The sequence below is a fragment of the Elgaria multicarinata genome, chromosome 3 (assembly GCF_023053635.1).
Source record: "Elgaria multicarinata webbii isolate HBS135686 ecotype San Diego chromosome 3, rElgMul1.1.pri, whole genome shotgun sequence".
In the NCBI taxonomy this organism is placed as follows: Eukaryota; Metazoa; Chordata; class Lepidosauria; order Squamata; family Anguidae; genus Elgaria; species Elgaria multicarinata.
Window position 1 is genome coordinate 48,446,197 of NC_086173.1, and position 257,312 is coordinate 48,703,508.

General features: G+C 45.7%; 14 protein-coding genes across 23 annotated transcripts; 7 read left to right on the plus strand and 7 right to left on the minus strand.

Annotated features, from left to right (window-relative positions):
• The first annotated feature begins 4,350 nt into the window (after positions 1 to 4,350).
• LOC134394573 (uncharacterized) lies at positions 4,351 to 12,577 on the plus strand. 2 transcript variants are annotated; one of them, XR_010025186.1, is made up of 8 exons: positions 4,351 to 5,188; positions 5,846 to 5,929; positions 6,731 to 6,819; positions 7,912 to 8,097; positions 9,142 to 9,279; positions 9,877 to 10,069; positions 10,662 to 11,048; positions 11,776 to 12,577. XR_010025186.1 is itself a non-coding variant. In XM_063120148.1 (7 exons), the coding sequence occupies exons 1-7, from the start codon at positions 4,372 to 4,374 to the stop codon at positions 10,964 to 10,966; spliced, it is 1,812 nt and encodes a 603-aa protein (XP_062976218.1). In that variant the 5' UTR covers positions 4,351 to 4,371; the 3' UTR covers positions 10,967 to 11,345. The 2 variants fall into 2 exon arrangements, 1 of the variants encoding a protein (XP_062976218.1); XM_063120148.1 differs by lacking the exon at positions 11,776 to 12,577 and having other exon boundaries at positions 10,662 to 11,345.
• Positions 12,578 to 12,995: 418 nt separating this feature from the next.
• TMEM235 (transmembrane protein 235) lies at positions 12,996 to 19,981 on the minus strand. The gene is made up of 4 exons (XM_063123205.1): positions 19,762 to 19,981; positions 16,940 to 17,020; positions 16,464 to 16,601; positions 12,996 to 13,273 (listed from the first exon to the last, which is right to left on the minus strand). Exons 1-4 carry the CDS (start codon positions 19,973 to 19,975, stop codon positions 13,041 to 13,043), a joined length of 666 nt encoding a protein of 221 aa, XP_062979275.1. The 5' UTR covers positions 19,976 to 19,981; the 3' UTR covers positions 12,996 to 13,040.
• Positions 19,982 to 27,476: 7,495 nt separating this feature from the next.
• BIRC5 (baculoviral IAP repeat containing 5) lies at positions 27,477 to 32,710 on the minus strand. Its single transcript, XM_063123207.1, has 4 exons — positions 32,547 to 32,710; positions 29,784 to 29,893; positions 28,075 to 28,192; positions 27,477 to 27,727 (listed from the first exon to the last, which is right to left on the minus strand). The coding sequence occupies exons 1-4, from the start codon at positions 32,667 to 32,669 to the stop codon at positions 27,644 to 27,646; spliced, it is 435 nt and encodes a 144-aa protein (XP_062979277.1). The 5' UTR covers positions 32,670 to 32,710; the 3' UTR covers positions 27,477 to 27,643.
• A 3,797-nt stretch (positions 32,711 to 36,507) lies between these two features.
• Positions 36,508 to 46,377, minus strand: AFMID (arylformamidase). Its single transcript, XM_063120149.1, has 11 exons — positions 46,211 to 46,377; positions 42,986 to 43,076; positions 42,104 to 42,208; positions 41,868 to 41,916; positions 41,632 to 41,717; positions 41,249 to 41,321; positions 40,947 to 41,044; positions 40,718 to 40,796; positions 40,334 to 40,466; positions 37,701 to 37,805; positions 36,508 to 37,103 (listed from the first exon to the last, which is right to left on the minus strand). The coding sequence occupies exons 1-11, from the start codon at positions 46,238 to 46,240 to the stop codon at positions 37,074 to 37,076; spliced, it is 879 nt and encodes a 292-aa protein (XP_062976219.1). The 5' UTR covers positions 46,241 to 46,377; the 3' UTR covers positions 36,508 to 37,073.
• A 5,621-nt stretch (positions 46,378 to 51,998) lies between these two features.
• On the plus strand, positions 51,999 to 59,143 carry TK1 (thymidine kinase 1). Its single transcript, XM_063120175.1, has 7 exons — positions 51,999 to 52,077; positions 52,620 to 52,651; positions 53,791 to 53,904; positions 54,191 to 54,284; positions 57,555 to 57,644; positions 57,728 to 57,847; positions 57,996 to 59,143. Exons 1-7 carry the CDS (start codon positions 52,012 to 52,014, stop codon positions 58,182 to 58,184), a joined length of 705 nt encoding a protein of 234 aa, XP_062976245.1. The 5' UTR covers positions 51,999 to 52,011; the 3' UTR covers positions 58,185 to 59,143.
• A 479-nt stretch (positions 59,144 to 59,622) lies between these two features.
• SYNGR2 (synaptogyrin 2) lies at positions 59,623 to 65,867 on the minus strand. The gene is made up of 4 exons (XM_063120176.1): positions 65,705 to 65,867; positions 62,525 to 62,762; positions 61,485 to 61,624; positions 59,623 to 60,885 (listed from the first exon to the last, which is right to left on the minus strand). Exons 1-4 carry the CDS (start codon positions 65,813 to 65,815, stop codon positions 60,688 to 60,690), a joined length of 687 nt encoding a protein of 228 aa, XP_062976246.1. The 5' UTR covers positions 65,816 to 65,867; the 3' UTR covers positions 59,623 to 60,687.
• A 3,580-nt stretch (positions 65,868 to 69,447) lies between these two features.
• On the minus strand, positions 69,448 to 87,479 carry TMC8 (transmembrane channel like 8). The gene is made up of 15 exons (XM_063120170.1): positions 87,322 to 87,479; positions 85,675 to 85,826; positions 83,736 to 83,888; positions 83,528 to 83,607; positions 82,636 to 82,775; positions 81,187 to 81,334; positions 79,603 to 79,773; positions 78,573 to 78,718; positions 77,378 to 77,501; positions 75,569 to 75,666; positions 73,862 to 74,045; positions 71,927 to 72,057; positions 71,490 to 71,645; positions 70,379 to 70,457; positions 69,448 to 70,235 (listed from the first exon to the last, which is right to left on the minus strand). Exons 1-15 carry the CDS (start codon positions 87,477 to 87,479, stop codon positions 70,173 to 70,175), a joined length of 1,983 nt encoding a protein of 660 aa, XP_062976240.1. The 3' UTR covers positions 69,448 to 70,172.
• A 9,071-nt stretch (positions 87,480 to 96,550) lies between these two features.
• Positions 96,551 to 125,704, plus strand: TMC6 (transmembrane channel like 6). 6 transcript variants are annotated; one of them, XM_063120151.1, is made up of 21 exons: positions 96,552 to 96,688; positions 97,019 to 97,327; positions 98,310 to 98,434; positions 99,075 to 99,206; positions 99,373 to 99,531; positions 100,598 to 100,703; positions 101,194 to 101,287; positions 103,483 to 103,737; positions 104,917 to 105,110; positions 106,591 to 106,735; positions 109,379 to 109,534; positions 110,985 to 111,157; positions 114,836 to 114,917; positions 115,475 to 115,572; positions 116,264 to 116,359; positions 116,781 to 116,856; positions 118,215 to 118,348; positions 119,953 to 120,129; positions 121,246 to 121,324; positions 121,819 to 121,897; positions 124,958 to 125,704. In XM_063120151.1, the coding sequence occupies exons 2-20, from the start codon at positions 97,272 to 97,274 to the stop codon at positions 121,873 to 121,875; spliced, it is 2,394 nt and encodes a 797-aa protein (XP_062976221.1). In that variant the 5' UTR covers positions 96,552 to 96,688; positions 97,019 to 97,271; the 3' UTR covers positions 121,876 to 121,897; positions 124,958 to 125,704. The 6 variants fall into 6 exon arrangements, 5 of the variants coding, with proteins under 5 accessions (XP_062976221.1, XP_062976220.1, XP_062976223.1 ...); XM_063120150.1 differs by lacking the exon at positions 124,958 to 125,704 and having other exon boundaries at positions 121,819 to 122,140; XM_063120153.1 differs by lacking the exon at positions 124,958 to 125,704 and having other exon boundaries at positions 98,310 to 98,428; positions 121,819 to 122,140.
• Positions 125,705 to 132,879: 7,175 nt separating this feature from the next.
• ARL16 (ADP ribosylation factor like GTPase 16) lies at positions 132,880 to 136,153 on the minus strand. The gene is made up of 5 exons (XM_063123208.1): positions 136,084 to 136,153; positions 135,327 to 135,384; positions 134,044 to 134,157; positions 133,499 to 133,614; positions 132,880 to 133,288 (listed from the first exon to the last, which is right to left on the minus strand). The coding sequence occupies exons 1-5, from the start codon at positions 136,143 to 136,145 to the stop codon at positions 133,123 to 133,125; spliced, it is 516 nt and encodes a 171-aa protein (XP_062979278.1). The 5' UTR covers positions 136,146 to 136,153; the 3' UTR covers positions 132,880 to 133,122.
• Positions 136,154 to 136,325: 172 nt separating this feature from the next.
• HGS (hepatocyte growth factor-regulated tyrosine kinase substrate) lies at positions 136,326 to 150,188 on the plus strand. Of its 3 annotated transcripts, none has more exons than XM_063120155.1 (21): positions 136,326 to 136,441; positions 138,014 to 138,098; positions 139,265 to 139,340; positions 139,537 to 139,629; positions 142,259 to 142,382; positions 143,239 to 143,291; positions 143,792 to 143,860; positions 144,036 to 144,160; positions 144,481 to 144,559; positions 144,656 to 144,754; positions 145,467 to 145,562; positions 145,942 to 145,980; positions 146,070 to 146,213; positions 146,556 to 146,769; positions 147,069 to 147,241; positions 147,329 to 147,469; positions 147,575 to 147,752; positions 147,893 to 148,026; positions 148,501 to 148,608; positions 148,954 to 149,049; positions 149,361 to 150,188. In XM_063120155.1, exons 1-21 carry the CDS (start codon positions 136,405 to 136,407, stop codon positions 149,472 to 149,474), a joined length of 2,277 nt encoding a protein of 758 aa, XP_062976225.1. In that variant the 5' UTR covers positions 136,326 to 136,404; the 3' UTR covers positions 149,475 to 150,188. The 3 variants fall into 3 exon arrangements, with proteins under 3 accessions (XP_062976225.1, XP_062976226.1, XP_062976227.1); XM_063120156.1 differs by having other exon boundaries at positions 146,559 to 146,769; XM_063120157.1 differs by having other exon boundaries at positions 144,656 to 144,743; positions 145,465 to 145,562.
• Positions 150,189 to 150,458: 270 nt separating this feature from the next.
• Positions 150,459 to 155,045, minus strand: LOC134396664 (methyltransferase-like 26 B). The gene is made up of 5 exons (XM_063123209.1): positions 154,852 to 155,045; positions 153,103 to 153,262; positions 152,908 to 152,967; positions 151,086 to 151,153; positions 150,459 to 150,759 (listed from the first exon to the last, which is right to left on the minus strand). Exons 1-5 carry the CDS (start codon positions 155,043 to 155,045, stop codon positions 150,459 to 150,461), a joined length of 783 nt encoding a protein of 260 aa, XP_062979279.1.
• Positions 155,046 to 156,580: 1,535 nt separating this feature from the next.
• Positions 156,581 to 166,905, plus strand: MRPL12 (mitochondrial ribosomal protein L12). Its single transcript, XM_063121487.1, has 6 exons — positions 156,581 to 156,590; positions 158,881 to 159,001; positions 160,652 to 160,838; positions 161,040 to 161,114; positions 163,830 to 163,967; positions 166,505 to 166,905. Exons 1-6 carry the CDS (start codon positions 156,581 to 156,583, stop codon positions 166,619 to 166,621), a joined length of 648 nt encoding a protein of 215 aa, XP_062977557.1. The 3' UTR covers positions 166,622 to 166,905.
• A 5,897-nt stretch (positions 166,906 to 172,802) lies between these two features.
• Positions 172,803 to 189,500, plus strand: SLC25A10 (solute carrier family 25 member 10). Its single transcript, XM_063120158.1, has 11 exons — positions 172,803 to 172,969; positions 178,992 to 179,111; positions 180,414 to 180,528; positions 180,617 to 180,665; positions 180,964 to 181,005; positions 181,673 to 181,716; positions 184,302 to 184,372; positions 185,305 to 185,397; positions 186,601 to 186,678; positions 186,997 to 187,053; positions 187,541 to 189,500. The coding sequence occupies exons 1-11, from the start codon at positions 172,880 to 172,882 to the stop codon at positions 187,640 to 187,642; spliced, it is 861 nt and encodes a 286-aa protein (XP_062976228.1). The 5' UTR covers positions 172,803 to 172,879; the 3' UTR covers positions 187,643 to 189,500.
• Positions 189,501 to 215,341: 25,841 nt separating this feature from the next.
• GCGR (glucagon receptor) lies at positions 215,342 to 256,343 on the plus strand. 2 transcript variants are annotated; one of them, XM_063120160.1, is made up of 14 exons: positions 215,342 to 215,415; positions 240,168 to 240,309; positions 240,406 to 240,502; positions 242,133 to 242,240; positions 242,671 to 242,789; positions 242,936 to 243,042; positions 244,339 to 244,492; positions 245,795 to 245,954; positions 247,972 to 248,032; positions 248,277 to 248,346; positions 251,895 to 251,983; positions 252,340 to 252,478; positions 252,600 to 252,641; positions 254,700 to 256,343. In XM_063120160.1, the coding sequence occupies exons 2-14, from the start codon at positions 240,256 to 240,258 to the stop codon at positions 255,009 to 255,011; spliced, it is 1,512 nt and encodes a 503-aa protein (XP_062976230.1). In that variant the 5' UTR covers positions 215,342 to 215,415; positions 240,168 to 240,255; the 3' UTR covers positions 255,012 to 256,343. The 2 variants fall into 2 exon arrangements, with proteins under 2 accessions (XP_062976230.1, XP_062976229.1); XM_063120159.1 differs by lacking the exon at positions 215,342 to 215,415 and having other exon boundaries at positions 240,054 to 240,309.
• Positions 256,344 to 257,312: the final 969 nt, after the last annotated feature.

Sequence of the window (257,312 nt, forward strand, 5' to 3'; positions counted from 1 at the left end):
CATCTAGACCCATTCCAGTCTGGGTTCCGATCTGGTTACAGGACTGAATCAGCCTTGGTCGCCCTGCTGGATGACCTTTATCAAGAGAGGGACAGGAGGAATGCAATCCTGTTAATCCCGCTCGATCTCTCATCAGCTTTTGATACCATTGACCATGGTATCCTCCTGGATCAACTCCGTGGGATGGGCATCGGAGGCACTGTGTTACAGTGGTTCCAGTCCTACCTACGGGGTTGTTTTCAGAGAGTAGCACTGGGTGACCACTCCTTGGCACCTTGGCAATTGAGCTATGGGGCGCCGCAGGGCATCATCTTGTCCCCAATGTTATTTAACATCTACTGTATATGAAGCCATTGGGAGCGGTCATTAGGGGATTTGGAGCTAAATGCCATCAATATGCTGATGACACGCAGCTCTATCTCCCTGTGACAACTGAATCAGGTGAGGCTGTGCAGGTCCTGGACTAGTGCCTAGACTCAGTAATGGGCTGGATGAGGGCCAATAAACTGAAACTGAATCCTGGCAAGATGGAAGCCCTGTGGGTGAATGGTTCCTGAGTCCAGGAGATAGGCTCATTGCCTGTTCTGGATGGGGTTGTATAGGTTCATAATTTGGGGGTACTCTTAGATCCATCTCTGTCACTGGAGGCTCAAGTGGCCACGGTGGCTCGGAGTGCCTTGTACCAGCTTCAGCTGGTTCACCAACTATGGTGGCTCCTGGACAGGGATAGCTTGGCCACAGTGATACAGGCACTGGTAACCTCAAGATTGGATTACTGCAATGCACTCTATGTGGGGCTGCCCTTAAAGCTGCTCAGGAAGCTGAAGCTAGTGCAGAATGCTGCAGCTCAGCTGTTGCTCTGACTTTATACTGTTAGTTTTACCCTACCCTGTGCCTGTTTGGTGCATTCTCTTCCCCTCCTTATTGTTTTATTACGATTTTATTAGAATGTAAGCCTATGCGGCAGGGTCTTGCTATTTACTGTTTTACTCTGTACAGCACCATGTACATTGATGGTGCTATATAAATAAATAAATAATAATAATAATAATAATAATAATAATAATAATTGTCTGGAGCATGTACCTCTTCTGCTGAGGGAACTGCACTGGCTGCCTATTCGCTACCGGGCCAGGTTTAAGGGTCTTGTTCTTGTGTACAAGACCAGGTTACCAGGTTGGGACCAGGTTACCTGAGAGAGAGCCTTCTCCTTCAGTGGGGTAGCCCCCCTCCTATGGAATTCCCTGCCTCTGAAAGTCAGGTAGGGGCCAACTTTGTATTCCTTTCGGCCTCCTGAAAATGACATTATTCCTCGAAGCCTTTCCATAATGACCAGCCATGGTTCACTGTACATTTTGCTTCTTTTAAAATCTATTTTAAAGTGTTTTATTCTGTTTTTATTTTATTTTATCTTGTACACTGCTCCAAAATTTTGAATGGGGAGCAGTATATAAATATTGTAAATAATAAATAAATAAACTCATAGTTTCATCTCCAACTGAAACAAAGCCTGTGTGCATTGTTCGAAGAGCTCTTGTAATTTTTATTGTTATTCTATAAAGCGCTACATGCATTGATGGTGCCCTGTAATTAAACATCAACACTAAACTACTCCTACTACTACAAGCAATGAATCTTCCTTCAAAGCAAAAGCTATTCCTGAAAATGAGAGGAAGAACAAGCAGGAGCAGAGGCAAATTACTTCCCAGAAATGAAAGAATTCATGGGGATAAACATAGCTACATTTCATCACAAATGTTATGCAAAACTTCCTCTTGGAAGTTGCTAGGTTGCAGGCACACCCGGCAAAAATTTAAGGAGTTGTTCCAGGCAAAGTAAGATGATGATGATTACTACTACATTTATATCCTTCTTGCAAGGAACCCAAGGTGGCTTACATGATCCTCTTTTTCATCTTCACAACAACCCTGTGAGGTAGCTTAGGCTGAGAGTCAGTGACTGGCACAAAGTCACCCAGGGCACTTTGTGAGTAAGTGGAGACTAGAACCCAGAACTCCCAAGTTCCAGTCCACCACTCTAACCACTACACTACACAGGCTGTGTTGATGATGCACGCATTAGTGGTGATGGCCATGGCCCTATATGGTGCAGCATTCACCGAAAGGTATGGAGCAGCCGTGCATTTTACGTAATGAGAATCATCGGCATATAGCTAAGCATTTCATTATAGTTGAAATGTTCAAATAAGGTTTCTGGAAGCTGTGGCAAAGCAAAGCTGGAAAGTAGGGCTTGGGCATTTTAGGGCACAAAGCTGTACTGAAGATCTGGCAGCTGATGGGCCATAGGATTCATTGGCAGCCCTAATATAGTCCAGTAGGACACCAGATAAGTCACTGCCATGATGAATACACCAATGCAATGGCTGAATGGAGCAGTCACAGGCTGGAAATGAACAACACAGGGAAGAAGCACATGCTAATGCCAAATCCTACACCCCTTCAATCCACACTGCAACGTTACTCTAGCCCCAGGCCTGGCACAAAGAATTTCCCTCCCATTTAGTTCAGTGGGAAGGAGGAATTAGAAATAGTCACCCCTGCATCGACAACCTGCCCCACTTACATAGCCACGAGAGGGATATGGCAGCAATAGTCAGACTTCAAGCTTGCGAGATCAACTTCATTCTTTTACTAGACTCCTAAGATCCAGCAACCCAAGGTTGCCGCAAAAGACACAATTAAATATTTCTACCCTGCTTTTCTCCTCCCAAAAGGAGCAGTTTACAAAACATAAAAGCAGGCAATAAAAAAATCATTAAAACATAACTACCGGACTAAATGCAGCATCAAAAAAGAACACAGAGTCCAAACTAACAATCAGTGCATCAAATTAAGCAAGAGCACAATCAAATGCTTGTTTAAGCAGAAACACCTTCAATTGCTGGCAGAACACAGTTAAAAGAGGAAGCTCTCCTAATCTCTTGGCAGTGTTCCAAATATAGGTAAGAAAGAGGTTGTGGTTCTTTTTATTCCTTCCAAAATCTGAGGCTTGAACCCAATGAGGCCATGAGAAACACCTCATAAACGTCTTTAAGCCATCCTGCTCACTGGCAGGACGGCTTAAATACGTTTTTGAAGAACTGAGAAAGCTTTTGAAGGACTGAGAAAGTTTCCTCTACTGTCTTACCAGCCATACACAGTGCCAGAAGTTAGTCATATTGGGCAGTGGACAAGGACCCACCAGCACCTCAGGAGCATCTCGCCCTGCCTCAGAAGAGCTCACTAGTGCCACCTGTTGTCCAGCTCCTGCTAAGGTTCAGCAGCCTCTGTCCCTTGAATCGGAGGCCCCACAGCAACACCACCTCCTCGTCCTTAGAGAGTGGGTGGCATAGGGAGGCTCCTGCTCCCGCCCTCTGTCTCTTTGGGTGGCCCAGCGGAGAGGAATAGGACTTGCAAGCCGCGCTAAGTGAGCACGCAAGGGAGAGGAAACCGTGCGGGCCTCTCATTGTTTGTTGTCCTCGCCCCTCTCACCATCTCTGGGCAACATAGACCAGCCTCATTCGACCCCATCCCTTCCCGCAGCTGATTTCTCTCTCTCTCTCTCTCTCTCTCTCTGTGTGTGTGTGTGTGTGTGAGTGAGTGTGTGTGCCTGCCTTCACTGCATCCCTGCAACCTAGGCGAGCCTTTCCTAACCTGGTGCCCTTCAGATGTGTTGAACTACAACTCTCAGCATCCCCTACAGGATCTGAAGGGCACCAGGTTGGGGAAGGAGGGCCTAGAGGGATTGCACAGACAGGAGGGTGAGGATGAGGCAGCTGCAGCCTACAATTCCCCCGGTTACTTGCACAATCAGACTCTTTCTTCGGGCCCAATCCTCCCTGTGGAGGAGGGTTGGGCTTAGACCGGGGAGAGGGAGGAGGAGGGGCAACCAAAGGCAGTTTACCACCACCACTCCAACTGGAATCAGCCCTGCTCCTGCGCTCATCATTAAATGCAGGTTTTCATTTAGCCTTACACCAGAACAGTGGAGGCTGATGGCTCCAATTTTAGTGTGGCTATAGATCCATTCTGGGTTTCAATCGGAACCAGCCAGATCACTAATGGAGCTATCCAAAGTGCTGAAGTCTATCCACAACACAGGTTCAGCATTTTGGATATCTCCTTTAGAGTTCTGGCAGGTTCTGCCTGAAACCCAGAATGGATTCACAGCTCCACCGAAATCGGAGCCACCAGCCGCCACTGCATCGGAACTACAACCTCCAACAGACCCTGAAACAAGGCGGAGAGATTGTGGCGCCTCGAAGCATGCTGGGAGAGCAGTACTTTGGCCCCATATTCAGGCAGAACCTAGCGATCCCTTTGGTCTCTGTGCTTCCGGAGCCAGGACGCAGCGGGGCTGGAACGAGCGGCGATGCAGCCATTGCTGGCACTACAGAGGGAGGTGGGCAAAAAGGTCGGGCGCGGGAGTCCCGCCGTCTGCAAGGCTGCCCAGGCCTTCCTTTATTCCTATTGGGCGCGCCGTGCTACACTTCCTGCTGCCGCCGCCGCCGCCGCCGCCGCCGCCGCTCGCCAAAGCAGGAGAGCACACACGACGACCCGCTGCAAGGCTGGTATTTCTAGAGATTGTTATATTATTCCTGGATTCAGAAATAACTCCAGGCCGCCCAGGGACTGGTGTAGAGCAGGAGGGGCGATCCTGTCTCAGGCTTCGCGCGGGTGGCAAGGCACAGGCACAGGCACCACCACCTTGGAACTCTCCCAACAGGATTGCTACTGCCAGGGCTGTAAAGTTAGCTTGGTCCAAGACAAGCCCTGGTATCCATGCCAGTGTTGGCACCGGGGTCTTGGTGCCCTTTCGAGACATGCCAGGCTTAAGAAGCAGACTTTACACAACAGCACAGTCCATCCAAGATCTGAATGCCAGCGTCTTAGCGCCAGGCCGTGGCAGCTTCTGTTCTTGAGAATCCAGTCGAGGCAATCGGGCCACTTTGTTGCTGGCCAACATGGTGGTCTCGTTTTGCCATGGTGGCCCCAGCAACTGGCTGCCCTTGGCACTCGCAGGCTTGGCACTCGCAGTTACCATGCTTCAAGTCTCCCTGCAGGGACCCAGTGCCATGTGGTGGATCTGCGCAGTGACACAGTGACTCAGCCCAGCCCTGAGATGAGGCAAGCTATGGCTCAGATGGAAGTGGGTGATGACTACTACGGGGAGGACCCCACAGTCAATGGTGAGTCTGGGGGAAAGGGACATCCCTAGGTGTGTACGGTGAGTAGGCTCAAGATGCCAACAACACTCTAGACTATAGTCCTGCCTAATACCATGGAACAAGAATGCTCCTTCTCATCACCAGCAGGACACTGTCAAAAACAGTGGCACTCTGAACATCAGAGCCTTTTTATTGTGGCACCTATTCAGGAAACACATAATTGGAGGGGAAGGAAAGAGCCACTTTGAATATTTTATAGCAAGATATTGTTGTTATTGTTGTACTGTAGCTCCCTTTATAAAGGACCAGTGTGTAGGTTGGTGGGCATCTTTGGGAAAGGATTCTTTCAAGCTCCAGTGGTGATATTAACCCTACAAGCCTCCCGACCTTGTATGTTGAAAAACATAAACCTCCAACTTCCCTTGGGAATAAAATTCAATCCATGGCTGCTTTACTTACATTCATAGTTGAAATATGGGGAAATGTAAAATAAACCCATTGCCAAAAAGGAGAGTCTGGTCTTTATACAAAGAGCTAGTTGGTATATTTTAACCGAATAGGCGGCTTTAAAACCCAATGCTGATTCTCTAAAGAGGCCCATAGCTGTGATCTTACCACCTCGTACAACACATCTAAACCCTGGTCTTTCTTTCCCCCCCCCCCCCCCCGGCCCTGTAGAGCTGCAGAGCGTTGTGGCTGACCTCCTAGGAACGGAAGGGGCTTTGTTTGTTCCCAGTGCCACCATGGCTAACCTCATTGCTGGTGAGTCTTACAGGAAGCAGTCAGAACTGCTGAAGCCGGAAGAAAGAATAGCGCCTTTGGATAGGAATTGTGCCAGTTCTGTTATTTATTCATATCCAGTTATATCAGGAGCGTTGAACAACAGGCATGTGGGCCAAATCTGACCCTTTGGGGGTCGGAGAGCCAGATTTGGGCCAATCCTTCCACGGGCCCCACCCCCTTTTCCTCTACGTCTGATGGTTTAATGGTTTTGTGTGCATGTTTTTTTTCTCTCCATTGTAAAGGACTTAGCTCCTAAAGCTTAGTTACTAGTGGTAGCAGCTTTAAGCTACACTGTGCTAGTATTTTGGGTGCTTTGGCTCCACTCCCTTTTGCCTTCGTCCCCAGCCACCACTGAAGTGTGCTCCCCCAGTACTGAGAACTTGTCCGAAATTGAATTCACCCCTCAGAGTTAAAGAGGTTCACCACCTCTGATTTACATAGTGCCATCAGTGTGCATGGCACCACATAGAATAATGACAAAGAAACAGCTCTCTGCCCCCAAGGACCTTGCTGCAGTCTTAGAATCACCAGGCAAAGCAGTTTACCAGTAGCATGAGTGCTCCTGGCTACTGCATCTAAAAAGCCCCTGTGAACCTGGAATAAGCATGACTGAATGTTCTAGCCCAGGCATCTTCCAATCGTGATGAAAGCAGATACATCCATGGAGCAATCACATGGAAAAGACGACAGGTTCATACTGATATTTCTCCTGTTCTCTTCCCTTTCCCCATGTGTCTTCTCCATTCACACACGTGTCTTTTTTATTTTTTTTAACCATAGTCATGTGCCACTGTCAGAGACGAGGGGCACAGGTCCTTCTGGGGAGAGAGGCCCACATCCATGTTTTTACACATGGTGGCGTTGCACAAGTAAGTGGCACTGGAAGAGACTAGCCATCTCTTTATTCAATTTTGCCTTCTCTTAGCACATGATCCTGTTGCAACTTGGGTGGGTTTTTGAAACTGGGACATAACGAGGTCCAGAATTGGCTGATGTCAGAGGTCATTTTCATACAGAACATGTAAGACGTGCATCTGAACTTCACTTCTGCTTTATATGTCACATATAAAAATGCCTCTTATGCAGAGGATTCAAAAGAACAGTTGAACATATATCCCAGTCAACGGAGGTTTTTTATCCAGATTAGAAAAGTATTTCAACATTGCATGAGAAAACCACTCAAGTCCCTTGTATTGTGGATGTGGTCTCTCTCTTCAAGGAGTAAAACATCCATGGTGTTTCTACCCTGGGCTGAGGTGTGAGAGCCCCTAAGAGAGAGAGAGAGAGAGAACTGGGTTGAGAGGTCCATTGGAATGATTCAGGAGAATCCAAAAGCTAGTCTTGGTGGAGTATGACAGAGCTGAAATGTTAATGCCCAGATTGCATCTAGAAAAATTGCTGAATGAGGAACCAAATCAAGCTATCTCAAGAGACATATATGGAGCAGGTTATGATAAAGGCCATGTGCTGCTGGCAGCTGCCAAAACAAATGATGCCACAGCCTGGCAAAGGGGCCTAAGGGAACCTGGTTTTCCAAATTTAGGTTGATAGTTGGCATGAGTGGGAAATGAAACCTGGTGATGTGCTTCCCTCTAGTGGTTATTAGTACAGGCTGTATTCTCTTCTCCTTGGACAAGTATTATATCCAAACTCAAAATAACATTGCATATCTGGCAAGACAGTTCAGGCTGACTATAGAACCAAATTGGTTTTTTAATTTTCTACTAGCCCATCTGCACTACAGTCAGGGGGTCACATACAGGGAGCTCACACACAAGCCTGTGACCTTGCATGCAGAATGTCATTTTCCTTAGATCTGCAGTAACTCAGCACACCAGATCTCGCATTTAATATGAATGGAATCAAAGTGAACGTCACTTTGATTCCACTGCCAGCATGAGGACTTCATCATGTGCAGACCTCGCTCACACTGCCTCACCCACCCATTTTGTTCTGAACAGGTGGCTGGAGTCCATTCAGAGATCTTGCAGGACATGCCTGACGGGACCATCAGTCTTGATGAACTGGAGAATAAGATCCAGCAAGCCCACCAAAGCAAATACCACCCCCGCCCTGAGCTCATTTGCCTTGAGAACACACACAGCTCAGCTGGTGGACGGGTGCTTCCGCTTCAGTACCTGCAGGAGGTGAGCATCATGAAGCAGGCTCAGCCCAACTGACCCTTCTGGAAGATCCATCACATTTCCTAGCTGGATGGGTACCTTTTGCCATTTTGGGTATTCTAAGCAGCAGCAGCAGCAGCAGCAGCAGTAATAATAATAATAAGTGTGAACATCAACAAAATGTTGCAGTATATCACCCCATCCCATCCAGTATACACCCCTATATAGCAAAGGAGGAGCTTTTCCACCAAATCTAATTCCCTCCCAACCCCATCTGCCAGGATGCTGAACATAGGCCAGGGGTGAGCACCTTTGGGTGGTCCAAAGGCCAATTTCCAACCCTTGGACTCCTTGTGGGCTGTACTACTGCTATACCATGGCAAAAAAATCACCAGCAAACAACTATGGAGACTCAAAAGAGCTGAATAACTAAATGTTGCACTTTTGAGTCTCGGTAGTAGTTTGCTGCTGAATTGCAAAAGATAAATGCCCATTTTACCCTTATGCACCACCAAACTTTAGCACTGTAGGGGTAACAGCAGGAGTGGTGGAAGCTAGACTCAAGGTCCACCCCTGTTAAGGAATTTGTTCTTTCTTTCCCACTCAACTGACAACAATATTTGGTAAACCCTGGAAACTCAGAGGTCCTTGTCAGGCTATTTTGTGTGATGGTTGGTGTGTGTGCATGTGTAGGCATAGTTTTTCATTTCATTTTACAAACTTATCTTTGTGTACTGCTAGGGTGCCTCCAAATGTCTAGAATCCACTTTATTTTTGTGTGCTCCTGTTTTGCTTCCAAACTGCTCAAACACACAAAAGGCAATTATGATGATAAACAGAACCTTGACGGGTTTAGTATTAATAAGCAACCTGCTGGCTGGAAATGTTGGCTCAGCTGATAATTGAAGCTTGCTTCCCAACGGCAAGATTGCCTTTTAAACTTTCCCGTAGAGCTAGAGTCATGCTTCACCGCCTAGAGTCAGAATGGCCAGAGCAAAGGCCAGGACCCCCAGAATACCTTCCTCTGCAAGTCTTTGAAGTTGCTGAGCGTGCTGATTCTCTACACAGGTGCATCACCTAGCCCAGCAATATGGGTTACGAGTACACATGGATGGCGCCCGCGTGCTTAATGCTGCCGTGGCCCTGGGAGTGCCACCAACTGATATCTCCCAGCACTGTGACTCCATCTCCTTGTGCCTCTCTAAGGTGGGGAATTGCTACCTCGGGACTCTTGAACTAGGCGTTTGTGGGAGGAGTACAACCGTAGCACCCACGAAGCTTGCCTAACCATAATCGGTGTCAAAAGGCCGACACAATTTCTTGGCTATGCAGCAGAACTCGGTGCTTTTCCAGGGACCTTTTAATGGAACTGAAGGCTAGTGGAGTTGGTTGTAGAAGAGTTTCTCAATATTATAGGACAGGGCTGGAGAACGCCAGGCCCAGGAGCATTCTGGGGTTCCTAAGCTGGCCATGTCCCCTTTCCCCAGAACACCCCCCTTTCTCCTGGCTTTTGTAGAGTTTCCTCCATTCTAAAAGGTTTAAATACGTCTCCAAAGGCTTCATTACTAGCAGTAAGATGTTCAAGATGTAATGTGCTGGTATTTTTAGTACCTTTGGCTCCACCCCACTGCTGGAATGCGACCCCCCAAGAGCTTCTCTGAAATGGAATGCAGCCCTCAGACTGAAAAAGATTGGACACCCCAGCCATAGGCAGTCTCTCAGAGGATTGAGAGCACTGGGGTTTAGGATTCCCCAGCACCTACATACACGGCTGCCGCTCCTTCTCTCTGTTTTGTTCCCCAGGGTGTGGGCGCACCAGCTGGGGCTCTTCTGGCTGGGAGCAGAGAGCTCATCACCGAAGCCTGGCGTATGCGGAAGGTCCTCGGAGGTGGGATGCGCCAGGCAGGAGTTCTGGCAGCAGCCGGCCTGGTTGGATTAGCCCACGTGGAGGAAACTCTGAAGAGGGACCACAACAATGCTAGATGTTTTGCTCAAGGTGCTTCTTCTGCGGGGAGGGGGAAAGGCGTGAACGAACCCACCCCTAACCTACTCATAGTAATTACATGTCACCACTCCTTTATAGATAACAGTGTGCTATTTTGATCCAAAGCATGAGGGTAGATTTCTCACACTGGATTGGGATCACTTTTCAGACCAATTTCTGCAGACTGGTTTTGCTCCCCTCTAACTGAGGAGAATCCCTTCCAGTTTCCCAAAGCCAGCCCAAGACATTTTGCTGACTGAAGCAAAGGACAAGATGGTGCCCTCTCCCATTCCATGTACAAAACCCAACTGGGCAGGCAGCTGAATCTCTTCAACCGTGGTGATGCTACAGCATCCTCCACCACACTTGAAAGCAGAAGGCTGGTTTAGGGAGCACAGGACAGGCTGTTTGGCACACAACTTCTCTCCTCCGACACACGTCGCTGCTTCCTCCCAGCATCTGCTGCCTGAGGCGACTGCCTCACTCTGACTGATGGTAGGCCCAGCCCTGCCATTTCCCCACACTTTGCTGAGGTAGAACATGGGGGTGAGGTGGGGTGGGGATAGTGCTTACATTTTCTAACTTCAAGCATTTTCCCTTGCAGCTGCCTGCACCCTTGGTTCTCCTCTCTGTTCCGTGAATCCAGCTAAAGTGGAGACCAACATCGTCATGGCAACGTTTGCACCCTGGCTGGCCCCTGCCAAGTTGTGTGAGCTCATGGAAGCCGTGAGCGCCGAGGAACTTGCTGCCACAGGCCAGGCAGTGAGCGTGCGCCTCTTCCCGTGGGGCAAGCAAGGCCTGCGGGCCGTCTGGCACTGGAATGTCTCTGCTCTTGACACACAACTGGCTGGGAACAAGTTGCGTTTTGTACTGGAGAAGTGTCAGCAGCAACACACCAACATGGCCTGAAGCCAAGTTGCAGGCCAGACCTTAAGCCGGTGCTCGGAGCTCCAACATGGAATAAGCCAAAACATACTCTGAAGTCTGGAATGTAAGTCTGTGATTGGTTAGCATCGGCTTAACTCAGAGAATGGAGCCCACACCTAGGAGCGGTGAGCGGTTGAAAGACCAGCAGGGGCTCCAACAGTAGAAGCACTCCAAACCCCATCCAGGCTCAGCTCCTCCCCCACCCCTATTAAAGCTGTTCCTTGCAACCTCAAAAGCGTTGTAGTGCTCCTTTCCTCAGCTGTTCAGTGAAATAGGACCCCTAAACAGGACTAAAGTCACTCAGTTCAGCCTACAATTTCAGATCTGGTGTGCTCAGGGAAAATCCCCTCACCACAGCCCTACATGGTTTGGGCACAGGCTACCTGCGGGATCGCCTTCTCCTGTACAATCCGCCCCACACACTCAGGTCCTCTGGGAAGAATTTACTCAAGTCAACAAAAGCAAGACTTACTATTACCCAGAGGACCTTTTCTTCTGCCGCTCTCGGTGGAATGGCTTGCCGGGAGAGACTCGTCAACTTAACAGTCTTCCAGATTTTAAGAGAGCTATAAAGACTGATCTCTTCCGGCAGGTCTACCCAGTTGAATTTTAAGCTGCCTTTTAATAATGTGCTGCTTTTAATAATGTATTAGTTTTTAATGTTTTAATCAATTATATGTATTTTATGGTGTTTGCATTTGTGTTGTACCCCGCCTCGATCCAGAGGGAGAGGCGGGTAACAAATAAATATATTATTATTAATCATTATCATCATCATCTTTTGTTTTCAGATACTAATCTCCAAAGACTAAGATGGACATTTGCCGAATCTGTACCCTTTCAACCTGTTCTCTCTCCTGTCCTCTGCAAATGTTACCTATAGGGGCACATCTGCATTACTGTATGCGCAGCACTTCAGGAGAGTACTGGACTGCAGTTGGATAAGCCCCTGTTAAGAGGTGGGAGGTGTCAGCAGTGGAAGAGCCAGCTGGTTTCCAGGACTGGTTCCCAAAGCCAATAGCATGTATTTGTACACTCCAAATAACCTCCACTGAAGGAGCTGCAATCACTTCTAGACCTGGGCCTGTTCCCCTGCATGGAAACAGGCATTGATTAGAGTCCTTTATTTACCTTCAGCCTTGCTGCCTCAAGTGGGTGGTGAAAGCGGACTTCGTTTCTCAAGGATGCTTCACTTCCGCTTAAGGGTACCTGCCAGCTGATACCATTAATAAGCCACTGGAGCGCCTGTATTGTGGCCGGAAGAATCCAATTTCTACTGCACAGATGGCACCTGGGCTTCCTGCACCTCTTGAGTGTGTGAGAACTTCCGAAGGCAGCACCGTCCCCCGTTACTTCAGGGAGGGAGCAAGATAGACATTGGATTTGCTCCTGCTTCGAATATTGTAGCCCCAGAGGAACAACTGAAGAGCACTCCAAAGTGGGCTGCTGCATTCAGTAGCTTTGGACATCCAGGAAGAACAATTCGGCTGTGCCAGCTGGGCACCAACCCCACCACATTTGCACAGCCGCTTTCACGCCTTCTGCCTTAGGTGCAGCAAGCACTGTGTTCATCACTTAGCCAACAGATTAAAGACCAGCACTCCTTTCTGATCAAAGGGAATTGGGCCTGTTTGTTTGTTTGTTTGTTTAAAAAAAGCATGTGGCTGCTTACTGGAACTGTTTATTTAAAAGAAAAAAGCGGTGGCAGATGCATTAAGGACAGGCAGAAAGTTATGCTTGGAGGAGGATTAGGGGGATGTATCGAGGGATGTGCTGAAGGGGCCATGACTGCCACCATTCCAGGGACAGGACATTTGCTCCCTCCCTCAGCTCTGCATGCACACCAAGAGTTGAGAAACAAAGCTCTGTGAAGCCTGCCCTTGCAGTACTCCATGAAGCCAACAAGTAGAGATGGAAGCCGCTCTGCCTGATTAATAAGGCTTCCTTGCGCCTTCCACCCCCCTAGCTTAGTACATCCACAGGGAGACTCATCCAATTTGTAGTTACAACCCTGGCCCTGTAACCCCTGGCAACGCTGCATCCCCCTCTCTTAGTATCAGATGACCCCTGAGCCCGTGCGCAGCTTCAGGCAGAGACCCCGAGCAGCCAGAAGGAGCAGGATGCCAGCCAGTGTTTCAGCGCTGAAAGAGAGCCAGGCTAGTGCCAGGGACCAGCCAAAGGCAACATGGACATGCTCAAAGCGCTGCCGGTCAAACATGTGCACAGTCTCAGCAAAAGCTGCCTCGGAATAGACGATGTAGATGCTGGTCCCCGAGAGTGTCAGCAGTGCTGGATGGGGAGAAGAGTGGGGGTGGAGGAGAGAAAGGATCATCAGAGTAGCAGCCACTGCCTCTGAATAGCAAAAAAAAACCCATTCCATTAGTGACCGAGAGAGCTCTGTGGAGCCCCCCTTGTCAGAGGCAGTGTGATCAGCAGGGGATGGGGACAAACAAGGCAGGATTATCACCTTCATGCTCTCCTTAGGAGTTTCCAGAGGCATCTCACCCAGGCAAGACAGATCTTCAGCTTGATTCAGCAAGGCAAATGCTAAGAAGAAGAGGCTTCTTGGGGATTGGTCCTGGTCCAGTTCCATGGAGAATCCTTTCTAACAGGGCCACCTTGTCCATGAAGTAAGGTGAATCTGCCCCCCGAAGGGCAGAAAAATCCCACTGCTGGGAGAACTGTGTGAACTACCCAGTGCTCCAGAAAACCATGCTGGCCCCTCTACTGCCATGACAGTTCTCTCAAGTGCCACACACCCAATGCCTCAATTTGAGGGCCCCTTAGGGTAGGTAGACTCTGAGAAGCCCCACCATCTGCTCAAAAGAGAGAGCAGCCAGCATGGCTATCTAAAGTACCTGGCTGTAAGGGGTCCCGAGGCACTGGCCAGGAGGTGGTCCTGGAGATCACCTATGCTGCTGCATCACAGGCAGTCTCTAAGGCTACCTCTCCACTAATGCCTTGCTCTGAGGAAGGAGCCCTCACAGTAATGGAGAGGCCTGTAGCACGAGGTGGGAGAAAAGAGGTAGTCGTCACCGCTGCCATCATAGAGAGGGGAAGGAGGGCAGGACAGTGACTAGGGACTGCTGCCATCGATGGGGAGTGGAGGAGAGGATGGGAGGGGCATGGTTGTAGCCATCACAACTGGTGGAGGATGGGCAGGGAAAAGAGGTGGCAGGCGTAGAGAATTGAAGACAGCAGCAGTGGAGGGGAAGGGAGAAGGAGGAAGAGGGCAGGTGGCGGCCATTGTCTTCTTTGTTGTTGGAGGAGGGTGACGGGGGAGAGAAGAGAGGGCGGCTGGCCACCACCACCATTGTGGTGACGGGATGGAGGGAGAAAAGAGAGGCCAGCCATGGGAGGCCTTGCATCAGCCCTGCTTTCCATTTTGAAGCCTGCTACAAATTCATTTGCCCTCCATATATGGCAAAGGAACAAAGGCCAGCAGAATGCAGGCTTGGCTTTGGCACTGCAAGGGAAGTAGTTTGGGACTTTGTTCAGGCCCTATGGCAGCCTTCCCTAAGCCGACGCCCTTGTAATTAGTTGGACTACAGCTCCTATCATGCCCAGCCACTGGTCACAATGGAGTTATAGTCCAACCTATGTCAAGGGCACCAGCTTCCAGAAGGCTGTCCTAATGGATCCCAGCTGGGCTTCTATCCATCTACCATCAGCTTCAGGGGAAATAAATATTTCTTGTTCCTGCCTTCGTAATGAGAAAAACATACTGAATGTAACTGAACCAGGAGCTCCTAGTTCTATTTGTGAGCAACTTGAGCTTGTTACGGAGAATTACCTCATGGTTTCAGGCTGCAAAGGATATGATGCAATCAGTCTTTGGTATAGCCAAGAACGGACAGCCTGTGTCCAAGCCTCTTGAGAGCCTAAATTAATTGCTTAAAAATACAACTTGCCCCTGGTTGCCTGGATCTGAGGCAATACAGCTAACAGCTTGGCAATAAAGCACAGGACAGAAGTCTGAAGCAGCAGGACCAGCCAAGACATCCTCATACATACAAATGCAGGGATGCGGTGGGAAGTGGAATGACCTGATTGCGCAAATAAAAATATCCATGTCCTAAACATCTGTTATGTTCTCTCTTTTAAGGATTGGCAGACTATATGGTTATCAAGTTAAATTTTATAACACCATTGAGAACACAGCTCTTCAATAGCATAATTCCCTAATGCTGCCGACTGTCTTCATAAAACCCTCAGACTCCACATTTTGAGTAAAACCTTGACTTGAAAGGCTTTTCACTAATTCCCAGACAAAATAGTTCATAGAAATTTTCAGTGTTCCCCAAATGTCCAATATTTCCATTGGAAAATCTGGGAGAAAAAGTCCTTGAGGTGAAAAAAAAAGTGGGGTGGGGAAGTGGTTTTTTCATTTTGTTTTGTTTTTTCATTTCCTCAGGCCTTCATATTTCATACCTGCATTCAGGTTTAAATCAGTGGCATAAAGAATGGCAAGCAGAGATTAGCTTTTGTACCACCACCAACCCCAACCCTACTCAAAGGGGAGGAAAGACTGCAAGGAACCCAGCAACAGCAGCTGAGGAAGGCTCCTGGCTCCCAACAGAGTGGAACAACTAATCTAGTCTCTTCCGGAACTCATCTGCCAACTCAGATGAATTTTAAACCTAAGAATTTCAAGATGCTGTGATTGTTATTTTAATATTGTATTGGTTTTATATGCTCTTTTAACTAATTTTATGTATATTTTATTGAGTGGTGTTCCCTGCCTCGATCCAGAAGAGGGAGAGGCGGGTAATAAATAAATAAATAAATAAATTATTATTATTATTATTATTATTATTATTATTATTATTATTCCCCAACCAATTAAAGCAGGGATGGGAAACCTCAGGCTTGGGGGCCAAATTCTGCCCTCCTGGGGTCCCAATCTGGCCCTCTGGAGTTCCCAAGGAGGTCACCCCTTTAGCCCCTTTCTAAACAGTTGAAATGTCGTTCCTAAAGCTTAGTTACTGGCACTAAGAGTGTAAGCTAAATTAAGTTGGTATTTGAAGAATGGGGTTCGCCCTACCCATTTTGCCTTCAGCCCCACTTACCATTGCAATACAGCCCCCCCCCCCCCCCCGGCTTCTCCAAAACTGAATTTGGCCCTTGAGCTGAACAAGTTTCCTCACACCAGCTGTAAAGCAGTCTGAGCAATGAAGAGGGCTGCTCTTGTTGTCTGGGAGGAAAAGGGACGAGGGAGCAGGAAGACAGACCAGGAGTTGGTAATGAGGGGAAATGCCATTCCCATGGCAACAAGGACCTGGCCACTGCACAAATAGCCACTGATAGGCCCCTTCGCCCTTGCTTTGCTCTGGCCAAAAAATAAACACATAAACACACATGCTGCCAAATCCTCCTCAAGAGCAGAATCTGGGCAGGCATTCAAAGGCATTTTGCCATATGGGGCATCCTCAGGAAAGAAGACCCGGGCCAAGTCCCTTCCAGCCACAGGGTTGCTCACCGCCAAGCAGAAAATAGCAGCCTGTGAACAGCAGAACCCGGTAGCTGCGAGCCAAAGAACCGATGATCCCGCAGATCCAGCCAAAAACAATCAACGTGAGGCTGAGGGGCAGGAGGACCACGAAGGCTCGATGCATGCCTGGCAGAGAGACAGAAAATCGGGGCGTCACGTGGAGGGAGGGAGGATCTTGGGTGTGTGTCGGAGGCTAGACTAGGAGACCTTCAGGATCAATTCAGCCCTCAAGTGCTTAAAAGGCCCTGTGGCATTTTTTCTGACAGGGCAAACCAATCCCTCTATTCCCACCCTACAGAGAAACACTGCCCATCTCCAATCTTACTCGAGCTTACTCCGCCTTCATCTTTAGCAAGTTATATCCACAATGTAGGACACCAAGCTCCCTAAAGCTACACAGAGGCGGCTTCCCATAACCCCTACTAGGTGCCAAACCCCACCACCCCACTGGATTCTCTACTCACAGATGAGATGCTGGAGGGAGGCTGGAACCTGCCAACTCTGTGGGCCAAATGGGTCAATTAGAGGCATACAGGCATTCCGCCCTAGGGAAGCAACAGAGAAAGAGAGAAACAAAGAAAGAAAAGAAACAGAAACAGAATCAAAGGGGAAAGATGCCACTGAACACAGTGCTGGAATAGAATCATAGAATAGTAGAACTGGAGGGTGCTTATAAGGCCATCGAGTCCAACCCCCTGCTCAATGCAGGAATCCATACCTGACAGATGGTTGTCCAGCTGCATCTTGAATGCCTCCAGAGTTGTTGCTAGGCCTGGGCCCAATTTACCAGGACTCCAGATTATTTTCTAGAGATCTGAGTGTTCCTTGGTTGCTCCTCAACTTAGCAGGGGTAATTTTCAATGGGGATTGCAGCTGGGGAGGGCAGGACTGACCCCACCCCTCCCCACATGCTGCCACACTGCCCTAATCCCCCCTATATAGCAACTAAAATGAGGGGACACCCTCTTCCATTGTTGCTTATGGAAGTTTTTCTTTCTTAGGCTTAATTGTAAGGGAGTGTGAAAGGGCTCACTGTGAAACTTACCAGCCTCTCTTTTTGGTGCACTTTTCACACCTGCTCACAGCTGTTGCAAATTAATTGTACCTGAAGAGGAGCTGCCAATTTGGGATGATCGGGGCAGGGGTAAGGTGAATGTTAATTAATTTATTTTATTTGGTGTGATTTGGATGGGTAATTAATTGGCTGGTTTTGCCTTCTGTGAAATGCAAATACTTCCTAGTATTTATTTATATATTTGCATATCTAGACATAAATTAGCATATGTAAATTTCATGCAGATATGCGTCCTATGAGCCAGGGCCCTGAACCTTTTAAGTGCCTAGTAATGCCCCTGCTTGCATCCTCCTCTTCTGCATCAGTGCTAACCAAGACAGGATATTCTGCAGCTCTGACAGGATCAATCTGGAATCTTTCATAAACGGAGAGGTGGAGTTAACTGGATTGCAGCAGGCAGAAGTGCCATTTGTGCAGGTACACTAATGGCCACAAGTGCTTTCTTCTTAGGGGAAGGCCTGGGGCAGCCTCCCCCCTGGGGCCCTCCAGATGTTTTGGACTCTTAACTCCCATTAGCCCCAAACGACATGGCTAAATGTTCAGGTATACTGGCAATCATCATGAAAAACATCTAAAGAGCACCAGGTTGGGGCTGGTGTAGGGCTTTTCTTGGCAATTAGATTGGCAATGGGGGCATCCTAAGAAGGCAGGGGTGGGCAAACAGAGCTCTGATCCCCCTACTCCTCAAAGTGGCTAGCTGGCATGCCTCATTCTTATTTCTGCCCCACGATAATGTCACAGCAATTTTGTGCCCATCCAAGCTGCCTGAAGTGTCTGTTTTTGGCATGGAGGAAGAACTTCAGTTGGCATATAGTAGGCCAGGCAGGCACTCTTTGGGGGTGGGGGGAGGATCTGGCCAGTTGCTAACTTACAGCAGCTTGGGGGACTTTGCATCTGCCCTTTCTTCGCAGCTATGCAAAATGAGCTCGTGTCCCAAGAGTCCCAGAATCAACAGTACGAGAAAGTGTGGCATCCACAACACTGTCCGATGTTGCACTATGCAGGCTTGGGGGGGGGGGGGGGGAGGGATTCTAACCTCAGTTGTATTCAAGAAACAGCACTGTTTGGAGGGCAGAGCAAAGCTTTACCTCCCCCACCCCCATGATCTAGCATGGGCCATTTCAAGGCCAGTTGGGCTCATGTTATTATTATTATTATAAATAATAATAATAACAACAACAACAACAACAACAACAACAACAACATGAGTGCAACTGGCCAGCCAGGGATGTCAATTTTTGTGAACTGCCCAGACAGCTTTGGCTACTGGGCAGCATAGAAATGCAATAAATAAATAAATAGTTAGCATGGCTGACACATCCTTTGAAATGGACATCTTCATTTTATGCCTACTTGGCTTGTTCTTCTAAGCAGATCCTTGTAGAACAAGCTGTCAATATTGTCACCCTTAAGGTCACTGAGTTTTATTCCCTCTTTTTCATCAACAATCCATACAGTTTCCTCTCCTATGCCCAATCTTCTTGGGTGTAATCCAATTTTCCTCCTCTTCCTCTCTGTCTGTCTCCCTACCAGCATAGTATATTATTTCTAGACTGTGCATATTGTAAAGCGCCCAGTATGCCTTGAAGCCACTGGGGTTCAAGCATCAGTGGGATGAATGGAATCTGCAGTATATAAATCAAATAAATAAATATTAATCGATTGCCAGGGAAAGGGGGTGGGACAATGTCACTTTTCAAGAATCCTATGCTGGGAGGCACGGAGGGTAAGGAAGCAGGGTTCCCTTATCCAACACACACATACTAGCCAGGAATATAGCTAGCCCTAGGTGGGGGTTAGCTTTGGGAAAGGGTATGAGAACAGAGGCAGATTGAGTGACACAGGTGGTGAAGCATAAACAAAAGGTCTTAAGGACACAGCCACACAGGCAGGGGGAAGAAAGAAGCAGTGCAGGGAGACGGGTGTCATCCTAAACCACACACCTAACATCAAGAGATACATCCCATGGGGCCACGATCCCGCAGCTGTTAGGTGGTGGAAGGAGTCTTCCTTGCTACTAAAGTAGGTAGAGGCAAGGAAACCACTGCCTACAGAGGGAAGCGCACGACACCGGGCTGCACCCTGACTGCAAAACGAGCAGATCGCCCCCCCGGATTCCAGCACCCGAGGACGCCCGGGATGGGATGACACCGAGACGAGCGAGAAAGACGCGAGAAGCTGCCTGCAGCTCTGCTCCAAGAGCACTCCTACCTTCGCAGAGACGCCAGAGTCCGGAGTGAGAACTCAGCTGCTCTGCCTCCCAAGCACTGAGGTTGCTCTTCCCAGCTAAGTCCACGCGGACCAAGTACCAGTAGTCGGTGCCGATGGCTGCAATCAAGAAGCCGAAGCTGAAGATCCCACAGAGGGCAGCGGCGAGGCAGAGCGCGCCGGGAGACACCGCTCCGCCTCCCGGCTTTGGCACCATGATCCCCGCCTCCGCCACAGCAGGAGCCGGACGCGCGGCCGCCAGTGCCGCCGGACACGTGGCGAGAAGCAGCTGAGCGGGAGACGCCCCCTTTGTAAGCTCAGCCCACTCCAGTCGAGCCCCACAGCCCTCTCCCATGCGGGGTGCGGAGTGAATGAGGTGAGGTGGGAGTGGAGGCGGCTATGGAGCAGCCCCCCACCCCCTGCGCTCGTCTCCATAAGGGGTGTTTTCAGCCTGGCAGACGCTTCGCCCAGCGGAGAGAGGGAGGGCGGGGAGAGACGCGTGCCGCCGTTGGCGCCCCAAACTGGGACCGAGCGCAAAAAAACCAGTCGGAAAGACCATGCCAGCGGCACCTACCGAAACAGATCACCAAAAACGGGCAAGCTTTCCAGACTTCCAGGTCTCTTTATCAGGGAAGTGGTTATCGCTTGCACAAGTTTTGTTTGCGATCGTATGGTCGGCCTAATGAAGGTATTTCACTAATAGGGATTTGGAGGATTTATTTATGGTCCACACGGCTACCTTTGTTTTTCTCCAAGGGCCCGATCCTGCCCGCATTTAAGTAAATCGTTCAGTGCTCAATGGTAAATACTCTCCACGTAAGGTTGCCTCGATTGCAGTGGTTTTCCCCTTCTCCCCTACTCACCTCGGTCCAGGTAGAAACTTAGAAGGGGGGGGGGGGATTCGCAGAGGGGACCTTCCTAATTTTTCTTTTCCTCTGAAGCACGTGGGCTCTCGCAATGGCGCAGTCCCTGGCCGGCCACGCCCTGCCCCGCAGTCGCTGAAATGACCTAGGTTTCCAGTTTTAAGAGGGCAGGTACGAGTTGACAGGTGCTGGAAAAAGAAAAGCCCTCCCCCCTAGTCTGTCCTTCCCCTTCCCTGCCCCCAGACGCCCATGTTGAGTTCTTCTTCTATATACACCCTGTAGCTCACCCACTGCAGTGAATTTTATCGACAGCCTTCCATATTTTTGCGTGCCTCAGGTTACACCAGCCAGGTGTGGCTCTAAACTAGCTGCCCGCAACTGGTGAACTATGCAATGGGCGTTCCGATCCCCAAACCCGGAAGGGCAGATCTAGGTTGAATTTTTCTTCGGTAAACCGGGAAACGTTTTGCCTGAGGCAAACCGCACACCTATCCACACTTCTTTGGAAACAAAAATATACTTATAATAAAATGCGGCCCAAAAGTTTTTGTTTGTTTGTTGTTTTTTAAACTAAGCACTGTATCAGTACAGGTCTGATTAAAAACAAGAAAGGAAACAAGCACAGCCCCGGTTGCATCCTTGGCGGGGGGTGGGGGCACATGGCCGACAAGGTACTATCAGCCCCTAGGCTCAGCCATCTGAGGGCAAAGGAAGCACTTGTTCTTGAGGGCGGGGGCTCCCAAGTGGGAGCAGGACCAGTCCCAAAGGTGGCCAGGCAGCCCGACTTAGTCCCATCATCCCTAGTTGGTCCCTCACTTACCTCCACAGCCTTGTCATTCCCTCTGTATGTGCACAGAAATTGAAATAATGGCATTTTCATCATTTTTTAAATATTTTTTTAATTGATATTAAAATTTGGCATCCCACTTAACTTGTTGCCCTAGGAGACCACCTCATTCACCTATTTGGAGGGGCCACCCTTGGGACTATCGAATCTACAGAACTAAGCAGTAGCTCTTTCAGCTCCCACTACCCCCACTGCTACTCTATTCCATTTGGGCAGTCTTGCTATAGAAGACTAAGCAAAGGGCCAGGGTGGGAAGCACCGCTTTAATTTCTAAAATGAGAGATGCTCAATGGATGCCATTTGACTCAGGAGCTACTAATAGCAAAAGAAAGCCAATCTGCACCTGTTTAAAGGCACTTTGCTTTTTATTCATTCAATTTTTGGCCTGCCCTTCTGCCAGGGAGCTCAAGGCATGCATGGCTCTCCCCCTCCCTCACTTTATCCTCACAAGAAGCAGGCTAAGTGGAGCCCAACTGGCCCAAGGTCACCCAGTGAGCTTCATGGCTAAATAGGAATTTGAACCCACAACCCTCATTCATTTGAGCCTGACACTCTAACCACACTGGCTTTCTTTTAGGAGCCATATATAAGCCCTGGCATTAAAAACCACACACACACACAGGAGCAGAGCCCTGGAAGCAAATTCACATCTTAGGAGATCCAACAGCATGCCCATTAAACATTGCTCTTGTCTTCTTTGGGGTAATACCTCTTTCCAGCTCACAAACTAAGTAGAAATTTAATGTATTTACTTATTTACCAAAGGGACTGAATAATAGAAATCTATTCAATCTAGCTCATCCATTGATCCACCCCTGCAGAGAATAGCATCCAACTCACCTACTGAAGTCTCAACTCACAGTAGCAATTCTTTGGCATTTAAGCAAGGAAAAGCCTAGTTGTAAATATCCCACACCACCTATGTGCAGATGACACTCTAACTCTCTCCTCCATGTCCTTATTCTTCCAAACAGTCCTGTATCTCCAACTGCCTCTGGTATTTCTGCTTGGATGCTTCATCACTGTCTTGAGCTCAATATGTCAAAGACTGAGTTTCTCATCTTTCCCAATCCATCATCTCCTTGTTAATTCTCCTGAACCACTGACATCACTATCCTCCCTATTGACAAGCACAAAGCCTTGGTTTTGTCTTTAGCTCTTCTCTCTCCTTAACCGTTGAAATTTGGACTGTTACAAAACTTTTGTTGGTTCTCCCTTTACAGCAGCACTCTCCTGCCAAGACAATGCACGCTCATTGTTCTGACCACACAACTCCACTCTTTAAATCCTTTCACTAGCTTCCTGTTCTCGCAGGGCGCAGCAGATGGTAACCAGAATCCTGCCCGGAAGTGACTTTCTCATTAGACCACTCATGGATGTTTGATCATTTCTTTAATCTACTGATTAGCATTTTTACAGATTTTGTACCCTTTCTTTCTACCATCATGTATTTTTATTAACATCTGTTCACTGTACATAAAGTGAACAGATTTATGATTGACAGCTTCCTGTTCACTCCTGGATCCTGCACAAACTTATCTTTGCTTTCCAAATCCTCCATGGCCTTGCCTCTCCTTCTCATCTGTGTGCTTACTTGTATCACCAGCACAACCCTCCCTGTGACCTGTGCTCATCCAGTTTCATCACCCTCTACCCTCCAAAGGTCTCCTGTTGCCTGACACAACTCCATCCATTTTCCCTTGCTTCCCTTATGTCTCAAACTGCCTTACAGAATGCTTCTGTGTGATCACCTCCCTTATTTCCTTTAGGTTCCTTCTCAAAACTCACATTTTCTGAGACGTCTTTGCATCATGCCTTTAGTCCCCATACTAGAGATGTTGAACCTCAGGCCTACAGGCCATAATGGGCCAGCCTGGGAATGCCCAGATGGCCATGCTCCTTCCATCATCCAACCCACTTTCCCCCCACAACTGCTGATGTTTAGTTGTTTCCCCTATTCTAAAAGACTGAAATGCCTCTCCTAAGGCTTAGTAACTGGCACTAAGAGCTTTTAAGCAAAAACATGCTGGTGTGTTTGTTCCATCAACACTGGAGTAGGGACCTAAAGAGCCAAATTTAATTTGGTCTTCAGATTGAAAGACGTTTGTGCTATACTTTATTGTAACTAAGCCAAAGTATGTGTAATTTAAACGATCATACCTCTCCGCTGCTCACCCATGCCTCCACATCCCCCTTCCCCTGTTGTTTCCCTGTGTCTTAGTTTGTGAGCTCCAAATGGCATCAAAATGGAGAGGCGGGTAAGAAATAAATTTATTATTATTGGGTAGGGACCTGTCATACCTGTTTTGTGTCACGTACAAATAAAGTGCTACATAAATAACAACCCATGCAAACAGCAGTAGTCACTGTAAGCCTATGCGGCAGGGTCTTGCTATTTACTGTGTATAATCTGTACAGCACCATGTACATTGATGGTGCTATATAAATAAATAATAATAATAATAATAATAATAATAATAATAATAATAATAATAGATAGCCCAAAAATTTGGTGCCCGAAGCAGAAAATCCAACCTTCGTTTCTCTGGTAGTAGATAAATAATAATAGACTAAAAACTTTTTGACTGCTACCTGAGGTGCGGTACCTGGCCAGGAAGACAGCAGCAGTCAGCTCTAGAGAAAGCGCCAGCTATGGCATGATTAAGATAAAACGCACACAGAGAGACCCATTATTTCCACTATTCCATCTGTAATCGCTCTAGGGGCTCATTATGGTTTCAACCACTGAGTGAAAGGTACGGAAAGAAAATTCTTCGGGAAAATGTAACCATGCTCCCCACTCATTGTCAGCACTCAGCAGGAACAGCTCTAAACACTAGTGAGGAAAGTAAGGTTAGCACAGCTTGTAGAGAGAAATTGCTACCTTATCTTATCAACTCAGACAGATTCAGAGAAGTTTACAGAATCTCACAATGTGATTAATCTCATGCAATGGCAGAGAGGCTATGCAAGAGCACCTCTCTCCAGCAGAACTATATATTAAAAACCCACCTAGATATAGCTAAAGTGATGAATGGTCTATCTATCACAGCGGCCCCATTCAGAAAATACCTTAAACCACATTTTTAAGCATGGTGGTTAAGCCAGAAAGCAGGGCTGTGTTCAGAAGACACCTTAAACCACGGCTTTAACCAAAGACAACAAGCCTTACTCACTGGTTAAAGCCATGGTTTAAGATGTCTTCTGAACATGGCCTGGCTTCCTGGCTTAACCAACATGCTTAAAGCCATGGTTTAAGGTGTCTTCTGAATGGGGCAAGCCTTTTCTTCCTCCATCAGAACCTAGCAAGAGAAACTTCAAATGGAATGATAAAAGTCAGAGGATAACTATAAAATAGTCTATCTTTTATCAGTCAGCTCCAATGCTGCCCTTCCCCAAAGCACTTGCACCAAAACAGAATCAGTTGCTTCTAACTATCCTATTGATGGCAATAGGTTGCAATTCTTTCATCCTAGAGTAGCCCCAAGTTGGCTGTTTTAAACTGTTACACTGACTATTCCTGGCAGCCCCCCCCCCCCCAAAAAATCAGGTATTCCTGCAGCCCATACAAAGACTTGATGCTCTACTTCAGCATTTGCCCTTTCATCTGTGTTGCTTCATTATTGCAGGTTCTGGACATCACACACCATAAATAGCCCATTAACTATTTTATAAGAGGACCTAAGCTTAGGTCTTATCTAGGCCTAATGGTGTTGGTGAAGGGAAAAGATTGTTCTAAAAGTACTTTGCTGGATCTAGCCAGTGTTTAGGACTCACAAGTGGGGCGCAATGGTATATACCACCAATATTTTGCATTGACCAAATAGAGAGCTGTTTTAGCTATTGCAGCTGACAGAGATTGACACATTCTCAATTTATTCCTATGCCTTTCAAAAAGTCTGTAAAGGCACTATCATTTTGTAGTGATGAAGTCTATAATTACATTTTCATGAAGTGCTACCTTGTTTATCTAGAACATACTGTCAATTTTTTATTTTTTAAAAAAAAGCCATCTAAGCTAATATCCATCACATTTTTGAGGCAATTAATTTTTTAAGTTAACTATTCATTGCAGGAAGTACTGCGTGTTTATCCTGAACATAGAGCTACCTAGTTTTATTGGATTTACTGCAAGGTCTACTATTTTGAGACAAGTAGTTTGTCTATTCACTTCATTACAGTGATGAATTAACAGGGAATAAGTCCAAGTGAAAATAGTAAATAAACCTGGGATTACACCTTATCTACCACATCCCTTTTGAGATGGAACAACCTGATTTGCACACCATAGATTTCTAGAACAAAATCTAACAGTACTATAATACTTGATGATTTGTTTGAAGTCTCTTCCTAATGTTTTCAGTGAGTTTTCTATGAAGACTCAAATCTCATTCCAGGGTCTCTTTACAGTCAAATTAATCTTCATCAGCATCTATATGAAGCTTGGAATTTGTCCTAACATATATAATTTTTCACTTATGAACATGAACTGCTATTCCAGACTGGAAAACATCTTGGGGCATCACACAATCTGCTTTGAATTGTGCTGTCCTGAATAGAACTGGCTACTTTATATACCCCTGCCTCCAGAACTCTTCAGAAACACTGCCAATCCCTTTAGAGAGGGTGTTGAACTTTTAGCCAAATTCCTGAGGGCCAGATTCCATTTTGAAAAAATTCTTCCAGTGGCAGCTAGGACAAAAGGGGCTGGGCCCAAATACCAGCATACGTTTAGTTTAGACCTTACTGTGAGTAACTAAATCTTAGGCAAAGCATTTCAACCTGTTGGATCGGGAGTGGGGGGACACAGCAGAAAAGCCAGGAAACTACCAAAAAAGGTGGTTGGGATGTGTGTGAAGGACCAGGAGGTGTAGCCACCTGAGGAAGACCAGGTGGGCCAGAGGTTCTGCCAGATACAGCCAACTAAGGCATATCTCCCTACAAAAAGTTGTCATAATTGAATACCCATCTATTGGTCTCATTAATTCCTAAGAGGGCTTTTGTAATTGCTAGATCTGAAACAAATTACTGTTCTAGGACAACAGATTTAATGGAAATAAAGCAGCACCCCAAGGAAGCAGTTTAATAACTGCTCTATTTGACATGATGTTCCATATTCCCTTATTTATTCCATTTATATACTGCCCCATAGCTGAAGCTCTCTGGGTGGTTTACAAAAGTTAAAAACAGTAAACATTAAAAATATACAAAATTTAACAACCATCAGAAACATAAAAACCACAGTATAAAAACAACATAATAACCAACACATCTAATGATGTAATATGGACAATGCCATTATGATGATGTAGGTGTGCCCCCTGGTGACTTTTTTTGTGCTGAGAAGTTATTACTCGCATAATTTTTGTTACTGGAAAATCTGTAATTACAGATGTGCATGTATTTTTAAACAATTTTCCCATAATGGGGAGTGGGGTGATGGTAACATATGGACAGCAAAAGTAGATTCTGAGAGATCTTGCAGTTCACAAAGACTCATATTACAAGCCCGGAAACATAAACACCCAACATCTATCATTCAATGGTCTGAAGATATTACTGCTCTCGCTGAATTTGAATGTATATCCTAGTCATCAATCTTGTGTGTGAATACTTCTTTAGATATATGGACTGCTTATATTACTATATAAGTATTTAAAACATAAGTATAAAATCCTTTCTTTTTTCATTAATTCGTGTTGCAAAATGTTACTGTGAATGGAAATGCTTTTTGCTATGCTTGGTTGTAGTAGTTCCCCCAAACACACTTTTTTATATAACTGAAATAAGTGGGCGGGGCGGGGGGGGGGGTGGAATAAGCAACATAGGATCTTGTCATGGTATCTAGCAAACACTATACCAGTTTGGGAAATGGGGTCAGAGAAAAGTATCACAGTCATCAACTAGACTGGAGCCATTGTTGGAAAAGCAAGAAGGAAGTCAGAGGCCCTCACACCTTGCTAGGTAGCCACAAGCTCTAAGCAGCCTTGCCAAAAAGCTGTCAGAGTGCAGTAACCTGAAGACCAGTAAATATTTATTAACAATGGGAAAGTAAATCACACAAGGATAAAATTCAAAGAAATTCATACTTGGACTGAGGCGCAGATATGGCACAATTTAGTTTCTGCCTCTGCTTAAAGCCATTTAGACAGCAATGGAAAGCACAACAAAAGATTCAGGAACGCAGAACGTCTATTTCATTTCGGATGTGTTTGATATATTTTTCCATCTCGATAATTTTCTCGTTAACTTGCTTTTTCTAGGAAAAACACAAAAGAAAACTCCAGCTAGTAAATATTAAAAAGGCAGTTCTCCAGCTGTAGGAAGAACTACAAAGGAAGGGTTTTGCTGCAGAGAGGGACAGGCAGGGGCAATTCACTTTGAGAAGCAAGAAAGCAGGAAAGCCAAGAAGAGCAGCATTCGGCCTCCGAGTTGCAGCCAAATGAGAAAACCACCTTCAAATCAAGGTTGTTCTATAGGCACCAGACCATGTATCACTTAGGATGGAGGAGAGGGAGATGCTATCAAACCATTTTGAAATTGTAGGATGGACGTGGGGACAAGAGCAACCCACTAAATTTGTGGGTCCCCGCAAGCCATACTTACAATCCTATTGATCGTTCTCTCTTTGCTAAGTTTCATAAACTCTTGCACTGTTAGTTGAGACACTTCTTTCTGGAGAAGAAGAAATGCACAGTTGGGGGAATGTCGCCGGTGCTCTTCCCTAGAAATTAGGAGGATAAACTATATTAGCACAACAGTCCACAAAGGAAAAAGCAGCCCTCCCTGGGAATACAGAGTCTCTAGCAAAAGACAAAAACACCATCATCAGAGACTCCCCACCTCACCTACTAGATGTACCAGTTGGATCAAGAGATAGAATACTATACATGCTAAAATATCAACTGATGAGGAAGAGGTTCATGTCCTAGTTTATGCCATTTGCACACCATCACATCCATAAAATGTGATCATCACACCTAGCCAAATTGTGCATTGCTTTTGGAAGAGCCTTGGGCTTTGGCAAGTTGTCAAAGAAAGAACATTCCCTACTCCGCCAAACATACCTTCCTGTATGCCTTAACATCCTAGAGCGACACATTGTAAATTTAAGAGGATACTGTAACGGAAGTCAGGGTCCACCTGACAACCCTGCAAGGTAGGCTCCTGGACCAAATGTCCTGAATTCCCCAGCAGCCCACCACCCTAGCCTTGTCCACAACCGGGATGAGCCAGATGTTCAGGGAATAATGCACAGACACACATTTAGGGACCAAAGCAAATTTATTGCATTCACTAAAACAACACGTAAGGCCTTGGTCGGTAAAAGCCTCTTTAAAAAGGAAAGGGAGGAAGGGAGATAAGGAAGAGGGGAGTGAGGAAAGAAGGTGAGGAAAAGCTCCAATACTTAGCCATTACCCCAATAATCATACGTCCCCACACCCAGCCGAAGCATCGGCTAGCCTTCTCCAGAATACCCACACACATTAAAACATAAAAAGCCTTTCTAACTCTGAGTAATCCCCCTCCCGGTTGCCTTGGACCTGATCTTCCCATTGGACATATGGACGCACCACCAAGGAAGACGGAGGGTCTTTTACGTGCATTTCTTTTGGAAGAGCCTTGGGCTTTGGCAAGTTGTCAAAGAAAGAATATTCCCTACTCCGCCAAACATACCTTCCTCTATGCCCTTAACATCCTAGAACGACACATTGTAAATTTAAGAGGATACTCTCAGTTGATTCTAGCAGGATGCCCAAAAGAAATGTGTTTGTAGCCTTAGAACTGTCTGGACAGGCGAGCCTGGTGTGCCTCAGTTGCTGCGTGACAAGAGATGTTCTGTGCCCATATTTACTGCCAGTGGTTTGCTTTAAAGCAGATCCAACACAAGAGCTTTTAACAGCATCAAAGACTGGCAGCCAGAAAAGTCTGGAAATTGCGGAGATCAGATCTGGCAGGTTTGATTCTCTTTCAGATCTGATTCTTCCCAGTGGGTATGCATGCTACTTCACTGTAGGCGGATCTGGTATGCCGTTTCAGTAATTGATATACTTGCAGTACAGTGTCCCTGACCATTCCCCACTCGTCCTCACATGCTTGCTGTGGAGTGGCTGCATTAAGACAGCTTTATGCAAAAAATGGAATATGTGGACAACTCATCATGATTTGCTAACACCCAATACTGAAGTTGTGCATCAGACTCCATTAACCTTTTAATAGCAGCATGCCGTTATGTTTTGCAGTGATGCATTGGTACAGCAAGCATTTATTTAGTGGCATTGCAAGTCTTCATATCCAATTTCCAAGATACATACATGGGGTCATCATCGGGCTCCCATCCCTCCAACTCCTTAAAGCATATGAAACACTGTGCCACATCGGGTGCATTCTCACTAGGACAGTGAATGAATCCAGCTTCTGCCATCTGAATTGGGGTGGGGACAGAAAGAGAGGGAGAAGTTATTCAAGGGCATATATTCTACAATCAAGGGCATTTATTCTACAATAAAACATTAAAGGCTTATGAACTAGAAAGGCAGAAGAAATGGTTTGGCTATGTACTGCCCCTACTAGAGATGTAAAATTTCCAGAAATGTTGAAGCCATGGGGGGGAAATGCTGTTTCCGGGGGGTGTTCAGGGGAAAACAATTTTTTTTGGAAAAATTGAAAAAAAATGCAACATTAATTAGCACTTCTTACAAATTGAAAGTCACTTTGTTACTTTAGGAACATAAAATGTAATTATGTCCAAGTTGGTTTGGCATAAAATTATTACATTTGGTATATTAAAAGTACAGTGCATTCAAACAATTATTACAAATTGAATTTACTTCTTTAATTTTTAAAAAAAATTGTAACAAATGGAGATACAAGCTCCTGAACTGTAAGGAACCTCTTTGGTTTTGCCAGTTTATGAGGAGCAGGCAAAAAACAATTAAAAAAAACCCAGAAGAAACCATCAACATTAGTAACAAAGAATTTTGTGTGTGTTTGCACTAGCCTTCCACAATGCCAATCTGACATAAAGCACCCATTCCCATAAAAAGAACTGAGAAGAAGGGGGAACCAAGGTTTAATGCATGAAATTTAATCACTCATTTGCTGAGCTATAGCCATCACTATCAGTTTCAGTCTCTGCTTCAATGGCAGTGTCCCCTAATGGCAGAAATGCATCTTGCTCTTGCATTTGAGAGTGGTAGTCTCAGTTTGCAACCTAGGACTTGCTTGTCCTCAGTGCACAGAAATTGTAATAATCAGATGCTGTACATAGTCTTTAGAAATCATTTGAAGTAAATATATAAACACCTTGTCTTAAACATTTTATTCATCATGCTAAAATAAAACATTCCATAATATTTATTTATTTTATTATTTATTTATTTATTTTATTACATTTATATACCGCCCCCCAGCCGGAGCTCTCTGGGCGGTTTACAACAATTAAAAATAGTCAATTAAACATAATCAATTTAATTCATTTTTTTGGCTGCCAGGGTGGGCGTGACCAGTCACAAAACACCCATTTCCCAGAAGGCAAACCAGTGAGGCTAAAAGAAATTTGCCCAAGAATCTAAATATAAGGCAGGCAGAGAGGTCTGCAAGTCTCAAAATGCAAAACTGCTCTTTTGAACCCACAGCTGTCTGCTCCAATACCCACTCCATAAAAGGTAAGTTGAGGCTCAGAAAAAAACAACCAGGCCAGGAAACCAAGCACAAGTGAGTGGTGGGTTATGACTGTCAAATACTGTTACAAAGATGGTACTGAAGGCTACTGCACGCCGGCCTCTCAGGTAAAACTCTTTTTTAAAAAAACAGAAGCTTGGCAAACAAGCTCCCAGCCCTACTGCAATACAGTGAACTTATTTTGGAGAACACACATATATGGAAACGAACTGTAATCCTCGTTTTTATCATGAATTAAAATTATATTTTTGGAGAAGGGAGGTAGAGAATAGGGATCTACAGAAAAGCATGGCAACACAAACGATTATGCACAATTTCAGGAGGGAATGAGGAAAGTTAGCCAGAACAGTGGGCCAGATGGGAAATGTAGGCCCCATTTCAAACTGCTCATTAAGTATTTTTTAATCAGTTCTAAATACATATGAACTAGAACAATTTATTTAAAAAGGTAATGGCAAGCACTTTTATTCAAGATGTATGTACATAAGACATCACTTCTTCACATTCAGAAATGCTTTATGTGCAACTTTGCCTTGTCAATGTTAATGTTCAAAACTGCTAATCCATTCAAACATTCTTGCACCATTGCGGACTGAAAGTATGACTTGATTCGTTTTAGGACACTGAAGTTCCTCTCATTAGAGGCCACTGTTGCTGGCAATGACAGAAAAATGCAAAGTGTGATGAGGACGTTTGGGAAAATATTGCCCAATCTCAAGTTCAATATTTGACCATAAACTTCCTTCTGTGAAACAGCATCGAGTTTGAAATTCACATCAAAAAATTTTTTAAGAAGCACTTCACTCTGAATGTCAGTTGAAATACGACTTGGGTATCGCAGCTGAAAGTGAGTAGCTTTTTTTTTTTTTTTTTTTGGACATTTCATTCTCATCTAACTGCTTAAAGTGCCACAAAAAATCAAAAAGTCCACAAATGTCCCAGATTGCAGAAAAGCGACGTGAAAGGCCATCGATAACAAAGCCAATTACGTTGAAGAGGAGAGCTACTTTGTAACAAATCTTTACCAAAGGGTCTCCCTTTGCCTCTACCAGGGGGACTCAGAGTAGCCCCCCCCCCTCAAAATTGTAGGCCTCTGCCCAGCCTTGTCTTCAGCCCATCCACCTTTGAAAGCCTCGGGACGAGTTGTGTGAAGCAAAGGCTTGCAAGCCGTGGTCCCTTTTAACATCACCTTACGACCAAAAAGGACGAGCCACACCCACGAGATAGCTCCCCAATTAGTTAAGCTACAAGCCTATCCACATTTACTTAGGAGGAGCCCCACTGAACACAATGGGTCTTACTTCTAAGTAAACACGCATACGACTGTGCTGCTCGCAGTGGGAAGTCTCACCCTTCTCGGGCCGGGGCGTGAGCAGAAGGAATCGGTCCCTTACCCGGTCGGGAGTGCAGGAGCAATCAGACATGAAGGGCCATTGGGAGAAGGTGGCGACACGGTGTTCCTGCAGGTACAACTCGAGCTCCGGCGGCACTTGCACGACGGCGCCAGTAGCAGCCATGTCCGCTACCGCAGATTTCAAAACACAGCGGGGAAAACAACGGCTCTGCAGGGGATCATGGGAAGTTCGCTCCTAATGACCGCTAAGCATGCTGGAAACCAAGGCTTTCAAAGTGCTCAGGCTTTGAGGTGGAGCGAATGAGCGCTGGGCATGCTGGGAGGCGTAGTCCTTTATCATTGCAATCTGTTCCGTAAAAGGGGGGGGGTTTGTCATAAATAGTTGTCGTTTAAAATACTCGTTTTAAAAGCTTTTTATCATAATAGTTCTCGTTTAAAATGTCCCTTTAATTTATTTTTATTTGTTGTTTTACTGCAACAGACTAGCGCCTCTGAATTTTAGAAGAGAGAGCAAAAAAATCCACACAACTTCCAACTCCGATTAGAAATCCCACTCGTATGAGGGTAAGAATAGTGAAAGCACAAAAAATCAATATAAAAAACCAAGATAATCGAACGAGGAAATTTTAAAAAAGACACCATCCAAAATCCGCTTTATTAGCGGATATCTTTATTAGCTCAACCAAAATGCCACAAGAGATGAAAAGGTGAAAGCTTTTGAGTTCTCCAGAACTCTTCATCAGCAATCAGGTAAAAAACAGGATGAAGAAAGAAACGTTTAAAAATTAAGCCACATGTTGTACCTATGAGATCTGTGGTTCATACCCAGTCACAAAATGGTGATGTGATGTGTGGAATGAATTAGTCACTAGTAGGTGTTGCAGGTATCAGATTACATCTGACATTCTGGGACAAAAAATAATAGCCAAACTCTGTTTCTAAAAATAACAATCTGACTACAGTTCAGCTCTGGATAATTATTATGACATTATATTTTACAAGGAATCCAGGGTGGTTTATATGGCCCTCCTCTGGATTGTATCAAAATTATGTGAGGTAGATTGGGCTGAGAGTCATTGGCTGGCCTAAAGTGACCTTCATGGCCACGTGGTGGAGTTCAACCTAGATGTCTGGCGATCCAGTCCAACACACCATTAATGACATTTAGTTTGCATTAACAAATCCAGTTATTAATTTTAGGTGGAGTAGTTCACTAGTTCTGGAAAACTCAAAAGCCTGAGCCATCTTTTCTAGCATTTTGGTTTGTCCTAATAAAGATATTGCCCAACTGTCGATTTTGGATTTCCCCCACTCCCCCATGGACCAAAGCAGCTAGCCTTGTTTTTAATGTGCCTTGGAAAATACTGTATTCAGCCAAGCCAGGGTGGAATCTTTCACCAGAGGAAGAGGATTTTCTAGATGGAATTTGCATTCTGGGGGTCCCATTCCTTCCAACCACTAGGTAATACTAAACAAACTGGTTTCCATTGACTCTTTTAGTTAGTGTCCACCACCTAAAACTAATCGCTGGTTTTTCCAATATAAAGTGTCATCTTTCTGGAACAGGATGCTGCTGGGTTTTTGCTTCTTTAAAGTAAAAGCATAATAGGGTTGGTGATGTGTGTAAGAAGACCACACATGGAGCAGTCATTTAGTGTAAACATTTCATTTGTTATGTTTTTTGATAAATAGGATTACAAAGATGAGTCATTCTTGAAATAGTTGAGAATGTTATAGTGTCAGCAGAATAAGAAGCAACATTTACCTTTCTATTCATATTATATTATTTGCCAGAGAGGGAAGGAAGTAACAGCAAAAGACATATGTGGACTTGGCCAGAAAATTAAGGGGATCTTTAAGAGACACATGGTACAGTCCAATCCTATGCACATGCACTCAAAATTAAGCCCAGTTGTATTCAATGAGGCTTGCTCTCTGGTATGTGTGCACTGTATTGCAGTGTAAAGCTGTACTATCCTAGTCACTTAATAGGGAGTAAGTTACATTGAACTCTGTGATATTTATTTCTATGTAAACATGCTGATGCTGTAGGGCTGCAGCGTGTTCCATACTTAGTTAGAAGGAAGCTGTACTGAAAGTAGGAGTTACTTTCTAACCAACATGAATAGGATCAGGCTGCAAAGTGCATGATTGATACATGTACCTTGTCAGAACTGAAGCCAGTTCCTTAAGAGAATACAAGGGCCCACTAAGACAACCTTCCCCAACTTGGTGTAGTGCTCCTCGAGATATGTTGGACTACAACTCCCAGCTGTTAGCAAGAGTGGCTGAATAACTAAGCCCATGAAGTGAAGGCTTGGCTGAAACAAACTTTACTTGGTTGCAAAAGGCACACACAAATGCAAGAACTGAATGTTTTTTCTTTGTACAAAAAGAAGCCCTATTTAAAGTAGCAGAATCTTCTTTGCCTCTGCCTTTCTAGTAGGCAGTGTTCTTTGCATGTATCCAGGGGAGCTGATTAGCTTTGCACCTTGGGTGACTCAAACATTCTAAAAGCATATTAACCCTTTGGTGAATCTTTCTATTAGTGTGGACTTCCACCACCACGCTTCCAATGCCAATATCCCTCAGCCGGTAGTCCAACCCATCTGAAGGAAGCTAAGTTGCAGAAGGCTGTACTAAGAGCTTATTGGAATATGTTTCCCCTACACAGAATGTGGTTTTCTTCAGTTGGGGAAACCTTTTGTGCCTAAACAGCTGCAGCATTTTCTACTGCTTTATCTCCATGCCCTTGTTGCAGAGAGGGAAAGAGAGAGACTGTGTGTGTACATGTGCTGACCAACGCATACTGAACACTGTCATTGCTGTTTGTTTTATTTAACTCCATTGCTTTGCTATAGGTGAGGTGGGGCCAGATTCATTCAGCAGAATGAGAGAGAGAAGGAGGCAGGCAGGCAGAGAGAAAGGCAGCAGCAGAAGGCATTATCAAAGCAACTGTGAGTGTGGAGCAAAGCAAATATCCAATAGCTAGAGGGGGTGTGACATGGGAAGAAGTCCTGAGCCAGGGTAATGGCATGATAAAAGCCTCATCTGGAAGCAACCCAAGGTTTACTTAGAACAGATAGAGGCCTCCTTTTGGACCACAGTCCAGGTTCCCAGTCCCTGTCATATAAGAAATGTATATGAATTGTGAAAAATTAGTGTTCACTTACCTTGAATGTACCCTCTCACTAGGACATTTCTGTTCACAGAACTGTTTTGAAATATTGACATGCCTAGGACCCTGCAGTATGTGCAGCCTGAAAAAATGCACTTTGCTTTAGCTATCATGCTACATCTCCATGTGTTCCCTACAGCACTCACTCACCCGAATGCAGAAGGAAGCAACAAAGGATGTACTGAAATACACATCTGATCATGCCACCCCCAATTCAATTTCTGGCATGAAAACAGGCCCGCCAGGACAAGTGACAATACTTGGCTGAGATTATGAGAGGAGCACCAGCCTTGTCCCACTCTGAGTTAAGGGTGTAATAACTTTCTGTTCCATCATTGTTACTTTTGCAATGGTGCTATGTATTCTTGCCTTTCTTTTAGAACCCCGTGGTTTGCCATATAAAAGGAATCTACATGGGACCATGGTCTACGCTATATCTCATTATCTTACCCCATTCTAGCCAGAGTTTGCAGTTTCCTGCATGCTGAGTCCCTGGCTCAAGACTTCCTGGAGCTGTGCTGGGAGGCAGCTGAGCCTGGTTCCTCTGACATTTTATGAGAGCCCAGAGCACATGAGTTCCACTTGCATTGCCAGTCAGATTCGATGCCACTGCCCTAGACAGACCAGTAGTCTCACTCAGTATAAGACAGCTTTGTATAAATAAATGTTTTTTTCAGTCACAGGCCAGTAAGAATTTTTGTGCAAAGTGCAAATACAACTGATTAAGAACAAATAGATAAAAAAACCAAATTGGTTCTAAAAGAGGCCTAATTTGCATTGACGTCAAAAAGGTTTTTTGGCAAGCCTCTCCACAGACATCCCTCTTTCCTGTGTACCCAGAACATTAAATAAAGCTTCAACTACTGCTCTGAGTGATAGAAATCCACCTTTAGTTTACCACTCAAGTAGAATAAAGAAAAGTGGCAATTTATGCAGCAATTGCGTCTTGCCTGTCCTCAGATTCATTTTCAGACCATCTCCTGGGGGAAAGTGATTTACAAACACAATGCAGTTGCCATTTATGCCCTGGTTTTATTTAATGTTCTCATCTCAGTTAGTGGTGAGGGAAGGAGCTTATCACAGGAATAGATGGGAACAGTCTCTTGTGTCAGGCAGTCTATGGGAAAGAAAATATGTTTCCTTCCAAAAGAATTCCCTCCAAAGCAATCAAAAGGAATTTGTTTCATAGTTCCATTGAAACAAGCCCATCTCTTCTACAGCGGTCTCTCAACTGGATACAATTGTAGTTGAGAAAGGAGAGAAGCAGTCCATTCCCAGTTTCAAATAAAAGAGCATAACAGAACGACCGTGGAGGAGGAGGAGGAATGTATGATCCACATGACTGTAAATGGGAACATCAGGCTGAGGGCTTCATCCCTTTCCAACTCATCAGCCTCGTAAAATCATTTTCAAAATCACCTGGAACATCAGGAAATATGTGTGTGAGAACAAAAGAAAGAATAGAATAGTTCCATAGCAACACAGCTCCCATGGTGAATGTGTGTATGTGGAGATAGCCTGAGCATGTGGTTATTCATTGCGTATATTACCTTTTCCCAATTTCTAAACAGGCTTTCCCCATTTGTACTTCAGAGACATAGGTATATTCCACATTGCACGGGCCTTTCCTCCTGATTAGTACCCCACAGGAAGGAAGGGCTACACTTGAGTGGGAAAGATCTATGTGATGAGTCTCACCCACATCTTTGTAAAATTTCCACATCACGCTCCCCAGTGATGAGGGGGAATCATACCTGGTGGAAGTGACTCCCATACTATTGGGTATTCAAATGAAGGGGTTGCTTTGCCCATTCCATTTCTGAGTTGACACTAGGTCTGAACATTTCACAGCAGTGCAAGAGTTTGCTCACTCAATAGTTTACATTTGGCACAAAGCTTATGTGCAGATGGATTGCTCACTGAGCCATGGCATTATGGAGATATGGTGTGTCTTGCCCTACCTAGCACACTCACTGGGAGCCACCATCATTTTACTGCAGCTCATTGCCCGTATACCTGTGTGAGGAGATAGTCCTCCTGGTTGAGCTTCTCAACGACATCAAAGTGATCTGTGTTGCCAATGTCCAGCAAGGAGGCACTCCAACCAGCTGAACCTAGAGCCTATGGGGAGGCAACAGCAGTTTTGCAAGATTAATATTTTTATTGTTTCCAAACACCAATAAATAAAAAACACTACAGTGCAAAATATGATACATATAAGCAGACACACACAAAAATCAAACAAACCAAAAACACACAAATAACTATCCTCTCCATAGCCATTGCAAATGTGTTTGCCCTAAGACAGAAGTGGGTAGATTTCAGGCTTAGGGGATCTACTTTATTTATTTACTAGAACCCTGAGGTCCACCAACTAGAGCAAAATAGTGGCTCAGGCAGGCAGGCAGGCACTAAGAATGAAGGAGCAGGCTGTCTCTGAGCACATGCTTAGCCCAGGAATTTGTAATTGGTACCAGAAACAAACTCACAAGTCCTTTCACACAAAAATCTTAGGGCTGTGCACAGCCACACGACTTGTCAGAGTTGAAATTCGCCCCTCCTGAAGCAAGTCCGCCTGGCGGGTTCCTGGGTGCGGGGTGCGCAGTCGACACCCAGGAAAACCAGTTACAAGGCCGAACAGGAGTCCATTGGGCTCCCTGCTCGCCCCTCCCCACCCAAACCCAGAGCCGCTGGCACCAGGACTTCCCTTTAAATCATGTCCTCTTCCTGAGAGCCGAACCACAATTTTAAGTTATCATGGGGCTCTCTGATTTTAATATATCTATGGCCACAACTTCGGCGGCTGTAAAGGAGAAATGGCCCTTTACGGCTGCTGTAGTTTGCAGCCATAGATGTATTAAAAACAGTCAGCCCCACGGCAACTTTAAATCATGGCTTGGCTCTTAGGGAAAAGGATGTGATTTAAAGGTAAGTCCCGGTGGTGGGAGGTGACCAGAGAGGAATGGGGAGGTGAGTCCAATATACTCACTTGGACTCACAACTGCCCTTGTGCCAGCGGGTGGTCGGGTGACACCACCCCAAATCAGCCCAAGGCTTTAGTGCCAATCTGCTTTGGCCTCAGAATGCCTTAGGTAGACCTGGTACTGCCTCGTATTTGGCCTGAGGCGGTGCACAGCCCTACAAAAATCTATCCTGGTTTTGCCCCCAGAATTATTTTTCAGCAATCTAATTTGGGGGCGGAGAGGGGATGCTTTTTAGCTGTTGCTATTGTTAGACAAATGGGAGTCAGAAACTTTTGCCAATCTATACAAATCACCCAGAGACCTACTTGTAAATCGAGATCTACCTTCTCCCACACCCCTTCTTAAGAAATGCATTGTTCTGATAGGGGGTGACTTAAAATTTGGAGGAAGGGTGGTAGTGGCATTGTTTGATTCACAGCTAAGCAACAGGAAGTGGAAAGTCCAAGAGTATGAAGCAAGAACTAAGTAAATGTCCTAAGGGGTTTACAATTTTGGAAGATCCAAGGGCAATTTGTGCCCCCACTGTTGTTATTGAATGCAGCGGCAGGGGGGGGAAATGGTAGCATGCCCCCAAATTTCATCAGCAAACTGCTACAGAGCAGTAAAAAGGTCAAATGTAGCTTTTTCTCCAGCTGGCTACCGTTGTGAATTTTGGCAGCATGATGACAGGGGCCTACATTGCGGGGCGGGGCAGAGGGGCAGCGATAGGAGCATGCAACCCACAGGCCATCTGTTGCCCACTCGTGTCCCACTTTCCATGTGTACCTGCATATATGAGACTTTAAGATATATGTGCAGGCCTACAGAAGTACAAAGGGGTGATGCACAGGCCACTCACACTTGCTGTGCACTCACACCATCTGAATTACTTCAAAAGCGTGAAAATATTTGCACATTTATTCATGCACATGTTTTTAACAAGCAAAAGTGCATGCACTGAAATGCACACATCAAAGTGCCACTGTATCATTGCTCACAGGGTGCACATGGGATCAAAGCAAGTGAGCCAGATGTCTTTGTTATAAACGGGTTAGCCTATTTGGCTATGGTTATTCTTATGTTTCCTGAGCAGCCTAACTGGTATAGTAACAGCTGGAAGGGATTTGCCTTGCTTTGGTTAAAACAAACACTCCCGACTAAGGCTAGTTCTACACCAGCCCAGTGTAGAGGGAGGGATAGGAGAGGATCTCACGATATCCTGATCGCGAGATCCTCCCTTTAGTCCACATGTGGGCGTGACATCCCAAGAGGAAGGAGGATGTCACACCTGCCATTTTTAAAATTATTTTTTAAAGGAGGTGAGTGCACGTGTGCTCCAACGAAAAGTGAGTTGTTGTTGTTTTTTAAAAAAAGCCCTGACCCCGCTCTCCCCACCCCCGATTCCTCCTGGCCCGGTTTCTTCCCTCTACTGTTTCCCGCTACTCACAGGGAAGAGGGAAGAAACCGGGACAGGTGGCCACACATCCCGCGGTCTCGGGACAATTCTGGGAAGAATTGGACTTTCCCAGGGAGTACTTATCCCTGGGAAACCCCGTTCTCGTCCCTCCTTCCTCCTGGGAGTCCCTGTGCATCATTTGGTCCGTGACCAGCCTGCATTTTCAGGCTGGTGTAGGAATGGCCTAAGGGCTTTCTCTCATCTGCCTTCAAGAATAGGCAACAACAAACCTGAAAATACTCCTGGGACTGTCGATGGAACTCAGGCGAGTCATGTTGTGCCACAGCGATGAGTACCTGGCAATTTCCCTTGCCCTCCAACTTAGGCACACATCGCACAGGGCTATTCTCTTGGGCCACCTCCCTAAAGAGAGTCACATAGTTGAGACAGCACAGAGAAGAAAGGAGGCAGGGTCTGGCAGAGTGGGCTGGCCTGAGTTGAGAAGCAACACGTGTCTGTGTGTGCATTCACACACACATTGTGCCGGCCCACCCCCGCATTTGCTGAGGGCTGTTAATACTAGTAGGTCATGGAAGGAGTGGATTCAAGAGACCCACTGCAGTTTTGCTGCTCTCCATGAGTTGAGCATTCCTGTTCTAAGAAGCAGCTCTCACCAGCTCATGCGCAATATATCATTGGCATAGGTATGCATGATGGGCTCCAGGTCATAGATGCCACTCACCAAAAAGGCTCCTGGGAAGGAAAGATAAATATTCACAAAGATTTACTGCAGCTACAGGTGGATGTGATATTCCAGCACGTTACGCAGTTCAAAGAAGGGAAACGGGGGAAACCATCATGCCAAGGATTTGAGAAATGGGTTGGAGGTCTCCCACACAATACCTTTGATGTTAGGCACAACACCAAATTCTGCCCAATCTGTGGAGAGCACCATGGCTGCCAGGTGGGCCCCTGCTGAGTGTCCAAGCAGATAAACACCACTAAAGGCAAATGAGATGATGCAATGAACAAGTGAGAGGCTTGGACTGGGGTGGAGAGGGTAGCATGACCAGAGGAATCAGAGCTCAAAAGCTATTAAGTCCGATCCTGGATTTGGGCAAGTTATAACTGAGGGCTCCCCTTCTCAAAGCTGCTATGTCCATCTACCCTGCAGCAACATCTCACAGTATCTGTGCACCACCGACCTGATCCCTGTGTACTGCTGGACTGCAAAGGCCACACTGCATCGCACCTGCTTGACCATCCCTTCCAGCTGGCCTGAGCAGAAAGCACAATATCCAAGTAAGGCATGAGATATTAGGGAGAGCAGGGGTGCTTCCAGGCAAGGCTCCTATTGCGACATCACCCTTTCTCATTCACAGAATTTTACCAGGGGTCCAGACAATAACTTTGTCCATTCATAGCCCTCCTTTGTTTCCCCACTGCCCCTTCTGTCTTTTTCTTTACTGCAGAAAACTCATGAAGGAAAAGCAACAACAGAATCGCTGCCAGCACTAGGAGCCCTCTGTCTGGAAGCACCCAAAAGCAAAGTGGGAAAAGAAGAGTCTGCCAACACACAGTCACCTACCTTTGGGGGCCACGTCATAGCCAACGGCAGCCAAGGCAATGCCATGGGTGACGAGGGGCTCTGCAGCAAAGCCGGAAATGTCCTTGCTAGAGTGGGAAGACAGAAAAAGGCAGGTGGCAATGCCCAATCAGAGAGTGCCTTCCATAACTCCCAGTACCCCAGCTCCAGCCCAGGTAGAACGATAGTCCCAAATGGTTCTGCTGGTCAGAAGACCAGCCACCTCCAGCACAGCTCACCTTAGGGATTGCCAGTAGCCACCATGGATAAAGAGGACCAGGGGAAAAGCTGAAAAGGGACACAGTGGATAACCAGGCAGGAAAGGCCACCACCTGCAACAAACTCTCTGTAATACACCACCCCTCCATTCCTGTCTCCCTCACGTCGGCTCTCAGGCACAACCAGACAGATACAACCCAGTTCCACAGTTTCTTGTCTCCCATCATTCTACTGAGTGTCCCTTGACTAGCCTTACTTTCAGAATGCACTTTAGGAAGGTACACGTCAAGTTTCTCTCCCTCACCCAACCCATAGGGTACATTTAGCAGAGTCTGGGTGGCAGCCTGGGCCTTTTGGGTACCTGCAGAGCAAAGGGAGGCACAAAATTATGGAGTCAGCATCTAATTAATTAATTGGTTACATTTCCATACCACCAATAGCCTAAGCTCTCATCTGGCCATACCAATTCATCCATTCATTGTATTTTATCCATAGTATCAGACCAAAGAGTCTCCCATAGCACCTTACAATCAATCAGCATGACAAGGCAATCCTTGCCTGCAGGCTTACACTCTAAAACGGGAATGGGGAGAGGAAAGAGGAACAATTATATCTGGGCTGCCCTCTCAAAGGCATAAGAGGCTCCAGATACCATTCACAACTGCATATCATCCTGCTCACCTGTTGGGAGACTGAGCTAGGCTTTGCCCTTACAGTTCCAAAGGGAGAAAGGCTCCTCGCTCGTTTAGGAGGAGATTCTGCTGGCCAAAGTCTCTCTTAGCTATTCCTATAAGATACCGTTCTCCTACACCAGGAGTCTTCTGTGGTCTACTTGTTAGAAACATTCCCCACCCCACGGTCCATCAACGTGTTCTAAATTTACAAAGCAAGAGTTCATGACTCATGATCTCTTAATTGTTAAGGTATAAATTACCCATGTTAAGTGACCTTGACTATGAATCCTTGGATAAGAATTTATGCGCTCCCTGTCTTGCTGGATCAGGCCTAGTCTGACCGTCTTGAGTGCAAGGCACTCAGCAGTCTATCAGAAGTTGGCCAGTGGCTCTCTGGTGTCCTGCCTTCTGCCCATTCCTATCCTACTTACTGCTGGGTCTTGGACTGATCACAGGCCCTTTACCTTCACTCACTGTCTGTTCAAAAGCCTTAATCACAGCATCTTCACCTAGTCGTGGAGACCATTTGCTAGGGGAGTACTGAGTATCCAGCTCCTGCAAGGAGAGACAAACAGGGGTAGGTAGCACAGCCACACCAGCACTATTTTGTCCAGAGTAGGGACAAGACAGCTAAGAAATGCCGGCAGATTCACCTGGGAATAATCCCAAATAGGAATAAGCAAACATGTAGCTAAGGACTTGGAGGGCAGAAAGCAGAGAAAGAATTTATAGACTTCAAGAACACTTGTCAATTCCTGGCATGATGGGAGAATCATCATCAGGCCTATTTATAAACAAGGTACAAGCATGGCTGTAAAACACAAACTATTCTACACCGCTTGCCTTATTTCTAAAGACTAAAATGTGTCTGAAGACACAGCTGAGCAAATATTTTGCCATACACAAGAACTTCAAAGATGGATTCAGTTGTTTGTTTTTTTGTAATGCAGTTTTCATCTTCTCTCTCCCATGTCCTAGCTACAGGCTTGCCATATGTAGCATGGGGTTGCAGGGGCAAACTGGGGGATAGTAACACCAGTTGAGGGCACTGTAAAAAATGTAGAAAATAAGTTGGTCAGTTCTGTGTGGATTTGTCTGTTAAGGAATCCAACACGGTAGCCGTGGGACTCTGCACCCTAGACTATGTCCCACTTTCAAGAAGCATTAAATCACTTGATATGTAGATACAATATTTCTATATATTGTAATGTTTACCAATGTTGTGAAACATTACTAGACTTAGCAAATTTACCAAAATATATTTGTATTTCATAATGTGTAATTTAAAGCATATGAATGAATTGAGATCCAGTATGGTGTAATGGCTCAAGTTTGGACTGGCATATAGAAGCTGTGGGTTCTAGTCCCCACTTGGCCATGAAGCTGGGTGAGTTTGAAGCTGGCCTTGAAGCCTAGGCGAGTTTGGGCCAATCACTCTCAGCCTAACCAACTACACAGGGCTGTTATGTGAGGATAAAATGAAGAGGAGGAGCAGTGTAAGCCTCTTTGGGTTCCTTGCAAGAGGAAAAAGGAGAAGATTGAATACAAATGTAATAATAAATAAGAATATGTCCCACTTTAATATCATGAAGGGTGCTGAGTGGGCCTTTGGGGACTCACCTTTGCCCTGCGTATAACTATAGAGTTCAGCTTCAATGTTAGGCAGTGGGGATTTTTTAAAAAAAAAACTTCCAAAGAAATGACTGGATTCCTACAAATGATTGATTTTTTGGTCCCTCTTCCCGAGGAAAATGACAATTCTAACTGAAGAAAGCATAAGGATTATGCAGAATTCAAATGGGTTAGCCATCTCTTTGGGCATTAATTAGGATGGGGTTTAGCCAGATATAGGATTGCAGCCTTAATTGATTAAACATTTTGTTAAAAAAACAAACACCTGATTAATTAAAAAGGTGCTCCTTCTAAAAACTGGTCAGATCTTTTTAAAATGTTGTTTTTAACATAAATTTATTTATTTATTTATTTAATTTATTTCATTTCTATACCGCCCAATAGCCGAAGCTCTCTGGGCGGTTCACAAAAATTAAAACCATGAAGAGCATAATAAAACAACCAACAATTTAAAAACACAAATACAAAATAAAATATAAAAAGCACAACCAGGATAAAACCACACAGCAAAAATTGATATAGGTTAAAAATGAGATTAAAACAACAGAGTTTAAATTTAAGTTAAATTAGGTGTTAAAATACTGAGAAAATAAAAAGGTCTTCAGCTGACGACGAAAGGAAAACAATGTAGGCGCCAAGCGAACCTCTCTGGGGAGCTTGTTCCACAACTGGGGTGCCACAACAGAGAAAGCCCTCCTCCTACTAGCCACCTGCCTCACTTCCTTCAGCAGGGGCTCACGGAGAAGGACCCCTGTGGATGATCTTAAGGTCCGGGTAATACTTCCAAAAAGTAGGGGCCCTGTGGTGACACCTGCATACATACTCTAAAATTAAGCAATAATAGGCAGGGAGCCCTTTACCATTTATGTTTTATTCATTTGCAATTTATGCAGATTCAAACAATTAAAATAGGATTAATTGACAGCTCTGTCTCAAGTCTGTCTTGCGGAGGTGGGAGTGCATTTAAAATGCTGTTCTAATCCTTTAAAGCCCTAAATTGCTTGAGACCAGATTATCTGAAAGACCGCTTTCTCCCATATGTACCTACCTGAAGCTAAAAATCTTAAGAGGCTCTGCTCTGAGTGCCTCCACCAAATGAGGTAAGCTAGGTGATCACTGGAAAGAGGATTCTTTCAGTGGTGGCACCTGTTACAGAACAGCAGAGAGGTTTGCTTAGCTGGTACCATCTTTATGGTCTTTTTGGTGCCGGATGAAGATCTTGTTATTCACCCAGGCCTTAACAACCTGTTTTTAACCTGAGTCTTTCAGTTTAAAATTCTGTGCTTTTAACTGGGTTTTTAGTTTTAACTTTTACCCTTTTGAACGTTGCAGAACAGTCTCACCCTTACCTCTCCTATGTGCACATAAGATTCAAATGCCTCCATTATCATTTTCATACATTTGACATGCAAGGTTCTTTCCCACAAAAGCAGTTCATTGGTCTTCAAGGAGACGCAAGACTCCTCATTGTTTTTTGCAGCAGCAGGCTAACACAGCAGACATGATTTCAACATCAAATCAGACTCCAGACCACCACCACCACTTATTTCTTTCTCTCTCTCTCATGCACGCACGCACACACACACACCCCTTTTTTGAGTGACATATTCCCCTATGAAGAGAACATTTTTGTGATTTCAAAGTGGGCCTAATATGTGGGGAAATGTACCAAGTCCTAGAGCTACATAGATGTCAGTCAGCTATAACCGATGGGAAAATAACTTTCTTTAACTCCAGATAAAAGTAGTGCAAGGTGTGTAGCTAAAAAACAGCTACAGCAAGCAGAGAGTTGAGGGTGGAGCGGAATCTTCCAGTTGCTAAGCAAAAGCTAGAAGTATCAATCCGCTGCTGAGAAAACTTGGCACACTGCCATGCCTTGAAAGCGAAAGCAACAAGATATAAAGGCATTATACTAATATGGATTTGGGATTTCTTCTAGAATAAACTGTGCTGTCATCCTTCCCAAGTCCCAAATCCTTTTTGTGGTGTAACAACGCATACATGCATGCGCGCGCGCACACACACACACCCAACTTCCCCCTAACAAATCGTGTTACCTCCTTGGTCATTTCCTGCCACTTTCCCATGTCACTGGCTCAGATGCGGCCTGTGCTGTGTTTTCTTCGTTCTCTCTCTGTGTTGGTCTGTACAGCATCGAGTTACCAAAACCATGTGACCAAATTTAGCCTCTGGGACAAAGTTGCTCCATGAGCAAGATCAGCAATTGCTGTCAAAGCAAACTATGCTCTCTGCTAATAAACACAGTTGCACTGGGATTTAGGGGGAGGAAAGTCATTCATTTACTCCCAATGAGATATCCTGAGTAAACTCGGTTATCTGATATATCCTCCTGCTACGAGATACAACCTGCATTCTGTACACAAATACAGAAGCTATTGTGTCCAGGTAATCCCCACACACCTCAAGAAACGTTTTGAGAGAAATGAAGTCTTTCTACTTTGGCTGCCTCCAATTTTTTTTTAAAAAGGCCTAAATTTACCTGACATGGCAATTCCTATATTTTCTAACATTAGTTTGTTAGTTAATTAAATTTATGTATCACTTCACATAATGGAAACAAGTCCCAAAGCAATTTACTAAAAGAATGATAAAACAAATAAACAAAAGACACCAAATACAATAGATATTAACCCATGGCATAAAGTAGATCTACAGATGTTTTGGATTTCAGGTCCCAGAATTCCTGACTATTAGCCATGGTGGCTGGGATTTAGGAGAGTCTCTGGAGGGCACCACGTTGGGGAAAGCTAGTGTATTCACAGAATTATAAAATGACTGCCCAAGTATGCAAGATCAGAGATCTCTAAGGTATGATGGTTAAAAGCAGCATGAGCACAACCCAGTTAGCAGAGGAAGTATCTGATGAATGGATCCAGAATTTGTTTCCATGGTTTCTCATCGCCCCTCTAATAGCAACTCCGCTATCTCTGCCTTCCTTGACTGACCAGCCACATTTTTATTGGAATTCTTTTATTATGGAGTTTTATTATTTTATCTTATCTTTGTATCTTTTATTGTTCACCACTCCGGATTCTCTCTAGCTGTGGAGTGGTATATAAATGCTGTAAATAAATAAATAAATAATCTCCCTACTCTATATGTTCAAGTGCAGTTTTTCCTAATGTTTTAATGAATCAAAGCATGAAGAGTGTGAAGAAATGGTTCTCTCTCAGAGTTTCTTTGTCTAATGCCACGATCTTTCAGCTTGCCTACTCGGAAATAACCAGCTTGTGAGAAAACAAGTGTGGAATTGGGCTCCCACTCTTACCTGTCACAATAGTTGCAAAATTCATGCTTAGGCCACCTTGGTTAGAGCAACTCCGGCTCTCTAGCCTGACACAGGTGGCAGGACAATCTCTAGATCTGGTTTTCTGTACTAGAGTAGGAGAAGTGGGGGAGCCAAGTATTGTAATAGGCAGATCACTTGGACTGTAAGCTGACTCCAACCTTTGCATGGGTGGGGAACTGTTTTTGAAGCTCCATCGGTGGAGAGTTATGGATCTGGATGGTTTCCTGATGTCTGTGGGGGTTTTCAAAGACTTAGGCCACTCCTAGACTTGGACTGTGGATATGATCATTCTCAAATGGCCTCAACCAAGCTATAGAAATATCTGTGTTTTTTTTAATATTTCAAGGATCTGCGAATGAAGAAAGCCATGACAGAAAGTAGACCTAGAGTGCAGGTGGCAGAAGACTCAAGACAAACACTACTGAACACAGGTTAGAAACCATCTTAGGGCATATTCTGTGGCAATGATTGTAGTTGGAAAAAGTGTCTTTCTCTCCCACTGTTGTGTCTGGACAATGCCACCAGCAGAGCTTTTCAGGTGGTTAGGAACTTGTTTAGTGCAGCTCTAGTAGGTCAACATGTTGAACCCTCGAAGGCCCAAGACAGCGAATTTGCATAACATTTTATGGGCAAAATTGCTCATATCTGCTCTGATTTAGATGCCATAGTTTTGACCAAATTGGAAATGGATGTAGCCAATGTAATATCTGATCCAGTTACAGCTACTCTTCAGTTCATACAGCCTGAGGATATAGTCAAGCTGCTTGACAGGCTAAGTCCCACCACCTGTTCTTTGGATTCTTGCCCATCATGGCTTGTGAAATCTGCTTTAGGGAGACATTCTCCACTTCTCATATCCACACAGAAGGCCCAGCCCATACATCTCATCCACCCTGTGCCTGGGACCCAGGATTCCCAGCAATATCATCCAGACTGTTAGAAATATGGCAGGTTCTTGTCCCTGACCTTAGGTACGAAAGACGAGCATAGAAAACACTGCAGAGGACACCACATATCAGTATACTGAGGTGCGACTCGAACAGGGTCAGACCCCGATCGGAGCTTGCACACCACTTTTATTCACATAGGGTCAGCTGACAATGAAAATGGGGAGTGGGATGAAGGGGGGTGGGAAAAAGGGGAGTGGGATACATTTACACAACCTGTGTACAAGAGGAGTGGGATACATTTCTAAACAGGATACCTTTACCTAGTCCCATCCCCCTTCCCTGCCATTCCACATCTCTCTGGGATGTGTGAGTCAGCTACTTCCTCTTGCAGGGTCTACAGAAAGCACAAAGGGCATCTTAAAACTCAATTAACCCTTTCATTTCCTACACAGACAAAGAGAATCCTGTGTTGAGTTATCAGTGGATCTGCACAAAAGTCACATACAGAGGATCCCGTGTTCTATTCCTGGCTATAATCCCCTGGGGAAAATAGCTGGGAAGGGCAACAGAGACACTTAAGCCAGTGTATTGTTATAAGCAATCAGAATGAATAGCACATCATGGACCAATGTCAACACATGGACTATTCATGCCCTGGGATGCCTGCCATTTTGCCTAAACCCTTCCATGCCCTCCATTCAAATCTCCTTCATGGTCATTTGGTCACTTGCCAGTGAGTGCTAGTTATTTTCCTGATAGACCTCATTATAATTCTTCTCCCCCGTCCCCCACTTTATGCAGCACCACTCTGTGACTTTATCACTGCAACAGTAAACATGATTTAACCATGGTCAGGAAGACAGTGAGCTGGTAGTGCCTGTCCCATCACCACTGCTGCTGCTCTAGGGGGAAGGTTACGGGGCAAGATGCAGACAATAAGCCCCAGTGGGGTGTTGTTTTTCAGTGTCCACGAAAACATATACCCTAACCTGAGGCTTTACCCTCACATGTTAACCTTCAAAGCTTTTCACGGTCTAGCTCCTTCCTATCTCTCCTCTCTCATCTCACACTATTGCCCCGCTCGTGCTCTTCGCTCCTCTGATGCCATGTTTCTCGCCTGCCCAAGGGCCTCTACTTCCCTTGCTCGGCTCCGTCCATTTTCTTCTGCTGCCCCTTACGCCTGGAACGCTCTTCCAGAACATTTGAGAACTACAATTTCAATCGCAGCTTTTAAAGCTCAACTAAAAACTTTTCTTTTTCCTAAAGCTTTTAAAACTTGATGTTGTGCAGACTTTATACTGTTAGTTTTACCCTACCCTGTGCCTGCTTACCCTACCCTGTGCCTGTTTGCATTCTCTTCCCCTCCTTATTGTTTTACTATGATTTTATTAGATTGTAAGCCTATGCGGCAGAGTCTTGCTATTTACTGTTTTACTCTGTACAGCACCATGTACATTGATGGTGCTATATAAATAAATAAATAATAATAATAATAATAATAATAATAACATGACCCTGAAACATCTCATCCACACAGTATCCTCAAAAACAGTGTGCAAGTTGCCCTGATTGACCACTTAGGCCACAGCTAAACCTAAGGTTTATCCTGGGATCATCCAGGGTTCGCCCCTGCCTGAGCACTGGATCCCCTGTGTGTCACCTAGATGAACAGGTTTGACCCCTGGACGATCCAGGGATAAACCTTAGGTCTAGCTAGGGCCTTTGTCTGTCTGCCAAAGCTAGGTTTTATCAATGCCCCTGTTCTTGCACAGGGACCCAGGTCTTACTAACCCTAACCTGAGGGTAAACCCTAATTCTCATGTGATACTGAAATGTCTCCCCATCCACACAGTATGTTCAAAGACAGTACACAAGCTGTCCTGGTTGACCACTCAGTCTGTCCTGCCATTAGGAGCTAGGGTGTATGTGTTTGTTTTTGCCCAGCACCACTCTCAAGATTCCCTCATCACTGGCTGGTGTCCCTCCAAGCACTAAATGAAAGGAAAAGCCATTGCCCCAGAGGCCTTTGGGCAACCTGCATGGGGCTCCAGCTGAGTTAGATACAGAACAGCAGATGCAGCCAAGCCCCGGTGCAACCGACATTTCTGGCTTGGCAGGCACCCCATGTGAAATGAGAAGATAACCACTGTGATGATGCAAAGGACTTTGGGGCACTCTCTTCTTTTATTCCTAGAGCAGGTGGGGTGAGAAGCCAAATTGGACGTTTGGCCTCTTTATGAAGTTGCTTGATGAACATAGCTGGTCAGGCCAGCTGCTTCTGACTTTGGGATGGGAACAGAAGGCAGATGGGGATCTCTAAAAAATAAATTAAAAAAAAATGCTTAGGACAAGGGCTTTTTAAAAAGTATTTTTACTGGGGGAAATGAACTCAAAGGGGTATTTTAAAATCATGCAAAAAGGGCATTTTTTAAAAAAATTCATTGTAAATAATTAAACACATTTATTTAAATAAAGAAATGTCATGAAACTTGTATTTTAATAGTAAATAGAGCTGCCATCCTTGGTTTTCAGTCTTTGAAATTCTCTAGGTTTGAGGCAGAAGCATTTTGTCTGTAGTGCATATGCGTGCCTGAAGATATGCTCTATTGAACTCACTGAGATTTACTTCTGAACAGTCATCATGTCTAAGCATGCACTATAATGTACTGTGTGGGGTACAGTCTGCCATTTACCAAAGCAATCTGCTGCTGGTGGTGAAATTAATTATTTTATTATTATTATTATTATTCTTTTTTCTTTTTAATGTGAATTCAACAAAAAACAGAAAACCGTGAAAAGAAACATGAAAAAGGGAACAAAAATTACATGCATATAAATTTCAATATTCCATCAAGTACAACATTCTTAAAAAGGGATAGGGGAGAAGAAATTATGCATAGGTTTCAAGAAAAGCAGACCAAATATCCATATATTTATCCACTCACGAGTTGTGCCTATATATCACCCGTTCAAATGTTGATAGCGTTGTTAGGGCCTCAGTCCATTGCACCGCCCAGCAGCGCATACATCCAAACATGCGGAAGGGGAAATAGAACTGCGGCAGACTCGCGTCCTTTTGCCGGTTTGGTGGAAGTGGTGAACCGGCCTGAGAGACAGGGCTGGAGAGTGCAAGCCTACTGTCCGCTCCGCGTCTTGGACCTACATGTTTGAGTGTTTACACAGTCCCCAGATATGTTGTTTGGACAGCTGAGCCGCCAGGTATATTTCCGGCCAGGAGAAACCGTGCTTACTGGCCCGTGTTCGTATGCCAGAACAAGGCGTTGGTTTTGGGTTAGACCAAGCAGGAAGTAGAGTATTAACAAGCAGTTGCCAGTGGGTGCGGCTGTGTAGGACCGTCTCTTCCCCACACAAAAAGCACTTCGCGGGGTATGCTGAAACGTAGCCATATGGGCGTGTTGGAGCCGCTCGGGAGGGAAGCGGGCTGGCAAATAATTTCAAGAGAGTTTTTCCCGCCTTGACTTTGATTGGCTAGAAAACTTTTGGTAGTCTCTTGACCGGCGCGGTTCGTTCTGATTGGACAGTTTTCGACCTGGGTATAAAAAGGACAAGGTCGGAGCGCGCGCGCGCCCGGAGAGGGAGAAGTTGGTCCAGGTGATTCTATCCCAGCAAGGAACCACGAGCGGCGGGAATCGGAGCCATGAACTGCCTGATGATGCCGGGAGTGCAACCAGGGTCGCCCCGCAAGGCCCGCGGCCAGATCCAGGCACGTAAGGGGGAACATTCTGTGCCAGTCCGAATGGATTTAAGGGTTTTTTTGGTGAATGGATTCTGATCCAGGAGCGGATCCCGTTCTGTGGCTCGAGCGGGAAGCAGGAGCCGTCTGGACTGTGGGGGCGATGTTCCAACGGCCCTTGGCCGTGTGGGGTGCAGGAAAGGAGAGGGCGATAAGAGCGGGTTGGTGTGCCCAGCTGGACTGGGGAACTGGGGGGTGGGTGGGGGCACAGGAGAGGTTTGAGCCAGCCTTAGCGTTAGCTAAGGAAGGAGCTTGGGGTGAGGAGAGGATTTTTGCGCCTCACATGCGTGCTGGGTCAGGCAAGGCTCTCTCTTAGCCTTCCACAGCCTGGTGCCCTCCAAATGTGTTCAACTTCACCTTCCATCATCCCCAACCAGACTGCTGGAAGGCACCAGATTGGGAGAGGTTGCTCTACCTAGCCCTACACCATGTATCTAACAGCAGCCAGTCAGCATATAGCCTGTATGTCTGGTATGACTCTAATTAACTGTTGTTGTTTTCTCCCACTGCAGGTCATCTTTGGACCCATGTTTTCTGGGAAAAGGTATCTATACTGAGAATTTGAGAGGGAAAATCTAATGGGGTTGTAGTTTTGACTCTGGCAATCTGGAGGTTGAGCCCAACACACCCATATTCTCTACCCTGGCTAATCTGTAATGTGAATATCACAAGTGAGACAAATGGCTGGTGTTTATGGCACAGCTGGAGGGTCAATGGCAGCCTTTCCCAAACTGGTGTCCTCTTGATGGGTTAGACTGCAATTCCCATCATTCCCAGCCAGCATGTCCATTGATGATGCTGGCTGAGATGATGGGGATTGTAGTCCCAACTCATCTGGAAGGCACCAGGTTGAAGAACAATGGTCTCTGTCAGGTGTGAGCAGAAAGTAGGCCTCCAGATGTTTTGGATTGCAACTTTAAGCATTCCTGACTGTTGGCCGTGCTAGGACGGGCTTCATGGAGCTGAAGTTCAAAACATCTGGAGATCTACTCTATGGAATGGCTACATCACAGAGGCATGCTTGCACTCCTTTCTGCCTCACCATTGCTGTGCTCCTGCCTCCTCCCTGGCTCACTAGGCCAGAGGGGAAAATGTACCAAGGCATAGGTTACATATGTATGGCAACAAACACAAGGTCGGCCATCACTGCTCTTCTCTTTGTAGAATTTCCCTGGCCCTGAGCTTGCTTTCCTTTAGGACAGTAGTAAGGTGGGGGACACCCATGGCTCTCCAGATGTTGGACTAAAACTCCCATCATCCCTCATCACTGGCTGTGTTGACTGGGTCTGATGGGAGTTGGTCCGACAACATCCGGAAGGCCACAGATTCCACACCTTTGCCATGGCTAGAATAAAAGAAATTGCTATTTCTTCAGTTGTGTCTTCCATCTAAATGTATAATGCTGCTTTCTGCCTGTTGAACAAAAGCCAATGCAAGGCCCTGGGAGACCTTTGGGTTTTCCAGGATTCTAAGTGCTGTCTTTACATTGATTGTATGTGACCAAAGTGGCCAGCCTTGGGCTTTTGCCATTTCCTTCAGTAGTGTAGTAGGCAAGGTTTTAATTCACAACTGGGGATCTTCACCTGCCCTTTTACCACACATTGCTTTTATTTCTGGCCAGAAGTACTTTAGCTTTTTCTGGGTGTTATTTGCCACTGGACAGCCTCTGTTCTTCTTTTGCAGTACTGAACTCATGCGCCGAGTCCGTCGGTTCCAGATTGCACAGTACAAATGTCTGCTGATCAAGTACGCCAAGGACACACGCTACTGCGACAATGGAGTCTCCACTCATGACAGGTGAATTGCCAAAGACATCCCATTGGCAGTGGGAAGGAAGGGCAGGAAGAAACCATTTTTCTAGAACTTTTATTTGAAACTGTCAACGCCGTAACGCTTTGCTACTACATGACCTTTTCATGATTCAGACAACTACCTCCCTGTCTTAATGGGCTCTCTCCTATAATTGCCACCTAGATTTGACAGAGTTCTCCAGATACTGAAATTTAGAAACAGCTTTTTGCCCTGGAGATGATTTATAACCAGAAGTTTATTTATAACCACAAAAAATATTTTTTCTACACAGGAACACCATGGAGGCCCTAACAGCTTGTTGCCTCAAGGACGTGCATCAAGAGGCCCTCGGCTCTGCTGTTATTGGCATTGATGAAGGCCAGTTTGTAAGTTCTCTAATCTGTTTTGGGTGAATAATCAAGCACTGCTAATTGTGTTTCAAGAAGTAATGGGGGCCTGGGTTCCAATACTATAGAGTTTACTTAGAGTTAGTCCCATTGAGCTCAGTGGAACTTACATCTTTTTACATTTATAGCTGTCCTTTTCTCCAAAGAGCCCAAGGCAATGAGCACATCTACATTTTAGCCTCTCAGCAACCCTGTGAAGTAGATTAGGCTGAGATTCAGTGACTGGCCCAAAGCCACCCAGTGAGGTTCATGTCTGAGTGGAGTCTAGAACCTGGGTCTCCTGAGGCCCAGTCCAACAGTAACCACTATGCACTGGCTCTCCAGATGTACTCCTGAAGGGACATGGATAGGATTACACTGCATCAATGTAGTTAAATAGGGCACACTTACCTAGTTCCATTCCAAGGACAAGCCCACTGAAATCATCTTCAGTGTGCATATCTGTAACACACACAGGCTGCTGCAAATAAGTTCCTTGGAAGTTATTTTCTTGGCAGTGGCAGGGGAGTGTTCAGACTTGGCTGAAGCATTCAGTTGGGCAACGTACTGATGAAAGGTTAAAAGAGGTGTTTACTGGGCTGTGGAGCAGGCGTGTGCAGAATGTAGACAAGCAGTGCACTGGCCAGTTTCTGGTGTCAACTACATTGGGGTAGCTGGTATTGTTGCAAAGAATGCTGGAATTGGTAGGATTTGGTCTGACACTTGATTTTCCTAAGCACGTGTGTATTTGAGATTATCTTTTGCAGATTAGCTGTGCCTCTACTGTCAAGAGACCCTGAGGGTGAACTCTTGTTTTATAAATGTAAAACGCATTTGTACATCTTGGAGGTTCTAGCAAACAAAACCCACCCAAACATGCAAGAGTTTGCATCTCAGACCTAGACCAAAAAGGATGAGCAACAAACATTTTCATTCAAAAGCTTAATGATGTGAGATAGTTGTCTGTAGTCTTTGAACATGAGATAAAGCCTAGTGGAACCATCAGCCCATCCTTCAAAATGTTGCTTAGAAATTCAGGCGTGGTGATGATGGTAATGGCAGGCTTACCCATGTGGCTAGAGGCAGCTATTCTTCCACCTGGTGACTACCCCATGGCCAAGCTTCCACATTTTCTTTTGCAATGGTGAGTGTGCTGCTGTCATTTGGGGAGCTGCAGCGGTGGGTAGGGATTGCCCTAGCAATTGCAGTCGCATGGCACTCCCTGTCCCTTTCACAGATCCAACATTAGGAGAAAGGCTGGAGGAAAGGCTGGCTGCCACTACTTAGCCCTGGCCCTGAAGTTCCTTAGCTGAGCAGCAGCCAGACTTGGCCATTGTGGCTAGAGAACCTCAGCCAAGATGGGCAAGCTCTGTGCCTCCCATTTTCCACAGGAAATGAAGGCTTAGGGATTTTGTGGCCACAATAGCTGGAGTAACTCAGCCGCATGGCAGCCAAACCAGCAGGTGGCCCCAGTTTTGGGTTTGGCTTACCAGAATTATGGATCCCTGTCCATGGCTATGGTTCTTATTTTCTGCCCACAGTTCAGTGTTGTGAACTGTGGGCAGCTAAATAGACTTTGTACTTCCAAGCTAGTAATACTGGAGTTGGAGGAACTGCTGTAAGCGTTCCTAATGCACAACCTATAAAAACCAGCCCTTCTGCCATCCTTTACCTGCTACTACAAATAGCAGCTGAGTAGGGCTTAAATCTGGGGCACGTAGAGAGTGTGAGCCCACTTTGGCAAATGCCCATCTTTCCAGGCTCCCTAGCTTTATAGCTTTTGTATGAAAAGGAGCATTTCTGTCTACAAATACAAGACTATAGGACCATTTACCCTTTTTTTATCTCCGCAAAGTGGCATTTATCAATTATTCCCTTTGAGAGAATAATTTGTTATTTGTTTGTTATGCCCTAAGTAACAGAAGGCTTCCTAGGGATTGAGGGTACTAGATCTATTATGCAACTGCTGTCCACAGTTGGGAAAATAAGATGCTTCCTTATAATAGGTCAGAGATTATTTGTACATATAGCAGAGTGTTCCCTACTTTGACCAGCAATAGCCACTCAGAATCACATGCTTTCACATCACTTGCTACCATGTCTGTTTAACTGGAGATGCCAAGGATTGAAGCTGGGGCCATCCACATGCAAAGCATGTGCTCAACTACTATCCTGTCCTGACCCCATAGTTGAGACCAAGTCCTTGATTTCTAGTAGGATAGCTGGGGAGCGGTCAAGCCACTAGATTCTTCAGTAAGAAAGTGAGAGACATGTTAGGTCCCTGTATTCTGTTGGCTTACCTTTAAATGTATGTGGATAAGGTGTGATCCTATACTGCCTGGGAGTAAGATCCATTGAATTCAAGGAGGCTTTACTTCTGAGCAGTCAGATATGGATCTCTACTATAGGAGAGCCAGACACATGCTTTTAATATTGCAGTGCCTTTATACAAATCTATGGTGCAACCATATTTGGAATATTGTGTACTGTTCTGGTCACCAGAGCTCAAAAAGAGCTTTGGTTATTGGATGTTATAAAAATGTAATAATAAAATAAAAAGGATATTGTAGAGCTAGGAAAGGTGCAAAAAAAGGGCACCTGAAAAAATCAAGTCCCCTATGAAGAAAGGTTACAGGGTTTGGAGCCTTTTAGCTTAGATAAAGGGTGAGTAAAGTGGGGACATAATAACAGTATCTAAAATTATGCATGGTGTGGAAAAAGAATTCATAGAAAAACATCTGCCTTTCTCATAATACTAGAACCCAATGGGGTCATCTAATGAAGCTAAAAGGTGGAGGAGATTCATTACAGATAAAAGGAAATACTACTTCACACAGCGCATAGTTTAGCTATGAAATTCACTTCCACAAGGTGTAGTGATGTCCACCAACTTGGATGACTTTCAAGGGTGATTAAACAAGTTTAATAGAGGATAGGGCTATCAATGGCTCCTAGTCATGATGGCTATATATTACCCCCAGTATCAGGCATTATGCATCTCAATATCAGCTGCTGGAGAACAGAAAGAGGAGGGTGCCATCGCACTCACATCCTACTTGTGGGTTTTCCATAGGTAGTTGCTTGACCACTGTGTGAAGAGAATGCTGGACTAGATAGGCTTTTGACCTGATCTATTATGAGGAAAGATAGTGATGCTCCTAAGAGCATAACAGAAATGCCAATTGTGTCCTATGTAGTATATATGCTCCTTTCTAAGATGTAGGACTTGTCCATTGTAGAGGAATAGCAATTTTTCTCTCTTCCACCTAGTTTCCAGATGTTGTTGAGTTCTGTGAGGCAATGGCCAACGCGGGGAAGACTGTCATTGTGGCAGCCCTTGATGGGACTTTTCAAAGGAAGGTATGTTTCCCGGAATCCTTCACTGCCATCTTCTCGCTGGCTTTTGCCCCGACTCCGTGATGCATCTCACCGTTTCGTTGTAGGCTTTTGGGAACATCTTGCAGCTGGTCCCTTTGGCAGAGAGTGTGGTGAAACTAAATGCGGTCTGTATGGAGTGTTATCGTGAGGCCTCTTATACAAAGCGGCTGGGAGCAGAGAAGGAGGTAAGACTTAAGTTTGTACCTTCCCATCCTTACAAAGGGTTCCTGTCTTCCTGCGAGATAGAGATACTTCTGCTCTAGACCAACAGCAGCAAAATGGCTTCCTTTTTAAATGGGATGTAACTAAAGCCCCTTTTTCTTATCCAACCAGGTGGAAGTGATAGGAGGGGCAGACAAGTATCATTCAGTCTGCCGCGTCTGCTACTTCAAGAAACGACTCCCGCAGCCAGCAGCTGAGAACAAAGAAAACCTTCCAGGTGGGAATAATCAGCTGGATCTTGCTGCTTCCCGGAAAGTCTTAGCTGCTCGTCAGATCATGCAGTGGAGCCCATCAAACTGAGTAAGGGAAACTTGAGACCGTTTGTTGGAAGGACAGACAGTCCCGTCCTTCATTCTAGCTCTGTACTGTTAAAGCTGCCTTGCCTCAAAGCATAATACCAGCGATGGCACCAGAAACAGAACTGCTTTTACAAGTGAGAGCTGAGGCTGCAGCATGTTGCAAGACGTTATGGCCTGAGATGTTCCGTGCTAAAAACTGCAAAACTAACCTATTGGTGCCTTGGTCTTGTTTGGGAAGTTTTCCTGATGTCGCTGCCTGGCTGAATTGGCGCTTCCTCTTGCACAAACCTTCCCTACAAAGTTACTTCAGAGTCTAACTGCCACAACAATTTGGGGTAGCCTATGCTTACTAGCAGAATGTTTTGTAGTGGAGCCAGAATATTTTACCCCAACCCCTTGGCGTCTTTTTCCAGCAAGCACCAGTGTTCTTGTTGAGCAGTTTAGCATTGGGGGGTGGGGGGAGTTTTCAGTCTTAGCCCGTGACCAACATGGTGTATGTTACTTGCCAATTGAGCTTGATGGTGAACTCTAAAGATTGACTAGATAACTGAAAACAAAATGCATCTCACCAAGTTCTCTGTGCATCTCATTATGATTCAATCAAAATGCTATGCAACTTTGGCTTTAAAATTCTGTTATTTCATGTCAGGCCTTTACTTTCCTAATTTATTCAGAGTGACTGATGCTGTCATGTTTCGTGTTTACAAAAGTAATGTTTATTAGGAGTGTACTTGTAGTATAACGCCTGACAGATTAACTTACTGCTAGCTGCTCTGTATGATGAAAGTCTGCATTTGACTCTGCAAATCCCTTACACTTCTGCACTTAAACACGCCCTAAAACTGCTCTGCCCCTTTCTTAGGGCACAAAGATGTACTATTTTCTTTCCTATAGTGGTAATTAAAAGGAAGGGGGTGGTTTTAATCAATAATGCTGTCCTAATAAATAATTTTATAAGCAGGTGTCCTTTATATCAGATCTTGTTTTGATTTTTAGACTCATGAGACTACCTGTTTTCAGACTGTATGGCATCCAGCTGTCGCCCACACCCTTCACTGAAAATGACAGGGAAATTAGTAGCTTTCCCTTAAAAGCTTATTAAGCTATAAGGCAGTGACTGACAATATCCATAACATCTCTGCTCTTACAGTACAGATATTCTTCACAAGAGAGTTGTGGTAGTAGACACAGAATCAGTTGGTGAGTTGAGTGCTTGTTTGGACAAAAACCAGAACAGGAAGTAAGAAGTCTAGCCTTTCCTTTTTCAACTACAAAGATAAAAAGGTTTGTGCTACTCATTTCAGTAGCTGCCAAGGGCTTACACCAATCCTTCCCTAGAGCTATTATCATATTCCTACCCAGCTATCCTTTGTCCTTGTGTGAACCAGAATATTTGATATTCCCCTAAGGACATATCAGAAATGACCACACACTTTAAGTGGTGGGAGTGACAAGATTTATTTCTACCATGATACAGATTTAAAACACTTATGAACCCTCATATAGCTTCCTATTGTGCATCTGCTAACGCCAGGACAGTTTTCCATATGCAGAACACAAGGCTCTCCCCGACTGGTTAGCAGTTCAAGCTTTGTGCAAGTGGCTTTTCCACCCCAGCACAGGTATACAGACTATTGCCCCTCCTTTGCAAACTTACTTAGCAGCAGCTGCAACCCATGATTAGAACATTTAATATGGAAAGGCAATTGTTATAGGCTTCAGGGAGCCTAGTCCCTCCGAGCTTATAGCAGGATTGGACTGGGTAAGGAGAACTGACAACGCACGCAGAAAAATCCAACTTCTCTCTAATGCAACATGTACGTTCAAAGCTTTATATACAAATTCTTTGAAAGAAACGACAAGGCCTTTAGGCCTGGGCTTTGGCATCATGTCCATTCAGCAGCAGCCAGAAAGCAAAAGAATAAGGAAGGCACTGCACCTGCATCACTCACTCTAGAAAAGCAGCACCATAGGAGCCATGGGAACTAAACCCCAGTCAGGGACTAGAACATTAAAATAAGCAAAGTATACCAAGGCACTGGTGTAATGGCATCTGGCGGGAAAGCAGAATTGCACAAGTGGCAATAGTAAGGGTCCCACTCAGGAATCCACAGTAGAAACGCATTTCCCTGACTGCTGGACAAAGCCTCTAGCTGCTGTCAGAGCTGACAATGAACTTAGCTGTAACAGCAAAGAGACCAGCTATCACGTCTTCTTAACAGAAGTGATTCAGTAGCTGTTCTGCCTTTCAAGTCACATACTTTGGCCAGCAGGAAAGCCTCCCACACCCCTGAGAGGAAGAGAAAGCCTCTTCTGCGGGAAGCAGCTTTCAGAAAAGGGAGAAAACAGCAGGAATAACCCCAGAACCCATCACACAAGACACGCACACAAAGCGACGGCACCCTTACTCTTCACAGTAGAGGCCTCTTTACCAACCCAAGCAGTGAATCAATTGCACTTATGTGGCTATCCCTGCCAGCTTCATTCAACAGTGCCAGTAGCAATCAGTACACAGGTGGGGGCTGGTAGCCCTCTGAGCTCTCTGCAGGGTGAGTGAAGGGTGGCTGCTGGTAGCTCTCATGACTGACGTTAGGGTAGCTGGAGTATGGTTGCGTAGGGCCTGGAGCCGGGTCGACATAGCTGTGGTCAAAATCTTGCACACCCATGCGGTAACGCTGAAGTGCAAAGGCGATCAGGAGCCCCTGGGAAAGAGAAAGTGATCAGCTTGGGGCAGTGAGAAGGAGCCATTCTTTTAAGAATTGCTCAGCATAGACGAAAGTAGCTTTTGCAGAGCTGCTATCTTGGGATAATGCCAAGCGAATTACACCATTGCTCCCATAAAGGACACGGCCAAAATGCTTCCTAAGGGATCCAACTTGCAAAGTCATCGTTCCCACAACAGGCTATTGAAAGTTACCTGTGTGGATTTCCTGGGCACAGTATCATTTTCCTTCTTCGTGCCCCAGAGAATCCAAGGTGGTTTGCATACATGCACAGCTTCAGGAGGTATAGGAATGAAATAAATTTAAAAAATACAACTCAGTCAGGTACTTTCCTATGCTGTCTGGGAATTATGGGATTGCAGTCCAACACATCTGGAAGGCACCAGGCTAGGGAAAGCGGTCTCCTGGTCACTTAGAGACAAGAGGTGAGATTTGAACCAAGTATGTCCTAGTTCCAAGCTCAATTTCTTAACTGAGCTAGCACTGTGACCATCAGTTGCATACCCAGTCCTTGTAGGCTGCTTGATACGAGTTTAATCCTAGGCTTTCTTCAACCAGAGAAGGAAACCCCCACTCACCCATGAGAAAATGGAGAAGAAGCTGAAGGCAATTGAAGCACGGGCAGCATCAGCACCAATTATTATGTCCTCAGCCTTTGTTGATGCCCACTGGTTTGTCAGTATACAGAACCCGATAAACCACAGAAAGGCCCAGATAGCTGGATAGGAAACAATAGATATTTAGCAACAGAGGAAGAAGAGATTGGACAGCTTATTGATAGGATATGTTCAACCATTTTAGTCATTCTTTCAAAACAGCAAGGGAACCCTTGACTCTTAGGTTGCCAAGGACTAACTGATCTCATCTTACAGTGCAGCACCTTCCACAACTTGAGTCCTTCCAGATGTTTTGGCCTACAACTCCCATCATCCCTGGCCTTACTGGCTTGGGCTGATAGGAACTGTTCACAATGTCTGAAAGGACCCAGGTTGGGGGAGGCTGCAGCAGATAATGCCATCATTCTGTTCCTAATTTCCCTCCAGCGGAGACCAAAGCAGTTACTTCCCCCCCCTTAAGATGTGATCAAGCAACTGCCACTTACACTGTGGCTGTTAGGATTAGGACATCTTTAAAAAGCTCTTACACTGAGCAAGGTTAGGTAGGATCTGCAACAGCCACAAAAACATATGTGGGCCAAGTTTTGCTTAATAGTTTACAAGGCTTGAAATGTCCCCTGTTTTTCAGGATAGACTCACCACTCCCAACAACCACATTAAATAAACTGCTGACATTTTGTTCAGAGTATATAAGGCACAGATGCTTACATTGGGAAAAGAAAAGGGTTCTGGGTCCATGGACTTTCCTTCCTTGCCAAGAAACCGTGGCATCCTAGTGTTTTGTGAGCCTAGGCCACCTCCCTTGGAAGACACTCATTCACACAAAGTATGCCCTAGCTGGCACTGTGCTCGGAGATCCAAGCTGTTCCTAACACACACGTCATTCTGGGAGCAAAACAAGGGAAGCCATTGTCCAACTCTAGAATTGAGGGAGGGGAGAACAAAGCTTAACCCTTTTCCCCAGGAATTTGCTTCAGGTCACACCACCCAGTGACAAATACCTGAGAAGCCCAAGTCAGCTATAACGAGGTACTTGCGGTCAGTGGTATTGCTAATCTGTGGGAAGTAGATATCAACCATGAAGAAGAACACGCAGGCTAGGAAGGCAACCACGCCAATGCCAATGCCATAGCGACAAGCATCCTCGCTGCGGTTAAAGATACAGTGGAGATCAGGGGTAGCATGGCTGTTCATGTAGCCTTCTCCAATGATACAAGAGAAAACTATGAGCGCAAACACCTGCAAAAGAAGAAGAAAAAAAATACAGCGTTCATATCTTCCGGAGTGAAGAGATAATACAGATCCTGTTCAGACAACATGCTAAGCCATGGTCGTCAAGCATTTTGAGCTAAACATCACGGCTTAGCGTGTCGTTGAACTATTCCTATCCATAACCATGGTTTAAACACGCTCATTAACCGTTTGCTGCAAAAGGGTTAGCGGCCTAACCATGACTTAGGATGTTGTCTGAACAGGTCCATAGGAACAACCCTACCAGGATGAACAACCTGACCAGGATGAACTATCAGGCTAATGATAGCTCCCATCAAACACTCAAGGTCCAACAACTTTGCAAAATGTTACTCTTGCAAGACAGCAACTTGCAACCGTGTGCATAGCTGACAGTTACATGGCATTCATTCATGACAGTTTACAGAGCAGCAGAAATCCCCTATAGGTCTGAAGAGAGATGGAGCAGTTATTATAATCATTCCCAGAGGAATAGATGTGAAAGTCTTCTTCTGCCATAATAAGGTTGCTAGTCTTTAAAGATGCCACAAGACTCTATTGTTTAGTATAGCTGGGCGCCAGACACTGTACCAAGTGGTACAGGGTGTTCCGTTTGGGACCCCATATGGTGGAGATAGCACTGTAGATCTGCTCCACTTAGCAAGAAAAAGTTCACCAGGGATGAGGAACATGTGGCCCTCTAGATGTGGCTGGACTGCAACTCCCATCTCCCTCAACACTGGCTATGTTAAGTAGGGCTGATGGGAGTTGCAGCCCGACATCTGGAAGGTCCCATGTCCCAGGCCCAGGCCCCTGATTTACAGAATACCTACGGGACCTCCCTCCTTGATTTTTCTAGCAAGGTCTCTCAGACAAGGCCTCCTCAGAGCCCACTCAGTTCTTTCTGTCTTTCCCCAGCTGCCTAATACGCAACTGTTCTTTTATTCCCCTCACCAGTATTTCCCCTGCTACTCACTCTAGTTCCTCCGCTGCCCACTCTCCATTCAAGGTTTACTAAAATTACCTCCATTAAATTTCCTTCCACATAGAGGGAATCTCTCTCTCTCTCTTTTTTAATTAAAAAAAAGTTCCCCTCCAAATTTCACGAAAAGCTGTTGGAACATAAAGCAGGCTCACAACTGATAAGCCCTCGCCATAGAACAACAACTAAGCACGCCAGCCCATTCCTCAAGACAGCTCTTTCAAATGAAGTAAGCAGCATTCAGGCATAGGATGTGTGTGTGTATGAGAGGGCAGGAGAGTGCATGTGCTAACAGAAGCATTGCCTACTGCAACTTAGTTCCTCAAACAACTTTGGTAGAATAGTTTGTGGCAATATCCTGAAGAACCCCAACCATCTTCTCCCAATGCCCTCCCAGAAAGTAAAAAACAACAACCTCCAATCCCACATAGAATAAGAACTGGTAATAAATACTTGCTTGTGGAACTGTGGTTAAAACAAAACACTGGACTAGACAGTAGCTCCCCTCACTCCAGAATATATCTTGGAGGAACCAGCAGCATAACTACTGGCAAAAGTGGGCTGCCTCCCACTTAACAAATTTCCTTCTTCCTCACTGTCTATAAAAGTCCCCATATACCAATCTTCCCCAACTGGGGGCTTTCCCAATTCACAGGGAGTACAACTCCAATCATCCCCATGCCAGCTGTGCTAGGGAATGATGGGAGTTATGTATCCATTGAATCAGACTAACGAATTCTAGTATCCGAGGCCTGTGTGTGCCAGTTGCTGGGGAACATGGGTGGGAGGGTGCTGTTGCACCGTGTCCTGCTTGTGGGTTGCTGGTTGGCCACTGTGTGAGCAGAGTGCTGGGCTAGATGGACCCTTGGTCTGATCCAGCAGGGCTCTTCTTATGTTCTTAAATGTATTTATTCTGGCACATGCTTTTGTAGACACCGTCCACTTCCTCAAACCCCTTCGGGAATTGCTATACTGTGGGATTTCCCTAGATCGCTAAACGCCGCCCATACATTAGTGGCTCTCCTCTCTCTTTGGCAAGGCCGACTGAGCAGGGTGGCCCGAAGCCTAGATTATGCTCACATGCTGGTCGTCAGTTAAGAACAGGCCACGAAGCCGGCGGCCCACCAGTTCCCACACCCGCCTTCCTCTTTCGCCTGAAGCCCATCAGCTGACATCCATATGACCAGGCTGCTTCTCAAACAACCCCCAATGCATAGCGGTGGACTGTATTCAGCCAAATTCCCCAACCCCACGCAAGTACGGGTAAGTGAAGCAGCGGCCCTTCCGTCAGCGGCAAGAGGGGCTGAAGAGACGTGGAAGCTGACGGGGTCGTGCCGGCGCTTCTCGGGTAAAGACACAGTCGCCGGGAGGAGGAAGAGAACGCAGCGCCCAAGACGCGCCGTCGGGGCACCTCCGTCCGCTTCGCTCTGTTTGGGTTCAGGGAGAAGCCAGACCAGAAGCGTTTCGCCCCAACCCCGAGACTTCCCAAAGGACCTCGCCGCGGGGATTCGTCAGAGGCGGGGCAGCAAAACAGAGACTCCTCCCGCTCCGCATCCTCCCAGGATGGGCCAGACCAAATCACCGCCCGCCCCCGGGAGGGGGTCGAGTTTCCTCCGCCCCTAGCAGGTGCCTTTTCGCTTCCAACGGCGTGGCATGACACTGCACTGCTCCGCCCCAGCTACTTCCCCTCCTAGGCGGTGGTCACGGCCCAGGTACCCGTCTGTAACCTGACACCCCTCCAATCAAGTGCCCCCACCTCAGCCGCTCCCACAACTCCGTAACTAGCGGTAGCGTGGCCCGTTCCCTCGCCCACAACCAAGCGCCACAGCAGGTGGGGCACCGACCCTACGGGCGGCGGCGGTGGGGCGGGGGGAGCGGCAGAGAGAGCAGATGCGGGTCGGCCCCTGGGGAGCTGGCGCTCACCTTGCACTCTGCTCTGTTACTCCAGCCCAGCCCGAACCCCACTCACCGCGCTCAGAAGGCGTACAACGACCTGTGGCTGCTGCAAGAAGTGCCACAGGTCAAACGAGCCGCCAGCTTTGGCAGCTCCGTAAGCACCTCCGCCGCTCTCCATGCTCATCCGTGACTGTCCCGGCCCGGAACTCGCTGTGGCCGCCTCGCCCAAACTTGTGGTTGTGCGTCTACAAGCCCCACCCCTTCACTCCGCCCCCAAGGAGGAGACCCGACCCGGGACCATGGAGGCCAGGCGGCTCGGGCTCCGCTCCCTGCACCGAGGCGGGGCGGGGCGGAGCAGGGAGGTTGCCTCTCTTCTGTGGCGTGCGGTTGCCGTTTGAGCAGATTCGGGTTCGCTTCCTCTTCCGCACCGACCAGAACGCGCCTTTCAGGTAATGTTTCAGGTTTTCAGCTACTTGAAGTGAAGTGGATGGAACACTTACTCTGATCACGGCCAATGAGATGGGGAAAACCCAGGCAGAAATGAATTTCTCGCTCGGTTTCTTTTTTGGACTACGAATAATTATTTTTTTCATCCAACATTCCACTTAGGTCGGTATAATCTCTGCTGCGTGGGCCAGCACTGGCTTTCAGTATGAATCAGAGTCGCACAGCATTTCCAGAGGTCTGGAGATCCCCTCACATGAATTTTTTAAAGTTCGATTATCTGATCTTTGCGGATCAAACTAACCAATAGCCCGATAGGATTTGGGCTAAAACATCGCCCTTCATTGCCAAATCATCAGTTAAAACACAATGCCCATTCACAGTACATTAAACACACTTTTAAAAGTATGGTTAAGGGCGCAATCCTATGCATGTAGATTGAAAAAGGGTGGCTAGCTAGCTGGGGAACATTAGGAGTTGTATGTCTTTTTCTGTCTACACATGCTTAGGATTGTGCCCTAAATCAACTACTTTTACTGTGAAGGAAGTGCAGTGGTGAGGGCCCTGATGCACTTTCCCCCACCCCTGCTGTTATTTGCCTTGAAACTGCTATAGTGGAGAGTAGTTATTTCAAAATAAAAGCGGCCTTCTGACACATGTTTTTGAAAAAACATATTTAATGACCCTGTTCAAACAACATGCTTATTAAGCATTTTGAGCTAAACATTATAGTTTAGCATGTCATGTGAACCCTGAGTTGTGTGAACTATTCCAAACCATGGTGGCTACATAACCACAGTTTAAACATGCTCACTAACCATTTGCAGCCTAACCATGACTTAACGTGTTGTCTGAACAGACCCTATGTAAGGTATAGTTTGGCCTTAAGCAATGACAACATGCTTGATCCAATGAGACACGTTTTCCTGCATCTCTGGTAGCAAACTCAGGCAAGCAGAATACATTGCATCCTCCAGACTACATATCCTTTGCTCACTGTGATGCCTTTTTGCAGACTGTTCAACCATGTTCAACCTCTTTAAGGCTTGTTTGAATGGGTTTAGGCTAGTTCAAACCGGTATAACTAATTCAGTACTTTAGACCCCCAACTTGCAGAACTGAAACCACTGCACATATTGATATGGCTCAGTGATTTAGTTATGCTACTTTTTCTTTGCACGTGCAGTGTGGGCATAATTTCCAATCTATGCTGAGACCTGGTTGCATGCTGTATCCCTTCCTTTGTTGTTTATTCGTTCAGTCGCTTCCGACTCTTCGTGACTTCATGGACCAGCCCACGCCAGAGCTTTCTGTCGGCCGTTGGTCTAAAATTAAACCCTAGCAATAATGCATCACCCTTAGATATTTGTGCCAACTCTTCTTTGCTTTCCAAATCTCTTCAAACATCTATGTTTTTCTCCACCCTTTTGTTCTATTCTTCCCTCACACCTCACATTAATTTTTTCTAGCCTGCACTGGTTTACCCTACTTCCTTTCTCCCCTTTTCTTAGTACAGCATCCCCTTTTCTGATCTGTCAAGCTACTGCTGCTTCCTAAACACACACACCCCCAAAGCCCATTGCTTCTTCCAGAACTACCATAGCGTCACCTTTTCAGCATCTTTTGCCATGGCCTCACAACCCCCTTTGTGTCACCTTAAAGCACATTGCACAAAACAACAATGTGACTAGAGAGAACGCTTGAGAATCCTAGGGGAGAGATTCCTGGCCATGGAGATTATATTGTTATGGGTTTGGGGTCAGTCTAAATTACCTCCAGGACATCCTTACAACTTAGCGGCTGAGTTTGGATGACACACTAATCAACTGAGGGGGGTGCATAATAGGAACAGAATGGAAAACAGCCATTGATTAGCATGTTGTCCGAACTCAGCCAGTATCTATGAATAAAAGAGATTGAGGATCCCCACCACCTATAATTGCTAAATGGGCAGGAGAAAATGAATCTGGGGAAAGCTGAATCTGACATTTATTTATTGTTGCATTTATATCCCACCTTTTTTCCTCCAAGGAACCCAAGGCGGTGTACATAATTCTCCTCCTCTCCATTTTATCCTCACAACAACAACCCTGTGAGATGGGTTGGGCTGAGAGTCTGTCACTGGCCCAAAGTCACCCAGTGGGTTTTCATGGCCAAGTGGGGACTAGAACCTGAATCTCCCGACTCCCAGTCCAACACTTTAGCCATTACACCACACTGACATAAAAGGAGAGCAGCTTTTGTCTTGAGAAGAGATCTGCTGGGCAGCTGAGAAGAAGCAAAGTTTGCTCGGAGTTGGGTTGTTGCAGGCCTTGATCCTGAACAGTATGTAAATAAACCTTCATAAAAGAAACACCACAAGTCTGCAGTGCCCTTCTAGGAAACTGAAAACTGAGTAAGCGCTGAAGGCCCTGCAAGTTCATCACCCCTCCCAGGACTGGGGTGCAGGAGTGTAACAATATGATACAGAGTAGCCCAAATCTTATTCTGGTGGTGTAGGGCACATACACTTCATTTTCTTTAGTCATGCTGATTGACTAGGGAACTAGGGATAAGAAACTGGAAACCAACTTCAGCCTTGCATTGCTTTTAGCAAGTCTTGTTCAATCTAAGAAGCGAGGTACTGGGTTTTCTCAAGACAGGAATCCGGAATGAATTGATGCAGTGCTTCAGAGATGGGTGCACAGACTGGAACGAGTGGGCAAGGCACAGGAAGGCATTATGATTACCTTGTATCTTGTTTGTACCATAAAGGAAACTGAAGCTGGAACAGAGTCATATGATAACCCAGCAGTGTGGGTTGGTTGCTCTGCCAAGGATGATACACATAGATTGATTTTTTGGAAAAGGCAGTGAAAATTTAAAATCGGAAACATGGATTCTCCTCATGAGCTACAGATCCCTGAGCCAAGGTAATAAAACTCTTCTCTGTTTGTTTTACTTCATGTGGTTACTTCTATTTCTGAGGAATATATCATGGAAATGGGAATTTGGAGTATGTTTAGATATATACATATGCATTCAGTGTCACACACCCACACATCTACTACTCAGTAAGCACACAGACCCACTTAAGCTCTCCTACAATATAGTCAATCATGTGTACATTATGTGTAAGTACTACCCACAATACAGACTCACAAACCCTCTAACACAGTGGTTCTCAACCTTCCTAATGCCGCGACCCTTTAATACAGTTCCTCATGTTGTGGTGACCCCCAACCATAAAATTATTTTCGTTGCTACTTCATAACTGTAATTTTGCTACTGTTATGAATCGTAATGTAAATATCTGATATGCAGGATGTATTTTCATTGTTACAAATTGAACATAATTAAAGCATAGTGATTAATCACAAAAACAATATGTAATTATATACTGTGAAATATTTATTTCTAATTACAAATAAATGAAATTTTGTCTTGAAGCATGGTGTAGCATGGGTAACACTCTTAATATAACAAATATGTGTTTTCCGATGGTCTTAGGCGACCCCTGTGAAAGGGTCGTTCGACCCCCAAAGGGGTCGCGACCCACAGGTTGAGAACCGCTGCGTCTAACACTTGGTAGACAAACTACATATACTTATTTTATTTTGCATGACTGAGAGATTTGTGATAAACCACTTCATAAGGACTGGTGACATGGTCACCTAACACAGAAAATACACCTTTCTCATTTTGATATCATAAGCATGCATATCTTTATCATTACACACCTTGCCATTCTCCTTAGCAGGCTTGCAAAAACTTGCTCTAACATGGGATCAGTACAATCAATACAGCAACTTACAGGGAAAGTTCTGCATTAGCTACAAAAACTATAGCCTCACAGCCTGTATGGCATAGTGAGAGAAAAGGTGTTGTATGATAGAGTGGATCTGGGAATCAGTTTGTGATCTGGGCAATGGGGCTTTCCTTTGTGCAATGACAGATCAGGGCCAGGGTTTCTCTGAGCTCTTTAGTCCAGGCAAGTTTTGACCATCCTGTTGGCTCTGTTCTGCTTTCCTCAGCAGTAAAGAAGGGTTTTATTTTCCTGCTCCTAAAAGCTTTGCCACCAAAATTCCCCTTCCTTTGGAGGAACTTTTTCCACAGACTCATGGTAATTCCACCAACACTCGAGCCAATTTCTTCACCAAATACCATTTTTCCTGGACATACTAGATGGAGGGGCAACGAAGAAATAGGTTACATTACATGCATCACAGAATGCACCATTACCTAGTCATAGTTGACCAGAGATGCCAAGATGGATTATTTTTTCATGTTCTCTGGCATTCTGCAAAACTGCAGGACCACTCACCAGCACCCGTTGCCTCTTGAGTCTTTCAATGACTTGTCTATTTGCCTGCGCCTGGGAAATGTATGCTGTGAGGATGAGGCTAGGGGAGAAAAACAGAGACTATCACACTAATGTCAATAGTTCCTGGAGTCTTGATTCCTATTGACCTACCTCATCAAACAATGAAAGAGGGGTGCTGATTTTAAGAGGGCAAGTACAAAACTATTGTAACTTTCAATGTTAAATTGTGCCCCTCTTTTTCCTGCTGGTAATATCAAGGCATCAAAGTGGCGGTCAGGGGTGTTAGTAATGTCAGATGTTGATACTATAATGTCTTTTAAAGAAATATTTATTACAACCCAACTCTTATATGGACTTCCACTGATCTCTGATACAAGGGACTGGTCATGCCCACCCAGCTTATCTTCAGCATTGCTACAGTATTAGTTCCATTCAGTGGATCCCAAAGCTACAATGTCAAGTTTATTTCTATGAGTTGCTGGTAGAGCTCTGACATTTTGTAAAATATTGTTACATGGCTTTAAAAATGTGTCTCTTCATTGCCACAGTTATTTCTCGGGGTCTTCCATTAATTATAAAAAAGTAAGACTTTCTCATTAGTGGCCTAGATTCTATTGGATCGATATACTGTGATCACAATCCAACAACCTCATTGAAAATTAATGGGCTTCCTGTTTCTCTTTGGGGAAGAGGCAGATTAGAAGAAATTGTACTTCAGGAAGGAGGGTTTTCTTGCCCCAGCAGCCGTCATGGGCCAAAGTGGATGGTCTGAATTAGGTCGTAGGGAGCAACTGTGTGTGTGTGTGTTCTGTCTGCCAAGATCAGTCACTGTAGTAGTGTGCTATTTTCCCATCAGCAGTCACTAGGCCAAGAAACAAGGAGGCTGCTTTGCCTTGTATCTTAAATAGATGTCAGCCTCTTTATCTCAGTAGCTCAGTGTGTATGATTAGTGAGTTGACCAGAGACAGAAGTGCTCCAGAAGCATCATCACATCTAGCCTGCAACATATGATGGGATATCTGTCCTCCTGTCATTCTAAAATGGCACCCTTGCAGAGAAGGCAGAGGTGTGATCAGCTCTCCCTCCCTTTGTGCCCACCAAAAGGACTCACCTGAGCAGCATCAGAAGTGAGAAACAAAAGACATTGGATGTGACGAAGTTCAAAGTGAGCTGTGCTGAAGTAGGTAAGTGGGACACAGCCTTGGTCACTGCCTGCCATGGAGCTGAATAGTTAGTAAAAAGCCCACAAGCTTGGGATGGAGAGGCCCTGGAAGGAAAACAATAATAACCCTGTTCAGACGACACACTAAGCCACGGTGGTTAAGCATTTTGAGCTAAACATTATGGCTTAGTGTGCTATGTGAACCATTCCTAACCATGGTGGCTACATAACCTGAGTTTAAACATGGTCACTAACAATTTGCTGCAAAAGGGTTAGCAGCCTAACCACGGCTTAGTGTGTCATCTGAACAGGCCCAATGACTGTCAAAGAGAGGTTTTGCCAAACCATGCCTAAGTTCCTAACTCCTCAGTTTCATCTCATCTTACCTGCTGATGACATAGGTTAGAGGGATGTAGGCCAGGAAGAGACCTAGCAGCAGCATGATCTGGAATAGGAATTTAGAATGGGATGCCCGAAACAGCTGAGTCGAAGGCTGGCAGTTCCGGAACAGAGTGTACTGTAGGTGAGAAAGGAAAGCTAAAAAGTGTCCCCACTGCACTGTCACACAGAGGTGTGGAGCCTAGACATGATCTCCCCTTTGGGAGACATTAAAGCTGTGAGGCTTTGCAGGGTGAGGGCCTGGGATAGGGTTAGGGAAGAGAGAGAGAGAGAGAGTGTGTGTGTGAACACAAGGGAGAAAAAGTCCTCAGTAGTAAATAGTGGTGTCTTAGGGTGACCATATGAAAAGGAGGACAGGGCTCCTGTATATTTAACAGTTGCATAGAAAAGGGAATTTCAGCAGGTGTCCTTCGTATATATGGAGAAGCTGATGAAATTCTGTCTTCATTACAACAGTTAAAGGTGCAGGAGCTATACCAGAGTGACCAGATTTAAAAGAGGGCAGGGCACCTGCAGCTTTAACTGTTGTAATGAAGAGGAAATTTCCCCAGGTTCTGCATATATACAAATGACACCTATACAACTGTTAAAGATACAGGAGCCCTGTCCTCCTTTTCATATGGTCACCCTAGGTTTCTTCTTTCCTGTATTTCTGGTATTAAGCCAGCTGTTTCAGTCACCCTAAAACATGTTCCTCCTTGGCTCAAAAGACAATACCACACCCCACTTCAAGGTGTTGAGATACTGCCCCACAATTCCTAGGACTGTTTTGCATGCCGCAATACCCAGCTAATCCAACATGCTGAAGCTGGAGCTAGGTGGGTTCACTGCTTGGGCTGCATACATGCTGGCAACAACTCTAGACAGGGAGGGGTCAGATTCCACTGGGTTGCAGACTAAAATTGGGTGCAGATGCCTCAAAGGGAAGTACATTAGGAGAAACCAGTGTACTCTCCTACTTCTGGACTTCCTGTGGAGATTGCCACTACCAAGGAGGATGGCCTGTCTGACTTGAGCAATTTAAATCTCTGTTTACATTTTATATATTGTCCAATAACAAAAAGTTCTCTGGGAGGTTTAGAAGTAAAAGTTAAAGCCATAAAAATAAATACAAAACAAAACATATCAGCATCAGAAGAAAATCATGACAAACAGTAAGTGGGTGCTTCCAGATGAAACTTTTACTGTGCAGTTTGTTTTGAATAATTATCTGTTTTTTATTCTATGCCACTAATCTTAAAGGCAGCATAAAATAATGTAAAATAAATAAATAAATAATCATTCTGCCTCATTCACATAATTTTACGGAAGGTCCAGACATTGTCATCTTCCATTTGTAGCCCTCCCATGTTTTACCATCACTTTTCCCATCTTTTTTCTTTAAGGAACAAATAGACAGAATCATCACCAATGTCTTTTGAATCTTAGGATTCATCACATGGGGCTAAAATCCCACAACCTTACCAGAGTTTCTGCTTCCGGATTCTTCGCAGGAATAAGATTGGCTTCTTTACACAAGCGGACATGTGATTTGATTCAGGGGAATACCTTTTCATACGTTTCATTTCAGAGCCACTAGATGGCACTGTGATTATAAACAACCCCAACATTTTATGGGAACGAATTGCAAATTAAAGTCTTATCAGGTTTTCCCTGATCTTTTTGAAAGTGAGATAAAGCTCAAAAAGTGCGGGAGACTCCCTGGAGGTTGATAATGTCATGTAAAGGACTCATAAACTTCTGTAAGTGACCAATCATGAGCAATAAAATCCTTGTGTAATTTAGCCCTTAGTACTAGGCACCCCAAGACACCTCTGCAGCCCCTTGGTCAGGATTATGCCACCTTACCTGATATTGTGCAAGCCAAGTGGGTTGAGGGGCTCTAATACAGCCCAGGTACATGCACAAACACAGCCTTTTACCTTTTTAATATAGAATGTAATGAAGATGGAGACACAGCCAAGCAAAGGCAGGAGAGGGCAGAAGAAGATCCCAATCCACATGACTGTCTGAGCTGCTACAATATCCAACACATTGTGAGGCACCAAGAATTCTTCTTTGCCAAGCCATTGAGCCAGTGCACTGGAGGAATGCTTAGCCAGCAACCTGGGGTGGGGGTGGAAATGAGAGAGAAAGCATTGAGAGGAAGGTCTAACTTCTCCTTCCGAGAGCTGTAGCCACTGCCTAGGACAGCCTTCCACAACCTGCTCCCTCTCTCATAATACCATAACCTGAGGTCATCCATTTAAGCAAAATCATGGGAGATTCAGGACAGACAAAAGGAAGTACTTCTTTACACAATGAGTATTTAAATTATGGAATTTGCAACACAAGATGTGATGATAGCCGCTGACAGCTTTAAAGGAGGATTAGACATATAGAATTAGACTATCATTAGCTACTATTCATGATGGCTGTTTGGTACCTCCAGTATCAAAGGCATATTATCTATATTATCTAGTTGCTGAGGAACAAAAGCAGGAGGATCCTATTTCACTCATGTCCTACTTGAGTGAAATAGGCTGGACACTGTAGAAACAAACTGCTGGACTACATAGCTCTTTGGAGTATTCCAGCACAGCTCTTCTTATGTTCTTGTGTTCATTTTCTTATCCCTCCCTGTGACTGTGTTGCCTGGCATCACACTGGAAGGCAGGATGGTGAGATAAAAATGACCTGCCTAATTAGGGTGACCATATGAAAAGGAGGACAGGGCTCCTGTATCTTTAACAGTTGCAGAGAAAAGGGAATTTCAACAGGTGTCATTTGTGTATATGGAGAAGCTGGTGAAATTCCCTCTTCATCACAACAGTTAAAGCTGCAGGAGCTATACTAGAGTGACCAGTTTTTAAAAAGAGCAGGGCACCTGCAGTTTTAACTGTTGCGGTGAAGAGGGAATTTCACCAGGTTCTCCATACATACAAATGATACCTGCTGAAATTCCCTTTTCAATACAGCTGTTAAAGATACAGGAGCCCTGTCCTCCTTTTCAAATGGTCACCCTACTTAATACCTCCTCAGGAATTAATTACTTATCCATAGATGAAAGGAAAGACTACCTGTCTTCCATAGGTGTGCCCAGGCACACTCTAATATCTCAAGCAGTAAGCACTGAATTGAGGGGGGGGGACATTGAGTAGGGATCCAGACACAGTGAGAACAGTCCTCCAGCTGCTCTTCTGCCCGCCCACCCCCAGTGCGCTGTTATTCCTGATAGCAAGAACAAAAAGAAATCACTCTGCTGGGAGCCTCTCTGCCAAGAGCTCACTTCAAAGAGGCCAGGGCAGGAGGAGGGACCCCAAAGGCTAATATTGCCTAATAAGCCCCTCCTCTGGCCAGTGTCACCACGAAGCCCCACCAATACTGGAGCTTGAGGAGCATCTCCTCATTCCCCCACCCCTCATCAATGGCCCTCCTGTGGTCGGGCAAGCCAAATGCAGAGTAGAGCATCAGTGTCTACAGTGTTTAATGAGTGAATAAAAATAATGTCCTTTATGACTGAGTATTCAATAGATGTTCACCTTAAAAAAAAATCCCTGGGTGCACACCCTAAGGAAATGTGCTGTGCACACCTGTGCTGTCTTCACTTGGTGTACACCAACAAGGTTGATTATGATTTCTAGCCTTACCTCCGGGGCAGGCTGATAAGGAAAGCAGCTGCCAAGGTAGTCAAGAAACTGAAGATAATCATCTTGTACATCTCCTGTCCAAGGTGGGTTTCCCAACACTGCATGCTCAAGCAGGACAAAAAGAGTGGCTTATGAAAGCAATACTTATACTAGACATAAGTTGAGCATGTTATTATAGGTGTAATATAGTGCATAGAATTAGTATTATTCGTGTGCTTATTTGTGGGTGAGTGCTGTACATTTTAACAGAATTGTGTGTAGAAAGCTATGGCCTTTGTCCCTCCAAACAGCTCTCTTGGGAGTTCCCTTTGGAGAGGGAGGGAAGAGGAAGTGAGATCTCCCATGACCTACAAGAGAGATTTGCAGCTCTCGCAGAGGAGGCGCCGCCCCCTTCCTCTCCCTGCCTCACATGGTGCACCTCTCATACACTCCATCTGTCAAACACACACACACACACAAGCCCTCCGTGGCTCTCTAGAACTGGAATATGTGTTTACTCAGAAGTAAGACTCTCTCTGTTCAATGGAGTTTACTCAAAGGTAAGCCTGCTTGTGATTTTAGCAGTTGAAATAAATGGGATTTACTTTTGAGTAAGGGAACCAGCAGATCTGTAGTTTATGAACTTGAAGATGCACAGCTTCGCATGATCAAAGGAATGGAAGATCGAGCCTACGACCCTTCGCACTGGTGGACTATGAGGAAAAGAATTTAAAGGGGGGAAATGTAAAAAATCATAAAAAATCAAGGGATGACCCAATCTGATTCAAATTTGGTCTGCTGAAAGCCCTCCTTAAGAGCTATCACTGACCTCTCTCGTTATCCTTAAAAATGAGGGTGCTGCTGGCAAGGAGGTTGCATTTTCCACATTTCTTTTAAGGTGAAAATGCCTACTCAGGAGTAAGAACATAGAGTTCAATGGGACCTCTTCTTGCTCCAGAAAGACTGCTTATAACCCACATGCAAATTTAATCCATAGATTAATTGATTAATCAACTAAAACGCCTATCAGCTGCCACTGGAGGTTGTATAGTGTTCCCTTTGTCACGTACTTCCAATCCCACGAAAGACTGCAGCTGCCTGGGCGCGCTTATTCACAGTTGCATCCTGTTCATTTCAATGGGCTCAAACACCCTCTTCACTCCTCCCTATGACATTACCAATGCATCCCTCTCTCCCTTCCCCACCCCCACCCTAAAGCAAGTCATGAAGCAAAGGTGGAGGAAAGAAAGTACAATAGACCCCTCTTTTGTTCAACCCAGCAGCCAGGAAGCAGGAGGAGGAAAGGATTTGAATTTGAATTTAAAAACACCCACTGGAGAAAAGGCATGCCCCTCTCTTTCGTCAGCAATACCACCCCTTGAAAACACGCCCACAGAACATCGGATTGAAAACAATGGATGAAAATACATGTTGAAGTTTGAGCGGTGTGCTTTCGCATTACTTTCCACGTGCCAAAAACCGTTGCTAAGAAGGGGGAACAACCGCAATCACAGCAGGACATAGTTGATGTCATCTGAGTCCTTTGCATGCAATGCACCGCAACAGCAGACTATAACGCTGGTGTGATGGAGCTTTTAGTGGGACTAATTTCAACAGGACTAACATTGGATACAACCCAGTATCTTCTGCAATTCCATCTCCAGCCTTTGTCATTAATGTCTGGATAAATTCAATGCTGAAACTGTGGCCAAATGAGAAGTGTGTGTGTTTTCAGGGGCAGGGGCACTTTGCTTTAGGACATTATCACTGGGTCACATTTGCTCTAAACAGGAAAGGTTCAGTGTGAATATCCCCTGCATCTCCAGTAACCTGATAGAGTTTGTTGTAGCCACATTGCTGGCACTGGAGAGTGTTCTTGCTCCCCAAGCACAGGACGTTGCGGCCCAAGAAGAACAGGAACATCCCCAGGCTGGACAGTTTCAGGATTACACACCTGCCGGAGAACAGAAGAGAGAAGAGATTCTTGACCCACACTTTACACTTGGGCTCCACAGTTCTACTCAATAATTCCCCTTATGAGATCTCCACCTGACCACAAGTGAATCCAGATAAGCATTTCCCCACACATCTGCACCTAACGTGGGGTAACATTCTCCTCACCACTTGACAAAATGTTACAGACAACCACCTTGCCAAGTGATTACATACAACACACACCATGGTCAATTATCACTGGTAAACAAGTGTTTGCATCTACCCCATGTCTAGCAGGGTACAGGTCCCAGGGCGAGGGTCCATATGCATGCATTCTTGCTTGCGCATAGGTTGTGTGCAGAGATTAGGATCAGGATGTAGAAGTTGAATGCTGGCGCCAATGAACTCAGTCCAGTTTCCTCCCCTATCTACATATGATGTCATCTGCACAGGGTTAATGTTTGATCCTGATGCACTTAGGACTTCAGAACTTCAGTAAAATTCTAAATCTTTTAATAGTCTAAAATATATGTTTCGATCAGCTTTTGCACTGTACAGCTTAATATCTATATGGTTGCTCTTTGGTTCATCATCCATATGCTCAATTACATGATGATGATGAGCATTATTAGTTTAATAGGGCAGAGGAATGGGGAACTGTGATGGGGGAAAGTTGGGTATTCTAAAAGGAAATCACATGTTCACAAAAATATACATTGTGTGATTGCACCCTCTCTAAAAATACAATATTTTGAAAATTAAAAGGATCATGGATTTTACTGTAACAATAGCATCTTGGGAGGGCTGAGCGATCCAGTCTATACTCAGAGTGTTCCAGAATGTGTGCCTGAAGCTTTGTGTGACTGCAATCAATCTTTTCTTGATTGTTCTGTACCCATATTTTTTTCACTCCCACATTGTCAGGAAAGGGCTTGATGACCGCTTGGGCCAGCCTATGCTTCCCACATTAGAAAGGGCATAAAAAAATTCTGCCACTCGAAGTCATTTACTTCCTTTTATCTACCCTGTGAAAGTTACATTACTTTCCCCACAGTAAAATAACTATCCCTACTGAGATGAAATCACCTACCTGAGTAGGGTGAGGTTGACTTTAGCATTGGGTGAATAGCCCTCCCACTGGGCTAGGACATGGAAAAGAAATGGCAGGAAAATGTTCGCCATAGAGATCACCACAGGTGGGAGGTACTGACCTAATACACCCAGTTTGGCAGCATCCTGCGGGGAGTACAAAGATGGATCTGGTATAGAGAAGCACAGAATATGCCCTTCATACTTACACTTCCGATATCTCCAGTGGGAATCCTGTTCCGGGGCCAACATAGCTAGCCACTGCAAGTTGTCCCTAATTCTGAAGGGATCCAATTATATTATCACCTTATAATTTTTAACGTATTGAACTTGACATCTCTTCCTTTCTTTTTTGTATGCAAGTTTAATTTTAAAATATATATAAAAATTTAAAACTGTGATAGATTCATTACTGTGAAAATTAATTCATCCTGCTGCACTTACTTCCAGCCTAGGGCTCAGGGCTAAACTACACAATGTGTTAAATATGCAGCATGCATTTACCTTCCTTCCCCCCTTTTTAAAATTAAAGGTAAGCACACAGGATTGGGAACACCACATGTGGGTGGGCAGGTTTAAACAGTCCCCTCCCAGCCACTTAATTTCTTAAATTCACCACCACCACCACCATGGGGGATGAAAAGGGGTAAATCTAGGGTGACCGTATGAAAAGGAGGACAGGGCTCCTGTATCTTTAACAGTTGCATAGAAAAGGGAATTTCAGCAGGTGTCATTTGTATATAAATGGAGAACCTGGTGAAATTTCCTCTTCATCACAACAGTTAAAGCTGCAGGTGTCCTGCCCTCTTTTAAATCTGGTCACTCTAGTATAGCTCCTGCAGCTTTAACTGTTGTGATGAAGAGGGAATTTCACCAGGTTCTCCATAAATATTAGTTTTAAACTTAATGAGCAAAACACTGGAACATGGGGTCACCCAAAGAAACTGAGTGGCAGTAGATTCAGGACTGACAAAATGTATAGCTTGTGAGATTCACTCCTGACACTGGCTAGGGACAAAGAGTTGTGCTACCTGACTGTAGTCCTGGGAAAACTCTGTGGCCAAGTAGATGAAGCAGAAAGCAGCAGCCATCAATAGCAAGACGATGCCATTGATCAGCAGGCGCAGCAGGTAGAGCTGAGCCAGCTGCCTCTTTGTCCTCTGCTGGTTCTGCAGATGCCGGATCTGCTCCTCTAGGTCTATCTGCCAAGAGAAATAGTGTCAGTTCCTATCTATGCAGCTGAGCCTGCAAAGGAGTAGTTTGTTTTAAAGGTTTCAGCATGCAAAGGGGATGGGGTACCTGGCCACTCTAATAGGTATCCGTGGCCCAACAAAGACATAACATCTGGAGAGCTCAAGGTACACAATAATCTAAAGTTGGAACAGATGGCTGAAACATTAAACAACACAATCCCTTGTAGCACAGGGAAGCGCCTCTTGAGGTGGAACAGCAGTACTGTAGTGAAATCAGGTTCACAGGGTTGAAGCACCAGAACTTTTTGATTGGCAGGGACGATGTTTCTTTTACTCAAGCCAGGGATTATTCATTGCTCCTGTCTGACTTTATAAATAAGGTAGGCAAGGAAGTGACCCAAGATGCATGTGAGGATTGAAACCCAGGCAACTAGCATGGGAGACCCATAGCTTTGTTGCTCAATCATTCTTCTAGCTCTGCTTCAAACAACTGTATCAGACAGAGGCGTATAACACTATGCATTGTGTGGAGAACATGGATAGAGAAAACATTTTCTCCCTCTCCCATAATACTAGAGCCCCATGGGGTTATCCCATGAAGTTGAATGGTGGGAGATTCATGAAGAAAATACTTCTTCACACAGCAAATAGTTAATTGTTGAATTCAGTACCACAACATGTAGTGACAGCTAGCAACTTGGACAGCTTTAAAAGAAGGTCACAAAAATTCATGGAGGAGAAGGCTATCCATGGCTACTATAAGTCATGACGGTTCCATGGTTCCTCCAGGGGGGGATCTACACTACTGTTTTTAAAGTGCTTTAAAGCACTTTAAAGTGCTTTGAAAACGTTTTGAAACCTGTATATGCAGTGTGTCCTGGGCCCCAACAGTTGTCAAAACTGTTATAAAGCGCGTTAAAGCAGTAGTGTAGATCCCCCCAGGATCAAAAGCAGTATGGCTCTGAATATCAGTTAATGGGGAACAACAGTGGGAGAGGGCTATTGCCTTCATGACCTGCTTGTGATGGGCTTCCCAGAGGCATCTGGGTAGCCACTGTGAGAAACAGGATGCTGGACTAGATAGGTCTATCATCTCATCCAGCAGGACTCTTCTGTTATGTTCTTATTTTCTAGGAAATATTTGATGTCCACATTATTTCAAAAGGAGGGCAACAGTTAAGAAACAACTTCAAAGATGACATTACAGTAAAGAGGTCTAGCTTGGCTTATGAAATAATAGGATTTTTTTTTCATTGAAAAATTATTATATTCAGCCCACCCACAAATTTAGGCAATGACTTCTTAAATATTTGTTATGAATGTATGTGAATACATACTTGAGAGGATACCATAGGTAAAGGGGTGGGATCTCTGAGTCCAGGCCCAAATTATCATTATATTCCACAGGCAAATTTCATGCACCTTAAGGCGATTGTAAATATTTCTCTGCTTGAGGGCGGCAGCCTCCGGGCTTTGGATGCAGAAATCCCATTCAGTGAAGATCCCGGCACTGAGGTATGTCTGGAAGTCCCACCGTAGCATCTGCCACTGCACAAAGCTGGCCACAATGCTGGATATTAAGGCAGTTGGGGAGACGGTCACAGGCAAGCAAGAGCTTTCTCCAAGCAAATTAATTCATTTCCCCCAAACAATATAGCACTCAATGGCTCAGTTCAGACAACACGTTTCTCAACAGTGGTTTTAGAACTCCATGGTGGAGGTTTTACACCACCATTGAGAAATGTGTTGTCTGGCGGGAAAACTCCATGCAACAGTGGAGTTTTTTCTGGAAAACACTCAATGCAGAATATTATTTATTTATTTATATAGCACCATCAGTGTACATGGTGCTGTACAGAGTAAAACAATAAAATAGCAAAACCCTGCCGCATAGGCTTACATTCTAATAGAATCATAATAAAACAATAAGAAGGGGAAGAGAATGCACCAAACAGGCACAGCGTAGAGTAAAACTAACAGTATAAAAGTAAGATCAAAATCAACTTTTAAAAGCTATAGAAAAAAGAAAAGTTTTTAGCTGAGCTTTAAAAACTGCGATCGAACTTGTAGTTCGCAAATGTTCTGGAAGAGCGTTCCAGGCGTAAGGGGCAGCGGAAGAAAATGGACGAAGCCGAGCAAGGGAAGTAGAGACCCTTGGGCAGGTAAGAAACATGGCTGCCTTTTAATAATGTATTAGTCTGATATGTTTTTAATCAATTATATGTATTTTATCATGTTTTGTATTTGTGTTGTACCCTGCCTTGATCCAGAGGAAGAGGTGGGTAAGAAATAAATAAATAAATAAATAAATAAATAAATAAATACAATTATTATTATTGATATGTGAAGCAGATGACCTTTTAAGATGCAACCAGGAAGTCCTCATTTTGAGTAGACCAGAAGGCATTACATATGTTAACCCCTCCCTTTCCTGAACTCTTCCACATTTCCTGCCCCCTCCTCACTCCCATGCTTTTATGCCTAGTATATTGTTGTGAGATCTATGTCAAAGGCTGATATGCATTGTACCTCTGCTCCTATCAGAAGAGTATATTTACATTCGCTCCTTATTTGGTTAACAAATAACTGCTTCAAGGCATACTTGGCAGATCGCGCACTTTGCCCTTAAAATATATATATATATATATATATATATATATATATATATATATATATCTGTACCGTTTCCGTCCAGGTTGTTAGGTGTAACATGCTGTTGCTCTAGCACGTATAACCTAACCTTGCATCGATGTAATCAAATAAACAATTTAAGGACATCTGGTGTCGTCTTGCCTGAGTAAGGTCCGGTTGGACAACCTAAACCATAATCCACATCAATTGTGAGGCCCAGCCCCCACCTGAGACACTTACCGCCGGAAGATCCAAATGAAGCAGGCAAAGAGGTATCCCAGGATGCTAAGCAGGTAGGCTAAGTACACATTGTAATGGTTGCTGCTATCCTGTTTCTCATTGTAAGCTCCGTAAAACAGGTAGGAGTGCTCTAAAAAGCCCTACGGATGGGACAGAAGAAGAAATGAGATGCCAGCCAGCACTATGCTTTCAGAATTACTCAATCTATGGTCATTTTCGCTAAGCCGCTGTGCTTGGTTGGAACCAATGTGGCCCTTGGGCCAAAAACAGTTTCCCAACCCTGTTCCAATGGCTCTCTCAGTCAGAACCCTAAGAGTGGAGTGAGGACAATGTTCAGATGGGAACCAACCCCCCAATTCATCTTGAATCCAATAAAGTCCTCTCTGCCAGGCTCTGTCCTACATTCCTTGACTCTACTGCTCTGTTTTCTGCACTCCAGGTGCATTCTCCTTCTCCAATCCCAATCTCTAAACCAGGGGTGTTCAAGCGCCTTTCAGCTTGAGGGCCAGATTCAGTTTCGGGGGAAACTCTCAGGGGCCACCACATTCCAATGGTGGATGGCACCAAAGACGAAAAGGACAGGGCCAAAAACATCAGCATATTTTATCTTACAGCTTTTGCTGCCAGTAACTAAGCCTTAGAAGAGGCATTTCAGCCTTTCAGAATGGGGAAAAATGTGGGGCGGGGGAACTAGGAAACCACCATATGACCAGCATTCAGAGACAATAGACTGGGGCCTTTGGGGAACTCTGTAGGGCCAGACTGGACCCCAGTGGGTTAAATTTGGCCCACCAGCCTGAGGTTCAGCACCCCTGCTCTAGCCACATACTCAGGCACATTTGTCTCCCCATCACCCCCCCTCCCCTCCAGGCCATATTTCCTGCAGACTCACTTCCCCAGTGAAGATGTCCTGGAAACGTTGCCAGGCAGATCGATAACCGAGGCCACTACTGTAGTTCATGCACTCCGCCTCTGGAAGAAAGGATAGGGGAGCTTTATAGTGTTAGATCTTCCAATTCTCAGGCGTTGGTGTAGGATTTAATCCAGCATTGGCGAAAGCCCAAATGTTTGTGTTCTTACAGATTCAAGGAAGGACTCACCTGCACCCAGGCTTTTAGGAAAGCTAGTCGAACCGCGAGGAATGGCAACTGGCAACAGAATGAAGCCTGTGACCAGCAGCACGGCCAGGATGTTGATGAAGAGCAGGAACCTCAGGAAGGTGAAATAGGATTGGATGCCAGGGCCAAAGTTCCCTGTGTGTTGTAGAGACAGCAAAAGTGGGCGACTGGGGCAGATAAGCAGACTGACATCATAAGGAGATGGGGAAGATGAAGGTGATGGAAAGGATAACACCTATCCCAGGTCTACATCCCTATATGCTCCCTTACATATAGGATTGCCACCTGGCTCATTTTAATCTGACCTGATTGGGGATCCTGACTGCTGGCTATTTTATTTCGCTCAGCTTTAGTGCCAGTCACTGGACAAGTATATATTTTCATGCATTTTCAAACAGCTAACATATATCAATAAGCATGAACCAGAGTGGTTATTTTCTTCTGGGAAACGTGCCACTCTCTCTGATATACAAATAAACCCACAATACCATGGCCTGATTTTTCTCAACAGCCTTTGCGGCCGACCAGCCTCTAGAGGTCTCTCTTGCCTCACATGTCCCAATGAATGGCTAGATAGGTTATTAGTCCAGTTGGTGTTGCAGCTATCTGATCACCAGCCTCTGCCTTTATAAAAATGGGAGAACTTGGCTGCAAATGTAGCAGCCGATCTGATGTCCAAGCCACATTCCATGAGTCCAGGGTTTCTCAACCTTTATGGGTGTGTGGGCACATTTAGAGTTTTGAGTGTCATGGATGCTCTCACAAAATGGCTGCCATGGTGGGTGTGGATGGTCACAACACATCATTTCCCAGAAGGCAAACTGGAGAGAGTAAAATAAGAGAAACTTGGCTAAGAACCTACGTACAAGATAGAGGTGGGCTCTGAGCTCAAAAAACAAAACCACTCGTTTGAACCCAGTTTTTTGCTCTAACGCCTGTTTCACAGGAGGCAAACTGATGAGGCTCAAAGACAACTAACTTGAAGAAGAAAATGAGTACAAGGAAGAGTTGCAGTCTGAGCCCCAAAAGCCACATCACATGTTTGTTTGCTCCCCATAAAACATAACAAAATACTCATTTCACGGAAGGCAAACCAGTGATGCACACAAACTACATGACATAACCACACCAAAGGAAAAAAATAGCCACACATGCACACCACACAACTGAAGCAAAACCACACATACACATGGCACAAGCAGAAGAACCCTCCTCGCTCCTCACCCTCCTCTAGCGCCCCCATGAGATTCCCTCCACACACACACACCGATTACCATTTGTACTTCTTTCTGGGTAGTTGGGCAGGCTGGACCACAGCCACCCGGCTTGTTTATTTTTTAAGAATGCCTCTGGGGCCCACGTAGGGCCTGGAAGCATTCTTATAAATAGCAATGGTGCTGGAGGCCAACACTTGCATGATGCCAGCTTCCCAGTTAAAGAAAACATTTTAAAGTCAAAATATCTTTTAAAAAAAACCAAAACCAAAAGGTGCAGGGAGCCATGTGGGTGCCAAGAGGGGCATATTGATGCCACAGGCACCACATTGGAGACCCCAGCTTTAGCCCAACCTTCCCTAACCACCATCATTAGTGGCCATGCTGTCTGGGGATGATGAAAGTTCTAGTCCATCACATTTGGAGGGCACCAGGTTGGGGGAGGTGCTTTAGACTTAGCTTTTCCTCAATTGTTGAGACCTCACTGGTTGATATAAGAACATAAGAAGAGCCCTGCTGGATCAGACCAAGGGTCCATCTAGTCCAGCACTTTGTTCACACGGTGGCCAACCAGCCATCGGCCAGGGACCAACAAGCAGGACATGGTGCTACAGCACCCTCCCACCCATGTTCCCCAGCAACTGGTGCACACAAGCTTATGCCAGTAGCATTCCTGTTTACAAAGCAGAAAACCAGCTCCTGCTTACCTTCAATATCATCCAGAGAAGACTTCCAGAGCTGGAAGATCCTGACAAAATTCCAGATGCCTTCTTGAAGCTGCTTCTGGACCCTGTATTGTCGTTGCCTCCAGGTCTCCCAGCTGGTCTCATCTGTCTTTGTGGATGCCTTCAACTGCCTCCTAAAAAAAGGGATATGATTGAGTCCCCTGATTTGGGAGATGCAGTTAGAAGGGGACCCCACATTCCAGCCCAAGTTCTTCTTGAAGGTCTCCACATACATACTCTAAACAGGGATAGAGTGTCTTTCTCTACTGCATTAATCTCATCATCATATTCCCTCCCTTCCCAACACACACACACTCATATTCCTTTCTCTCACTGGTCTGTGTTTCTGTGATGCTGCTGTGCTGTATAGCAACCTGCTCCAGGAAAAGGGGTGGACTTAAGTTAATTCAGCTCCCAAAGATCCAATATGTACCTACCTTGCCCTTCTCTCCATTCTGCCTCCACTGGAGACACATTTAGTGGAGGTGTGCAAGAGAGGGCCTTCTCGGTGGCTCTGGAACTCCTTGCTGAAAGGAGGCCAGGTTGCCCTCCTCTCTCTTGTCCCTGTGCAGGCAAAGATGTTTTCATCAAGGCAGGCCCTTTAGCATATAAGCAGGTCTGTTGCTGAAGAGGGTTCCATCGGGTTGGTTGCTGTGCTGTTTATTTCTTTTATTGGTGTCTTTTTAATCGGGCTTTTAATTTATTTATCTTTATGATTCAATTATGTTTTAATTAAGTATTTTAATCTTGGTTTAATTATTGTTAGCTGCCTTGGGCGCCATTTTTTGGTGGAAATGCGGGCTATAAATCAAATAAATAAATAAACTACCTCTTTCTCAGTAGGTCTGCCTAGCTACAGCAACGAGAAAAGCAGCCTTTTCCACCAGTTATACTGTAGCAGAACTGAGGATCTTTCTGACGTTCTTTGGTCTTACCATGAAATGGTGTGATTCATAAGAGACACAACCCAGTGTTTGAAATATGAATAGACCAATGCTAACCCTTTTTTATTCTATTTCTGATGTGTGTAAAAGGGAATTTCATTCTGTAAGATTAGTCTATGCTCCAGGTGAAAGGTTAAGAACTGCCCCCAGCATTCCTTCATGGCGGATTCTAGGTGCATCTTAGACAAAGGAAAAACTTTCAGCCAATCAGTGTCGAATGTAAGCTGTGATGTATGAATTGTATGCACCTTACCTTGTATTGGCAATGTAACCTAGTTTGTTAACAGAGCACGGACCAGTAAAGTCCATTAAAGATAAGAGCACTGACCAATTATGTTACTAACAAGTGATGTAACCAGAGCCTATATATTCCAGAGGATCCCTTTGTTCGGGGAGCTCTTAATTTGCATTTCCCGCTGGAGCTCCAATGTTGCAACATTTACGAATAAACTTTAACTTGCATTCTCCAACCCGGTGTGTTTATTGGCAAAGTATACACTGAGGGAGCAGCCTGTCCAGCCCTCAGGTTTGAGGGCTAACATTTCTGTAAATAAAATAAAATGTAATTTTTTTAAATATACCATCACTGAGCTGTGGTTTCAAGCTAGTACTGTGGGCTTCAGTGGCTCACTCCATTACAGTTAGACTGCACTATGTGTTAATGAAGGTGCCCAGATGATCTGACCTGAGGAAACGTTTCTTCTCGATGGAGTAGGGCAAGGCCCTAAGCATTGACTCCTGGATATACAACCCCTCCAAGGAGAGGTCCATACTGGAGACAGAGTGGACAGATAGAGCATCGTGTTGGGCACATCTGTGCCGTAGCTCCTGGGTGCTTTGCATCACTTCAGTCCCTGAAACAACAAGAAAAAGCAAGCTACTGGGGCATAGAGATAGATGGAACAGATATCTACTCTGGATACAAGATCCCACCATAATCCTTTGATTTCAGAGGTTGGCTGCAGTTCACAAAATCTACCAAACTGCTATGCCACACGACTGCTTTTGAGGGTATTTCCACACAGAGGGCTCCTAGCGCTACCAATCAGAAGGCATTGTGCAGCTATTCTGTCTTTTTTTCCTTAACAAATGTTCTGTGGCAAGAAAAAAAGATGAAAGAAGTGCCAGTAAAAACAGGAGGATTAACAGTGGAAGATGATATCCATGAATGAGGCAGGGTGAAGCTGCGATAAAAGCCTTGTCTGGAAGCACCACTGCAGCCTGAATTCTAAATTATCCTCCATCATGTTTGCCTGGGAAGCAGAAAAGCATTGAAGTAAAATAGGAATTCTTCATCTCCCAGCAAAATTATAAACTGGCTATTTCACACTTAAAGTTGTACATTGAAGGTAAAGCATTATATATATACTGAACAGGCTCCTAACATATCTGAGCCAATTTAAAAGGAAATGTGGAGCAATCTTAAGTATGAGGGGGTATACTGTGTTAGGATAACATTATATTAAACACATACTATCACCTCTTTCCTGCAATGGCCAATAAACAAGACACACCACCTGGAACCAACTTGCAGCCACTGGAAACACTTCTGTCCACGCTCCTGTTTGCACAGATAGGCTGAGTTCGAATGACAGGCTAATCAGAGGTTGTTTTCCATTTTGTTCCTATTACCACCCACCCACCCCCGTTAATTAATGTGTCGTCCGAACTCAGCCATAGGCCTCAGTGCCCAGTGTGCCTCAGTTCAGCCCTCCGTAGAGCCAGCTCTGAAAACTGCAACATGGCTGCTTTCGTTTTCCTTTCCATGATTCCCAGGTTGCTTCTAAATGGAGAGCTCCTTGCACTACCAGTCAAAAGACATTGTGCAGTTATTCCATCTTTTCCTCTTTTACAGATTTTTTGTGTGTGGAAAGAAAAAGGATGGAAGAAGTGGTGGGAAAACACAGGAGGGTTACAAGTTGAAGAGGATTTCATCTGGACGCACACACACCCCTTCGTGAAATTCTGTAAATGAGGCAGGGCGAGGGTGCAATAAAAGCCTTGCCTGGAAGTACTCCTAGCCACAGGATTTTCACACACAGATACGAGTCAGTTTGGCACACAAGGAAGAAAAAAAACACTTCACCTCAATCTGTCTGGGAAATGATGCTACTGCTGATACAGGGACTACGTTCCACTCATACTCTGAAAGAGAACCAACTCACCTCTTATCCTTTTAGCTCCTTAGCATGTATCAGTACAGCACCAAACCCTGTCCAGCAGAGCCTAAGTGATGTTCTGATGATGAAGCTTTTTCAGGGAGGATAGAAGCAAATTGGAGTACAAGCTACTTATCCCCCCAATGTGGGTTTTCATTGGTCTGGTGTTGAGACAACCCCATGTGACAGGAACATACCGTTTCCTGTCTTTCACCAAGTCCGGGTATGTGGGAGGTGTGTTGCAAGGAAAGCATATCTCTACTTATTATCCCCATTTACTCTATGGGTAGAAGAAGAACTTCCCACTGAAGAGTGTTCACAGTGGGAGGATGTTCTCCTCTATGACAGCCTAGACCTCCTATACTTATGTGTAATTGTGTATATTATTCAGCTGTTGCTTTAGATACATTCTAAAAAACCCAGTCCCTAGTGCTTTTAATGTTTATTTATTTATTGCATTTATATCCCACGCTTTTCCTCCTTTGGAACCCAAGGAATCCTCACAACAACAACGATGTGAAGTAGGTTGGGCTGAGAGTCTGTGACTGGCCCAAAGTTACCCAGTGAGTTTCCATGGCTGAGTGGGGACTAGAAGCTGAATTTTCCGACTCCCAGTTCAAAAAGGTGGTAGAGAGCCAGAAATAGTTGTGTTTGCTTATGTTGGCTTAAAACATTCTTTATTAAAATGTTATTTCAAGTATGATTCCTCTCCTTTCCTTTTTTTCAAAGTTTTCCTCAGTGTCAGCATTTTATTGTGATAGAGGAAAGATTATGAAAGAGAGGATCAACCCAGAATGCCAGAAAGGAAGGGGTTTATTTATTTATTACATTTATATACCGCCCCACAGCCGAAGCTTTCTGGGTGGTTCACAAAAGTTAAAACAATAAACATTTTAAAAGTATACAAAATTTAAAAACCATCAGAAACATAAAAACAACAGTATAAAAACATCAATATCCATTTAATGTTGTATAAATCCATCTGAATGTTGTCACTATATAGCAGCCTTCCCCCACCTGGTGCCCTCCAGAAGTTAGACTACAACAAATTCCCCATAACTGGCTGGGGAATTCTGGAAGTTGTAGTCCAACAATCTGGAGGGCACCAGGTGGGGGAAGGCTGCTATATAGCATAGCTATGCTAGAGATATGCACTGCAATCCCAAGGATGTTTATTCTATGTTTCAATATGTTTACCAGGGCTTTCTCTCCAATTAGTACACACAGGATTGCAGCATTATGCATATTTAACAGCCTTGGGAATTGTCATCCTGCGTGGGAGATATAGGTCAGAGTTCTCAGTATTCTCACCAAATGCCTTTTGCCAGGATTCCTTGGATAAATACATGTTAGTTAATCAAGTATAATAAAACCAATATATAGCAGTAAAAGTCTAAATATCTCTTGTGACTTAGGCAGGGATATAGTTATGGTCATCTTATGCAGATGAAAGTGTCCAGTAAAAGGCACCTTTGCAAGAAATTTCCTTGCAGGCAGAGTGAAGAGGTTGAAAGGGAAAGAATGATTTGTACAGCGCCTAGCATTCAAGGTCTTCTTCCTGAGGGCTGTGGTGATTTTGATTGGCCTAACAGTTCACAGGATCCTCTGACAAGAACCAGAGGACTATACAGAGACAGATCAACCATTCTGAATGAGTGTCCAATTTCCCACATTGGAAAGTGAAGAAGATACACACACATACCCTGCAGCCTCCCCCAGCCTGGGTCCCTTCCGATAGTTTGGCCTACACCCACCCCATCCTCCCTGACCATCGGCTATGCTAGCTGGGGCTGATGGGAGTTGTAGGCCAAAACATCTGGTGGAACCCAGATTGCGGAAGATTGCATGGAATAGCCCCTCGTGAGACTGAGGGGCTTGGGTTTATATTTTGTTCCAAAGATAGCTCATTTGAACCAATGAAATGGTTGAACTTTCAAATAAAATCTAATGCAAACCTAGAAGGAGCTTTCTCCAGGTAGGTGCTTCCGAAAGAGGACTACAGCTCCCAGCGTGCTTTGTGGCCCAGGTGAGGCCCAGGGTGTGGTCTCACCGCTGGGACGGGACGGTCAGGATCTTGGGGTAGGGGAAAGTTTCCAGGATCTGTACTTTGCTGATGAAACCCGCAAGAAAGAATCCAGAAAGTTCGTGAGTAAGATGCTTGATGTAATTGGAGAAGGACTATTCGTGACTTGTGGGATTGTGAAACGGCTCCATTTCCTTTATGTTGTAAGGTTTAAAAAGTTCACTTGAGCTTTCTCATTGTTTGTCTCCGATGGTCTGTAGCTGTGTCGCGCAGGCCGGGGTGGGGACTGGACGTGGTCCCCATGATATCATCCCTGCCTTTGTTCTCAATATGCCCAGTGTGGGAAACTAACTTGACTCATTTGGAGCAGGCGGGAAGCCCGTCCGCGTGAGATGAGAGGGAGGGTCCCTTCCTAGCCATGACCTGCTGTGCCCCCCTTCTCACACCCACTATACAGAGGTACGGCTCTCACTTAAGAATGGCCAAATCACAGAATGGGCCTTGATGGCTCCAGGAAATGAACAGAAATTGAGACAAGTGGCTATAATCGGTGTAGCAAGAAAGGCAACGAACAACTGCCATCCCCGAGTTTGCTCCCTGAGAGACAGAGGCAGCAACTTGGTTTACATAGGGTCTTAAACCTAGAAGATCCCAAGGAGCTGTGGGTTCGAATCAGGTAGGAGTTTATGTTATTATTTTTTTCTCATCTTTTTTTCTGCCTAACACAGGCTTTCAATGGGGAATAGAAGCAATGTAGGGATCGGCAAATATTGGACAATATTTTTATTTTATGACGCAGTCCTACTTATGCTGGCTGGGGAATGCTCAGCGTTTTTGGATCTAGGATTGCACCCTTATTTTTTTATTTTTAAGACATTTCTGTACCACTTTTCTGGGGGGGGGGGGAATCAAGGCAGTTTACAAAAAATTCAGAAAACACAAACCACTGACAAATAAAGACATAGTAAAAGATTAAAAACAACCTTTAGTGTGCAATTCTTCCTATTACATACTCTCGCCACTCCTGTACAATAAATCTTGACTTATTTCAGCCCAAGTATGCATTATTTACTTGGAATAAAAAGCCCAAGGAGGAGGTGATGGTTCTTGTTTGCTAAATATAGTCCATATGCCTAGTATGATGAAAAATATAAGTACTGGTTATACAGAAATCTGAGATACAAGACAGCTTTGAACCCCTCCCCTTTGGGGGGATGGCATGATTTTAAAGCCAGTTATGTGACTCCTTGTGTGCATAATGTTTGTGATTAGTAGGGCCAGCCATACCCCACTTTTTATCTTCCACCCACCCAACTGGAACTCTTTCAAATAATTAAAAGTAATGCTAGGGTTCTAAGCAAATTTATTTGCAAGTAACTACCAATAATTTCCGTAAACCTGCTTCCAAATAAATAGTCTAAGATCTTCATTAGTAGTGTAAGAAACCAGAAATGAGAAGTGGGTTGTGGTAGAGTGATGCTTTTCTGAAACCTTTTGGGATGTCCCAATGTATCAGGCCAGCTAATTTCAAGGAGGCGGCTGCAGAGAGAGTGATCAGCAAAGGGGGAAGGGTGGAGGATGAGACTGCAGCCTGTACTGCCTGGCACAGCAAGAGCAGAAAGCCTTGGGCATGCAGCATTTCCATTGTTTCAGAAGCTGCTGCATAGGGAGAGAAGGGGAGAATGTAAAGGTGCACCAAGAAGCTTGCCCCTGTCTTCTGCAAGGGGAAGTAAGATGCTCTAGAGGTAGGCTGCACCTAGTTCTGGATCCATGAGAGATTCTAGAGAGTTAAGACAACCTCTAGGCAGCCATAAACTGGTAAGTAAGTTGCCTGTAGTCTCTTATTTGGGGATGGGAACTACCAAATGGACTAAGGCAGGGATAGACAACTTGTGGTCCTCCAAATGCTTTGGCCTACAACTCCCATGATTCCTTACCGTTGGTTGTGCTGGCCAGGGCTGATGGGAGTTCTAGGCTAAAATATCTGGAGGGTCACATGTTGCTCATCCTTGCATTAAGGGCACACCCAGCTGGCTTTCTTTCTACACTTCTTTTTGGGTGCTGTAACCGCTGAACTGGCAGAAAAAGAAGTGTCTTTGGAAGAGGCAGGGATTTGTTGCTCTGGGATTACCTCCCCTCTTCTTGCAAGAAGCCAGCTGTGTGCATCACACTGTCCATGTTGACTGGCAGATGATCAGCTCAGACTAAAACCCCAATAGATCTGGAATGCACCAGTGAAAACATACCAGAACAGTGCTTCTAATTCCCTATATTAGAACTATGTGGATAGTCCTTACTGGGTGACAATTCCAGAGCTGCTTTGATCTTCTGGGGTTTCCGTATGATAATCCAGTCCTGTCCCATTTATTTATGTTTATTTATTTATTGCACTTATAAACTGCCCACTCTTTTTCTGGGTGGTGTAAAATACATTAAAAGCAGAAAATACAGACAATAAAACCAGCACCTAATATTACCAGGATAAAGCAGCAGCAAAGAGTGAAAATGCTGCAGCATTTAACAAATTAAGACTGGCTGGACACTAAAAGAACAATGATCTAAAATGATCCCTCTCCCCACATCTGACCCATTACTGCTAGGCAACACATTTCACTGGGACCAGGCAATGAAGGCTTCAGCAGTTCTGCATTCATATAGGGCCTCTTCAGAGGTTATACATTCCTACACAGAAAACCCTTCAATATAGAAGAATGCATGGAACAGGATACGGTTGCACACATGTCTGTTTCAGCATATAATATATGCACAACGAGATAGACACATCATGTATGACAATCTATTTGTGGGCTTCATGCCTTTTCCTATACAGAACTGTTTCTTTTCCTGGAGATGTGCATGAATCAATCCAGCCCAACCCACTATCTGCTCAAACTTGCCCACATGAGCAAAACACAGTGAAAATCTTGCTGGGAGGAGAGGCTGCATGGACTGTGATTAACTCCTTAATGCTCTGCTCTGACCATGCCAGGAATGACTATTCCTCCGCTCTGTGGCTTTCCGTTAAGGGATGCAAAGCTGCCACTGAGATTTGTGCCAAGTAAAGCTAGGAACGACTGCTCCCAGAAAACACATGCTAGTTTCCATCCCATGCGTCTCTGTGATTTGGCATCTTCCCTGGCTATTTGCACACGAGAAGTTCATTTACATGTGCCTAAATTTGAACATACCAGTTGGCAGATGTTAAATAAAAGCTTGCTCCAAGCCAAAGGGAATAGTCCCATAAGAGTAATATGTGGGGGGCAGGGGCACGGGCACAAATACTTTCAAGAAATGAAGGTTTCCTCAGGAGGTGGAAATACTCTCATGATCAGGCTGAAGGACATGGCCATGGCTGCTTGCTTGGACTGGGGCTGCAGTATCAGTTTTGTTGGGCTGATGCCAAAGCAGAACAAAGCCTTCTAATTCATATGGGAGGCAGGGGGAAGGCTGGCAGGCAGGACTGGATCAACAAATGGCTTTTGTGCACATCATTTGTGTAGCAGCTGGGCCCCGGCATTCCATGGAGAAGCGAAAGGGTGTGAAGCTTGGCATTTACGCAGAGCGTCCATATGTTCCTTCCAAGGGCAGTCTGCATCAAGATTCATTGCTGGGATACTGGGCTATAAATTTTGCCTCTCATCAGAAATGGAGGAAACCAGCTAACAAGCATGAAGCGATGGGGGCTGAGGGTTCCTCAGACTCTTCCTTCGAGACAACTAGGACAATGGACCAACACTTAGTTTTAAAAAGAGGTGGGGAACCTCAGGTCTGTAGGCGAAATCTGGCTCTCCAGAGTTTCCCAGATGATCACCCCACATTCCCCACGTCTCCAGCTGGTTTACACTACCCCACCAACTGCCAATCTTTGGGTGATTTCCTGGCATTTCTGCATTCCCTGACTCCCTACATTCGAAATGATTGAAACGCCTTTCCTAAGGACTTAGTTATCTGGCATGAAGAATTTTAAGGTAAAATATGTTGGTACTTTTGCCTCCAACCCTGCTTTGCCTTGGGCCCTGCCTACCACTGGAATGTAGTCCCTGGGAGCTTCTCTGAAATTGAATTCAGATCTTTAGCTGAAAGAGGTTTGATACCCCTGGTTTTGATAAACTTGTCATCTGCTATCTTTGCAATATGTGTGCAGTAGGTTTCAGCCAGTGTTCTTCCTTCCTTCAGAGTTAATAATTAAAGTGCAGTTCTCAGACTTTCCAAAAAGAAGTCACTTTCAGGTCTACTTTAATGAGGGATGAAACTTTTAGGCTGCAGTGCTGTGCATGTTTAGGCAGCAAAAAAAGTACCTGCATTCAGCAGGGGGGTGGACTTGATGGCCTTATAGGCCCCTTCCAACTCTACTATTGTATGGTTCTATGATTCTGAATTAATTGCATTTAATCCAATTGCCTGATGCACTCTTTTTCAGAGCCAATAATGTTTGTTGGTTCTAAAGGTTCCGGTTATTTCGAGCCCTTAGAGAGACCAAGTAGTTTGGAGCTCCTGCCTACTTGGGCTCACTTCAGAACAGAAGTAACCTTTAGAACAAATGATCTTGGCTTTGAAAAAGAGTGAGTGCTCAAGATGTTTCTGGCAATTGAATCAAATGGTATTATTCTGCTATCATCACTACTTCTAATAACGAACTCACGTAGGGAAGTGCCAACAAGATTGTGGCCAAACTGGGGACCCTGACAAAGAAGAGGGGAGATGCTAGCATGCTCAGGGGAACCCTGAGTTTTACAGAAGTTCCTTTTTTTAAAGGCCCAAAGAGGACCAACACCTCTCCCCCGCCCTGCAAACCAACTACTAGTAGAAAATAAAAACAGAAAAGGGGGTAGCATGGCTGGTTGCCTGGGTCCCAGAACAAGAATATTCTTCCTTTCAGGAGTCAAAAATACATTTTTTCGTCACCTAAAAGAGTTGCCTCTCTTCTCTTTTTTGACCACCCCTTTAGCGCTATTTCCCTGCCCCCACAGTTTTTCTTCCACGTTTGCTGGAGCCTTGAGATCTGCAAAGGGCTAACCGTCCCAACTGTACCACCGTTCTGCCTTTACACAGAGCAGCTGAGGTGGTGCCAGACACTATGAGAGTGTGTTGACACCTGTTAAGCACAACAGGGCTCTTCCAGGTTAAGAGGCACTGTCGAAGGTGGCTTCCGCAAGCATCCTCAACCTCTTGGGGCTGATGCTGCCCTTCACATGTACCTATACACCAAGGTTATGAATCGGAAAACTAAGGATGCCATGGAGTAGTTGTTTTTCTTCTACAGTAGTGATGTAGGCTCATGAAATGGGCAGCCCCTCTGCGGAGCTCTGAAATGAGATGTCCTTCAAAGTAAAAATACATTTCTGCAGCTCTAGCTGAACTGAGATGCACAGGATGAACTAAGTGGTTTCCTGGCTCTCAACACCAGCTCTATCATCCAGGCTGCCGTGCTTAGTTTTCCTCCCGTGTAAAACACGTCAGGCATCCAGTCAGGTCCCTGCTTCACTCTCCTCATGCCCTACCAATAGCTTCAGACACCACCACCCCTGGAACCTGCAGCCAGGAGCGATTGTGGTGGGGACACGTTTCCTGTCAGCCAGGAAGCACCAGCTGCCTTGTTTGCTTGTAGTTCTCAACACACTGAAGCGAGTGGGCTGTTCATGAGGGAACTATGTCCCAGAATGGGGAGGGGTTGCACTCCCCACCCCACCCCCAAGAATGCAGCAGCTAGGCTCTCCTTATCCTCGGAAGCCAAGCGGCAAATCTCCTTATCTCCCTGGTAACTTGTGCTGACAGCCAGGGCTGTTTCACGGAAGCTGAGAGAGTTGAAAGAAACTTTGCTGGCATTCAGTCTGTCGCCATGTGGGTGAAATCGTGAGAAGCATCTGCAGGTAAAACTTTCATTCACTCATTCCACTCAGAGGGAAAGAAAGAGCCGAGGGGAAATACAGGACGTTCCTCTCTACTCCCCTAAGCGGAGTGAGTACAAGGTCCTTGCACCGGCTGCTGTGTTTGCATTATCTGAGTTCTGAAATGCAGAGCAAGGTCACAGCACCGTTCTGAACTGCAGTCTTTGTTTCGCCCTCGTTTCCTTCCTCTTCACAGTACTTTACTCACAGTTGACTGGATTGCTGTTGCGATAGGCATTTTGTTTTCTGGTGTAAGCCTGGCAATTGGGGTGAGCTTTGCATTTCTCATCTTATGTTCCTTATGATGTACAGGCTTGAATGTTGTGGCTGGTTCCTCAATCCTGCTTTGCTAGCTGTGGGAGTTGAACAGGGGTTAGATCAGACCTTCTCAACTCGGGATCTTGTAAAACTGGTGCGATGATGCCGGGCCTGCGCAGCCTCAGTGGAAGTAGCTTTGTCTGGCGATGGGCTCGCTTTTGAAACTGCCTTTAGAAATGCGCTGAAATGCAGAGATGAAGAGAGAAGCAAACCTGTAGGCAAGAACTTGTGGAGCTGGGAATTCAAGATGTCGCACACGGTGACCTTCACCTTTCCAAGCCCTGAGAATAAGGAGGCTGTCAGGTGAGTGCAACAGTCCTTTAAATGTATAAATGAGTAAATATATAACTAGGCTGCACTCCCTGCAGGAGTGGTGAAATTGTTAGGATACTTTCCCATGGGCAGGGCTGGCCCTAGGATAAATAGCACCCTGAGCGAGGAGTGTCTGGTAACACACGCACACACACATACACACGTAATCAGTTTTGCTGTTGTGATATACATCAAGAACGACATTGCTCAAAACCTTGATCTCTCAGCCACTGTGCTAGTTCGCAGAAGCTAAAGTATGAAAAGCCATATTCTGAGCACTGGCAGTGTGCTACACAAGACCTGGGCTGTACTGTCTTCATGCATAGGCTCATGGCAATACATCATACCTTATGTGTTGCATTCCGAAGTAGATGTTCTACAGCAGGGATGGAGAGTTCTGGCCCCAGGGGCTGGATTGCCTTCTGGGATATCCTTTGGGGGCTGAATGATGTCAGGGAGTAGGCTCTCCCCCTTGATGCCCTGCCCGCAACATTATCCAACTCCTTTCTCTGTGCAAGTGGAGGCGTGGAGCAATTGCTTTGTACCTCTGCACAGCCGTTTCTTCAGCACTAGAGGAAAGCTGCTTTGATCCAGTGCTGAGCAAGGAATCCCCGCTCTTATCTCTGATCATGGATAAGGGATAAGAGTGGGGTTCCCCTTGTCAGTGCTAAACAGAGGCAGTCTTTTTCTAGCACTGGGCCTGGGACAGACAGTGGGGCCTGAGACAAAAGCTGGTGAGCAAGATAAGGAACCCCCGCAGACCAGAGGTTCACCAGCCCTGGTGTATAGTATCAGTCGTGATGACAGATAAGAAACACAGCCTAGTAGGGTCTCTCTGCTCTTACACACAGTCACTTTATGTGTCTGACTCTTAGCATTATCCCACATGAATTCAGTGAGAGTTAGGATGCTGACCCCTTGAGCAATCCACCAGTTGAACCATTCTGCAACCTGGTTCTTTGTTCCCCTCCAGCCAGGACACAAGTCCTTATGATGAGGGTGCTGTGCATGATTCCTTCCACCAGCTAATTGAGGAGCAGAGCTGGCTGGCTGAACAGGAGCTGGTGGAGATGCAGGATCTCCCTTCCAGAGGTACAGGTGAGACAGGACACACCTACAGTGCTGAGACTTGTTGGCTGGATATCTTCCCTCCCATTGCTGCAGGGTGGCAGCTGCATAGTAGAGTGAGATGTGTATTCTGAGAGCAGCTTTCCTTGATCCTGCTTTTCCTCAAAGGCTAATGCGGCTGGTGGGCAGGAGAATGACTGGGGACTACTCCTGACGTAGCTCTGAGTTTACATTTACAAAGTCAAGGTTTATGGATGTTTCTTATTGGAAACGATTATCCCTCCTTTCAGTAGATCTTCCCATTTGTCATCTCCACCATCAGAGTTCTGATGGTAGTAGTCCTGCCCGCTGCTACATGGAGGAGGCTTCTGAGGGTAGACTTCTTTCTCCACCCATGGACCTCCCTATCTGTGGGTCCATAGGGCGGTCCACCCTATTGAGAATTTAGGAAGATCTTAGCTCAGCCTTCCCCCATCTTGATGCCCTCCAGTTGCTCTAGATGTCAACACACACATCCCAGTTAGCATGTCCAATGGTCAAGAATGCTGAGAGCTATGGTAGGAAAAGAAATGGAAATGAAAGGTAGGCGTGAAGGATCTAGGGCAGTTTGCAGAAGGCTGGCTACCCCTTGTCTAAACTGTGCAGGAACTATGTCTGTTTTTTCCTTCAGAAAATCTGGCCTATATGGCTTCTCCTCCCCGCCGGACTGAGGCTGAGGAGGCACCAGATCAGAAGGTGGAAAACTATGACTTCTCTTCGGCCACACTGCGCATCCTTGCCAGCATGCCCAGCCGTACTATTGGTGAGTTTGAGTGAGCTTACAAAGGTCCCAGTCTAGCTCTTTCTATGAAGTAGACTTTCAGGATAGGGCTCAAAATATGGGAACTGGAAGTTGGTATTAAGCCATCCTTAACGACATGCCCTCGTCTTCTTTTCCATCCCTCTTGTACCTCCACTTCCACTTGCAGGCCGCAGCAGAGGAGCCATCCTCTCCCAGTATTATAATCGTACCGCCAAACTACGCCGTAGGAGCAGCCGCGCTCCACTTCAGGAAATCTCCCGCTCTGCACGGCCTAGCTTCCGGCAGCTGGATCTCGAGCTGGATTCCAGTCATGAGGAAGAGGATAGTAAGTCCACTCAACCAGCTAGGAGGGGTTTCAAGGAATCGGGAGCAGCATGGACCCAACACTTATGTATATTGGCAGTTGCCAGGGCTGGGTTAAGGCCAGCTGATGCCCTAAACACAGCCCAATAATGGTGCCCCTTTGGCCCTTCCATTGCTTAGCTGGCAGGTGCCGAAGGTGAAATAAGACATTGAAAACCCAGTTTTCTTCAAGGCCATCCCCCACGCCAGAACACACAACTATATTAAATATAAACTTGGTAAGACAGTCAAACATACTGAACTCTAGGTATATGTTGAGACAAAGATTGTCAGAAAGTTATTTCAGATGTCAGATGATGTCATGGGACACATAGAACCTAAAGCTGGTTGATTGGGTGTAATAAAATAAAGCACAAATAATAATAAAATTTGCTGCTCTTAGAATATGCCGTAAGGCCCTTTCTATGAATCTGGAATTCCTTAAAATTAGATGGCTACAGCTATGGTACTGGTACTCTGTGGTGCCCCCCTTCCCTTGGTGCCCTAAGCACGTGCTTAGATTGCATAAAGGTTAATCCAGGGCTGGCAGTTGCCCTAGTGACGAGCAGGATAGGAAAATAATGATGATCATTCTCTGTATATGGTCCTCCTGTCCAGATGTCTTTACCAATCAGTCCCTTTCTGCAGACATTACTGGAACATTATAACAATTGGACTTTCTCACCAGAGGAATATACCTTTCCAGGTAAATGATACCCAGACAACTGGAGGTAGACAACTACCTTAGCTTTTCAAGATAACATGGTCAAGCCATGGTCTTTTCTTCCCTGGCCAGCCTCACCATGGTGGGTTATGAAAATGTGTTTCGCCCTCCCTGCAAGAAGGTGTTCAATTTTCTTGCTTTGAACTTCCATTTCTGTATTTTTTTTAAAAAATCAAAAAACAAAATAATGAACAAGAAAGATAACTTTTTGGCATTCTCCTCCCCGCCAACCTTTCCGTTGCCCAAATGTCTGTCGTTGGAAATGCCATTGGTGTTTATCTCCTCCAGCACTGACTTCTAACCATCGGTGTGCTTCCATCCCTAGCCAAGCGTAGCTTGTTGGTGAAAGAACTCCAGAACCTGCCAGCGACTCAGCGCATTAACATGCTGAAAGCAATGCCGCTAAGCCTGGCCGAGAAGCGCAGTCTCAGGTCGGTGCCTCTAGACTTTTTCTGGTTATAAGTCATGAGTGCAGAACCTCAGGCCCACGGGCCAAATCTGGCCTTCCTGGGGTCCTAATCCAGCCCAGTGGGGTTCCCCAAATGGCCATGCTCCTTCCTCGGCCTCCACCTCTTTTCCCTCAACTGCCAATGATTTCCTGGCTTTTGTGTCCCCCCCCCCCATTCTAAATGGTTGAAATGCCTCTTGTTAGTTATTAGTAATAAGAGCTTCAAGCTAATATATGCTGGCTTCTTTCAGCCCAGAGACGCGCTCAGGGGCCACATCACAATGGTAGGTGTGGCCAAAGACAAGGGAGTGAGGGCAAAATCCCCAAATCCCCCAGTTTCAGGCTCTTCTTGGACAATGTAGGAGCCAGGTGGGGGCTGGACCTGCCCTGAGCTAGCATAGAGAGTTCATCGTTCTCTTTAAAAGACGAGCTTTTTGCAATGCTTTAAAAACTTCTTTTCTGTCCCCTTGTAGGCAGGATTCAAGTGGTCACTCGGGCACCTTGAGGAAACCAAAGACAACAGCTCCTTTGTCATGTTGTAGCCGGCTTAAATACCACATCATCATAGTAAGCCATGGAGCCCACCTGCCCTGGGCAATACAGGAAGGGCCGTTTGCTTTGGCACCCCCTGTCCCAGGATAGAGAGAAGAGAATCTCGGCTAATGGCCAAGGCAGATACTGCTAAAGTGTTGGGGTGGGGGGAAGACTTCATCCCCCGCATTCGAGATTCGCTGTCCGTCCGTTCGTTGTCCCCTGGGTTATCAAGGTTTCCTGTTTGTGGCCAATTCCTTTTACAGGAATAAAATCATGCCTCAGCTTTACAAACACGCCAAGAGTACTTGTATCTTTGTTGTGGCAGGGAAAATATCCTGACTCAGAGGTTGCACCGTGCAGATGTGAGGCATTCTGTGTTTTCCTTACATCGCCATGGGAGAGAAACTATTCATCAGGCCCCTTTTAAGAAATTAATAGGTATTTTAAGGAGTTGGAAGAACAACTGTGGGAGGCTTTGGTCCTGTTTTTGGCGTGCCTCAGAGCTTCTGTTAATTCCAGCATGGCATTCAAATGCTTGGGGTGTGTGGGATCTTTCTAAGTTATTACTCTAAGTACAAAAGGGAGGGTTTGACACCTGTCATGATGATGGTGTGTGTGTGTGTGTTATAGAGGGGAGTGGCTCTTGGTTCAAGCAGTCTCACTAGAGCGTAACAAATTGAGGTTAACCAGTATTCGGGAAAATAGGAAAAGCCCCTGGCAGCCACTGCCTGTCTTGTCAAGAGGCATCACTTGTGCCACACAAATGGAAATAATCCTGTAGTGTTTAAAAAGTTTAAAAGTTTTAAGCTTTTAAAACTTGATTTTGTTCTGACTTTTATACTGCCTGTTTGGTGCATTCTCTTCCCCTCCTTATTGATTTATCATGATTTTATTAGAATGTAAGCCTATGCGGCAGGGTCTTGCTATTTATTGTTTTACTCTGTACAGCACCATGTACATTGATGGTGCTATATAAATAAATAAATAAATAAATAAATAAATAAATAAATAATAATAGTGTCTACTCAAGGGAAGGTTGGGCCCAACATGTTCCTAGCTACTTATCTTTCTCTTCATCTTGCACAGGCTAGTGGCCTTCAGCAACCATTTATTATAGTAAGATGAGGAAGAGGTATGGCAGCTCTCTCCTCAACATGAGCTTGTTTTAGTCTGTTCATACATTTTGAGAAGATACCCCAATTGATGGTGCTATATAAATAAATAATAATAATAATAATAATAATAATAATAATAATAATAGGATTTAATATCTGTGCTACTTGCAAGCTATGCCTGGGGAAAAGGCTTTTTCTTTTCTTTTTTAATATTGTGCCATTTTTATTGTGACAACTGCTATGCAAATACTTAATTTTTTAACTTCTCTCTCTCTCTTTGTGTGTGTGTTTGCAATACTCCTCTGAGCCTAGATAATTTTAATTTCACTTTCAGTGATGAGGAAATAAGATTGAAGGCTAGCAGCTCACTGTAAGCTGAGACTGTAACTATGGGCTACTTTGCACAATGCAGCTGGTTCATCATGGGTTAATTATCCCATGGTGTGCTGCGGCATGTGCGGCTATTGTTTTCAATATGCAATCTCTTGATTAATAATAGGGTCATGTAAGGGCTGTTTAACCTTCAAATAACCCACAATGGCTGGGTTCACACAACGCAGCACAATCCCTGTCACCCTGATTTGAGGTTGTGTTTTCAAAATGGCAGCCACATACTATACACCACAGGTCACGGTGGGTTATTTATTTAACCCACGATGACCTGGCGATGTCATGTGAACCAGGTCTGTATATTTGATACTCCTAGAGTGATAATTATACTACCCTTCTAAGGCCAATATAAAACTTTAAATCATTTTTAAAGTTTTGTATGTTATAGATTTTATATTTAGATTGTAAGCCTATGCGGCAGGGTCTTGCTATTTACTGTGTAATCTGTACAGCACCATGTACATTGATGGTGCTATATAAATAAATAATAATAATAATAATAATAATAATAATAATAATGTTTTAATTATCTTATATTTTTGCATTGTAATTTTTGTGAACCGCCCAGAGAGCTTTGGTTATTGGGCATTTAAAAAAATAAATGCACGAATGAAATGACAAGGAGTCCAAAGAGATTGTTTGGTCAGCTCAGGTGCTTGGTGCTCAAATCTACCATCTCTTCAGCTGAAGGGCTTCTCTGACCATATCCTGTTTTCCTTGCAGGGGTTGCGGAATCTCTGGTACAGTCTGCTGTCCCGCCTTCACACTCTCCAGCCTTGGCATTATTCCCTTAAGCAGATCAGTGGTCGCTTTGGATCCAGCATCCTCTCCTATTTCCTATTCCTCAAGACTTTGCTCATGTTCAACCTCTTCTTTTTCCTGATCCTGCTGGTCTTTGTGGTTGCCGTGCAGGCAGCGTACCCTTCTGCCACACCCAACAACGAAGCCTTCACAGGGCTTGAGCTCTTTACAGGAGCGGTGAGCATCCATCAGATAAATCTCATGTCCTCCTTCTACCACCACTACAATGCACCACTAACAATGGCAGGTGGTGGATGACATAAAGGTGCCTTCCCCCAGGCTCCCTACTCTAACAGCGCATCCAGAAACAATTGTCCAGCAAAGTTGTTTTCTTAGCCTCATGAGGAGAGGGTTGTTTTTTTAAAGAAACAGACCAAAGCCAGACTCCTCTACAGAGAAGGAATGAGGACGGTGTAGGCTCTAAATGTGTGTGAATCTCTCTCTCTCTCTCTCTCTCTCTCTCTCTCACTCACACACACACACACACACACACACCTTGAAGAAGTATGGCTACAGCCCATAAGCCCCACCAGAATGAAAATGCCAATTGTCAATGTATAAGAACATGCTGGATTAGGTCAAGGGTCCATCTAAATCCAGCATTCTGTTCCCACAGAGGCCAATTAGCTGCCTGGGGGAAGCCCACAAGTAGGACATGAGGGCAACAGCACCCTCCCGCTTGTGTTCCCCATGATCATGGGGAGAGCATAAAGCCATTGTGGCTAGTAGCCATTGAGAGCCTTCTCCAGGAATTTGTCTAATCCCTTTTCAAAACCATCCAAGTTGGTGGACATCTGGTGGTAGCAAATTCCATAATTTAGCTATGAACACTGTGGAAAAATTACTTCTTTGTATCTGTCCTGAAACTCCCACCATTCAGCTTTATGGGATGACCCTGGGTTCTAGTATTATGGGAGAGGGTTTTAGTATTGTGGGAAGTTTTTCTTCCTATCCATTTTCAAAATCCATTATTCAAAATATGCTAAAATTTAAAATGGAAAACAAAATATAATTGTCACGGCAAAGTATACAGCTGTTAGCTTTTAGGTTGTAGCAATAGGGGAATGGTTCACATGTGAATATTTGTTGATATACTGTATTTCCACAATTACTGTACAATGAATAGGTGAACTGATCCCATCAAAATCATTGCATTTGAGAGGGGATGTGAAAGTTCTATTTATAATGTAAACATCTGTGCTAGACCTTTTACTCAAGCATGCAATCTTTGGGCATTATAGTAATCAGGTGTTCAAATGTGCACATGTGAACCATCCCCATGTCGCTACACCCAGATCCTTTGGAAAGGGCTAATGCTCTGAGGGACTGGCATAAATTTCTCTTTCTTCCCTACAGGGCTACTTCAGTCATACACTGATGTATTATGGCTACTACAGTAACTTCACGTTGAATGACCCTTGCGCCACCAACTCTAACAGCTTACATTGCAGGCAGTCCGGGCACGTCAAAATGCCGTACAACATGCCACTGGCTTATGTGTTTGTCACTGGGGTCTCCTTCTTTGTGACCTGCATTCTACTGGTGTACAGGTGAGATGAACCCTCTGCTTACTTTACCTGGGGATCAGGCATTGTCTTCACTTTCTTTAGGATTGGATCAGTCCTCAGTTGTTCTTCATGGTGGTCTTCTCCCTTTGTTGCATTTAGAAAATATCTAGGCCTCTTTCAGATTCTACGTGTGACTTGATTTTTAACATCTCCCAGAAAATAAAGGTGGTTTCCCCTCCCCTCACCTAAACAAATTCCTCTCTTCTATGGGCATTCCGTTTTCTAGGCTGCAATGCCTATACATACTGACCTGGGAATAAGGGTTTATTGAGCTCAGTAGGACTTACTTCTGAGGAGCATTGCACAGGATTGTGCTGCCTATCGTAAAATAATTAAAATATTGCAAATAGTTTCAAAACCATTTCTAAGGTATTTCTAGCGATAATAACAAAAAACAAGAAGAGTTCATACATACTGTTCAAACTTTAAATATGATAGTGTAAGAGAGATGTTAATAGTAATATTTATTTATTTATTACATTTTTATACCGCCCAATAGCCAAAGCTCTCTGGGTGGTTCACAAAAATTAAAACCATGAAGAGCATAAAAAACAACCAACAATCTAAAAACACAAATACAAAATGCAATATAAATGTATATGTTGATAAACATCATCTTCAAAATATCAGTACCTCCATGGGTACATGGATTCCACTTCTATTCCAGAAGTTTAGAAATGTATTCCAATTTCCATGGTATGTCTTTATCTTATTATTTTATTTATTTATTTATTTATTTATTTTAAGTATTTTTATGCCGCCATTCAGCCAAAAAAGGCTCTCACGGCGGCTTACAAAAGTATTTCTTGACAGTCCCTGCCCACAGGCTTACAATCTAAATTATTAGAATTATTACATTATTAGAATGTAAGCCTATGCGGCAGGGTCTTGCTATTTACTGTTTTACTCTGTACAGTACCATGTACATTGATGGTGCTATAGTAGTGGGGAGAGGGGGGGAAAGAGAAATTCTTTCTCTACCTCGGAGTATTTAACCAAGTTTGTAATGGTCATATAAGGTGAATGTGAGTCTAGAATCCTAGGCATACTTACATGCAAGTAATCCTCATTGAATACAGTAGGGTTTACTCAGGCACTGCTGGTCTTCTTAATCAGACAGTCAACTATCTGATAGTAGCAAGTGTAGAAATAACTAAAATAAAAATAAAAATGGAAAAAGCAAAGGTACCTGTGCTGGGAATAAGAAAAAAAATCCAAAATCTAATTAGGATAATACCTCTGTTAGACCAGCTCAAAGGTCACAGAACATATGCAAGCTTTCAAGTTCTCCATTTCTTTTCATTAAATAAGATGTACAGCAGGCATTTGGGGCAGTGGGGGGTGGGGAAGAGAGCTGACTTGATGCTGAAATCATGACATCTGTTTTGAGGATTTATTTTTTTAAAAGGCATTTCTTACAGCAACAATCTTGAGCAATAGTATATCTTATATCTTCTCACAGTATGTCACGCTCTTTTGGGGAAAGCTACCGTGTGGGCAGCGCTTCAGGTGACCTGGCAATTAAAGTCTTCTGTGCCTGGGACTACAAGGTGATCCAGAAACGCTCAGTCCGACTTCAGAGCGAAAACATCTGTACTCAACTGAAGGCAAGTGCTGAAGAGGGGCAGTTCAGGCTATGAAAATGCAACAATTAAGCTTAGTGGGAAACTGGTCTCTTTGGGAAGCCAGAATGTTGGGATTCTGGAGATCCCAGCATTCTGGCTATGTACACCAGATGCTGGGGAACATGGGTGGAAGGGGGCTCTTGCACTTGTGTCCTGCTTGTGGGTTCCTGGTCAACAGCTGGTTGGCCACTGTGTGAACAGAGTGCTAGACTAGATGGACCCTTGGTCTGATCCAACAGGGCTCTTCCCATGTTCTTATGTCAAATGCCCACACCTTCTGCTCCAATGCAGCAGAAAATAGAAATAAGAGGTTCAAGGCACTTGATAGTACATTCAAAAGAAATGGAGCAGCATATTATGCCACAGTGTTGATACCACTCCAAGCTGTATAGACTTCAGCTAAATTATTAAACTTCCAATCTACAGTTTGTACAGATAACTTTCCTATATTACAGAACAGGTTATAATCACACAGCCCTGGATTCCTTTGAAATCTCATGACAGTCAACACCCCCTCAGAAGTCAGAATGTTTATTAACATTCTGTGACATCTCAGCAGCTTAGCCAAGCTTTGAGCAATCTAAGGGGTGCTCAAAGACAGACAACACTGTTTTATTCAGTCATGTGTAAGATGCTTCCAGGCTCAGTGAATAGGGTGGATGAGATAGGATAAAAAGAAAACTGCTGAAAGCAAAAGCTTTTTGAAGGGTAAGGTGTACATTTTATAATAAATAAACACTTCAGCTGTCACTGTGGCAGGAAGTGGGCTTTATCAGTATTAGATAAAAATTCTTGATCACCCTAGGCGAAGTAAATTTTTGCCGCTACCACTGTCCGCTGCTATTGTATGCAGAAAGCAAACAGTGTGCAGAAGAACAGAGCTGAAAAGCCCTTGCATCACAGACAGGCAGTAATCCTATATTCATACTAAACCAGGAGTGGAGGAATGCTGTTGCTATGCTGGCAGAACAGCTCCTGTATTCAGTAGGTGTTCAGCCCAGAATGGGAAAAACATACAACCGGAAAATCTTGTGGTGGAACCCGAAACCACGGGTTCCTGTGGTTCGCTGAGTGGTGGTCAAAGACTCTCAAGACACAATTTCTCTCTCCTTAGAAGGTTTATTACGAGCAGCGCTGCAAGGTGGCAGTCTGAGGAAACTGCCCAATAATTTCAGGAAATGTCAACATATTTATAGGGTCAGTTCCCCTTAGATACCATGGCAGAACTTTCCCACCAATCATAATACAGTTCTGAAAATGCAACAACCAATGAGAAGCCAAGCATTTAGGCATGTACAGAGTATGAGTGCTTCTCTGACTAGAAGATACCACAGTTACAGAAAAACAGCAAAACATCTCTATCTGTTATTTTCTCGGTTATCTTTCTTTGCAGACATCCTCCACCCTCTGACTGCCGGGGTGGACAACGCCTATGTTGTCACATAGTTTCAGCATCAACTTAATTCTAAAAGCAATTGCAGCATTAAAAACAAGGTTTAAAGGAACAGGAAGCCATGAACTTTATGAACTATAGCTAAGGATGATAGGCCATTTTCCTATACCTAGGGCATAGTAAAAGAACCAGCTAAAATTCCTCGACAATCCACAAATGGCATTCCTCTCCCTTCTCTCCATTACCCAACTGACTGCCTCACACATTCAGTAGCAGCAACAACCATTACTTGTGCACCCTGAGAGGCCGGCCTGCCCCCTCACAATACCGGGTGCCTGAGTGAGTAGAGAGTGGAGGGGTTACTGCCCCATAGCCCATCAACTTCCTTGCCCATCCCTCTCAGACTCCCATTTTGAGGCTAGTTGAAGCCAGATCCAAATAGCCTAGGTATAAAGGCATCCTTCTTGGGGTGATCTACACTACTGCTTTAAAGCGCTTTGAAACCTGTACATGCAGTGTGTCCTGGGCCCCAACAGTTGTCAAAACTGTTATAAAGCACTTTAAAGGAGTAGTGTAGATCCTGCCCCTGTCTATCGAGCCCTAGCAACACTCTGCAGGGCAGATAAGCGATGTAGCCGCCTCCACACGAATACAGTCATGGCAAGTTGGTTGTGCTGAAGGGAGGATAGAAGCAAACGTGGCCATGTGTACGTGTGGCAGTGCCTCTTGAAGCCAGACAGCCTCGACCTAATTTCAAAAGCCCTCTGCAAGCAAGCAAGCAGTCCACCGCTCTGGCAAGAGTGATCTGTCCCTTCCCTGTCAGCTCACTGGGTGGGGAGGGAGACGGAGAGATGGAGTAAGGAGTGGCCGACAGAAAGAGAGAGATAAAAGGTGTCCTCACCCACTTTGGGCTCTTCACACTCACTGTTGGCATGTTGCCACTGACAGATTACCCCCCAGGGTATGCAGCTCTCAGCTTGCTTTTATTCTTGCTGCACTTCCATTTTGTGCCCTCAGCTCTCTCTCCCTGGGCTCTGAAGTCTCTCCGGTCATTTCCCTCAACACAATTTCTGCTGGCTCCCTTCACATGGGGTATCTTGCCTGCTCCCCAGATGCAGCTTGGTTGCTGTGCTTCTCGTATGGGCCTCACACCAAGGAAGTCATACTGCAGGCCCTTTTCTTATGTACCATACTGATGGGATGGGTGTTTTGTTTTGTTTTTGCTTTTTCAGGAATGTCTGGCTGAGCGTTCATCCAGATCACACCCCTTAAGTCTGTGTAAGAGACTGCAGAAGCTGGCAGTCCTGCTGATGGCTTGGACTCTGTCCCTGGGCACTGTCCTGGGCTGCGTCGTTGGCGTATACTACTTCTCTGAGTACATTCACCAGGTGAGTGAGCTCTACAGTCCCTATCCAAGGGTCTGCTCTACTCTTAGCAGCAGTCATAGTCTCTGATTCGTTGGCAGGGAACTCTTGGGCAAGGCGGCATTCACTAAGCTCACATGGTAGACCAGAGATGGGCAGCTGGTGGCCCTCCAGATGTTTAGGCCTACAGCTTTCATAATCCCTCACCATGCCTGTCTAGTGCTGACTGGATTGGAGTTGTGACTGGCCAGATGTTTTGGCCTACAAGTTGCCCACCCCTGTGGTAGATTAAGGTTCAGGTCACATCAATAGGTAGCATTCAGTATTTCTGTAGGAGTTATTTTTTATTTATTTATTACATTTTTATACTGTCCAATAGCCGAGGCTCTCCGGCAAAGTTTACAATTGCAACCATAACATACAACAAGTCAAGATTTAAAACTTTAAAAATACTGTATAAAACCAAAATAGGTTATAGTCCAGGGAAGGCCTGTTTGAAAAGATATGTTTTTAAAAGGCATTTAAAGGATGTTATTTTCGAAGGGATGCTTTATGATTCACTCTTTTACATACACAACTACATTCTCCACAGGTTTCTTCTGAAGAGAAGGGCTATTTTCAAAGTAATCAGTAGGCTGGTGTAATAAAAAGCTGCCATCTCCCATGTTGGTGTGCGGTCCCACACAACCGGAGGCCACCAGGGTTAGGGAAGACTAGATTCTGTGGTGTTCTCTGGCTTCCACCAAGAACAAAGCAAAGCTTCTTGTGAATAAACTTAAAATTGCACATTTTATTATAAAATGCAGTTGAGGCCTAGAGCCTCTAATACAGTGGTTCTCAACCTGTGGGTCGTGACCCCTTTGGGGGTCGAACGACCCTTTCACAGGGGTCGCCTAAGACCATCGGAAAACACATATTTAATTTATTTGTAATTAGAAATAACTATTTCACAATATATAATTACATATTGTTTTTGTGATTAATCACTATGCTTTAATTTGTAACAATGAAAATACATCCTGCATATCAGATATTTACATTACGATTCATAACAGTAGCAAAATTACAGTTATGAAGTAGCAACGAAAATAATTTTATGGTTGGGGGTCACCACAACATGAGGAACTGTATTAAAGGGTCACGGCATTAGGAAGGTTGAGAACCACTGCTCTAATACAACAGGCCATCTTAACAGTAACGTTAGGGGTTCTTTTTCCCACGCTGCCTGTGAGAGGGAGATGGCCTCCTCCAACAAATATTAATTCTTCACTCACCACACCACTGTTGCATGTACCACGTCCTCCAGCATGGTTGTTGATGGTGACTGTTAAGTTGTAATAGAAGGGGCTGGTTTTTTAAACCCGGTGTTATTATCTACAGCTCTGTTTGCATTAAATGTGGTCAAGTTAGTCTATGATGGTGGGAGTTGGGAATAACCCAGTGAGCGCCGCCTCCTCCTCCTCCTCCTCCTCAGGTTCACCATGAGAAACTCTTGACGAGCAGCAATACTGGGAAAGAAGCCCTGCTCCTGGCCCTGCCTCTGCTGGTGTCTCTGATCAACTTGCTCATGCCCTACATGTATAACCTCCTGGCTGTTTGGGAGAAGCAGGAGTCTCCAGTCCTGGAGGTGTATGTCGCCATCTGCAGGTAACAGAGAGTCTGGTGCTTGGAATGGAGGGCAAGGGAGAGGACGGGCAGGCCGCTACTTCCACACTTTCTAGGCTTTATGTCAGGAGTGTCAAGCTTCTTTCAGCCCACAAGTCAAATTCAATTTTGGAGATGCTCTTGAGGGACCCATTCCAGTGGTAGGTGGGGCAAAAGGGGTGTGGCCAAAGGGGCAGGGCAGGGCAACACTAGAGTCTACTGAGCTCTTGGTATAGTCATGCCAGTGGACCTCCGCTGAAGCCCACCTGCAACCAGCTAAAGCCCCCTCACCCACCTGCCTGCCAAAGCCCCCCGGTGCTGCCCTTTCTTTTAAAAAGGAGTTGGGGGCTGCAAGCTCAGCCAGGTGCCCTGGTGCTTTGCCAGTGGGGCCAGCTAAAGGAGGAGGAGAATGGCAGCGGTGCCGTGCTCAGGCAGGGTGGCAGATGGGCCCTTCTAAACCTCTGGGCCCTCAGTAACTGCCCACCCATGCTGACTGCTGACACCAGGCCTCGGGCAGGGCCAAAATGCCAGCATGTGGTGCCTCTTACTGCCGGTAACAAAGCCTTAGGAGAGGCATTTTAGCCTTTTAGAATGGGAGGAAACCTGCACAAAAGCCGGGGAATCACCAAGCAATTAGCGGTCAGGGGGGAAAGGTGGGGCCAGGGGAAGGGGTGTGACTATCTGGGTTACTACAGAAGGTTGGGTTGGAACCCCAGGCAGGCCAGGTTTAGCCCACGAGCCTGAGATTCAACACCCCCTTCTTTATGGACTAGATGGACCCTTGGTCTGATCCAGCACAGCACTTCTTATGTTCTTACATGATAGCAGTTGCCACTGGATGTCTAAGTGCTGGTCTTGGTCCCCTGCCTAAATTGGCTGGCGCTGTTTCCTTCTTCTATGCCCTTACCAATGGGGAGACAACAGGACTGCTTGGATCCCTTCCCTAAGACTTCCCTAATGCCCTTATTTGTAGTAGACGCTACAAAGATACGACATCCCATCTTGCTTTTGCCCTCTGCTTCTCTACCTGGGTGTTAGCATTAGAGATCAAGGCGGAAGCTGTGAGGTGGAGCCATGCAAATTTTGGGTCTTGCAGGAAAAAGGCAGGCAGCAATAACAATGCATAGGCAGACTACTTCTTGCTGAGGCTTTACATGGTTCAGAATGAGGGAGCAAGCTGGGGGCACAGATTGGTTCATGAAGTCAATCATTGGTGCCCATTTTGTCTAGGACAGGAAAAAACAAAACAAAAAAAGTAGTGCACAAGGCAGAAACCTCACGATGGCAACAAATGATATGTTGCCAAGCTTATCCCTGATGCATTTCAAATACACAAATTCCTCCTCAAGGAAAACTAGCAAGTACGAATTAGGGATGTGCAAAACTGGAAATTTCGTCCCACTTAAGCTCGATGGGATTCTCCAGCATTTCCATCCTGGTAAGTGGCAGCAGACTGTAGTGGATACTAACAGCACCCCCGATTCTGGAAATATGTTGCACATTTTTTTCAGGGTCTGCAATTTGTGCAATTTTGTCGGGGAGGGGGGTGTCTTGAAATTTGTGTAGGTGATGTCATTTTTAAAAAATGTTTTATTGCCGATCATGCGTAAATGTATGCGATCGCATGTTCACCTGTCCAGTATGTAGCCACGCAGAAATGTATTCCCTTTCTGTCAGTATCCTTGTCACTTTCATCCTCCCCACACCTTACTTCCTTTAGTTCAGCTGAGCCATATTCCCTACTCGTCAACGATTTGTCAATTCCCCGACTCCAGAAGTGCCAAAGTAGAGGATGAAATGGATATATTTTTTCCCCAAGTACAGAATATGGTTCTGCTGGGCCAAATGAAGTAGTGTGTGGAGGGGATGAAACTGACAACGATATGTGGACAGGTGGGCTAGCGATCATGCATACTTGCGCAATGTTGCCAATATTACTTTTTAAAAAAAATATTATGATGCCATTTCTGCAAATTTCAAGATCCCTCCCCCTCCCCAAAAATACTCACCACTATTTTTTTAAAAAATCTATATATTAGCTCAACTCGCTGGACCAAACTAGAAAAATCTGTCAAAGTGTCACTTGCTCGGACTTTATACTGTTAGTTTTACCCTACCCTGTGCCTGTTTACCCTACCCAGTGCCTGTTTGCATTCCCTTCCCCTCCTTATTGCTTTACTATGATTTTAGTAGAATGTAAGCCTATGCGGCAGGGTCTTGCTATTTACTGTTTTACGCTGTACAGCACCATGTACATTGATGGTGCTATATAAATAAATAATAATAATAATAATCCTCAAATGGGATTCTCATACATCCCTAAGTAAGATATGAAAGCAATATTCTAACCTCGTTGTTGTTCTCCATGTTATTCAGAAGCAGATATATCCATTCAATAGTTGAACAGATATAAAAACAGCTTTCTGATCAGTTTTAGTATTCATAGAAAAATAGCTCTCTCACTCTCTCTCGCTCTCTCTCAGCTTGCTTTTTATCCATTCAACCATTGAATTGCTCTACTTTGAAGTAATTTTAGGAGAAGAAATCAGGCTAGAATGTTGCTCTTGTATCTTTCTTGTTATTACTAGTGTGAAGCCATGTTGCCATGGGTGCTAATAAATTGAGGGCAAAACATACTTCCTGCTTTGTCAGTCTTTCAGAAGCTGTATGAAAATTTGGGAGGCAGAAAATGTAATAACTTTTAAACGCCTCCTAAAAACATATCTTTTAAAACCCTGGTCTGTATTTTATTCTGGTTTTGTGTGATTTTAAATTTTTAAACTGGATTTTATGGTTTTACTTGTAAACTGCCCAGAGAGCTTAAGCTGTTGGGCAATATAAATATGTAATAAATAATAAAAATAATAAACAATAATAATACTTTCTTTTGGAGTAACTGTGGACTTTTGGTCCTCAGTTCCTCACCTCCATTGCAGCTGAACGACATTTGCTTCTTTCCCTCACGTCTCAAACCCACCTCCTTCCTTCTCCCTCCTCATTTTAAAACCTGGCTTTTCCTAGGGCCACTTCTTTTCCGCCTCCACCACCGCCTCAGTGTTGACCCCTGCCTCCACCACCCTCTGGCCAACAATATGGCCGTTCCAAGTGTGGCCTCCCTCCATCCCGCGTTTGTGTTTTTCTCCCTCTAAGCCTGCACAGTGCAGAGCTACGTGGGAGCTGTAGTTCCCCGACTGCCTCAGTCTTCTGGCCAGGGCACAGAAACATACTGTTTGGCTTATGTCCAGCCATTGAGTTCCCTGAATAATTAGCTGGTGCAATCCATCAGATGATGTGCCATTGGAAAGAGCAGGTACACTGCAAAAAAGGCAGTTGTAGACTAGATAACTGAGATGGTTTGCAAAAGTGAACCTTACTTATTTCCCAGTTTGTAACACAAGCTGCTGTCCTGCCTCTTTAAGAGCTTTGCAGCAGTGAAAGGGAATGCATCTCTGGCTCATGGCATCCTTCCCCAACCTGGTGCCCTCCAGATTTGTTGCACCGCCAGCTGCTTGGGTGATGCTGACAGTTGTCCAAAACATCTGTCAGGCTCCAGGCTGGGGAAGACTGATTCTGCTGCCCTTAAAGATAAGATCTGGGGTTTGGGGGGCATCAAGGTTGCTGGTCACTCTTACCTGGAAGCAAATTCCATCTTGGGAAATAATTTTCTTCTTTCCTTTGCAGGAACCTAATTCTGAAGATGGTTATCTTAGGCCTGCTGTGTTACCACTGGCTGAGTCGGAAAGTGACATCTTCAAAGATTCAGGTCAGTGTGAATTTGCAACAGCTAAGACTGTTTCTGGAACAGTTCCAGCGTTGGCTGGTCCATTGTGACTTTATCGGACTGAACAATTGTCCACGCACAAAAAATGGCTTTGGGTACTTGGAACAAAAGAGTGTTTCTCTCTGTTGGTTCAGTGTAGGAACAATGGATGAGCAAATAGCTTCCAGCATGACTGCTCATGGCTGCTAATTACAGAAAGAGAGAAGGGATCCTTTGAAAGTGAAAAGGTCTCTGCAATGAGCAGCTTTTTCTGTCACTTAGGACAATCTCCTACAGCCTGCTTAAAAAGACTAGAAACGGTTAGAGTTAGATTGTGCATATGAATATCACTAGGCTCATGTAGGAATGGCTGTTGCCAAAGAGCCGACCCAAGGAAGCAAAGAAGCTGAGCACCATGCCCAGGTGGGCTTTGGACCAGTTCCCAGCTCTATTTTTGTGTGTCTGCTGCAAGAATTATGGGGGAGGCTCAGTGGTGGGGGAAGAGATGGAAGTCCTTCCTTCTGCCCGTTCTGATGCAGGCAGTGCCTGTCTTTCCACAGTGCTGGGAGACCTTTGTGGGGCAGGAGCTATACCGCTTGGTGGTGATGGATTTCATTTTCAACCTCTTGGACACCTTCTTTGGAGAGCTGATGTGGAGGTAACGTCCAGGCCATCTTTTCCCCAAAAACTGAAACATCCACTGGTTTGTCCAAGCAGCACCTCACTCCATCTGTCCAAGATTGTTGGGACACATTCTCAGTGTCACTTAACATACATGTTAATATACTTGTAATAAATAACTTAAGAGACTGGTAAAAGGGCAGAATCCCCCCCCCCCATTTAATCATGGAATGAAGAATGTAACCCTTTTTATGTAGCTGCGGAGGCTCTCAGGAAGCCATTCAGATGCATTAAAAAATTGCTAGGATATTTTCCGTGGGAATCCAGATTGCATCCTCATACTGCAATCCTAAATATAATTCTGACTATGGTAGTTACATAGAAATCTATGAGATGTACTTCAGAATAAACATGGTTAAGATTGAGCTGTCCCTTCGCTCATCCTTCTGCTGCTCCAAAAAACTGCCCCAGACAAATATAAACTTGGTGGATCAGGTCTTTCAACAGGGACTTTGGGGAAGTGATAGGCGTCTTTTGCTACTTGGAGGAAGCTGACTTTATCTGAGATGTAGAATAGAAAGTTGCCCAAGAAAACTTAGTTTGTGTACTTCTGTGTTACTGAGTGCTTCTTAATTGATGAGCCAAAGCAGCAGAGTTAGCATTTTATTTTTGCTAGTCTTACTTTCTGAGTCTGTCTCTCTCTCTCTCTCTCTCTCTCTGCTACTCAGGGTGATTTTGGAAAAGAAGCTACAGAGTAAACGGAGACCTGAGTTTGACATTGCTAGAAACGTGCTGGAACTGATTTATGGACAGACTCTGACCTGGTGAGAGATTCTTATTCCCATCCTCTGCTGGGGGGGACTGCCACTCCCTTTCACTACTGATATTGCTGTTTGCTCAGTTCCCTCTGCAGATAAAAAACACTGAACTGCTTTCAAAGAAGGTTGAGGATCTTTAGAATCTATGTAGCTTATTTATTTTAAAGCCCATTTGCCCTGCTTCATCTGAAGTGTTCAAGGTGACTTCCAACACATCCATAAAGGAAGCTGCTTTCTACCAAGTCAGCCCATCGATCCATCTAGCTCAGCCTTGTGCACTATACTGACCAGCAGTGGCTCCCCAGGGTTTCAAAAAAAGGTCTTCCTTAGTCCTAATGGGAGATGGCGGGATTGAACCGGGGACCTCGCAAGCTGAGCAAGGGATGGCGAAAGCAATCTAACAATGTCTGTCCCCCTTTTTTCCCAGGCTGGGGGTCTTCTTTGCCCCGCTCCTCCCTGTTGTCCAAATCTTCAAGTTGCTGCTCTTGTTCTACATTAAGAAGGTAAGTTTATTTATTATTTATTTTTATTTATTACATTTCTATACCGCCCAATAGCCAGCTGGAGCTCTCTGGGCGGTTCACAAAAATTAAAACCATTCAAAGTATAAAACAACAGTATAAAACAATAATATAAAATACAATATAAAAGCTCAACCAGATAAAAACAACAGCAATGCAAAATTACAAATTTAAAACATCATGTTAAAATGTATTTATAGATTGTTAAAATGTTGGGAGAATAAAAAGGTCTTCACCTGGCGTCTAAAAGCATATAATGTAGGTGCCAAGCGAACCTCCTTAGGGTGCTCATTCCACAGCCGGGGTGCCACAGCAGAGAAGGCCCTCCTCCTGGTAGCCACCTGCCTCACTTCCTTTAGCAGGGGCTCGTGGAGAATGACCCCTGAGGATGACCTTAGGGTCCGGGCAGGTACATATGGGAGGAGGCGTTCCTTCAGATAACCTGGCCCCAAGCCGTTTAGGGCTTTAAATGTTAATACCAGCACTTTGAATCGGGCCCAGACCTGGACTGGCAGCCAATGAAGCTGGAAAAGGACTGGCGTAATGTGATCTCGCCAGCCAGTCCCTGTTAGTAAACGGGCTGCCCTGTTTTGTACCAGCTGAAGCTTCCGGACCGTTTTCAAAGGCAGCCCCACGTATAACGCATTGCAGTAATCCAAACGAGTGGTTATCAGAGCATGGATAACTGTAGCTAAGCTATCTCTGTCCAGATAAGGGCACAGCTGGTATATCAGCCTAAGCTGGTAAAAGGTGCTCTTTGCCACTGAGTTCACCTATGCCTCTCCTACGGCCTCTAATGCACTTTCCCTTTGCATGGAGGAAGCAGCGTTATGGAACCCTGGAGTCAGGGTGGAGAAAAGCCAGCAAGCTGGGCTGTGTGGGAGGAGGAACGCCTCCAGATCTGTTGCGAGCTCTTGTCTGGACGACAGGGGAAGGAAGGGGAAATCTGGCACGGGTGAATGGCCAACCGGAAACAGCCACAGGGATGCTCTGCTGACATTGTTCACGAGACACTCTGGGGCAAAGAAGTGTTACACATGCATAGCTATAATAAAACCCTACTTTTAAAAATGAAATTCAGAAAAGCAGCCAGGGGAGGCTGCAGCTTTGAGCAGAGAAACAGTAGGAGAGAAGGGGGCGCATATCCCTTTCCTTGTTGGGCATTTTCCCGCTGTGCGGTTCTAGATATGTGTTGCCCATTGAAGGGGAAGTGCAGCAGCCGCAGCCTCCAAATCGGGACTTGCTGTGGTTGCTCTTTCTCCGTATCTGGCTGTGTTCAGGCACTATTGCTGTTAGGAGCAAGTGAGCTAGTTTAAACCTTCTGTATTGCCCCCCTCTAGACCAGCTTGATGAGAAATTGCCAGTCTCCCAGTAAACCCTGGCGTGCATCTCACATGAGCACCATCTTCATCACCTTGCTGTGCTTCCCTTCATTCCTGGGTGCCTCCGTTTTCCTCTCCTACACCATCTGGGCGTGAGTAGACTTTCTGTGCAAATGTAACCAGCTGTTGTTACATTCCAGGTGTATCTGCTACAGATCTAAAAATCGTAGGATCCTTCTCTTGCTGTCTTTCTGTCATTCTCAGTTCTGTCACCAAAGAGGTCTGATATAAAATCAGCCTGCCCATTTATCTTGCTTTGGGCCTCTCATTTTTCTGTAAAGCTTGTGTCTCTAGCCCACATGAAAGCCACCATGTCATCAATCTGAGTCATCCCTCCTGCCCTTAGAAAACCTGACAGTCTACCCAGTGCTGATGTGGCTGAAAACTTTTGGTATCGTCTATTTTCAGGGCAGTAAAGTCTGAACCACATCTCTGATACGGTGAGCCTGTGTCCATCCTGTCACCACAGCTTCTATCATGGTGTTATTTTAAACACAATCCTTTTTCCCCCCTTGAAGAATGTGTCATAAGCCTTGCTTGCCACATCCTATTATGTTTATTTGCCTATTAGAATTGGAATAAGAGGGAAAGAGTCAAAAAGGGCAAGCTGCTCAATATGCAGGTGTGATAAAATAGAATAATGCTAACCAGCTCACAACTGCTAAAATATTAAATGATATCAATGGCAAATAATATTGTTAACAAATTGTTAACAACAGCGGAGCACAAATGGTTTACAAAAACAGAGTGATATGCAGACATGTACACAATCAGGTTTAGGTAAACACCGGCGGTAGCTGCAACAAAATGTTGTAATATAGAGTGCTTCTATTCAGCCATTCCTTCCTCCAAGATACTCCATTCTATTCCCCTCCCACCTGGTTTTAATTTCTCTCTTTACACACACATACACACACACATCAGCACTCGGTGTTCCCTGAGCAAATTCAGTCCTCAGTGTTCTTCTTCCCACCATTATATTTTTTTCGTATAGATTTTTGGTACTTCTATAAATCATAGGGTTTTCCCCAAGTCCACTGATGCCTCCCTCTTGTGTGTGGGTGGTAGGGATGTTGGAGAAATTAATCTGACCCGTGGATTCTGCAGCGGACCAGCTTTTCCCAAGTTACACAGATTCCATAGACTTGCAGAGCGGATTTTGACCTTCCTGAATTTTACTCAAATTTAGTTGTGGAAAAATATGTAAAAAAAAAAAAAATCAGAGGCTGAAAATGTGCATTTCCTCATAGGCTGGAGGAAAATTCACATTCAGGGTGGGTGGGGGTGGATTTGTGTATTTTTGCAAGTGCGAATTTGCGCAAATTCCAGAAATTAGAAAAATCTGATTCCATCAATGAGGAGATGACAGAACAAAAGGCGCCTGACAATCTGTGAAACACAGATGGAATGGATTTTACAAAATCTGTACATCCCTAGCGGGTGGTGCTATCTTGGTTATATAAGCAGAGGCACTCACTACATCCCTAGCGGGTGGTGCTGTCTTGGTTATATAAGCAGAGGCACTCACTCTTGAACTTGGGAATGGTTATTTGTTTATTCTATAACTGCTTTGTAATTTAATTTTGAACACTGGCATATATAAATACTGTAAAATCAATAAATTAGAGATGTATTCTTTATATTCCAAATAGAGCTACACACTCTTTTGACATGTTCTTGCTCTTTGTCCATCCAGAGTGAAACCATCAGAGACATGTGGTCCCTTTCGAACCCGTGAGACGGTCTATGACTCTGGGAAGATGTGGATTGTAGAGCTGGAGGATTCCAACCCAAACCTTTCCTGGTTTACCTGGATCCACCAGCACCTGATCCAAAATTCCTTCTTCCTGTTTTTAATCTCTGGAATTTTGCTGTAAGTTGGAAGTACTCCATGATTTATCTAAGCCTAGAAAGCTAGAGGCTTCCTCCTCCTGCCCACAGTCATTTGCAGAGCAGTTTGACAAATGCAGTGTTTTCTAAGGTATACAATATACCTGGTCCTGTCATATAGGGTGCTTCAAGACTGGGAGCTCCTAGTGATACCAATCAGAAGGTGTTATGCTGCTATTCCGCCTTTTCTTTCTGAATGGATTTTCTGCAGTAAGGGGGGGAAATGAAAGAAGCAGAAGGAAAATACCAGAGAGTTATGAGTGAAAGACAGTGTCTGATTCCCTGCAAAATTTTGTGAATGAGGCAGAACAATGATATGATTTTTAAAAAACCATCCGGAAGCAGCCCTGATAAAGGTGAAGGCTGATTGTGTGGCATGTTCTCAGCCTAATTCAGCACCAGCAAATGCTCGGGGCTGTTCTATTCTGTAAAAGTGGCTGATGCTATCTGTGTGGCAAGCATCTCCTTAAGTAAGTTGGTGTCACTCATAAGATGCTGCTAATGGAACTTTCTACAGCACATTTTTAAATATTGATACAGAAACTATTACCTCTAAATAGAAGCTAAGCTTGCATGTTTCAAGTTTTTCTTCTGGAGTGTTGATGCCATAGGCCAGCCTTTCGCTGCCCGATGCTATCCAGATGTTTTGGACTACAACTCCCAGCATTCCTCTCCATTGGCTATGATAGCTGGGGCTGGTGAAAGCTCAAGTCCAAAACATCTTGAGGACACCAGGCTGGGGAGGGCTGCTGTTCCAAAAAGGCAGATTTGCTGCTACACAATGTGATCTGAGACATGGTGACTTTGGGGTTTTCTAGCACGCTTATCTGAATATGCTATGTGTAGCTGACCATTGCTGAGGTGCCAAGATGCTCATTGGAAGGAGTGTTTTAGGTGTACCAGCATCTGGGCTGACTGACTCCCCCTGTTGTCTGTGTGAGTGTAGCACTTCCCCTATTCCCTGTATGAGAGCACAGGATGAAGTATTCCTTCTGTTGGCAATCCATTAAGCATCTCGGGTGTGCATCTAGTTCTTCTGAGCATTTGTTGTTCAGCTCCGCAACATGATCTTCATATTCCACGCACTTGTGATTTGCAGAGCTGTGATCTACCTCAACATTCAGGTGGTGAAGGGTCAACGGAGAATCATCACCCTGCTGAAGGAGCAGATTGCCAATGTGAGTGTTGAGGGAGGGTGAGGTTCTGAGGCTGAACGAGCAAGCCTTCCTGCACTGTTGAAAGAGAGAGGTACTGTGCAGATACAGTCACTGAGAACGTAATCTTTGGACTTATCAGAACCAAAGTAAATGGGCTGTGAATGGCAGCCGCTCACTTCTGGGATAGGAATAGCACTGCCGTAGAGGCGCACCAGCTGACCCAACAGCCACTGGCAAAAGGGGTGTTTGCTAAAAGCATCTGTGCACAATGCAGTGCATCTCCGATATTTGGTCCCTGCCATGTAAAGGCCCTCTCTCCGCACAAATACTACCAGTTTGTAATGGCAGGGCACTTAATTAGTATAAAAACCAAAAGCAAAAAGCAAACCCCTACAGCGACTGGGGAAAAGCCAAGCGGTCACAGATCGGATTTGTTTCAGTCTTACTATCCATTCCAAATATTACTAGGGCTTGTTCTTCCCTGCTGCTCACCTTAAATACCTTTGGTGTTCCAGGAAGGAGAAGACAAGATGTTTCTCATTCAGAAGCTTCATACTATCTATGGGAAATGAGAGCACAGCAGGTGAAGATGAGGTAAAGCATCAGAACTGCGTATCTGAGAGACCTATGGAAATGACAGTGCTTCCCAGAGGAGAGGTTGCAAAGAGTCCCTGACTGTGTAGAGTACCCGTAACTGAATGGACTAAAGCCTTAGCTCAGGGGTGGCGAACTTCCAGTCCTCAGGGGTTCCCTTCTGAGGTCTGGAATTTGGCCGCCTTGAGGCCCAGTATTGGGCAAAAGGCGGGATACAAATAAATATTTAAATTATTATTATTATTATTATTATTATTATTATTATTATTATTATTATGGCCTATCAACTTTCCCACAGGCTCCACCTAATGCTGATGCTAGCTGTGTGGCAAGTGTTTCCTGGTTGTTCAGTGCCCCCCCTCCCAACACACACACACAGAAGGGACAGTCTGCCCCACTTCCTTTGTGGAAGGTCTTTTCTTAGAAAATCATCTTGATGGAAATAAACTGTATCACTCATTGGGGAGCAAATTCCAATGAAGTGGGGTAGGGTGGGACTTAAATTGCAGCATGGACAAGTTAGGAGAGGTGCCAAAATCTTGCCACGCCAGTACTTCCCCCACCCTTCCGATAGGACTCTGAGGCCAGAAGTAGCCCCTGCCAGAAGAGAGGTGGCTGGGGGAGAAGTATGTTGTGGCGAGAGCAGATGGCGGAATGGTTCAGCACTCTTGTTCCACCCAGGCTTCATCTTAAAGTGTTGCCACCTTGCTTAAAAGAATTTGGCACAATCCACATTATAACAGGATTGTGCCACTGTTGCATCTAGTTTGCCCTATGCATTGATTTTGCCAGGTCCCAGTCAATGTAGATTCTTTTGATTACCAAGATAAAATGAAGCCACTTGTAGAAAAAGATGAGAATTTTCTGACAGAAAGTGGATGCAGAATAAACGTGCAAAGACAGTTCACGCTTCCCCTCAAAGGAGGCACCCCTTGTCACAAGCTGATGTCTATCTGAGTCCCCAAGACACACAGGGAAGCCATTCCTGGGGCCAAAAGTTCGCTAAATTGGTAATGCATATTCCCCCTTATAGCGAGACTAAAGATCCAAGCCTACATCTCTGGAATTTTTTTTTTTAATAAATTTTTATTTTCTACAATACTTAAACATACAGCATTACAATAAAAAGAAAACAACATACTACATAAATGTTGAGTAAATATTGAATACATAATATCATATCTAAATAACATAATCAAACTTAACATATAAGTGCACCCCCCACCACGGGATCTCATTCCTGATTCCAAAATCTCATACTTCCTTCTGCTGGCAGTTTCCCACTTCCCTTAGAAAACACAAATATTAGGAACTGTTTCCAAATTCCTTCAAAATCATTTGTTTTAGCTATACCTCTTCTCTATTTAATATTACAAGTCAATTTATCATTTATAGCTATGTCCCATACTTCTTTATACCATTCTTCAATAGAATATTCCCCTTGAATCTTCCAGTTCCTAGCTACAATCAATCTTGCTGCCGTCAGCAAATTCGTTATCAATTCCTTACTTTCTTTTTTACATTTTAAATCTTCAAATAGTGACAGTAATGCAACTTTTGGTGTTCTTTCTATCTTCATTCCCACAATTTCTTCAATCTCCGAAAACACCATCTTCCACAATTTTTGTACATATTTGCATTCCCACCACATATGTAAATACGTTCCTTTTCCCCCACATCCTCTCCAACAATTTGCTGAATGCTGATTTTTTATCTTATTTAATCTAACCGGGGTTAGGTACCACCTCCATATAATTTTAAAATAATTCTCTTTTATTCTTACTGACATATTTCTCAACGCTCTTTGTCTCCATAGTCCCTCCCAACTCTGTTGTCCTATTTGTATGTTTAAATCTGTCTCCCAAACCATTTTACCTGAACTATCCATCAACCCTTTCTCCACCAATATTCTATAAATTTCACTCATTAACCCTTTTGACACTATTCTTTTTCCCCTATCCTTTTCTTTCTTAACTATTAATTCCTCAAACTTCATCAATTCTCTACAATCTCCATTTTCTGTTATCCACTTTTTAATCCACTGTTCTAATTGCCAATAATTTAGCCAAGTTAATTTTTTATCTTTTAAAAGCTCTTCTATTTTCTCTCTTGTATTCATTCCTCTTAACCATTCCCTTAATTTCATTTTATTTTTTTCTATTAAAACTTTCTATTAAAATTTTTTCTATTAAAACTTTTCTATTAAAATTTTTCTACTCTTTAATTCCTCCGGGAAATTTTTTAACATACATCTCTGATTTTATAGAGGTCTCCCTCTAGACTCAGAAGTTGACAGGCTACACCCCCTCCCCCTTCTCCTATGAAGCAGGGGGGGCTCCCTCTCATGGCCTCTCAAAGCGTCCCAGCCTGGGAAACTAATTGCCTTTTCTGTGATAGAGGGAGGCCCCAACATTCTAGCGTGGGAATTGAAACTTATCTCATCATGAGCTAACATAAAACACTACTTCCTTTCTCAGATGAGTGAGGTAACCAGATACATGCAGAGTTGTTGACATATGGAACTGCATTTGGTTGACGCCAATTAAAAGTATGTGAGAGACTGACTAAAGAAGCCACATCCCCATAAAGGAGCCTACCTATGTTAGCTAAAGCCTGCTAAAATCTACTGACTGTGCATTCAGCACACTGCACAAGGCACAACTATGCAGGCTCTCTAAGACTCCTCACCATGTTGTCCAGTCAAATCCACTGGACTTTGGATATTGCAAAACTCTAGTCCTTCTGTTCCCTAAATGAAACGTTAGAGAACTCAATGTGCCAGTTATTTCCAGCATACTCCTGAGTTGGAAAATTTACAGCAAAAACAAAACTGGAGGGTGTTTTACTAGCAGCCATTGTGGGAAGTTAGGAATATAAAAAAGCAATGAAAGATTTGCAGTGGCAAAATTAGGTTTCGGCACTGAGCATAGCCTTGGGATCATAACCCTGATTTTAACATTATTAGCAGTTCTTGAAGAACAATGACTGGCTGAATTTCCCTTTCAATCCATCAGTTCTATAGTGAATGTACAAAATGAACCTTTCCTCTCTGCCTGGCAGGTTTCTTGGGAGATGGAGAATAGATGCAGTCCCTCCATGTCTGTTCTGAGAAATTGCTGCATGATGCTGAAAAAGTCAGTCTCCTGTTGTCTCTCCGTTCAGAAATTTTCATAGGGATCCCATCCACCTTCGGTCCAAGAACTTCCATTCTTCGCATTTGCTGGCAATTCCAGCTTCCACGGTCAGGCAAATGGAAATTTCCTTGAGTTGCATCAAAGGATCCCTAAGCTACTTGAAAGATACTGAAGCTGATGATTTTAAAAAGAAAAAAACCAAATTGCTTGAACTTTTAATGGCCCTTGGGCTTTCTGCCGTGGACTTGCAGTGGGCTCATGGGTTTATAATATGAAACTTATAAGAGGTTGTTGCCAGAACCTCTTTCGCACCGGGGACATCATGGTTTGATGCTATTAAAAACAACCTCTTTTTAATTTCTTTCTTTGTTGGTAACAGTGGTGGTGAACGTTTATCGCTGTTTGTCAATTTCTTGTGAAGATATAATGGATCACCACAGTCTATAGTCACTAACTTGGGTGTCTCTTGGTGCTTCCAAATGGCAATGACATCTTCCATTTCTAACTATCATGTGTTTCTCCACTGCTGCTTCCACGTCTTTTCTTACCAGAAAAAATTCGGAATCACTGCACAATGCTGCCAGCAGCATCCTCTCTGCATTTTAGCTCCTACCTCTGAACATAATTGTTCTTTAGTATTAACCACCATTTCATAAAGGAAATATTAACCCTTTGCTACTTCATGTTTTCTTGTATGTTGAGTACAACCAGGGCAAGCTACTCTTCTTTGTGGAACTGTGATGATAAATTTGCAAACTGAACTATGTGCATTACCTCACACCAGTTTCCATATGGCATACACCGCATAGAACCTAATACTTTGTTTTAGAATGCAAAATCCAGGGCTCAACCCCACCTGGAAATTGCATATTCCACCCTCCACTATAATCTTAGATTTACATGGGGTTGGTGTAACTCAGGTGAGGGAAATGCGGTTTTCCCTTGTTCAGAGGTATTCTTACTTAAAGCTTCATATTTTTAGGCCTGAATTTGGTAAATCCTAACCCAAATTAAGCCCCATATCAGAAGGTAGCACATTTCTAAATGGTTTCAGAGGATTGTAAGCAATGTTGATGCCCCTGGAAAGCTGAGAAATGGGGCATGATGGTGAAAGTCATCTGTTGCTGGTTGGCCCAAAGAATCTTGACTCAGATGCACTTCCTTAGAACATGACGGTTTCAATTGGCCATTAATTTGTCCAGTTGGTTTTTAAAGCCATCTAAGCCAGAGGCTGTACTTTATTGTAAATTAATTTTGTAACTTTAATTACAGGTTTCTGGAAAAAGTACCTGCCAATCTATTATATTTGACGATTCCTCATTTCCTTGCCCAAATGCTCATTTGCACACCGAAGTCTTGTGCCCCATTGACTTGCATGCAACTGTGTCACTGTTTTAAATGTTAAAGACTTCAGTTAAAACGTTCGTGTGAAGTAACACCTGTGTTATAAAGAGCAGGAACTCCTAGCTTTGCTACTATCTTTTGTCTCAGGGAAGACATGCTACAGCCTAAACACAGCTGCCTTAAAAACCTGGAATTCTTTATTGATTCCTATAGGTAACCCTAAATCTGCCTGGGAAATTTACTCTATGCCTTAGACTAGATATTACAAGTCTAAAGCTGATTGGAGGGAGATTCAGGACAGATAAAAGGAAGCATTTCTTCACACAGCTCATAGTTAAACTATGGAATTCACTACCATAAGATATAGTGATGACCACCAAATTGGATGGCTTTGAAAGGGGGGTTAGATAAATTCCTGGAAGAGAAGACTATCAGTGGTTACTAGTCCTGATGGTTATGTGCTACCTCCAGTATCAGAGGCAGTAAGCCTATATAGACCAGTTGCTGGGGAACATGGGTGAGGGGGCTGTTGCACCATGTCCTGCTTGTGGGTCCCCGGTTGACAGTTGGTCATCCACTGTGGGAACAGAGTGCTGGACTAGATGGACCCTTGGTCTGATCCAGCATGGCTCTTCTTGAGGTAAAAGTTGCAGAGAGACACATACTTTCTCTAGATTTTTTAAAAAATTAATGCATGTTTATTTAGAATACATATTCGGGGAAATAACTGCTTTGAAGGGAAGGTTTCCCCAGATACTGTTGTGGTACACATGCCAGCCTCAGGGTGGAAGAGATTTTCTCTCTATCCCAGTCTCATGGTCTGGACTGGTAAATCCAAGCATAACCATAGGGACACCGACCTCCGTTGCAAGTGATGAGATAACAGCTTTTAAATAAAAAGTCCACTGGAAATGAAGCTCCTGTCTTCGTGCCAGCTCCAGATTTCGGGGGAGGAGGGCTTAGGCAAGATGCTCTTATTGCCCCCCTCTCCCCATTGCCAATGTCCCCACTGCCCCTTCCCTTGTCTTTTTTATCTGGGCCCAATCTATGGCCACAGCTTCAGAGAAGCTTTTGGGGACTGCATTCTAATGGTGGGCAGAGCTGAAAGCAAAACAGGTCAGGGCCGAAATATCAGCATATTGTAGCTTAAGGCTCTTAGTGCCACTAATGAAGCCTTAGGGGAGGCAACCTTTTAGAATGGGGGGGGGGGGGGGAAACTGAACACAAAAACCAAAAAACCCACATCTGGGTAACCACCAAACCATTGGTGGTTGGAGGAATGGTGGGTCTGTTTGGAGAATTCAGGGTGGGACAGATTGGGGCTCAGATCTGACCCCTAGGCCTGAGGTTCCCCACTCCAGATTTAAATGCATTTGCATGCATATTTTAATATTTCTTAAAATATTAAATGATTGGTGGATGCGAGAAAAAGGGGGCAGGGGGGGTGTTGCTGTCTGAGGAACCCCAGAGAGCTGGAATAGGTCTATGGGGTTCTGCAGTCCTCTGATACGCACTTAGGATAAGCCCCCCCCCAATTAGATTTAATGGGATTTACTTCTGAGTAGACATGCATAGGATTGTTCTGTTAAATTGCTTACTATTTAATGTACCAAATAGCTCTTGGCTTCAGAGAAACCTTTTTTTAAGGGGCTAATTGTGGAATCTAAATAGAGGCTTCCAGTAAAAAATAGTCTGGCAATATGGCTCAAAATCAGATTGTTCTCAGATTTCAGATTAATATTGTGTGTCTGAACTAAGACAGAGTGTTCACAGAGAACCAACTGTATTTTTTTTAAAAAAGTATCCATTAACCTGGGCAGGTTTGTGGTTTGAATGTAGAGGGATATACTGCATGTCAAAAGATGTGAATCAAGTTGGCTAATGGATCTTTGTGATACGTATTACTGAAACTGTGGTAGGAAAAATTGGAAGAGATAGAGAGGACGAAACATGCAGACAGTGCAAAGCCAACTGGCAGCATAGTAGGAAGATCTGAGGGTGATGTAGCATATAAAATCACTGTTGGTGGAATTGTCACTTTAAACTTTGCACAACCAAAGTGGCTTGTTGAGAATGTAGATTTACTAGATCCTTGTAGAACAGGGGTGGGCAACCTCTGGTCCTCCAAATGTTTTGGCCTACAACTCCCATCAGCCTTAGCCAGCATAGCCAATAGTGAGGGATTATGCCCACCCATGGTGTAGAGTATGTATGATTGCTTCGCCATGCAGCCCAGCTTGTAACTTCACTGTCATTTACTACACCACTGCTCGGTCCTTTTTTACCAGCTCCATGTGACCAAAGGGTTCAGAACTTTGCCCAAATCACCCAATTCACGTTCTTTACAAACCTATGGAATCATATGAACTTTAAACTGGAGAACAAGAATATGACACTGAATAATTGAAGTGACACATAAGCAATAGAATAAGCATGGCCTTCATATTATTAATGCATTTAATTCTTTTATAGCAAATATCTTGGATGTGATATTAGACTATGTTGAAACAAACAAAGGTCAAATATTTACCGTAATTGTGTAGGTCATTGCGTCTGGTTCCTGGATGGAGTTTCTGTGTGGGGAACCAGCACATAACACAGTACTAGCAAAAACTTTTATCTACCAAAGCTGGCAAAGATAAGTGGTCCTAGGAAGAGTGTTGGCCCTTGCTCAGTACTGGTCATTTTTGTTACATAAGATGGTCAAGTTTCTGTCTGTGAGAAGAAGATAATGCACAAAGTTGGATACAAAGTACAAGAATTGTTGAATAAAGGGCTTCAGATCATTATTTCTAATACAATAGCCTTACGTGTTTCCTAACTATAAAGGAGAATGGGTTCTAATCTCCAGGAGAAAGTTTTGTGCTGTTTTGGATCCAGGAGAATAGATGATGTAGTGGGGCATGGTCTGAAACTGGCCTCCTTTAAAACCAATCTGGAGTTATGTGAAAATAAAGTATAATCTATTCTTGAATAGCTTTTATGCCTTGTGGAATAAAATAAAATAAAAATCTTCTTAATGTGTGCATTTCTATGCGTCTACCAAGTTAATGCTTTCAAGAATGTTTAAGAGAATTGATGGTTTTACACTTGTCCCTGTCTGTATCCTACCTGTTTATTTTCCCTTAAGTGTCCAGAATGGGGTTACATCAAGTCAAATGGGCCCCTCTTATTGTTGTTCCTGTCTCAAACTTAAAGTTATCTAATAGTGTCAAGGTGATGTACAAAAAATTAGCCTGATCCACAGTGGGACAGGAAATTGCTCCTAGTATTACTATTAACTTCCCTATCCCCAGCAGACTCCTGATAAATATCTTCCCCTAATATCCTTCTTCACATCTATTATTTTAAAGTCCAAGTTTCTATTAAGGATTATTGCAACTCCTCTAGAATTAGAAGAACTCTTAGCCACAAATACCTCTCCCATGCCTGAAAAGTACAGTAATTTGTCCAACTCTTTTTTATGATCTCTCTCTCTCTCTGTCTCTCTCTCTCTCACACACACACACACACACACACAGAGATTATTTTGCATAATTACCCTTTGTAGTCTCCTTTTGGTAATTGACCCCTAGCCCTTTTACACTGAAAGACATTGCCTTTTTTACAGTAATTTCCCAGAAGCATACAGCCTATTTTTTGTTGTCTCTCCTGTGGTTACTGCAATTACATACAGCAGAACCAATTAGTGTCTAACCAGTAAACACAACTTATAACCTACAACCAAATAATTTCTTAACTTCTCCATCTCTGCGTGACTTCTCTCTGCATGTAGACGCTCGTGGGAAGAAGCCCGAGACTGATGAGTGGAATCAAATGGAGGACTTGATAGCCACAACCAATCCTTTAACAAAAACTCCCAACTCCAGACAGAACCCTAATAACATGAAATTAAAGACAGCAATATATTAATTTTTTAAAACTGTATGAGTCTCTCAAAAGCCAACTTTTAAGTCGTTAGTAATCCAGATCCCTGGATACTTAATTGAAATTATCTTTTTGCATTTTCCATTCAAGAATCTTTTTTTCCTTTTCTTTGATGCTCTGAAGGCCCAGACGTTTTCGGGTCTACTGTGGAATCCACTGTGTTTTCTTCCTGACCAAACAGGAGTTCTTCTTGACCAGACAGGAGTTCTTCTTCTTCCATATTCATATGAATTAGAAATTCTTTGGCCTCATGGTGATCTGTGAGCACTGTTGTTGTGTTATCCACGTTGACAATTATTTTGTATGGAGAGCCCCATCAATATTTTATTTCCACCTTGAGAAGTTGCTCTGTACAATATTTAAATGCATTGTGCCTTTGCAACATTTCTGGAAAGAATGTTATTCCTTGTTCACATAATTCATGTGCATTGTGTGCACTAGTCAGAATGTTTTTAATTTCAAGATTTGTAAATCTCACATATCCCTTGGTTTAGCTCTGTTTTGCAGCTGTAATCCTGCCACCCTGTGGGCTCTTTCTGTCTGCTCTGGAAAGTTTGATAACCATGCACTTATGAAACTGACCACGTCATGCCCTTCCGCTGATTCTGCTAGACCTGAGATACAGGTTGAGCCTGCAGCTATAATTCTCTAAGGATTCTATGCGCTGCTGCAGGCTTGTGCTCAGTCTTTTACTGAGGAGGCCTATTCCATTTCTTCATTTGCAGTCTTTCAATATCATCTAGTTTTACTACAACCCAATTTATTTTGTCCTCCAAAGGCTTTACGGCATTTGCCCACTTCTCTTGGGAGACTTTCTAGGTGGTGAGCTATTAATTGCATAGGTTTCATATTGTTTTTAGATGTTTTGGCAGTCTTCTATGTCATTGTAGAGCCCCCCTCCTCTTCCTCATTGTCCAGGCCCAGATTTAGAGTGGTGTATCTTGCCCCCAAAATGTTGTGAGATCTTTATTTTTCAGCTGTCATGATCCCTGGGACATCCCTCTCTTTATTCCATTGAGTTTCAGTTTCTGAGGCCTCAATGTTTGCTGCCTGATAGGATTTATCTTAGGCCAGGGTGGAGAGCTTGAGCCTAGGCAGCCATCTTGTTTGCACACAGGGTCCTCCCACCTACCCACCCTCTGGGTTTCGTTTCTCAAAATTAGTCAAACTGTTTTTATTCCATCAAGTGTTTGAAGAAAGAGGGAGACTGCAGTTTAAACTAAGCTTTACTTTCTTCACAAGGCCTGAAAGCTGTTATCAATTCAGGGAAACAGAAAGCAAGGCTATATATAGAAAATGAGTCCGGTGCAGATCCTTGCTCCACTGGTGGCAATGATTTCATTGATATATGGGAGCATGGACTGATGGAAGGACACTACAAGCCCTTGCCATTCCATTCATCACCTAACGCTATTGCCATTGTCATAGATGAAACAAGGGGGACCGTAATGGGTTTGGTGTATGGGATGATGGTGAGTGGCTTTAAGGAATGGGCTGCAGCTCCTAATATGTTATAGAAGGATATTCAGAAGGTGAGTTTCATGCTACATATGAAACCAATAGGTGTACTTGATGTACAGCCACATACTTTCCACATGCCAACTGCAACAGCTGTGCAAATACCTGGAGGAAGAGCTGCAAATTCCATGATACTGCAGTTAGAATGTTTAGAAACTACAGTGCCTCGATAGCCATAAGCAAGTGCTACTGTGATAGAAGACTTTTGGATCTCATATAGCAATTGTAAATTGATTGCATGAATAAAAGATAATTTAAAGAGTCACTGGCCTGGTTCAGGCAACACGCTAAATCATGCTGCTTAACCACGAAATGGTTAAGGGAATGCATAATCCATTCCCTTAACCATTTCATGGTTAAGCAGCATGGTTTAGCATGTTGTCTGAACCAGGTCACTGAGTCACAGAGGAAATTCAGATCTGGCAATGACTCCATTGGCACTTGAACTCAGAGAAATGAAGATCTTATTAAAAAGACAAGTGTGTCAGCATGTAGTTGGTCTCTCCTTCCACAGAAGCATTTTCTTCTAGCATCTTAGTAACACCGCAATATGCAGAACAAAATAGGCAATACTGAAAGATTTAAATACAGAAATATTTATTATTATTATTAATAATCATACTTATACCCTGCTCCTCAGCCAAAAAAAGGCTCTCGGAGCAGCTTACAAGTAGTTAGCAAAAAAGACAGTCCCTGCCCTCAGGCTTACAGTCTAATAAAGACATGACACACAAGGAAAAGGAGTTCAGGAGGGAAGACGGAAAAGAGAAAGAGAGAGAGAGAGATTAAGTGGACTGGCAACAGGGCTGATGGGATTGTCCTGCTCCCGAAGGAGGGGAGTCCAACTGGAGCAGGCCCCGATGTTTCCTCGGCCTGCTCCTTGTCCCCTTGCTTTCTTCTCCCCCACAGGGCCAAGATGACAGTTTGCCCTGTGGGGGTGGGGGAAGAGTCCAACAGGAGCAGGCCCCAATGTTTCCTCGGCCTGCTCCTTGTCCCCTTGGTCTTTCTTCTTCCCCACAGGGCCAAGATGGCAGTTTGCCCTGAGGGTGGGGGAAGAGTCCAACAGGAGCAGGCCCCGATGTTTCCACAAAATTTACTTTCAAGTTCAAAATACATCAAAATCTGTGGCAGCATCGTTGCTCCCACTGCCTGCAGGGGACCATCAGTTTTGTTTGCTGGCACTTCATAATTTAGTGCCCCAGGAACAAGCCTAATACTGTTTCCTAACTCATTATCCTCTGTTCCTTGTCTAATCAAGGTACGTGAGTTGAGAGCCATCTCTAGCTTACAGTAGGGTCAGCTTTAAACATGCAGGGTAGAATGAAACCACTGCATCACGTTGGATAAGCCAGTGCCATCACGTGCACTGGTCTCCACAACAGTGATGAGCTGTTTGGCACAGGTAATGATATCCTGGATTCGGAATAACGACTTCATCTCCACCAGGGTCATGTAGCAGGGTAGGTCACTAGAGACAGAATAGAGATAGAAAACAGTTATACACTCCTATCTGACTGCTGAACAATTTCCAAAAGAAGTTCTGCAATGGACTCTTGTGAGATAGTTCTTCTTCCACTCTGGGGGTTGATTTGGCTATCAATAATCATTTAAACTCTTCAAATTACCTCCCTCCTGGGTCTCATTCATCCTGTATTGATTCAAGTTAAACATTTCTTACATCTTGTTGAAAATGATGAGGATAGGAACTGACTTTAGCTCTTCAGCAGAAAGCACTGACATAAGTTGGATGCAGGATGAAGAAATCTGGGTAGGCTTTGCAGCATCAATCACGTACTGCAGGAGAGAGAAAGAGAAATGGACTCACTGATAACTGAAAAATGAAGTGACAACACTTTCTAGTAACAAGGACAGCCGTAAAGACAGAATATGTACACAAATCCTTCTAATCAAGGTGCCCCCAGCCAACAGACTGCCCGGTTGTTCTCTGGGATCAGAGCAAAATTTTCCTGAAATATGAGATTCTTAAACAGCAGAGCATCCTGGAGCCAACATGATGAAAGGCAAATATAAATGCTAGCCAACTCAACCACATAACGTTCTATGTGTGTATCTAGTAACTCTGGATAAAGAAATGAGTTAGTGGGACATTGTGCTTTGCTGCCACAGGTATGAGAGGGTAAACAGTCACAGAGGTGTGACTGAAAAAATTATCCTACCCTATATCACACTGAACTGTATACTGCATATGGATGGGTCACTTACCAGGACACAGCAGCAGTCACTGTAGTAACTGGACCAGATAGGGCCCATGCATCCCCCCAGTTCCCGAACTGTGATCTTCTTTCCTACTGAAAGGTCTGTAAGGTTTGTGCCTACCTACAAAGGGACAACAACCAATTAGACTTGTACACTGGTGAGCAACTGAACTGTTGTCCACAGAATAGCACAAGCAAGTGGGGTGGGAAAATAAGTAAGTATGAATTACTTGGCAGGAGTACAGAACTTGATTGTGAGCTGTTCCAGAAAAAGCTGACAAGCTGGAGATGGTTTAGAGAAGTGCAATAAATTACACATATATAAAGCTCCCTTGACATCACAATCCTATGCATGTTTACTTGAAGTAAATCCCATAAAATGCAATAGGTATACTCCTCCTCTATCAATACTTCTATCTATCTATCTATCTATCTATCTATACATCCATCCCTCCCTCCCAGTACTGCATTCTGACTGGCAGTGGCTCTCTAAAGCCTGTGACAGAAGGCTTTCCCTCATGCTGCTAAATACAGAGGGCAAGGACTGAACCTGACTTTTCCCCATGACTGGCTTTTGAGAACAGCATTGTGGGGCAGATCCCAGGACCTCAAGGACAATTGGGAATCCTCTGAGGTCTGAGGAAACTAGACAAAACCTTCAAACAAATGCGCCACATGGGCCACGTACACACTCACACAAATGCTAGTGTGGCTTCTATATGACAAGCTATAACAGAAAGTAATCACAGCAGATAGATATCGGCAGCGCCTGACAAAGTCTGTCCAGAACAACTCATTCCTGAGGGCTACTTGTTGGCCTCTAGCACACAAACAAAACCACTCTGAAACAAGTCTGTCTGCAAACAGACATAATTAGCAATCAAACTTTGTTGTTTAATCAAGTATATCTAAAATAGCTATTTGTGACCGTAGCAATACTCTTCTTTTCTTTTTTTTACCACAGTTTGTCTCTGTCAAAGATATAGCCATAACTACCAATCAATCAGGAGCAGCTCAGTAAGTCATTTCTAACTTGGGTGACATGGCATCCTGCACTGAACAGCACATAAGGAGCTGCTGCCTTATACTATCTAAGTCAGGCTATTGGTCCACTAGCCCAGTATCATCTACTCTGACTGATAACTGTTCTGCAAGTTCTTAGCAAGGGGTTTTTCCCCAAGATCCTTTTCACCACAGATCCCCAGGATTAAAGCTTGGGCCTTCTGCATGCAAAGCATGTGCTCTGCTACTGAGCCAGAACCACCGAACCAAAGACAAGAAAGGCCATACCGTCGGCAGTGTGGCTGGTGGCTCCCCAAGATCCTTGGCACCATCCTTGGAGGTCAGCTGTGCAAGAAAGACTGTTAAGGAAGGTGGTGGGAAAGAAATGGGTAGGGATTATTACAATATAGCAACAGGCAGGGCCCAAGTTGGTACTCCAGAACAGGGGCCATGTACCCAAGGAAACCCCTTCAGCACTCAGGGGAGGGTTTGTATAGTGAAATTATATTCCATTGTGGGAACTGTGCCACTTCTTTGTCACCAGAAACTTCCTACTCCTTCCATCAACCCCTGGCTTTGGCCCTGGCCTCCCTTGCAGGGGTACATATATTATATGGTACTCCGTGTGCTCCATGCCCAGTGGCAGCGCCAAGCATGAAGTACCAGCAAGTGGGACAAACCGTTCTCCACCAAACAGGCATGGCATGCCCTCCTGGTCTTTTGGACTAAAACTCCCACAATCCTTGATTGGCCATGCTGTCTGGGGTTCATGGGAGTTGCAGTCCAAAACATCTGGAGGACACCAGGGTTGCCTACGTTAAAGCAGCGGTGGGCAACTTGTGGCCCTCCAGGTGTCTGGGCCCCATGGGAGTCGTAGGCCAAAAAAACCTGCCCAGCCCTGCCCTAAACTTCCCTCACTTCTTTTCCGCGCCCTACCAAGACACTGCTCAACTAGCCTTACCACTTCCCCACCTTTGAGTCACTCCAACTCCTATCCTGGACTCCAACCTCCCCCTCCCAGGACCCTGCAGTGATATTCGGGATATTCTGCAGCCGCTTGACCAGCAGGGTCTTCCCCGCGCCCGAAGCCCCCAAAAGCAGGTACATGGCACCACCGCTGCTGGCCATTGCCATAGTAACCAGAGGCAACCGTTGACTCCCCGCTCCTCATCCGCAATTCATTGGCTAAGAAACGGCGGAACGACAGGTCGCTTCGGTTACACGCCGACCAATCGCCAATGTTTGCTGCCGGAAGGCCCGCCCTGGCGCTGAGCGGAAGCCGGAAGCGGGGCCTAGGCTGGGGAAACGGGTCCAAGGCGGAACAGAACCAGCGGTCGGTCCGATCTTGTCTTGAGCGAGCTGCGCAATGGGGCGAGGCGGAGGCACCTTCGAGCGACTTCTAGGTACCGGCAGGGGAAGGGAGCGATCCCCGCCGACCCGTCCCTTAGCCTGGGCCCTTTACCTCAGTATCCCCGGGGGTGTGGATTTCCCTCCCTGATGCTGCGCGTATCGCAAAAGCCCCAAACCCGCAGCTCTACCAGCGTCTGTTAGGTCTGAAACTTTAAAAGGCTTTTGAACGCGGTTTTCTTCTTTTCTACCCAGCCCTGCCCCATATATTAATTTCCCGATAGCTGTTCACAATATTCTCTCTCGCCGCCCTAGACACTGCTAGCTTCAAGCCTCCAACACAAAGAGATGGGCTGGGCCGCCTAACAGCTGTGATCCTCACTAACTCTATCTGCCAGTGTGTATAAATCCAGAATGGCAGCATTATTTCCACTACTTCCCTTGATCTCCAAATTGGGCATTAAACAAACAGACAAAAATCACTCCTGTGTAAATATGAGAAACATTTTCAGTTCTAACTCGTTCAGTGACAAATGAAGGGCTTATTAGCATTGAATCAGACCTATGGTATTTAACTGAACTAGTTTGACCTATTTTGGGTGGTCAGGAAAAATAACAATATATTGAAAAGTAAAGAATATTTGTCAGGCAGCATATTTGCAATTTCACAGTTCCTCTGACCTCAAATCAGGCTCTGCAAGATGACTAACTACCAGGAAGTGACAGGGCAAGTACAGAAATCATAATTGAGTTAAGGGAGAACATGTCGATGCATTACAGCAAATGTCGCCTGGGAAAAGCTCTGAAGTTTATCAGCTAATGTGGGGTGTCAACACATTAACTGAAAGCCAAATACTGTGTCTGGAGGGGGGAGATAAGATTATTAATGGACACTGAGCTTGATTGTTATCGTTTATATAGTGCTATTTATTCATTTGGGGCTTTAGAGCAACTTAAGCCAAAAGGCTAAGTTGCTGCTTCAAGAAGCTGACAATGTAAATCATGACAATTGAGGAGACAAGAAAGGGTGGGAAGATAAGGGCAAGGTGAGGTTAGCAAAGAATGATAATTTACAAAAGCAGTTGCAAATTTTTATTATTAGACTTTGTTCTAGATACTGAAAAAAGCATTGTGATAGAGGAGGGTTTGGGGGAAGGATTTGAAAGAAGGGAGGAAGGTGGCAAAAAAAGGAATGTTTCCTGCCCTGAGGAGGTTGCAGTCTCGTTTCTGAGATATTCTGGTAAAAGGCTTTAAGCCATCGGGATTGGCAAGGGAGGAAAGGTGGATTTGTTTACTGGAGTAGAAGGCTTTTGGACAACCGAGGGATGGTAGAGTTGGAAAAGCAGATGTCATGGAGAGGGTAACAACTTGCCAATATATCCTTTCCGCATGTCGCAGAGGTTGGAGAGGCTCTTTGTAAACAGCCAACACTTGGAAACAGCATACAGTAGATAACTGTGGAACAATAGGTCATGTAAGAAATAGTTTGAAGTTCTTGATGTCTGGTGATAGTTACCAGCAAATGTTTGCCCAGAGCTGTTTGTCCAGTTGATTCTCTGACCTTTCCACAGCAAATACAATTTTAGCATTTGACCTGAAAGGCTAATGGTTGTTTCAATGTCTTGCAGATAAAGCTACCAGTCAGCTTCTGCTGGAGACAGACTGGGAGTCTATCCTACAGATCTGTGATATGATTCGTCAGGGTGACACCCAGTAAGTGCTGAGACCTACACCAGCCTTTGCATTCTCCGTTCCATATGCAAAAAGACATTTATTGGTCTTAAGTGTAACCTTCTTTCCCCCTTATTTTTAATCCTTATTTTTTAGCCCTTTGTGATAGGTTAGACTGAGAGTGTGTGACTGGCCCAGGAACATCTGTTGAGCTTCATGACTGAGCAGAGATTTGAACTTGGGTTTTTCTATATCTTCTTTCTAATACACCACACTGTGTCTATGTGGAGCTAGCTTATCCAGAAGTAGCCTCAGGACAATTAAATGAGCAATCTATTATTGTATCTTAAACCTGCGCTGGTAATTAGTGCAGCTTAGCATCTGGAAGGTATGTCTTCTGAGCAGCAACAAATTTCCCTCTTCAGAAAACAGGGTTGTTAGGCCAAACAGATGAGCCATCTATTAATGCAAGTTTATTGGGTCCATCAAATCCAAATGTATTCATTAACAGAACAACTATTAAAGCTAAAGACCAGATCTGATTTTCTAGATCGAGGGTAGGCAATGCGGGGCTCTACTGGATGTTTTGGACAAAAAATCCCCATCAACCCCAGCCAGAGGTCAGGGGTTATGGGAGTTATAGTCCAAAACATCAGGAGGGCACTGGGTCACTTACCCCTGTTCTAGTATATGGGCCATACTAAAGAAGTAGCAGGAAAATGCTTCTGTGGCTTTCTAGTCCTAAGAAACTAGAAATATGCTTTTCACAAAGAAGATTCAACCCTAGTTCAGAAGAAAAACCATGTAATAATTTTACTTGCATATCTTGGTTTGTTCTGCTTCTATGTTTGACAAAGAAGGGATTTATAGAAAAGAAAAGGAAGTCAAGAAAGGACTGAAAGTGTTGCCAAGGGTTTTCTGCAATTACTGAGACATTTAGAAGAAAAGGAAGCATATTTCTTCACCATATAGCGATTTTTGCATTTATATAGAAACTCCACAGATGGGCAGAATATAAACTACCTTGAAAGTAAATAATTTTGATTAGTTAATGCTCAGTTTTAGTCTTGACCTTAGAGGCTTACGTATTAGCACCTGCTGTTGCATTTCACAGAAGCAGGGATGTTGGGGTGGCTTAAAAATGATGACTGGTCCTTGCAGGTTCTCATTAGGCTGACCTGATATTCTCTCTGCCTTTTGTTGTCCAGGGCTAAATATGCTGTGGGTGCAATAAAGAAGAAAGTCAATGACAAGAATCCTCACGTGGCTCTCTATGCACTAGAGGTAACCGGAAGCGGATGCAAACTCTTCAGGATGTAGCTGTTCTCCCTAGTCACTGGGGAGGGGGGGAATTCCCTTCCCTTGTGCCTGTGACTTTTTTCAGAGAGGGACTAGATCTTATGCTTCTATTATTCTTTGGATATAAGGTCCTTGAGGTTTGGTCAGAGACTCAGAATACTGTTGTGTATTTCCCTTGTAGGTCTTGGAGTCAGTGGTAAAGAACTGTGGTCAGACAGTCCATGATGAAGTGGCTAACAAACAGACTATGGAGGAGCTGAAGGAAATGCTGAAGGTAACATCCTTTTGGTGATTTCTTGCTGTTAAGGTACAAAGGGGTGCTTCAGGAGGAGAGGAAGCAGCCTTTTGCAGCCTTTTTAGTACAAAACCACTTCGAGGGATTTGGGTAGTCTCTTCAAGCCAAAGGGATTGCCTGTACAACAAGCCTGAGCAGTTAAGAAGAATACATTAGAAAACAAATGAAAAGCTCAGAGAAACATCTGAAAATGGCAAGGCAGTGACATGGCTAAGCAAGGGAAGGCCCTAATTAATGGAGTAAGAGTGTAGTGTACTAACTTTACTGCTTCTTATACTTTTCATCATCATTATTATATTACAAACATATTCTTGCATAAGACTCACCCGAGATTAATTCAGAGAACACCAAACAAATCCCAGACTTTTAAAAATGATTTTATTAATATATCCACTAGCATATAAAATTGTAATTAGGGCACAATCCTATTTCCCCTAGGCATTGTCTGAGTGGCCATAGGATTCTGAGGATTTTCACCTCTGAGGCCAGGTTTTTAGAGGTGAAAATCCCCATTTGGATCTTCACCCCCATCCTCCTCTCAGCGGCTGCAGAAAACTGCACTGTGGCTCCTTTTCCACGGTTGATGTTGTGATCTCGGACAGGGAGAGGAAAAGGCAGATGTGCTAGTGTATGGGGAGAGGAGCGGAGGGGGGAGCAGAGGCCAGGATACTCTGTACTCAGAGTCCCATCTAGTGGAAAAGAAATTAAAGGAGCTGAAAATCACCTCTGTTGCTTCTCCCACCCTGCTGGCAGTAGCCCAGCAGGGCATAGGAATTTTGAAAGCCTCTGTGATTGGACACTTCTGTCTAGTGGACAGCAACTTGATAGGGCTGCACCCTTAGTCAACTTTTTCAATTCCATTATATCTCTACACTTTTGATGATCATTTCACTTGACCTGGAATAGTTTTAGAGCATAATCCTATGGATGTCTATTCGGAAGTAAGCCTTATTGAGTTTATTTATTTATTTAAGGATTTTTATGCCGCCATTCAGCCAAAAAAGGCTCTCACGGCGGCTTACAAAAGTATTTCTTGACAGTCCCTGCCCACAGGCTTACAATCTAAAAGACGTGACACAAAAGGAAAGGGGATTGGGAGGGAGGAGGAGGAGGGGGAAAAGGAAAGCAAATTCAGGCACTACAATCTTAGATGCAAAGTTCAGCAGTTACAGTTAACAGCAGGAGGGAGGGGGCTCTCAGCTGGAGCTGGACCCAGGCACGGTGGAGAGGTGCCTGGCTGCTGCTTCCTCCCTCACTGGTGGCCTCTCCCGAGTTCAATAGGGTTTACTCCTAGGTAAGTGTGTATATATAGGATTGCACCCTGAATCTTTCCTTCTTTCTTCCTTTTTTTCTAGTAATATTTTCGTTGTTTGTGTAAGTTCTGTACTGAATTATCTCTTGGTAGTGAAGATCTCGATATCCAGTGATCAACTGGATATTATCCATCACATTTTCTAATAAGTTTGGATTTTTACCAAGCCACTGACTGGGTTTGCACGAGATACTGTGTCTTGTCATGGCTTATTTAAGCCACAACATGCTGTGGTGCCTGTGGGCACCATTCTGAATATTCAACCCCTGACTCTGGGTTGTTGTGTCATGAGAACCTGGCCGACGGCAATTACACGAGGATGAAACTGCCCTCGCGTAACACATGGCCTGTTCTAGCCTCATTGTGTCATACAAACAGCCACAGTGTGAAATATAGAGAAAGTTTTCACTCTTTTCATCACATCTTCAACAGTGATTAGAATGATACATTTTGTTTTGCCCAGCTGGTGTGTAGTACAACTGACTTAGTACTTGTAAGAAATAGTATCTTAAATGTATACGTACTGAAATATAATAATGGCCCTATAGTTCAGTAGTAGAGCACACGTTTTCATGCAGAAGGACTCAGGTTCAATTCCCAGCATCTCTGAAGAGCCTCTGCCAGTCAGTATAGGCAATACTGAGCTAGATCGACCAATGGTTGGCTTGAAACAAGATAGCTTTATATGTTATATGGGAAGGATCATTCTTTGTTAATCTTATTTAGATTTCTTTGCCATGCTGCTGATGCTTGATCTGTTCATGAGTTCTGTTCCCATCTCATTTCTTGGGGTTTAGGCCTTACTAGCAATGTGAAATAAGTTATTCTTCAGGGCTGAGAATGTGCTCTCATCTGTCTCTTCAATAATGCTGAGGAGTCCCCAGTGGCAAGAAAAAACAGGGCATTTATACAACAGCAAGCTTCTATACCTTTGGTTGCAACCTTCTAGTTTGCTAAATTAATAAAAGCCTCATGTGGTTTTAAATGTTACTAAGGTAAGAACAGTGTTTTCAGTGATCGAAGCCGTAAAACCTTTAAGCTGGACAAAGACTGCCTCCATAGCAAGAGTACATTTGGGAAGAAAATCGCTCTTGGCCCTCAGCCAAACATTTAATATTCCGGCACAGACTGAAGAAGGGAATAATTGAGGTTGGATTTCTGGTACTAGATGGGATGAGGCACTGCTTCGATTGTCGTTTTCCAAATAAGCTTTGCTTGAAGTGCTGTTTACCTGAAGATTGTGGATTCACTCCCATGGGGCATAATGCCTGATCTTGTCTGTTCTTATACCCACAGAGACAAGTTGAGGCCAATGTTCGCAACAAGATCCTGTACCTGATCCAGGCATGGGCTAATGCCTTCCGCAATGAGCCCAAATACAAGGTGGTTCAGGACACATACCAGATCATGAAGGTAGAAGGTAAGTATAGATGAGGGGCCTCCTGTCGTGATAGGAAGTGTGTGAATGTGTGCGTGCTGGAGTGAAGTGAGGAGACGGTGTATATTCAGCTGGGGATCTTTCAGTCTCCTTGTGGTGTTATTGGTGTTTGGGTAGTGGTAGCAGTTCTAGCTGCTGAATTTCCCAGAAGTCATGATGGCTGTCTCACTTCCTGGGCTTACCGCTTAGCTTGCAAAACTGCAGTGCAACTCGTGTTGGGAGCATTGGTTGTATCAGAGTATAACGTTGTTTAAGCATGATGGATAGAGTGGTAGGTCTTAAGTCAGGAACAGATAATTTTGGTTTAAGGTGTTGTAATTTACTTTCATATAGCATTTCCGTGTCTTAGGGGTAAGCCCTAAAGCAGGGGTAGGTAACCTTTTGGAGGAGGGGTCCCTGCAGCCCAGCTCAGGGCTGAGGGGATAGTGGGTGGGGCTTCTGAGGGCTCTAGGGGCCACATAGAGTGGCTGAGGTGTGCAAGTTGCCCATAGGGGCCTTAAAGGCACCGTGACAACCAAAGCTGAAGGGCATCTGTGCTCTTGTCAGTTGTGACGCTACAGCATTGCATGTTACATTCTGGGATAAGGGATCAGTAGACATGTATTCTGGAGGGCTCCCTGTGCTAAGCAAACATTCTACACTCATCCCCTCAGTATCATGGGCTGTCATGTTGTCTTTGGTTGGATGTTTGTGGTCAGGTTAATGGCTTGTATGCATTTGCACACAAGAAGCAGAGCTGAGGATAGAACCTGTGCAATCTGTCATACAGTCCCTCATCCCAAGGGCCAGGCACCAGAGGCTGGAGTCCAGTGGAGTGACAATGTTAATCTACCTGCAGGTCATGTTTTCCCAGAATTCAAGGAGAGCGATGCCATGTTTGCAGCAGAAAGGGTGAGTGCCCCAATTGGGGAAGGGGTGCCCCACGTGCAGGGAAGTGGTTTGGACTTTTCTGTGGTAATTATAATTTGTCTTGATACTACTTCTAACGCTGAGAATTTGGGCTGAATCAGTCCCCAATGATTGGGGCAGGAGATAACAAAAATACCAAGTACCACATTTTATGTGTACATTAGGGGCTGTGAAGTGAGGAGCAAGAGAACCCTCCTAATTCCTCCCTTCCCGCTTCATCCTCAGTTACACCACAGCTCCCACTGAGCCGTGCTCTGTTCCTGCAGTCATTACTTACTGGCACCTAGAGTCAGAAGAGAACCTCCTGTTGACTTTTTAGTCTCCTCTTTATGCTGCATCAAGTTGTGCTTGCATTTTTCCTACCTGTGACCTGTTCTACTGTATCCCTGCTTTTGGGAATGCTCTTTGCACCTTTAGGATCACCTCCAGAATTTACGAGGACCTTTCTGCTGCCTTATAACTGCTCTGTTTGTGTGTGGCAGGCTCCTGACTGGGTGGATGCAGAGGAGTGTCACCGGTGCCGAGTCCAGTTTGGAGTGGTGACTCGCAAGGTGAGTGCTGCAGCTGCCTGCCCCAGTCCTGGATGCTCTAGCTGTGATAACCTGACATGACTCAGGGCCATCTTAGGGATAGCAATGAGGGAGCTGGAGCCGTCACTTTGAGGGGCATGTTCTCCTAGTTTGGGGTGACGTGGTGCTGGGCTTGACCTCTCCCCTGTGTTCACAGCACCACTGCCGGGCTTGCGGGCAGATTTTCTGTGGGAAGTGCTCATCCAAGTATTCCACCATTCCTAAGTTTGGCATCGAGAAGGAGGTGCGGGTGTGTGAGCCTTGCTACGAACATCTCAACAAGTAAGTGTTGGAGCTTGGCAAATGGGGAGGGTTGCTGGTACTGAAACTCTGGGTAGGGTGGGTGTTTGGTCAGCCTGTCTTTCTGCATGTGTCAACTCTGGTGTGAGAAGGTTATCCCTATAATTGAGTGATCTGGCCTGCAGAGTGCAGCTTCCAGAGCAAGAGCTTATAGGCTTAGTACAAATCACCACACCACAGTTTAGCAGCTGCTGAGCCCTCTCCCCCAGACTCCCCCCTCAGCCAGCCAGCCAGCCAGCCAGCCAGATTAGGAGTGTAGCAGTTCCGCAGTGTGCGTGACCTTGGCCCTTCTGTCTACACAGGAAAGCAGAAGGGAAAGGAACTGCCACCACAGAGCTGCCTCCCGAGTACTTGACCAGCCCTCTTTCGCAGCAGTCCCAGGTAAGCCCTTGGCTATCCTAGGCAGATACCAGCCTCTAGCTTCACCAGTCAGCTCCTCCTCCGGGTTGCAACGTCTGCTGTTTGTTCTGCCCACAGATGCCTCCGAAGCGTGATGAAACTGCTCTGCAGGAGGAGGAGGAGCTGCAGTTGGCAATTGCACTGTCCCAGTCAGAGGCAGAGGAGAAGGAAAGGATGGTTTGTGTCTGGATAATGATGGGGGATTCCCATGACGTCACTGCTCTGAGGATCCCCCATGGGTGGCTGTCTTGGGCCGACCAAAGGATTTCCGTAGCTCAAAGTTCATCTCCAATTAGGAGAAACGTGTGCTGTTGCCAATTCTCTCCTGGTTCTAAGCCAGGGATGGGCGACTTGATGGCCAAACCATCTGGAGGGCCACAATTCCCATCAGCCCTAGCCAGCGTAGCCAGTGGTGAAGGATCATGGGAGTTGAAGGCCAAAATATTTGGAGGGCCACAATTTGCCCACCCTTGCTTAGAACAGTTAATCATTAGGCAGGGGTAATCCTGATAGACACCTCTGCTAATCTGCTGTTTGTAACCGGACCCAGAAACGGATTTCATAACACATACAAATTGTGTTAAGTTCAGATAACACAATCCTACCAGCTTTTACGTGTTGCTGCCTAATTAAGAGCAGTAAAGGCAAGTCCATGCTAAATCAGGGTGAATCTAGTTTCAACACTTAACTGCACACATACCTATATTTTAGTGAGGTGCCCAAACATGGGGAGTAGTGCTATTCTGACCACAAGGCGTGCTTAGTGCTTCTTTCGCTCCCTGCTTCTCCCATGCTGTGAGACAGAAAAGATGGTTCCTGACCTGCTGTGCAGGTTGGTGGATCGGAAAAGCGTCCCTATATCGTTCTCCCTGCTGCTTTTCCTCTGCAGAGACAGAAAAGCACGTACTCCACATACCCCAAGGCCGAGCCGACGCCGATCACCTCGTCGGCCCCTCCGGTCAACACCCTCTACTCCTCGCCTGTGGTAAGTGCCCAGCCATCCGGAGAGATTTGCCAGCATGAGAAAAAGCTCGACACTTGCAGGCTAGGGCCTGGGCCTGGAAGCCATTCAGATTAGAGCCCCTTTCTCCTCTCACCCCACCCACGCTGGTAGTATTTTGGAACTCCTCCAATTTCTCATGAAAATTCTGTAGCACTTTGCTGAGATGAGCCCTGGAAGATGAGCATGAGTGTTGCCTCTTCATCCCACACAACTTGAGCAGCTCCTTCTACTCATCAGTTCTCTCATGCCTACAAGCTTGAAACAGTTTCAAGCTTCTCTCCTAAAGGGAGCTGGCGGGTGGGGCGCTCTCACGGTGCCCATCTTTGCAAGGGTATTGAATCCTCTGTGTGTCTTGTTCCAGAACTCCTCCGCACCTCTGGCTGAGGACATCGACCCTGAGGTAAGACCCCAGCCCCCTTAAGCCAGCCTCTGCCGGGTCTGAGCGGGGGACTGACGACTGACCAGAGAGTTGCTTTGTTTACCTGGCAGTTGGCTCGGTACCTGAACCGCAACTACTGGGAAAAGAAGCAGGAGGAGGTCCGCAAGAGCCCCACGCCCTCTGCCCCACTGTCCATGGGGGAGCCAGCCAGCCAAGCCACTGAGGTCCAGCCTGCCCCACTCAGCGTGGTGGAGGTAAGAACAATCCCCTCTCCTGTGTCACCACCGCCACTGCTTGGGAAGGCTGAGTGAGGTTCAGTCGCTCCTCGGTGCCGTGTGGTGAGCATCAGTTGCAGCAGGAGGAGCCGTGTCAAAGGCGGCTGAGCTTTGGGTGCGCCCAACTTGCGGTGTTGCCTTTTCCGGGGTTGGGGGTTTCAGTTTTGTGGGAGAGGCGTCACTTTGGAAAAGCTAGGCGGGGGGGGGGGGGGGGAGAGAGAGTGGTAATCCAGGGCAGCAGAAGCTGCTTTTCAAGAATCGTGAGCTGAGCCGAGCTAGGAATTTGGGGCTTCAAGATAACGGTCTCCCATCTCTCCCCAGCAGCAATACCAAAATGGCGAAACTGACGAGAGCCACGAGCAGTTCCTTAAGGCTCTGCAGAATGCTGTCACCACCTTTGTCAACCGCATGAAGAGCAACCACCTGCGGGGCCGGAGCATTACCAATGACTCAGCGGTTCTCTCGCTCTTCCAGTCCATCAACAGCATGCACCCCCAGCTCCTGGAGCTGCTGAACCAGCTGGACGAGCGCCGCTGTACGTCCCCAGAACCCGAACCCTCAGGGTGATCAGGGACCTGTGGGAGGGGGCGTCCAGGAGGGTTAGGATCCGCTCTCCCCCTGCGGACTCTCCTGTGTAGCTCCAAAAGGCACTCGGACGTATGTCTGGTTTTAGTGTTGGGGTGGGAAGGGGAGGCAGTTGGTGTCGTGCCGTTTGGCCTTTCCCGCGGATTTCTCCCCTGCTTTCCTCCTGGTGGGACCTGCAAGCCCTGTGGGTCCCAGAGAGGTGTGGCCAAGGCCGAGACGCTTGACAGTGCCTCTTCCCACTCCGCCCAGTGTATTATGAAGGACTTCAAGATAAACTCGCTCAGATCCGCGATGCACGGGGAGCCCTGAATGCTCTGCGGGAGGAACACCGAGAGAAGCTGCGCCGAGCTGCCGAGGAAGCGGAGCGCCAGCGTCAGATCCAACTGGCCCAGAAGCTTGAGATTATGCGGCAGAAGAAGCAGGTGAGGATGGTGCAAGGGGGTCGGTGTGCTGTCACTTGGAAACGGCGGGCCGGTGTCTGAAACGCCGCCTGGGTCTCCAATTTGCAGGAATACCTAGAGATGCAGCGGCAACTGGCTATCCAGCGCCTTCAGGAGCAGGAAAAGGAGCGCCAGCTGCGCCTGGAGCAACAGAAGCAAACGATCCAGATGAGGGCACAGATGCCTGCTTTTTCCCTGCCTTATGCTCAGGTATACGGGGCGAAGAGGCCAAGGGCTCCTTTCCTCCTTCCTTCCCCTGGCTATGAACAGTATGCAGGTCAACCCCCACCCTCACCCTGCTTCTTGTCTCTCTAGCTGCAGGCCATGCCTGCTGCCGGCGGGGTGATCTACCAGCCATCGGGCCCCACAAGCTTCCCAGGCACCTTCAGCCCAGCAGGCTCCGTGGAGGGCTCGCCTATGCACACGGTGTACATGAGCCAGCCAGCCCAGGGCAGCACCGGGCCCTACACTGCAATGCCCGTGGCAGGAACAGGTACGAGCCACAGGTGAAAAGCGGAAGGGGCGGGTGTGGATTTAGCCAAAGCATCTGAAACGGAATTCCAGCGTGGTAGGTGGGGCTGTTGAACTAGACCTGGAAGGATGTCCGTTTCTCATTCTTTTCCTGCGTTTCAGATCCCAACATGGTGAGCACCTACATGTACTCAGCGGGCACGAACAGTGCACAAACGGCTCCACAAGGGCAGGCAGTGCCCACCACGAATCCTGCCTATTCCTCCTACCAGCCTACACCTTCCCAATGCTATCAGGCAAGTTTGGCCAAGAGCTCCACTTCCCTCTTCCCCAAGTCGGGACTAGATCCTAGCATGGTGTATTCAGAGGAGCCGGGGAGGGGGGCGAGTACGGGCCAGTGCAGTGCTTAGTGCGTTGGACTAGGACTGGGGAGTCTCTGGTTCAAATCTTCTCAGCCGTGACACTGACTGCATAACCTTGGGCCAGTCACACATTCTCAGCCTAAGCTAACTCACAGGATTGGTATAATGATAAAATAGAGGAGAGAACCATGTACACTGCCTTGAGCTCCTTGGCGTTAAGGCAGGGTAGAAACATAAATTGCTAGCTTGTGAAAAGGCAAAGGTTTTGTGGTCACGTACCTTCTTGCCTGCGCATTGAAGGTTGTCCCTTCTTTCTCTGGAAATTGGGATAATAGGACATTCTTTGTTGCCAGGCTGCTCTGGGCTTTCCTTTTTTTTTTACCCACTCCTGCCGCCTTTACCTTGCAGAACGCACCTGCCCCTTCACAGACACAGGCTCCTCCACAGTCTGGTGGTACAATGGGTTACATGGGCAACCAGTCGGTCTCAATGGGCTACCAGCCCTACAATATGCAGGTAAGAAAGTACTTGTCTGCTGCTCTGCAGTGTGGACGTGAGGGTGGCCAGCAGAAAGGGGTGGAGGCGGATTCTTAATTGCCTGGGAGTTGAGGTGGGAAGGGCCATTGCTAAGGTCCAAGCTGCCTGCTGAGCAGGATGGGACATGAACTTGGATGGCTTTGAAAGGGACAAGACTATTATCAACGGCTATATATTACAGTCAGTATGCTGCTCCTGCCCTCATATCCCACTTGTGGGTGGAGCAGAACGCTAGGTGCAGATGGACTCTTGGTCTGATCCAGCAGGGCACTTATGTTCTGGTGAGCTGGCGGAAATTCAGATACCCCCCTTTTTTCCTTTTAGAATCTCATGTCAAACCTCCCTGGCCAGGAACCAGGTTTGAGTAGCCTGCCGCCCCAGCAGCCTTACATGTCAGGACAACAGCCTATGTATCAGCAGGTAAGTCTTTGACCAGCTTCCTCAGGGTCATCAGTTCTATATTTGTTGCCTTCATACTGCACAGTAGGATGAGGCCCTGAATTCTTTTAGTAGAGTATCATTTGGCTGTTGATCTCTCTGCTGGGCTGAGGGAACAGGTGCTAGCCCTTTATTTATTATTTATTTAAAACATTTGTATCCCACCCTATATCACTAGGATCTCAGCACAGATAAAATTATATAACATTATACTTTATTGCAGTAAATGGAGTGGAGAAACTCCCTCTCTGCAGGTGGCCATCTTGCTAACCTCCCTGTTTGTCTCCTTGCAGATGGCGCCCCCTGGAGGTCCCCCACAACAGCAGCAGCCTCCCCAGCAGGCTCCTGCCCAGGTGCAACAAGTCCAAGGGGGCAGCGGAGAGGCTCAGCTAATTTCCTTTGACTAATCTCTTAGCTGACGAGGAAAGGGCTAGGGGTGGGTTTCTAAGACATTGTAACACTATCATCTGTTGGTCACTGCTGTACTTGCTACACCATTGCTGTTATCTTGTGCCATTCCCACAACGGGGAAGGGAGAGCTGAGCCCCTGTCCTAAGGAGTCTCCCACTGGCTACCTGTCACTTCCCCCTCTGTCCTGGTCTAAAATGCTGCTAAGGGAGTCCCTGAGTAGGAGCAAAGGACAACTGTGCTCCAATTACCCTATACGTTACTCCTCGGCTGTGGCGAAACAGTGACACAGCCTGACCCATCTAGCTTTCCGCTGGATAGCAGAGCAGAGCTCTCAAGCAGTCACTCATTAAAAGAAGCTACTGTCTTTTAGAGAAATGGCATTTAAGCATGCTTCACAGTCAAAGTAATTGGGGTCCACCTCCAAGCACAGCTTGGGCCTGCGTCCCCCAACACACAGCATTGAAGTGGCCTTCACTCTGCCTACCCATGAACTTAAGAGCCTTCCATGTCCTCCATCAGTACCTTTGGAGAACCCATCACCTTGAACACTATTTATCCCAGGACTATTATCTCTCCTCCTCCTCCTCTGCCCCCTCCTCCTTCCTCTACCCCACTTATCCTCACTGCTTTTGAAGACATGTGTCTCATACCTAGTGGCTGGTGTAGACAGAATGGAACCAGTGACAATAAAAAAAAGTATTTAAAACTTTTTTCAGTCTGTGCCTCTTTGTTAAGGCTGAGTTTTTGTCCCTGCGTGAATACACGCTCTGCAAAACTAGCTGTGGAGTTGTGAGACGTCTGGGAGAGGATATAGGAGGTACTAAGCATCCTGCAGTAGAAAGAACAGTTCACCAAAGCCATGCCTAAAACCCAATTTCCCAAAGGAGCTGCAAAGAGGCTGCATTTTTATTTCCAAGTTTAATGTTCACATCCTTCGTATAAATACTACACTCCTACTTTCTTTATCCGGGAGCAAGAGATCATAACTCTCTCCGCCGAAAGATCAGGCATTTGGTGTATTCGGGCATCTCCAGCTGAGGATAAAAACAGACACTGAGTTGCACGAGAGAGGAGAAGGGGTGGGAGCAAGCAACATGGAAACCTGTGGGGGAAATAGCAGAGGTCAAGGACACTGGGAGAGCTTTCCGCAGGTTTATTTCATTGCTCCCTGCAAAATTGCGGGCTGGCCTCTTGCCTCTTACCATGCGCTCAAGCCGGAGTGCGTTGATGTTTGCCAGTTGACGAAGCTCTTCCACATCTCGCAGCCCCCACTCGGGATTCCTGCCGTGTAACAGCATAGTGCATTAAGTGTGGAACATGTGTCCATGCTGAAAATAAATCCATAGAACCTATCCCAGGGAAGGGAGACAGCAGGCTAATGGCTAGACGCCGTCTCCTTGTAAGGCAAGGGAAACGAGCTAAAAGCATGCCTGCCATGTTGTTCATCATCCATGCTATTATTTATTAAGTGTATTGGTGAGGAGGTAAATAGAATTAAGCTCTCCAAGCAGCCCACCTTAATCTCATTAGGGCATTAGTTTCTACCACAAAGTGGAATCTTGAAGGCGGCTTAAGAAGCAGGTTCCAGTCACTCAGCTCTAACTTACCTGGCCTGGAGCGTTCTGTCTAGTTGCACATTGCACTCTGGAATGATGATCCCATTAATGGCAAAGGGCTGTGGAGTGGAAGCAGAGTGGGGATTATTAGCTAGGCTACCAAGGAGACTGGAATTCTCTGTAGGGGTGTTAGGCTGAAGTTTCAATAGTAAGATGTTAAACAAGTTTTGGGGGAAATCGGAAGCCTTGCAATACCACTGGATCAAACAAGCTACTTCCCAGCCACAGATGGGATTGCACTCCCCCTGAAGGAGCAGGTTCGTAGCTTGGGGGTTCTTTTAGACCCATCATTGTCACTTGAGGCTCAGGTGACCTCAGTGGCACGGAGCGCCTTCTACAAACTCCGGTTGGTGGCCCAGCTATGCCCCTATCTGGACAGGGATAACCTGGCTTCAGTTGTCCATGCTCTGGTAACCTCCAAGTTAGATGACTGCAATGCGCTCTACGTAGGGCTGCCTTTGAAGACAGTTCGGAAGCTGCAGCTCGTGCAAAATGCAGCGGCCAGACTGATTTCGGGAACCAGAAGGTTTGACCATATAACACCTGTTCTGGTCCGCTTGCACTGGCTGCCTGTATGTTTCCGAGCCCAATTCAAGGTGCTGGTTTTGACCTATAAAGCCTTACACGGCTTGGGACCACAATACCTGATGGAACGCCTCTCCCGACGTGAATATACCCGGTCACTACGTTCAATATCTAAGGTCCTCCTCCGGGTGCTACTCCGAGAGAGGCTCGGAGTGTGGCAACGAGGGATAGGGACTTTTCGGTGGTGGCCCCCAGACTGTGGAATGATCTCCCTGATGAGGCTCGCCTGACACCAACACTACTATCTTTCCGGCGCCAGGTTAAGACTTTCCTCTTTGCCCGGGCATATGGCGGCACATCCTAATTACCCACATGTTTAGTTTTTAATTGGTTTTTAATGCTCTGTGTGTGTATGTACTGTGTTTTAGAGTTTTAAATTTTGTATTCTTGTTTTTATCTCAATTTTAGAATTTCTGTAAACCGCCCAGAGAGCCCTGGCTATGGGAGCAGTATATAAGTATAATAAATAAATAAATAAAGCAGTTGCTGTGCTTAGCTGAAGAAAAAGCCGGTCAGCTTTCGACCTCAAAGCAGTGGTGGGGACCTGTGGCCTTCCAGATGCTGTTAGACTGCAACTCCCTTCATTCTTGACCATTCATGTGGGCTGAGGGGAGTCCAATCACATCTGGAGGGCCCGACTCCTGCCTTTAGGCATAGGAGTAATTTTGCTAGAGAACACGTCCTTCATGGAAGTAATTGGTTACAGCTACTCTGTCTCCTCCATTTCTTCAATGATGTATCTGTACTATATAGATCTATTAAGATATTTGTGTACTGCTTTTCAGGCAAACCTCATAAAGCAGTTTACATAAAGATACTAATAAGCATTTTTTTAAAAACGTTATATCAAAACCATAGGACAAGCTGGTGGTGCAGGGAGCAGAAAAAGAGGGAGCAACATTTTGAAAAGCAAATCTTCCCTCAGGGCAAGAGGGTCTTTGAGTAGCCCTGTGGCAGTAGTTGTGGGAGGGGGCTGCCTCAGTTGGTATACTGGGAGCTAGAGGGTGAGCAGATCCCCAAGGCTAGTCTGTCTTCCCTCTTTCCTCCCGTCAGGTCAAGATGGTCCTCTAGAGACCCGGCTGATTCAGATACTTAATGGCTTGAAGGCAACATCTGGATTGTACAATGTTCAGACAGGCTTGAATGGTCTGCCTAGATTGCTTTCTCGATGGGCTTTGTGAATGCTGATAATGAATGAGCTGAAAAGGAAGGTTTTTCCTATACTTACGCCGTAGGCCAAGCAAATGCCTCCAGGTTTCAGCAGTTGTCCTATGCCTTTAAACATCCCCTGCAATACGAAATGTACGGTCAGATGAAATGCTAGCCTGCTCCCCCTATGCCGCCCATTGAATGAGACTCCAAGTAATACTCTTAAGCAAGGGTCAGTACCATTGATGTGGGTGTCCCATTTCCCATGCTATACCTCCAGGCCTTGGTCGGTCATGTGTAGTACATTGATAATGATGATGAAGTCACAACAGCCTCGAACCAGGCCAGCCCACTGCTCCCATGGCTGTGATACATCTATGGGGAGGGGCTCTCGGACATTGGTCACCCTGGTGGCACGGATGTAAGCGGAGATGCTGGGGACAAAGTTGAGAATTATAGGATTTCGATAAAGTTGTCACAAAGAAGGGGAGAAAGACTTTCCCCAGTTCTCCAATCAAAGCAGCATTAGCTTCAAGATGTAGCCAGGCAATAATAGCAAGCTGCTAATGGAAGCTATACAAAATACATTTCCTACGTGCATATGCATTTAAGATTTGGCAAGAGTAAACCTTGGTCTAAAACGATTTTATTTATTACTGCATTTATATCCCGCCTTTTTTCCCTCCAAGGAACCCAAGGCGGCATACATCCTCCTCCTCCTCTCCATATTTATTCTCATAACAACAACCCTGTGAGGTAGGTTGGGCTGAGAGTTTGTGACTGGCCCAAAGTCACCCAGTGGGTTTCCATGGCCAAGTGGGGACTAGAACCTGGATCTCCCAATTCCCAGTCCAACACCTTAGCCACTACACCACACTGGGATTATACTAGATCCATCCAATTCTGGTTCTACAAACTAAAGGGATGGGCACAGATTTTTCAATACTCAAAATGACGATATTTAAATGCTAGGAAAGTGTAATTCCCCCATAAGAATAAGAAATGCTAAGATTTCAAATGTGACTGCTGTGTGAATTGTGGCTGTATGTGGTGACGAGTAGTACAACTCGCCATTTTGAATTATGTCCTTCAGTTTCTGTCCTGATAATTTACAAGGGTTTTTGAAGGGGGGGGGAGAAACTGTACCACACTGTAAGTGGCGCCCTCTCTTACATTAAAAACACCCCTCTCCTCCACCTATTCGCTAAAGCTATTAGCATCAGATGGTGTCCGGGCTGTTTTCTTTCTGAGGTTGTGCTGCAGCATAGCTATCTACCTGCAGCTATCTTCATGGCTCCTCCACCACAAAATCCCCTGTCGCAATTGTATCCCAATCCCTCTGGATATTATGCAAATAGCAACTTGCAGGAGTGTTGCACTAAACATAAAATATAGTTGGAGGATGCATTGGTTGTCTACCTGGAAGACTCCTCAGACTCCCTGGGGTCTACTCCCAATTAAAAGTCGACAATGGTCCCTCCTTTTCACGTGTTTCACCATGCAATATAATCAGTATCCTGTATTTTGCATAACACAATTCCAAAACATACCTTATTTCTTATTGTAATTTATCACACTAATTTTAATCTACACACAACCAGACTAAGCCATTACAGCAACGCCAGGTATTAAAGTCAACAGTTCGTGCATCTAGAAGGCAAATTCTGTTTTATTGCCAGATGATTCTAGAGTTCACCACTTTAGCCAAGGGTAGATCATTCCCCTGGAATAGACACATGCAGTTACCACTTCACCAAGTCCATTTCATGTACCTACAAGGTTAGTCTGTCCAACACAGAAGAGTGGGGGAAAGATCTAGCAATTTCTTGGAACTGCATTTCCCAGGCCATTGATCACAAGGAATGCTGTGTGGTTCTTAACAGTCCCTTTTGCCCTGTTACCAACTAAGACTAAAAGCAGTCACTGCTTTTAAATGCAGATTTTGTGATAGCACGGGACAAGGGAGGGCATGGTCCACACACTACAGCATCCACTCCCTGCCCCCATCGCATGCCTGAGGTACCTCTGCTGAGAAGCTAGGCTGATCTCCGACGGTTGCCAAGTGACGGTGGGTAGGGCCTGGGCAAAGTGCACCACGTGCTGTCCTGTCCCAGATCCCAGCTCCAGCCCAAAAGCTGAGCTAGTGTCATCCACATAGTCAGCCAGCACCTCCAGGATGGTTTCCTTGTTCCTCTCAGCCGTGGGAGAAACCAACATTTTTGTGGCTGCTGGAGATAGGCTGCCCTCTTCTCTTCTCTTCTCCCAGGACTGTTGACTGCCCTCTGATGCCTGCAGCTCTGCTCAGATGGCTTAAGCTAGATTTATGAACCCAAAGGAGATTACACTGAGACATACTTGTCAGGAGAAGAAAAGGCACATGTTATCCTGCACTGGCCGTAGCATTCTTGGTTACATAGCTGACCACAAGGCCAAGTAATACCCCAGACCGATGTTCCAGCAGACAAGCTTTAAGTTCAGGCAAATGCAGAAGTAGTCCAGATAACAGGCAGAGGGTCAAGGCACAGGCAGTCAGTCCAATATATAGAGTGAGGCAAAACATGAGTGGTCAAACAGGCAAATGGTCAAACACAGTGAGGCAGTCCAATACATACATAACCTGGTAGCAGAGTCAAGCAGAGGTCCAAGGTCGTAGCACAGGAGTTCAGGAACAAGGCATGAGAAGCTGGTGAGATATTGTTTCCAGCAACCAGCAAGCTCTCATTGCTGGCTTTTATTCACAAAGGCTGCTGAACCCCAACCAGGCTCAGCTGCTGTCCATCAGAGCTCTCTGGCTAGAGCCCTACTCAGGAATTGCTTTCGCCCAAGGGGACCGTTTTTGCAACCAAGCACTCCTTCTTACAGGAGGCCTACTGGCTTGTCACTTGAGGCATTGGCGCTCCTGGGGGTCAGGGGGTTGCTCAGCCTCTGCTCCAGAGTCCGAGTCCCCTCCCCCTGTCAGGGAAGACCCTGGAGCCATCTCCCCTGAAGGCCCAGGCTCCTCCTGGTCTGGTGCCAGTGCTTGATGTGGTGTCTCTCTGGTTTCTAGGGGCTCTGCTTCGACCTCTAAGGATTCCTCTAGCAGGGGCATGACGCTTGTTGACCCTACCCTGTAACTTAGGCAATTCCTGCTGAAGGATTCAGCGTGACCGCAAGAGTTTTCACTGGAACATCGTTGTGTTCTGATTTGCTTTTGAATCTTGATGATCTACAAACACAGCTGATCTACGAAAAATCAGGCCACAATTATTTGTTACCCTTTAAGGTGCTACAGAATTCTGTTTTTATTAAGACACTTTTTGTCTTTGGACCCCTTTGGCTATGTTATTCCTGAATGGGAAAGACTGTCTATAAATTGGCGATACTCAAACCACTTCAGTCCTGGAACTTGTATCTTGAATGCTACCATCCCCAATGAGCAAGAAGTCAATGGATAAAACTAAAACATACTGTTTCCTTTTGTTGTGGAGGAACACATTTGATATTCAGAGAGGGGTGTGTTCTGGCATTTTTTGCTGGAATAAGGAAGCAGTGCCAATGAACGAGAATCTAAGAGCAGCATATGCTAGGAGTGAGAAGCCAAGTTAATAAAATGATTCAGGTGTTTTTTTTTCATCAGTGCCACACTGATGGGACTCTCAGGACAACAAAGTTTGGAATGCTGCCATTGTGCTGATGAATCTTGTAGAGCAGTGGTAGGCAATATGGTCCCCTCCACATGTTTGGAACTAAAACTCCTATTGGCTGTAGCCAGGATGTCCAATGGTCAGGGATTATAGTTTTAGTCCAAAACTGGAAAAGGCACTACTGGGCTGCCTAACTACTGCTATACAGGGTGGGTTCTGCAGTACAGTGGAGCTGCTCTAGGTGCACAGCATTCCTTGGAAACTTGCCCTGGTCCACAGAGTACTTCATTTGTGGCGTATGAAGGACAAACTTTTCTCTACACTTTTATTTCTTATTAGCAGTTACTAAGATCTAGCACAGTGACAATAATACAAATCCCTGTCTGTGCATCACCTGAAAGAAGCCCTTTGTTCTAAGGAAAAGGCAGATTAAATCAGGCTAAAAGTGAAATTCTACAAAGCTAATTCTGGGCACAGGACAGGTTAGATATTACACTCGACTCAGTGCTTTGAACATAACTAGCAGTGGTAGTGTTAAGCCAAATCAATAAAGATCACAATTAATTCTGTACATGATCAAAATCTTTTTTAGAAAAACTTAAATCTGCATCAGTTTTCAGAGAGCCCTGACTGGAATATAAAGCCCAATATATATATTTAAAACTGTCATTTGCTCAGAAATAAGGCCTACCGGATTCAGGGTAGCTTGCTTCCAAGTAAGTGCGTTATAAATATTGTGGAATACGAACCAATTGAGCCAAATAAAAACATCCGGATGCAGGTTTTCAAAAGGAAAGTTTATTTCCACCTCAGGTACCAAAAATCTCTTTGTACAAAGGTCCCTCTCCCTTGTCAATGTAAGGGAAAGGGCCCGGAACAGAAGTTTACTTTTCATTTTATACAGGGGGGGAAACATTGTATGCAAATAATTGGTTGCTTGCTCAGATCGTCACAGCTGATCCTCTTCCGTTTTCTTGACATGCCCAGTGGGTGAGAGACCCTATTGACTTTGCAAACTCCATTATCACGATTCCCTTAGTAATGAATCTGGGACCTTCCTGTCAGGTATTCCATTGTCTTTAACTAATCCCTGTCCACCACTCCCTCCCTGGTTCCCCCCCCCCCTCGCAATGTCCCCTGGGACATTCCTGTCCCACCTTGCCTACGTGACAGTCCTGCTTTACCCTCCCTTGGCGCCTGGCATTCCTTTCGATGGGCGATGTTCCCACCTCTTATTCCTCTCCCTGGTTTCCCACTGAGCTGTGGGGAAAGGAAATAAGAGGGGGGTGTGTGTGTGCCAAGCGCCTGGTGATTTAACCAGCAGCTAGGGCTTGTCCTTACCCCTGAGTAAGCGACCTTACCCAAATAGGTAAATGGGACTTTTCTCTCCTACCTGGGAGTAGGGGGTCTATTCTATTCATCTAAATCACTTAGAAATCACCCAAGGGTGGCATTTTGGGAAAGGGAAAAATCTTGGGAAATCTTGTAAGAAGGAATGGGAGAGTAGAGATGGGAGAAGGGAGTAGTGGAAAATCAGTTATTTTTCCATAACAAGTGCATTTAGTTTAATTGATAGAGCCTTAGCTTAATTCTCAGTTTCCCCATGAACTTGCAAAGCATCCCATGCATGCATGCATTTCCCCTCATGTTTGGATTTTTGTTTTTACTACACAACCATTCTGCTGGACAGAATTTTAACTATCCCTCTCCTTGCTGTGCTGTATATATAGCATCATAGAATAGTAGAGTTGGAAGGGGCCTAAAAGGCCATCGAGTCCAACCCCCTGCTCAATGCAGGAATCTTAATATAAATTATATGCTCCCAGCTTTTGAATCCCAGTATGAGAGCTCACCTAGAGATAATTTCCAAGGCTAGCAAGAAAACCAACAAAAGAGTCTTATGGCACCTTAAAGAGTACAATACAGCTGTTGCTGCTAATAAACATCCTGGCACTAAATAAGCCAATTAACACATGTAGTATGTTGCGGGGGGGGATTGTTATCCCAATTCAAGCCTCTGGAGATAGAATTAAACTTGTTGAAGATAACCCATCAGATAATCAGCAACTAAAAGCTGGATCCAGGAAGTCCATTTCCCATTCAAATGGCCTCCATTTCGTAGTATCCACATGTCTTCTTCACGCGAAAATAAACATACTACCAAATCCCAGTGTTGCATTGCCTGTTGGGAAACGAGTTTGGGCTTTTCGGAGGGCCGCGTTCGTTAACAAGCTCCTCCCCATCGAGTGTTCCCATCGAGTTTTCATCCCTAGCACGGCGCTGTGAAGGGACTTGGAGCGTCACGTCCGTCCATCATCGAGATATAAGGTTACACGTCTAGAGCGTCGTAGGGTATACTCGGCTGAGATTGGTCCACTCGACTTAACCAACAAGATGCTGCGGCTAGAGCGCTCCCTCGCCGCCCTCAGCAGCTCGCACGCCGGAGAAAGAGGCGCCCGCCGGTGTCTCCTTCCTGCCGCCTCTTGGAGCTGCCGCCATGGCCATGTTGCCCGCGGGCCGGCTCGGTACCGCTCTCCGCCTGCTGCTGCGGTATGAGGAGGGGAGCGGTTCCCGGGAGAGGAGTTGGGGTGGGTGCGTGGGTGGTGGTCGGAGAAATGCTAGAGGTCACCCGAGTTCCCGGGAGCCAGAGGCCCGGGGGAAATCCCGCCGCTCTCCGTGAGGGATAATGGCGGGAGCTCTCAGCTACAGTCTATGGGGAAGGACGCTCGTGGTGAAGCTGCGGCGCCTCTGTGCACTGAGCCGTCGCTGCTGACGTGCCCGTGCACCCTTAAGGAGACCCTGAGGGTTGGAGGGTTCTCATTTTCTGTAGATTACCTGACCAATGCTCCGTTTGAACAAGGCTTAAATCTTGAACAAGACTTAAGTATTATAGGGTGACCATATGAAAAGGACAGGGCTCCTGTATCTTTAACAGTTGTATTGAAAAGGAAATTTCAGCAGCTGTCATTTGTATATCTGGAGAACCTGGTGAAATTCCCTCTTCATCAAAACAGTTAAAGCTGCAGGTGCCCTGCCCTCTTTTAAATCTGGTCACTCCAGTATAGCTCCTGCACGTTTAACTGTTGTGATGAAGAGGGAATTTCACCGGGTTCTCCATATATACAAATGACACCTGCTGAAATCCCCTTTTCAATACAGCTGTTAAAGATACAGGAGCCCTGTCCTCCTTTTCATATGGCCATCCTAAGTATTATGGAGGGCTTATTTTAATAATACTTGCAACACTCCTGAAAGGTAGGCTACCGTTATTATACCTGTCTTGCTGAATGGTGGCTTGCTGTAAGGCACCTAGTGGTTTTATAGCTGGGGTGAGATTTGAATCAGAAACTTCCTGGTTCATGGATGCTGTTCTTACCCATTACACCAGAAGTTACACAGACTAGTTCTATCCTGACCCGTTAAGATATGCTGAGTATGTGCTCTTGCTTTGTAATATTAAAACACATTGATGAAGTGTATCTCTTTTTTAATAAAATCATGCATGATTTGGATTGCCCACTTCGGTACTACACCTGGCAATGATCGCCATTGAATTGCCCTAACTGCATATCTCTCAGGATGAAGGCAAATCACTATATATCTCACACTAGAAAACTCATCAGGCCTCTGAAAGTGCCTTCTAGAACTGAAACTGAGTTTCTCAAACTTAAGAAGCAATGCTGGCTCAAACCCAGGGTCCATCTAGTCCAGCACTCTGTTCACACAGTGGCCAGCCAGCTGCCCGTGGGAAACCCACAATTAGGACGGGTGCAGTAGCACCTTCCTGCTCATCTTCCCCAGCAACTGGTGTGTGTGTGTGTATATAGGCATATTGCCTCTGATACAGGAGATAATATATAGCCGTTATAACTAGCAGCTATTGATAGCTGTATCCTCTATGAATTTATCAAAACCCTGTTTAAAGCCATCCAAATTGGTAGCCAACATCACAACTTGTAGTACCAAATTCCATAGTTTTAACTTACAGATAAATCTGCAACTTTGTTGCTGTTCGGTGTGGGATCATTTTTCTTCTTAGTAACACGTGCACCTGTCCATGTTCATATAATTTTATTTTCCTGACCTTGACAACAGAGCATTAACCCTGAAACCCTTCTACTTGTTTATCTGACGAGGCAAGCATTTGCTGCTTGCGCATTGTTAGGAAGCATAAAGTGTGACAACTTTGATTTTCTACAGGCAGCATCAGCCACGAACCTGCACTGTCAGGATGCTGAAGGTTACCTGCTCACAACGAAGTGAAGCCCTGGCAAGCCCACCTCTGGATGATGCCCCCAAAGAGTACTCGCCCAAGATTCAGCAGCTAGTTCGGGACATTGCTAGCCTGACCCTGTTGGAGATCTCTGATCTCAATGAGCTGTTGAAGGTACCTTGTTTGCATGGGACGCAGGGTGGTTGCCATACCAGGAAAAAATGGGGATGGTGGATAGTTCATAGTGTTGGTAGTTTCTTTCTTTTTTTATAGAAATAGAGTGGGGTGCTTTGGGGTTGCTTTCCCAGCTACTGTGATGCAAGCAATGTAGAAGAGGGATGAATAGTTGTTTAGTAATGTTTCCTGTGTCTTCAGAAAACCCTCAAGATCCAAGATATGGGGCTAATGCCAATGGCTGGGATGATGCCATCAGCACAACTAGCAGCTCCGGTAAGAGATCAGTCTTGTAGCTTTTCATTCATCTGGGCTGTGTAGCCATTGCTCCTGAATGGCAAAACGTACTTGTTCAGCTCTTCTTGAATTGACACCTGTGCACTCTTCTTTGAAAGCTTTGTGTGAAGGTGTTAAAGCACTGCACTGTGTTAACTCAGTCCTATGTCAGTGACGCAAGTTGCGTGCTTGTGTCTGCAAAGCACAGCATGCAGTCACGCTGTTGCTGCCCTGCATTAAGCATGCATAGTTAGTGGCTTTCAACTTTCTAAGAAGAGGGAGCAGCAGAGCTGCTGCATGGTGTTATGGAAATGGCAGCAGCATGGGCAGGTGACTAGCCCTTCAAATCATGATTTACAAGACGGTAATGGATAACTGAATGGCTGTGAACATCCACCCTGCTTAGGGTGTAGAATGAAAAAGGCAATCTGTTCTCTTTATGAGGATATTCAGTGAGATGACTTCTGTTGCAGCTGTAGTTCCAGCGAGGCAGACTTGTTTTCCTTATTGCACCGCCCTTTGGCTATTCCTGAATTAAAGCGTATTGCAAGGATTCCTAATTTGTAGAGGGTCTAAGCAGGCAGTCTACAAATGTCCTCCTTACTCTCAGTTTATCCATGTTCCTCACTTGCCTGATGACATTTTCCTGTGTATTAGTGTTGTAAAACAGAATTCCAGCAAACAGAGATAGGACTGTGGGGATGAGTAAAGTCTCTGCTAACAGGGAAGGTCTGTTTTTAGCTGTTGTGCTTGGTAATGCAATCCTCAAGCACCTTGTATTTGTTCGTTCATGTCCTGTCTTTCAACAGAGTTGCTAAAAGTTCAAAAAACAAAATACACCTACATGAAGGGCAAAAGAGCAATTAAACTATCTAAAGAGTAATGAGACCAATCCTAACAATTATATCAAATCTCTTAAAAGTTTACCCAAATAATGTTAAAAGGTTGGATTCCAGGCTGATACAATGCCTTGCAATTACAGCCCAATGGGCTGTGCTTTGACTGAGGACATAAAAAGTGATCAGCCATCCAGAATAGACCGCACTGCATAGACATGGATACAATGCTGGCAAAGAAGAAAGATTCTTCACTGCCATCATCACCATGGCCTATTCCTTCAAATAATTCTGTGCCACATTCAGGCAGATGCTAATCAACTCTTCTCCTTCTGGCATTCTAGATGTATTACCAAAATCTGAATTGTCCTAAGTTTCTCCTTAAACAAGGAAAAAATGAACATTTGAGGGAGTGGGAGAAGTCTGCCCTCTCATTAGAGATCAACCAGGCTGTAGACAGAATAACACTTGGGATTCTTAACCAAGTTCTCCAGAGAGTTCTGGAAGTCTGTTGAACCCATTGAGTCTCCCCCTCAAATGTTATGAGCTGCAAGTATTTTTTTTGTCAGATAATGATATTATTATTTATTTATATAGCACCATCAATGTACATGGTGCAGTACATAGTAAAAGAATAAAATGGCAACACCCTGCCACGTAGGCTTACATTCTAATTCTTGTCTTACATGACAAAGAGAATATTACTAGATCGCCTATTTTCAGGCCACCACAAAAATCAGATCAAACATAGGAGGTGTTGGGCTTGCAGTAACCAGAAATAGCCTCGTAACTATTGTGGAGGTCACAAAAGACATGAATCTTACCTGATAAGGATGCCTGAGAGTGAATGTTGAAGCTCTTCTTCTTAGTTAGCTTTGGCAGACAATTGTTATGGCTTCCACTTACTCAAGGCTGATGCTGCACCAAGTTGGAAGCAGTTGATCAAGACAGGCCAACTTGTATCATCCGGTCAGGTTACAGTGCTGTATACCAGGTCAGCACTCTTCTCCAGAATTCAATCATGGATGAAAGATGTCTCCTTGGCTGCAGTGATGGCATTAATAAACAACCCCATACGCCCATTGTTCTGTGAAGATCACGTTCTGAATTGCCTATGCAATTCAGAGCACATTTGGGGCCACAGCTGTCTGTGACCCATTCTCCTTATTAAATTCTCCAAGTACTGTATAGTGTGAGACAAGGGACAATCTTTATAGTATTTGTGTTATCCTAAGATCTGCTTCCCAGTTCAAAAGCTTACAGGGATTTTTCCAATACACAGGTAAACATTTGCAAAGCTGTAGGTAAGCACTTCCCAGTTTTCAGGGATAGCTGATATGCCACCAAATTCTCCCATCTTCTGCAAGGTTACTTTTATTCACAGGGAGTATTCCAGTGCAGTGTCCTTGACCGCATTACCCAGTTTGGTTAAGAATATGAGTGCTGCTGGATCTAGTTCAACATCCTAATTCTCTTAGTGGACAACCAAAAGCTTCTGGGAAGCCCAAATGTAGGACATGAAGGCAGTATCAATCTGCCTGCTCTAGCACTGGCTAAACTTACTTCTTGGGCCAGTGCCAACTTCCAATAACCAAACACTGGTGTTTAATGAAGGTGAGGCTCTGAATTAAAATGACTAACCTACTATCTCCACTCTGCCATACTAACATAAGGATCAAGCAACTTCCTTCCAACCCAATACAAGAAAATATGGGGAAATAACAAAAGGACTTGCCAATCCAAGCCTTGTAAGGCCTGTCTCTCATCTCTTTCCTGAACAACTTTATTCCTCCTTCCCCCCACCTTGGTTACTGTGTCCTTGGAGATGGAAGGGTCAGGCTCCCTTTGCAGATTATGAATATTTCCTCCTCTGTATCAGGCAGTAGAAGAGGAAGATGCTCCGAAGAAGGCGGTAAAGGTCCATTTCACAGTAAAGTTGACTGAACTGAAGGCTGCAGATAAAGTGAAACTTATCAAGGAGGTGAAGAACTGTATGCAAGGTCTAAACCTTGTCCAGGTAAGTTGATTGTGCTCACCTTTAAGTCTTGCTTTGCAGATGTCTCTGTCAAGCCTCTCACAGAGTCAAGTTCGTTTTTATTTAAAACACATATAAAGTAATAAAACAAGCAGATTGTGCTCTCCAAATACCCAGAGGACTGGAATGTTATCTAATGGAATTGCTTTAATGCATGAAACATTTTATGGGACTGCTGCCTTGCTTTTTGCATCTTACTTTATTTGTTTTATAGAAACATATACAGCCCCCAAAGCTATTCACCGCAGTAAAACACAGTCTTGATGCAAGAAAATCATTATAAAAACATAAAGCAGTCATCAGCAAAGTTAACACATAGTGAAAACCGGTTAAAGCCTGGCAAAACTACAGCATTGACTGCTCACCTAAAAACCATCAACGAAGGGTCCACTTGAACCTCTCTTTGGAAAAGCGTTCACAACTGGGGTAATGCCTCTAAGAAAGCCATATCTTGTACTACTGACAGATGTGCTTCCCTTGATGGCAGACTAAAGAGCAGGGCTTTTGATGACTAATTGACAGGCAGTTTTGTGTGGGCAAAAGTGCTCTTTCAAATATTCTGACCTCAAGACATTTAGGGCTTTATAAGTATTAATCATAACCTTGAACTGGGCTCAGAAATGAGTAGGAATCAGTGTGATGTGATCCAAAAACTGGACCATCCAAAAGCATTCCAGCTGCTGCATTTTGCATTCGGTTCAGTTTCTGAACTGTATAGCTGTTTGAGCTCTGCTGTCAGTACTCAATTATGCCATTTGGGGGCAGCAAACTATAGATGGGGAGAAGATGCGCTCCCAAGGGAATGGTCCTAAGAGGGAAAAGTGGAATTAGCGAAAGTGAATTGGCAATCTTTGACCTGGTGGCATCTAGTGTGGCAAGGTCCCTTATGAATCCCGATGCTCCAAAGAGGGATTTTCTATGAGTTTGGACTATGATCAGAAATAGCTCGCTGTTCTTTTGCTATAACACCTGTTTTAAAAGAATGGCGTTGGCTGCCTATATGCTTCCGGTCAGAATTCAAGGTGTTGACAGTGACATTTAAAGCCCTGAACAGCTTGGGACCTCAGTACTTGAGGGAGCACTACTCTCTATATACCCTGTTTGAGATTTGAGATCTGTGGGAGGAGTGTCCCACCAATGGAAAACATACATTATGGTGGGATATAGAGGGCTTTCTCTGTGGTGGCACCCCGGTTGTGAATAGAGATGTAAAATTTCTGGAAATTTTGAAGCCATAGGAAAAAACAATTTTCCCCCAGAAAAAAGTGAATTTTTTTGGCAAAATTGAAAACAATGCAACATTAGCACTTCTCACTTTGTTTCTTTAAGAACATAAAATGTAATTATGCCCAAGTTGGTTTGGCATAAAATTATTACATTTGGTATATTAAAAGTACAGTGTATTCAAACAATCATTACAAATTGAATTTACTTTTTTACTTTTTTTAAAAAAATTGGTAACAAAGGGAGCTACAAGCTCCTGAACTATAAGGGGAACCTCTTTGGTTTTGCCACTTTATGAGGAGAAGGCAAAAAACAATTAAAAAAAAAGACAGCAGAAGAAACCATCAACATCAGTAACAACGAAAATTATGTCTGCACTAATCCTCCACAGTGTCAAGCAGACATAAAGCACCCATTCCCATAAAAAGAACTGAGAAAAAGGGGGAACCAAGATTCAATTAATATGCATGAAAATTAATCAGACACATTTTCTGAGCTATCATTATCAGTTTCAGTCTCTGCTTCAGTGGTAGTGCCCCTTAGAGGCAGAAATTCTTCTTGCTCTTGCATCTGAGAGTTGTAGTCTCAGTTTGCAACGTAGGTCTTGCTTGTCCTCAGTGCACAAAAATTGTAATAATCTGATACTGTACATAGTTTTTAGAAATCATTTGTAGAAGTAAATATCTGAACAACTTGTTTTAAACATTTTATTCAGCATGCTAAAATAAAAAATTCCATAATACATTTTTCTTCATTTTTTTTTTAATTTTGCATTTTTTTGGAACCTCCCTCCTTTGAGGGGGAAAATTCCCCCCCCCCCCGAATTTTTCCGGGACTTCACATCTCTAGTTGTGGAATCCTTTCCCCTTGGAGGCCTGACTGGGCTCCAATACTGGCTTCATTTTGGTGCAAAGTTAAAACTTGGCTTTTTATTATAAAGCCTTTGAAGGCTAAAATTCTCTAAGGTTGCACATGGCTTAAACTTTTCTGCTGGTTTTAGTTTGTTAATGGTTTGGTGCATTTTTAGCTGTGTGTATATTGGTTTACATTGTTCTAATTTTATCTGTATGCCGCCCTGAGATCTCAGTGATATAGAGTGGGATACAAATGTTTAAATAAATAAATAGGAAGTGCTTAATTTGGCCAGTCTTCTTCTGAGCTGATGTGAAGGATAAGGTGGAAGAGCCGAGAGGGTCCCCAACTACTGGGAGCAGGCAGCAGTCTCGTTAGAGTTCATCCGATTCCCTTTCAGTTACTAAACAGAACTGCTTTTTTGTTTCTTTTCATTTTTGTAGGCAAAGAAGTTGGTGGAGTCTCTTCCCCAAGAGATCAAGGCGAATGTAACTAAAGATGAAGCAGAGAAGATGAAATTAGCTTTGGAGGCAGCAGGAGGGACTGTGGTTCTGGAGTAATGGGGTCGGTCTTGCTGCCAAAGGACTAAAGCAGAGCAGGAGATAGTCCTCTGACTTCTGTCGCCCACCCTGGGCTCTTACTGCCTGCTGACTGGTGTGTGGGGGGTGTTCTGTGGCTCCAGAAAGCTGCCCTGCCTTGGGTTCTCTGCAATGGGTTTTTTCCGCTGGGATGGCCCAGTGCGTGTCGAATGCCTTCAGCACCATGAGATCTACTGTTTGTACCAGCGCTGAAAAGAATGGAATCTATAAAGAATACATACATGAGGGAGAACGTCTGTGGAACACATGATGTGTGAGGAGACTTTCTTGCATGCCTGTGTCATTTTTCCCACCCAGAGAGGCTCCTGAGTTTTCTGTGTATTCACATGTGTTGGGAGCTGGTCTTAGTCATTTGCCAGAGGAGGGCTCTTTGTGGTATTTGGGGGGGTTTCTCTCTGAGCTGTGTTCCTAATGTGATCCACTTGAAGGTGGATGGTGCAAGGAAAGGTGGGGCCCTCTTACTCTTAACATAGAATGGGGGGTGGTCCAGGCAACTGCCATGTGTTTGGAAGCTTGCAGATGTTGGAGCTTTCTCAGTCATGAATTGCTCCTCCCCTTCCACAACCTGGTGCCTTCCAGATGTTTTGGACTACAACTCCCAGGATTCCTGACCATTGTCTATGTTGGTTGGGGCTGGTTGGAGTTGACGTCCAAAACATTTGGAGGGTAGTGAGATAGGGAAGGTTGCCTTAGAAGAAAAGATCAGAAGGGGAAAATCTTGTTGGCTTTTCTCCCTGGAGTGTTCACATGTTCCTGCCTAGGCCTCACCTGGGTTGGCAAGTCATTCTGTAGTTCCCACCATGCAGAGCTTCCTCTGCCTACCCTGATCCTGACCCTTGAATATACCTAGTTCACTTATTGATTTCAATCTGTTTTCTGCACCAGGAACCTGAGCTCGTGAGAAAGTGTCCCTCTGGCCACTTTCCAGGATTCTTGGCTGCTGCAAGTGGCTCAGTTATGCTCTTTCCTTCCTTTTCTCTCAGTCCTGTTGGGGTTTTTCCCCCCCAGCAGCACAGCCTACAACTCCACCCTAGCTATTGCTGGGCACTTGCTGGGTTGTAACTCTGCCAAGTGGGGCTTGGGTTACTGAACTTATCCAAGTAACAGCTCCTGTTTCAAGGGCTGATGGGAGCATGGGTATTCTCAGCTTGTTTTAGACAGGCCACCCAATGGAACAAGCTGGTTCTCAGCCCAGTTCATGTTGTTGCCTGGGGCCAAACTGATGTACACATTTGGCAGGATGGCCATCAGGAGCTTTCCTAAAGGAAAGCATTTGAGGCACAGTGTTGGGGCCGATTGTGGGGGAAGCTGGCCTTGCTGCCTCTGCTTTACTGCCCCTGGAGCAGAGACTTCAAGGAAGGCACTGCCACTTTGGAACTTTGCTTGTGTTTTAAAAGTGACTTGGTAAGAAGGAAAACTGGCCACCTTCCAGTGTCATTTTCTTGTTGCCTCTCAACCCCGCAAAAACTAATTTGGCTCCAGTGAGTCTTGGTCCTGGCAATAGCCAGGCCTACAAACTCAAGGCATTTTTTCTTGCAAGTTCTTAACTAGGCATTTTCAACTAAATTCGTGCAATACAAAATGCTAGATATTCCCAACAAAGAACTGGCCTAGAATGTTCTTTGTATTATGCATCTCTAGCATGCCCAGGAAAGTGTTCATTCAGGGGACCTGTAGTAAAGTATGACATAGCTCTTCTATGGATATAACATCCTTGAAACAATTTCAGCTAGGGGGATATACTCTTCAGTTATTATGGGCACAAAACCTAATGATAGAGGAAGCTAAGACTGGATATGTCGAGGGCTGCAAATGCATCCCCAGAGACAGTCGAGTTAATAGTAGTGTGCAAATGAAATTACAGTGGCTGAAAGTCCAAAGTCTTCTAGGATAATCATAGTGTGTGCACATCTAAAACCCCACCTTATTCTCAGTTTACATGTCGTATTTCCTTCTCTATGTGTTTAATGGCATAAAGGCTATTCATAGACAACTCCGATCCATTCACCCTCATTAGGGTAGCTGTTATTTTGGGAGGAAAAAGTCAAAGGGATGCTTTGAATAGAAGATGGAATTGTAAGGGTAGCCCTGATCAGCTCTGAGAATAGGCAAAATGCTAAGACTTAATAAACCTTGATTTCCACCTTAAAAACAACAAATATTGCAGCAAGAGTAAATCATACAAAGTGAAGGATATGTTGACAAATTTGCAGTGCCACTTTATTCCTGTAACAAAAAAAGCCTTGTTTCTTTAGATTCTTTAATAGATTGCCTTTCTTAAATAAGAGTCCTCTGCTTTTGGAGCCTTTGATCAGCAACCCCCACCCCAAGTTTCTCCCACAAAGGGGGGGGGGGCTAGAAGATTTCCCTCTCTTCAAATGATGCTTACACTATTTTGTACATTGCTTCTGCCTCAGATAGTGGCATGCTCCACAGTATAATTGTAGTTAGGCTGATATTTAGGCTCCCCCTTTTACTAAATAAAAAAAATAAGCAAAGATGCTTGCTATGCCAATGGCTACTATGGCAGGGTTGCTGTGTATATAACTTAGCCATAGTCCAAAGCTCAACAATCATAGAAACAAGAAATAATGTAATACCTGGAAAAAAATTCACTGCAACTGCACATTAAAATCACCTCCACATTAGCTGTGCAGACACCAGTCAGCATGCAACAATGGTACTAAAGTGATGATAGCACCCTGTACAATCCACAACCCTTTTATACGTTCCTCTTTTGGGAAGGGGTTTAAATCGGTGGTAGAGCATGTGCTTTGCATGAAGAAGGTCCCAGATTCGATCTCTGCCATCTCCTAATTAGGGCTGGGAATGACTCCAGCCTGAAATCCTCTAAGCTTAGCACACATGTGCTCTAGTCATCCCTGAATCCCTCTCCTCTTACTGCTAAGTTTACATATCATCAGTTGACTCCTGAGTTTACTGCTGATTTGTTTTCTCTGAAGCCAAAATGTACTAGGCCCAGCTGCCCTAAGCCCCACATACCATTTCACAAATTTAGTATGTGAATGTCTCACATCAAGAAAATCTGCACCCATGCATCTGTTTCCTATGCCCTGCTTCTGCCAGAACCATCTGAGCACAGCGTGACTGATAAGAGTGCCTGCTTGGTGTTCTACCTGGTGCACTCTATGGACCTGTAGAGACTGATGCTTGTACATATTCAAATCCCCTGCCTGTGACAGAATTGCAACAAGAAAGAGCTCAGTTGCAACCAAAGGGCTGCTGTTCAAATGGTGAGAGGCAGCCCACTCTGCAGGCGGGACAATGTTCATCTTTCTAAATTCAATACGTGTGTGAGCAGAGCAAGCTTCCAGTAAAGGGTGGAGATAGGCTTATGCAAACAAGTACGGAAACCAACAGGAAATTTTCAGGTTTCAGGTGCCCCAGCCTGGCACCCCCAGATATGTTGGCAAAGGCCTGGGCGGGGATGATGAAAGCTATTGTCCAATGCATCTGGTGGTACCGGGCTGGGGAAGGCCACCTGACAAGCTTCCTGTTGGTTTCCCATACTTATTTGCATAAGCCTATTTCCACCCTTACTCCACCTCTAGGAAGGCAATGGAAAACGAGTTGTGAGTTTGAGTCTCACGCCAAGCAAAGCCAGTCACAGAATTCATGGAGAGAAAAGAGAGAGGCAGCAGACTTGTTCCAGAGAGGCTGTAGAGCAACAGGAATGTGCTGAATAAGAACCTTGTAGCAAAAGCAACAAAGAGTCTTGTGGCACGTTAAAGACTAACATATTTATTATGGCACGCTTTTTGATGAACCAGAGTCCACTTCATTCAGTGCATGAAGTGTAATCCTAATTAGGCAGGAAAATATAGACATTGCGGGGTAGAGAGAAGTGAGGTTGAGGAGAAATTGAATGCAAAATTAACAGGCAACATTGGCCACTCATGAGGTGGTGTAGGTGATAACAAACAACTTTGCATTGGAAAGCTAATTAACACGTGTGATAAAAATGCATCATTCTGATTCAAGCCACAGATAGTTGAATTTCCTGCTAATGTGTAATTACATCGGGTGAAGTGGGCCATAGAAGGTTCTACTGTAATTAATGTATTAAGTCTTTAAGGTGTCCCAGGATCCTTTTCTTATCACTGGCCAGCAGGTGTAACTCGGGAACAGGATAGCGCTGCTTGTGCAATTGACACTGGATCTGTTGTAAAGGTGAGATTGAGCTAGAGTTGTGACCATAAAAGTGCACACTGCTTTGATCATTCAAGTTGTGGCTCAGGATAGGAATATTTCACTGGAAAGCACACTCTGGTACCAGGAAAGAGTGATAACCGGCTTCTCTGCTCCCCGTCTAAGGAAAGTCATTCACCCAGGATAGCACCTCATCTCAAGTGAAGTTTGATCCCTTTGCCTCATTCCTTATGGCTGCTTCAGACATGTGTGTTCCCTGCACCACCACCCCTGCATGAAGCTTATCGCAAGCACTCCATCCCTTTTCAGAGTGATGTGCATGTCACTTCATCATTCAGCGCTTGAATGGCCTGCCGCTCAGAGCAGGAATAAACATTTTATTGATTGATTGCATTTTTATACCGCCCAATAGCTGAAGCTCCCTGGGCGGGTCACAATTTTGAAAAAGTCTTTAAGACACCAACAGCTATGGCAGTATGCAACATTTCCAAACTTTATGTTCGTGGCTTGAATGCCAGAAGCAGCGGCAGATGTCTTTAGCAGCTCTCACCCTGAGAAGCGCTGCCATCAAATGGTGCATATTCTTGCCTCTAGTCTGTATCGGCAGGGGTGGAAGACAGCAGAGTAAGAAACAAAGCAAAGACAGTTTGCCAACCCTGATGGAAAGAAAGTTTGCTTCTGCTGCTAAGCATATTTACTTGGGAATAAGTGCCACTTTGTTGTAGAAAAGGATAACATTTTTAAAGTAAAAATAACAAAATGAACATTGTTAGCAATGGTTAAGTCTGGCCAGCACCTTCTCCTCCAAGACTACAATTTTTTTTTTGGGGGGGGGGAATAAAGAAGTAGATTGTGATGAGCAGCATCAGCATGTCCATGCTTGCACGGATGCTGATGTGCGGCTCCCTGGCCATAGCTGCATCACTGGCAGAGGTGCTCATTGTGAAAGTTGCCTTCCGTTGTGGGTATAAAATTTGCCAAGGGGATCACGTTTTCTGTGGCATGGAAATACAAATGAGTGGAAAATCGCAAGAATCTGAAAATATCAATAGAACTATAATTCAAGAAGGCATATTTTACGACGTTGCAGATTACAGTAAAACAACCAGTGATTTTACAAGATGGTTATTTGCTCCTGTTTTGAATAATATTTCAAACTGTTCTTTTCAATCATATTAATAATAGCAGGAGCAACATCCACCTCTCAAGATTGTTCAAGACTAATGAGTGATAACACATAATGAGTGATGAGTTTTACTCTGTACAGCACCATGTACATTGATGGTGCTATATAAATAAATAATAATAATAATAACAACAGGAATGGTATGCCAGGCAGAATGGGAAAGAGGGCTTTCCCAGCTTGATAGATGGTATTTTCTGCAACATTTTAGTGAAATACTGCCTCATATCTGATTATTTCTGCTAGTAAGTTTCACAGGTTTTGTGGAAACGGATGCACCTGGCCTAGACGTCTATTCTACACAGAACTGTGACCAAGTGTACCTGTATTATACACTTTTCCTTTTTTTGTATTCCTGCTTTAAATCTTTAGATGGATACCTAAACAACCGTAACCGCATATGCATTGGAGTGTGACAAATGCACACTCCAATGGAGTGTGACAAAGAAGTAGTGACAAATGCACTGAGAAGTGCATTGGAGAGTGTGTGTGTGTGTATTAGGAGCTTGTACTAGGTGTGTGTACTTTAGGAGCTTTGTGGCTCGAGTTAAATGGAGCCAGGATTTCCTTCCAGCTTAGCAATGAGCTGGGGAAGCGAGATCAGCGACACCTCACTCGCTTGCCTCCATCCCCCGACAGGCGGTTATTGAGAAGCTGGGCCCTTTGGGGGCGGGGCGACAACGGGCGGCTGAGCGTGCGGGGCAGGATCCGGCCCCAGCGTTGCTCCTTTAAGGCCTCCCTCCAGCCTGGCGTCGCCCGTTTAAGGCCGCCTCGGTTGTATATGCTGGGTGTGGAGCAGCGGCGAGCCCAGTTCCTCGGGGCACAGGGAGGGCAGGCGGGCAGGCACGCAAGCAAGAGCCGGCGCGATGGCGGAGAAGCGCGTGTCCCGCTGGTACTTCGGGGGGCTGGCCTCGTGCGGGGCGGCCTGCTGCACCCACCCGCTGGACCTACTCAAGGTGCGTCAGGCGCGGGGCGAGGGGGGGGGGAGAGCCTGGAAGAAGGGACGCCCCACACCGGGGAGCAGCTCCGTCGTCCGCCCCTTGCTTTGCCTTGCCTGCCTGCCTGCCTGCCTCAGCGCTCCCAGCTCGTCTCCCCATATCTGCTCCCTCTCCTCCAGACCTTGTTCGGGGCTGGGCGCCGCGTGCGCCCGCTTCGCAGCAGATTGGCGAAGGGGGGCTGAATCCCAGACCAGTCTCCGAAGAAGCAGATCCGCCCAGGCTCCCCGTGCACCCCAGTCGTGCACCCGGCAGGAATGGCATGGAGGGGAACGGAGACCTCTCCCCACCCCCTACCTGTCGCCACGGAGGCTGCCCAATGTAGGCAGAAGCTTCTCCCTCCTCCTCGGCGGCTGCAGCAATACTCCCCCCCCCCGCCTCCTCGGCTCTGCCATTTTGGCGCCGTTGCAACGAGGAAGCCCCCTGCCCCGCCCCCACGGCTGACAAGTGCATTGGAGTTGGCAGTTGCCCGGCTAGGAGACGCTGGCCGCGGTTGGCCGCCGCTTCCTGGCATCGTCTGGTGTCTCGTTCCCTAGGAAGAGCGGACTGGCATGTGGGGCAGTGCCCTGCAGAGCTTGGAGGCACTGGCTCCCTTCCAGGAAGCAGTGCCCAAGCAGCCAGCAGCCAGACTGCAGCAGTCCTCTAGTTGTCCCAGCCGTGGGGTTACGCAGTGGGCACAGAGATCTCCTCAGGTGTAGCTTCGGCTGTCTTTGGCAGCCTTTCCTTGGTTCAAGTGACCAAAGTCTGCTTGGACTGGTTCCTGAGCCAGGACTCCTGGGAGAAAGCCTAGATTCAGTGGCAGCATCTCTTGAAATCAATGTGAGGCCTGCAGAAGCAAAGAGGCCGGTTCAGCTCTGATTTGCATAATAGGAGCCCCACAACAGTGACATGAGATCTTGCCCTAAAAAGCAGAAACAGAGAGGGGGGGAAAGGACCCATCCAGGGTCAGTGGGGGGAAATCATGAAGTGTTTCTCTCGATAATCTCAGGAGAAACACAGCTGTAATCAAAAGCTATCAGGCGACTCCAGACTATACAGAAAGAAGGCACAGATAACTGTTAAACTGATAAAACTGTTTTCTTTTGGCTTGAAAGCTTTACTGCCCTGAGACTGGCAGCTTTTCTGCCCGTTTCTAAGCTTTGACATAAGAGAGAAGACTTTGCAACATTGACCTAGGGGCTGGCAAATCAGAAGGGAGGAAAAAGGAGCAGGTCTATCAGGGTTAGATGAAATATTTCAGAGAACTGAAGGCTTTCGTGGGTAGGGGATGTATGATTGCCTTATTGATCCCTAAAGTTTTCAATGAAAATCCGGTTTGGCACGAGAGATCCTGCCCGCATCAAAACAAGGCCAACCCCAACTCACCTCCCCTGGTGAAGGATTTGCCTTAATTTGTAATTTTACTGAATATGTGTGAGAATGGGTTTATAAGAGCTTGTTAGCATAGCTTTTGGGGACATAGGCATGTGTAACACATTTCATTCAGGTGTGCACCCAGGATTTTTTTTAAAGGCCAACATTCATTGAATACTTAGTCATAAAGGACATTATTTATATTCATTTATTTTTTAAACACTTGCCTGAATATTGCAGTTGGGGTTGGGATGAGGAGCCATTGCAGTTTGGGGGTGGGGGGGTGAGGAGATGCTCTTCAAGCTCCAGAATTGGTGGGGCATTGTGGTGACACTGGCCAGAGGAGAGGCTTATGATGCAATATTAACCTTCTGGGGTCCCTCCTCCCTCCTGGCCTCTTTGAAGTGCGGGTCTCTGCAGGAAGGCTCCCAGCAGAATGTTTCTGTTTCACTCCTGTTGCTGGAAGCAATGGTGCTTTGGCGGAGCAGCTGGAGGGCAGCTGAGGACCATTCCCACTGTGACCAGATCCCCTTTTGGATCCCTACAGAAAGCCCCCCCTCAATTCAGTGTTTATTGCTTGGGACATTAGGGTGTGCCTGGGCACACCTTGCACACGCCTATGCATAGGAGAGGTTGTAGGAGGTTTTTAGTTGCTAGGGGAATGGAGTAACACTTTAAGATTAACTGGGCAAGTAGGAGTAAGCACATAAAACACTGTATCAAGGGTTAGATATTTGGTGTAAATAAGGCCTGATAAATTTGATACGAGCTCAACGACATTAGTCGTAAGAACTTGTGACTTGTATTAACTGTATGTATTCCTTTTAAGGGAAATTAAGTAAAAGGTGATGGAAAGGTAGAGCTGTCATTTCGAAAATCCCCATGTCTAGAAGACATGTGGTCAAGTGTCAAACTAGACAGTTGGCCAAATGAAAAGCAGAAGTCATGTCCAGTTTAGGGGCAAACAAGTAGGTCAGAAGGATGAGACATTCTGGAAAGAGGGTGGTCTAAAACTGATGATGTGGACCAAAAGACTTAGATATTTTTAAATAAGAAGATGTATTAGGAGGGAGGTCTCTGACTTTGAGAAGAGTATTTTAAGTCTGAACACAGAGGAGAAAGATGTCTTTCATTTCCTCAGGCATGAGATCCAGGCTGTTGCTCTGAGCCTAGCATGTAGGCCTCAGTGACTCCTTGGTTTTGCCTGGGAGAAATGGAAGTTCCTCTGCAGAGGAGGAGTCCCTTTGCAGAGTCAGTATGAATGGTGCAGCATTTGTGAGTATGTCATTTTTTTCTTTGCTTAGGTGAAAGGTTTGTGACTGTGTTAAACTTTTTCCTTTTTCTTTAACAAAATACATTTAGTTTTAAAGTTTGAGTAGATGTTTTAAGTTGTAAGTGTAATCTGGGTGAATGCAAACATTCTGTCTTGAATCCTCAAGCACACTTGCACCTACAACACAGGTTAAAAGCAAGTAGGTGTGCCTCAGTATCTGATACTGGAGATCCTAGAATGTTAGCTTTTGGTTTTTCCCCAAAGGGGAAGATATGCTCTCCATGGGGAAGATATGCTCTCCATATCTTTCCCATAGAGCCCTGCTTGGCATTCTGGGATTGGCTATTCTAAGCCCCTCTGTTGCCTGGGCCCCACTTTTTGTCTGTGAACCTAGAACAGCCTTCCCCAACCTGGTGCCTTCCAGATGTGTTGTACTACAACTTCAATAATTCTCAGCCAGCATAGCCATTGGCTAGCTGGGAATGATGGGAGTTGTAGTCCAACACATTTGGAGTGCACCTGGTTGGGGAAGGCTGCCACAGTGGTCTCAGTGGCTGAACTTTGGCCTTCCTCTTTGTAGCTCCAGGGCCTTATCCAGCTCTGTCTTGCTGAACAAAGTCAAGTGACAAAACTCAGCCCCCAGGCTGCTTTAGAGCTGATAGCGAGAGGATGAACTGGTCAAGCTGAATCATCTAGAAAGGCAGCTTGCTTGGGAGAAGAGTTTGTCGGGCTCTGGGGTTTCTGCGTCCAGCCAGTGTTAAGCTGCTCTACAACCTATGTCCTTCTGAGCTTTAGGCGTGTTTTGCCTGTTCCTACGTGGGGGGAAATTCCTTTCCCTTATAATGGGCTAGCATATGAATGCCAGCATGAAGCTGCTAACCTTCGAGATTCTTGCAGAATTCAGTCTCCATCATTGCCTCATCTGTGTCCCTGCCTGGGCCTGCCAGCTGCTTGATGAGCAAATTCCAGTTTCATCCTCCACAATAGATCTTTGAGCTGCTGCTGGCTGCCTGGGAGCGTTGCCCATCTTGGCATGGCAACCTCTGCCTCTTTACTGCCCTCTCCTGGCAGCCAGTCCTTCTGCAGCCTCAGCTGATGTATATTTCCACCTGGGCTGCTTTGGGCCACTTTACTTTTAAAGTATGTAGCTCTTATACTTTCCTTTATGAACCACATGCTTCTGTATGGCCAGAAGATGTTGTGGATCTATTATATCTTTTTCTCCTTTCTGTGGTAAGAAAAAAGATGGAAACAGCAGTGGGAAAACTTAGGGGTGATGTGTAGAAAACAATGCTGTTTGGACCCCCTGTAAATGTCCCAAGAATGAGGCAGAGTGATGGTGTGATAAAAACTTCATTTGGAAGCACCCGAAGACACTGGAACAATGTTTGCCAACAATGGTGTCCTCCAGATGTTTTGAATTTCAACTCCTATCAGCCCCAGTCAGCATTTCAACTCCTATCAGCCCCAGGGATGCTAGGAGTTGTTGTCCAAAACATCTGGAAGGTACCAGGTTAGGTAAGGCTGCTCTAGAAGTCCCTTGCAAGCTACTTCCATTGACTCTTGTCCTTTGGATGCAAACAAAGAAGTTAAGCAAAGAGGTTAAAATACTTTTATAAATTAAATTATAATATTAAAAAAAACATATACAGAGCATTCTATCACACATACAATAATACAATAAAACAAACTACTGGACAGAAAATGCTCAGTGGAGTTTTTCCCTTTGGCCAGATGCATCTTCTTCAATGACCAGTGTGCCATTTTTTCTCGGGGCTGACTTAGAAGTTCCAAATAGTAAAAAGAATAAAAGAAATCAGATGTCACTTCCCACAGTCTAATTCCAAATATTCAAAAGAAGCTCATAAGAGGTACTCCAAACAGCCACTGCTCAAGCACGATAATGCCAGTATCTGTGGAACAACGTTTGCCAACAATGGTGTCCTCCAGATGTTTTGAATTACAACTCCTATCAGCCCCAGTCAGCATAGCCAATGGTCAGGGATGCTAGGAGTTGTTGTCCAAAACATCTGGAAGGCACCAGGTTAGGTAAGGCATTTCTAGAAGTCTCTTGCAAGCTACTTGCATTGACTCTTGTCCTTTGGAACCATCACATATGTGATGGGGTGACCACAAGGCTGCTGTTGCATGCGTGTGTGACGTGTTTGTGCTGTTTTGTTCTTGTGTCCAGTGCTACCATCATCACCTTCACCTCCTATTGCCTGATTGTTCCAGTGGAGGAGGCTGCTGGGAGTTTGATTTTTATCAGCTTGGGAGCCTTTCACCTAGATGTGGCTGTACTGTAAACATCAGCTGCTTCACAGCAACAAATGGGAGTTTCCGTGTGGGATGGTTGTCTGGAACTACTGCTGAGCTGCAGTTCCAGGCTACAGAAGCAGATGAGCTAACAAGCTTCTGTGGATTCAGGCCCCATGCTGTCAATCGAGCCCTTTGCCCTGATTGGAACATGTGCCCTGTAGCTGTGATGGTCAAAGCATCCAAAAATTAATCATACTCATTAGGCTATGGGATGAAGAATGCAGGACAGAGCTCTCTCAAGGGGGAGAGAATAGTATCCAGTAGTCAGAACATGGGTGAAATTAGGGTGGGGATGGGAGCCAGGAGCTAGGACTTGCCTTTTTGCAAAGAGGAGGTCTTGTTGGGCTAATCACACATCCTGATGGAGAGGGAAGAGCAGGGCAGCTAGAAGTCTGCCCTGAATCTTGCTCCAAGTTCTGGGCAGAGGGGGAAGACAGTAAAATGTTTATAATGTAAACTCACTTGTTACTGGCTTGTGTTGGGTGGAAAGTAGGGAGTGGAACTGGAGAGAGAAATAATCAGTTCTGTATAGAGCTGTGACACAGCCCAGGGGAAAAATGATTTAGGACACAATCCTATGCATGTTTAAACACGACAGCACCCTGGCTGGCACATGCTGGGAATTGTAGGATGTTTTTCTGTCTAAACATACATAGGATTGTGGCCTTACTTTATTTTTAAACATTTCCCTTTCTTACTCGCCCCCCTGGACAAAAAAAGTCCCTGAGGAAAAATTCTCTCTCCCCCACCCCAGTTTTTCACCTCTCTAGCTCTGCAGAACTCTTCTGCTTTAGAATTAGAAAAACCATGTCTTAAACTCTGATGAACAGTATCCCCCCAGTCTTGCCTGTACCGTCAAATGCAGGCTTTCAAATGGCTGTTAAAATGCATCCCTGTTGGCGGGTGGCAGCGCCATAGACTTCCTGCATCAGAGAGGCTCGTGCAGATGTGCTGTGGTGCCTGCAGATGCCCTCCCAAGAATGAGAGGAGCCCAGCAAATCCAGCCTGACCTATTTGCCATCTGCTGCTTCCACCTAGGTCCATCTGCAAACCCAGCAGGAGGTGAAGATGCGCATGATGGGGATGGCGGTGCGTGTGGTTCGCAATGACGGCTTCATAGCACTCTATAATGGGCTTAGTGCCTCCCTTTGCCGACAGGTGAGTGTTTTGCCGGCAGGTGAGCTGCTGCAAGCATTTGGCCCCACTCCTTATGTGGGAGCTTCACATTCCAGCTTCTTGGTTCTATCGTTGCCTGTGAGAGTTCTGCCGCTTCTCCCAGTATTCTCCCAAGGCCCAGGCTGTGTTGCAGATTCAGCACTGAGATGGCATTCAGCCTCACAAACAGATGTTTGAGATTCCTGTATAAGTCCTGCCCTGTCTCTGAAAGTGGCATATAATTCTGCCAGAGTTATGGCAAAATTCCTGCAGAATATGGCTGATAGAATGTAAAGACAGTAGAGTCCAGTAGCCTCTGCCGTGTGGAAAGATCAAGACCCTGTTCAGACGACACACTAAGCCACGGTGGTTAAGCATTTTGAGCTAAACATTATGGCTTAGCATGTCGTGTGAACCATTCCTAGCCATGGTGGCTACATAACCACAGTTTAAACACACTAACCATTTGCTGCAAAAGGGTTAGCGGCCTACCCATGGTTTAACGTGTTGTCTGAACAGGCCCCAAGTAGGGCCTAGAACAGGACTTTCTGAAATGAAGCACACTCTGTTAACTAGACAGTCTCCCACCTGAGCCTGTGGTGAATTGGGCTGAGGAGAGAGAAAACTGGGAGCAGCAGCAGCAGCCGTCTGTCCCGTTGCTTCCAGCTTCCTTCTTAATATTTTGGTCATCTAGCAGCATCTGATAGTCGCAATGGCTCCCCCACCCCCTGCTCTGCACCGACGTCTCTGCTGCTTCTTCCCCAAAGGCGCATGAGCATCCTATATGCCTGCAAGGGTCTCCATAACCAGGTTGAGTCATTTTTCTGCAGCAGCAATTAGGCCGCCCATGTTGGTCATGATTGAATCTCGTACTAGTGGATTTCCCTTCTGTTGGGTTGAAGTTGGACCCTCCTGCAGTAAGCAGGCAGTGGGGAAGAAGGTGGCTTCCTCTGGGGCCATGCCTCCAGCATATACTTTTAGGTAAGCCTACCCCAACGTGGCACCTTCCAGATGTGTAGGACTACAAATGCCATTATCCCCAGCCTGTGGCTGAGGATGATGACAGTTGTAGTCCAACACATCTGGAGGATGTTTGGCTGACCTAGGCAATGACTGATGAAAAGGAGAATGCCCTGATGTGCCACGTGCTCACCGATGCAGAGGCTGGGGCCATACATGTGTAGGGGGCCGGGCAGTTGCAAAGCTAGTTGCTGTGGCTGTGCTACAACTGTTTTAGTGTACAGTGGCCACGTGCTGGGTAGGGCCAGGGCTGTCATCCTGCTGTGCCTCTTTCTGCTTCCTCAGATGACGTACTCCCTCACCCGCTTTGCCATCTATGAGACCGTGCGGGACCACTTGAGCCAGGGTGCCCAGGGGCCAATGCCCTTCTACCAGAAGGTGCTGCTAGGTGCAGTAGGAGGTGAGCTGGGACGTGGCAAGTGCAGGAGAAAGGGCCAGAGCCGGACAGGCTGTGCAGCCCCCTTTCACCGGCTGTTCTCTGGTTGCAGGTTTCACGGGCGGGTTCGTGGGGACCCCAGCTGACATGGTGAATGTCAGGTGAGTGTCTCCTTCCCCTTTCCCTATATGGCTGTGCACAACATTTTTGGGCTCAGCTCCCCATGATCCACTTGGTTTATCCTATGAGGAGTCCTATGCTGGGAGGGGACAGGGAAAGAAAAAAAAGAGCATCCTTTTGGCACCCCCACCCCACCTGAAATCCATGCGCTGCAGACAGTCTAACCTCTCTGCTACTTACCTTACCATCGAGCAAACTTATGTATCACATCATGGGGTGATGGGGTGTGCGGGGCTTTTCTCTCTCCCACTCCTTATGGCTATAATGCTCCTTTTCCAGGATGCAGAACGACATGAAACAGCCGGCAAATCTGCGGCGCAAGTGAGTGTCCAGGTTGTGGTGGGTGGGATGTAGGAGAGGCACAAGCATTAAGAGTTCAACTGGAACCCTACTAGCCTGCTTGGTTGCTACATGCACCAGGAGATGCCCTCCTGATGGTAACCAAGATTTCAGAGGTCTGGTTCTACATGGCTTTAGTATCAAAATGCCCACGGCTCTGGAATTCCATGCAAGTACAAATTAGACAGGCCATGACCTTTCTGGTGTTTTGGTGTCTCCTGGGGTTTTGGTGCCTTCTGAAAAAACACATTTTCCAACAGGCATTCCCAGGAAGGCAATCATGTCCTCTGATGAAGACTTGTTTTTATAAATCGCTTAGATGCTTCTTTAATGCAAGCGATTCATAAATACCATTAAATAAATAAATGTATCCCTCTAAGGGGGGCTGTATTGAAGATGCACGGCCATGGAGGGAGGAGCAGCATCTTTTTCAAGCATCCAGAGTTTGAAGCTTAAGATACTTTTTTGAAGCAGGGCGCCACTCCCAGCCTTCACATGCCACCAGCGATCTATGTCAGGCCTGCCCAAGCCATAAGCACATGCAGTTAAAGCCTACAGTGGTGGCCAGCCAAACAGTATGTGGAGTGTGGCAAATACGAGTAGGATCTCATTGAAATAGGTTTGCTGACTGACTCTCCTTGCTTCCCAGCTACTCACATGCTCTGGACGGGTTGTATCGAGTGTTTCGCGAAGGTAAGAACTTGATTGGTGCACAGCAGAGCTAGATTGTAGTTCTAAGAGGTCTCGTGGGTGGGGAGGTCTCCTTGAATGAGATGAGTAGACATGGAGGAGAATCCACTACAAATCTGCCCCTTTGCTATAGGAAGTGAGAGCACACTAGGTTAGAGGGCCAGGCCTGGGCTACAGGAAGTGGGTCGTAGGGGGTCAGTGCCTTGGGAATGGACAAGCCATGAGAGGCAAAGGTGACGGTGGTGGCAGAGTGTCTGTGTGTGCACACATAGAGAGTACAGGTAAAGTCCTTCTATAATGACCCCTATTGTTATCGGTGATATTTTGTGCTTGCCATCTACTTGAGTATAGGGACTCAGCTGCTAAATCCTAGGAGAGAGGGCTTGAATAAGCTGTTTGGGAGTGTGAAGAAATATGCTGATCTGGAGTGCACAGGCGGAATTCCGTGTATAAGAGGTTGACTGCATCCTTGACTTTTAGGCTGTAGGAGAGGATGAGCATGTGGAAGCCTGGGCACAGGGAGAGAAGAGTGTAAAAGAGTTGGTCCTCCAAATCTAAGGAAAAAGAGAGAGATCAGCAGGTTCTTTCCTGCCTCTAATGCCCTGTGCTAGGGTGAGTAGTGGTAATTTCCTACTCCCGGATGATGCTCTAGGAATCAAGGAGAAAGGACACTGAACAGAGAATCTCTAAGACACACAGCTTACTCTAGTTCATGTTCAGCGTAGCTTCCTTCCAAACAAGTGTGCATAGCATGGCTGCCAAAGTTGTCTAGGATGCCAGCTGCCAATCTCACTTGATGAAACTGTGCAAGAGCATAGATACACAATCTGGGCCTCCCTAGGGTCAACAGTCCCCACCCGCTTCGCTGTGGGGGTGTCCTGGACAAGGAGGCCTTAGAACGTATGGTTAGTGAGCCATTAACCGGATTTGACCTTGAGTTCCAGAAAAATAAATAAATACATCTGCTGAAACATTTGGGGTCAATAGCAAGAACTTAAGCAAAGGAAGTCTCTAGGCTGCTTCCAGGCAGATGGCATCTAGCACGAATAAATCATTGCTGCTCCACTAGAAGCTACAAGTAAAATTGCAGTTGACTTTCCACACTGTGGGGGATTATTGCTCTTTTTCTGTGTGTTCATCTCAATATGTTCTGGCCACCCCGTTGGGTGTGAGATAGCTGCTGTGGATGGGGAAAGCGAAGGTCCAATTAGCTGAGCAACTATTTTGAAGAAGAAGGAAAACATTCTGAGTGATCCTTAACAAAAAAGCAATTAGCCCTAAGCACTTAATAATACAAGCATGATTGTCCATTACTACCCATGAAGTGTAAAAAAAAAACCAAAACCAATGTGTTTAAACATTTCTGATCCAAAGCAAACATTAATTAGAAAAACATAACCTAAATTATTAAAATGGTGGTGGCAGAAAACATTTCAGCTTTAATTTGTTTGATTTTTTTTTAAAAAAAATGGGGTTCCAAAATGGTGTCCACTACAAAGATTTTTGAAAATATGTTCTGAACAGTGATAAGTTCAGCTGCCTGATACCTCACTGCCCATGTCAAAATCATGTCTCTTAAAAAAGAGGGACTTTCTATAGTAAAACAAAAAAAGAGGAAAGAAGCATTGGGAAAACATGGGTGAACTACAAATGGATGACGTAGGGTGCTTCTAGACAGATGTCTCCTAGAGCTACCAGTCAAAAGCCATTGTCAGCTATTCCATCTTTTCCTCCTTAACAGATTTTTGTGTAAAGGAAAAAGAACGAAGAAACAGTGAAGAAACACAGGAGGGTTAAAAATGGAAGGAGATAGTGTCTTAGACCCCCAATATAATTCCATGAATGAGGCAAAGCCATTGCACAATAAAAGCCTTGTCTCAAAGTACCCAATGATGTATGAACCCCATATAAAATGTTCAAGGCAATTCCAGACTAAACACCTATTGGTGGAATCAGCCCTATATCCAAAGAGCAAACCTCTCCTGGAAGTATTATGTTTAAAAGCCTGCTCCTGGCACAGCATGGAGAATGCTTCTGTATCAGCCAGTCCTGTCCCTTGCTGATTCATTTCTGTAGTTGTGTCTCTTCCATGGGCATCTAAGATGCTGCTATCTTCCCTGGTAATGATAATGAGCAACATTTATTTTTCTTCAGATCTTTCAGCCTTGGATACATTATTGTGATGGGGCATCAGTTTCTTTATGGTGGCCCCCTATCAGGTTTTTTTTAAAAAATCTTCTGACTTTGGACAAATGTTCAGAGATTCCGCACCCGTTAAAACCGACCTGCGATTGAATTCAGTGAAGTCATGTATTGCTCTGCTCTGCTCTGCTCTCCAGGCCTCCCTTGTAAATTATACCTTTTCAGCATCCCTGTATCTTTGGGAGCAAGAGGGGATATTTATTCCTGAGCGATGCTTTGTGGGTGGGAGAGTGTTTGCAAAAGAGACGTTCGCGAGCAGAAAGAACAACTCTTTCTAGGCCTAGTTTTTTGGGGGGGAGGAGTTTGTGGGTCAGTGTCAAAGGGAAGGGTCTAATGGGAATGCCTGCTCTGTAAATTCCATGCCTTGATCCCTTTTGTCTTTGCAGAGGGGTTGAAGAAATTGTTTTCGGGGGGAACAATGGCATCAAGTCGAGGGGCCCTGGTTACTGTTGGACAGGTAGGAATCCAACACGTTCACCATGCAATGCATTAAGGATATGGATTAATGTTCTGTAATTGTTATTCTGTAATTGTTGTGTTTTTATTGCATTTTAATGTATTGTTTTAATTATTTTAATGGGTTCTATAAGCAGCCTTGAGAGACATTTTTTGGTAGACATAAAATAAATAAAATAAACAAATAAAGAGATATAACATGCTCACACATCCAACTAGGCATATTGCTACCGAAAGGCACCCAGAGTCTCTACATCAGCCTCCCTAAACCTGGTATCTGCCAGCTCCTTTGGACTACAACTCCCAACATGGGAGTTGAAGTCCAAAATATCTGGGGGGCACCAGGTTGGGAAAGGCTAGTCATTTCAGGAGAGGAAATCGGATGTAGTGGAATTTCTGCCTTGAATCAATGAAGTGTAACAGAAGAATCCTAGAATAGTAGAGTTGGAAGCGGCCTATAAGGCCATCAAGTCCAATCCCCTGCTCAGTGCAGGAATCCACCTTAAAGAATCACTGACAGATGGCTGTCCAGCTACATCTTGAAGGCCTCTAGTGTGGGAGAGCCCACGACCTCTGCAGGTGCTGGTGCATGAGGTGTAGAAATCAGGCACAGTCTCCCACCATCAGTCAAGAGCCCATTTTCTTATTGGGAGGCCATAGACACATGGCCTTAGACAGATGTATTTTTGCAAAATCTGAAGATAGCACTCATTGCTCACACCTGTGTCAAGAGACCAGGAATAGGTTAGGGCAGCCTCCTCCAACCTGGCACTTTACAGATTGGACTACAGCTCCCACCAACCCCAGCCATTGGGCTTGCTGGCTGGGGATGATGGGGGCTGTAGTCCAACACATTTGGAGGGCCACAGGTTGGGGAAGGAGACACTGAGAACCAGTCATGGTTTTGCCTCAACATTTTCTGCTTCCTTGCAGCTCGCCTGCTACGACCAAGCTAAGCAGTTGGTTCTTGGCACTGGTTTGCTCTCTGACAACATCGTTACCCATTTCTTGGCCAGCTTTATTGCTGTAAGTGTATCTCTGCATGTGTGTGCAAGGCCAGGGAGAAGTGTGTGTGTGTGCGCCTATGTATTTGTTGGGGGTTGCAGCCACTGGTCATATTAGAATTCAAGATTATGATCCTCAATCCACCTCTTCAGGGAGGGACAGGTGCAAACCCAAGTCCATGCAGCTACTGAGGCTGAAGTGAAGATATGTATATCCAAGCCCTTTCCTACCAGAATCTCAGTCCGCACTTCAAACCTGAAAAGCTCATGATTTTAACGTAGAATTGTCTGGCAATTGAGCCATGGGAGAAATCTCATTGCAAGGCAGTAGTAGTAGACTGAAGCTGCCCAAGTAGTGGTCCACCAAGCTGAACACAACACATTTCAGCCTCCTTCCCATTTTTACTTCCTGGGTAAGATTGCAAAACTGGAACGCTTAAGTGACGTCCAGTTGCCACACTTGGCCAAGGGCTGCGTTTCGGCCTGGTGGGGTCATACAGGCCTGTACTATACCAATGACTCTTCCTCATTTTAATGCAACTGCTATTAAACACTAGTTTAGTCCCGGTAGTTTACTAAGCAGTATTTGGAAGCAATATAGATTGTGAGCCCTCTGGATTAGGATCGATGGAGAGGGAAAGGTTTGAGATAGAAGGATGGCTAAAAGGGAAGATGGAACTGGTAGCAGACAGTCCAGAATAGAGGGGGTGATGGTTCTGAAAGGGCTTTGCAGAAGAAGTGAGATTTGTGGAGGGCTTTGAAGGGAACAAGCGAATTCGTCAGAAGGAAAGGTGTGAGGTTGGCTCTTCCAGGTCTTGGGAGCGGTGTGGTAGAAAGCACTAGAGGGCGCCACATATTTCTGTTCCTCCTGTGTGGGTCACATGAGAAGCGTGCATGGCCTCTTCCTATTTGATCTGCTCCCTGGCTGAGAACAGACGACCATTTATCACACTGTAATTTTATTTAATGTAATTGCTTGGTAAGCCTGTTGTCTTGCCCAAGTGATGAAGAAAATCTTGCTATTCACCTGCTGCTTCACTGGATTTCTGATGGGATGCAGAAGGTGTGGCAAGATTTTCTTACCCCGTGGCCACAGGCTCAGAACCTGGTAAGTGGTGTAGTCATCCTCCACCCACCATTCATCCCATGGGACACCCCATGCTCTCTAGCCCAGGATCTCACAGTGTCTGATGTTTCTTCCCCCCCCCCCCCACGTTAACTGCAGGGAGGATGTGCCACATTCCTATGTCAGCCCTTGGATGTGCTAAAGACACGGCTTATGAATTCTCAAGGCGAATATCGGGTGAGTGATCTGATCCCTATGGCTGTCCAAATTGCCCGCCTTTTCATTCTTTTTCTCAGTGGTTACCTGCATTCGGCATCTTTATATAGGCACTGCTGGCCTTCTGCCTGGTTTGTTGTTGTAGTTCTTTTGCGTTTTTTGCTGCTGCAGCTTGACACGTACCCCTGACTTCTGAGCATCATCCTGGCTGCTGCAGTTCCTCATCCATTTGTGATAGCCAGAGACTGAGCCTAATAAGGATAGGGACAGGTTCTTCTATACATTAAGCGAAGCGTGCTTGGGCATGCACTGAGTTCTTTCCCTTTTCTTTTGTTCCAGGGTGTCATGCACTGCGCAATGGAGACTGCCAAACTTGGACCATTGGCTTTTTATAAGGTAATGCAGAAGAAGAAATGGGAGCAGCCCTGGGCAACTGTGCCATGTAGATCAGGTGCACAATGCAGACAGTATACGTTCCAGCGCTGCAGTAATTTCTGGTTCCTTCTGCATTCCTGCTCTACCAAGCGCTAGGAGCCATACGTCTTCAATCTGGTTGCTTCCCTTCACCCAAGATGGCTTCAAATGGGAAGAGTTGCCAACTCTACATTGCACTTCACCCCATTACCCCAGTGCTGCAGCCACATGCCATGCTACTTGGCCTTTAAGGCAAGGACAAATAAGCTGCCTGAGGCTAACTGCTCGAGTAACTGGTTCAGGGCAGATTCCTACCTGCTCCGAGGCTAGATGCCGTGCACCAGCCACCTTCCTGTTTTTCAAGCCCCGCCTTCCCTTCCCAGTTCAACAGTTGTCAGAGAAGGTCTGAAGTTTTGTGGCCAAGTCTCCAAGGTTGGTAGAAACTGACCCTCTCCCTTTCCTCTTCCAGGGCCTGGTTCCTGCTGGTATCCGCTTGGTCCCTCACACTGTGCTCACCTTTGTCTTCCTGGAGCAGCTGCGCAAATATTTTGGGATCAAAGTGTTGGCCTGAGGGAGAAAGGGTCTGCCTAGTTAGAGACATAAAGCACGGCTGGGGAGATGGGGGACAGGGGCCTGGAAAGTGGGATTCCCCAATCCCCAGGCACCAGACACGACTCCTTGTCAAGATGCTGCTGTCCTACAGTGCCATGGCACCAGCTGACGTCTCACAGAATGCCCCTTTTCAGTGCCTGACAGTCTCACAATTACCAGCCGACACCTCCGTAATGTTTGGTGCCTGATGGTGTAACAGCCAGCCAACTGGAATTTTCTCCTTCAGTGCCCAATAGCCAATCTCCAGATGCCTTTCTTCTGTGCCCAACCACCTCTGAATGCCACCATTCCTTGCCCATTAGTGCCACAATGCTGTCTCCCTCCAGTACTGTACTCCTGCTGATCCCATAGCATTCCTCTCCTTACACTCGACAGCCACACCATGCCCTTGTCTACAAGCCAGCATTCCACCAACACGTCTGCTTTGTTTTCGACTTGTCTCGAGGGCCCTACAAGGCTACGGTGTTCCTCTTCTGTGCCATGGGCGGTAACTGGCCCTGCCCACCACACATGTTGTTTTCTTTTCCCCTCCTCTGCCTTCCCAGTCTCATTTCCCTTTTGTGATGTGCTGCCATACCTTTGGGGAGAGGCAGTAACCTCCTCCTAGTCATCTCGCCATGCTGGCCACTCCTTTCTCCCTGAGTGGAAGTGTGTCTCCACACGTGGGAGCAGAATCTTACTTGTAATTTCTCTGTCCATTTTCACTGTTTATGGTTAGGCGTACGAGCTAGAAAAGGGATTCTGGTAGCCACTGAGGACAGATGATAGCAATACACCAGGGAGGCAGAAATCTTCTTCCTCTTTGTCCCTCAGTGTCCCAGATTCTTAAAACGTTTTTGAAATAACAAAACTTCCCTCACTGTATCCAGCCTGTGCCGTTTTCCCTACCTCAGTCGCCTCTTACCCTCAGGTCTATATCTGAGGAAAAATGGTCCCTTGTATTTACTGTCGGTGGCTAGAAGTAGCGTAGTGTTGCAGGCCTAGCACCTCTCGCCTCCTGCTTTCACATTCAAACCTTGTTTTGCCAAAGCCTCCTGAAACCAAAGGGCCCCATCCGGGCCTCCTACCAATGAGAGCAGAGAGTAGGCCTCTGAGGTACTGCCAATTAGCAAGAGGCCAAATAAGTTCACCCAGGCAGAGAGAGCTTTCTAACTGCATGTCTCTCCTGTAGCCCAGATGAGCAGGATTGTTGCCTACTTAAATTCAGGGGTGCGAGCAAAGGAGGATAGGGGGAGGGAGATAGGCCGTAGGGAGTACCTGGAATTGTCGTAAGTCAGTCCAGCACAAGGGATAATATGGTCCATATAGACCTATGGGATGGGCTAAGGTTACCAGACAGGAGGCCCTCTATTTACCCAGGCTACTTTAGTAGGGCCTCATTTACGGCCTAGGTTTCCATGTTGTGCCTGACCAACTTCTCTGGCAGTTCCTCTGAGCCTTTCGGTAGCATTGGAGGAAGCCTAGAAGGCTGTGGAGTATCCCTGGGTTGCCTTGCTTTACTGTGATGTTGTTGAGACCCTGCTGTAGCATTGATTTGTTATGCCTCTGGATCTGGCCCATCCGGACCCTGCCTAATGAAGTGACGGTTGTGTCTGCTGTTTGTCCCTCCTTGCTGCTGCCTTGCATTGCCCGTCGGCTCCCGCACCGGCACGTGGCAGGCCTCCTCGCCACATGTGAAGTGTCATTCCAGAGGGTGATAACCCTGCGGGATCTGAGAACCAGAGCCAAACGATCAGCACTTTTGTAATTATGACAATAAAGTAATTGTGCAAAGCCGGTGTTGGTCTTTCCTAGAGGGCCAGCCCCTTTGAAACAGATCACGTAACTTTCAGGCTTTCATTCTTCAAATTCAGGATGTTGATTTGAATATTGCTCTTTAAATCCCATTTACAGGATCTTAGTGGAGAACTGATTACAGCAGTAAATACTGGGGCCGCAATGTGAAATTTAACTAGTAAAATAGGGTGGCAACTTGCCACCAGATTTAGTTTTTCAAAATTTCTGAAAATCTTCAGCTGTTCATAATTTTAAATTCTCTTAAAAGTGAGACAGTAAGTTTAGTTTATTTATTTTCTTAAGCATTACTTCTTTTACAAATAAAGGGGAGTGGGGAATGACAGCGGTCATGCAAGTTCCCTCCTCTTGTCTTCAATAAATGCACCATGGGTATCCAGTATAGTTGGGGAAGAAGGGAAAAGACCAGTCCTATGTCCTGAAGTAGGCTGCTTCAGACAGCAGAATTTAGGGGAAGAGGAAGGAATGCATGTCATAATGGAGTAGCAGGACCTTTTAAAGCAGCCCAACCTGGCACCCTCTAGATGTGTTAGACTACAAATCCCGTCTTCCCCAGTCAGTAGCCACACTGGTAATTGTAGTCTAATGCATTTGGAGGGTGCCACATTGACCCTAGCATAGCCTGGGAAGCAGGGGGTGGCAGCAACATTTGGTGCTTCTTTTCAGGCAGAGGAATATTTTGTATTGGCCCTCAAGGGAGCAGCCATAGCAGGGTATAGCTTGCCTCTCTTGTTCTACCTGCAACTCTGCATTCTTCCAATTCAGTATTTTCTAAGATACAAAGAAGAGTGCATGGAGCTTAATGGAGAAAGGCCTGCTGTGAGGCCCATTATTATCTGCAGCAAATAGCCTAAAAAATATATAGCGAGTTCATGGCAGAGGTGAAATTCTAAGTGGCTGGGTTAGCAGCTTCCTGGTTCACAACACCGTCTCTTAGCTCTGAGGTTTCGCTGGTCCTTGACAACTCTTACACAGTTCTTGGTTCTGGATTCCAATGGGCAGCCCTGTTCTGTAACAAAGAGAGCATGGGGCTGGTTGGCAGTTCTCAATATGGGCCTTGCAGGGGTAGGTTGGAGAGCTTTGGTAGTTATGACACACATGCCCGGCTGGCATCCAAGCCACAAATGCTATTCTTCCCTGCGGCTGCCAGCGCTATCTACCCCATACTGTGTGGCTTGCACTGGAGGTGAGTCCAAGATGTGCTAATTGGGCCATAAAAGGTAGCCAAGGGAAATGAAAGCTCATCACCTTCACAAAGCTTAATTATGCCTGGCAATATGCTTTGTTCCTAACCCTGCTTCTTGGGCAGAGCTCCAGTATCCCGAGGTAAGAGAACAATCTATGGCCCTCTTAGCAGCTGAGGTAGACTGGAAGGGACTATAGCACCCTACCTCAACCTGACGCCCACTAGATGTGTTGGACTACAATTCCCATCATCTCAGCCATGCTAGCTGGGGATGGTGGGGGCTGTAATTCACATCCAGAGAACACCGGGTTGGGAAGGATGACCAAAGAATCTAACACTGCTCCCCTTGTAGAAAGTGCCCAATGCATCCATATGGCTTAATAAAATTTTTTTGGGGGGGGGAGGTGGGGGCATCAGCAGACACTCAAAGGCACTTTTGCTGCTGCTGTTTCTCCCCCAGTATAAATCAGTATCCCATTCCAAGTTCCTGGATACAGCTGCCCTGCCCTGGACAACACACAGTTTCTTCTCTTCTCACAAAAACATGTGGGGGTGGTTGCCTCCTCCCACCCACCCCTTTCACTGCTTGACGCAGTCACTGCTGCCTTGCTGGGTGATGCATACAGCACTGGAGCTGTAGAGATGGCCCCAGGCACTGTCGCCACTCAGCAGATGGAGCTCAGGCATCGACTACTCCCTCTGTAGCCCCAATTAGTGCTGGAGAGGAGCATATGAGACTCCTGCCCTAGCTCTCGCCTTTCTTTAAGGATCTTTCTGTACATGCCAATTGCGTCCCAGGTCTGGCCCGCTTGGATTGCAACATGGTATGCTATGAGGGAGGTTTAGCATGTTACATGTATTTAGGCGTGCACTGAAGTTGTGGTAAGTCTGCTCCCAAAACATGTGATGTAACCAACTCGAGTTTTCAAGCATGTATCATGCATGTGATCCTTGTCAGGGAGCTAGAACTGGGTTCATAGGAGCAATGGAAGCTGCCAGATGCTGAATTAGGCCATTGGTCCATCTAGCCCAGTGTTGTCTTCAAAGCCAGGCAGACGCTCCCCAAGGTTTCAGGCAAGGTTTTTTCCTGCTTTACCTGGGGATCAAATTTGGGACCTTCTGCCTGCAAAGCAGGTGCTCTACCACTGAGATACAACTGCTGTGTAATGTGTAAAGCTGCCCACAGAACACTGGATGGAATAGCTGCACAATGAATTCTCCAGACCGAGGAACCTCCATCTGGAAGCACCCCTAGAGCTCAAAGTGGTTTTATCACAGCTCTGGGCATCTAGCTCAGCAGGCTCTCTCAGTTCACAAAATACATGTCAGGAAAGGGGGATGCTTTCTGCATAAATTCCTGGTTATTCCCAAGATGGAGTAAACATTGCCCTGTGTCAAGGCTTAAGTGTTCCAGATCAGGAGGAAGCTGGCTAGCGCCGCTGATGTGCTGCCTTCCGATGCAAATGCATGAGGCTACCGAATCTTGAGTGAAACAGCAAGAATCCCTAATTTGAATAGGATCTCAGTTTTGAACATTTTAGTTTCTCACATGTGTATCTGTCTTCCCTACAACTTCTGCCCCTCAAACTGTAATTCAGATCCTTCTATTCCTGATTTAATTTGGAATGAACTGCTGAATAAGCTTGAGTTCTAACTTTCAGATATTGCACTGACTACTGGCAACTATCACTCAAGCTGATCTTACGGAGATCCCTTTATGCATTATCCTTTAATACATCTTGCATTTCAGTATATAATGCAGATCTGGTCTTTTCTTGGGATGGGGGTGGGATAAATTAATTAGTTTGGAATTTAGATTCTACTTGTATCCAATTTTAGGTTTTGCTGAAAGACAGTGACTTTGATAAGGTCACTCAATGAATTGTATGGCTGAGTGAGGTTTTGAACCCAGGTCTCTGAGGTCTAAGGGCAAAAATTGTGGCTACACACAAGACATCTGGCTGCAATCCTTGAAACCTACCTTTGCACTGACATGGATAGACAACCTTCTGAGAGGGAGTTGTGTTCATCCTTCTCTAAACTACATGGGAGCCCTGAACTGCTAGGCAGTGGGTTGGATCCAGATTAGGCATGTGCCAGCAAGCTGGTGGAAGCAGACTGCCCTGCCCCATCTTTCCCGTGGCACACACACCCTGCCCCATAACAATGCTACAAAGACAGTCAACGGACCCTGCTGAATGGGGTAAGCTATGGTACAGAGATACCTACTGTGAGTGGAGTCCTTCCACCCCCAGAAGAAGATGCTGGATCCAAGCCAGTGTCCACAACACAGGACATGGTATATGGGAGGCTGTGCTGGCTGCAACTTTGATGACCCATCTAGCTCAGACAGCTTCATATCTTCTCTATATTACTAAAAAAAAGAAAAAAGAAAAAAAAAGGAGAAAGAAGCAGCCTTGAGGCTATCAACAGTTTATAACAAGTCATGTTTGCACTTGCTACAGCTCCCAGCCAGGCTATGCCCCACAGTGCTTCCAGATGAGGCCTTTATTGTGTCAGCACCCTACTTCATCCACAGGATCTTATTCCACCATCACCTTTTCCCACAGGGTCTCATTGTAGAGGCTTAAATCTAGAATTATGGCAATAAATGGTTTTACTGGGAGTTCATCTCAGGCTAAAATGTTCTCTTCTGGAATTGATAAGAAGAGTTATTCTCACTGCCCCAACATCGGTACGGACGATCTTTGCTCCAAAGTAGGGATCTCCCTTTGGAAAAATTGTATGCTTGATTCCCAATTGCCCAGGATGTAATATCCTTCTCAACTCATCCCGTTTTTCAACCAGAAATGCTACACTAGCATCTAAGCAAGTGAGGTTATTACAAACAGTGTGGAAGAAGCATTTAAACAAACAAAAAAGATAAACACAGAGAGATAAAATCATCAACAGACTCAAGCAATTTAAGAAAAGAAGCCAAAAGGTACACATTCTAGCATCTTTGTTCTGTCCCTGCAATGCTGATAGTTTGCTGAGCCAATTTTAAAGACACTACATTAAGTCAACTCCAATTACAAGATCAAGCAACCCATTTGGCTTCTATTGATCTTTTTTTTTAAAAAAACATTGTATACCATCTAAAATTACATATATATATATATATATATATATATATATATATATATATATATCCTGTCTAATTTATCTGTGCTCCTGTTTTCCACCTACCAAGGAAGCTGTGTGTTTTGCCAAAGAATGTATATTGTTCCAAGTAACAGCAAGATTTCATATTTTTTAAAATAGGGGATCAATTATTATCTGCACAAATCAGATTCCAAATACTCACTTCTGGGTCAGAACTGCAAGAGAGTTTTTCCCACTCAGGATCCAATTCCCTACCTTCCAAGCGAGGTTTCTATAGCGCCATAGCTTTGCCTCCTTCACTGAAGCTTACGGCGTGAGGTGGTCATCATCTATTCATGACTCTCCCTTGTTTTCCTGTAGGTTCTTCCATGTTTCCCTTAACAAAGAAAATCCATTAAGGAGAAAAAGATGGAAGAGTTGCACAGTACCTTCTGGTTGCTAGTGCTAGGAGATTTCTGCATGGAAGTACTCTTGGGCCAATAATGCCTAGAGGTTGGAGCTTAGGTCACTTGAAAATTTGGACCAGCCAACAGGGAAATTAGATTTGAATCTGCAGACAACTGTGGCAGGTAATCAATAATTATCCTTAATTATTGCCACTTAACAGGGCATTCTTTATCAGATAGGTAAGAGGTGTGCTGTGTTTGAAGGAAGAATGGGTGTGTGAGACAGCTGTTTCCTGTTTCTTGAAAGGTGATTCATCAGCCTGCTTTCATGGGAAACTTGGGGGCAGTTTTAATTTATAGAGTATCAAAATGCATCACAGCCTGACTGCAATCAAGGAACATATCACGTTTCTAGTTCAGGCCAATGTAATTTGGTTTCACCATGGAAGAAACCTGTGGAGGACTACATACAACAAAATGTTAGACAGGATGTATTTAGTTCAGCAAACATGTTATCTCAAACTCAGATCCTGTTCTGGGTTGATCTTTACTCTGCAGGTATAAGCATAGTCACTACATGTTTGCTTGTGGCATAAACAACAAACCAGCCTATACTGTAGTGCAACATAATCCTAGGCTAGATCTACACTGCTGCTTTATAGCAGTATAGATGTGCTCTGATAACTGTTGGGGCACAATCCACATTCCATATACTGCTTTCATTGTGTTATATCCTGCTTTTTATTCCACAATCTTAATGATTTGACACAAAGTGTAGAGCTCCATCACACCTATTTCGCCCCACCCCCACCCCGCTTTGAGTCTGCGGTTTCCCCCTCTGTTTCCTTAGTGAATCTAGTGCTGGACACTTTCAAGTCTGTGCATTGTTGCACTATTTCAGCTCATGTATCTTTTCACCTGGAGCGCTAATATGCCAGTGAAATCTCCTGCCCTGCCCCCTACGTTCTCCTTCCCCCTGCAGTTAATTTTTCATATTTTAAAAATATTTTTCACCTGTATGGCAGCCTGAAAGCGTGTAATTATGGTAAAACAACATACTATACTTTCCCCTAAGATCATATTAAACAAGAGAAGTGAAGAAAAAATATTACAATTAGTTTTTTGAGAAGTTTGTGGTCAATGTCAGCATGCCAAAGGGAAGCCAACATTGTTCTGGTCAGGAAACCTAGACATGCCTACTCAGGAGTAAGAAGCATAGAGTTGATTGGGACTGAGTCATGGCACGGGCCTCACTTGCCTTCTCCCCAGGGTGTTTAGGTACCTTCTCTCCCTCTCCTTTCACGGTTGAGCAATTGAGCAGACAATCACCCCACCCTCCTCTTTTGTCCATAAGACCGCCCTTCAACACACATGCCCCCAACAAAAAATGGGATGGTCCGATATAGCTCAAGGACAGCAATACACGGGATGGAGGAGCAGCTTTATTGCACATGGAGGGAGAAAACGGACTTTCCCCACTCCAAAATAAGATGGAAAAGGGAAGGAAAGAAGTGAGATGACTGCAGAATAGGGACGACATAATGTGAGTACCATACTGCAAACACAGAGAGTGCAATAAATCGCTGGTGTGATGGAGCTCATAGATCTGGCCCTAGTCCCCAGGGTAGCTGCTGTAACCACTTCAGGTAAGGATGCCTGAGTAATATAAGCAAGTGTACACAGGGCTGATATGAAGTCTAATCAACCTATTCAACATGGCTGCTTATTAACACTGAGGGCTAGGTTATATATTTAGGAGAATCAAGCTGTAAAGCTTTTCCCACAGGGGATGTACTACTTCAGGCTGTATGTGAGGGGTTGTACATTTTGGTGCTCCCTCCTGAAAAATCCCACTGCACCAGATTTTTCTCCCATGGCAAGTTTGTATAGGAAAGCAGTTTTAAAGGTATGACATAGTTAAGTCATACTGTGGAGACACAGGTTCAAATCCCCACCCACTCATGAAGCTCGCTGGACAGCCAGTCAACATCTCTTACCCCGCAAGGTTATTAAGAGGATTAAATGGGGGAGGGAGAGAAAACCATGTGCTCCAGCTTGATTTCCCTGGAAGACAGGTGGGATATAAATATGTAATAAATATATAATGTGCTGGCACAAGATGAGTCCCAGAGGTTACGTTGTTGTTTTTAAATTGAGATTGTGTCATATTTTTCTTCTGTTTACAATAACAAGGCAAGTTTTCAAAGTGATAGATGAAAACACAAATGTTGTTGTTGTCCTTTTTGTTGTTATATTTCTTACATTGATGGCTAGATTTTTTACTAAAGTGGCTCCCAAAGCAGATATCAGCTAGCTGGAAGGCTTAGCAAGAGCACCAAGCCAGGCAGCATGATGGCTCTTAGCTGTCTCATTGGCTCTTAGCCGGACCCCCTAACACAGTGGGGAGGAGAGATGTCGCTGGCCAGCTAGTACTAATTGGATGAGAACTGCCAGTCTTGTTCTTCTAAGTGTAGCATGATCGTCTGTGTGAGCAAGAATTACTGGGACCTTCACTGGGGTTTTATAATAGTAGTCTGGAGCTTTTTTGTGTAGGAAAAAAGATAACCTGAGGAGGTAGGTGGGTGGTTAGGGAGGAGAGGCAGGACAGAGGTTTGTAAAATTGTAAATCATGTAGAGGGAATAAATGGACAATAATTATCTGGAAGACTGTCTCTTCTCTCAAGAGAACCTGTCCATCCATTAAGATAGTCCTTTGGTGTGTCCCCCTTTGGATGTTAGATGGATGGCAACCAGAGAGAGGGCCTTTTCTGTGATGGCACCCAACCACAGTGGCTGGTTGGCGCCTGTGGGAACAGAGTGCTGGACTAGATGGACCCTTGGTTTGTTCCAGCACGGCTCTTTTATGTTCTTATAACTTTCCCTCCATGTTCACCTGGTACCAACTTTATCTTCTGAGCACCAGGCAAAGTCTGTCCTGTTCTCTCAGGCTCTTAATAATTATTGGCAGTACTTGATTCCCCCTTTAAGTTGATGGCTGTTCTATGGCTTCACAGTTACTAGTTCAATTTTTAAAAACCTGTTGCATTATTATGAACAGATCTTTACTGGTTTTATTGTTGTATGGTGCATTATTTGTTAGGCACGTTGAAACAAACTCGAAAGGCAGGAAATAAATCCATCAATAAATAAAGAACTAATCAAATCAGTTGCTCAAACTACTAGACCTCAGACTTGCCCAGTGAAACGGATATGGCTGTAATGTTCAATAGTAAAAAGTGCCTCTTCACAACACATAATTAACTTAGGCTGCAATCTAAGGGGGTAAAGCCCATTGAACTCAAAGTGTCTTACTTCTGAGTAGTCATACATTGGACTGCACTGTAAGAGAAGTTGTGCTGATAGCTGGTGGCTCAGGTGGCTTTTTAAAAGGATCAGATAAATCCGTGGAGAATAGATTGATCAGTGGTCATTAACCATAACAGCTAAAATGGATCCTCCATTGGCAGCAGGCCAGTGGCAAACAATAGTAGATGGGGAAATGAGTAACACATTTATTATGGCATAAGCATTGATGGACTAGAGTCAGCTTCACCGAACGCAATGGATGAAGTGGATTCTAGTCCAGAAAAACTTGCCAGAATAAATGTGTTAATTTTTAAGTTGCCATAAGACTTTTTCTTGTTTTTGCTAGAACAGACAAACAGGCTACCCTCTCTGGAGCTATTAGATTTCTGTCTCTATCCTGCATTACTTATGAGCTTCCCAAAAGCATCTGGCTGACCAGAAGTGGACACAAAGAATGGATTTGGTAAGGCCGGCCCTACCTTTAAGCAAGAGTGACTGTCAGGTGCCCAACCCATTGTTTCCTTTGTAATCAAGTTGTAAAGCCATGTTTCCAGTCAATTACTTTCATTATGGAAACTACAAACAAACTGGCCTTGTTTTAGCTACAGACGTATCCTTATGCAGTAATTGACAACAAGCTTTTCTAGCAGGCTTTGCATAATAGAGGAGGTGTGAAGTATCTTCCTGCATTAGAGCACCATGCATGAGAGTTGCTGCAAAACTACCACTGGCTAGTACAGACCACCAGCCCCCCTCCCTTTTAAGACTAAGTAGTCTACCAAGTCCCATCCCCAAGGTCCATCTTTCTACAGGGTCTCCTCCCTTGCTGCAAGACTCTTGGAGCACCTCATGACCCTGCGTTGCTCCTCCCTTTTCATCTCTGATGAAAAGCACCTCATGACCCTGCGTTGCTCCTCCCTTTTCATCGGATGTCTGACTCTGGAATGCCTTATTCCTACGCCTTCTCCCTCTTTATTAAGAGCCTGCATTCCCATGGGTCAGGGGACAGCCCAGCCAGGCTATAATCCAAGTGATCAGACGGCAGCTGGGCTTCACCCTCTCTGACACGGATATTCTCACACACACCCCTGTAACCTTGAGCCTCGACAACTCCCTTCTCCTCTCCCTCTGACTCAGAATCAGTTCCTATGTCTTCTTGAGGTGCGTCTGCAGAGGTTTGGGGTCCAATCCCTACATCGAGTTGCCTCAGGCAGGAGGTGCCAGGTGCTGTGGAGAGGGTGGCTGTACAGTCCCCTTACAATTCCCTTCCATTGGACAACAGAGATGTGTGTATGCCGCATGACCCATCCTGCACCCCACCTTGTCCTCAGGCAGCAAAATGTCTTGACCCGACCCTGGACCTGGTGGACCTTTGGTATGATCCAGCAAGGCAATTCTTTGGGTCTGGAATCTCACTATGCAAATAAAATAATCCCAAGCCTGCCTACCTACTTACTAATTCAGTAGAAGAGGGTTTCATTTGCTTTCCGCTGTCACTACACCTCTCTTGGAGAGAAACCTATTGCTTGGCTCTTGGAAGACCCTGTGGTGGAATTCCCTGAGGCAAAAGTCGAGCCTTGCAAATGGCGGCCTTGTTGTCATATGCTAAGCATTAGGCTTATGGGCCAGAGTGTACAGCTGCAGGACCTGGAGAAGAATGCCTGGCATTTGTGTCCATCTTTCCCAGGCACAGGGGCATCCAGCAGCCTGATTAATGAGTACACGGCAGGGTTCCTGATGCTGCCATTGTGAGAGGAAAGCTACCACTTAATCTGGGGGGGGGGGGGAACGACAACAAGCCACAATGAAGCAGATGGGCGAGGGCAGGAAATCTCACAGTGCCAGGCGGAGTAGTATCTTGTCCCAGGGAGCGGGAATGAAAGATCAATGAGCTTTGGGTCAATCCCAAGGTAAACAGGCCCATTTTGGCAGCACTGATGAAGATGGTGAAACAGGGCCGGCTGCCACCTGTGATTTGGGGCCTAGCACTGGGGTGGCTGCCCTCAATTTTAAGAAGCAAGTACAGCAGCGCTGTGGTCACAGCTTCTCTCCAAGATTGCAAGTTTCAGCAGCACAGTATGTTCACTTAATCAACTGTAGCAGCCTCCCCCAACCTGGTGCCCTCCAGATGTGTTGGATTACAACTCCCATAATTCCCAGTCAGCAGGGGCAATGGACACCTTGGAGGGCGCCAGGTTACGGAAAGCTGAACTAAACTATTTATTTATTTACTTATTGCCTTTTTATACTGCCCAATAGCCGAAGCTCTCTAGGTGGTTCACAAAAATTAAAACCATTCAAAGTATAAAACAAACAGTATAAAAACATGATATAAAACACAATATAAAAGCACAACCATGATAAAATCAGCAGCAGTGCAGAAATACAAATTTCATCATAGATCAAAATCACTTCCCGTACAGTTAATCAGTGGAGCTTGGCCTTGGGGCCTGGAAAGGACTGGGCCTTTCCCCCCACCCTGAACCAGATTTGATGGGAAAGAAATGAAAAGGTGACATTGGTTGCCTTTCAAATGAAACAATTATGCCTTTCCTTTTAATCATAAGAACCACAGGCAACTGATGGAGGCAGTGCTTAGCAGAAATTAATGGACATGAAGTAGCCATTTTTAATGTAAAAAACAGCACTTTATGATTTTGTTTATCTGTTAAAGCTCTTTTTCTGCATTGCTATTATAGGAGGTATTTCATATACCCTAAATTTGGTGAGGGGGAAAATTAAAGGAGGACTTTACATTTACCTGAGTGTTGGCTTTTGTTTATTAATTCAAAATGGGCTTTCACCTAAAAGAAATCGTCCTTTTCCTTTATTAGAATAAAAAATGCACTTTGTTATATGCTAATATCTTTACACATAGTTGATTGGTTAGAAGCCAGATCATTAACTAGCTAATGATCTTTAGCCAGATGACAGCCCACGTGAACAAGCTGATAGCCGTGTTACCCACACCCCTCCCTGCCACAAAGCAATGTTTGCTGTCACTGGAGTTTAGCACATAAATAGCACCCTGCTGCCAACTGGCAAGTAATGGAATTGAACAGCTTGGAGGGGTAGAATCCTGCGGGCTTATGGCCCATTCTATTGCCTAGGCTTCTGCTCACCCTGGGGAATGCTGCAGTTGGGCCATTTGCAGTGTGTGTGTGTGTGGAAAAACTATAGTTTTCCCAACCTGGTGCCCTCCAGATGCGCTGGACTACAACTCTCATTCTCCCCCAGACACCAATGGGAACTGTAACCCAACACATCTGGAGGACACCACTTGAGGAAGACTGTTTAGTCTTAGACAATCCTAGCTAGGTGTGCTTAAAGTTTCCAGGTAGTGAAATCTCAAGGGCCTCCAGCAGGTGGAGCTGTAGAGGGAAACAGAAGGAAATGCTAGCTAGCCAGGTAGCCCCTGATCTGGTTTGTCTCAGCTGGGGCCAACATCTGCAAGATGGTTGAAAAGAAAAACGAGGCTGGTTGGGCAGGCAAAGCAGATGGGCTCAAAGCCCATAAGAGTTTGGCATATCTTCTATATTATTTATTTATTTATTTATTATTATTATTATTATTATTATTATTATTATTATTATTATTTATTTATTTATATAGCACCATCAATGTACATAGTGCTGTACAGAGTAAAACAGTAAATAGCAAGACTCTGCTGCATAGGCTTACAATCTAATGGCATGCTGGTTTGCAGGAGAATGTGACATTGCACACACAGGCCTCTGACCCCATTCCCTGTTTAGACCCACATCTAATTTGGATCTCTTGCAGCATAACTTGTTTCTGTCCCTGCTTGGAGCCCCCGTCTGTCTTCCTTCCCCCCCCACACACACATACACTGTGCCATGCACACTTTCAGACCCCCTAGGCTGCTGGAATAATTCTGGGTCTTTCCATTTGCCCAGCTCCAAGAGGAGCAGCTGAGACCTTTGTTGGGGCCGTGGGGTGGTTTTAATTTCTCTTCCACTCTTTTGAGCAAACAAAAGTGCCAGAGGAGTATTTTCTGGAAGCTGCATTCCAAAGTTGGGAGCCCTGTTTAATTTGCAACACACGCATGGGCTCCGGCTGGACCGAGCAAAGCAAAATGTCTTCCTTTTATCACAGAATATGCTGTAGTGTAGAATTGGTGAGATATCCTTTGAAAGTTGCTTCCAGAGAAGCATGCCTCTCTCAGAAACATTAACTGGTGTACTCAGTGCCATACTTTTTATTATTGATTATATTCCACCTTAATGACAGGGTTTTCAGGGCAGTGTAAAAGGTCCTTTCTTCCTCCCCGTTATTTTATCTTCACAACAACCCAGTGAGTTAAGTTAGGCTGATAGAGACTGGGCTAAAGTCACCCTGAGAGAGGATTTGAACCTGGATCTTCTACACCCTAGCAACCACCCTTGTAGCAGACAAGCCTCCAGATGTTTTTTTAACTACAACCCCTCATAATCCCTGACCATTGGCTATGCTGGCTGGGGCCGAAGGGAGTTGTTCACCAGAAACATCCTCACACTACCCTCACAATGAAAAGTCATGTTTTTTTGTTTGTTTTTATGTAACGTACCTCATATTATCGCTTTTTTCTTTCCTGACGCTACTTCAGCACACTTTGCAAAAACCCCACAATAAGATTGCCGCCACCAGATTAAAAGGATTAAAGAGCTACCCAAAACAAATGGGTGACGTCGAGCGCCAGGGTTTGACTTACCCATGAGGTAAACACGCTATCTGGGAGCAGCCTTTGAAACATCACATTTGATGGCATCTACTGTGTTTTCTGCCTCAGTCTCATTTGGAGGGAGGTCACAAGCAGCAGGAGACACTGGTGTGTGTGTGTATTTTTCCTTTCTTTTCCTTTCTAAAACATTCTCATTCTGTTTAGAAAATTGTTGTGTGCAGAACTCTCTGCTTCGCCTCACTCAGTAACACACACACACACACACACACAGCCCCACCATCACTGCACTGCATTAAGTGTGTGTTCTCTCCCTCAGCCCACAATGTCCTTGTGATGGCTTGGCTGGTCTCCAGGGGAAGCTGAGTAACTCAGAGGCTGCTTAGACATGTCCTCACATGAAAACATTATCGCTCTCTGGAGACAGAGCAGACACCTCTGCCCTTTGCAGCCATTCTCCGGGAAGCTGAGCTTTCTCCCTAGACCTTTCCTCCACCGCTCTCCCTCTCTCACCCCCGCCCCCCTCAGAGCAGCAAGGCAGGTGTTCTGAATCTCAAACCCAGGGCTCCTTTGGTGACTGTGATCTAGCACCGTGTCTAAGAGCTTATCCGCTGACTTAGCACCGTCGTCCATGCATTTTCCTTTCCCGGGAGGCTGGCAGGGGAAAGGGCAGCGCAGTGAGAGATATTTTAAAAAAGGAATTAACAGGCTTCCTTTGGTGGGAGGTAGGTTGGGGGCCAGGGCTCAGGACTAGGCCCACATTTCCCAAGCTGTTGTCCACACTCTCATTCTCTAACTCTCCAGCCGTACGAGGGATTTGTGGCCTCTTATTTCTGCTGCTAATGTGATAAGCTCCCTTTTTATTGACAGGCTCATCTGCCATATCCAGTTTAAAGTGCGATCGCAATCGCTCTATGCAATTACCAAGGGCCAGTCATTAGAGAGAGAAAAGAGGACATAGAGCAACTAGGTGGTAGGTCTTTAAATGGTGTTAAAGACAAGCATTTGGAAAAAGCGGCTGCAAGCCATTTTTTTTTAACCTGAGGCCAGTGTTGCTTGCTACGTAGCATCTCTCAGGGCCAAAACGGACATTACTTAAAATATGTGTCTAGCAGCTGTGTCTTCTTCTCATTTTTTCTCTAGAATAGGTGCAGGGCCCCGATCTGGATCATAAAAGCACCCCCTATGCTAGGGGCCTAATCTGGACTGGGGACCTTGTACTTACTCTACAGTAAAAATGAAAGAAAAAATGACGTTGCTGCTAGACTCACATTCTCCGCCAGATATTTTGGCATTACTTGCATTTTCCATGTCTAGAAAGTTCCCTTTCTTTGGACAGAGGACCCTGGAATCCAAGATGAATAAATAAAAAGTCCTCGAACTAGCTTCCAGCAAATGCCCTCCGTCTTTCGCTGTGGTCGAGTGTTCTGCACTCCGCATATAGAAGCAGATACTTGGTGTCTTAGCTACAAGAGGTAGGAGTGATGAGTTGAACTAGAGCAGGGATGGGGAACATGTGGGCCTCCAGATGTTGCTAAACTGCAGCTCCCATCATCCCTCACCATTGGCTATGCTGCCTAGGGCTGATGGGAGTCACAGTTCAATAACATCTGGAAGGACATGGTCCCCCCGACCACCACCACCACCCTTGAGCTAGAGCTTGCAACGAAGATCTCTTTTGTTTTAGATTCATTCATGTATGCAAGTTATTGGACCTGAAACAAGACATTGCAGTGTAACCTCATCTTCTAGCAGGAGCGCTCCTGATCAGGGTTCCCGTGAAGCAGCTCATGCCCTTCTTTAGGATATGATCAGCTGAAGACACCCAATTTCATGGGGCTCATTGTGGCCTAGTTTCAAATGTGTGGCAGCCCACTGGATGGGGAGGGGAAAGGGGAGAGCACTGTGGCCCTGCCCACTTTTGCTCTAGCTCCACCCACAACTGGCTCCAGGCTAACATACAGTGACACGTGGCCTCAACAGTTTATTCCTCCAAGGGAACGTGTCTCTCAGCAGAAGAAGAAAAAAGGGGGGCCCTTCCCTGCAGTAAGCTGTAAGAAGCCCAAGTTGGCCATTCCATTCTCCCACCCCACCCTGTTCTTCTCCATTGGGCATGCATTTCAGGACTACTGAGCATTCTCAGTCTTCATTGGACTTTTTGCTGTGGGTGGGTTGACCTATTAGGTTTTTACACATCTGTACACTTCATTATTCCTGTGAGCATGCTGACACTTTTCTTTAGTATGGTAAGTTCCGTGCTGGCTGCTATTTTGGCTCAATTTCTGTTGGCACGCACCACTTGACTTTGCCACTGCAGGTTGTGATTTCTTTAAGTTCATAGGCAACTGGAGTACAATAATATCTGCAGCTTCACAAAGGATGCTAACTAGGATTAGCTAATCATGCTGCAATAGAACGGAGACCCCTCCGGCCTCCTGAATTTCTCTGTGTGCTCTATAAAACCTTTCTCAAAACATTCTAGGAAGGATCCACAGATTTCATCAAATGTTCCTATGCTGGGCTGCTGCTGTTGTTTTCTTTCCCCTTTCACTTCACTTTCACTCTTGGGAAGCCAAGTTGCCCACTTTGCATAACCACCCATTGATCCCTGGTGGTGCGTGATCCTCTCACCTACATAGGATAGCTGGCTTTGCCACAAGGAAGGCTTTTTGGAGCCTGAGGTCAATGCCCATACAGCTGGAATGTAGCCTAGAATTGCATGTGAGTATTTAAAGACCTCTGCTCAGTATAGAACAATCCCTAGAAATCTCCACAGCATTTGACTAAGGATGCTCTCTGGGGCCTGACATCACCACCAGCAGCTAGAGTTGCTTGCCCTGTTTTCACTGGTTGGTAATATACTTGGAAGTGTATTCTTGGAACTGGATGACAAGAGCATACTTCTGGCAAGGCACAACAGCGGTATCAACAGATTTTATGGATGTTGTCTGCTGCGTTAGTGTTCTAATGTTGTTTGTTTCTTAATCCATAATCCCCCTAAATAATCTTGCAGGTTCTTACGAACATTTGTGCAAAATTAAGTAGCAGCTTTGAATGGAGGGGGGGGGAGTTACCAGAGAGAGTGTTTTTCATTCCGTACAAGGAGAAGGCAAGAAAGCAGAGAACAGACAGGGCAATGTAGATCTGTGCATCTCTGGAATTCAGAAATGACCATATGTGATAAACCAGTATGTCTGTACTCCATCCTGCAAGGTAGGGCAGGCTGCAATACACCTTTTTGCCTATATTCCTCAGTGGTAGTGCTGCCATCATTCCTATGTAATTTTAATATCCTGCCCACAGGAGAAAATAGGCATATGGAGTTTACATATAGAGGGCATGACCCTTTTTCAGAGCATCCTCTAAACTCCTTAACAACCTGGTGGTTAACATGTTTGCCAAGCAATCCAGCCCATGGATAGGCCAACTTTCAGGCCAGGCAAGACAATCAAGTCAACTCCAGTTTCCAGTTTAATATATTTATTAAAGAAGCAAGCAGAAAGTGGTTAAGAAATAGTCCGTTAATTTTTAAAATAAAATTAAGGCGCAAACTAGCTCACTAAAGTTTACTTTTCAAGAATTATTCTGTAAATTGCCCTCCCAATGCGGTTTGCAGGATAAAACACAGAAAAACAATTAAAATATTAAAAGTGCTGAAAAAAACATACTCACAATAAAATAGCAAGAACCTAAGTGTAACTCACCAAAGCAATTTACGAGGTGGGTGGGCATCCCCCTAGGCCTCCAAAGTGTGGAAGGGTTTTGCCTGGCCTCTTTGCCCTCCAGATGAAAAGACAAAGACAACATTCCACAACGCAGATATTGCTATCGGTAGTGGGCAGGTCCCATACTCTGTGGCAATACAGGCAGCAAAAAACCTTTTTTCTCTTTGCCACTATTGCATCTGCAAAGAGCCGTCCAGCAGAGCTGTTTCGGGTGGTCAGGGGCCTTTTACAAACTGGCCACCAAGAAGAGAATTTAGACCATTCAAAAGGTCACTGTGACCAATTTGCTGAGCACTTTGCAGACAAAATCGCTCTGACTTGGATGCTATAGTTGATACAAACCCAGTGGATGTAACTCTGGCACCTGCTTGTCCAATGTTATTGGATACTTTTCAATTTGCAAAGCCCATTTGATGATGTGGACAGGATCCTTGGAGTGGTAAGAGCCACCATGTGTGTACTAGATCCTTGCCCTTCCTGGCTTATAAAAACAGCCAGAGGGGGACTGGCTGAGTGGGTAAGTGGAGTGATCAATGCTCCCTTCACCAAGGCAGAGTGCCAGTCTGCTTGAAAGAGGCAGTGGTAAGACCCACAATGAAAAATCCCTCCTTGAACCCCACTGTATTGGATAACTACTGGCCAGTCTCCAGCATCCCATTTTTGGGCAAGGTATTGGAGCGTGTGGTGGCCTCCCAACTTCAGGGGTTCTTGGATGAGATGGATTATCTAGATCCATTTCAATCTGGCTTCAGACCTGGTTATGGGACAGAGACAGCTTGGGTCACCTTGGTGGATGACCTATGCTGGGAGCTGGACAGGGAGAGTGTGTCCTTCTTGGTTCTCCTGGACCTCTCAGCGGTATCCTTCTTGGTCACCTTGCTGGGATGGGACTTGGAGGCACTGTTTTATAGTGGCACCATTCCTTCCTGGATGGGCAGACCCAGAAAGTGGTGCTGGGGGACTCCTGTTCGACTCCTTGTCCAATGGCCTGTGGTGTCCCTCAGGGTTCGGTTTTGTCCCCCTTGCTATTTAACATATACATGAAACTGTTGGGAGAGGTTATCCAGAGTTTTGGGGTACGGTGCCACTAGTACACTGATGACACCCAACTCTACTACTCCTTTCCACCCAATTCCAAGGAAGCTAGAATGTAACTTGTTTGGTTTTATATGGTATTTTAAACTCTTATAGTCTGAAGTTGTATTTATGGTTTTAATTGTGAACTGCCCAGAGATCTTCAGCTATTGAGCAGTATAAAAATGTAATCAAACAAACAAACAAACAAACAAACAGTATACTGTATTTCAAATGTGGTCACACCATAAGTATATAAAAGGGCATCACAATATTGGCTATTTATATCAATCCCTTTCACAAGAATTCCTAGCATAGAAATTGCCTTTTAATTTTCAAACAACAACCACGTACTTATTTAAGGTAACAAATTTGCAAAATAAAAACAAAAGCCAAATCTCCCATCATTATAGCACAAATTCCAGTACAAAACAACAAAGTGTCTGTCTTTGTCTTGGATTCAACAGAACAGGTATTCCATTTCTTCAACAAAATTGGTCCATCAAAATGTCCATTTCAGCGATCTCCAAAACCTTAAAAAATCAAGTCACTCCTTAATAGTGTGAGATAAAAAATTGCCCTTCACAGTATGGAGCCCAAACTAATTTTTGCTACCAACAAAAGATTCTTTATTAGGTTTGCAACATCAGCGTTTTTTTATCTCAATAACATATAACAGTATAGTAAGTGGCTATAATTTTAATTGATAGCTTCTTATCACTGAAGTAATCTTAGTACCTTGAGTCCAATAAATATTTGCAGATGGAGAACTCCACCAAACACTAGGTATAGCTAGGGCTGCTCCTTGGGGCTGAAGCCCAGGGCTCTCCAGCATAGATCCCACTCCACATGACTACCCAGAGACCAGGTTTGCACAATCACTGGGGGGGGGGGAATAAGCCGCAATGGCCTATTTTCCCTCCTGGCACATTCCAGTCACAAGCAACCTAATAAGCATAATTACCCCCACCGGGCACGGGCTGTCATGACGTCCAAACCCAGCAATGGTGGGTGGGTGGAGTGGCTTACAAACCACCCTTTTGTTAACCACTCCATCCACCCACCCTGACCTGTGCACACACAGAGAGGGAAAATAAGCAACCATGGTTTGTTTTCCCTCCATGATAGTGTGACCCCAAGAGTGGCAGGTGATGGACAGTGGTTCCTGGGTTGAGGGCTGACATAGCTACAGCATCCTTTCTTTCCTTCACATTTTTTTAAAAAAACATTTAATAGTTGGGGGCAGCTGGCTGGGTATATACATGATTACAGTTGCATATTTATTTTATGAAATCTTATTCACCCCCTTATTCATTACCTTGTGAATAACTTTCCAGGGGCCACATGCCAGTGATGGGTGTGGCCAAAGCCACATCCACACTGCAACCACACCCATCCATCCATCCATCCACACTCACCAGTCCCCCACATCCATACATCAACACACCCACTCCATTCACACTCCACACTCCCTCCTTTTACTCACATACCCCCACCTATCCACACTTCCCCATCCATTACATAAGTGGGGGGAAGGGGGGAATTAATTGAGTTGTGAATCTTTTTCCTTTATGCTATCTGGTATTTCCTCCCTAAATCTTGTCTCCAAGTTATCTTTTAAGAGTTTTCATAATTTTTCAAATTTGCATGGGATTTGCCTTTTTCACTACTGTCGCACACTAAGTTGACATGTTCACTGAGCTATGATTCCAAGAGCTCTTTCCTGGTTAGTCACTGCCAGTTCAGTTCCCATCAGTGAAGTTAGGATTATGATTATTATTTTTACCCCAATGTGTGTTATTTCAGCATTGAACCACATTTTGTTGCCTGTTCAATTCTTCTGGAGCACAATCTGCTTGGGTTTCTAGATTACTGTTGTTCTATCAGTGTGCAAATGCAAGATGGCATATCCCTGTTCCAAGGAGCTTCCAATACAAAATTCAACACAGGGGAGACAACAGAGGAAGGAGAGGGAAATGGTGAAAGGAGGAAACAGTGGGAAAGAATATGTTTTTTATCCAGTTAGCTGCTATGCACATTGTGGCAGCTATAAGGAAATTTACAATAATTTTGTATCAGTATAATTAACCAAACATTTAAGGTAACACAGCAATAGTATTTTAGGATTTTGTGGTATTAGACAGCCACTTATTTCAAGGTGCTGCTTTTGACCTATAAGGCCTTACATGGCTTGGGACCACAATACCTGATGGAACACCTCCCCCGACATGAACCTACCCGCTCACTGCGCTCTACATCTAAGGTCCTCCTCCAAGTGCCTACTCCGAGGGAAGCTCAGAAAGTGGCAACAAGGGAGAGGGCCTTTTCAGTGGTGGCCCCCAATTATGGAATGATCTCCCCGACGAGGCTCGCCTGGCACCAACACTGTTATCTTTTTGGCGCCAGGTTAAGACCTTTCTCTTCTCCCAGGCATTTAACAGCATGTAACAACATATGCTGAGTTTGTTTTTAACGGACCCCAGAATAGCTGTTTTTATAAGGATACTGTGTTTTTATGCTGTTTATGTTTTTAAACGAATCCAAGGCTGGAGTTAAAATCTCAGGAAGGAACATTAACAATCTCAGATATGCAGATGACACCACTTTGATGGCTGAAAGCGAGGAGGAGCTGAGGAGCCTTATGACGAAGGTGAAAGAAGAAAGTGCAAAAGCCGGGTTGCAGTTAAACCTCAAAAAAACCAAGATTATGGCAACCAGCTTGATTGATAACTGGCAAATAGAGGGAGAAAACGTCGAGGCAGTGACAGACTTTGTATTTCTGGGCACAAAGATTACTGCAGATGCTGACTGCAGCCAGGAAATCAGAAGACGTTTACTTCTTGGGAGGAGAGCAATGACAAATCTTGAGAAAATAGTTAAGAGCAGAGACACCACACTGACAACAAAGGTCCGCATAGTTAAAGCAATGGTATTCCCTGTAGTAACCTATGGCTGCGAGAGCTGGACCATAAGGGAAGCTGAGCAAAGGAAGATAGATGCTTTTGAACTGTGGTGTTGGAGGAAAATTCTGAGAGTGCCTTGGACTGCAAGAAGATCAAACCAGTCCATACTCCAGGAAATAAAGCCAGACTGCTGACTTGAAGGAATGGTATTAAAGGCAAAACTGAAGTACTTTGGCCACATAATGAGAAGACAGGATACCCTGGAGAAGAGGCTGATGCTAGGGAAAGTGGAAGGCAAAAGGAAGAGGGGCCGACCAAGGGCAAGATGGATGGATGATATTCTGGAGGTAACAGACTTGACCTTGGGGGAGCTGGGGGTGGCAACGGCCGACAGAAAGCTCTGGCGTGGGCTGGTCCATGAAGTCACGAAGAGTCGGAAGCGACTGAACGAATAAACAACAAAAATATTTGTTTTAATATTTACTGTTTTTAACTTTTGTAAACTGCCCAGAGAGCTTCAGCTATGGGGCGGTATATAATTGCAATAAATAAATAAATAAATAAACAAGTAAAATCTAAGAGTTCAGAAGGTCTGTATTGACAGACCCCGCCCGCAAATGAGCAATAAACCTGTATGGCCAGCCCATATTGCCAATAAGAGTCACAATCCAAGTTGTTAGAGATCATAGATATTGGGTCTTTTTTATCAGTTTGATACAAATTTGATTAAAAATTCCTCTGCACCCAATCCCACTCTTATATTTGGATCTCTTGTCCCAAATCCTTTGCCCACTTTTTCATAAAGCCACAGGAGATCTCTCTCAGATCAAATAATAAACCATAAAGCTGGCTTAATAAACCCAATCAATCATACACAAATATTCTTTTCACTTAATCCATTATATTTCCTATATGGAGACATTGCAGGATGTTTTTCTTAGAAGGACTGGAACCCAGGATGTCTTATGTCTCCCATAGCCCCACCATCTCTTTATATGTTAAAGTGTATTAACCCTTTGCAAAGTTTTCCAATTTATCTATGTTATAGTCTCCCCACAGTGATACATCACCTGCCACATCTGATACACATGTTCATCATTCATTGTAAAAGACTCATGTACTTGGTAACAAACCTGGACAGAGACCTTTTGATTGGAAGCACTAGGGGCCATCCGTCTGGAAAGCACCCTTGGTTTCAGTTTATACTGCACATCTACAGACCAGGAGTGTCTTGTTTCTATTTATGGGAGAACATGTCTCTTTTTATATCTCTTTTGAGAATAGTCTCTTCTGCTTTCATCTGTTTATCAGTTACACTTGTGCTCAGGCTTAATTACAGCAAGGTTTGGAGACAAAGAAATTATGCTGAGGATTTAATGAAAACGACACATTTTTGAGGGGAGATTTGAAGCAAGGAAGAGGTGGGAAGACACAGGTGCTCTGGAAGGCAGTTCCAGGCAGAAGGGGAAGCAAAGGCTGAAGAGGGCAAAGGTGTTTGAAGGAGCAGGAGAGCTTCAGATGGCTGAGAGTGAGAGAGCTGAAGAAACAAAGATCACAAGCTAGAACTGAGTAAGAGCAGCAAGATAAGAAGGGCAAGGTCACAGATGCTTTGAAGGTAAGGATGAGGAGTTTGTGATAGATCCAGGACAGAAGGAAGCCAGTGCAGGGATTCTCCGTGAGCCCCTGCCAAAGGAAGTGAGGCGGGTGGCGACCAGGAGGAGGGCCTTTTCTGCTATGGCACCACGGCTGTGGAATGGGTTCCCTAGAGAGGCTTGCCTGGGACCTACGTTGTACTCTTTCCAGGGCCAGGTGAAGACCTTTTTATTTCCCCAATATTTTAGCATTTTAGCATCCTAATCTTTTAACTCCGCTGCTTTTAATCTGTATTTTAAATCTCTGCTTTGCTGCTCGGTTTTATTCTGGTTGTACTTTTATACTGTGGTTTTATATGGTGGTTTAAGTTTCCATATTTTACTTTAATCTGTATTTTTTGGTTTTAATTTTTGTGAACTTCCCAGAAAGCTTTGGCTATTGAGCAGTATAGAAATGAAATGAAAATAAATAAATAAATAAATTTAAGGAGAGGGGTCATGTGGCAAGAAGGATTATTTGCCAGCGGAGTTCCAAATAGAATAATGCGATGACTTCTTCAAACCTGTCTTCTTTGACTCCACATCATTTATAAGTAACTTAAATAGCACTGGTCACAATAAAGATCCTTTGGAGGGAGCTATCTGCATATTTCCATCCATTGTGAGAACTATCCATTTATTCCAACCCTCTGCTTTACCTGGTTACTGAGCTATGAAAGGACTCATCCTCTTATCCTGACTGCTACATTTCAGCACCATGCTCCCAACTGGGGTTATGGCCCGGTGTCAATTTCCCACTGAAAATCCCTCTGCCTTGCCCTCAAAGGTGCTGTTTTCAGCAATTTCCTTTGGGAAACTAGCATGCCCCCCATTCCAGAAAGGGAAGATATCACCCCATCAGGGACCCATGGGTGCTTTTCCTCCCATACACAAATGGCAGCGCTAAAAAAAAAGTGACATGCAGCAAGAGCCTTTGGTGAAAGACTTTTTGTCAAAATAAATAATTTGCTACATATCACTTTTTTATGCTGCCATTTGTATTTGGGAGGGAAAGCACCCATTGGTCTCAGACAGGGTGCTATGTTCCCTATCTGGAATGGGGGGGCTATGCTAGTATCCCATTGGAAATTGTTGAAAACATCAGCTTGAGGGCAAGGCAGGGGGATTTTCAGTGGGAAATTGGCACTGGGCCATAACTTCAGTTGGGAGTGTTAGGGAAAGGAGCATGGTGCTGAAACTGAATCCCACAGCTGCTTTTCCTTGCAAATAAAAGTGGCAATGTTAAGCACCTTTTAAAAAGTGTGATTAATGTAACGTATCGCCTGACCCCTTGTCAAAAGCTTTTTGGAATTCCAAGTGTCTATCCACATGCTTGTTGACATTCTCAAAGAACTCCAAAAAGCTGGTGAAGCAGGACCTCCTTTTGCAGAAGCCATGCTGATACTTCCTCAACAATGCTTGTCCTTCATGTTTACTTATTCCAGCTTTAATAATGCTTTCCAGCAATTTATCCAAAGCAAACATTAATTAGTCTAAATGGACTCTAATTTCCTGGCTCACTGAGTCCCATTCCTTTATTTTTTAAAAAAAATTGGTGTTATGTTGGCTAACTTCCAATCCTCTGGTAAGGAGGCTGCTTTTAGTGACAATCCCTTTTTGTTAGAGGAGTATCAAGGGGGAGTTACCCTTGCATTATCATCACAAAGGCATGGAGCCAATGCTAAATGGAAAGGAGGGAGAGAACAAGACAAGGTCATTCTTTGACCTTGAAATGAACAGCCATTGGCAATCACAGTTGCTATGCTATGGGGGGAGGCATTATTTTACTAGGAATAAAATATTACAACTAAAAAAAAATTCCTTAGTTTAGGATTGTTTCCTGAAGGAAGACAACTGAAATTCAAACTCTGAATCGTGCACAACACCTGGTGGGCAATTAATGTTCTTTTCTTTTTTCCCAAAGAGTCTGGAAAAGCCCTGAAGCAGAATTGGGTTATTATACTAGGCTCAGATAGGATCAAAGACAGCCAGGCTACATAGCTAGCCTACTAACTTTGGGTTCATTGGGTCTTCCTGCAGAATGTGTCAGGTGGGACAGCAGATTTCCTCCAAACCCCACCAATGCAATAATAACCCACCCATCAGGTTCATACAAATGAGGCATGCATTCAGAATAAAACCATATCAAGAGAAGGTGGTACTGAATTTGAAGGTCTTTCCACCATACTGGGAGGAAGTGGAACCCAAGGCCATTCACTTCTTTGAGCAAATGTGCACATCCCCAAAAGATGATGCACATCACTCAGCAGAGATCTGTGGACTTTGTTCTGGTTGGCATAGGAATGGGAGATGGGGTGGATGAAGCCGAGAGAATCAGCCTTGTCTGTCAGAAGACTTTGCACTTCAGAACATAAGAAGAGCCATGCTGGATCAGACCAATGATCCATCTAGTCCAGCATTCTGTTCCCACAGTGGATGACCAGCTGTCAACCAGGGAACCACAAGCAGGACATGGTACAACAGCACCCTCCCACCCATGTTCCCCACAACTAGTGTATATAGGCTTACTGCCTCTGATACTGGAGGTTGCACTTGGCCATCAGGATTAGTAGCCATTGATAGCGTTATCCTCCAGGAATTGATCTAACCCCCTTTTAAAGACATCCAGTTTGGTGGCCATCACTATATCTTGTGGTATGAATTCCATAGTTTCTATGCACTGCGTGAAGAATACTTCCTTTTATCTGTCCTGAATCTCCCTCCAATCAGCTTCATGGGATGACCCCGGCTTCTAGTATTTTGAGAGAAGGGGAAAATGTTTCCCAATCCACATTTTCCACACCATGCATAATTTTTTACACCTCTATCATATTTCCCCTTAGCCTCCTTTTCTCCAAGCTAAACAGTCCCAGCTGTTGTAACCTTCCCTCATAGGGGAGATGCTCCAGTCCCTTGATTATTTTAGTTGTCTTTTTCTGCACCTTTTCCAGGTCTGCAATATCGTTTTTTAGGTGTGGTGACCAAAACTGGACACAGTATTCTAAGTGTGGACGCACTGTAAATTAGTATAAAGATAGTATGATACTGGCAATTTTTTCTCAATTCTTTTTCTTATATTGCCCAACATGGACTTTACCTTCTTTACAGGGGCAGCACACTGGGTGGACATTTTCATCGCTCTGTCCACCACAACCCCAAGCTCTTTTTCTTGGTTGGTCACCACCAGTTCAGATCCCATCACTTGATCGTTATCTGAGCTAAGAGAGATTCATATCCCATCATTTCTCTCTGGACATTAAAAAAAAATCACCTTTTTTTAAAAGGGCAACCTAATGCAAAAGAGGACCGGGCTTCTCTACCTCTAACAGGTGTGTAGAGCTTTAGCCTGTGCAAGAGGTGTGAAAATAGCCAGATCCCCAGCGCAGAGTTTTGGCAGACTCGCGAGCAAGCGGAGACTGGGCTGTACCTAGTGCTAATCTTACTCAAGAGTAGACCCCTTGAAAAGGGCGGGCGTTCGACTACCATTGAATCGCCGCAGAAGCTTCGCTTCCCTGGCTGGACGTCAGACCGGGGCTTCAGATGGAGGAAAGGGCGTGAGCGGATCCCCGTGGAGCAGAAGGGAGACAGGGAAGGGCAGGTCCGTCGCGGAGCGCGGCGGGGCAGCTTCGCTGGCGCGGGTCTCTCCGGCCGCCCGGCGGTCTCGTCCTTGCCTGGCCGCCCGTCCCTCCCCCCTCCCCTCCCCCGGCCCCCCACGCAGCCCGTCGCCGGTCCCTCCCCTCCAGCCGGGTGGAGAGCGAGGCAGGCTGAGGCGAGTCACGGCTCTGGCAAAAGTTTTGAGGGAGCTGCAGTCAGAGCTCGGGAGGCGGCGGCGGCGGCGGCGGCGGCGGGGCGGAGCAGCAGAGCGACCCTTCCCCGAGCGGCCCCTCCGCGCGCCCTTTGCCCGGCGATGCGCCCGGCAGGTGCCCAGCGCCCACGGCAGCCAGGTAGGGCCAGCGCCGCGGCGCAGGAGGCTGCGCGCTTGGCGGGGCGGCGAAAGCCGGAGGGGCGCATCAAGGCGGCGCGGGGGTGGGGAGGGGAATCCTTGGGAGGCGGCTCTCCCTCCGGGGGCCCACGGATCGCTGGCTCGTCGGGGAACGGAGCTGGGCACAAGCGGATCCGGGCTGCGCCCCGTGGAGCGGCCCCGATCCCACCCACCCCACGTGGCTTGTCGTCGCCCAGGTCCGTCTTACGGAGATTGGCACCACGGAATATGCGCGGGCTGATATTCAGCTGCCAGTGGATCCATCCCATGGGAAGCCCGTCTGGACCGCACGCGAGAGAGATGCGTGCAGTGGAGGCTGGTGGCTCCGATTTCGGAGGGGCTGTGGATCCAACTCTGGGTTTCAGTCGGAACCAGCCAGGACACTAAAGGGGATATCCAAGGCGCTGTACTCATTTGGGGGATGGGGTCCAGCCCTTTGGACAGCTCCTTAAGAGTTCTGGCTGAATCCTAGAATGGATTTACAGCCCCACCGAAATCGGAGCCACCAGCCTCCACTGGACATGCGTGTGTTGTGGATGGCCCGGGAATGAACGGCGGGGCTTCTGCCTCGACAGTCCCTACAGGGAGCAGCCAGCGAGGCCTCCCAAAACTCCCGTCCCCGGGGACCCCCTTGGACGCCAAGTCCACAGGACCCTTCCCGGCGCCTTGGGAGCCTGGCGAGGGAAGCATTGAACAGAGAAAACCACATGCCAACGCCCCTGGGTCACCGTCTCGTCCCCGCCGCCGCCCTCCTACCCATTTCCTAAGGCAGAGCATCGGGGCTCCCCGTCCGAGGGGTTGCGCTGGACGCTTCCATCTCCCCAGGATGGTCACTCTGAGGCCTGATGATTTGGAGTAGGGGGCGGGGGAGAGACTGCACATCTTTTATTTTATTCATTACATGGTTATGGCCGGCCCTCGATATTCTCTGGCAGGTTTACATAGCAAACAAGTAAGATCCAATGTGGGTTTGTGCCTCAGAGGACTTGCTTACAGGTGAGGCTTTTCTGGTACCATCGCCCAGCCTGAGTCACTGAATTTTATTAGGGGAGGGGGCAGAGGAAAAAGTCTTCCACTTATAACCCTCCTCTTTCCCCCCACCATTTCTTCCATCTCTTTCCTTTATTCCATTGAGGGGTGTGTGTGTTGGGGGGGGGAATCCAGGGGTTGTTACACAATGCCTTCTGATTGGAGCTCTCTGTCTGGAAGAACATTTGTCTAGGTATAACTGTTTTCCAGAGAGGGAGAAGCCATGCTAGTCTCTGGCAGTAAAAACAACCAAGAGACTAGGGGCACCTTAAAAACAAACAGATTTATTATGGCATAAGCTTCCATGGACTGCAGTCCACTTCCTACAGTTCCACATCTGCCGATTCTACTCCATGTTTAACACCGCCCTTGCATTTATTTTCTGTTTTGCTGCCCATGCACCATCTCTGATAGTGTCATAACAATGGGCCATGTTCTGTCTCCTGCCTGCAACCTATGGCAGCAACCCGGCCACGCAGTCAGTCACCTAACACCTGGCGGAACTTGAACTTCATTAATACTAATGGCAATCTGCTATGCGTACGGCTGAAAAGATGGCACCGAGGAGTGTGTGCACATTGCATAGTCAAAAAAAGAATTATTTTTTTTAAGGAGGTGAACTGTAACCCAGTGGTGGTGGTGGGGAAATCTAGAGACAACAACCAATGGAAATAATTCTTAAAAGTACAAAAATGGAACAATCACTATCCACTTCTATAATATACCAGGATCTGATGCCCAGGAGTGTGTGTCTATCTGTGTATGTGTGTAAAGACAAATTGTATGACAAAATCACAGAATGTCCGTATGAAAGTTCTTGGTTAATTTGATACAGTGCCAAATAACAAACAGATCCCGAAGTCCACAAAATTCAGTGACTGAACTTATTAATTACTATGAACGCCTTCACTAAAGTGGAGTCAAAAAAGCAGCAAGACTAGGGGATTGTGTGTGTGTGTTTGTGCATGTAGTGGGGGAGGGGTTCCAGCGGATAGGGTTGTCCTTAACATTCAGGTAAGTCCATCCCAAATGTTCAACATATATGGCCTCATTGTGCAAATTATGGTATAATTTTATAGTGGTCCCTTGGAGAAGTTAGGAAGGACAAGTTGAATTTCCTCTTCAGCATTTTGTTGCTGACGTTCAGATTGGAGGTGTTAAAAATGCCCCTCATTGTGCAAATGACATTCTGGCCCATCTGAAGATTGGTATTTAGGAATGTGTTGGTTTAGAGTTCACCCTATGCTGGCTGGGCTTACTGTCAATATTGTTCCTATAAACACGCCATCTCATGCAAAACTCCCTAAAGCTGTCTGCATCAACACACAGTAATCCCTGGCACTCACTGCAGCAGGATAATTGCATGACACCACATAGAAAAATCCCAACCAAGTCTGTCCTTTGGTTTTCTCTTGCTATAACTGACACTGTTGGGTCAATTGTTCTGCTTTGTATATATCATTGGTAAGTACAGATCTGCGGACCATGTGGATCTGTCCATGGGAGTTAGTTAAATCCACTCCTATTCTTGCATGATCAATAATGTAGAAGATTATGAAAAGCAAAATAGACTTGTAGCAATTACACCAACCTATTGATCTGTGAATAAAAAGTAGAAATCTTTTCCTGTTGGCTTCCAGAGTTAGTTCTGACCTCTGATCCTTATAAAGTAATCCAGGACAACAAGGAGGAGTTTAGCTAACAGTCCTACATTTTTGCTAGGCTGTTTCTCTTGTTTGAGTGTGTCGACATTTCGGTTCTGTAATGCAAATTCTTGGAAAAAGCTGCATTTGAACAGACAGTCTCCCTTTAATTAACCTCTTGGTTTTGCAATATGGAATAGAGCATCAACTCAACCTTCTTAAAATGTCTTGCAGGAATTTCCCCTTCTTATTGTATAATCCCATCTTCAGCTTCAGTCCCTCCATCCCAATATTGTCCCATCAAATGGGCACTGGCAGAGGTACATTATAAATATTTCTGTTCTATCCATCTGTTCTATTCATCTATGTCCTTCCAGAAAGCAAAACTTGCAGAAAATTCTTTTTTTGTAGTAGGAACTCAATTTTTGCACTTTAAACTCCAAATTCTTAATGAGAGAAATGTAATTCTGCAAAGATAAATTGGGTAAATTATGCAGAGATCTAAGTATTTCAGCATTATGTGAAAACTGAAGTATGTTTTTCGTTTTTAATCTGATAGAGGATGCCAGTTTTTAAGGCATTTAAAATATTTGGTGGCAAGAACATTTGGCATAGAGAACAGTATGTATAAAGGGTATTAAAGAGAACTGATGGGATGGAGTAGGAGACGTACAGCGTGCAATGTCCAAGATGCTGACTACTGGAAGTCACCCACAGACCACTTCTAATTTCGAAGCTTTCACGAAGCCTCCAAATTTCCAAATGTTTACTATAACGGTGAGGACTAGAAACATAGATGTTTTTCCTTTCTTTTCCCAGTTAAAGTTGGGATTCTCAGAAATGAAGATACGTTGTAACATTCCGCACTGTAAACAGATTCCATGCTACGTAATGTAATTGTGGCCTTGAAGATTTCCAGACACAAACATTCTTTCCTATCTAAATCATCACAGCCTAATCCCACCTGCAAGATGTTTCCCACCCACCCCCATCCCTTAATAAGCAACTATAGTTAGTTTTGGCCTGTTGGATTATTGAGCCCGAATGGGGCAGACAACCTCCCATCATCTTTGTTCACTGTACCTTTTGTGCACATTTTTCCAGCACGAGTAACTCGCCCAGTGTGCATCAGATTCTCCATCGTTTGGGCCTAGACAGCAGTTACTACTCTCTGGCTGCAAACGTAGTAAAGGGTCTGTTCTGTGTATGTCATCCTGGATGCATTAGCGAAAGGTTGTGTGTATTATGATATTGCCCATTTCTTTGTCTGATGTAATTCAGCTCCTGTTGTCAGAGTAGTGGTAATTGATGGCCATCCTAACTTCACGTGCCCCACCTGGAATGGGCTTGAGTAAGAGGCTCTGGAAAGTAGATGCAGGGGTTGAACCTGGTGGAGCCTTTCAGCTTTGGATTTGGCTGCTGCCCGGTGCGTAATTTCTAAAGTGACAGCCAGAGTCCACCTGTAACAGGAAGCTATGTCCTCTAAGCAAGAAGCAGGGGCATTGCTACGCCTGGGCCCCAGCCCCACAATTATTTCCCAGAGCCCCCCATCTATTCCACAGAGCTCTGAGCGTCCATTGGTGCCAATAGAATATATATGTTTTCTCAGCTTAGTTGCCATACAGGGGACTATTTTCAAGGGGGATGGCAGCTGGGGAGGGAAGTGTTAAGGGATCTCAAGATAGTGTACACCAGCTTAATCTGGTCTATGGAGGTTCCCTCTGGGGAAGCGGGGCTTGATGAGTGGGCTGCAGAGGAATCCCACATGTTGTCTCCTATCAGAGATTGGAGCTAACAGCGGGGATGCAGGCAGTAGGGGACTTGGCTAGCTCTGGATGAGTCTGTTCATGCGCTGTGTGTCACCCCCATGTGGATGAAGTACGCTGCATGAAGCCAAGAATGTGCCCATGGGGGAGGACACCATGCAGGCAAAGTGTCTCACAGCCGAGATGACTTTAGCTGCACTGCTCCTTCCTCCATTGGGGAGAATGTGGCACAGGCAAAGTAGTCCCGGCAGAGGTGGCTGGAACACTCCTCCAGCTGCTGCTTCAGTCAGGGTGGCTTTGCTGCACATGAGCTTTCCCCAGCCAGTCCTCAGCCAAAGTGCCAACAGGAACTGCAGCTGGCACTTCAGATGACGTCGGGGGCATGACCACACCCCCTAAGGTCATCCAGCTTGCGTACAGCCAGGTGGGTAGTCATTTGGCCCACAAGACCAAAACTAGGTTAGGCTAAGAGGCAGCAGCAACTGCCTCCCCAAGTTAGCTTCCTTGCTGGGTGGAGACTTGAACCTGGATCTCCCCAGTCCTAGCCCCACACCCACTGGGGCTGATGGGAGTGGTAGTCCAAAACATCTGGAGGGCACCTGGTGACTAACCACTGCACTGGCCCAACACGTTGCAGGGCTTGAGCCCTGACGTTGAAAAATATATTCTGGGGCTGAACCTGAAACGGAAGCAGAAACAGGCCTTCCCACCCATTCATTGTTTGGCATGAGTGCTTGTCCGCTCCTGGTTCCTGCCCCTTTTTCCTTGCAAGGGCCACAGGGAGTGAGTGCTGAGCCATTGCCACATAGCTGCCTGATGGCCCCACAGCGATGAGAGGCCGTGAGCAGGGTCCGTTGGGCTAAGCCTCAGCCTCTCGTCTCTGCTGTGCCCTTTGTGCTTCCGTTCCAAGCTGGGCTGTGTCAACAGAGCAGTTGCAAAGACTTGTGTTTGAACAGACCTTACTCGCTATGAGACCTTGCAGGCTGCAAAGCTGCCGGTACATCAGAAGAACACGTGCTGCAGTGTCCTCCTACCTCTAATCCCCCCACAGTTGTGGGTGAGACCCGCCCGTCCCTCAGCTGGGACCAGTTTCATGTTGGGGGGCAGGGGGATTGTCACTGTCCTTGCCCCAGCAGCTCTGGTCACTCTTCTGTGCCTTGTGTGTGCACTTGCTCTGAAAAGGACCCAGGCACCGTTTCACATGGATTCTTTGGCTTCTGCATGAACAGCGAAAGGCCTCCTTCAGAGACACAGGCCCAGATGCGTGATGGTGGCAGCTGGCCCTTCTTCAACTACCTCCTCCTCTCCCCTCCCCTTGGCCAAGCTCCCCTCTGCAGGGTAGGAGAGTTAGCAAAGCAAAGAGAGATCAGGGTTGAGCTGAAACACTCAGACTGAAACTATGTGACCCAGGTGCCAGCAGGAGAACCGCATAGACATCCTCCCACAGTTCATGTTGTCAGGGCCAATGCTCACCACGGGAGTCCTGGACGTGAGTAAGCCGGCCAGGGCCTTTGCTGGTGTCCTGGCTAACAGGGTCCTCACCAGCTGCCCTGGCCCTTTTCCCAGTGCTCTCTGTTCTGTCTGTGGAAAGGCACAGCTGGCTCTTCGGGGGGTGGGGGGTGGGCTACACCTGCTCTTGAGCCTGAGCTGATGGAATCAAAAAGGCTGACAGAGAGTACCTGGAACAGGCGGGGCCTCTGCAAAGCACCAAGCATGGGTTGCAGTGGCTGCAAGACTAGATGGGCCTTGACTTCAGCATCTCAGGAAGGGACAGGTGACTCTTGTGATGGACCCACTTTGCCTTCCCTTCTGTGTGGCTTATAGACAAAGTAGTGGGATAAAAACAAGGCCTGGGCCCAGATTTGAGTTGAATCAACTGTGCTGGCAGAAGTGGACTTTCCCACCCCTTGTTTTTCATGCAGCCCCCTGGGAATGCTACACACAGAGTTGACTGGCCCTGCTGCTTGGGATGAGCTGAGGAGGATCCACAAAATTAGGTGGTGGGACCTTCCATGAGCAGAGCCCTTCCTCTCACAGAAGGCAGATCCTGGATCAAACTCAACAGCTTCTGTGCTATAGGGCAGTCAAGCTGCCCTCTCCTAGACATTCCCCCTTCTTCGCTGAGCTTTCAGAAGTTGCATGCTGCCGCCGCCTCCTCCTCCTCCTCCTCTACAACATTTTGTAGCCAGAGCTAGACATAGTAGCAAAAAGAAAATGGGTTTGTTTTGTTTGGAAGAGGGAAAATTAAGTGGGGAGTGCTTCCAGATGAAGGGCTCCCAGTGTGATCAATGGAGACGTATTGTGCAGCAATTCTGGTCCTAAACCCCCCCCTCCCCAATGGATTTTCTTCAGTAAGAGAAAAGATGGAAGAGGTGTGTGTGTTGGGGAGGGGGTACACAGCAGGGTTACCAGTAGAAGATCTGGCACCACTGCAAAATTATGTAAATAAGGCAGGGCACTGGCACAAGAAAAGCTTCACCTAGAAGCACCCTGGGATGTTAAGGTTAGGGTCAGCTCAGTTATGTTTGTCGAAAAGAGGCAGCGTGGTTTTTAGGTCTGCCTGAAAGCAAGTGGGGTGGCAATCCCACCCCACCCCACCTGGAGCCCTGTCTGTAACTTCATTCTTTCTTATATTGCTGTTTCACATTTCCTGCCTCACACCAATGATCAAGAAAAACCTGTTTCAGTCCCATCCTTGTATAAGCTATTTGTCTTGCTGTTGTTCCTTCCACCTTTATCTTAGAGCTTCTTCTACCCAGAAGATCAGCTGCCCTCATCCTTAAGCTAGAACCCATCATAGGAGGGGAACATTTTCACGTCAGAGCCATCCCATTCTCTTGCATTCACATCATCTTAATCATTTCATTTATCCATCAGAATCCCTCAGTCCACGTGAGATAAAATAGCAGGGCAGGAGAGACAGCACACTGGAAGGCCTGCCTGGCCTTCTTCATTTAAACATTGCTTTTCAGTTCCTTTCTATCAAATGCAATTGCTAGTGCAACGTCAACAGCTTGGATCCAAATCCCTCATTCTGCCAATAGAAGAATATTGTCGGCTGAACAAAATTCCCATGCCCACAATGACGGATCTGGATCCAACCAACATGTGGTGCTAACAATTACCATAATGGTGGTTTCTGAGGGGCTTGTGCCTCCCACCCCAAATAGGTAGTGGTGTTCACCTGCATTTGCTATCTCACCAGACTGTCCTTTTTTTTTATCACTGCCATTCCCTGCCCCCAATAGCCTGATAGCAGTTGGCCGTTATTGTTTCTCCTGCCTCCCAGGATCAGGCAGCTTCTCGTCATCATCATTTTACAATATGAGGTGGTGACTTACCAGTAATTCTTTAGAATCTCCTTCCAGAATTATTGCAGTTTTGGATACTCCAAAAAGATGAGCTGTTAAAATCAAAAAGAGCCCCAACCAATCCTGAAGAGTGAATTTAGGCCTAGTAAATGTTGTTTAGGTTATATTCTTATAAAGTTGCACAGGGTTTTTTTTTGCCTAATTAACACAAACGTCACTTGACATTTGGATAATGCTAAGGAATCAGCATCTAAATAACTCGGGGCTTAGCAAACCGCCTTCCCCTATATGCACCAAATTGACCCCTGAGACTTTCTAAGGAGGCCTTGTTGATTGTCGCATGACCACCAGAGTGTCATTCAAGGAATGGCATGTAAACAGGCTGTCTTGGAAGGGGGACCCTCCCTCAGGAATGGTCTTCTGTGTGTGGTATGAGAGGCGGAAACTATAGAAACCTTTAGATACCTCTTGAAGATGCATCTGTTTCCTCAGGCTTTCCCTAACATGAAATTGCATTGCTCTGTTTTACTCTTTCTGTAACGATTTAAATCTACTTATGATCTTATATATTTTTTTATATTGGCTTTTCTATGACATTGCATGTATTTCTTACGTAAGCTGCTTAGATATCAAGCAGTATCTAAGTAGCTTTTAAAAATAATGATAATGATAATGTAGCCATTTCACCAGCAAATACAAGAAAAGCGCTAGGCAAATTGGATTATGCCCCTTTGCCACATCACCAAGGTGTCCCAGCTAATCAGACACATTTCTGCCCACGCTATGATTGAGTCTGCTCTTTTTCATGCAGCGAGAGCTGACAACTACGACTGCCAAAGGTAATGAAGGTGCGAATTAAGAGGCCAGAGCAGAGCTGTGCAGGCAGGTGGGAGCAGGGCAGAAATGGCCAGTGGTGGTAGGACACCTGGCAAACGGGCATGGAGGTGACTGATCTAATGAAGAGCATCCCCTAAGGCTGGCTGGAGCCATTTGATCCCAAGTGGGAAATGGCTTGTTATGGGCCAAGCAAGCCTCACATTGGCACTACATCAGTTCCTGCCTCAGACATCCCCTCCCCTGCCAAGCACTGAAGCCCCCGCTGTGTCGGATTGTAGCTTCAAGGTTCGTGCCAAGCCAGCCATGGAGTGTGTGCCATTAACGCACTAGGGGCTAATCCCTTTGTGTCTTAACAAGAGAGCTGCCTCCCCCCGCCCCTTCCGCCATTCCCCACAGCCTTTCTCTTGAGCAATCAGGGTCGAGGGTGTCTGTGCGTGAGAGAGCGAGTCAGAATAGCTCCGATGCTTGTTTGTTGAGAGAAGGGTCTGGAAGACAGAATGTGCCACGTTACATTCCCAGCATGGGTGACGGTGCAATGCATCCATCTTTGACCAGGCTCGAGAGCTTTCCTTTCCTCAGGCGCAACGACACATTTTTTACAGAGGCGTCCCCCCCACCCCACCCCTTTTCAACTGAAAGGGCCAAAGAAAAGCCCCTCTGCTGCCATTATTTCATCCCAGAATTCAGAAACCACTCAGGTGGTCCCACTGCAAAAGCCTGGAGCATATGTTCACAGCACAGTGCCGCGACATGAACATGTTGAATTCTCTGTAACAGTGGCCTCCTTTCCGTGGATGGGCCTGAAATAAGAGACTAATGGTGCAATTCTCTGTGCGTCTTACGTCTGAGTAAGCACCGCTGAACATGCATAGGATCAAGCTGTACGTGTGCTATTAAAACAGGATGTAATGTTATCCTGTGAAGGAAGAAGGATGTTCTTCTGAATAAAAGACATAACGGATGTCTGATAATGTTGTTCCTGAGATTATAGCAGCCAACACACAGGACAGATACACAGACGGGTTCCATACTTGCCTAACAGTTTGTCTGAAGAACTGTCACACAGAGGTGACAAAGGATGGCAATTGTTAATTTGATTGATAAATTTAAAAAGTCACCAGTGCCAGATAGCATTCATATCTGAGTTCTTCTTAAAGCACTCAAATGTGAAGTTGTTCATCTTTAAGGTAATTTTAACTAACATCAGGCTCTTGCTACAGGATTAATAGCCAGTATAATGCTAATTTTTCAAAAGGATCCCTTGGGATAGGGAAATTATATTATCAGCCTAACATTTGTCCCAAGTGGAAAGCATTATTAAAGCTATTAAGCATGTAGAACATCCTTTGGAAGAACCAGCATTAAATTAAGCTTTAATATCCATTTTTCTTCTTTTAACTGTCGTTCTACATTCCACCACCTCTGAATATGCTTAGTCTTCATTGACCTGTGTTATGTATGGGCAGGGAGAAGGGGACAATGGGGTTGTTCCTTTAGTGTTTTTATTTTTTATTTTAATGTACTTTGTAACCTTTGGGTTTCCCCAAACATGTTGGTTGTTGTTTCTCAGTGGCAGTACACAATTGCTGAGTTCTCTGTTGGAAGAAGTGATAGGGGATGCATAGCTGCCAGTGAAAATAGTAGCCCTAGGTCTCATGCTCCTCTTTTCCCTAGAGATGTCTAGGGATGTGTGGCATAACTCCATCGCTTTCCAGGTTTCCCACTCAGGGAAATTTGAGCAGGGAAACTCATGGCACATCTACACGAAGGGTTTACCCAGGGGTGGCTTCACAGCAGCGGCACGTCATCTACATGACACAGCCATTGCGTCATATCGGGAAGGAACGCAAGTGCGGGAGCAAGGCGCCTCATGCCGCCATCAAAACGGGGGCTCAGAGTATGAGGGTGTCGCAGTGCACAACTCCTGTATTACTAAAACTACATGAGAGAGTAGAGGAGGAGACACAGGGCAGCTGTATGTCCTCCATAATGTCTAGTTCCAGCCTTAGTTATGGAATGAATTGCCACAGAATGCTTGAAAAAAATTACACAGATCCATGGAGAATAGGTCTCGCCATGGCTATTAGTCACAACAATTAAAACCTGATTCTCAATATTCAGGGGTAGTATATATCTGCTTAGCAGATGCTGCAGGCAGTCATCAGGGCTTGGATCCAGAATCTGCCTCCTGTGAGAGTAAGTGCTCCACTTGCAGAAGATCCTTCCACCTGGATTTTGGGGGTGACCCCTTTTCATAGCTCACCCCATTCAGCAGGGTATCTGACTCTTTGTGTAACATCTTCAGGGGTCTGGAGGAACTGCCAAGGGAAAGAGGGCAGGAAAGTCCACTTCTGACAGTGCAGTCGATCCAGCTTAAACCTGGATCCAATGCCAGAGGAGTGTTGTTTTCACCATGCTCCATTTCTGAGCTTTTGTGGGGCATCTGGTGGGCCACTGTTGGAGAGGAGAGTGCTGGATTAGATCGACCTTTGGTTTGACTAAGCAAAGCAGTTCTTACATTTTTGGCAGTATTCAGATAGAACTTTCTGGAGTCTCTCCCACATTTTCTCCAAGTCCATTTCCCCAGACAGTCTTCCTTTTGTTGGGGGAGGGTTCTCTAGAAAGATAGGTTTGTCCATCAGTGAACTTTGAGACCTCTCTCTACCCCACATTTTCATTGGGGGGGTCTGTACTGCCAGCCTTTTATGGCTAGTGAGTCCTATGCCATAACCTTGCCAGTTCTACACATGCAGCTTCTCAAGGGCTGGTATGTAGGATCGGAATAAGATGAAGTGTGGTTGTTAAATGGATTTCCACTTTAATGTCTGGGAGAGCTACGTCCAGCTGGCTTTGTTTACTGAATTGCCACAAAGCCAAAGGGACCAGAATTACCAATCCTGCAGCTTGGGGTTAGTGATCTCAGGCACCCAAATCCAAACAAGCAAACTACGACATGCCCTTGGCCAGGTGCAGTCTCTAGGAGAGAGAAGTTTCCCTTATTTTCCCTTGCTTCTTTCCTGCTACTGAATCAACGTAAATGCCCCGGCTTCCAAGTTGTACAGGAATCCCAGCACAGTGTTCCCATTAAGCTGAAATTCATTCCTGGGCTTTGGTTTTGTTACATTATGGATGGTGCCAGCCAAGGATGGGGGTGGACTGACATCTTGGAGCGGATGAGATGGCATGTGATATGGAACACTCATGATGCTCTTATCAGCCACAGCATTCAGGAACGTGCATAGAAAATAATGCATTTAGGCTCAGTGATGATGGTGGTGGTGATGTAACTGTAGTTACCCTTTCCTCCAACAGATCCATAGCGCAGGAAGTAGACCAGGGGTGGGCAACTGTGGGAGGTTTTTGGTGTGCAGCAGCAGGGGGCTGTGGGGGCTGCACCAGGGGCCACATGTCTCCCACCCCATTATCCTTCTGGTTTCAGCCCAGCTCCTCTTGAGGTTCACACTCTATGCATCCCCAGCTTCTTTCATCGTAAGAGGTGAAATGTGTGACAGCTCATATTTGCCTTGGCAACCAGGTCCATCAAGCCCTCTAGGTTGCTCCCAGATTGGCACATGATGAGCCCTGTATCCCTGGGGCAAGAAAAAAGGGAAATTGTTCACCATCAGTTGTGGAAAACATAGAAAAATGTGAAAACTAAAGAGGCTAAAGGGAGTTTTAGGGGAATCTCAACAGATCCAGCAGTGGCTTGACCTACACAGTTGTTGGTGTCTTCAGAGCCATTCCCTCGGCTTCCAAGCACTAAAATTGCACATTAGAAGTACTCTTTACATGGGTTTTTGTGAAAAGTTTGCATATACTGTCTGTTGTTTAAAATCCAGGCAACCTGGAAAGAGTTGTTCCCCCATTAAGATTCTGGCAATTTCCCCTCTGTTGTATATTTGGGGATTTTTTCCCTCTTCTTCTGAGAGGATGGCAACAGGAGGGTTAGAATGGATGGGCTTGGGCTAAAAGGCAAGGAAATTTTATCTCAGGGAGGATTAACAGGCAGGTTCTGTTTTCACAGTTAGGGTCTAACTCATCATCATTTTTAGGATCAAAAAGCCATTTTCTGTTGAGTCCCAGATCATATTGGCTGATGGTCTTGAGGCTGAGTGGTATGGTGCAAAGCTCCCTTGTTTGAGTTATCAAGGTGTAATCCCTGCGATGATGTCCCTAGATTCTCCTGATCTTGTCTTGTGACACGTTGAATGAATGATAGGGTCTAATAAGTAGTTGCTTACATAGTCCAACGTTATTTTACAGAGGTTCTTATTTCAGGGCCATCATCATGATTCAACCATTGCATCTCTGGTCTATTTATCCAAGGAGAGAATCCCATGGTGATTCAGGGTGCTTCCAGATGAAGGGCTCCTTGTGCTATCTGGCATCACTCTTCTGCTGTAAGCTTCAAGCAGAATTGCAATTGCTCACCCATACCAGAAATCTAGCACTTTTCTTGGTATGTGTACCTTGCTTTAAAAGGGGTTAGGCAAATTCCTGGAGAAGGTTATCAATGCCTAGTAGTCCTGATAGCTATATGCTACCTCCAATATCAGCGACGGTATAACTATGTGCACCAGTTGCTGGGGAACATGGGCTGGAGGGTGCTATTGCATTCATGTCCAACTTATAGGTTCTCCCTGGGCAGCTGGTAGGCCACTGTGAAGAGAATGCTGGACTAGATGGACCACTGCTCTGATCCATCAGGGTTCTTGTTATGTTCTTATGTTTTGCTATGTTTCATCCACATGATGGGCACCACACACACCCTTTCCTCAACAATTTGAAGCTGGTGTTTCTCAATGCCACATTAGTACCATGTTCTCTCTCTCTCTCTCTCTCTCTCTCTCTCTGTGTGTGTGTGTGTGTGTGTGTGTGTGTGTGTGTGTGTTCACAGTTTTTGAAGCAACACAATTGCAAATTTTAAAATGTTGTTTTTTAAAAAGAGTTCCTACTACACCGGGCAAGAGGGTTGCAGGTAAGCTTCTCTGAGTAAATATGGTTACAAACTGGGCTGCAGTCCCATCCAGTTCACCTGAGAATGCCCCATCTCTAGTCTAGTCAATTTCACAATCAGATTTAATCAGTTAACTCAATCTAGTCAGCTTCACAACCCAGGTAGAAAACTTGCTGGCTTGATTTCCCCTGCTTTTTAGTTGGCTCTGACATTGTAAATGTTCAGCAAGCACTAGAGAAAGAAATGGAATCTTCAATCTTCTCCATGGACAATTTCCCCGCTGTGTTTCAATTGCACATTTTGCTATCTACACCTGCAAAGAGATTGTGCTGCTATTCTGCTCTTCCATTCCTTATTCAGTCTTCTATATTATAAAAAAAAAGTCAGAAAAAGCAGTAGGAAAACATGGAAAGCTTACAAGTGGATGACAACATCACCTTTAAATGGCATAAATGAGATGCAGCAATTGAAAATTGAAAATTCATTTGGAAGTAACCTAAGAAACACCCATGGCATACTATCTCATATCATTTCTGGGTGACATCATACTTGCAGGACATTGTGAACTGCCCTATTTCTGCATAGCCAAATTAACTATCATGACACTGGACTATGAAAAGCCTCTCATTATGGCTGCAGTCCTATGAGCACTTGGGAGTAACTCCCATTGAACTCAGTGGAGCTTAATTCTGAGTAGGCATATATAGGATTGCACTGTATCTCACCCGCCTTGAGCTTTTTGTGTGTGGAAAGCTGTGGTATAAATACTTTAGTAAATAAAATTACCTGTGGTCTCTTTTTTCAGCTTTTGATTAAACAACAAAATTGAAGGAATAGATTGATATCTCAGGCTGTGTTTACACTAGCACTGGCATACTGTTTAAATTTCCATTATCCTTGCCCAGTCCTAAACCTGGAAGTAAGTCTGACTGATAATATTTTTACAACAGATTTAGCAGATAACAACCTTTGTTCCATTCATATATGCCGTAGGACAGTTTTGCTGGCATTAAGTGTGAATTGGGAAGGACAGCACACCAGGGAATATGAGTACAGTTGCCAAATCACAACCTAGAGAACTCTGGGTTGTGACTTGGCAACCCTACATAGAAGTTATTAAGTCACAAAGGAGCAGTGCAAACAACACCAGCCACCATGACCAATGGTCAGGAATGCTGGGAGTTGAAGTCCAAAACATTTGGAGGGCACCCAATTGGGGAACGCTGCTATGGATTATTATTAACTACCTTGAGCTTGAGCAAAAGCCTGCCCAGTTAGCATCCTCAATCTGCCAACAACAGGATTGATTGATCTCCCTTGGAACACTTCAGGTTTTGCAAGCACTGCCTGAGTTGTGTCCAAGTTAAGCAGGGGAAGCCTCATTAACTCTCTCTCTCTCTCTCTCTCTCTCTCTCTCTCTGTGTGTGTGTGTGTGTGTGTAGGCAAATGCGGGTAGATTTCTGAATACAATCCTGCCTAAAAATAACATCATAATTTCAGGCACCTGCTTCTCCATCTCTCCCTCCTATCTGAGCTGATGGAACCCAGAGCTCTCTTTCTGATGAGAACCAGGCATGTAGGTCAAAACAGCCTCCAGATGGCTCTGCTAGCTAGCCTGGGGCTGGAGGTGTAAAGCTAGACGAATAGGTGGCATACAGGGTGCACGTTCAGTGGGGCCAAGAGCAAGGGGGAAAGACATCAACGCTTGCAATCAGATTTCTGTCTGCAATGCTCTCTGTCTTTCCGCTGCAGATATGTGAATCTGTCAATGTAACAATGCCTTGTGATTGTGTGCAAAGGGTTCTGCGTAACTCCTAATAGCAGCAGAGGAAGCTCCTAAACTAAAGCATTTATTCCTAAAACCTCAGTATTTTCTACTCAGTATAGGTATCCTTCTGCTCTCATCATCTCCTCCCCTTGATTTCATAGAGTTGCGTGCTGACTCAATTTACAGTAACATAACTGTTTTGTTGTTGCCACTATTTGATCGTTGTTCTTTGTCATGGAGCAGTGAGTTATCTTTCCACATTTGAAGTCTCTGCTTCTTAGTGTGACAGATAATTATGAACTGGGCTATTCTGCTACTGCTCTGGCATTTTCCCTCCTACTACCTTAGAAGTCTGATCCATTTCACAGAAAAGGTTACAACATTTTCATTTCTTCATTGATGTATCCTAAACTCTGCTATTGGCAATTAAAGTATGCAAGATAAATCTTTGCAAGAAATAGGTTACTAGATCAAATCAAAGCTCCTTGCAAGAATTCCATTCCCAGCAGGGTGTATAAATGTAAGATAATTCAATCTATGCATAACAATGGGAACACAGGAAGAGCAGAACCCCCCCCCAACCAGAAAAAAAGGATTTATTCATATTTATACATATTTCTTTCTGCCCAAAAGGGACCCCAAAGCAGCATATAACATAATAAAAACCACAATAAAATAAGACAATCACAACATTTAAACAATAAATGAACATATGAACAAGATATAAATTTGAGCAGCAAAACAAAACGCCAACAGAACAAAATAACTAACATTCAAGGAGCTTAACAGGGGGGTGTCTATAACAGGGGAAAGCCCCAGGGTGGCTCCAAAGTGGCACTGCGCTGTTTATATGACCCAGAAGCCAGAGCCATCCCAGGGCTTTCCCCCGAAGATCTGAAATAAAGAAGTCTTACCCTGACTTTTTCTTCTGCAGCAAGGCAATGATGGCACATCTGCATCTGTTGCCGTTCCAAAGTCACGGGGGAAGGGGGGGACAGATGGTGACCCTTGATTGGTCACCATCTGCCCAGACAAGGGGGGAGGGAACGGGAACTCCTCAGCACTTCTCCGAAGTGAGGAGAAGGAAAAAGTTAAAAAAATAAAGTGGAAAAAGTTTTTTTTAAAAGTGGAGGGATGCGCGTTCACGCAGCAACACCCGTGTGGCGACATGCATTTGTGCAACAGTGCACGGGCGCAGCAGCAGCTCCTCTGATGCAAACCCCGCACTCGCTCCTTAGCATGGGGACAACCTGCAGTTTTGTGGGCTTGTGGTGCCAATGCGTCATTGTGAAGATGGCCCCCAGGAAGGACAGCCAAAACTATTTCCAAATCAAAGGCATAACAAAGCAGCACAGCTTTGACTTAAATGGGTATTGTGGGAGAGGGACTTCTTGTCCCGTGTCCCCACCAATTGGACCTCTGATTATGGCAGAATATAGAGCAGGGCCTTTTTTGGTGATTTCAGGTGGGCAAATTAATGTGGGAGAAGGCAGTCCTTTAAATACCCTCGTCCCAAGCCATTTAGCTGTTTAAAAGCAGTAACTAGGGCAGGGCTTTGGCCTTGGAAGCCAACCAAGATAAGAGCCAATGAGCAATAATGGAGTCAAATGCTGCTAACTCTGGGGCCTTGAAGGCTCTCTGACCTCACCCTATTGCACCAGCTGCTGTTTCTGAACACTTTTCAAAGGCAGCCCCATGTAAGCTGTGTAGAAACAGTCCAGCCTGGATGTGACCATGACATGTGTGACAGTGGCCAGACCTGATAGTTACGTCAGCCTTCAACTTTCCTGGAGATATTTATACTTGGAAAACCACCAAGGCTGGCTAGAGATCTTACAAACAACTTCCCTTCCCTTGATACTTTCTACACACAAGATCTGCCTGCATTTCCCCAATATTAGCAGGATATGGCATAACCCTACACATACGCCTCCCACTCTGGAGGGAGAAATACTGGTGCTGGCTTCTTCTGCACTGGCAATAACACCAAAGAGGACTGAGGATAAGGTTGCATTTTTATTTAAAATTTTCAGACGTTGGCATTGGAAATCCTTTTGAAATACCAAGATTGCCCTGCACGTCTGCAGTTTGCACAGTAGCAGCAGGAGTTACTGATAGCAAAAGACTGTTTCCAAAATTTATGTTTAGGAATAATTACCTAAGGGAATTTAAGATCCAGGTAGGAGAAATGACATTAGATAACTGACTAATCCGTTGAAGCAAAGTCACTGAAAATAAGATTGACTGGAAGACATGTTCCGCTCTATTAAATGTTGTGTACTATTTTACAGGTGGCGACACCTTGATAATGAAACATAACAACGTACTAAATACTTGAAGTGGCACATCTAATGTGAATTAAAATGTTTTGTTCATTAAAGGATGGAGGGATGCTCTCCTAGCCAAGTTGTTTTCTGAGACTCTCAGCTTTCACCTAAAGTTTCTAGACCTCATCGATGATGCATTCTAGACCTCATCGATGATGCATTCTAGACCTCATCGATGATGCATTCTTTTCTTTAGATTTCTTTCCTATCTTACCCTCATTGTTTAGTGCACAAACTTGTGCAGTAGGCTAAGCTGAGATACCTTCCCAGTGTCACCCAGTTTTATGCTGCAGCAGCAAATGCACAGATTGCACATAGATGCAACAGAAAGTCACGGTCAGTCTTGCCACCGTGGTGGGCGTGCTTTAGTTAAATTGAACTTGGAGTTCTGTGGACAGAGTATGGAGGCCTTCTGTGTCTCTGGGTTATGCAGCCTGCTCTGTTTCCTGGAAGGACTTCCTGTGATGTGGCTCCAGGCAGGCACTTTCCTGCTAAAGTCTTCAGGGTCCAAGGTCAATAGCCTGTACAGTAATTAAGAGCATGCTAGCCAAACATGGAAAAGAGAGGACACTCTGGTAAGGAGAATGTGTTTCACAGCCATGACCGAGTTGAGCAGTGGCAAAGGGATCTCTCTCTTGCTCTCCCCAACAGGACAGGGGTAGAAGGGTGTGCCTGGTACAAGAAAGGGGAGACTGGGCAGAGCCTTGGCTTCACTGGAGCAGTTGGAGCTGGCTGGAGACCAGGAAAACCCCTCTACAGAGCTGGGTTGAGGCAAGAAGAGGCTCCTCTGGGCAGGGCCTGAGCCAGGAGGGTAAGCTGTCCTGCTGGGCTAAGAGATGCCAGGGAGGAGACTTCAGGACAGGCTGTAGCTGTTTGGCAGGTGGAATTATTTAGGGCAGAGGTTTTCCTTTTCTCAGTCTATGGTCAGAATATGCAGCTCCCATGATGGTGGCTGTGACTGAACCAGGTATTCTGCTTGCTTGCTTTGGGCAGGGGGCTTCTCTGGGGTGCAGTGATAAACTGCTAAACCCAGAGGCCATTTGGCAAGTGGCAGCCTCCTTCTACATTGGGGAGACGAGCAGCTCCCCCAAATGAACTCAGTTCGTAGGGGGTCTGGAGTTCTCTAGGACACGAAGGTGTGGGACAAAAGTCAGCAGTTGCCAGATATAGTTGAACAAGCCCTTCCTGCTGCCAGCTTCTAGGCCAGGAGCCTGGGCACAGTCTGAAAGAGGCCAAAGAGAGACTGATTCCAGTACTGGGGAAAGAGATGGGCCAACAACACTGTAGCTCTCTGTCCCTGTCTCTCCTATCATTATGGCTCCACAGGGCTGAATGATTGGGGGGCATCACCAGGCAGGGCGATCACCGGTCAAGGGACCTGGGCCAAGGAATTTTGGGATGGCCAGAGGTCTTCCAAAAATCTCTGGGCACTGCTACTGCCAGGACTAGGTTCATCTGGACAGTGACATCTGTCCATCCTATCTAAATATGGAGAAAGCTCAGCCCAAGAATGAGTGCAACTTCTAGTGCTGCTGGCTTCTTCCCACCCCTGATTAATGAGCTTCCCAGATCCCAAACAGCAGCAGCAATTAAGGGCTGCTCAGAGGAAGCATGATTTTCCCAGGACTAAAAATAACTACATGGGGAGGGGAGGGGGAACAGCCACCTTCAGGATTGAGGGCTGGTAGCTCTCCCCAATGGTTGGAGAGGAGCATTTTAAAATATCCCTTAGAGGGAGAGGGAATTTGACATGTGCCACCTAGTCCCTACCATTAAGGTTTTGCTCCCTCTCTAACAAGATGCTCTTCTGATACTTGGAGTCTTAGGGCCTTGCTAGACGAGGCCTTAGCGCGCTTTGAGGGCCGGTTTCCCTGCTGTGCGTCCACACGACGCACAGGGGAATCCAGCCCCAGGCCGTACCGAAGCCTCCTTTAACGCGCCGTAAGCAAAGTTGCTTATGGTGCGCCTTTTCCGCAGCTCCGGCCTGAGGCCGGGACTGCGGAATGTCTAGCAACTTCCGTGGCTTTTTGCGGCTACTCGCCTTGCGAGTAGCCGCAAAAAGCCACGGACTGGGCACAGCGCTGAGCGCTGTGCCCATCAGGCCGGGGAGGGGATCCCGGGGGGCCACACGGGAGAGGGGGAGGGAGGGCCGGCACAGGGCAACGAGGGGGAGGGAGGGCTGGCACAAGGCGACACGGGAGAGGGGGAGGGAGGGCGGGGAAAGAGGGGGCAGGGGGCTTAATTTTAAAAAAAACCCTTACCTTGTCCAAAGTCTTCGGGGCGCACGTGGCCCCTTTAACAAAACAAAAAAAATGGCCGACGCTGCAGGGCTTCCGTCGTCCCTGCGCCTCGGCTGTCTAGGAGGCGGGGTGGCGCGCGCTAAAGTTAACACGCCGTCGCCCCGCCTCCCTGCCAGCTTATCCGGCAGGGTCTAGCAAGGCCCTTAAACTCAGGGAGCAAAAAAGTAGCATTTCCTTACCTTGCAGTGTAGAATTCAGCTAGCGCAGTGATGGGGAACATATGGTCCTCCAGATGTTATTGAACTGCAACTCCCATCGGCCCTAACCAAGAGAGTCGATCAGAGTTACAGTCCAACAACACCTGGAAGACCACATGTTCCCCATCCTTGATCTAGAGGAGAATCTGGAAGCACATTTGAAATCTCAATAATGGTATATCTCAATGTTAGGGTTTGTTATAGGCCTACAAATTGTATGCTTTCTGGATTTGATGCTTAGTTTATCATAGTCATTTCTTCAGATGCTTCCAGTATAATTCTATACTAGCACCCCTCCAGTTGCAGCCTGAATTGCACATTATGTAGTCCCCCAAGAAAAAGCATCAGTAAGTTTTCTGTTAGACATATTTACATATTAGATGTAAATAGGCCCTTGAACTGGGAAGTCTCTGGCTTAAATCTCACCTCAGGATAATACTGAGCTAATTTATAGGGCATTGCAGTAATGACTGAGATGGTGTGTATGGAGTGTTTCAGGGGGGGAAAGTTTAAGTCTTTATAGATCTAAACCAGCACCTTGAATTGGAAACATACAGGCAGCCAGTGCAAGCAATCCAGAATCGGTGTTATATGCCTGGAACGTCTTGGCCCTGTTATTAATCTGGCTGCTGCATTTTCCACAAATTGCAGTTTCTGAACCGCTTTCAAAGGCAGCCCTATGTAGAGCGCATTGCAGGAAATCTAATTTAGAGATTACCAGAGCATAGATGACTGAAGCCAGGTTATCCCTGTTCAGATAGGGGTTCAGATAAGTGTAGCTGGGTCACCAACCAAAGTTGGTAGAAGGCCCTTTGTGCCACTCAGGCCACCTGAGTTCAAGTGACAAAGATGGCACCACAAGAACCCTCAAGTTTCAAAACTGCTCCTTCAGGGGAAGTGTAACCCCATCCAGAACAGGTTGAACACCCTCCATCCAGTCAGCAGAACCGCCCACTGACAGCTTCTCGGTTTTGTCTGGATGGAGCTGCAGTTTATTAGCCCTCATCCAGTCCGTTGTTGCAGCCAGGCGGTAATCCAGAACATGCTCTGTCCTTACAGCTCAATGGTTTGGAAAAGCTGCAGTTGATTCCTGTCAGTCCACTGACGTACACCAAGCAGAATTAAGGAACCAGTACCTCACGCGATTTGGAAGCTGTACTTCTATTAATGCAGCCCAAAATAGCATTTGCCTTTTTTGCAGCCATGTCGCAGTGTTGGCTCATATTCAGCTTGTGATCTACAACAATTCCAAGATCCTTCTCATTTTCAGCAGTACTAAAAACCAGAAGGATCTTGGAATTGTTGTAGATCACAAGCTGAATATGAGCCAACAGTGCGACATGGCTGCAAAAAAGGCAAATGCTCTTTTGGGCTGCATTAATAGAAGTATAGCTTCCAAATTGCGTGAGGTACTGGTTCCTTTCTATTCAGCCCTGGTTAGGCCTCATCTAGAGTACTGCGTCCAGTTCTGGGCTCCACAATTCAAGAAGGATGCAGACAAGCTGGAGCGTGTTCAGAGGAGAACAACCAGGATGATCAGGGGTCTGGAAACAAAACCCTATGAAGAGACACTGAAATAACTGGAGAAGAGAAGATTGAGGGGAGACATGATAGCACTCTTCAAATACTTAAAAGGTTGTCACACAGAGGAGGGCCAGGATCTCTTCTCGATCCTTCCAGAGTGCAGGACACAGAATAACAGGCTCAAGTTAAAGGAAGCTAGATTCCGGCTGGACATCAGGAAAAACTTCCTGACTGTTAGAGCAGTACGACAATGGAATCAGTTACCTAGGGAGGTTGTGGGCTCTTCCACACTAGAGACATTCAAGAGGCAGCTGGACAACCATCTGTCAGGGATGCTTTAAGGTGGGATTCCTGCATTGAGCAGGGAGTTGGACTCGATGGCCTTATAGGCCCCTTCCAACTCTACTATTCTATGATTCTATGAACAGGTTGCCAGTATGCACATGGCTCAGACCAAAAAAATGTTTTCAATTTTGAAACTGAGCTTGCAGTCCTTTTACACAAAAATCCACTCCTGGTTCCTCCCAACATCACATATCAAGTTATTAAAAATTTAGCTGCCTAGTTCAGAGGGAGGTTCAGTGTGAGGAGAATGAGAACCCTTTGCAGCTCAACTGCAAATCACCCAGAGATCTACCAGTAGGTCCCAAACTCCCAGCTGCCCACACCTAGCCCTCATCTATATGACAGTGGGATTGATCCTCATTAAATATAAACCTGATTTTTCGTTGATTCGAATGTAGGCAAAGAGTGTCACACTGCAGCAACAGCGATTTATCTCCTGTATTTTTTTGTAGTGCAGTTATACATGTGCACATTGTCGCATTATTGGACATACGACGCTATGGAGATGAGTGAAGTGATGTAGTTTACATGTGGAGCTCTGCAGATTGATATAACAGCAAAACCAGAACAGCGGGGAAGGAATGAGAGTGTAGAGGAGGATGGCAGTGTGTTTCTGCCTCCTTGTTTATGCAGAGCTCCATAGGATGAGATCGTTCAACCTAAAAACGGCATGAAAAAATGATCCAGCCAATAGGTGGGAAACCGGCCAATCACATTCTCCTACCCTCAAAGCTCCACCCACCTGTCAAAATGTGGTTTAACTCCCCCAATGACACATAACCATAACGTAGAGCAAACTCAGACAAAATCGAAAAGTTGCGGTAAATCGCTGATGTGAATATGCGCATTATCACGGTTAAAACGTGATGTTACTGCGAACGGACGGCTGACTTGTGTGTCCTAAAATGAGAATATGCGCAGCTATATCGGGGTAAACAAGCCGTATAGACAAGCCCCTGCTCTAGGGCACAACAGGTAAATGCTGGCATTCCAGGCCAAGTGGATTCTTTCATGGGGCAACTGGAAGAGCACTCTATTAATCCCAGCAGATTTCCGGCAATATCCGGTGCCAAAGGCTTGGCCCGTTGTTCCAAGGCATGCAGCAAGAATAGCTTGTTTGTCAGGAGCACTGCACTCCCACTCAGGAGCCCTTTAACCAGATTAGAGGGGGATTGAAGGAATTACCTCCAGTGCGCATCAGAGTCTACCCTGAATGGGCTGCAAACACAGGGCCATTGCCCAGGCGCTCACAGGAACACAGCCACCCTTTTTGGCCAAGGAGTCGAAGGCTGGGCGCATGGGGCCCTTTGTTGGCAAAGGGACGGGGTGGGGCGGGGGCTGTGGGGTTATGAGACCACACTGTCCCTGGGCTCATCCGGAGCCAGGAGATCCCCAGAGGGTGTTAACGATTAACAGCCCGCTTGGCCTTAGCTGGGCTCTGCCCCAGGAGCTGTCAGCAGGCCAGAGGCAGCTCTGGTGCCTTCCCACTGGTCCCTCCCCCCTTGAAATGTTTTCTTAGGCAGGGACTGGGGGGGGCGACGGGGAACAGAAGCTGACCGAATCAGGAAAGGAGAGTCCCTGATGGCACCAAGGACAGGCCGTGACAGTGCACTGGAATGCACAAGCCCGTGTCCACATGCAATTCAGGGCTCCAAGGCCCCAGGGCATGTGCCTTCTGCATGCCCTGCTTCCACAACCCTGAGGAAGGCATCCTCCCCCTCCTTCCCAAGCACAGGGCTGCCTGCTGCTAACCCCACCACATGCAGGTCTTTTTTGCCCAACCCCCACCCCCGGTGGCACCCTGCTCAGCTGTGCTGCCCCTGCTGGATTCCCCTTCAGCACCCCTGGTTGCAACGCCATGGTTTTATTTCCACTGCTCATTGCTTCCCACATGCTCCATGCACACACATAGCACCCAGCTGCCTCCCCCTCCAGAGTATGGCCTGTTGCTCAGGCTGCACCACACGGTTAGTCTGCCAGTTGATATCATGGGCAAGAGGTGACCCGTGAGGAACCGGAGGACCCAAACTAGCCCCAAAGGCATCCAGGTTTCACCAGGCAAGTTGTAGGGATGGACTCTTTAGCCCATCCTAGTGAAGAAAGCGTGGGGCTCCTCTTCTTGCATACTGTTGCCTTTGGCCTCACGCTCTGCTCCCAAGCACCTGCTGCAAACTTAGGCTAGCAAGCAAGCGCAGGTGTGGAAGTCACAGGCTGTCCTGGTGTTCTGAGGAGATGAGCGAGAAAAGAAAAGCCCCTGTGCTGCCTCACAGTGGATCATGTCTCACTGGGCACTTGGCAGGGAACCAAATCCAGCTCTGAAATAGCTGCCCCCAAAACAGGCTCTGGTTACAGTGTCTGGCATCTGAAACAGCCCCCTAGATTGGGTGTCATCGACTTCCTCGGCTCCAGCGAGGGTCAGAGAGACCCCAGCACCAACCAGAAACAGGGTCAAAGCACCAACAGGCACCAAGCACCTGACCTGGGCGGAGGCGGCGGTGGCCATATTAACTCCTCATTGGTCCCTGTCAGCCCATCATCTGCTGGCACCGAACGGCCTGTCTGGATGTAGCCCAGCAAACCCTATCTCAGCCTGCGTCATCAACCTTGGGGACGGGAGGGTGCAGGAGCTTAGAGTTTGCAGAAGAGCAGCGAGGGTCTTGCACGTACAAGTGGCCCCAATCTCCCTCCCCTCCCCTCTTGTGCTCCACAGGGTTCCTGCTCAACCAGCACCAGGACATTCTCTAGGAAGCCAGCAGCTCCAGGAGCATCCCAATGCGGTTTCATAGCCCTCCAGAGTGATGTCCCAGTTGCAGCTTCTCAGTATCCTGCTGGCACTGGTGCTTTGCCTCCAGGTGAGGGCCCTGGTTTCCCCCTGTCTCTTGCCACCTCTTCCAGCCCTGGTCTGTAACATATATATCAGGCCACTCCTCTGCTGCCTTTTTCCTCAGGGACCCTCAGCCCAGATCACGAAAATGGCCATTGAGAGCTGGAAGGCCTACATTGAAGAGTGCGAGCGCAACTTGAGCCTCTTGCCACCCCCTACTGGTGAGACAAGCGCCCCCTGGAGGTGGGGTGTTGGCTGATAGCATGTTGGAAAAGGGAGGGGGAGGGGCCTTTGCAGCTCTGAAGGGGGATGGCAGAGCCGGCCCTACTGTTAAGTAGATTGAGGTGGCCCCCTCAGACAGACAATTTGAGGGTGACCTAAAAGGACAGCAAACTGTTCATTATTTAATGTATTATTATTGTATTTTTTACTGTCAGGGAGCAGAAGAGGCACCTGGGGCATTTTTTGCTTTGGGTACCTTGACTTTTGGGGGGATGGGGAGGGCACCATTTGCTGCGTCATCTCAGCCAGCAAAATTTCTTGGGACAGCCAAGACATCTAAAAGTGCAGCTTGGTCAGTTTTTCCACGAGGTCGTTCCTTCTGTCTGTTTGTTTGTTTAAGCTCAGCCTCCTTGCTAGGCAATGGGCAGCTTATGCTGGGACCATAAGGCATTTGTGCCTGCCAATGGCTGTGGCAATGGGACAAGAATTTGGGCAGCTTGAGGGAGTAAAGGCGCTACCTGCAGCACTGGCTGTCTTCAGGAAGGATGTTGCATGAATCAGCAAATGCAAACGAGCAGAGGCTATTTTCTTTTCCTTGAGAAGTGATACTAAAAAATCGTTTCAGGGCAGTGGATCCCAAAGGGGGTAAGGCAGAGGAGAGGTTTTTGAATGAATTGCTATCTGTCAGTGGTGGAGTGGATGTAAGGCTCACAGGGTGGAAGTATCAGGACTTTTAGATTAGCAGGGACAATAATGTCATGTATTTGTGCTTTTAACCTGTTGGTTGTTTTATTATGGTTTTAATTTTTGTGAACTGCCCAGAGAGCTTCGGCTATTGGGCGGTATAAAAATGTAATAAATAAATAAATAAATAAATAAATAAATCTGCCACTTTCCTCAGGCTCCCCCCCCCCACTTCCTTCTAAGCACAGCTGCAATCCTGACAGTAACTTTGGGGAACTGGATTTCTCAAGCAACAATATATTGTTGGGAGCTATTCCTGTTGTATTGTAATGCAACATATTTTGGGGCAATGGGCAGTTAAGACCCATTAGCTTTACAAAAGGCATATATACACATACACACACACACACACACACACACACAGATCAATACAGCTGCCTGCAATTTTGGACTCTCATGGGAATGGCTGTGGGGACTGTCATGATTCAAAATTCAACTTTTTCCACAGTGCCACTGATTAGTATTAGTAGGCAGTTGTGTGTGCATGTGCATGTATATGTATGTGGAGCAAGGAGCAGGATCTGCAAATGTGTCCCAAGAACAAATTCTGCTGGAGGGTCCCCTTGCTAAATCATCTGAGGGCCACTAACTTAAGGCAAGTGTCTCAGTCATGGAAAGAGTGAAAATCGTAGGAAATTAGGCAGTATAACCCTCTACATACACATACACACACACACACTTACACTCATATACACACATGGGCCTGGTTCAGACAACTCACTAAACCATGCTGCTTAACCACAAAATGGTTAATGGAATGCACTAACTTTAATGCATTCCATTAACCATTTTGTGGTTAAGCAGCATGGTTTAGCATGTTGTCTGAACCAGGCCATATATGCAACCTGGTGTTCTCACCACCATCACATATCTTCTCTTCCACAGAGCTGGTCTGCAACCGAACCATTGAAAAGTTCTCGTGCTGGCCTGATGCACAACCTAACACCACTGTCAATGTGTCCTGCCCCTGGTTCCTGCCCTGGTACGACCAAGGTACATGCACTGAAGAGAGAAGACTGGGATGTGACCATGCCCTTAGCAGGGGGAATAGGAAGGAAGTGTCCAGATAGCAGTGCACAGGGAAATAGTCAAGAGAAGGGATAAAAGAGGATCAGGCTAATATATTGGAGAGGGATGGGGAGGGAAGCCAATGTGTCCAGAGAATTGGGGGGTGTGGGTAGGCACAAAGAAGCAACAACAAATGGTCAAGGGTCAGAGCAAGCATAGCTACTACATGGAGTAGGGCAGAGGTAGGCAGAAAGCAGATCACTAGGTGTTTTGGACTTCAACTCCCAGGATCCCTGACCATTTGGCATGTGGGAAGGAGCTTCTTGGAGTTGAAGTTCAAAATGTCGGAGATCTACCTTCGACCCACCCCTGGAGTGGGGTACGGTTATCCTAATTATCCTTTTCCTCTCTGCAGTGAAGAATGGCTATGTATACAAGAAGTGTGGGCCAGATGGGCAGTGGCTAACCACTCCTGAAGGAAGGAAACATGACTTCCGTCAATGTGAGGTGGACAACGAGACCATCTTAGAGCAAGTGAGCACAAAGGTCTAAATGAGTTCTGGGAGCCCCACCCTGCCTCTACCTATATATGTAAAGGGACTATTGACAACAGACAAGACCAGGACCAGTGCAGTCCCTCTTAGGTCTCAAATGACAACTTCTCCTCTTTCTCTTTCCAGGAAAAGTTTGCTAGGTTCTATGATGGCTTCAGAGTGATGTACACGGTCGGCTACTCATTGTCCCTCTGCACCCTGCTCCTTGCCTTGGCTGTGCTGCTAGGCTTCAGGTGCCCTTGGGAAATGGACTGGGAGCAGTGGTGGGGCATGTTGGCTGTTAGGAGCAGTGCCTGATGTGGGAAGAAATGGGATGGGCTTGGAGGAAGTGGGGTGATTTCAAAGTGAGAGGGGGGAAAGGGTTAGCCCAGGTTTAAAGATGTGGGGTGGCATCCCACCCTTGTCTTTTCTACATGAGACTATTGATCTGCTGTAGCTACTTTCAGTTTGATCGCAGAATTGAGATCTGAGCACTATACATGGAGGGTTTCCTTTCCCACTATATAACATCTAGCTGGCACTGTAGTACAGCGGAATAGTGTAAATACTCAAGTAAAAGCAGGGTTCCCCCCCCCCAATCAGAAATAATACCCTGTTCTCCTTGCTCTAAAAATAACTTTTAGAAACTGCTGTTGATAAACAGGGGCAAATCTGGAAGGACAGCCATGACTAGAGAATGACAAGCGCATAATAAATGCCACACATAAAAAAAGCTCCCCATCACACCCCACTATGACCACTGGCTGGGGAAGATGCAACTTGAAGCTGGAAAGTAGCTATAGATATGTTACTTTCCACAATGAAGACAGTGAGAGAGATACTTTACATGCACTGTAGTTGGTTTTGTTTGTTTAGAAATATCAGCTTTATTAGAGGAACATAAGGTGAATTTCTTCAGCTGAATTATTGTTATTATTATTTTACTACAAGATGATGATTTCATTTTGCAACTGGTCTGTGTGGGAGTTCCATGTGGATCCCAAATCATGTGACAGGTTCAGCAGGTGTAGAGATCAGGATCATGGCTGCAAATTTATTTAGCTATCTTCAAAAAGTTTAAGATCAGGGATGCCATGGATCTCAACTGATAAAAATTATCCCCATGATAGGGGGAAAAACCCAGCCATGTCAGAATGCTACTAAGAAGAGGGAAATACTGGTCTGCCCTAAGCAGGACTAACATAAAATACAACAGTAATTATGTATTTGTGCTGAGAACATGTGGCTTTGTGGGTGTATAAGTAGGTCAGTGAAAGAGAGTAAATAAGGAGGGAGCCCATGACCATCTTTGGGCCAACAGGTGTTTCCTTGCGCATCACGCTGAGGATTTATGGGGAGAAGAGAGCATGATGAATGTGAGTGTGAAGTTTGGGATAAGGAGCAGAGTGGGGGACACGGGGGTGGTGGCAAGGAGGAGTGAGCTGGGCGCTGAGATGGGTTGGCACAGTGGAGGGTCTGGAGGAGGGGGCACTACGTGACGGTGCCAGCCCTGCTGGACAAGCCCTGTTGACAAGCTCCCTGCTCCCCAGCAAGCTGCACTGCATGCGCAACTACATCCACATGAACCTCTTCGCCTCCTTCATCCTGAAGTGCATCTCGGTGCTGATGAGTGACAGGCTGCTCAAGACCCGCTTCAATGAGAAGATTGACGAGTACAGTATAAGGCTCTTGATGACTGAGGAGGTGACGTAACCGTTCCCAGCTCTCCCTTTTACATTTGGTTTATTCTTATTTCCCTTGGTCCCTTTTCCCCTGCTTCCCCACCCAGATACAGATACACATAGTAACTCATTGCTCCTTGGCCACACTACTTCGCAGCTACATCTTCGCTGTTGTCACAGCAGCCAGCAAAAAGACTTAGGATGCTGTTGCAGAGATTTCATAAGGTTTACTGTATGTCAGCTTTTGGCTAAACCAACCCACAATGTAAATGTAAAACCTACATCAACGTTCCTCCATTGGCCATGCCTGCTGGGGATGGTGGGAGTTGCTTTTCTACGTATCTGGAGGGCCCCAGTTTTGGGGAGGCTGATCTACATTGCCGACAATATACATTTAGTTACTCTGCTGCATCCCATCATGAGTTAATAACATTCACACACACACACAAAGAGTGCAAGACAGGCTGCCAGTTTTGTGTATGTAACTGCTCTAAGGCTGGTCCCCATGGAATTGAACGCTGATTTTGGGGCTAAGCCTTGGTTCAAATTAAGCCATGCCACCATAATCCCACAACCACAAGAGCATCTTCTGGAAATGTTCAGCGGCTGTGTTCGCATATTCACTAATGTACGTGGGAACCAGCAATGTTCGCTCCCATCCAACCTTTTGAATCAGCTGTGATTCAAAATGTGATCAAAGCCATCGGGGCATTGTCAAGAACAGACTGAGGCCACTGAAAGTCACAAAAGATGTTTTCTTCCCACCCCACCCTGATGTAGCACTGCTGCTTAGGCCCGAAACTCCTATACTAGGAGCTTTGATTTAGAAAGCATCGGCCACAAAACAATGGAAGTGGCAAGGGGCGCCCCCTAGGAACCTGCCACCCATAGCAACAGGTTCCCACATGTTCATGTTAAAAGCTGGCACACCTATTGGGTAGGGTGACCATACGAAAAAGAGGACAGGGCTCCTGTAACTTTGTGATGTAGAGGGGATTTCAGCAGGTGTCATTTGTATGCATGCAGCACGTGGTGAAATCCCCTCTCCATCATAACAGCTGGAGCTGCAGGAGCCCTGCCCTCTTTTGTATCTGGTCACTCTAGTATAGTCCCTGCAGCTTAAACTGTTGCGATGAAGAGGGAATTTCACCAGGTGCTGCAGGCATACGAATGACACCTGCTGAAATTCCCTTTTCTCTGCAACTGTTAAAGATACAGGAACCCCGTCCTCTTTTTCCATATGGCCACCCTACTATTGGCGGCTTCTTGCTGAAAGCTCCCAGGCTTCATTGTCCTTCCCACTGACGCGTCTCCATTCCCCCAGGAGACGACAGGGTGCCGGGCAGCCAGCGTCTTCATGCAGTACAGCATTGTGGCCAACTACTGCTGGCTGCTGGTGGAAGGCATCTATTTGCACAACTTGCTTGTGTTGGCCGTCTTCTCCGAGCGTAGCTACTTCACCCTCTACCTCTGCATCGGCTGGGGTGAGTATGCCGGGGCACTGAACAGGATGAGTGAAGGAGTGTCAATGGTCCTTTCCACTGGAGCAGTGGCTTGTTAAATAGCGTATGTGTGTCAGCACGATCGACATAATTACCCTTGCTGAGCATGGCATCTCACGTCATCTGGGCATGGCTTGTAGGGGTGGTTAAAAACCACCCAGAGCCCATGGCCTGCTATAGCATTGTGGGGTGGTTTGTTAATCACACCAACAAGCCACACTCACTGGGTTCAGACAACACGAGAAGCTGCAGTGGAGGCTTGGATTGGCAACCTGGTGCCACAATGGGTTGCAGTGGTCGTGCGAATCAGGTCATGATGAGACATTCATGGCTATCGCTGAAAGCAGCAGCAACACGGCATCTTCGTGTCTTCTTGGAAACAAAGGCAATAAAAGAAGATGCGTGATATGATGTCATCATGCTCAGGGACTGCCCACCCTAAGAATGGGCGAACCAGCCTATTTTTGCCCCCCTTTTGCTTGCATTTGCCTACAGGACCCCCAGTCCATCCTGTTTCCTAATTAATTTGTGATGCGGGGGGCGGGGGGTGGAATCTACATTGGTTTTTTTAAAAAAAAAAACGCCCACATTTAAATACCTATTTCTAAACATAGTTTCTACCAAAATATGATCACTAAATGTAACTTGTCTCAAAATACACATTTTTAACAGTGCGCATCTATGCAACAATGCTATGTATGACTACTCAGAGGTAAGTCCCATTGAGTTCAATAGGGCTTACTCTCAGATAAGTGTAGGTCAGCAATCTGAATGTACCATTTTCGCTCAAAATACACATCTGCACAGGAAGGAAGGCAAGTGCAAATTTTCCAGCCCTGCGCCTCTGGAAAAGGTAAAAAATTAAAAACAGGGCCGTTCTTCCCCGCCCCTTTTGTTTGTTTTTTAATTATATGACCTATATCTGCAGAGCTCCACAGATACAGATAAGGAATATAAAAAATTGGGGGGGGGGAGGAACAAGGCAGCCAGAGGAGGATGTGAGCAGAGGGACTAGGCGAACAACCTCCCCTCCCCCCGTTTTTTTATTTTCCTTATCTGTATCTGCGGAGCTCCGCAGATATAGATCATAGAATACAAAAAGGGCGGAGGAATAGCCCCGTTCCTCTCCTCCCCCCCATATTTTTTTTTACTTTCCAAAGGCGTGGGGCTGCCCATGGCGACCAATCAGGGGGTGTCACGTGCTCCGCTGCCAAAAAAGTCAGGGTAAGTGCCGACCTGTTTTGGAGCGGAGTTTCCAGGGTTTGCCCCCGGATGGCTTCACAATGGCGGCTGCGTCATGCAGATGACATGCCACTGCCGTGAAGCCACCCAGGGACAAACCCTTCATGTAGATGTGCCCCAGAAGAGTGGATCAGATCAGTTGCCATTGGAATCCCCAAATTCCTTCTCAAGCATCCCTAGCTCAATCCCTCCACTTCATTGGTTTCTACTTGCAGCAGGGCTGGAGACATTTTGAGTGCAATGACACCACTCAAGTGCCTTCGTTTACTAGACATTATTGGGGAGACAAGGAAAGGAGATAGTGCTGTTCTTGGCAGCAGCCACCGCCACGCGTTCCTCATGCCTAGTAAAGTTTGGCCCCAAGGGCACGCAACTCCACATGGACCTGTGCATTGTATTGCAGCTAAGGCCACGCACAGATTATAGCTTTTGAGAGAGTTGGGAGTCATTTGTAGCCTGCGGTAAAGATATTCATTCCTCCCCTCTGTGGACTCAGGTCAAATAGACTTTTGGAGCACTACAAAAACAAACTGCAACATCATTTTGAACAGAGAACAGTGGAACAGGGGGAGAAATAATGTCTATGCTGTGACCAGCAATGGCTCTATTATACCACCTTCAAATCTATGAAAAGCTAGTCTGCACACAGCCTTAGAATTCTGATGCCTGTTCTCCTTTCTTATCTGTCTAAAAGGCATGTTTAGTCAGTCATTAATTACATTTCTTCCTTGACTAATTCAATCTCCTTTCCCCCCAGGGGCTCCGATTCTCTTCATTGTGCCGTGGGTGACGGTGAAATACCTTTATGAAAATGTTCAGTAAGTCGGAATGAGAAACATACAGGACAATGCATGTGGTCGGTGTGAAAACTTCTTGTAGGTTTTCTGTAGCCCCCCTATCACCAGCAGGCAGTTTAGCAGGTGACATTCATGTGAGGTGTGGGAAGAGCGCATTGAACCATACATGAGCATGGGCTTGTCAAGCAAGAGAGAGGGAACAGGTATGCTTGGCCAGACCTGTCTTACACCTGCCTTTGTTTCTTCCTTTCCTTTCTTCCTCAAGATGCTGGACTACTAACAATAATATGGGTTTCTGGTGGATCCTGCGTTTCCCTGTGTTCCTGGCCATCTTGGTGAGCTCTATCTATTTCCTTAGATTTCAATTGCACTGCCAAAAATGGCTACTTCATTCAACAGATTTTGGATGGGGTGTCAATTTGCTGCCTCTAATCTCCTTCTCTGTATGTCAGGATTGGGGAATGTTGGATAGTTCAGGGGCAAATTACCACCCCCTATTGCTCTGCGGGCTGAATGATATCAGTGGCAGGAGCATGCCCCCGATCCCATTTGGGAAAGCCAGCTTGCACCAAAACCTCCCTGCCTGAGATACCAAGTGGAGGAGTGTTCTTCCGTCCTGCGCTTTAGTCAAGGCAGCTCTGCATCTTCTCCCTCGTGGAGGAGGGCAGCATGCTAAGTAAGGAGAACCCCCCCCAAATTATCTACTATCAGTGGGGATTCCTCCCTCCATCCCACCTCTTCAGGGCTTGGGCAGGGGTCTGTAGACCCCATTCTTGCCGTATGTTCTAAAAATGACTGCAGGGCAGGAGTCATTTAATTTCCAAGCATGAAAATGATGTTTCGGCATACAACTCCCATCAGCCCTGGCCATCATAGCCAATGTTGAGGGATAGTGGGAGTCATAGGCTAAAACATCTGGAAGGACACAACTGCCCAATCCTGCTCTAAGGCCCATATTGACTACCCACCTTATCTTATTATTTTATTTTATAAATGTATTTATTTATTTATTTATTTATTTATTATTAATTACATTTCTATACCGCCCAATAGCCGGAGCTCTCTGGGTGGTTCACAAAAATTAAAAACATTCAAAGTATAAAAGAACAGTATAAAACCATAATATAAAATACAATATAAAAGCTCAACCAGATAAAAACAGCAGCAATGCAAAATTACAAATTTAAAAGATAAAGAAAACCTTTCAAGATGGCTTCCGATAATCTATAAAATATCATGAACAATTTCAACAATAACCATCAGCCTAAAATGAAAATATCTAGCTCAGGACAAATTTTAAAATCCAGTAACAGTTACATTTAGCATTATTTCCATTCAGCAACCTGATAAGCCTACAATTTAAGAGAAAGTAATAGAAAACAGATGGATTTTAAAAGTTTATTTATTTATTTATTTATTTATTAGATTTTTATACCGCCCAATAGCCGAAGCTCTCTGGGCGGTTCACAAAAATTAAAACCACAATAAAACACCCAACAGGTTAAAAACACAATTACGAAATACAGTATAAAAAGCGCAACCAGGATAAAACCACACAGCAAAATTGATATAAGATTAAAATACAAAGTCAAAACAGTAAAATTTAAATTTAAGTTAAAATTAAGTGTTAAAATACTGAGTGAATAAAAAGGTCTTCAGCTGGCGACGAAAGCAGTACAGTGTAGGCGCCAGGCGGACCTCTCTGGGGAGTTCTCCTAAAGGCTTGTAAAGATGATGCTTGGCGCATCCCAGTTGGTAGTATAGTCCAAGGAAGTTGGGACCTTGTACCCAACAACATAGTTTTATAAGGCTGCCTTCCCCAACTTGGAGCCCTCCAGATGTTTTGGGGAAAAACTTCCATCATCCCTGACCATTGACTAGGATGCTGATGGAAGGGCACCAGGTTGTGGGACATGTGAGCACAGCTTCTGAAGTAACAGTTTCCTAAACCCTTTCAGTCATAAAAGCTGAAACACAGCCGTTTTGATTAGACTGGGAAATGCCCTGGCAACTGGAGCAGCTGGTGCAGAAAAAGTCTGATTTGCTCTCACCAGGGGGCTGTCTTCACGGCGCCGGGTTGGTGCCACCTCCTTCTCAAACCCCGTGCTTTCTCTCTCCCAGGGTGGTGTTGGGTAACCCCAATGCTGAGGAGGGAGCCTGGGGTTTCTGGGTGGCCATCTGGGTACAGGACCCACCCTCACTCTCTTCCTGGTGGAAGGTGACCAGTCGCTGGTTGCCTTCCACTAGGCACCACCCACGGATTGGCCCCAGAGCGATGAGAAACGGTGGAAGCGCTGTATTGACATCGCTCTGATTGAAAAAGTGGGGGTAAATCCCCAACCTTTTCAAACTGTAGCACTGCAGGAAAGCTCCACAGTGGCTGTGAAGCTGCATCTGCATTGTATAACCACCACAGCGCAGATTCACAGCCACTGCAGGGCTTTCCCTGCATACAGAGCCCCGAGAACTCCAGTATCTGCACTGTGTACCAGCTGCATTTCTGAAATGTCTTTAAAGCAGGGCCGGCGCTGCCATAGAGGCAGCTCAGGCGGCGGCCTAGAGCGCCAAGCAATTGAGGGCACTGAACAGCGCGCCCGGAAGCCACTCTCCTAGAGCGGCTTCCGGGCACACTGTTCCAAAGCCTCCGCCCCCCAGCCCCAGCATCCTGACTTCGAAGCCAGCCCCCGGCCAGAAGCCGCACTGGGGTTGGGTGGTGGGGCGGCAGCTTCAGAGCGGCGCGCCCGAAAGCGACGCCGCCACCCCAACCCCAGTGTCCTGGCTTCGAAGCCAGTGCCCACTCCTGGCTTCAAAGCCAGGACACTGGGGTTGGGGGGCGGCGCGGTGGCCACTGCGCCCCCCAACCCCAGCATCCTGGCTTCGAAGCCAGCGCCCAGCTGGAAGCCACTCCTGGCTTCAAAGCCAGGACACTGGGGTTGGGGGGTGGGGCAGCAGCTTCAGAGCAGCGCGCCCGGGAGCGCCACCGCCCCCCAACCCCAGCTTCCTGGTTTTGAAGCCAGCACCCGCTCCTGGCTTCGAAGCCAGGACGCTGGGATTGGGGGTCGGGGTGGGCGGCTTCAGAATAGCACGCCTGCCTAGGGCGCAAAATAGTCTGGCACCAGCCCTGCTTTAAAGGCAGTCCCATGTAGAGTGCATTACAGTAGTCCAGCCTGGACATCACTAAGGCACGGATAACTGAGGAAAGGTCCATCTTATCCAGACAGGGCTGCAGCTGGCGTACCAGCCTAAGCTGATCAAAAGCATTTCTGGCTATTGCTTAACCTTTCCAGTTAATGCAAAGTCCAGGAGTGTTCCAGATGGAGGGCTCCGAGCACTACCAATCCAAAGGCATTGTGCTGGAATTCCGTTTTCTTTTCCCCCTCAATGGATTTTCTACATTAAGGAAATATACAGAAGAGACAGTAGAAAAACACAGGAGGGTTACAAGAGGAAGACAGTATAGCCTGAACACCCCCTAAAATTCAGAGAATGAGGCAGGGCAATGGCACAATAAAAGCTTCATCTGGAAGGATATCTGACGGGCTTCTACACTACATAGCTTGCAGGTGATATAACTGAGCATGTCTATAGCACTTTTCCTAAGTGCTCAAATCTCCAAATGTCATTAACATGCATACATCCCAGTGGCCCACGGAATGCTCCGTGAAATCTAATCCTATAGCACTAGTAAAACTAAGGATGTGATCAGTGGGAGACTACTTGAAGATGCATGTAAAGTACTGTGCATTTAGGGAGAACAGGGAACAATAACAATAAGAGCAGCAAATAGAACAATGCCCAAGGATTTACTAAACCTTTACTATGCATTTCTCTCTGTTCATCTCCGGTCCCTTCCTAACACTCAATCTCTCTCTCTCTCTCTCAGATCAATTTCATCATTTTTATCCGTATCATTCAGATCTTGGTCTCCAAACTCCGTGCCCATCAGATGCGCTACACAGACTACAAATTCCGGTATTGGCTAATGCCCTTACAATGCCGTGGCTTTCCTGGGATGGGAACATTCTGTTCAACGTTCTATATATACCATCCTTGACTGCCCATGGCATCTACGCCTTTCTAGGTTAAGGGCATCCTTGCAATCACCTCCTTCATCTCCGTGGGATTTTGTGACTGGTAAATTGAATTGTGGGTTTCTGAAGTGGCCATCAATGTGTGGTATCTATGCTTTCAGTAGATTCCTTGTCCTCCTACTCATAAGCCCATTTGTATCTCCGCTGGGTAGGAAGCCTGTAAGAGACTCTGATTGGCTGTTGGGTGATGGTGCCTTTTCCTTGCAATGAGTACTAATTAGCTGATGCCCCATTTAGGCTGGCCAAGTCAACACTGACGCTTATTCCACTGCTGGGTATCCATGAAGTGGTTTTTGCCTTTGTCACGGAAGAGAATGCACAGGGCACACTGCGATATGTCAAGCTGGTCTTTGACCTCTCCCTCGGCTCCTTTCAGGTGAGGCACAGGAACCCCGTGATTTTTCAGGCTCCTCCAAGAGCCACAGGTAGAAGTCTTTCTGGTTACATTTTTTCTTCCAAATTTTCTCTTCTTCTGATTGATTGTTCTCTATCACTAGGGAATGCTGGTGGCCATTCTCTACTGCTTTGTGAACAAGGAGGTGAGTGTGCACGAAGCAATGGAAGGGAGACATGGGACATAGGCTGATGTGCAGACGGCTAAATTTGGGGGGGGGCATGATTTCCATCTGTATTCCTCTGAGTGGTGTTGGGAGCACAGCTGGACCTCAATGCAATGTCCTTTGAAATATGATCAGAGCTGGGTGGCCTGCTAGCTTCATTCACCTGGTAAGAAGCTGTTTAGTTATAGGCACAGTCAAAACTGTTGCCCGTATAATTGGAACTGCGTGGACAGAGCACATTCGGTGTGAAGATCTTGTTACAAGTACAGCTGGATTTACGTAGCACTGGACACACTTACTGTTTCTGTACCCAATCTATTGCATCTAGCTGCTGCTTATAGCAGGGTTGCACAACCTTTTTGGCATGATGTTAGTGGAGGAAATGAATGTGCACTGTCTCTTGCTCACACACACACAAACACACACTCCCCTCCCTGGCTACTGAGATCTAGGAATCATGGGGGTGGAGGGGAGCAGCAGTAAAAGTTTCTCCAATCCCCTAACAATTGCCACCAAGGGCCCTTCCACACGCCGTAGTGAAGGCGCGTGCATGCGCCCCAACTACGGCCCCAAAACGATAGTGTGGACTACAGCCAGAAGAGACGGAGGCGGCGGTGGCTGGGGAATCCGGGCGCGTCTGCCGCCGCCGCTGCCGCCGCCCTCCTGCTGCCGGGGTAAGAGCGACCCGGGTCGAAGGGGAGAAAGCCCACGAGGGAAGCGGCGCGCCTCCTCCTGCCGCCACCGCTGCCTCCTCCCCTTTCCTCGCCTCCTCCTGGCGGCTACCCAGAGTGCCGCCGTACCGATCAGGCAGGCGCGAGCCGCCGCCTCCTCTTCCTCTTCCTCCGCCACCGCAGCCACCACCATCACAGCCAGCCTTTGGGTCCCAGTCTGTGAGGAGAACGAGAACCGCGGCGGTTGAGAGCGACGGCCTAGCAGCTCTTCCGGAGCCCCGGCTGAGGCGGGGAGGCGGTGGCGGCAGACGCGCCCGGATTCCCCAGCCGCCGCCGCCTCCGTCTCTTCAGGCTGGTACACACTATCGTTTTGGGGCCGTAGTTGGGGCGCATGCACGCGCCTTCACTACGGCGTGTGGAAGGGCCCCATGATTGCTGTTTCTCCACCACTACTAGCAGCGGAAAAACAGTGATCCAAGAAGGGGGCTATCTTCATGGCACTGGGTTGTCCCTGCTCCACCAGCAAACCCTTCAGTACAGCTGGTGCAGGGTGGTGACAAGTAATACAGCTTTCCGGCGGCCATTAGGCTCGCTGGGCTTGCTGGGACCGCCCCTTGCCCAGGCAGACAGTGACCAATCAGGGATCGTCATCCACCTAACCGCAACTCCAGAGCGAGGATAGACGGTGGATGGGCTGTACTTGCCTCACTCTAGAGAAAAAAGTTGGGGTAAGTCCTTGTATAATTGACGCAGCGCCACTGTGCATCCACCCTGGGGCTTTCTATGTGTTTAGACAGCCTCAAGGCAGGGAACAGCATTCCGCCTCTCTCAAAGAAGTAAAGTGGGTAGAGTCCTGCTAGTTTGGAGGGCTGTACAGGGAATGATCAAATGGCAGAGGTTGTGAAAAGCAGATTTGAAAGGAGAGCAATATCTAGTGAAGAAGCAGCCACAGCAGCAGCAGGGGAGATAGTGTTGTGCTCTAGTATTTCATATCAGCTCTGCTAGTCTATGCTGCTGATTCAAATTCAAAGTAGGGGGAAAGGGAGTTGCACACCAAAAGTACCGGATGGAAAAATGCTTTGGCCTTCTTCCCCATCCTCCCCACATTATCTCTCCACTGAAAACCACTACCTCTTGGAGTTGCTTTGCACTACAAGAAGCAGACGTCGGAGTTTGAATGCCTGTGCTTGTATGTAACATGTTGCTTTGGTCCTTAAAATATTCGATATGGTGGCATTTGTTACACACATGAGAGTGTTCTAGGTGCTTATTCATTTTTATAAGATTTGCATCCTGCTGCTTGCTGTGAACAGACAACAAGAATATATAGTATAAAAAGAGCATAACTGTTATGTCGTCTCTGTAGGTACAGTCAGAGCTCATGAAGAAATGGACACGCTGGAAGCTTGGCCGGGACATAGAAGAGGAGTATAAGCACACATACAGCCACACGCCCAATGTCCGCAACGGGGGTGCCAGCACCTGCGAGAAGCACAAACTGGTCGGCAACTGCCTCAATGGGCTGGGCCGCAGCCAACCAACTGTACATACCAGCACACAGTACCTGGAGAGGACAGGCTGCAGCGCCAGTGAGAACTTGGCTGTAGGTGAGCGGCCTCATTGCTATGAGTTCCCGGACACGGCAGAGTTCCCCAACACGACCGAGAGCAATTTCTGAAACTGGCTTACTCATCTGCCCCTGGCTTATGGGACCTGCAACAGCCACAATACACAGCAAGGAGGGCAGCTGGCAGTCCAGGACATGGAGAGGAGCATGTAACTGGAAAAGGTGCCCTTTGCCAAGTGCACTGAAGCTGACAGTATGGTGCCAGGTCTTTTTCTGTGTTTGAGACACGTATACAAGATCCCATGAGACTGTCTGCATGTACAATGCTCCATGGTGGGGGACCCTCCACTGGCGGTGCACAGAAAGGAACGAGATGGTGGTAGCCCACTCTGAGAGGGGCATGCTGAGGGAGGTGACTGCCGAACAGGCTTTAGGAAGGAATTCTGTCCAATGCTAGGGGCTGTGAACATTTGCACAGTTTAGAGATTGTGCCATAATCCTGCACTGATCAAACTCAGAATTCTTTCCTTTTTTTTTTAAAGCAAACCATTGCATTTACAGTGAACAAGCTGAAAATGTGCCAGCAGTATTTGCTAAAATGTTTTTTTTAAAACACACACACACACACACACACACACACACAAAGGTCTGTGCATTTTTTTCCCTATTGGTCGGGGGTAGGACATATTTAGAGTTATCAGCTCTTTTCGATCATCCTTCCCTCCCCTCTATTCCAGTTCATGTTAATATCCCAATGCAAAATTCTGCCAAAAAAAGCAAAACATGCAACTTAGCTCAATATGGCTAAGGGTTTTAATCTGAAAATCTTGAGTTTAGGGTTTGCACAGCATGGTCTCTCCAAGTGCAAGCTTTCCAGATTCCCTTTTACATAAATGAGAATCAGCCCTCCCCAACCTAGAGCCCTCCAGATGTGTTGGACTATAACTCCCACCATCCCTATGCTGACTGGGGATTATGGGAGTTGTAGTCCAAACCTATCTGGAGGGTGTGTTGGGGGAAGGCTTGTGTAGCCTCTTCAGAGCTTTACAAGCACATGGGGCAACAGCAATCATACCTCCTGTAGAAGGCCATAAAAAGCCTCACAGATTTTGGGAGTGATGGTGTTAGCAGTGCAGGAAGTGTTGTCTGCAAAGCTTGGAAGGGAAATAGTATTCTCTGTGGAAGCAACAATGCTCACTCAGGTGAGAAGTGTTATCAGCCATCGACCATGCATGCGGCTGTACCATTGTCTCTGCACCGAGGTCATGCTTGCGCCATTTGTTCTGGGATGACTTTTCTCTTGGGTGACTCTGTAAATCCATGTATGTGTGGGCAAGGCAATGCAAACTCTGAGGGCCACCTTTGCGTCTGTGTATGTCTGTATGTCACTGCCAATGTTCTGGGGATCAAAGACCCAATAAACTGTGCTATGCCTCCTTGTAATGTGCAGCCTGCTGCAATGAGCAACTTATCCTAGTTAGGGACTGGGCTGCACTACATGTACCAACATGGACAGGAACAGGTGTCCTGAACAGCCTTGTCCTTCAGAAGGATTAACCTTCCTAGGGAGGCCACGCAACGGCTTTAAATTAGAACTATTGCATCAAACAGGTAATTGTTACCTCCTGTGCCTGTGCGACGCTACTTCCAGGGCCAAGACCCTGTACTCCCCAGAATAGGCCCACTGGCACTTCTAGGCCCAAGAAATGAGCACAGGTAGTTTCTTCATTAATCATGCTGCACTCCACCAAAAATTAACCCTTCTAAAAAATGTGCAATTAATTGATTAAAAAAAAAGATTTTCAGCACATGACTTCTGAAATGAATAGCCACAGAATAACGTCATGCACACAACCTTTATAGCTACCCTAGCAGGGCACCTACTTTATAGATATGCTAGCAGGGCACCTACTGGATGGCCAATGTGGAACAAGTATTCAGTCCATGCTTATTAGGAAATCCCCATCAAAGCAGCATTAGGAGTAGAGAGTGGCCATCAACATCCTGCCTCCCTTCCCTCCCAAAACTGGAACTATGACCTATATGCCCATCCTAGTACTGTTCTCTGGTACTGGCAAGAAACAAAGTCACCTTCAACTGTGGCGGGCATTAAGAAGGTAGATCTTCAGCACAACCTCCAATGCTATGCAGCTCTCAGCCTGTGGTGCTTCGCCAGCTCTCGCAATCGGCCTCCACATTCCTTCAAAATTAGAGAGGGTAGTTTCCCCCACCCCCTCAGCTGAAACTACCTGGGTCTGTGTTTGGCTGACCCTCAAACATTCCTCCCTAGCCATTCCACATACACACATATTTTATGTGTGTATGTGGCCCCTTCCCCAGCCTTTACATCTGGTTTAGTTCCCTTCCTGGTCCCCATCTATCTCATCCACCACAGAATGCTTTCCTGCCATG

Excerpts from the sequence above, each read along its gene's own strand:
- LOC134394573 (XM_063120148.1), top strand. The coding sequence starts at position 4,372 with ATGCAGCCATTGCTGGCACTACAGAGGGAGGTGGGCAAAAAGGTCGGG. Across the intron at positions 5,189-5,845 it reads GGAGGACCCCACAGTCAATG|AGCTGCAGAGCGTTGTGGCT; the intron begins GTGAGTCTGGGG and ends CCGGCCCTGTAG. Across the intron at positions 10,070-10,661 it reads TGCTAGATGTTTTGCTCAAG|CTGCCTGCACCCTTGGTTCT; the intron begins GTGCTTCTTCTG and ends TTTCCCTTGCAG.
- TMEM235 (XM_063123205.1), bottom strand. The coding sequence starts at position 19,975 with ATGGTGCCAAAGCCGGGAGGCGGAGCGGTGTCTCCCGGCGCGCTCTGC. Across the intron at positions 17,021-19,761 it reads ACTCTGGCGTCTCTGCGAAG|GGCGGAATGCCTGTATGCCT; the intron begins GTAGGAGTGCTC and ends TTGCTTCCCTAG. Across the intron at positions 13,274-16,463 it reads CTGCTATTTTCTGCTTGGCG|CACTGCTGACACTCTCGGGG; the intron begins GTGAGCAACCCT and ends CTCCCCATCCAG.
- BIRC5 (XM_063123207.1), bottom strand. The coding sequence starts at position 32,669 with ATGGCTGCTACTGGCGCCGTCGTGCAAGTGCCGCCGGAGCTCGAGTTG. Across the intron at positions 29,894-32,546 it reads GCTCCTGCACTCCCGACCGG|ATGGCAGAAGCTGGATTCAT; the intron begins GTAAGGGACCGA and ends ACCCCAATTCAG. Across the intron at positions 28,193-29,783 it reads GAGCCCGATGATGACCCCAT|GGAAGAGCACCGGCGACATT; the intron begins GTATGTATCTTG and ends CCTAATTTCTAG.
- AFMID (XM_063120149.1), bottom strand. The coding sequence starts at position 46,240 with ATGGGAAAGTGGCAGGAAATGACCAAGGAG. Across the intron at positions 40,797-40,946 it reads TGTTGTGCCTAACATCAAAG|GAGCCTTTTTGGTGAGTGGC; the intron begins GTATTGTGTGGG and ends TTTCCTTCCCAG. Across the intron at positions 37,806-40,333 it reads AGTCCCAGGAGTATTTTCAG|GCTCTAGGTTCAGCTGGTTG; the intron begins GTTTGTTGTTGC and ends GCCTCCCCATAG.
- TK1 (XM_063120175.1), top strand. The coding sequence starts at position 52,012 with ATGAACTGCCTGATGATGCCGGGAGTGCAACCAGGGTCGCCCCGCAAG. Across the intron at positions 52,078-52,619 it reads AGGCCCGCGGCCAGATCCAG|GTCATCTTTGGACCCATGTT; the intron begins GCACGTAAGGGG and ends CTCCCACTGCAG. Across the intron at positions 54,285-57,554 it reads GCATTGATGAAGGCCAGTTT|TTTCCAGATGTTGTTGAGTT; the intron begins GTAAGTTCTCTA and ends TCTTCCACCTAG.
- SYNGR2 (XM_063120176.1), bottom strand. The coding sequence starts at position 65,815 with ATGAGCATGGAGAGCGGCGGAGGTGCTTACGGAGCTGCCAAAGCTGGC. Across the intron at positions 62,763-65,704 it reads TTGTACGCCTTCTGAGCGCG|GTGTTTGCGCTCATAGTTTT; the intron begins GTGAGTGGGGTT and ends CTTCTTTTGCAG. Across the intron at positions 60,886-61,484 it reads TCTTCTCCATTTTCTCATGG|GGGCTCCTGATCGCCTTTGC; the intron begins GTGAGTGGGGGT and ends TCTCTTTCCCAG.
- TMC8 (XM_063120170.1), bottom strand. The coding sequence starts at position 87,479 with ATGCAAAGCACCCAGGAGCTACGGCACAGATGTGCCCAACACGATGCT. Across the intron at positions 78,719-79,602 it reads TTTCCCAGGACTACAGTCAG|GATGCTGCCAAACTGGGTGT; the intron begins GTAGCACAACTC and ends TACTCCCCGCAG. Across the intron at positions 72,058-73,861 it reads TTACATTCTATATTAAAAAG|TACACTCTGTTCCGGAACTG; the intron begins GTAAAAGGCTGT and ends TCTCACCTACAG.
- TMC6 (XM_063120151.1), top strand. The coding sequence starts at position 97,272 with ATGTCGCACACGGTGACCTTCACCTTTCCAAGCCCTGAGAATAAGGAG. Across the intron at positions 99,532-100,597 it reads CAGTCATGAGGAAGAGGATA|CCAAGCGTAGCTTGTTGGTG; the intron begins GTAAGTCCACTC and ends TTCCATCCCTAG. Across the intron at positions 111,158-114,835 it reads GTGTATGTCGCCATCTGCAG|GAACCTAATTCTGAAGATGG; the intron begins GTAACAGAGAGT and ends TTTCCTTTGCAG.
- ARL16 (XM_063123208.1), bottom strand. The coding sequence starts at position 136,145 with ATGTACCTGCTTTTGGGGGCTTCGGGCGCGGGGAAGACCCTGCTGGTC. Across the intron at positions 135,385-136,083 it reads CTGGTCAAGCGGCTGCAGAA|GCTGACCTCCAAGGATGGTG; the intron begins TATCCCGAATAT and ends CTTTCTTGCACA. Across the intron at positions 133,615-134,043 it reads GTGACTGCTGCTGTGTCCTG|TACGTGATTGATGCTGCAAA; the intron begins GTAAGTGACCCA and ends TCTCTCCTGCAG.
- HGS (XM_063120155.1), top strand. The coding sequence starts at position 136,405 with ATGGGGCGAGGCGGAGGCACCTTCGAGCGACTTCTAG. Across the intron at positions 145,981-146,069 it reads CTGAGGACATCGACCCTGAG|TTGGCTCGGTACCTGAACCG; the intron begins GTAAGACCCCAG and ends TTTACCTGGCAG. Across the intron at positions 148,609-148,953 it reads ACCAGCCCTACAATATGCAG|AATCTCATGTCAAACCTCCC; the intron begins GTAAGAAAGTAC and ends TTTTCCTTTTAG.
- LOC134396664 (XM_063123209.1), bottom strand. The coding sequence starts at position 155,045 with ATGTTGGTTTCTCCCACGGCTGAGAGGAACAAGGAAACCATCCTGGAG. Across the intron at positions 153,263-154,851 it reads AGCCTAGCTTCTCAGCAGAG|CATCTCCGCTTACATCCGTG; the intron begins GTACCTCAGGCA and ends CTTTGTCCCCAG. Across the intron at positions 152,968-153,102 it reads TGACCGACCAAGGCCTGGAG|GGGATGTTTAAAGGCATAGG; the intron begins GTATAGCATGGG and ends TTCGTATTGCAG.
- MRPL12 (XM_063121487.1), top strand. Across the intron at positions 159,002-160,651 it reads GCTCTCCGCCTGCTGCTGCG|GCAGCATCAGCCACGAACCT; the intron begins GTATGAGGAGGG and ends GATTTTCTACAG. Across the intron at positions 160,839-161,039 it reads ATCTCAATGAGCTGTTGAAG|AAAACCCTCAAGATCCAAGA; the intron begins GTACCTTGTTTG and ends CTGTGTCTTCAG.
- SLC25A10 (XM_063120158.1), top strand. The coding sequence starts at position 172,880 with ATGGCGGAGAAGCGCGTGTCCCGCTGGTACTTCGGGGGGCTGGCCTCG. Across the intron at positions 172,970-178,991 it reads ACCCGCTGGACCTACTCAAG|GTCCATCTGCAAACCCAGCA; the intron begins GTGCGTCAGGCG and ends GCTTCCACCTAG. Across the intron at positions 180,529-180,616 it reads GCTGCTAGGTGCAGTAGGAG|GTTTCACGGGCGGGTTCGTG; the intron begins GTGAGCTGGGAC and ends CTCTGGTTGCAG.
- GCGR (XM_063120160.1), top strand. The coding sequence starts at position 240,256 with ATGTCCCAGTTGCAGCTTCTCAGTATCCTGCTGGCACTGGTGCTTTGC. Across the intron at positions 240,310-240,405 it reads CACTGGTGCTTTGCCTCCAG|GGACCCTCAGCCCAGATCAC; the intron begins GTGAGGGCCCTG and ends CTTTTTCCTCAG. Across the intron at positions 245,955-247,971 it reads CTACCTCTGCATCGGCTGGG|GGGCTCCGATTCTCTTCATT; the intron begins GTGAGTATGCCG and ends CTTTCCCCCCAG.